At 38.0% G+C, this 284947-nt stretch overlaps 17 protein-coding genes and 33 non-coding genes across 62 annotated transcripts; 5 read left to right on the top strand and 45 right to left on the bottom strand.

The window, feature by feature from the left end:
* Positions 1–1044: 1044 nt before the first annotated feature.
* On the bottom strand, positions 1045–4223 carry six7 (SIX homeobox 7). Its single transcript, XM_038270415.1, has 3 exons — positions 3586–4223; positions 1865–2028; positions 1045–1760 (listed from the first exon to the last, which is right to left on the bottom strand). Exons 1-3 carry the CDS (start codon positions 3991–3993, stop codon positions 1562–1564), a joined length of 771 nt encoding a protein of 256 aa, XP_038126343.1. The 5' UTR covers positions 3994–4223; the 3' UTR covers positions 1045–1561.
* Positions 4224–33205: 28982 nt separating this feature from the next.
* On the bottom strand, positions 33206–35414 carry b4gat1 (beta-1,4-glucuronyltransferase 1). The gene is made up of 2 exons (XM_038270435.1): positions 33621–35414; positions 33206–33410 (listed from the first exon to the last, which is right to left on the bottom strand). Exons 1-2 carry the CDS (start codon positions 34722–34724, stop codon positions 33219–33221), a joined length of 1296 nt encoding a protein of 431 aa, XP_038126363.1. The 5' UTR covers positions 34725–35414; the 3' UTR covers positions 33206–33218.
* Positions 35251–35332, top strand: trnas-gcu. Its single transcript has one exon. It is a non-coding gene; the product is annotated as a tRNA-Ser (tRNA).
* A 4393-nt stretch (positions 35415–39807) lies between the features above and the next one.
* On the bottom strand, positions 39808–44058 carry pfdn2 (prefoldin subunit 2). The gene is made up of 4 exons (XM_038270278.1): positions 43919–44058; positions 42320–42408; positions 41922–42045; positions 39808–40092 (listed from the first exon to the last, which is right to left on the bottom strand). Exons 1-4 carry the CDS (start codon positions 44000–44002, stop codon positions 39901–39903), a joined length of 489 nt encoding a protein of 162 aa, XP_038126206.1. The 5' UTR covers positions 44003–44058; the 3' UTR covers positions 39808–39900.
* Positions 44059–46735: 2677 nt separating this feature from the next.
* nit1 (nitrilase 1) lies at positions 46736–51266 on the top strand. The gene is made up of 6 exons (XM_038270338.1): positions 46736–46918; positions 47170–47403; positions 48956–49059; positions 49151–49287; positions 49525–49650; positions 50622–51266. The coding sequence occupies exons 1-6, from the start codon at positions 46851–46853 to the stop codon at positions 50886–50888; spliced, it is 936 nt and encodes a 311-aa protein (XP_038126266.1). The 5' UTR covers positions 46736–46850; the 3' UTR covers positions 50889–51266.
* Positions 51267–53957: 2691 nt separating this feature from the next.
* On the top strand, positions 53958–95601 carry clcn3 (chloride channel 3). Of its 8 annotated transcripts, none has more exons than XM_038270298.1 (16): positions 53958–54175; positions 63906–64087; positions 80203–80363; positions 83280–83379; positions 84863–85050; positions 85372–85494; positions 85578–85784; positions 85854–85934; positions 86023–86275; positions 86407–86699; positions 86795–86981; positions 87058–87456; positions 87533–87749; positions 88616–88691; positions 90668–90706; positions 93672–93806. In XM_038270298.1, exons 2-15 carry the CDS (start codon positions 63925–63927, stop codon positions 90680–90682), a joined length of 2463 nt encoding a protein of 820 aa, XP_038126226.1. In that variant the 5' UTR covers positions 53958–54175; positions 63906–63924; the 3' UTR covers positions 90683–90706; positions 93672–93806. The 8 variants fall into 8 exon arrangements, with proteins under 8 accessions (XP_038126226.1, XP_038126224.1, XP_038126219.1 ...); XM_038270296.1 differs by having other exon boundaries at positions 90659–90706; XM_038270291.1 differs by lacking the exon at positions 90668–90706 and having other exon boundaries at positions 93672–95601.
* A 3489-nt stretch (positions 95602–99090) lies between these two features.
* mfap3l (microfibril associated protein 3 like) lies at positions 99091–107814 on the bottom strand. Of its 2 annotated transcripts, none has more exons than XM_038270324.1 (3): positions 107656–107814; positions 105156–105571; positions 99091–100803 (listed from the first exon to the last, which is right to left on the bottom strand). In XM_038270324.1, exons 2-3 carry the CDS (start codon positions 105430–105432, stop codon positions 99926–99928), a joined length of 1155 nt encoding a protein of 384 aa, XP_038126252.1. In that variant the 5' UTR covers positions 105433–105571; positions 107656–107814; the 3' UTR covers positions 99091–99925. The 2 variants fall into 2 exon arrangements, with proteins under 2 accessions (XP_038126252.1, XP_038126253.1); XM_038270325.1 differs by having other exon boundaries at positions 107525–107664.
* A 3538-nt stretch (positions 107815–111352) lies between these two features.
* On the bottom strand, positions 111353–123049 carry aadat (aminoadipate aminotransferase). 2 transcript variants are annotated; one of them, XM_038270303.1, is made up of 15 exons: positions 122971–123049; positions 122786–122878; positions 122398–122469; positions 119711–119879; positions 119497–119629; positions 119202–119276; positions 118908–119117; positions 118750–118815; positions 118552–118634; positions 116358–116454; positions 115717–115778; positions 115530–115594; positions 113871–113977; positions 111897–111998; positions 111353–111810 (listed from the first exon to the last, which is right to left on the bottom strand). In XM_038270303.1, exons 3-15 carry the CDS (start codon positions 122462–122464, stop codon positions 111769–111771), a joined length of 1278 nt encoding a protein of 425 aa, XP_038126231.1. In that variant the 5' UTR covers positions 122465–122469; positions 122786–122878; positions 122971–123049; the 3' UTR covers positions 111353–111768. The 2 variants fall into 2 exon arrangements, with proteins under 2 accessions (XP_038126231.1, XP_038126232.1); XM_038270304.1 differs by having other exon boundaries at positions 122786–122873; positions 122971–123026.
* Positions 123050–123202: 153 nt separating this feature from the next.
* Positions 123203–126501, top strand: ino80b (INO80 complex subunit B). 2 transcript variants are annotated; one of them, XM_038270300.1, is made up of 6 exons: positions 123203–123461; positions 124321–124519; positions 124596–124738; positions 125426–125598; positions 125738–126234; positions 126322–126501. In XM_038270300.1, the coding sequence occupies exons 1-5, from the start codon at positions 123422–123424 to the stop codon at positions 126200–126202; spliced, it is 1020 nt and encodes a 339-aa protein (XP_038126228.1). In that variant the 5' UTR covers positions 123203–123421; the 3' UTR covers positions 126203–126234; positions 126322–126501. The 2 variants fall into 2 exon arrangements, with proteins under 2 accessions (XP_038126228.1, XP_038126229.1); XM_038270301.1 differs by lacking the exon at positions 126322–126501 and having other exon boundaries at positions 125462–125598; positions 125738–126315.
* On the bottom strand, positions 126495–152229 carry intu (inturned planar cell polarity protein). Its single transcript, XM_038270302.1, has 17 exons — positions 152073–152229; positions 149267–149865; positions 147478–147563; positions 140787–141002; positions 137575–137693; positions 135357–135446; positions 131272–131349; positions 130958–131141; positions 130704–130757; positions 130480–130542; positions 129321–129539; positions 129130–129222; positions 128646–129053; positions 128376–128470; positions 128097–128286; positions 127207–127349; positions 126495–127091 (listed from the first exon to the last, which is right to left on the bottom strand). The coding sequence occupies exons 1-17, from the start codon at positions 152150–152152 to the stop codon at positions 126980–126982; spliced, it is 2829 nt and encodes a 942-aa protein (XP_038126230.1). The 5' UTR covers positions 152153–152229; the 3' UTR covers positions 126495–126979.
* Positions 152230–157563: 5334 nt separating this feature from the next.
* LOC119773351 (serine/threonine-protein kinase pim-3-like) lies at positions 157564–157941 on the bottom strand. Its single transcript, XM_038270317.1, has 2 exons — positions 157905–157941; positions 157564–157800 (listed from the first exon to the last, which is right to left on the bottom strand). The coding sequence occupies exons 1-2, from the start codon at positions 157938–157940 to the stop codon at positions 157564–157566; spliced, it is 273 nt and encodes a 90-aa protein (XP_038126245.1). The 5' UTR covers position 157941.
* A 4601-nt stretch (positions 157942–162542) lies between these two features.
* Positions 162543–162758, bottom strand: LOC119773444. The gene has a single exon (XR_005279392.1). It is a non-coding gene; the product is annotated as a small nucleolar RNA U3 (small nucleolar RNA).
* A 747-nt stretch (positions 162759–163505) lies between these two features.
* Positions 163506–163721, bottom strand: LOC119773467. The gene has a single exon (XR_005279413.1). It is a non-coding gene; the product is annotated as a small nucleolar RNA U3 (small nucleolar RNA).
* Positions 163722–165091: 1370 nt separating this feature from the next.
* On the bottom strand, positions 165092–165307 carry LOC119773441. The gene has a single exon (XR_005279389.1). It is a non-coding gene; the product is annotated as a small nucleolar RNA U3 (small nucleolar RNA).
* Positions 165308–166054: 747 nt separating this feature from the next.
* LOC119773470 lies at positions 166055–166270 on the bottom strand. Its single transcript, XR_005279416.1, has one exon. It is a non-coding gene; the product is annotated as a small nucleolar RNA U3 (small nucleolar RNA).
* Positions 166271–168481: 2211 nt separating this feature from the next.
* On the bottom strand, positions 168482–168697 carry LOC119773454. Its single transcript, XR_005279401.1, has one exon. It is a non-coding gene; the product is annotated as a small nucleolar RNA U3 (small nucleolar RNA).
* Positions 168698–170235: 1538 nt separating this feature from the next.
* Positions 170236–170451, bottom strand: LOC119773448. The gene has a single exon (XR_005279396.1). It is a non-coding gene; the product is annotated as a small nucleolar RNA U3 (small nucleolar RNA).
* A 928-nt stretch (positions 170452–171379) lies between these two features.
* On the bottom strand, positions 171380–171595 carry LOC119773442. The gene has a single exon (XR_005279390.1). It is a non-coding gene; the product is annotated as a small nucleolar RNA U3 (small nucleolar RNA).
* A 747-nt stretch (positions 171596–172342) lies between these two features.
* LOC119773469 lies at positions 172343–172558 on the bottom strand. The gene has a single exon (XR_005279415.1). It is a non-coding gene; the product is annotated as a small nucleolar RNA U3 (small nucleolar RNA).
* A 1036-nt stretch (positions 172559–173594) lies between these two features.
* Positions 173595–173810, bottom strand: LOC119773457. The gene has a single exon (XR_005279403.1). It is a non-coding gene; the product is annotated as a small nucleolar RNA U3 (small nucleolar RNA).
* A 747-nt stretch (positions 173811–174557) lies between these two features.
* LOC119773468 lies at positions 174558–174773 on the bottom strand. The gene has a single exon (XR_005279414.1). It is a non-coding gene; the product is annotated as a small nucleolar RNA U3 (small nucleolar RNA).
* Positions 174774–175809: 1036 nt separating this feature from the next.
* LOC119773456 lies at positions 175810–176025 on the bottom strand. Its single transcript, XR_005279402.1, has one exon. It is a non-coding gene; the product is annotated as a small nucleolar RNA U3 (small nucleolar RNA).
* Positions 176026–176753: 728 nt separating this feature from the next.
* LOC119773465 lies at positions 176754–176969 on the bottom strand. The gene has a single exon (XR_005279411.1). It is a non-coding gene; the product is annotated as a small nucleolar RNA U3 (small nucleolar RNA).
* Positions 176970–178012: 1043 nt separating this feature from the next.
* Positions 178013–178228, bottom strand: LOC119773471. The gene has a single exon (XR_005279417.1). It is a non-coding gene; the product is annotated as a small nucleolar RNA U3 (small nucleolar RNA).
* A 728-nt stretch (positions 178229–178956) lies between these two features.
* Positions 178957–179172, bottom strand: LOC119773464. Its single transcript, XR_005279410.1, has one exon. It is a non-coding gene; the product is annotated as a small nucleolar RNA U3 (small nucleolar RNA).
* Positions 179173–181921: 2749 nt separating this feature from the next.
* On the bottom strand, positions 181922–182137 carry LOC119773461. Its single transcript, XR_005279407.1, has one exon. It is a non-coding gene; the product is annotated as a small nucleolar RNA U3 (small nucleolar RNA).
* Positions 182138–182865: 728 nt separating this feature from the next.
* On the bottom strand, positions 182866–183081 carry LOC119773463. The gene has a single exon (XR_005279409.1). It is a non-coding gene; the product is annotated as a small nucleolar RNA U3 (small nucleolar RNA).
* A 2750-nt stretch (positions 183082–185831) lies between these two features.
* On the bottom strand, positions 185832–186047 carry LOC119773460. Its single transcript, XR_005279406.1, has one exon. It is a non-coding gene; the product is annotated as a small nucleolar RNA U3 (small nucleolar RNA).
* A 953-nt stretch (positions 186048–187000) lies between these two features.
* On the bottom strand, positions 187001–187216 carry LOC119773446. Its single transcript, XR_005279394.1, has one exon. It is a non-coding gene; the product is annotated as a small nucleolar RNA U3 (small nucleolar RNA).
* Positions 187217–187956: 740 nt separating this feature from the next.
* Positions 187957–188172, bottom strand: LOC119773462. The gene has a single exon (XR_005279408.1). It is a non-coding gene; the product is annotated as a small nucleolar RNA U3 (small nucleolar RNA).
* A 1099-nt stretch (positions 188173–189271) lies between these two features.
* LOC119773466 lies at positions 189272–189487 on the bottom strand. Its single transcript, XR_005279412.1, has one exon. It is a non-coding gene; the product is annotated as a small nucleolar RNA U3 (small nucleolar RNA).
* A 993-nt stretch (positions 189488–190480) lies between these two features.
* On the bottom strand, positions 190481–190696 carry LOC119773447. Its single transcript, XR_005279395.1, has one exon. It is a non-coding gene; the product is annotated as a small nucleolar RNA U3 (small nucleolar RNA).
* A 945-nt stretch (positions 190697–191641) lies between these two features.
* Positions 191642–191857, bottom strand: LOC119773440. Its single transcript, XR_005279388.1, has one exon. It is a non-coding gene; the product is annotated as a small nucleolar RNA U3 (small nucleolar RNA).
* Positions 191858–192208: 351 nt separating this feature from the next.
* Positions 192209–192424, bottom strand: LOC119773439. Its single transcript, XR_005279387.1, has one exon. It is a non-coding gene; the product is annotated as a small nucleolar RNA U3 (small nucleolar RNA).
* A 728-nt stretch (positions 192425–193152) lies between these two features.
* On the bottom strand, positions 193153–193368 carry LOC119773450. Its single transcript, XR_005279397.1, has one exon. It is a non-coding gene; the product is annotated as a small nucleolar RNA U3 (small nucleolar RNA).
* A 953-nt stretch (positions 193369–194321) lies between these two features.
* LOC119773451 lies at positions 194322–194537 on the bottom strand. Its single transcript, XR_005279398.1, has one exon. It is a non-coding gene; the product is annotated as a small nucleolar RNA U3 (small nucleolar RNA).
* A 737-nt stretch (positions 194538–195274) lies between these two features.
* On the bottom strand, positions 195275–195490 carry LOC119773453. The gene has a single exon (XR_005279400.1). It is a non-coding gene; the product is annotated as a small nucleolar RNA U3 (small nucleolar RNA).
* A 351-nt stretch (positions 195491–195841) lies between these two features.
* Positions 195842–196057, bottom strand: LOC119773472. The gene has a single exon (XR_005279418.1). It is a non-coding gene; the product is annotated as a small nucleolar RNA U3 (small nucleolar RNA).
* Positions 196058–196782: 725 nt separating this feature from the next.
* Positions 196783–196998, bottom strand: LOC119773443. Its single transcript, XR_005279391.1, has one exon. It is a non-coding gene; the product is annotated as a small nucleolar RNA U3 (small nucleolar RNA).
* A 1124-nt stretch (positions 196999–198122) lies between these two features.
* Positions 198123–198338, bottom strand: LOC119773445. Its single transcript, XR_005279393.1, has one exon. It is a non-coding gene; the product is annotated as a small nucleolar RNA U3 (small nucleolar RNA).
* A 617-nt stretch (positions 198339–198955) lies between these two features.
* On the bottom strand, positions 198956–199171 carry LOC119773458. The gene has a single exon (XR_005279404.1). It is a non-coding gene; the product is annotated as a small nucleolar RNA U3 (small nucleolar RNA).
* Positions 199172–199817: 646 nt separating this feature from the next.
* On the bottom strand, positions 199818–200032 carry LOC119773459. The gene has a single exon (XR_005279405.1). It is a non-coding gene; the product is annotated as a small nucleolar RNA U3 (small nucleolar RNA).
* A 664-nt stretch (positions 200033–200696) lies between these two features.
* LOC119773452 lies at positions 200697–200912 on the bottom strand. Its single transcript, XR_005279399.1, has one exon. It is a non-coding gene; the product is annotated as a small nucleolar RNA U3 (small nucleolar RNA).
* A 2354-nt stretch (positions 200913–203266) lies between these two features.
* On the top strand, positions 203267–207993 carry trmt10b (tRNA methyltransferase 10B). Of its 3 annotated transcripts, none has more exons than XM_038270288.1 (9): positions 203267–203362; positions 203650–203820; positions 204464–204572; positions 204659–204792; positions 204870–205022; positions 205197–205275; positions 206728–206795; positions 206931–207054; positions 207144–207993. In XM_038270288.1, exons 2-9 carry the CDS (start codon positions 203653–203655, stop codon positions 207287–207289), a joined length of 981 nt encoding a protein of 326 aa, XP_038126216.1. In that variant the 5' UTR covers positions 203267–203362; positions 203650–203652; the 3' UTR covers positions 207290–207993. The 3 variants fall into 3 exon arrangements, with proteins under 3 accessions (XP_038126216.1, XP_038126215.1, XP_038126217.1); XM_038270287.1 differs by lacking the exon at positions 203267–203362 and adding an exon at positions 203371–203561; XM_038270289.1 differs by lacking the exon at positions 203267–203362 and having other exon boundaries at positions 203672–203820; positions 204436–204572.
* A 5345-nt stretch (positions 207994–213338) lies between these two features.
* On the bottom strand, positions 213339–217979 carry cxcl19 (chemokine (C-X-C motif) ligand 19). Its single transcript, XM_038270418.1, has 3 exons — positions 217807–217979; positions 215945–216080; positions 213339–213702 (listed from the first exon to the last, which is right to left on the bottom strand). The coding sequence occupies exons 1-3, from the start codon at positions 217856–217858 to the stop codon at positions 213579–213581; spliced, it is 312 nt and encodes a 103-aa protein (XP_038126346.1). The 5' UTR covers positions 217859–217979; the 3' UTR covers positions 213339–213578.
* A 9785-nt stretch (positions 217980–227764) lies between these two features.
* LOC119773413 (alveolar macrophage chemotactic factor-like) lies at positions 227765–229526 on the bottom strand. Its single transcript, XM_038270416.1, has 4 exons — positions 229327–229526; positions 229095–229203; positions 228918–228998; positions 227765–228214 (listed from the first exon to the last, which is right to left on the bottom strand). The coding sequence occupies exons 1-4, from the start codon at positions 229385–229387 to the stop codon at positions 228130–228132; spliced, it is 336 nt and encodes a 111-aa protein (XP_038126344.1). The 5' UTR covers positions 229388–229526; the 3' UTR covers positions 227765–228129.
* A 2595-nt stretch (positions 229527–232121) lies between these two features.
* On the bottom strand, positions 232122–233601 carry LOC119773414 (alveolar macrophage chemotactic factor-like). Its single transcript, XM_038270417.1, has 4 exons — positions 233423–233601; positions 233190–233298; positions 233013–233093; positions 232122–232312 (listed from the first exon to the last, which is right to left on the bottom strand). Exons 1-4 carry the CDS (start codon positions 233481–233483, stop codon positions 232228–232230), a joined length of 336 nt encoding a protein of 111 aa, XP_038126345.1. The 5' UTR covers positions 233484–233601; the 3' UTR covers positions 232122–232227.
* Positions 233602–247510: 13909 nt separating this feature from the next.
* On the bottom strand, positions 247511–249024 carry LOC119773425 (C-X-C motif chemokine 9-like). Its single transcript, XM_038270431.1, has 4 exons — positions 248816–249024; positions 248630–248738; positions 248457–248534; positions 247511–248023 (listed from the first exon to the last, which is right to left on the bottom strand). The coding sequence occupies exons 1-4, from the start codon at positions 248979–248981 to the stop codon at positions 247846–247848; spliced, it is 531 nt and encodes a 176-aa protein (XP_038126359.1). The 5' UTR covers positions 248982–249024; the 3' UTR covers positions 247511–247845.
* A 4081-nt stretch (positions 249025–253105) lies between these two features.
* LOC119773350 (C-X-C motif chemokine 11-6-like) lies at positions 253106–254070 on the bottom strand. Its single transcript, XM_038270316.1, has 4 exons — positions 253933–254070; positions 253670–253781; positions 253512–253592; positions 253106–253226 (listed from the first exon to the last, which is right to left on the bottom strand). The coding sequence occupies exons 1-4, from the start codon at positions 253994–253996 to the stop codon at positions 253106–253108; spliced, it is 378 nt and encodes a 125-aa protein (XP_038126244.1). The 5' UTR covers positions 253997–254070.
* A 16664-nt stretch (positions 254071–270734) lies between these two features.
* On the bottom strand, positions 270735–272108 carry LOC119773332 (C-X-C motif chemokine 9-like). The gene is made up of 4 exons (XM_038270286.1): positions 271966–272108; positions 271726–271846; positions 271567–271647; positions 270735–271245 (listed from the first exon to the last, which is right to left on the bottom strand). The coding sequence occupies exons 1-4, from the start codon at positions 272027–272029 to the stop codon at positions 271149–271151; spliced, it is 363 nt and encodes a 120-aa protein (XP_038126214.1). The 5' UTR covers positions 272030–272108; the 3' UTR covers positions 270735–271148.
* Between the last annotated feature and the right edge of the window lie 12839 nt (positions 272109–284947).

Raw genomic sequence — 284947 nt, 5'->3', positions numbered from 1 at the left:
GATGTCATATAATTTACTCTAACTGGGTGTTTTTCCGAAGCATTCACATTCTTTCCATTGCTTGTAGTTCTGAAACCCATTTGGGCTAATTGCGTAACTATCGGTAAGCAGAGACTGCAGTTGCTTAGGGGCCCCGACCTCTTTGGGGCCCCGTCACTGACACCTGGTAGACCCCTTTCGCAATTATGGCATAGGACGGTAGGCCCCCTTCGCAATTATGGTATAGGACGGTAGGCCCCCTTCGCAATTACAGTATAGGACGGTAAGCCCCTTTTCGCAATTATGGTATAGGACGGTAGGCCCCCTTCGCAATTATGGTATAGGACGGTAGAACCCCTTCGCAATTACGGTATAGGACGGTAGGCCCCCTTCACAATTATGGTATAGGACGGCAGGCCCCCTTCGCAATTACGGTATAGGACGGTAGGCCCCCTTCACAATTATGGTATAGGACGGTAGGCCCCCTTCGCAATTACGGTATAGGACGGTAGGCCCCCTTCACAATTATGGTATAGGACGGTAGGCCGCCTTCGCAATTATGGTATAGGACAGTAGTCCCCGTTCGCAATTACGGTATAGGACGGTAGGCCCCCTTCACAATTACGGTATAGGACGATAGGCCCCCTTCACAATTATAGTATAGGACGGTAGGCCCCCTTCGCAATTACGGTATAGGACGGTAGGCCCCCTTCGCAATTACGGTATAGGACGGTAGGCCCCCTTCGCAGTTATGGTATAGGACGGTAGGCCCCCTTCGCAATTATGGACTAGGATGACTCATTGCAGATGTAATGGTGCGAAAAATTCCTTTTGATGTTAAGATGGCTGATTGGACCTTATTTATACCTCAACACATGCCAGATTTCAACACGATGGTGAGCCGTTTAAACACGACACCAATAGCAAAGCAGACAGTGGTACTTTTAATACCGATGTTAATAATGGTGTATAGTTCATTAGACAGTTGGTAAAAAATACAGTCCTATGATATGTTTCAAACTGCAATAAAGATCTTAAAAGAACGATGTATTTTATTTTTTACACTACGACTTGGAATTATGGGTAATCCAGAGCGTAGGCGGGAATGGGGTGTTGTACTCCATATGGGGCCCACCCAGATTATGTTGCTTACGTGCCTATTGTTGAGTTGTTACGCCACTGATTTGGGCTATTTCTCACTCACAAGATCAGATTAGTTATTAATTATTAACTTGCAACAAACTGAAAGGAATATGAGCAACCTCTAGTTGGTTGATAACAAGGATTCACTGTTGGTAGATGATAGAAAATTAATTTAGACCACCTGCTCAAACCATTCTTTTTTTTAACCGACAAAAAGGAAAGCTACAAAAAGTATGAAATGGCAGAGGGGCGATATGACCAGCATCCCTTTCAGTGCTTTTTTTAAGTGCATAGTTCCTTTCACAAAGTCCAGCAGAATAGGCTCCAGCATTTTCTCCTCTCTATTTTAGAAAGCTGGAGCGTGTCCATAACCTCGCTGTCTTTTATTGTGTATGTTTTTGTACCTTTGTAGAGTAAAAAAAAAGAAAATAAAATCATCTCAAGATTCAAACTCCCCGTCGCTGCTGACAGAGATCTCTGGCGTCGAGGCTCCCGTCCCTCTGCGCTCAGTCTCTGTGCTGCAATCGCTGGCCTCTGGGCTGCCGAGGTGGCGAGGGGAAGGGGGCAGCAGGTGGGAGTGGGGGTGGGCGCCGTCAGGGGAGCTCTCCGAGGGATGGAGGGATGGATCCTGTTGAAGCCTGAATGTGGGGACATATCACAGTTTTATAAATCAACTCTAAATTATTACACTATTTAGAAAAATGTCCCTGTCCGAATGTTTCTGAGAACGTGGGAGCATTACCTGTTCTTTGCTGATGCAGCTCGGTCTCTCTGGCGGCGGTTCTTGAACCAGTTGCCCACTTGTGTAGGTGTGAGTCCCGTGGCCTGGGCCAAGTGGCGCTTCCTGGATGGATTGGGATAGGGATCTTGGAGATACCACTCTCTCAGCAAGCTCCGAGTTCGTTCCTGGAGAAGAATGTTAGATATTTCATTTTCAATTCTTATTCTTTAACAGAGGCGGAGCTAGATGGGGGGCCAGAGCTGACCATGGCCACACTTAGCCAATCATTGGCCACCCCTGTGGCCACCCCTACCATTTTTTCCCTTTAATACAGATGGTGTCAGCAGTAATACTCTTAAATGGAATATTAAAAACATTTTTTTTTTTTTTGTGGTTAATTATACACATAATTATACTAACATCAAAGACGAGAAGTGCAGAATTCCTGCTCTTTTCAGAACTAGATTTTGTGTTAAAATATAGGGTAAAGAGAAAATTATGTGTCTCTGCAAGTCATCTAGGAGTCTTCAGTGAAATCAAAGTTAAATAACAATTTTAATATAAACTTATCAAATAATCAATTTATGTAGATGTTAGTATTTGTAAATATAAATTTTATGCATAATGTTTATTGATACAAGTAGGTAAGTTACTTAAAACTGAGTTTTATCCACTGTACCTTTTTTATAGAAATTACGGATGTTTAAATATACTCATCTATTTGTTAGCAAAGGCTGTAGGAAAGGATAATTTGTCTTTATTTAGAAAATATGGATATTTTGCTCGTTAATATTCCTGTTGGAATAGTGTAGATTGACCCTGAGGTTCTGGTGCCGATCCGCTTTTGGCCCCCCCTCAGTGTACATTAGTTATCGCCTGGCCACCCTTATAAAAGATTTCTGGCTATGCCTCTGTTCTTTAGTATCTTATAAAACAGTTGTTTTTTTCCATGTAGACGGTGGCTTGTATAGTATTTATGTCCCACTAATATGATGCAGTCTTAAAACGTATTAGATTGGATTTGCAAACAGAAAAACACTCTTGACACTAGAAGTATACATAGCCACATATATCTACTAAATTGGATCATGCTAAGGAGCTTAATAGGTTGACAGACTAGCCATCCCCTTTGAGGTTTGGAATTAAAGATTATGCGATTATAAACGCCCCTTCTTCTGACCACCAGGGGGAGCTCATACATACAACCATTCCACTAACATGTATTTGGAGCTGTTTAAGCAATCCTTTTTTCTTTTCCTTTTTTTTAATAAACTTTTTGAATTTTTTTTATCTTAAAAGGTACTAAAATGCGAACATGTCCAAAATGTGGTTTTAAATGTTAAACAACATCATGGGAAAAAATGCCAGAGTGGAATTAATCTGAGTTAGAGTCAATTCATCTTAAATTGAATCTCGGGTTGATAATTTTTGATTATTTTGATATATTAAAACGATTTCTACTCGATTAATTTTTATTACTTTAAATTAAAACTAAAAATAAAAAAAAGCAGTTAAGGTTCTGCAACAAATTTAAATAGTTTAGACCTGCTGAGGGATGACTGCAGCTCTGATCGTCTTAAAAGCACTTTAACAACTCAAACCGCAGCCTTTTTTACTCCTGACATTCACAGCAGCAATAAAAAAATGTTTAAATGGTCGACATAATCCTTTTGCAATCTAAAAAAACCTTCCCATTTAGATATGATTATTTTCTTTATATATTGCTGGTTTTCAGTTCTTACCTTAAAGCAGTGCGTCTTTTGCTCTCCATCCCAAATGGTGCGAGGCAATGGGAACTTCTTCCTTATCCGATATTTCTCCACGGGGCCCAGCGGCCGCCCCCTCAGCCTTTCCGCCTCTCTGTAGTGAGCATCCAGCCAGAGGTCTTGGAGCTTGGCATGGGACTCCCGGGTAAACCTGTGGCTCTGGAGGATCTGATAAAGAGCCTCAAAGTTCCCGCTGTGGAAAGCCACCAGCGCCCTCGCTCTCATCACAGACTCATGCCTGTTGAGCGCCTCCCCTGCAGAGCCGGGTACGGCGGCGGGCAGAGACCAGAGGAACCGACCCAGGCGCTCGATATCCCCGGTCTCCTCCAGGTTCTCGCACACCCGAGCCACTTGGTCAGGTGTGAACATCGGCAGTGGGAACATCTCACCTCGTCGCTTCACTGTTGCTCAGCTGAGAAACGTTGACCTCCTGCATGAAATGGTATATCCTTGTGTGATGCTCCTTGGACCTGTTGCTTTTTTTGGAAGGCGTTGCCGGTTTCGCCACACCTTGGACAGCCTCTCCTGGTATTTTTAGTTATAAATACTTCTGGGAAGATGCTGTTAGCCCCACCATCACAGGATGGAGCTGAGACAAATGAAGAAAGAGGACAAGGAGTTGCTAGTATTTATAGGTAGATACAATTAGCATCTCTGTGGTTGTTTTGAGAAGGATTATACATCCCGGCCATTAGCCTCTTAGTGGGGGGTAGTGTGTACAGAGGTGCCTGCCTGATCAGCTTGTTTGGCTTAGCCTGAGGATACACTGACTGCCAGTATGACTGCAGTGAGCAAACAAGTGAGGAAAGATTATTTAAAAGGTCTGATCTTGAGGAGATAAAGCTCAGTTTCAGGAGCAGAGATGACCCGGACCGAATGCATCAAGAAATAGTTTTACAAAAACAACCAAACACTCTTTGACTAAGAGGCATCACATAAAGGCCGCTGACTATTTTCAAATTGATTTAACAGAATATTGTTAGTTTTTTTCTTGCTTTTTAAATTTTTTTTTTTGCATAATTAACAAAATAATATCATATCCTCCTGATATTTGCCTAAGGGTAGATGTCGGGACACAAAGCCCCCCCTCACCACCAGCTAATACCCCTGTAATTAAAACAGACAGGGGTAACAGATAGGCTGTCCCCTGCGACCCCTCATCAGACCAGGACTAACTGGGGAAGCCGCTGCAGATCCACACATAAGACAGCGCAACTCAGGACACCATGTAAATAATCTGCAAACTGGTTCAGTCCTTCTGATCTCAGTAGCTCATTAATCAATCTAAGGATCATTTTCTTATTAATCAGACTACAGATCCTGTAAGCGTCTGTTAGCTAATTCCCAAGCATGTTAGACTTAATTTGCCTAAATTAGCTTAAATAAATATGCTCCAAACACAATCAGTTTGGAAGTTGGATATTCTTGCAACAGACTGTTAAAGCCTGATATAGATTTTTTTTTCCTGAGTGATTAAGGCTTTGAACAAAGGTTGCAGTCAGGTGAAGTCGCGGTTAAAAAGAAGTACAGGGCCCCCGAAAAATCCTGTCTAGAAATCTGTCTAGAATAGAGATATTATGAGCAACAGATCAATAAGCAACTGGAGTCTCAGCTTGTTTTGATTTGATATCTTAAGCCAGTTTTATATTTAAATGTGGACAATTTAAGTCCTGTTGTGCAACAATAAATGATGATAGCATCTCATTGATCAAAATAAGTAGTTTAGAAAATGCAAGAAAGTATCACCAACATTTTTTTTATCTGAATTGTCAAAAAAAAATTTTTTTAGTCTTTTATGGGACTGAAACTAATTTCATGCCATAAAAACACAAACATTTATATCAGTGCTTCCTAACTCAGGTACTCAGGGACCCCTATCCTGCCTGTTTTTGAGGTGTCTCCATGTGGCAAACACCTTAAACATATGGACGATTAAAAGGCTTCTGCAGCAGTTGATGGCTGCTGATCTCTTAAATTAGATTTATTAGAATAAAGACACATTTTAAATATATGCAGGACAGAGGTTGCTAAGGACCAGAGTGTTTTGCCACTTCCTTATATCACCAACTATAGAGCGTATAGAGCGCACTGGCAGTTTACTTTAAAGCTGTGGCCTACCCAATCAGACACAGAGTATTTCAGTGTGGCAAGGCTGGGTATACACTGTACGATATTTTCAATAGTTGTACTCAGCTACAGCTCAAACTGTACGGCGAAATCGAAGGCTTTAAAAGTTCAGCTGAAAATGCTGTTTTTAGACCTCTTTAGTCTTTATGGAAAGTTTAAAAGCAAAAGTAATAAAAACTGTGAATTACCATCACTGCAGAAAATAGAAAAAAACTGTTTATCTGCGTTATTTCTAAAAATTTCAAACATACGGCAAAAACTCCCGCTACAAATTTTCAGAGTAAATGTAAGATTAGGGGCCATTTAGCGGCCAGGCCTGAAAATGAACAATACCGTTTTTGTCAGTTTGTTTCTCTTTATTTTGAAAAAAACTTTTTATTATTAGCGCTTAAACACTTAAAAACAGCTGCAATAAAAAAGAGGATAATACATTTGCATACAAAAATGGTGCATATACTTCTACTTTTAACCTATCAGAGAGGAAAATGAGCAAAGCAAATAAAGGGGATTTAAAATGAAGAAGTATATCAAAATCAATCTTTATTGTCAACTACAATTTGCATTGTAATTGAGATTTCAGTTTCAAATAAAGTACAATAAGTAAAATGCAATATTGGTAAGTGTAATACCGAACTAGGACTCATCCTCTCCGGTTATAATGACACTCTATTCAGATAGGATGAGTATTATCTGTATATATTCATCCTCCTACTTCTGATTTTTATGTGCTACATTTGCACAAGATAACGAAGCCTGATATTTTGCAGAGATGTACTTACATCTGTTGGAAGAGATGTTAACATGCTAAAAATATGTCTTACGCCACACCAGCAAAATTGGGTTGAGAAGATGCTGAAAGTCTAATATCTTCATTCATTGAAACAATGAATTCTTTAGAGGCTTCTAATTCAACATCATACTTTGACCTAATCATTGCTTTCCTGAAAGAATCAAAAATCACCACTCTAAAGGTTGGACCAAGATCTTTAAAAAGTATTTTTTTAATCAAATATATATGTATAAATCGTCAATTAAACTCATCTGGTTAAAGCAAGTGTATCAATTGTTTTGGCATTATGGCGTATGAGAACGCTGTTTATTAAAATGTGTATTGTTACCTAGTTTTTTTTTTTAAATAGGTTTGACAAATTTAATATCATTTTTAGTTATTTATATAGACTTAAAATAACTGCTGATAAAGAAGATATTATTTATAGCAGTGATGTCTATTAAATGTAGGGTTGTGTTTGCTGATAAAAAATGTTCATAGCTTTCTTTTAATGAGAAGAAAATTGGAGAAAAGATGAAACCATTTTCTTTTTTTCAAGTGAAATACAGCTGATTCTGGGCTTTTTATGATATTGATAATAAATGTATTTTTGGATTTCTTTTTACATAGACAGAAGAGAATATATGGGGAGTTATTGTATAACAGTCAGGAATCGTCTCTTAGATCCTAGATCTATATTAAATAGAGCATTGGGGGTGGTTTGTTAATAGAAAAAAGGGGGGTTAAATGTGTCAGTAACACTGTTTGGCACAGAAGGGGAGAAATGAGCTCACTGACGATTATGTTTGTATTTAATCTAACCCTTCCAAGTTTTAGACACTTTGCATCTCTACCATGCAGACACGCCCTCGCTTGGCCAAACATTTACCTTTATTGGGAGGAACCCCCACCCCTAACACACACAGAGAACCCAATCTGTTTAACATTTTTTAAGAACAGACTGGATCAAAATCTGCTTAAGCGCACTCAAGCCGTTAGAATAAGACGAATAATAAGATGGTTGATGGGATGAACAGATGATGTACAGGTGCTGGTCATAAAATTAGAATATCATGAAAAAGTAGATTGATTTCAGTAATTCCATTTAAAAAGTGAAACTTGTATATTATATTCATACATTACATACAAACTCATATATTTCAGATGTTTATTTTGTTTAATTTTGATGATTACAAATGACAACAAATGAAAATCTCAAATTCATCATATCAGAAAATTAGAATATTACTGAAGACCAATAAAAACAAAGGATTTATAGAAATGTTGGCCAACTGAAAAGTATGAACATGAAAAGTATGAGCATGTACAGCACTCAGTATTTAGTTGGGCCTCCTTTGGCCTGTATTACTGCAGCAATGCGGCGTGGCATGGAGTCGATCAGTCTGTGGCACTGCTCAGGTGTTATGATAGCCCAGGTTGCTCTAATAGTGGCTTTTAGCTCTTCTGAATTGTTGGGTCTGGTGTATTGCATCTTCTTCTTCACAATACCCCATAGATTTTCTATGGGGTTAAGGTCAAGGTCAGGAGAGTTTGCTGGCCAATTAAGAACAGGGATACCATGGTCCTTCAACCAGGTACTGGTAGCTTTGGCACTGTGTGCAGGTGCCAAGTCCTGTTGGAAAATGAAATCTGCATCTCCAAAAAGTTGGTCAGCTGCAGGAAGCATGAAGTGCTCTAAAACTTCCTGGTATGTGGCTGCGTTGACCCTGGACCTCAGAAAACACAATGGACCAACACCAGCAGATGACATGGCACCCCAAACCATCACTGACTGTGGAAACTTTACACTGGACTTCAAGCAACGTGGATGAAGTGCCTCTCTTCTTTTCCTCCAGACTCTGGGACCTTGATTTCCAAAGGAAATGCAAAATTTACTTTCATCAGAGAACATGACTTTGGACCACTCACCAGCAGTCCAGTCCTGTTTCTCTTTAGCCCAGGCAAGACGCTTCTGACGCTGTCTGTGGTTCAAGAGTGGCTTGACACAAGGAATGCGACAGCAGAAACCCATGTCTTTCATACGTCTGTGTGTGGTGGTTCTTGAAGCACTCACTCCAGCTGCAGTCCACTCTTTGTGAATCTCCCCCACATTTTTGAATGGGTTTTGTTTCACAATCCTCTCCAGGGTGCGGTTATCTCTCTTGCTTGTACACTTTTTTCGACCACATCTTTTCCTTCCCTTCGCCTCTCTATTAATGTGCTTGGACACTGAGCTCTGTGAACAGCCAGCCTCTTTAGCGATGACCTTTTGTGTCTTGCCCTCCTTGTGCAAGGTGTCGATGGTCGTCTTTTGGACAACTGTCAAGTCAGCAGTCTTCCCCATGATTGTGTAGCCTATAGAACTAGACTGAAAGACCATTTAAAGGCTTTTGCAGGTGGTTTGAGTTAATTAGCTGATTAGAGTGTGGCACCAGGGGCCATCAATTTTGAACCTTTTCACAATATTCTAATTTTCTGATATGATGAATTTGAGATTTTCATTTGTTGTCATTTGTAATCATCAAAATTAAACAAAATAAACATCTGAAATATATGAGTTTGTATGTAATGTATGAATATAATATACAAGTTTCCCTTTTTAAATGGAATTACTGAAATCAATCTACTTTTTCATGATATTCTAATTTTATGACCAGCACCTGTACGTGTTTTTAAATGGGTGGAGAGCAGTAGGTTGGGGTGGGGTGGGTAAAGGTGGAGACAAGAAGATTAATACTTATTTTATAACTTTATTAAAGTACATGAAGAAACATCACAGATTAACCTGTGGTTATGTCCTTATGAACTAGTTCTGTGTGTTGATATGATAGCACAGTCCCATATTGTGGAGCACTGACTTAGAACCAATTTATTCTTAAAGATTTTTTTGTGCAAAAAGTTTTGGTTTGTGGCTTTAACACTTTAAAGCCAAGACTATGAAATAATTGTCATAAATTTAAATTTTTAACTATAGTTTATTGTGTCTAACCAATACAAAAAATATCAATTTTGAATTAATTAAATTAGACAATTTATATTAATTTCATTTGTTTAATTTGGGTGACATTAGGAATTCCTGTGCAATTTTATTTTAAGTTTCCTGTTCACTATTCTGATTTTGTAAGTCAGATTTTTCTAATGATGTAGAAGTCTCAAAATATGTATCAAATATGATACACTCGTTGCTAAAGAGCTAAAAGGATGCTGTGACATCAGTCCTTAAGTTTAGGTGTTTTAGAGTTTTTTCCTTTATGGTTTTCCTGTGTATGTTTTATGTTTATTTTATAAGGGGGCAGTAAAGTTTGCCACACATAGATAAAGGAGACCAAAATAGAACCATGAAGTATATAAAAACTAATCTATCTTTTTAAATTTTGGCTAGAACTCAATTGTTGCTATCAACTTGTTGCTTTGTTCACCAAAAAAACAACATAAAACATATTTGCAACTGATTTTTTTTTTATCTATATAAAGAAATCAAATTTAATCCTGTTTATGCTGCAAAAGATAAAATTTGACTGAGAATTTTTGAATAATGTAGCTAATATTTTTTTGTTTGCAATGGTTATTATGTTTTTGTTCTGTTTTTTGGTTTTTGCCATATGGCTTAAATTAAAGTCTAGTGCTTAAAATAAAAAAATAAAAAACTTGTTGATTTAGTCAACAAAGCACTGGTAATGCACTGTAGTGAGCTTGTGTGGAACTGGGGGGGTATAAATCCACACCAAGCACAATTAACAAGCAATTGGGAGGAGAAGTAATTAGTATTATCTGCTTATCATCGTTACCCCTATTCGAAGGAAAATGGGTTACAAAACCCACAATGACATTTACGCACACACGCATGCACACAAACTCTTAAGTCCCCCCCTGGCTAATGTGTAGGAGCTAATTACAAGCTCATTTACAACTCAATGGGAGCATCCTCTCAGACAGGTCTATCCCTGCATCCCCCCCTAAACTTCTGAATACTGTGTGCTTAGGCCAAGCCAGGAGGACTGGAAAATTATTTGCACAGCTAAAGGCCAGTTTTCACACCAAGATCCTGTTCCAGGAACCTGGCTATTGTTAAAGGACAGTGTTTTCCTATTGTGTTTTGACTATATTTACCAGGGGAGAAACAGGGTGTACCCCAGTATATGCCCTTGGTCTGGAGTTACTACTGTAAAGATTTATGTAGCAAGATGCATGGAAAGTGCATTTAAAATTTCCATTAGCATTATAATTTATTTATATCTACTTATTTTTTTATTCTTGGGCAGAACCAGGAAATACGACCATATTAGTTCCGGTCTCTGCACTGGCCTCCTGTGCCTTAGAGAGTAAACTTTAGGCTCTACTTGTGTATAAGTCTTCTCATGGTTTAGCACCAAAGTATATCTCTGACATGTTAGAGCCGTGTAAACCACCTCGGGCCTTGAGATCCTGAGGGAGGGGTCTCCTGGTGATTCCTAGAGTCACCATTAAACATGGTGAGGCTGTGTTTCTGCTTAATAAAGCCAAGGTCTGGTCCAGCCTCAGTGAGGACGTAACAAACCTCAACCCTGACTATGTTTAAGCCATTGCTATTTAGTGTTGCCTATGGCAATTGATTGTATTTTTAATACTTTTAATATATATTGTATTAATATATAATATTTCTCTACTGTGAGGTCAATAAAGTCAACAATCAAAATCAGTATGCATTTTTATATACAGTATTTGTATTGTTTGATTTGTTTTATCGTCGTTAGTATTGCCGGTGTTGCTGTGAGGCTCATTGAGTTGCCTTGTGCATAAAATGTGCTGTACGATTTTTTTCAATCGTTGCACACAGCTGCAGCTCACACTGTATAATGAAACCGCAAGTTTTAAAAGTTCACAGCTCACAAAGCATGTTCTCACACTGTGCGACCCGATATCTGATGCGCTCTGCCTTCGAACTGAGTCCGACATCAAATGAGTAGAAGAGGAATATGAAGCTCACTAAAGTAAAACTCGCTGCCTTGGCAATTGGTGCAATTTTGTGTGCTGAAAGCCCTAAAACAAAGGGCGATGTATTTGGGCAAAGACATGACAGAGCAAATGTGTTTTTTCACTCACACCCCTGCCATGCTTCTGCGTTTTTTCATCTGTGAGGAAGAAGAAGAAGAATCCTTGTTTACGCATGCCAACTGAGCAATTTGCCCATGATGGCCGACTGAATTTCAAACATGTTAGATTTTCTCCCAACCTCACGATTCCTGATCGGGAGATGGCCGTGACTTTCTGGTCGCCCCTCGTTACCCCCTATACACTACACGACGCACGATCAGGCTGAAAGTCGGCCCAATCAAAAAATTAAATTTTTTAATTTTTGATTGGGCCTCCGGGGGGGGCATATTTCTGCAAAAGTGGAGCTTCCACTCTCCTATAGGGTTTATATCAGCCTAAATTCAACAGGTAATGTTGCAGTTACCTATGTCAACCGTTATAAATGTTTGTAAAACTTTCCAGTGTAATTTTGGTCATCATCTTGTTAAAAGAACCCATGACTCTGCAGCTGACACCAAGCTTCCTGACACCGGGCAGCACATTTCTCTCTAAATTGAGATTTCATTTTACTTTGCAGAGATTTAAGACAAGATTAAACAAAGCAGCCCTATAACAAAACACCGTCTCCTCTATGCTTCACAGTATGGAGAGTGTTCCTTTCTTGATATGCTTCACTTTTCTATCTGTGAATAAAGAGCTGATATGCCTTCGCAAAAAGTTTATTTCTTGTTTCATCTGTCTAAAGGACATTCTTCCAGAAGCTTTGTGACGTGTTAAAATGTAGTTTAATAAATTCAACTCTAGCTTTTCAATGATTCGTTTTTAGCAATGGTGTCCTACTTGATCATCTCTCATGAAATCCACTTTTGTTTAAACATCAAGGGATGGTTGGTGTTGTTGATGTTGCATGAACTTGCAGTTCATCTTTAATCTCTTAAGAGGTTTCCCAGGCTCTTGTTACCATTTGTACTGTCGGTCTCTGATTTTGTTAGCAATCTTTCTCCTGCACCCACATCCAGGGAGGATGGCTTCAGTCCAATGGACCTTACATTTCTGAATAATATATGCAGCCATATAGGAACATCAAGCTGCTTGTAGATGGTCTCATAGCCCTTACCTTGAATGTCCTTTCTAATCTCCAGAGACAACTCTTTCCTTTGCTACATCTGTTCCATGTTGAGTGTGTTACACACCTTGTCAGCACACAGCACAGTATCTATAGCCCTATATATAGGCCCACAGACTAATTACAAGGTTGTAGATACCTGTGATGCAAATATTTGGACAGTCCATTGATTTAACATGTCTTTTTTTCACATTAGGTTATCATAATTTTTGTCCAGGCCTGTTTAACACTTGGTCTACCAGAATTCTGATCCTACTAGAACTCTTACTGGCAGTCAGTTGGACGGGATGCATCACGTAGTGATTATGTAATTGACTGAAATGGTTATAGTGTAAAATATCAACCCATTGTGGATATGTAGACTTTAAAACAGGGCTAATATATATATTTTTAAAGGCTGTATTATAACTTCTATTATTATTTAAAATCTAAATTTGTATTAAAAATAAATCAGTGAATTCAATAAGACTGTTTGACTACACAGGTTCAAAGTTTGAAGTTACAATTTTATTTACAGAAACTGATTGGCTTTGACAATAAATGGAATGATTGTTTAAACTTGAGCTTAAAGCAATAATAATCAGCATATTAAAAATGTAAATATTCTAAAAATGGGAAAATGAAAACTATAATAAAAAGGATAAAAAAACAAAGAAAAAATTATTTTTGCACGTAAAAAGCTTCCTCCCCACACATTTCCTGCAGACCACTTTTTCACATTTATGACATCTATTCATGTGAGCAGTTTTTTTGTGCAGTGCTGACACACCTGGCACCTTTTTTTTTTTTTTTGTCTCAACAAAGCCGTCTGTTCTGCGGTGGTTACTTGTTGGTTACTTGTGGGTCTCTGGAGCGCATGTGTTTGGCATGCAACTGTTTTTCCAGTCCAAGGACTTCATGTGTCTCACAGAAACATGGCTCCAGCCATGAGTCTATTCAGCCCTTAATGAAGAAGTGGTTTCAAAAGGCTAGTGTAAATGGGGCTCATTGCAACTGAGGTTGTCTGGGATTGTATGGCCAGGTCTCAAAACCTTTAGTGAAGGCAAACAGGGAGAACTAAAGGTGGGATTTATACATCTTTTAACTATCCCTAAACGGATTCCTGAACCAGACCAGCATTGTGAATATTATTCCCTTACTTTAACCATAGGTTAAAATAATAACGTTTTGCTAGCCTGACGTAGTCCTACTCAATTCTAGTCAGAATATGAGTCTGATACTACTCCATAGAGCTGTGATTATGGGGCGTGTTTTGAACGAACCAGGAAAAAAAATGCCTCTGCACTCAATTGGCCAGACCTGCAACCAATAAGAGCAACGGAGTGCGTGACGTATGTTAAGAAACGCATAGTTGTTGTCAACAACAATCAAAGCGTGCAGTTGCACGCCTAGAATAAGATGAGCCTTGATCGCGTTTCTCTGTTCCTCTTTTAAAATTAATTTGCTGTCGATATCTTCTAGAACAGACCTAATAGCAGAATCTACTCACCTCAACTCTCCAGCGGCAGCTATTGTTGTTGTCACCCAAGCGCGCTTTGGTGACGTGGTTGATTACGTTACTGTTGATCATCTGTCCATCATCGTATAAAGCCCGCCCTGACAATTTGATTGGCCCACCAGATATTGTGCGAGCATACTAGCGCTACTATTGAGCAATGCCAGACCGAACTTCCCGACCTCAAACGTTGTGGGCGGGACTAAGTTCGGAATGGCACCCAGGCTAACGTTTTTTCACTTTCCACTTCTATAATGTAATAAAATTTTTGTGTTACTCTGGATAACTTGCAATAGGCATGGCTGCTGCTCAAGTCATATTTCCTATGGTTCAGAATATGGTCAAGTGTCACATTTTCTGCCCTCTTTAAGATAAACTTTCAGTTGTTCGTCTGATTTGTCCACGTTTCCATCTTAATGTTTCAAAAAATAGATTTTACCTGCGACCTCTTGTACTCAGCGAGCATGAGGCTACGGATACTTTGATGGAACTTTACCAAGAATTACATAACATCAGTGAAAAGGTAAGGAATACATCATTTTTGGATCAGTAAACTAATGAATTGTTTTTTTCTGAAGATGAGAGAACTTGTAACATTTTTGGAAATTAACTTGTCAAACTCTGGCAGATTCTCCACAATAGTTTAACTTTTCCTCTTCCATTAGTTGTTTCAAATTCTAAAGCAAATACGTTTAACAGATGAGTCAAAACAGGATATATTTATGCTATGAAAAAGGTGAATTTAGGTATACGTTTCCACATGCATCAGGCTGTTTCCCCCTCTACTGCGCCCTCCACAATCGTATCATCTTCACTGTTTGAAGGATCGGCTTAACTGCAAGCTCACAGTTAGCTGGCAGGCTGCAGTTTAAGCCTTTGAAAAATAGAACAAACAGTAAATCACTGCCTGGTCAGGATTGTTTTTTTATTTTTATTTTGTTGCTTTGGAGCTGAGCTATTAATAAATGCAAAAGCTCTTGTTTTTTTAACATGGAACAATGAAGGAAATAAATGGCATAGCTTAACTTTCGTTTATTAGAGCAGTTGCTCTTAATGAGATGGAGAGAAGATGTTAGGTATTTACAATCCTTAGCATCATTGCATCATCAAACATTATGAATATTATATATATTATATATATATATATATGCAATGTTGCTAAAGTTGCATGAACTTCTTTCTTCCAAAAAATATATTTGTTTTGGGTTGAGAATTATGTAACACAACTTTTAATTGTTTTCAATGAACCCTTAAAACCATTCGTAATATTAAGACAAAACTGTTTCCTTGATTTGTATTTATTGTTTTCTACTGAAGTTTGTCCCTCAGATTACAGCATGGATTATGTGCACTTGCTAATTAATTAAAAACCACCAGAGAAACAAAGCACTATTTTTTTTTTTTTTTACTTCACTTCTATAAAATGTTGTTTTGTGGAGAGAAACAAAAAAACTTTTTTTGGCAACATTGTAGATTTACTAAAGTGCATTTTAATTATAGCAGCTATTTTTGTTTCAATGCTGTAATTTTGTTTTTAATTAATAACTAGTTTGCTCTGAAGTTGAATATAATTTTATTTAAAGGTGTAAGGAAGCAGAATATCTCAACCAGCACTACAATTAAATAGGCTCCAACTCAACCAATGGACAGAATGAACTATATTATTAGGATATTTTGAGACTTTTACATATCTGTCCTTCAGGGTTTATGAGGACATGTTCAGCACAGACAGCCTGATTAATATTCAGATCGTCTGTCTTGTTTAATTATCTGACAGGTGTTACTGGAATAGTTCAGAGATCCAGGGGGATTTAAGCTGGGTCTTATTTTTGCCTAATACCATAATACTCATTAATTCCTGCTTTGGTGTCTTACCTCCTCTGATCTCTGGATTTCCCAGTCCAGCTTCTTCAAACTTACAGCTAAAACTTACACAGCCTTGAGAATAAGACCTTTATGTGCACTTTTGTCTTTAAAGTTAATAAACAACTGACTCGTGCACCGGCAGCTTTCAGTTGCTTTCAATTTGATTGCTTATTTGTTGCTTTAAGGTTTACAGAGCCTCCCATCAAAGAAAATCATAAATTCACGCAAGTCATAATAAATAAAATGTTACTAAAGTATAATTTAGTCAAAGAAGATATTGATTTTGAATTGTTGTTTAAAAATTATTTTAAAAACAAACTGTACCATACAATTTAAAGTCCATTGCCCATGAAAAGTGAACCAACATAAGTGTCAACAGGTGCAGAAGTCTAAGTGATCATTTCCTGAACATTAAGAAAAACACCAGTTATTACTGCCTCAAAGTGTTGCAATCAGGCTTGTTTACTTATTGTATTTTTTGATGTATACATATGTATCTACATATTTTCATTCAAACTTATTGTCATGATTTCCATTTTTTATTATCTTTATTTGTTATTACTTTTTTAAATTAAATTTATTTTACTGGCAGCTGATTTGTTTCTGTCTTTAATAGAAGGGTATGTAATCTTTCAAGCACAGCTGTACATGAATCAAATATCTGACACTGCATCTCTGCAATTTTCAATAATGTTTTTGAATTAAATAAGAGGATGCCTTCTTTTTTAGATCTATTGACAATGTTATCAGAGAGTGCAATGAGTTTAGAGAGTAAAACTCCAGCAGCAGCTCATTGTTTTGGTCAGGTCAGCCTCTAAAGGCAGGCAAATTGAATTTTTTGATAACCCTTGGTGTCTCATGTTATATGTCCTAAAATTAATAGTATTTCAGAAGAGAAATATTCATACCTACTAGCAAATATGTTGTTCTAAGGCTGCAAAACCTTTGCACCTTGGTTTCTTGCTCTCCAAAATCATTCTGAAAATCATGAAGTATATAAGAATAGAAGAATATAAATGGGAAAAAAAGAATTTTAATAGGTCCTCCTACTAACTGTTTGATAAATAAGATTTTAGAATTGCCAAGTGAAATTTCAGTAGGGCTGCCACTAGCGTTGCACTGATACCGTTACACCGATACCGGGGGGAAGTGTCGACTGCTGGGCCGCTGACTAGGCCTGTCGCGATAATCAATTAATCGCACGATAAATAAAAATTATCCATGTCATTTCATTTATCGGCTATATCGTCTCTGCCTGTGTTTTTCTCCTTCTATTGATGACGCTGGATGAAAAGGCTTAACTTCGGTGCTATCCATTGACCCCTCCCCTTCCTCATTTTTTAGGAGTGAGGAGGAGTGGACTATCGCATCAGGTAATCAGTGCGCATCATTTTGTACTTCTGCAGCTTTAGAGCCCCGTGAGGAGTTAGAGGAGTTAGCGAGGTAAAAAAAAAACCCACATCTTATGTTGGGGGAAAAAGCTAGAAATGGAACTGGTTTGAAAGCCGAGCGCAAAAGCCGCAGTGTGGGAGCATTTCGGATTCAAACCAAATGACAGAGGCGAACCGCTGAACCTATGCGAGCCAGTATGTCGCATTTGTCATAAAACGGTAGCAACTAAGAGCAGCAATACAACCAACCTACATGCACCTAAAGCACAACTGCCCAGCAAAGTTTCTCCAGCTGGAAACAAAAAGTACAAGCGGTGGCCCGCCTGCGTCTTCAAGTTTGTGACAGTCCACTATCACTGAAGTAATTAATCGACAGGCTGCATATAAAAAGGACGGCGCAAAGTGGCGCGTGCTCACAGACAGCGTACTTCATTTATTTGCTAAAGAGATGCTTCAATTTAATATTGTTGAAAAGCCAGCATTGCGAAAAATGTTGCAGACATTTAATAGACAGTATGAACATACATATCACCAACGTGATAGTTTGTATATACATTTTTATTTTCACTGTGGTTTTATCTTGTGTTTAGTTTTTATTCAAGTGTATTTTAAGTTAACAGAGACTGAGAGTCCATTTAATTTTTATTTCTCGTTTTATTTTGTTCCAGTATTAAGTGTTCTGTTGAAAATAAAGTGTGTTTATCTTTGGCTGGAAAATGCATGCATTATTTCCTCATTTCCATTAAATCAGTGTAAAAAGGTCTTCAAACAATATTATCGTTTATCGCAATAATTTTTGAGACAATTAATCTTTCTGCAAAATTTGTTATCGTGACAGGCCTACCGCTGACTGGACTGGACCTCAGCAGAGAGCCATGAGCCACCTGTCCTCAGCCGGAGATGGCGGGCTGGGGACCGGTAAGGCTGGCAGGGGAAAGCATGTTGATGCAGGTGTTCAGGCTCCGTCCCCCGCTGGCTCCCTGTTTCGAATACATGCCGCACTGTAGTCGACCAAAATCCAAGTTTCTGCTCTGGCTGCGCGGTATAAAAAGCGGGTCTGATGCGGATTGGGCAGAGCTACAAAAATATAGCTAGCTGGAACTGTTTTTCCAAGATCTCCTACAGCACCTTTAAGACTTGAGATTCCAGAATTGCACTGCTTAAAGCTACAGTGTGTAATTTTTAGCGACATCTAACGTCCAGACTGCAGACTGCAGCAACATGAACATCTCCCCCCCACCGCTTCTCCCCCCCAACAGTACGGCGAGTGTTACGGGACAAAATGTCTTCCACGACGTCCGCATCACCTACCTTCTCAAGTGATGAGGTTTGTTTACGTAGATAATTTTACAGATAGTATTCTCAGGCATAATACTGCCATCTATTGTTCAGTACCGTCTCAGTTCATCTCTCTCAACTTGCCGTAGTTACTTTCGAGCGTAATGGGCGATCTCACAATCGCTAGTTTGTTGGCTCTGCGCTGCCGTAGCGCAAAGATGTCTGCCTCCATGGCTGCGAGACCCGCTCCTATGTAATTATAAATAACGAATTCTAAGGCAACGCAAATATTAAGGTTAAGAGGCTGAGCTCGTAGATGATGATAAATAACATAGTTATGTATAATATATTACATTTCTGACTGTATATCCCTGTAATTATTACACACTGTAGCTTTAAGGTGGATGCACGTTGGAGCTCTGCTAGCTTGACTTTGATATTCTTTTTTAAGAGAACGGAGGAGGGTTGGTAGTGTTTTTGAACAACAGATGGTTTCATTCAGCCGATGTTACTGTGAAGATATCTCACTGCAGCCCAGATATGGAACAGTTGGCACTTGTTTTTCAGTCATATTATTTGCCCAGAGAGTTCAGCAGTGTTCTGTTAGTAACCGTTTATATTCCACCTTCTGCCGTTACATGAGATGCAATCAGTTCCGTTGTTGCGAAGCTACCAACAGAACTGCCAAATGCATTTGGGTCTTCGAACATGACACTGACCAGAAGCACACATCCAGGATAACCAAGAAGTATCTCTGTCAGAAGCATATCAAGGATCTGGCGTGTCCTAGCCAGTCTCCAGACCTAAATCCGATACAGAATCTTTGGAGGGAGCTCAAACTCCATGTTTCTCAGCGACAGCCCAGAAACCTGACTGATCTAGAGAAGATCTGTGTGGAGGGGTGGGCCAAAATCCCTCCACACAGGGGTGTATAAACCTGGTGAAGAACTAAAGGAATCGTTTGACCTCTGGAATTGAAATCAAAGGCTACTGAACCAAATATTATCATTGATTTTTAAGGTATAAAAATACTTACTTGCAGCTGTATCATACAAATAAATAGTTAAAAATCATACTTTGTGTTTTCTGGATATTCAACTTAGATTATGTTTCTAACAGTGTACATAATGGACATGCAATTTACACCACTCCATGTTTTCCAAGTGGGAGAGCTTGCAAAATAGCAGGGTGTTCAAATACCTATTTTCCTCACTATAACTTTATTAAAACAAGTCACCAAGGCAGTGGGGGAGAAAAATCTTCCAACACTCTTTGCCAGTTATCAGTCGATGACAGGTGTGGCTGCCAAAAGTGGACAAGTTATTATTTGTGATGGGTAACTTCTCATTTCAAATGTTAAAATCGCTTTTTCTTTACTATTTAATTTTAAATCATTGTTTGAAAACAATTTTTTTTATTCCTTACTCACATTATCATTTTCTCATATTAACATAAGTTTAATTAAATACATTTAATTTGTCACACCTAAATTTAAAACATTTAGGTCTGAAAAAAAACAACTTGAACAAGTAGTCTGTTAGGGGGTAAAATACTTTTTCGCAGTTCTTTTGTCTTATCTTTAGCTTTTGATAAACCGTTTCCATCCAAATGAGCGTCTATGTATTCTGCAAAGACACATATTATTACCAAGACAGTGACAAATAAAGTGAAAACAAATACTATCTCCCTCGCTCATGGCTTATATTGATTTTGATTCAAGTAGTTTAATCTGTCATAGAAATCCAAGCTAATCTCCCGTCTGCAACGGCCTTATTGACCGGGTGCTGATATTGACTGACTGCTTTTCTTTAAATGTTTTTTTTTAAAGGTATAGGATGGGAAACAACTTGGTATTCTCTGTGAAGCGAGAAGTCTGCTCCTTGGTTAGAGAAGTTGATCGACTTTCTCCCAGTTGTGTTTTGCAAACATCGGGACTATAGTATCAATGCTCCCATCATCTGTTCCTGTAGAACTCTGATAAATGAGCCTTATGTGTCTCTGAAAGACCATCTGCTTGTACTTTGCTTCAGCATGTATCATTTGAACGTACACCTGTTGAAAGACATTGATACGCATGGAACCATGATGACTTTTATCGATTACTCCGTGGTGTGTGTGTGTGTGTATGTAGCTTCTTATCCTGCTGGGTTCCTTGGACAGCAGGGGTGGGTGGTGTTAGCTTGGTGAGAGGGATTAACTCTATCTGTTAGGCCTCCTTTTCTCTCCCCCAGGCAGTGTCAGCTCTCATAACTTCTGTCCTCCAGGGCGGATAGTCTGACTTTAGCTGGGATACGTTTAAAATACCAGGTAGCCTTGCACTCCAAGAGCACCAGGTTTAGAGGCGAGTGATATGTCTGTACTTGGCCTGAGAGGCTTTTAGTCATTAAGCGCACATGTAAACTTGCCTCAGAGCTGGCACTGATGGCTGATAAGCCCTCATTTGTTTAAGTGAAATGGATCCCCGCATCTCAGAGAGGAGGACATCTTTAGGATGTAGTTGGTATGTTATTTTCCATCGTCCCAGAAATAGATGTTTTTGTTGTCAGGATGGCATGTAAGAGTCCAAGTTACATCCAGTGCATAGGGGAAGGGAAGAAGACAAAATGAGGGACATGCAGTAAACTGTTAGAAGTAACTCAGGCCACTTTTTCTTTTTTTAGTTAATGAAAAAACATTTTAAATGCAAAATGTTTAACTTGAACAAAAAAGTCAAAGTGCTGTTAAAAGGGGATTGAACTTTTTTTTTGAGCCAACAAAAAAAATTATTTTGCTCGTTATTAATATGGAAATAGAGTTTTATTAATTTCCTACATCTTCTGTGTTTTTAATCTTCTATTTTATTCGTGTAAAAATTAATGTGGGTATTTTCAGCGACAGCAGCTGAGTATGGGTCAAGATTTCTTTAAAAATATATAAAACCAGTAGAAGTAGAAGAACGATCAGGTGTTAAAATAAAATCAAGGCAAAAAATTGGGTTTATAAAATTTTGAAGATTTGTTTTTCTCCGTTTTTTCCTTTTTAACAGCCTCATCTGTGCACAGATCTTGCCAATGGTGCTGAAGGTCCACATTTTTACCATTCAAGCTACAGGGCCATAAGGAAATGTCTGCTTATTCCAGTTCTTAGTTGTTGTTTTTTATTTGGCAATGAACATTGAGGAGTATTTAACTTAAATGTGCCACAGTTATTACAAATTTTAATACTGTTATCGCTGGACAGATGTTAAAATGTAAATCTTACAACAGCAACAGCAGACTTCAATCCTTATTCTGTTATCATATTATATACAACTCTTTCCCAGTTGGCAAAATTCAATTAGGGTGTTTACCGTTATAATAGTTTTATTGTTATTATTATTATTATTATTATTATTATTATTATTATTATTTCTGATCTGTATTTTGCTTGTTAAGGTTTGACCAATCAATAGTGATTTTACCTAATTCCCATTTCTAACAAATAGAATATAGTATTCGTTTGGTGTTTAACAGGATTTTACAAAGAATTGAACACAAAGAAAATACTTTTGTTTGGTACTGCTCTGCATTTTTCAGTTTTCAAAGGGGTATTTCCTATTACATTAAAGAAACGAAAAGCGGAAAAAAAAGGAAAAAAAAGAGTACTTTTACTGTGCATAAATTAGCCTTCCTGTTATCTAGTCTAAGAGAATGAGAATGACCCGCTGACACCTCTTTTTCCCTCAATTAAAGTCTCTTCTCCAAAGAGTGTTGTTTTCGACCTCGTTGTGTTGATCAGAAAGGTTTGCTGTTTATCATAAGCCACTGATCATGACTTCGGAGGTCATTTCTCCAAGTGTTTGTGTTTAACTGAACTGCTTTTTATTCAAACAAATAGCAAAGACCCACTGCAGCCTCTTAAATTAGTCTTTTGTTTGTGATATTTATACACAAGTCATTCGTGCCAACGTGTATAGTTCAGTTTGTTAAAAAGCCGCTGGCTTTGTATAAGACGGTTTTTGTGAACTGAGTAATCCAATGACTTGTTAATCCTTTCAGTTAAGTGGCTGCTGAGTATAAATCTCATATGTCAAGTGACATAAGCAGCCTTTATTGTGTATTTTTCTCTAGTACGATGCCCCTGCGAAAATGTCGACCTCGTTTTGGTGCAGAGGTCCATATAACTGCTTCTATCGATCAGTTTGGATCACTGACTCTTTGTTTTCTCGCCCATTCAGTGAACCGGAGTGAATTTTCTCATTGGAAATATCCTGACCCCTTGCTCTCCTTGTTCTCCTCCTTCCCCTTATTCTCTCTTAAAAAAAAAAAAAAAAAAAAACATAGGCACCACCTTACCACCCACTCATCTCGCCCTCCAGCTGGTTCCCTCCACTGACCAGAAGCTGCCAAGCTCCCCGAGCCTTAGTATGGCTAATCTAGGTGGCGGGAGGCCTCCCTCCTGCTAGCATACACAAGAGAGGGCAACCCTAATTGCTTATGTCACGAAGATCTCTGACCCAGATAAGCCTTCACTCCCCAAAGCTGCTGGGATAAACCCCACTTAACCTCACCAAACCTGCCTCTCCTGATCCACCACCCCCTCCTAACATTTCTGCACCTTCTGCCACATTATTAGCACCCTGAGCAGGGGGGAGAAGAGGAATGAACTACATTTACTGATGAAACTTAATCTCCTAAGATGGAAAAGAAACAAAGAAGTTTAACTGGTATATTTTTTTTTTTATTTCCCATGTATGTTTCCCTCCTGGAGATTAATTTGATTAACAGAGTAATTAAGCAAGATATTAGGAGAAAAATCTATAGGTGCACAAACACTCTCTCTTATTATGTTAAGAATAGCCCAGAGTTGCTTTTAAGAGTGAGTGGGGACCGATCTCAGAAGAAGAGGATGAGATAAATTAATTAGAGGTTAAAACAAAACACTTTATAAGATTGACGATGATTAGATGTGCTCAACAAAGCCAATCCAAAGCTAAGGCACAGTTGCGTGCTTGTGGCTCTCGTGTGCTGAGGCTCATTGTCCAGTCCGGTAATGCAGGCTTAGCCACAAAACGCCACAGCGCCTCGGACAGTCATCAAGCGCCGAATGTCACACGTGCTCCACTTTACCAGCAGATGGCCAGCTCGCTGGTCGAACTGCAGCAACATGTGTTGTATTGTTCCTTATTTGGTCATTCGAAGAATGGAATCTGGAACTCTAAAAATTATTCCATCCCTGTCAAAGCTGAGCTTTACTTAGAAATCTCTGAAGTCTACTTTAGGACAGATCTTAATCACTAAGCAGGGCATTTTAATTGGATGATGGCCCTGCTCACTATGTAATCGTCCATTAACTTAATGGTGGGTTAGAGAGAAACCGGCACTCTGTGCCTTCTTGTGTTTGTAGATAAAATCTTCCTCCTGAGATCATCTTTGAAGATCATGCTGAAATGATCAGAATCCCATTGGTTGTAACAGCTAATTAAGGCGCTCCATTGGTCTTTTAGGACTTTGTCCGTTGGCTGGTCCTCAAGTCCACTGCTTGAGTCCAACTATCACTGCTTTGTGAACCAGAGACAGGGATGCTACACTGCAAAAAATGGAAATCTACCCTGTACACAACCTTGTACCCGTCTTTAAACACATCCAAGAGCGTGCACAAGCCCATTTCTCCTGGTGCATGCTCTGTTTAAAAGTTCCTGTTTGCATCGCTCACACAAGCTTACTTTTCCAAAGAAGATTTGCAAGTTTTCCAATATGTCAGAATCACCACCGGTAAGTGAAAATGGTGACGAGCACGAATGATTGACAGTTAGGAGGACCACTTGTTTTGATGATCCAACTGGAAATAGAACATCCTCCACTATACATTTAAAATAACAGCATTTTTTTCTTGAATTGAGGAGGTAAGTGAGACATTTTGCCAATGGAAAAAGACAATTTACACTTAAAATAAGATAAAAATAATTGCATTGTGCATATTATCTAATTGTCTTAAATAAGAGCAAAAATATTTATTCCATTGACAAAGCATCTTATTTACCCTCTCAAATTAAGGGTATATACACTTAATTTAAGATTTTTTTTACTCATTTCTAGATTGTTTTTGCAGTGTAGCTGGTAGCCAAGCATTTAAAAACTGGTTTGTTACTCAAATGATGGCATTCAAGTACGACCTGACATGCTTGCCTATCATCAAACAACTCAGGTTTTATCCTCCATACATCATCAGAAGCTCATGCCAAGCATGTATTTTTGCTCAGATCTGCAGTACACCTCCATCCCACCATTTCAGTTTTTAGATCACTGCCTTGCATCTGAATGGCCAATCTCAGTTCATAAGCCCTCATCAACAACAGGTCTTTTGTAAAAATTAATATCTTCACTAATAATTTGGAAAAAGTTGTTGCAGTATGCCCCCATGAGCACCTAATTCTCAATAACATCTGTGAGTTAGTAAGAGCACTCCAAGCAAAGGTTTGGGTCAGAAATGACCTCATGATTGTTGATCTCAAGCTGATCATTTTCAACCATTTCTTCATTGATTTCAATACACCACAGCCCCGCCCCCGGCTGTGTCCATAGCCCACCGCTGCATGTCTGGTAATGGCATCTCCATGAGTTAGTGTTGATGATGTCCTCAGTGCGACAGAAATCAGGGAAGTAAACAATGGAGAGCAAGATGTTGTCATCTTGTTGATTATCTGCCTTGGTCAGTGGTCTTAGTCTCTCTGTTTTAACTTATCCATAATGTTTTTACAAATACTAGTGTCTCTAACATTGTCCACAACCCGGCACTGAATCTCCTCTTCTCCGTGGATCATGGGAACCTCTTAAATCGATGTTTTGACATGTCTACGTTGGCTTTCAATGTCATCACGTTCCCAGCATTTAGGGCGTTCCCAATGCATGCATCGAATCAGAGCCGAGCAGTTTAAACCAGCGTTCCTTACCAAATGGTTTGACGTGGCTCAATGCTGGTTTGTTAACCATTCCAACTGCCTCTAAAAGCTGATTGTTTGCGGGTTTAAACTGTTTTTTCTGGCCAGTGGGAAAGAGGTATAAGTGACCTAGTGTAAGAGTAGGCAATAAACTCAGAAACACACTTGAAACGGCTCTCCATACTCCTTACATTCTTTTTTATGCAATGATCCAATGCAGAAAAATGTCCATGTTTTTTTCCTTTTCATTACTTAATTACTGTAAAGCACTTTTCTACTACACACTAATTTAACACCTTCAAAAACTTCAAAACATCCAAAAAAAGCGCAGCCCAGATTCTGATAAGACAAACAAAACATAATTCTAATCCTTGAGTCATTTCTACTAGATGTTTCTCATAATATGCATACACAGCAGTGCTCTTACCTTCCTACCTGAAAGAACTCCTTTCTCCATCCTTAGTCATCAACAGGATAACTCTGCCTAACAAACTGCTTTCATCCATCCTCGGTCTAAACTCTGCACCACTGACAACAGCGGCTCCTATACTGCATTTGAGTTGTTGAACGTTTTACCCAAATATCTAAGCCTAAATGAGCATTTTTTGATGTTTTAAAAAACTGCAGTGGGTAGCACTGCTGCCTTGCAGCAAGAAGGTTTCGGGTTCAATTTCCAGCCCGGAGTCTTTCTACATGGAATTTGCATGTTCTCCCTGAGCATTCATGGGTACTCCGGCTTTCTCCCGCCGTCCAAAAACATGACTTTTAGGTGTTTTGGCTTCTAAAAATTCTCCTTAGGCGGGAATGTTTGTTTGTCCTGTGTTCCCCTGCGACGGACTGGCGACCTGTCTAGGGTGTACCCGCCTCTCACCCATAGACAGCTGGAGATAGGCACCAGCACACCTCGCGACCCCAGCTGGGATAAAGCGTAATGGAAAATGGATGCATGGATGTTTTAAAAAGATAATCTTGATGGAACCCATCATTTATATATATATATATATATATATATATATATATATATATATATATATATATATATATATATATATATATATATATATATATATATTTTTTTTTTTTTTTTTTTTTTTTTTTGTATTTTTAATTCATTATCTCCAATGGAGTCTGAATGCTGTAGTTTCTTAAGTTAAAGTATTCCTTATCAGTCACTTAAGTTCTTCCGCTCCTATTTAAGTGATACTTCCAGAAACACCCCTGGCATTACTTGCCATTACAAATCCCTCTGGTGAAGTTAATTGATTGGACTTGTCCATTTCCAAGCGCTCACAGAGCTTTCCAATGACTGTGGCTGTCATGACTAACTCAAATCTTGCATAGCAGTTAAAACAAAAATAAATCATACTAGTAGAAGTTGAGATAACAAAAGTTGTCCAGGAGGGTTTTAATAGCAATTTTCAACACAAATCAGGCATTTTATCTGACAAAGAAAAACAAATAAATACGTTGTTTTGTTTTGTTTTGTTTTGTTTTAAATAGGTGAGCTGATGAGAAAAAAAGGTCCTACATATCACATGACCACAGTAGGTAATGTTTTCACAGTAATTACACATAGGAAATATCGGATAAATTATTTTTCAAAAGAAGAATATAAATATAAATCTAACACGGTTTCATGCTACAGAGTTCTAGCTTTGGGTTTAAAAAAAAAAGACCCAAAACATATTTCTTTTAGGAAAAGGTCACAATAAATACACAAAAAATATACTACAAGTAAGAAAGGGAGGGAAAAAAAATCCAATAAAAAGTTTAAGGTAACATTTTGATATCAGTAATCAAACAGTACCTTTATTTATACATAGACTGTAGTGTAAAAATAGAGGCGTGTTAAATACTGTGATCACACAGCTACACATGTAGATTTAGCCTGGTTTAAACCTCAAAAGTGCATTATTTTAATACAAATAATACAATTTCAGTGGTTTTAAAAAGTAAACAGATAATAAGCAACGCAAAAAAAGAACAGAATACACCCGTTTTAAAGTTTTTGTACAATGCCAGTGTTGTTATATTGTAAAGTTTCCAGTGCCTTCTATTCTCAAATTAATAAACATTATTAAATCAGTTTATGGGGGGAAAAAAGAAGCTATCACAAGGTGGTGAACAATGGTAACATGTAAAAGGGCCATGCTTCTGTGCATAAATACGCTGTAAAGTTATACAATGTGCTGCTCTCACTGATGGCTTTGAATAAACAGAACACAGTGGAGAAGGAGGGAACGATTGCCCTCTAGTGGTCAAATATCATTACTGACAGATTGAAATGAAATTCAGCATTAAAGTATAAAAACATGGCTAGATCTATTGATATTTAAAAGACTAGTGTGGATGTCCAAAATAAATACTGAATTCTTACTCTAGCTTTTCAAAAAAATCTTGCTCTAACTGATTTTTCCTTGATTATTTATTCCTGTGACTTGGCCCAAACCAACCAAGATGTCATTAGTTCTCCATTTATAAACCTTGGGGAGGTTTATAGATTAAAGATAACCTAAGTAAATAAGTAAATAGAAAAGGCAGTTCCTAAATTATATTTATTATCCAAACCAGTTGGGCTAAAATGTAATTGCAAAAAAAAAAAATCAATGCTTCCCAAACCTGATTACTCTTTATTTCATCCTTGGCAGTACTGTAATAACTATCTAAAAGCATTTATGATAGGAAAGAATGGATCTTGTATATCAAGGCTGAAGTTTGTCAAGAAAAAAATATCTGTTGAGGTCACACCTCAAGGGAATAAACCAATACTTTGATTAGGCCATTCCAAAACTGTCATTTTAATGTTTTGAGGCATGGAGGTTATTGCCCTGCCGTATGACACGGTGGAATTTGAGTTTAAGCTTGCAGACTGATGCTACATTCATACCGCATGCTGCTGAAGCAGCAGAAGCAGCTGGTTTACATGCAAAGTCAATGGTTGATGTGGATCAAGGTGCATCAAAAGGACCTGCAGCAAGATTGGGTTGAAATAATACATAATATTTATATTATGTAATTTTCCATCAGATTTGAATCTGGAAAATTTTAAATTTATTGGGAAAATTGGCAAGGTTTTATTTCACCATTGAGATCAGACTTTGTTGGATAATATTGTGGGTTTGGGTACCCTTATAGAATTACAGACTGTAAATAGTTTGCTTACAGTTCAATACATGTACAGAATATATGTGCAGATTCTGTTGGATGTTGTGTTTGGAAGGAAAAAAAGAACAAAAAATAAATAAACTGTAAAATCGGTATGTATACTTGTATGGGAAAAAATATTTTCAATAAAAACTGCGAATATCAAAAGGACCTGCAGGGTGTTTCCAGCAGCAGGAGCAGTGCATCTTGAAGTAGCTGAAGCAGCGCGTCATGAGCTTCTGAGCATGTGAGGCGTGCGACGTGCTGCAAACGCAGCAGCTGCTGGACTTTGAAAAATTGAACTTCTGTTGTTCGACATGCCACATCAACCAATCAGAGAAGCTGATCTGGGAGCTGGCAGGGAGACAGACACAGTGCTGCTGATGCAGAGCGCTATGATCACTCCTCTGAAACAGTTTATTTACGCCTAAATTAACTTAAAATGTCAAAACCTGCTGACAAAATATGTTCGCTTTTATTAATCTGGTGCCTGCAGGTTGGATTACACATGAAAAACGCAAACATCTCCTTCCAGCCGACACAAACAGTAGCAGAAAACCCCCAAGAGGCAACCGGGCGAGAGGGCCGCAATGTTTTGGGGTTGCGTGCTGACGGGAAATATTTGAAGGCAGGATCGTAATTTTGATCAACTGACTGCGCAGATGAAGTTTTGAGGTAAACTTTCTCACCTAAAAATATATTGAAACTACTTTCTACCCACTTATGACAGCAAACATAGCAAAGCCGTTCTCTGCCACTGAACAAAGGCGCATCAGATGCATCTGGACACACTTCACTGGACGCGCATCAGACCTTAATGCAGACAAGCTTTCAAAAATTAAGCAGCAGAAGCTTTTTTTGCTGCCTCCAGTGCTTGCGGTCTGAAAGTAGCATGATGGAAAGACTCTCCTCAAGAATTTAAAATCACAGTTTAGGTTCTGAAGCAACAATGAAGGGATTGGTCATTACACCACAACCATGTTAAAAATTTATGTTCTTTTTTTACTTTTGGTATCAAATGCTCTGCTACTTTATACCAGATTTTATAGGATACACACATTCCAAGAGGAATAACTTTGGTATTATCAGAATATTTTTCTAAAAATCCAGGTGGTAGGTTGTAAGGCTGGGCAATAAATTGAGATTTTTTTTAAGAGATGCAAGAAGAGACAGTATCGTTTTTACTGAGACACTCACATTTCTCATGCTTATCTACCGATATGTCAAGGCTTTGATTCTACGGGGGCATTTTTATGAAATTACTTTTAGAAAAGTAAAACAAATAAACAAAAATGGTGTATATAGCCATTAAGCTTAAAATCAATTAGATATTTTGAGATATCTTTGGTCAATTATTGGACATTGGTGCTCTTTTAGATCAGCGGTGGTTCTGGCTTTGGAACTCTCAAATGGAAACTATTTAGGCTCAATGTCTTTGCTGTTGTTGAATTATAAACACTAAACTAAAATAAGTTAATGAGTCTGACACTGGTTTACATATTGATTTTTATAAATGGGTTTGTAATCCTCTCAATACTGATTGATTTTCATTGTTTTGTTGTTTTTTCTGTTCTTGAATTTGTTTAGACTTGAACTTGGTGTTTCATTTGTTTTAGATCCTCCAGCCTTCATACTACAGGATGAATTTAGGTGATTTCATGGCTGGTAAAATTCAACCAAAAACATAGGCTTAATCGAAGGTAACGTTATATATAACAAAAGTGTAGTTTTTAATTTTCATAAAAAGGTGAGCTTGGCTTAAATAACTTATTAATAAAATCATTATTTGAAAACAGCATTTTTTATTTACTCAAATTGTTTTTGTGTGATAAGATTAATTATCATATAGGTGTATAATAATGAATAATACCTGAAAAAGTTTTAAAGGGGAAGTATTTTCATGACGCTGAATTGCTAGGCAGAGGTCTGTTATGGGCATTGAATATTAAAAGGTTTAAGATGGTATGTTTTAAAACAACTACAACTTTTGTATCATACTGCTTTAACAATCAGAAATGTTTTAAATGAGATCTTAGAGAAAGCTTCGAAGTGACAGGAAATATAGTCTCACACCATCTTTCCACTTCTCCTACTGTTGCTGCGCACTGCATGTCTGCTGGCTGAAATAATTCTGCTTAAAACAAAGACAAATTAGCCTGTTCCAAAACAATAACGGAGTTTCCATTAAGCGTCAAATTAGATTGTAATTACGAAAATAAATTAGCCAAATGGAAACACTGCAATTTCGATAAAAATTTTCACGCTTCGATTTAGTCTCATTAAAATGTATGCATTAAACTGCAATGGAAACACTTTTTCCGCATTGCGCAAGTCATGTGACCTTAAAGAAGAGGAACTGAAGAGGTTAGAGGTTGATGGTGCCCCACAAGAATCGTGACTGAAATATGGACATATCTGATGCATTTACATCAGCTGCTGCCATATTGTTTTCAAGAGCTATCATGTTAGCAAACGTAATCACACAGAATTTTTATGGGAATTCCTATCTAAATAACAAATACTGCAATTGCGAAAATGATAATTTTCTAAATTCCCAGAAAAACAAGTTTTTCTTAGGGCTGAAACAACTAATTGGATTAATCATGATTAATTATTAAAATAATCTTTAACTAATTTAGTAATCAGTTAATCATTAACTGGAGTATAGGTTGTAAAACACTGACAGTTACCCACTTAGAGCAATAATTATACCAAGATTGTAAAAAAAAAATATATATATATATATAAACATTTAAGGAAAAAAAATTTCTGTTTGTTAATATGCTCTATCCAGAACTCATCAATTGGAAAAGTTTTAACTTCACCTGTTTTAATTTCTTTAAAAAAAATCTTCTCTAAACCTTTGGCTATCTGATTATTAATTGATTCATTCTAAGAAATAATCGACAGATTAATCAATTTGCAAAATAATCGTTCGTTTCAGCCCTATTTTTTGCGTACATTAGTAATGGAAATGCAACTATTGACAATGTTAAACAAACGCAGAGAATCAAGACATAGAAAGTACTGAGAACCGCTATTCAAACTCGTAAAGTCGGGCATACACTGTACGCTTTTCAGGCCGATTCTCCAGTTGTGCGAGAATTTTTTTTCATTTCATTCAGTGTAATATGCAGGGGGTAACGAGAAAATCCAACATGTTTGTAATTCAGTCAGCCGTCGTACGGTCACATCAGAGCGTCAGGCCGCACAGCGTGAGAACATGTATAGTGAGCTGTGAACTTTTAAACCCTGCGGGTTGCCGTACACGTTGAGCTGTAGCTGCCTGCAACGAAAATTGAAAATATTGCAGTGTTTGCCCGGCTTAAATGGAAACACAGAGTTAAATATTTGACTGGGAAGTTAGCAAAATTTTGTAGGTGACCACAGACAGGAACCCTCTGATTGGTCAAATCTACATCTGCTCTACACCATGCGTATTCCCTGTTTGGTACCTTAACGGCTTGTTTTGTTTGTATGACCGCCATTGTGGAGAATGACTCGTGAAGTTGGACCAGCTAGAAGAACGCTGGGACCCTTTTCCCACCTGGATCCACGCTCTTTTTCACCCTCAAGTCCCTCCGTTGTCTCACAAAATTGCCCCCACTTCCTCACCGCCTCGGCCGTATCTAGACCCGCAGCTAATTCCTGATTGTTCAGACTACGCTCCAATAGTGGGCATAAATCGAAAAAATCTGCGACAAGCTCACTGCGACACACTGCTGTGGGGAGTATAACCAGACCTCAACGGAGAACAGACGGACTGGTTACTGGAAGGTATTCTAGAAATAGATACAAATTTGTTACATTTTGGAGACATTAGGCACAGTTAGCACTAAACCCAAATTTGACTTGTCATTAATTTAATTCTAACATGTTTCATACTTAATAATATCAAAATATAAATAAAAACATTTTATAAATGTAAATGCAATAACGATTTGCAGGTGGGATGGTTGTTGCTTTTAACTAAAACTCATGGTTTACGTTTTTATGTGAATAAAATATTGAAATTGGCGTATTTAACAGTAGGTTATAATGCTGTGAGAATTGCCCATGCCTAGTTTGGGCATTTAATACATGAACAATGTGGCTTCTAAGCTACATTTTAAGTGGAAATGATCTTTCAAATATGATTTAAGGCAACATTTAACCAGCTCATTTATAGTGGAAATGTTTGAATATGCCAAGACATTCCGTATCCTAATATCCTAATGCTTTGTTTTTTTGGAGTACATAATTTATAAAGTAAGACACATACCGTTTATGCTTGGATATAAACCTTTAAATGCAGTTAAACCTCCCAATTTGAGATAAAGTTTTGAATTACTGACTTGTCTCTATCTACTCCTGAATGCTAATTGCTCTCACAGTCCTAACTGGTTCTCTGAAATCCTGATAATCTTAGCTGCTTCATAGTATCAGACAGATTGGGTTACATTAAAGACTAAATGACTTTAAAAATCACACTTTAGAGGAAACAGTCATCTTTTTTTTTTCCCTCAGCATCGCCGGGTAGAGGATGGGTATTTGGTTTTCAGACCCTCTTTGAAGCTGCGAAACAAAATCCGGTTCTGTTTGTTCTCCTCCTCCTTCTTAGCATGGAACTCCCCCTGGATTTTGAAGCCGCGGTGCACAACGAAAGCAGAGCTGAGCACAGAGAACCTGTATCCGGCCACGTGCAGCTCGCACGCCTGGGAGGAAACAGAGAAACGAAATTTAACACAACTTAATACAAAGCGAAGGACACTGCAGCTACTTGAGTTATGGTTTGGCTATGAAATTCTGCAGTAATTCATTGAAAATGATCCCTGAACCTTTTCCTATGGTTCCTGCAGCCATGTTTCAGTGAGAAATATGTTTAGATCTCAGGTAGTGATTTATGGATATCTTTCTCTACCAACCTGACTGATTCTATTGAAGCCATACTGCTTGAAGCTCTCATCATATAGGGGGACGCTGCGAGGCCCGATGTAGAACGGCTCCCAAGGATCCACCCAGCTGAGCGTGTAAGCAACTTCCAAAGGGCCCGTCTCTCTCACATAGCTGTTGACCCACTGAGAGTAGTTGGTGGGAGCCTGACAGCGTGGACACAACTCCTCATAAAAGGGACGGACCTCCCCGACCTGGTAGAGCTGTACCAACTCCGCCTTCGTCGAGGGAATCTTCCTGGCGTGCCGGATCTCAAAAGACGGCAGGACGAACACCTGGTCACTCGCCGGCGGCCTCCTCAGGATCATGGCGAGGAACTGCTGGTGGAGGTCAGCGCTGGGCATCATGTCCATATCAATTACCAGGATGTAGGAGGACTCGGTGCCACCTCGGGCAACGTTACGGAGAAGGTTGTTAGGGTAGGAGATGTTTCCACTCATGGCGTAGTTTTGGTGTTCATCTCTGTGGGTTTCCAGCCTTGAGAAGACAGAAGCACAGTCTTCCAATCCAGCAAAGTGCTCCATGTCCTGTTCAGGGAAACTGGCCGTCTCTCCTGACAGGCAGACCAAGTGGAAATCCACCAGGGCTTGGATCTTAGGGCAGAAGAAGCTGAGTGCATAGGCCAGAGCAGTGGCATACTTCACATCCTCCCCATGTGCAAATATAGCCACAGAGAGAGGGTTCTGCCATCTTTCCAACAGAGATTCCAGGTGATGCAGGTTGTTTATGGTTGTATGAGTGGCTAAAGACAGGATATCTGAATTGGAGTGGGAGCCTGGTTTCTGATTGGTTGTGAAATCACTCTTTATCAAGTTTTTGTATACTCTGTATTGACCGCTGTTGTCAAAGATCCCACCGGTGGACAGGGAGTACCTGAGCCGCTCCTTCCGCGTGTTTTTCTCGGAGTGGCCATTCTTCTTGGCCGCGGAGCCTCCGAAGAGCTCCGAATAGCGGTAGCGCTGCTGCTTCCCATGGAACCTGGACAGGAAGGACAGGTAGATGAGCTGCAGCAGCGCCACGATCACAAGTGCGCTCAGCACCACTTTGAACACCGAGCATTTCTTGGATAAATGCATTCCAGATAAACCTTACAAAGCAGGTCAAATAAGAAAAAATAAATAAAAAAATCAGGAGCTGGTTGTATCCAGGCGCTCCAGCTAACGTTGACTACATCCCAGCCACGCTGCTAACAGCACAGCCTAACAGGGCTGTGTCGGATTGAACCCCTGCTTGGATGTCGTGTTGGATTAAATGAGCATTTCGAACGATTCAAAGTAGCAGGGAGATCGATGTCGCGGAGTAGATTCTGTGATCCATTAAATCACAACAAAGCGCTGGTTGGCTGAGCAGCTGCTGCGACTGCGGCGCATGTCGATGTGTAACAGCCGTAAAGTCGGGACTAAAAGCGCCGCTGGAAACGGTGTTATTACGTTTCAAGCGGCGGGGGTATCCTTGTAATGTAAAGCGTTCACAGACGGCAATTTTCGAGACCAACACACAATGTTATACATAAAAACTATGGCATACAGCCGTGCACAGAATACTGAACTGTCTTTGACAAATCCTGCTGGTTTATTTGTGTCATGATGACGGGTGCTTTCAGACGAGGTGGCCGAGTGGTTAAGGCGATGGACTGCTAATCCATTGTGCTCTGCACGCGTGGGTTCGAATCCCATCCTCGTCGGTATATATTTATTTTTTTCTTTTCAGATAAACCTATTTGACGATATAGAGGAATCGCGGACATGAATAATAAGCCAGAGGAACGCATAGTGTCAGAAAAGGTTATCATTTTTTTGTGCTGTTTACCACAGGAGAAGGCACTCGTCCTTCCTTTAATTTCCCTTTGCTGTGCAAAGGTCTCTGCACCGTTCCTGGGCGGCCTCTGAGGTCCTAACACATTTTAAAGGGTTCGAACAAGTCCGAACCAACCTCAAAGACATCCGAACAAGGTCCGAACAAGTCCGAACGAAACTCAAACGAGATCCGAACAAGTCCGAACCAACTTCTAAGACATCCGAACAAGGTCCGAACATACTTCAAACGAGGTCCGAACAAGTCCGAACCAACTTCACACGAGATCCGAACAAGGTCCGAACGAGATCAAAGATTTCCAAAACGAGGACCAATCAATTATGTCCGAACGGTTCACGTGACGTGGGAGGGTTGAGGACCAATCACCGGTCCGAACGGCCACTTAACCTGGAGGATGGAGGACCAATCACCGGTCCAAACGGTCACGTGACGTGACTGGAAGCTAAAGCAATGGCGGTTATTTTTCTACCGCATCAACATGAGAAGAAGAAAAAAGTGGGGTAACTTTGATTAAAAAAAAAACAAAAAAAAAACAACAACACCATAAACAAATAATAATGATTCAAATTCTAGTCAGAAAGACTTTTATTTGTTCTTACGTGCTAGCGCAGTGTGGCTATGGTGGTCATACGTAATATTAGACTGTGACAAACTTTATTGTCATTTTGTATACACAGAGTATATACAGAACGAAATTCAGTTGCATACAGCTTACAACAGTGAAACGGTGAAATGAACATTTGGTGTAAAAGGTGTAATGGTGTAAAAGGGCATTAACATGTAAAGTTTCAGTGCAGTGCAATATAATATAGTGCATAATGCAGTAAAACATTGAGTTGTGTCCTCCTTAAAGGATTATAAAAGTTTAGTCACATTCATGGGCGGTTCTAGATAGGGGCCAACGGGGCCCAGTGCCCCTGTAGCTCATGTCCCGGCCCCTGTACCGAAGGCATAACACTAAAAGAAGTTCTAATGATGATATGCGCTGGAACAGACATGGTTACCGGTAGGTCCTTTGGATCTATGTAACTTTTTTTCTTTAAAAATTGTGTTTTAATAATTTTTAAAAATTATAAGGTAATAGCTTCAGTGGTGATAGGATCCCATTTTTGGGGGGGTTCTTTTTCAAAACAAATTAGGAAAAATACAGCTAAATGTATTACTTTTTCTTGAGTTCTAATTCTGATATTATAGAAAAAGTTTATTTTAACTTCAATTAAGTAAAAAAAAAAGTAACATTCATAAATTGTGATTGTATATTGACCAAATAAGACAGAATTTTAATTCAACCCAATAGAATAGAAATTTCATTTCATGCAGCTATCTTAATACATCTGAATCCCTTGCTCTTTTTTTATTTATTTAATGCTTTTCTGTTCCCTCATGAAAACACACTGGCCCCCTGGTACATTTTGGTCTAGAAACGCCACTGGTAACATCGGTAGTGCAAAATAAAGTTACATATAACAGAATAGGACTGATAACTTTGTTTAGTTGCCCTATAAACTTTGCTGACTGTCTGTCTGTATACACACATAGCTTAGCTCCATGTTAACCTATTTTATATTTAATGTTTGAAGATGACCGCAGACATTAAATCTGAATGCATCTCAATTTCCTGATGCTCCTTCAGTGCAGCAAGTTCCTCCAGAGTGCCTTCCATCCCAGCCAAGACGACATGCCTGGAGGCTAAATAAAGCTGCCCAGGAGGAAGAGGAGCGAGTGTCAAGGGGGAAACCGCATCGGAAGAGGCTGATGAAAGAAAAATACCAGTACACCTGCAAGGTTGGTGGCCAGGACGAAAGTAAGAGGAGTGGAAACTTTTACGGAACCCAGCTGAAGGGGCGCTGGTATTGTCCTGCCTCAGGACTGACCCAGGAAAACTGGAGGAAGAGTTTGTCACCATTACTTGTCTGTCTCTCTGTCGTTTGTCTGTCTGTCACAATAAACTTTAATAATTTTATTTGAGCCAAGAACAGCCTTCACATTTTTATTTCATTTCTTGAATACCAGCACAGAGGATGTCACCTATTGAATTGTTAAAACTAAAGCCAGAATTACTTGCAGAATCATTTTGCATTTATTCATAAAATACAACACTCTTTGCTCAGTTTGAAAATGTTTGAAATGTTTTATTTACTTGTACTACACAGATGTCTCTCAAATAATTGAGTTTACCTAAAGGAGTGGAAAATTTGTGTTTTTTAGTCTTTTTGGGACGGTTTTTACAAATGCTCTGTTTATAGGAGGAGTTTGCCAGAACAGAAGAAATAAGCCAAAGGCCCGACTTTTACATTTTTTAATCAGTGAATCAAAGATGGCCATTTACCTGTCCCGTACAGACAGCAGGAGGGAGCTCACCTTGATGCCGTGGCTCTGTGGAAGTGCAACTTTAAAACCAGAATAAGGCTGGAGTTTCCCTTCAACAGAACATGGAGGATTTTATTCAGTTGTGGGGTTTTAACATAATTTTATGTGATGTGTCAGATAAAGGAGAACAACATTTTAACAAGTTCCTCATTTAAGGATTTTTAACCAACACTTGTTTTAAATCAGTCATTACTTATATGTTTTGAATTGTTTAAATAAAGTATTGTTAAAAGTCTTGAAATAGAGTGGAAACATAATGGAGTTGTTAGTGATTACAGTTATACACCGTTAACTGTTATAGCTTTAAATGTTGCATATGACATTTTGAGTTATGTGAATATTGATTTGCTTGCATTAGAAAATATGTTTATTTACATTTGCTTTAAATTGAATTTTCTTTAAATGCATTCATGTGCATTATCACAGGGTTATTACCAGGGGGATTTATAGGCTAAACAGTTCCTGTGTTAGTTACGTTACACAGAATGCATTACACGCGTACTTCCTACTTCTGGAATGCACTAGAGGCACAGATTAATCAGTAAAATTGCTAATCTGTTGGTCTCTGCATGCATGGTTTTAAATCCCAGCCTCGCCAAATTTGGGACATGTGTAAGAAGAAGCCAGGGACACATATAATACATTTTTTTTTTTTGCTGTTTAACACTGTAGAGGAGTCTTTCCTCTAATTCCCTTTTCCTTCACAAAGGTCTGCATGTTAGGTTTTTTAAATGTGTAATAAGGAAAACATGAAATAATCATCCCTATTTCATATGACACGTCTCTTTAACAAGGACACTTTACCCTCCACTCTAGGAATTATTCAGGAATGATGAGAAACAAATCTGATGTCTTTGGGTCCAAATTCTCAAAAACTAAATCCAATCAGACATTTGTGTTTGATATAGATACCAGTTTTACTGCTGAAAAGAGCAGGAGTGAAGAGTTCCTCATAGATGTGGATTATGTAGAATATATCCAACCCACCGCAAAGCCTGAAGCTTTTTTGAAAATAAAGTTCAATTTTAAAATGTCATGCATTCTCCCGTTACTATATTACTATTTAAAAACCGAAAATACTATGACTCGTTCAAACTTTTTATCTCAAACTCAAAAAAGAGGTGTTATTACAGAAAGGGGATGTGTGTTTACTTCACTTTTTGTAATAGCATTAACTTATACGTATAAAAACCTCTAAAATAGCACAAACCTACAGCCGAATAAAGCCATCTAAATCTAAATATTGAGACATATCTGAAGTATAGAAGAGGATTAGAACCATAAAAAAAAAAAAAAAAAACTAAAATTAGTTAGGACTCTATAGCCAAAGCCCAGGATTATTACTTTGATAACGTAGGAATATTACAAGTAGTCATAATTCAATGCGAATAATTCTGAGATTAAAGTCAGAATTAGTTAAAATAGTGAGAATAAAGTCAGACTTTTGAGATTAAAGAAAAAAAAATCTATTGTTTTTCTATTGATTGGACTTTGTCTTTTTTCCAGTGGCCCTAATCCTCTTCTGTACTGAAGGCATGAAACAGACACATTTTTTAAAAATTTCTCATCTTGTTCAAGATCAATATATGGTGTAAATCCATCTGTTTAAGAAACTGAAGTGGAGGAAATGACGTTCTATGTGTTTAAAGTTATTCTTATCCCAGCACTACTTAACCTAAACATGACAAAAATCTATTCTTCAAACTCTTATAATAAAAGAAAATAACGTCAAACTGCTGATGAGAAAATCAGTCACCTTAAAATCAAGAAGATATGCATTTAATTGTGAAGCTTTTGACAGTATTTTAGACAACAACAAAAAAAAATCAAATCAAATTCAAGGCAACCTCAGATGAGAACATCACCATTTATAACCAAATATACAGGCTTGGAGTACATTGGCTGGACGCGGATGTGAAAAACTAAGTGTAACGCATTTTGTTGAAATTAAAGTAACTCCTCCAATCCAAAGTGAAGAGTTCCAATTTTCCATCAAGGTTTTATTTTATTTTCTTCCAGGTGATGCAGAAATCAGAAGGCTCTGCCGTCACTGTCCATCCTGACAATCTACGACACTAAAACTCCAGTTCCGCTCTTAGATCCTCCTCCCTCGCTGTTACCGGACGACCCTGCAGGCTGGCCCTGACCCTCGCTTTCGCCCTCTCCAACCAGACGGATGTTGTAGCGTTCTCTGTACTCTGTTAGCTCCCGTCCTTTCGCCTGCATCTGCGTGTTGATGGTCTCGATTATTTTGGATATCTGAAAGAGAGGAAAAGAAAAAAAAAGATTAGCTTGTGTGTTTCAGCTCTAATATGAGAAATTAGCTGCCTCTGCTACTCTTATATGGAAGAACCAATTGGTTACTGGTTTTATATCAAAATGATCATCTGAGGCCAACTAAGTTCCACTTTGTTAATTAAAGAAATAAAAAAAACGTTTATTAAAGGAATAGTATACCCAAAACATGATTAGCCTTCATTTTCTACTCACCCCCATGCTGAACAACACTCTGGAGTACTTTTTTGATATCTCAAATGCATCTGGAGATCTGGGAGACTTCTTGCTGTCTGCTGACATTCAAATAATGGAGGTCTATGGTGCCCGAGTCAGAAAGGTCCATAAAAGTCCACAAAAAACGTGTCAATATTCCTCCATACTGCTCGTCCAATGTATTCCAAGTGTCCTGAGTGGGTAGCATCCAGAATTTACTCCAAACGAAGCCATTTAGAATGTTTTTAGAGCATAAACAGTAGTGTATAGGATTTCCTGAAAGCGTGTTCACGACGCTACGGAAACCGCAGCAGACCAAACCAGATGAAAGTGCGCATTCAGCGTCTGCTCTGCCAATAATGCAAGCGTAGAAGAAGAAATGTGCTGTTTACCTGTGCAAAGAAAGAAACAACGAAAGAAAAATGTCTGAGGACTTCAGTGTTGAGGAAGAGCATGAGTTCTTTGCCGAGCTGAATGCGCACTTTCATCTGGTTTGGTCTGCCGCGGTTTCCGTAGACTCGTGAACTCGCTTTTAGGAAGTCCTATACACTACTGTTAATGCTCTAAAAACATTCTAAATGACCTCGTTTCGATGAAATTATGGACGCTACCCACTCAGGACACTTGGAATACATTGGACGAGCAGTATGGAGGAATATTGACACGTTTTTTGTGGACTTTTATGGACCTTTCTGCCTCGGGCGCTGGGCACCTCCATTATTTGAATGTCAGCAGACAGCAAGAAGCCTCCCAGATCTCCAGATGCATTTGAGATATCAAAAAAGTACTCCAGAGTGTTGTTCAGCATGGGGGTGAGTAGAAAATGAAGGCTAATCATGTTTTGGGTGTACTATTCCTTTAATTCCCATCGTTCTGAGCTTGAATTGCTTATTGCACAAAATACACTGTGCCTCATGTATGTTCCCTGGTTTTAGCCATGGAGAAAAGTCTTGGCTGGAGCCAATTTTCGTTACATTTACACTTGCTCATATTTTCCAGACAAAAAGTAAATGGCGCATCTCCCAAATGTCCCGGCCGCAACAACGCTTTTATTGGTTCCGCTATCGGGACGGAACCAATAATGGCGAGCCATAATTTTTTTCGAATAAAAAAAATTCCAATTTTAATGTTTTATTGAGATTACAAAAATAAATTGTAATAAAAATGATCCTATTTTTGATGTTTTAAAAAATTAAGACCTACGAAAGACTGATTTAAGACATTTTAATACCAATTAAGGCCTTAATTTTATTTTGAAGAATTCAATGCCTTTTAAGACATTTTAAGGACCTGCGGGAACCCTGGATTCAGCTCTAATATGTGAATGTAGCTGCTTCTGCTACTTTTATATGGAAGAACCACTTGGTTAGTGGTTTTATATCAAAATGATCATCTGAGGCCAACTAAGTTCCACTTTGTTAATTTCCAAAACATTTAGTTTATTTCCATCAGCTTTATTTCTATCTAAATTTGTCACTTTTTCAATGGAGCTTTTAAGTCTTTCCCAACACATATTTCATAACAGTAGAATATTAGCTGTTTAAATAAGAGAAATGATTAAAGAAAACGTTTATTAATTATAATAAACGGAAAGTTACCTGTTCTTTGTTGTTTTCCAGTGCAGGTAGAACTTCTTTCACTGTTCTCTCCACCAACACCCCTCCTACTAGACGAAAACACTTCCTCGAAGGATCCACCTCCTTTAGAGTTTCAATAACTAAACTGAACACAGAATTCAAGAGCTTAGAGTTTTACAGCAACAGGCAGGTTAATGCTGGCTAATAGGATTGTAATTCTAAATCAAAGGTACCTGTATTCCTGAGGTGTTACCCTAACCTTTATTAAAAATTAGTCAACAGCTTTAAACATGCCACTGAATTTAAGCCTAGAGAAAAGAACACTAATATTTACTTGCATGTTTTATTACTCGGATTAAAGATAGATAAGCAACATGCAGGAAAAGGCTCCAGCGGTAGAATCCTCTGTTTTCGCCAACCTGTGCTCGTTGATATCCATCTCCAGCTCTGCAGCTTTAGACGCCATGCTACGCTGCTCCTGCCGCATCCTCTGAAATGTGGCCACCACCTGTCAGAAAAAAAAAACGAAACAAAAAAAATAACTCATCAGGACAGGATTGTCTGACTATGGAAGAGGATTGGGGCCACTAAAAAAAAAAAAAAAAAAAAAAAAGGTTAACTGATGTTTTTATATTATTTCAGTATAATATGAGAAAAAAAGTCAAAATTCTGACTTTAATCTCAGAATTGTTGATGTTAATGTAGATCGTGAAGGTAGAGATGTGGGAGCTCTCAGCTTTGCGGACAAAGATGTGAGTTCTTTGGGAGGGCCAGTGACACATTGGAGGAAAATGATGAAATCAGGCAACTTTTAGACTTACCGGTAGATTTATTTTGTCATTTTGTATATACAGGAATGTAAATACATCTAAATTAATTTAAAACAGCTCTAGACAATTTCCTTTTTAAGTGCCTGAGGGGTCCCCGCTGATGCTATTTCATTAATGGAGGAGCAGAAGTTCGTTAAAACAAGAGAGCTAGTCTCTAAAACAGACATGGCTACGGCTTGATGCTAACATGTTTGTTAGCTGTCAGAATTCATTCTTTTTTTATTTTTTCAGTGGCCCTAATCCTCTTCCGTAGTCTGACAGTGCTGCTGAAAAAAACAACAATAACTCATTATTACATTGTTTGCGCCCATTTTGAATTGAATTAATTTAATTGGATTAATGAAATTTTCTTCAGAAAATTAATAATAATAAAAAGAATAATAGATAGATCAATTACAGAAAATACTTGAAACAAACAACCCTGTACAACACAAAAAAAAAGGATTGATTACAGGTTGAACATTAAAACAGATTTTCAGTTCCAAATAACTTAAATTCATTGGAACATAGACAGAAAATAATCAAACAAACAAAATGTTGCACTTAATAAACAAGTATATAAATAGCCTGAGATCTGACATCGATTATTTATTCATTTAGGGTTATGGATTATTAATTCATGTAAATTGAAAATGGGAATGAAGAACCAAAACTTATTTTACATACCACTTCTCCCTCTAATTACATTTAAAGCAGCTTAAGTGACCTCTAGGGTTGTCAAAAGTATCGATACTCAAAAACGTATCGATACTGAAACGTTGTATCCAGATACAATACTCATTTTAAAAAGTATCGATACAGCCATCTAATGTGCAGAATAGTGGAAAATGCACTTTCTGAACACTGTGTGATTGAATAATTCTGTGCATTTTTCAGTTTCAGCCTTCCGCCTCGTCATACCCGACCCTCACTGATCACTTACTGGAATGTTGAAATGTATATTATAGAACCAAATAAATGCGTCCGAGATAAATGCATCATATTATGATGAGATAGACTAGTTTATTTTTTATCGCAGTAGGGAGATTGTAGAAAGGAATCTTGTGTTTTAATGATAGCGACAGGGAAGCTAATGTTAGCTTAAGCTAGCTGGCCGATCGATTAACGGCTTTAACTCCACCGAATCTTCCAATTTACACCAACATTGAATGCAACCAAAACTTGTAGACCGAGAACAGGTGAAAGTACCTGTTCAGCCGACGGACCGGCCTGTTTTCCTGATCCGCCGCCGCTGCTGGACTTGCTACCCGTGCTGCTACTGTTGGCTGCCATCTTGGAAGGGTGTTCCCGGTTAGGACCCCAAGCTTCATCTGCAAATGGTGGCCATAAGTTTGCCTGTATGCAAATGAGAAATAAGAAAATAAACGCTCTGTGTCTTTGTTAGATTGTTTTTTAAATTAGAAACATTTCAGGTAACATGTTTTATGTTGATGTAGGATGTACGCTATTTCAATATTATTGTTATTTTGTTCATTCGCACGTTTTAAAAACACAACCCAAATACATACAAAAATAAAATGAAAAAAAAATATATATATTGCTGAACTTAGAGAATGACGTGTGGTTATTTCCAGCACTTGTTCGGAAATCTAGATTTTTTTTAAAGAAAATTTGACAATTATAACGGTTAAAAGGTAATATATTAGGGATGCACGATATTAGGATTTTGGCCGATATCTGATATGCCGATATTTTAAAACTCATGTAGCCGATAACCGATATCGATACCAATGTTAAAGCTGGACAAAAATAAGTAGTGATTGAAAATAGGAGTTTTGTTATCCATTTCTGACACTTTGATAAATAATATACTCAAATATATTTTCATATGCTGATATCAAATTGATTTTTAAAAACGCGGTATCGATCTATTTTACTTTCAAAATCTCGTGAAATTTCATCGTTCTGTTACAAACTCTCGTGATATTTTGCAAATTCTTGTGAGATTTTGTTAGTAAAATAGATCGATACCGCATCAATATATCAACATATAAAAATATGGCAAAATTTCGTGAATTTTCGGGGGATTTCGTAGCATAACGATGACATATAGCAATATTTCATTAGTAAAAGAGATTGATATGGTGTTTTTAAATGGCAATATATCAGCATAGTTAGATATTGTGATATTTCAATGTATCAATATTTTTTCCCTCGTCTTTAGAAGTTTTTAAGTCTGTAAAAAAGAAGTTTTTGTGGAAGAAGAAGAAGTAGTATTTATTTTAATTTATTTTTGTTGACTTTAGAAACTCAGAAGCTGATCAAATATCGGGTTAAATATCGGTGGGGTGGCCGATGTCCGATATTCAGTTTTAAGGCCGATACCGGCCGATACCGATAGGGGGCCGATTATATCGTGCATCCCTATAATATATACTATATATGATTTTCTTTTTCAATAGCAAACCTAAGACTTTTCCTATGGCAGTGCTGATCTGCTATTTCAAACCATTGTTCTAACAATATCTTATCATCTATTCATAGTTTTATTATTCATGTAAATACTTTTTATTTCAGATTTGCCCATATCACATTAATTTGAATTACAGATTTGTCACATTGTATGAAAACGTTTTTTTTTTTTTATTGATGATTTTATTGTAAAACGTGATGGCACATAGAACACTAAAATTGTCAAAGCTAAAGCATGATACTTTTAAGACATAAATAGTTTAATGTTTGTGTCACAAGAGTCAGTTTCTATTAAATAAGAAAACAAAAAATTTTGTTACTCATTATTTATCTTACTTCAAAGAGTTGTTGTAAACGATAGGTCATAAGGGCAGGAAGGATTTTTTTTTTCTTTTTTTTTCTTGCTTTCTTTCTTACAAGAAATCTGACTGAAGTTATACTGTTTTTGACCAACAGTCTGATGAAGAGGATGCTCAGAGCTTTCAATGTTGTTGTTCATTTTATGGAAGAATTTATCTTTGTAAAATCCTCTCCAGAAGCAGAGGCGTAACCAGAAATTTTTATAAGGGTGGCCAAGCAATAACCAAGGTACACTGAGGGGTGGCCAAAAGCAGACAGGTGCCAGAACATCTGTGTCAATCTAAACTGTTCCAAAAGGAAAATGAAAAAGCAAAGCATCCATATTTTCTAAATAAGGACAAACTATATTTTCCTACAGCCTTTGCTAACAAATAGACGCATATATTTAAACATCTATGCTGTCTAAATTAAAGGTGTAGTGGACAAAATTCTTTAAGTTTTTAGTTCTGGCGCGAACATCTTATTCATTGTCATTACTAACCTACTTTTATTATTAATCATTCAGCATAAAATTAATATTTACTTATTATTAAAGTAGTTTTTTATCTCTAATTTCAGTGAAGATTCCTAGATGACTTGCAGACACAATTTCCTCTGAAAAGAGCATGAATTTTGTATTTATCTTCAATGTTAGTAATATTAATGTGCATATTTAACCACAAGGTTTTTTTTGTCAGGTAATTCTTTACATATATAAAAATTTAAATGTTAAATAAGTTAAAACATTCCACTTGAGAGAATTACTGCTCCGTCTGTATTTTAAGGGAGAAATGGTAGGGGTGGCCACAGGGGTGGCCATCTAGCTCCGCCCCTCAGAAGTTCTAGCAGAGTCCATGCTGTTACACCAACAGAAGACACAACAGACCTATTGTAGATATGTTGGATAATATTGCAAACAACATAAATCCGAAAATCCCTCAAGAAGTATAAATGTATTTACATGAGTAGGTTAATTATCAAGACACTCTACATAAGTTAAAGTTCCATAATAAAGGAAAAAAAAGAATAGAATCCTCTTTTATAATATATAATGTTCGACAGACTAAAGTTTCACTGATATTACTACAGCAACATGTTTAACCAGTAAACATTGTTAGCCATAATGTGTTATTAACTGCCCTGTCTTCTTGAATGTGTTGTTTTATGAGATAAGCCCCATTTTTTCTAATATTTCAGTGATGGAGGGCGCCCAATAGGTGGCGCCAGTGTTGTTTGTTTTATGCATAGCAGAGAAGAAGATTGAAGCTTGCACCTTTTCATTGCGAAGGACTGAACTTGACAATCCCCCAAATGTTAATAAAACATTAACATAATGTAGACAGCAAAGGACTGTGACCCTGTGAAACCAATGTTTAGGTGCATTTTGGGATCATCTGGGAAGCATTTGGCCTCGGTGTCAGTTCTGCTGCAAAACAGGTATGTTTATCATAAATACATAAATAGTGTTTTTTGTTTTTGTCATTTATTTTTTTTTTGGGGGCGGGGGTATCTGCACAATCTGAGCCACCTTTAATGTTTCTGTTTTCTCCTGTCATAAATGTCAAGCTGTACAAAAGTTAAACAACAAGCCTGCACTAGAGATAACCCAGTAACTTGTGTGGTAAATCATGAACCATTGTTCACTTGACAAGTTTCCTGAAAATGATTCTTTTTATTTTTCTGTGCAGGATGTCCACTTCAGCAGTCCCTGTGGCAGCAGTCTGTCAGGTAACGGCGACCCCAGACAAAGAGGCCAACTTCTCTGCCTGTAAACAGCTGCTAGAGGAAGCCAGGCAGAGAGGGGCCTGCATGGTTTTCCTGCCAGAGGGATTTGACTACATTGGAGCCAGCAGAGAGGAAACCCTGTCCCTGTCAGAGACTCTGGGAGGGGATATGATGTCCCGATACACTCAGCTGGCCAGGTGGAGATGGATGGATGGATGGATGGATGGATGGATGGATGGATGGATGGATGGATGGATGGATGGATGGATGGATGGATGGATGGATTAATTGATGGATGGATGGATTAATTCATAGAAAGTTGGATGGATGGATCGATGGATGGATGGATTAATGGATGGATGGATGGATTAATTAGTGGATGGATGGATGGATGGATGGATTAATTGATGGATGGATGGATGGATGGATTAATGGATGGATGGATGGATTAATTAATGGATGGATGGATTAATTGATTGATGGATGGATTAATTCATAGAAAGTTGGATGGATGGATCGATGGATGGATGGATTAATGGATGGATGGATTAATTAATGGATGGATGGATTAATTGATGGATGGATGGATTAATTCATAGAAAGTTGGATGGATGGATCGATGGATGGATGGATTAATGGATGGATGGATGGATTAATTAGTGGATGGATGGATGGATGGATTAATTGATGGATGGATGGATGGATGGATTAATGGATGGATGGATGGATTAATTAATGGATGGATGGATTAATTCATAGAAAGTTGGATGGATGGATCGATGGATGGATGGATTAATGGATGGATGGATTAATTAATGGATGGATGGATGGATGGATGGATTAATTGATGGATGGATGGATCGATAGATGGATGGATTAATGGATGGATGGATGGATTAATTAATGGATGGATGGATGGATTAATTGGTGGATGGATGGATTAATTCATAGAAAGTTGGATGGATGGATGGATCGATGGATGGATGGATTAATGGATGGATGGATTAATTAATGGATGGATGGATTAATTGATGGATGGATGGATTAATTCATAGAAAGTTGGATGGATGGATCGATGGATGGATGGATTAATGGATGGATGGATGGATTAATTAGTGGATGGATGGATGGATGGATTAATTGATGGATGGATGGATGGATGGATTAATGGATGGATGGATGGATTAATTAATGGATGGATGGATTAATTGATGGATGGATGGATTAATTCATAGAAAGTTGGATGGATGGATCGATGGATGGATGGATTAATGGATGGATGGATTAATTAATGGATGGATGGATGGATGGATTAATTGATGGATGGATGGATGGATGGATGGATGGATGGATGGATGGATGGATGGATCGATAGATGGATGGATTAATGGATGGATGGATGGATTAATTAATGGATGGATGGATGGATTAATTGATGGATGGATGGATGGATGGATTAATTGATGGATGGATGGATGGATGGATGGATCGATAGATGGATGGATTAATGGATGGATGGATGGATTAATTAATGGATGGATGGATGGATTAATTGGTGGATGGATGGATTAATTCATAGAAAGTTGGATGGATGGATGGATCGATGGATGGATCGATTAATGGATGATGGATTAATTGATGGATGGAAGGATGGATGGTTGGATGAATGATGGTTGGACGGGTGGATGGATGCTTTTTTGCTAAATAAGCTTCATATCAAATATTTTGGGTCTATCAAACTCTTTTTAGAAAGCTGGAGGTGTGGCTGTCTCTTGGAGGCTTTCATGAACGAGGACCTGACTGGGAGAAGGATAGGCGTATTTATAACAGCCATGTCATCATTAATAACAAAGGTAGAGTGTTTTCCTATTAAATACACAAAAAATCCACCTTCAATCTACTGTAGTGATCATGCAACATGATCTGCTGCCATCAAACCAACAGGTGACATCGTGTCAGTCTACAGGAAGTCCCATTTGTTTGATGTGGAGCTGCCAGAAAAAGGCGTGTCACTCAAAGAGAGTGCCTTCACCATCCCTGGAGCCTCCCTGGCTCCTCCTGTCCACACTCCCATTGGCAAGGTGGGAATTTATTCAAATATGGCCTCTCATCATAGCACATTCCCCTCACTGTACATCCTTATATGGTGACCTACTGCATGTTTGAAGATTTTGAAAATATAAGAGCATTATATTCATCTGTCTGAACTAAATTTATAATGAGGGAAAAGCAAAGTTTTTTACTTAAAAAGTAGGCCTTTATACTATGTTTGTGTTATTAAAGCTTCTGCTGATTGTATTTTTCTTTACATAATTTAGGTCGGACTGGGCATCTGCTATGATCTAAGGTTCCCTGAGTTATCGCTTGTTTTGCAAAGACACGGCGCAGAGATCCTTACATACCCATCAGCTTTCACTGTAGCAACAGGAGCTGCACACTGGGAGGTGGGATAACAATGTTATACTATGACAATATTAAAGGTATAGCGGAGGATGTTCTTTATCAGGGTGGATCATCAAAATAAGTGGTCCTCCTAATTGTCAATCATTCTGGTGCTATGTTTACGTAAGGCCGTCCTACCTGCTCCAACCCATTTTCACTTACCGATGGCTAAGTCTGACATAGTGGAAAAATTGCAAATCTTTTTTTTGGAAAGTAAGCTTGTATGAAGGATGCAAAGAGTAACTTTTAATCAGAGCGTGCACAAGGAGAAATGCTCGTGCACGCTCTCACACGTGTTTAAAAGGTGTTCCCTGTCTGGAGCGGGTATAGGATTGTGCATGTGCATTTTTTGGGATTTCTAAAGTGGAGAGGTCTTTTAAGAAATTCGCCAAAATTCTCCACAATACCTTTAAAAACAAATACGTCAAAGAAAGATCAATCATGTTATTTTTAGAAAGTTAAAAAGAACAAAGCCATTTCTGTCATAATTCTAGTAGCTAATTATAAAAACTATCAACCTGTACCTCCTCATCAATGCAACAAAACTCAACTCTCATTGTTAGACCCCAGCTTTTAAACAACACAAGTTTTCGCGAAATTCACAAAAATCCACCTTTAAGGATGAAGTGCTACCTGGTGTCAAAGCTTTGCTATGATTCAAAATACCTCTATCTACATGTCAGAGAGTTGAGTGTCTGTCTGGCTATATTTATGGGCGTTCTTTATTTATTACTTTGCATTCCTGGTCTGCTACATGAAAGACGGTTTTCTGACAAGAAAGGTAGAGAATATTTGGCTGATTTTTTTAAACAATTTTTCCTGAACAGTCATGGAAACTAAAGCAGCAGCAGCATCCATTGTTTTTAACTTAAAATGTGGTAGTTTAACTCAAGATGATCAAACTACATCCTGTCTAAGCCACAATAATTTAGGTGGGTAAATTATGAATAACTGTGCTGTGATCTGTGTCCAGGTGTTGCTCCGAGCTCGAGCAATAGAAACGCAGAGCTTCGTCTTTGCCGCAGCACAAGTAGGCCGGCACCACGAGAAGCGCACTTCCTACGGTCACGCCTTAGCCGTGGACCCATGGGGGGACGTGCTGGGGGACTGTGGCGGGGAGAAGCCAGGCATGGTGCTGGTGGAAGTGGACCTGGAGAAAGTCAATAGAACCCGAAGGAACATGCCTGTCCAACAGCACCGCAGGGACGCTGCTTTTTACACCAGCCTCAGTCAAATTTGATGTAAGATTAAATGTGTATTCGAACAAGATGGGGTGTAGAATTTTTGATTCATTGTTGATCACAGAAACCTTGATTACTGATAAATGGGATTGAAAAACAGAGTTTCTATGCAGCCCTAAAAAGATAAAATCATAGGCTACCTTTATATATAAATATATACCTTAAATATAAGACAGAGAAGGAATTAAAATCTTTGATTATATTCATTTAAAAAAATGGATCAAATTGTGATATGAATGAAAAATGTGTGCTTTCAGGTTATATAATAATAATGTTTAAGGATGCAATGTAGAGCAGTCAGGAAAAAAATCTTGTTATGAAGTATATATGTAAAAATGAATGGAGAAAATAAATAAAGCTGAAATCATTTGTTTAAAGGTTGATTCCTATTGTAACTATTAGTCTACATTTGTTTTATATTTCACAGACTTTTATCCGCTCTAATAAATAAAATGAAATCTCAGATTTTTAAGCTATAACAAAAAATTGTTACATAAGATGGTCACTAGATGGCACTGTTGGACAAAAAAAGAAAGATTACAGGCAATGACATGGATTTAGTAAAAAAAATTATATTTAAAGAAACTATAGCGATTTAGGCTATTCAAGATGTACTTGCTTTAATTTGCAACTTTAATAGGCACATGTTTACCATATCTAATTTATATAGAAAAAAATAAATTTATTATAAGTGAATTTCAGCCTAAATAATTACTCCACTAAAAAAAGGTTTATAGAATATAAAATCCTTGAAATGTCCCACAGTGGGGAAATTCTGCTGTTTACAGCAGCAAAAAGATTATAAAAAGAAATAGTCACACAAATATGGACCTTAAAAAATTTTATAAGAATAACATAATAGTGAATAGCAAGTAAAATACTGTACTGTAAAGTGTTTTAACAGTATAAAACTGCACTTGGACAATAAAATAACCAATATACAGCTATATATACAGTATATGGATATTTCAAAACAGCAGCAACATCAGAGATGTGCAAAATGACAGCAACAGGTTATTTAACTGACTAAATTAGAAACGGTGCAAAAATCAGGATGTATGTAACATCTTATTGAGTATGTTGGGAACAGAGTTTTACAGCAGCTTGGAGGAAGAATATGTGATAACGCTCTCTGGTGCAATTAGGGTGCAGCAGAGGACAAAGAAGTAGTTTTATTATTGTTGGGTAATAATTTAGTAACTTCATAATCTACTACATAGACTATTGAGACATCCAAACGCTTCAACATGATATAGAATTTATTTCTTAAAGTTGATTGATATTTTACGGGGTTGAAATTTGCCACTTTTTTTTTCTAAAATCCATTCTTGAGAAGTCTGTTACCCAAACACTCAAATTGACCTTGTTTCTGACACCAAAAGCCATAAACGGTACAAAGTTGTCAGCTTTTCAGCTCATATGATCTGATCAACCGAATGAACAGTTTTTTCGCTTCTCTCATGGTGAATTATTAATCAGAAGTCCTCCTTCCAACAGGGGTGGAGCTAGATTTTGTGTTATATGGGGTAAAGAGAAAATGATGTGTCTCTGCAAGTCATCTAGGAGTCTTGAATGAAATCAAAGATAAATAACAAATTTAATAAAAACGTATCAAATAATTTATGTAGATATTAGTGCTTGTAAATATAAATTTTATGCAGAATGTTTATTGATACAGGTAGGTAAGTAATGACAATGGAGTTTTATCGGACTGGGAACGATTTTCGGCCCTGACATTTTTCCGTCTACACCGACCCACTGTGGGGCCTTGGTTATTAACACCGACGGGACAGTGACTGCTGCTGCCACTGCGTAACGTCCACACCTGCACAAAGCCAGCCAGACACCCACTCACCCATACTAGGTCTACAACGTAAGCCCGAGTGTTGTAAAAACACCAACATAAAACAATACAATAAAGAGGCAGACAGGCAGTTCTTCAAGAATGAAAACATTAAAGTTCAGCAGAGTGTAAGCATTCACTTCAACTCTAGGTGACGTGAGCAATGAAACGGAATAATGTAAAAGATGCAAAACCCCATCATGCACCAACATGTTGCAAAATTTTCTAACATAAATTCGCCAAATATAAGAAGAACATCAAAGTTTGGTTCAAAGAAAGCATTTTAGTTTTATTATAATTTAGTTGGTTGCAGGGATTTTACAGCTTGAAGAAATAGAAAATTACACCATATGCCAACCGTCACAAGGATGTGCATGACAAGGAAGGGCTGTATATACTGCATGCATCATTTAGGTAGTTAACATTGTATTAATTCCTGAACTCCTTGAGTTATTTACTGTTACAGGTAGGTGCTTTGGCCGGAGAGTAAGTGTTGGGGCCGGTATCACAGATTACCAGTCTGAGTCTTTTTATTTAGAAATTACGGATGTTTAAATATATGAGTCTATATTTTAGCAAAGGCTGTTGGAAAGTGTAGTTTGTCTTTATTTAGAAAATATGGATGTTTTGCTCATTAATGTTCCTGTTGGAACAGTGTAGATCCAAAACGCTGCTGCCCGTGTCCTCACTAAGACTAAGAAAGCAGAGCACATCACCCCAGTTCTAAAGTCCTTACACTGGCTCCCTGTATCTCAGAGAATAGACTTTAAAATACTTCTGTTAGTCTATAAATCTCTGAATGGCTTAGCACCTAAATACATCACAGACTTGCTATCAGTGTTCCAGAAAACTGTAAAAGTGCGGAAAGCCTGAGTTCCTTTAAATCAAGACTAAAAACACATTTGTTTAGGACTGCCTTCGACTGTTCTACTTAAAAAGTTAAACTGAAACATCATTAGTTCTTTTTTTTTCTTTAGTCCAACTGCTTTTAATGTTCTTTCTTGTTTCTGTATTTTTTTTCTTCTACTTGCTTTAACTCTGTTTTGTCTTCCTGTATTTTAATCATATAAAGCACTTTGCATTGTCTTTGTACTGAATTGTGCTATATAAATAAATTTGCCTTGCCTTGCCTATGAAGTTCTGGCGCCTATCCGCTTTCGGCCCCCCCTCAGTGTACTTTAGTTATTGCCTGGCCCCCCTTATAACATTTCTGGCTACGCCCCTGCGCTTCCAGCGATGCTGCTGGGATGATCATGAGGATGGGAACAGGAAGTTCACGTCACTGACAGAAATGGGACCAAAGGAAGAAAACACCACGATGATGAGGAGGAGAACGTCAAAGCAGCTTGTTTAAAGAAGGAAAAACCACCGAAGTGCATCCAGCTTTAAGCGAGGAGAAACAATGAGCTGCCATGTCGGAGCTGGATCTGAGGCATCAGGAAGGTAAAGCTGCTGCTTTCCATCTGTCGCAGCTGTGGAGGTGAAGCTCTCACCTCACACCAAACATCCATCCTTCATCTTTAACTTTTAAATACGAGTTTAATTCCTCCCCACCAGCCACTCAGACGAACAGGTGTTTGATAGTTAGCCAATTAGCCGCGGAGGCTAACCCTGTTAGCATGTAGCAGTTGATGCGAACTGAGTGGAAATTCACCAGCTTCTCAGGCTGTCTGTGGTCATGTTGGGGCGGAATGTCATAGAAAAGCGTCTTTGGGTGCAAACAGATACATTTAAACTAAAAGCTAATTTTCTTTATACAAATGCAGATATAACCGATGCTAACGGCACCTAGCATCGGGTATATCTACAAAGGATTGGCTGAATACGTGCAGTCTGTTGACAAGGCTTTCATAATTTAATCTGAAAACCTGTAATCCTGTTTTTTTTTTTTTTTTTTTTTTTTTTGTTCCTAGAGATAAAAGTTTCTTCATTCCTTCTTCATATAGTCAGTTTAGCCTTTTTAAATCCAGTGGAAACCACTGCTTGAATTAGGATTGATTCCATGGTGGGGTTATTTTAGGGTTAAATCTAGGTGGTTAGATCATGATTACAGGTTATAACATTAATAAGATGCCTCATCGGGGAGAGTTCTGTTATGTTTTAGACTTTTATAGTTGATCAGATGCCCTGTGACATTTAAGACCCCCCACCCCTTCAGTCTGCACAGCCTAATTGGGGCCATAAGGTTTGTTTAAACTAGGGCTGCAACCAACCATTATTTTGCAAACGAATTAATCTGTTGTTTTTGTTTTTTTCTTCAATTAACTGATTCATAATCTGATAGCCATAGGCTCCTTAAAGAAGTTTTTTTTTTTTTTGGTGAAACTAAAACTTCCATTTGATGAGTTCTGGATAGAGCATTTTGATCATAAATGCAAATATATATATTTTTTTCAATCTTGATAGAACAGCTGATCTAAGTGGGTAACTCTGTCAGCTAAATGTTCTGTAGATTTAGGCTTGGAGAACTTATACACAGAGTGTATACAAAACAACATTTTGTTAATACAGCTTTCAGACAGTGAATGAGCAGCAGATTAGCAGTGAAAAGGAAGTGCAGCAGTGATCTAATGTAAAAAATAAATAAATAAAAAATAAAACATGCTGCAAAAGGTAATGATGTGGATGTTCAGGGCAGTGCAAAATCATATATTATGCAAAAATGCATTATATAAAATATTATATAAAATATCATTTGGTATGATGTTATCAGTGTGATGCAGAGTTTTGATTTGTGACATGATTTAGAGTTTTTTCCAACAGTTCAGCAGGGTTATGGCAGTGGGGGAAAGCTTTTGCAGAACCTGCTGGACCTGCAGCGGATGATGCGAAGGCTCTTTCCAGATGGCAGCAGGGAGAACATTCCATGGTTTGGGTGTGAGGGGTCGCTGATGATGTTACAGGCTCGGGACACGCAGCACTGGGATGAAATGTCTTTAATGGAGGGAAGAGGAGCCCTGATGATCCTCTCTGCTGTTCACGCCACTCTTATCATGTTCTTCCAGTTAACGATTAAACGATTACTAAATTTCAATAATCGATCAATCACGATTAATGCAATTGTTTCAGCCCTAGTTTAAACAAAAACAAAGTACATTTTATGAATGAAAAAAATATATACCTGGGGGAAAAAAACTTTGTTCAAAATAAAAACTGCTTTCAGAGTGTATTTTTTTTCCTAACTTGCAAATTTTCATTTTGAACTTTATCTTGAACTTTTGAAAAAACTTTATGGCCTCAATGTTGCTCGATACAACCGCACTTGGCCAAATGTTAAAGCAGCTGACCAGCCAATTATTGTGTCTTTATTGCACCATAAGCTCCCAATTCTTCAACTTTACCATACCCAAATGCAATATTTAGGTCATTAGCAGTATTGATGCTCAAACTTAGGTTTGATTTAGACGTGTAGGTCCAGAATCACACCTTCACCCTCAGAACTGAAGTTCTTAACTTGGTCCTGTCCTGGTTTATGATATGAGCATTAATCACAGGATGTATAAAACTATCAAAGATAGCCCCTTTAAAGTGCATATTTTCTAATAATGGAGTGAATAACAAAGATTTTAAAAGTTCAAAACTAGATTTCTCAGAAATTTGGGTTTGTGCAACGAGTTTCTCCAAGAAAAATAAGTATAAGTAAAAATCAGTTTTGATTAGTTTGAATTCATTTTCTCAGAGTGACCAATTTGAACAATGGAATTAGCCTTTATGGATGGGAATCTTAGCGTCTCTTAACTACACCTGTGCGTAGAAAATATCATTGCCAACTTCACATCAGATGGTAAAGGATGCAACAAAGCAATACCTGCTTAAATGGTGGAGAACCATGTAAAAATATAACATTTTCTGATATTTAAATTGTTGTTTAGAAGGTGAGCAAAGTGAAATGTCTGTCTAACTTTCCAAATAAGATAATCTGCTCTCCTGATTCTGTTTTATCTGTTTTCTTTGCTCGTCTTATTTTCATATAGACTGTGTATTTGATCGATTTGCCTGCAAGCTATGATTCCTCTTTTGATTGTTTCTAAATCTCCTGTTTTTCTGTTCTTCAGGAAGCAGATCAAATTTATTTATTCCTGCATTGATTTAAATGTTCCAAATGCCCTTTATTCATTCAGCATCAAATGAGAACGTATATTTTAATGTTCTGAAATGACTAACCCTGTAGCTTATTGAGAGGAAACCTGCATCCAAATTTGCAATTTGCTGAGAGATGAGCTTTGAAGTCCAGTTAGTTTTCCTGGTTTAAATCTCTTTAAAGTTTAGTATGGGATATTATACAGAACATAATATTGGATCAAAGTTTGCCTTTCTGCTACTCCCTGAAAAATCCACAGCACAAAAACTATCCACATGGTTCTGCAACATCTGCTAGAAAGCAATTAAATCCATGTCTTTTGTGATGTCATCAAACTGGTAATACAGAGTTTTCTATTGTCAGCTTTTAAAAGTTTTGGTAAGTTGAACATTGAGCTAAGTGCTAGCTGTAAAATTTGATGTAATTCAAATAGGGCTACAAAAAACAGTTATTTTGCAACTTGATTAATCAATTAATAATTGGATAGCAAAAGGTTCCTTAAAGAAAAAGTCCGTCAGCAAGAAATAATCAATGGATCATTATTTATAAAATGATACGTTCGGGACTGGCCAATTTTGCCCAAATATAGTTAACACCTCACTCCTGACATCTTCCAGCAGTGACGTCACGGTGCGGTAAGCCTGGCGCCATTCTCCCCGCTTTAAAAGCAAAATCAATGCAATCAATGTCATCTGCAATCAGTAACAATTATTTAAGATTTCGAGAGGATTTCACCATTGAAGTTCATCAGAGATATAGTTAAACTGACAATTGCCACGTGAATGGCAGTTGGATGTTGTAATACATCGGGTAAAAGTTGAAAAAAACCGAGTTATTTCACCTTTCCAATTGATGATCCTCCTCGGACGGTTACTGCGGTAATGGTCGTTGGATTGCCAACTTGGAGAGGGAGGATTTGCCATTAAATTTCTAGTCAGAAAAAAAAACATGTAATATGTAGCCAACATTTGGAAGAAGAATGTTTTTAAGATGACTTGGATAAAAGCAGGTTGTGACAAACACCAGATACAGCACTGGGACTTGATCAACAACTGATACCGCACCGTGACGTCACAAACCGGTAGGTGGCAGTAGTGCTCTTTGACAAACATGGATGCCTCCAGTAAAGCACATTTAAATGAAAATGACTCTTAATTAAAAACACATAATTTATTGAACATTATGTAATAATTATATATTTAAAGTTCTTTCAGAAGTTTTAATTCTGAATATGACCAGACTGTTATAGAAGACTTTTTGCGAAAATAACCAAGGAAATACTAAAACTTTTCCACTTGAGGAGTTCTGGATAGAGCGTATTGACAGAAGAAAATATTTTTGTTATCTTAAATTAACATGTTAATATTTTTTAAACAATGTTAGTATAGCTACTGCTCTAATTGGGTTGTTCTGTCAGTTAAAGGTCTGTTTTAGAGTCTCTACACTCCATTTAACGATTAAACATTTACTAAGTTAGCTGGCAATTATTTCAATAATAGATTCATCACAATAAATCCAATCAATGGTTTCAGCCCGACATTCAAAAGTATTCTAGATAGAAGTTAACAGTTGTAGGTTTATGCTAAAAAAAGATGGTTTATACCTGAACAACTGGAAGAGATTATAGAGCTTTATGATATTAGAAAATCTCTCTTTTTTTCTTTTTCTTTTCTCATCTCTGTTTCCACCACATGGTGACCTTTAGCATTTTGGGTGATGTCCTTTGTGTTTAATGGGAGCATCTGCTGCCGAGGGACTTTGTCCAACTGGCCAAATATTACATTAGCATAGAAAATGCAAATAATAATCACTTGGAATATATTGGCCAACATTTGTTGCAACCCAGACCGTTTTAAAGTGAAATTAATTTTGCAACACTAATATGGTCCTCATCTACTCTGTAGCTTTAATCATTATTTCTTTTTGTTCAAAGGAGAAAAAGCAGACATTTTTATTATTTCAATTGCTCCTTAACTGTTAAATGCCACAGATACAATCAAGTATTTATATGTTTTTGTTATTCAAATTTAAATCAAAGTATTTTTTAAATACTTTGAGATTTTCATTTTGCAGATTATTGGTTATGCTCCTTATACCCACCTGTTTGAGTAGCCTCTATTTAGCCTAAGCAGTTTTGTGTTTATTAGATGGATTGATGGTAATCATGTCTGTTAATTGTGACCAAATGTATTTCCAAACAGCAGATTTGTTCTTTACTGTAAGATAAAAACGACACCATAAAAAAAAAACATGTTACTTTAACACCTAGAGAGTAGAATATAACTCTGTTTCAGATAACATTTGGTCCCCTTCTAAACTAGTGTAAAATTTACTCTATAGTCGTGTCAGTTTTTCAGAGTTAATGTTACTCATATTAGTTTAAAAATCAAGAAGACCTCTCAGAGACGCCATGTAGTGTAAAATTTACATTGCACGTCAAATTTTTAACTGACTTTTAACTCCAGCACTTGAGCAGATTTATACTCAGTATAGTTGTAAATACTCCATTTAGGGCTAAATACCGTATTTTCACGACTATAAGGCGCATATAAACGTCTTTTTTTTTTTCCCCTCAAAATGTGCGGCGCGCCCTAAAGTGCGGTGCGCCCTATGTGTGTTGTTACTGCGGACGTTTGAGACCACCATGAGAACGTTAAAGGGGGAAGTGTGGGCGTGGATTGTGTATAAAAGAACAGGTATGTGCTTTAAGCAGAACTCCTCATCTCCTCATTGAGGAGATGATGAAAGAGTGGCTGAGGGAGGTGAATGTAAGGAGACCAGGTGGTTTTTTCCACTCATCACCATCGCTGTTAATCTGTGACTCCATGCGTGCCCATCTCACAGCCGATGTGAAAAACATGGTGAAACAAATGAACGCTGTGCTTGCTGTTATTGCGGGAGGTCTGACAAAGAAACTTCAACCGCTCGACATCGGTGTGAACCGGCCGTTCAAAGTAATGCTACGTTCACATCGGATGCAGCAAGAGCAGCAAAATCGTGTCTGCTGCTTCATTGTTGCTGCTTGTACCAGTTAGTTCTGACGCGCGGCTGAAGCAGCTTTGCTGCTCTGGCTGCAAGGTGCAAAAGTGTGTCTGACGCGCGTTGGGCGGACCTACTTTATCCTTTCTTTGCCTTGCAGCTATATTTGCTTTTATCAGTGGGAATAAAGTAGTTTTAATATGTTTTTAAGAGAGAAAGTCCGCCTGAACACTTAATCCTTGCAGTCAGTTCATCCAGATTACCATCCTGCCTTCCAATATTATCTCTGTCGGAGCCGCTCAGACCCCCACATACAGCGGTGCGCTGGTCAGTAGGAATTCCATTCAACAGCAGCCTCTGGCCGGGTCGCCTCCTCGCGGTTCACCACGGCGGCTGGGAAGTGTTTTTCATCTAAATAATCTAAACTGCAGGCACCAGGATAATAAAAGCGAACATATTCTGTCAGCAGATTTCTGCATTTTAAGTTAATTTATACGTCAATAAACTGTTTCAGAGGAGTGATCACAGCGCTCTGTGTCATCTGCGATGTGTCTGTCTCACGGCCAGCTCCCAGGTTTGATTAATACTTTGTAATAAATACATGAATAAAGCACACTCATACTCAGTTTTGCTCCCGCTGTATTTTTAAATACGCAGTAGAGGTATTTAAACGTAGTAGAGGACATGTACCTGTATGTAAAACCTGCGCCCTATAGTCCGGTGTGTTAAATACAGTAATGGCACACATAACTGAGACTGCGCCTTTTAGTACGGTGCGCCTTATGGTCGTGAAAATACGGTAGGTTAACTCTGAATGGTTCACACCCAATTTTGTTACTGTGAAGGTTTTGCCACCTTTTAGCCAGCTGACCAGCAGTATGCAGCAACAGATTTGTGCTTCTAAGGTGTTGGAAGAGCTTTTTATGGTGATAGATAAAGGAAAGCTCTTTGCTGTTGCTCAGGAGGTATGTGTGCGTCAAAGTATGTACTGTCGGTTAGAGCAAACGCTGAGTCACATCTAGACGACAATCGTCTCTGGGCAGCACCTCCATGGTGACCAGCTGCAGGAAGATAAGCCTGCTCTACTGCTTGTGAAGCATCTGTTCCATTGTCGCTGTTTTTCTTTTCCTTTTTCTGTTTTTTAATTTAATTTTTTCCTCTTCTCACACGTCTTAAAACGCAGGACTGCAATCTATCTGACTGGATAGCGCGGTCTTTTTTGCCAAAGTCCTGAATCAATGCGATTTTTATTAATAAAGCTCTAAATCTATTAGTTTTGATTTGATCTGTACTTACAATAATTAAGTGGTTCAACTGTGTTTCAAAATACTCATGTATTTTATTTTTTCCTGTCATATTAAACACAAAGTGCAAACTTGTAAATCAGACAGTTTAAACTTGAGATGTGAACCAAACTGTCTCATAAGTGCAAAGTTGTTTGTAAAGGGTGAAAAAGTGAAGCCTCCTTTAATCAGACATGCATGAGCTGCATTATCTTCACTGCCCAAACCGTACTTGCAGCGTGGTTGTAACAGCTACAGGGTGTTTTCTGGTCAGCCCCCTTTTGTAATGTCATCAGTCAACCTATTGGCTATATTTGCAGCCGTCTGGCTGGAAGTAATCTTGAGTGCACCTTTCCTTCTCATTTGAATGTAAACGTCATGTACTAATTGACCTCATTCCCTAGACATCCATTTTGCAAAAATGTAAAGGAATCGATTCAAAATCGATTAAATCATTTTTTTTTACCCAGCCCTATTCATTTCTGTTAGAAAATATCTGACTTGGCTTTAACTGGAGGCTTTCATAACTCTGGCCATTAAAGGTCAAGTAGTTATGGAGAAACAAAGCTTTAATCTTATAAAGTTGTTAAAAAGGTACATTTTAACCTCTCTTTGTTTCCTGTAGCCAATAATGAATCGTGAATCAGCACCTCTGACGTGAATGAGTGTGCACCACCTTTAAATGTCAGCCTGATCGAGTTTCAGACTAAGAAGCTGGTGGTGATGTGAAACATTCATAACGCTCATTATAGGTTCAGGTTTACAATCAATTCATTTAGATTTCTTCAGTTCTTTTTGAATGACAAACATAACAGATGATGCTTAAAAAGCAAGAAATAAAATATGTTTATTTTATTGTGATTTGGAGCAGAATTGTTAGAAAATTGACAATTATTTATATGATTAGATTGTGAATAAGCTTTGAAATTGAAGTGTTTGTTGCCCAGTCATGGTGGAGATGAGACGACATCATGAAGTTCAGTCACTGCTTTAAAACCAGCACACTCGGCTCCTCCAGTTTCCTCCAAACGGCTCATGAAGAGAAATTAAACAACAGATGATCCCTGCTGTGGGGTTGGTTCTCTGAAGAAGCTGAACTGAATTTTCTGGACTCACTGATTCGATTAAGCTCAGAGATACTTTCTGTCTTCCAGCAAATTGTTTGATTACTCCCTTTCCTTACTGTAGTTTGGCGTTATTAGCGTTGAATTTTAACGCCATTTTAATTTATAAGGAAAAAAAGGGAACAAAAAAAAGACCTTTGTGAATGTAGATTAGATCAGTTTCACGTCTGTATCGGCTGATCGTCGATCACTCAAAATTACGGAAATCAGATTGCGTTTAAACTCCGAAAAGAGCAGAAAATTACGTAAAGATTTGTAGAACGAAGATTGTCGGGGTCCTTAGTTTGTAGCTACTTGAAGTAGGAAGCATCTGCTGGGAAAGGATCCTTCTTTCATTCGAGCTTTTATTGCAATCAGTTAAGAGAGGCTTCATACATGATTTGACAATCAATGGTTTAAAGTTTTTAATGGTAGTAACTGAAATGAAAGTGGTCATAATGACTTGATAATATCTCAGTTCAGAAATAATAGTTGCCTGGCCCTATTTTACTCTCATAAAAGAATGCAACATCTGTGTAGCTGCTGATTTATTAATTATTTTAGAAGAACCTGAGAGTTGAAGTGGTTCAAATCTGGCAGGTTTAAACCGTAAAAATGTCTTGTACTACAGCAAGCAAATGAAAATAAAAAGATGATTCAGAGCTGACTAATCATGTTCTACTTTCACACAAACTTCCGTTGCTGATTGCCAAATCTACAGGATGCAGACACACAAGTTGAAAAACAAAAAGATCATTTCGCTGATTTAGCACTTTTTAAAGTTTCCCAGAAGTATTTTCTCTGAGGAACTGAGCATATATCTGCACTTCTGTCTTTTACCCTGCCTGTGTGTTCTCTCTATTTTGATTTTTAAATGCAATGGCACAGAAAACGCCATAATGTATTACCGTAGATAAATGTAGTTCTCCACCTATGAGTTATGATAATGGCTTACATTGACCTGCAGTGGCCTCTTCACCTCTTTTCTCCTGTTTCATTAATGCTCTGACTGCCTCCAAACTGCTATGATGAGGATCATTTTAGGTCACCTTTGTCTGTCAGTCTTCTGTGTAGTTTCTAGCTTGTCCACAGGGTAGCGCTGTTTGGAAGAATTCAAACATACCATTCCTTATAGAGGGGTTGTGGTGCCCCTTTATTATGCATCTATGATGTGTTCTGTTTATCCAAATATTGGTTAAAGGAAACTACATTTCTGAAGTTTTCTTATTTTTAAATATGTTTTCATCTTTTTTAAATGATATGGAAATTCAGACGTCCGTAGATGTCCTTTCTAGGTGTTCATTCATCTTTTCATCAACTCTGCCCAGCTTCTTTGTCCCTTTTAGTCAAAAACATCCCAGCAGTGTGTTAATTTTCTTTTTTAGGCCACGAAAGAACTTCTGGCTTTCTTTCAATTCTTAAAGTCGTATTTCTGATGAATGATCGCTGGTCTACAAATCAGGTGCCTCTTGGCTACTTCTCTGATTGATGCCCTACTTTCTCTAATGTTGGTTTAGGTGGACGGCCATGTCTTTGTAGTTTAGGCTTCATCCTAACCGCAAAATGCGAAACAATTCAAGGTGTATGAAGACTTTTGCAAAGCCCTGTTGTTTAGAATAATGTCTGCAGAACTGCACCTTGTAGACTCTAAGATCTCGCCCCCCCTCTCAGCGCAGCTTGTCTGTATCTTCACCACTCCCCTCCTCCCTCCCTCCCTTATCATTCAGGGTAACGGCGTGTTGCTAAATGGAGTCGGAGCAGCTCTACCACAGAGGCTACTGCAGGAACAGCTACAACAGCATCGCCAGCGCCAGCAGTGACGAGGAGCTGCTGGATGGAGCTGGCATCGTCATGGACTTCCACACCACTGAGGATGACAACCTGCTGGATGGGGACGCTGCCTCCCCAGGTAGGGACCATACCTCCAAGCTCCTCCTCCAAAGAATTAGAATGAATTATCAGGAATCTTTAGGTCTCCTCATGACAGCCCAATCTTGATGAGCCATGGTCTCGCTGTCCGGTAGATAAAGCATCCTGGATGTTGAAGTCAAGATATTTACCTACATCTACATGTTTGTCCATCTGTCTGGTGCCTTTTTCATTCAAATCCTTAGGAAACCTCATTTTTCCAAACATCACAATCCTGCTGTCATTGCCATCTAATAGCCGTTCTAATAGCATCACTTTCATTGGGATCATTCTTGAACAGGACCTTAGGCCAATGCTTCCTATCCACACACCATAGTCCAAAGTTTGGTCCATCTTCCTTTGGAGATTTAGTTTGATCTCCTTTAGAGAAATATTGCTGGTTTTGTTTTCTGCTAACATTGGGAGCAAAAGAAAACTTAGTTGGTTTGCTAGATTAAGGATGACAGAAGGTGGCATTATTTAAGGTAAAAATGAATCCTTGAACTACAGGAAGACTTTTGTTACTGAGGGTAACGGTACGCTAAAGGGCTGGGCGATTAGACAAATCTATCAACGATAGAATCAACCCTTCAACAATCATTTACTTAAGAGCGTTTTTGTTCTGTTTTTTCTTTTTTTGTCTCTGGTTCTGGACAGAACAGAACAAAAACGAAAATCCCACCCAACATGCCCACTCATCATTTCCAAGGACATCTGCGAAGGACAGGTTTAAAAATGCAAGAAAGTTTCCCAGTGATTCTGTTTAGGCGAAGAGCATAATAAAAAGGATGTCCGTGGTAAATAAATATATTGTTACTTTTATTATTGAATAGTTAATTGTTTATAGAAATGCCTTGAGTTTAAAAGATAATGAGTTTTTTTAATGGAGTTAGTAAACATCGTAGCCAAAAGTGCTATGATTTTAAGCCTTAAAACAAAACTTCTTACAGTTTTTGGCCTTGGTTTCCTCATTTTTGGTTTTTTAGTTTTGCTAACAACTTTCATTTCTGCATCCCTATTGGAAATCCTAAGTGTTTCACACATTTTATTAACCTTTAATTTTAAACATTAACTTAATAGGTTCCTCTTTTATTTATATATTTATATTATATATCTATATATATATAGATATATATATATATCTATATATATATAGATATATATATATCTCCTATTAGCAAGTTTAATTAACTGGAAGAAAACATTTTATTTTTTATTCGATTAGTAGTTGATATAGCTGGCACAAGGGTTCGATAATATACCTTATTTTTAACTGGGTATATTGTAAAAAAATAATTTAGCCCTTTGTGTTGTGCTACTTCAACTTGAGCAACTTGAGCTTAAGTTATTAATCAGTAACTTGTTTCTTTTACTTTGGAAAGCATCTTAAAACCGCAAGAAGTTTCTAAGTAAAAATGCTCCAGGCTGAAAAATATTGGCATCAGGAGGAATTTACCTACATTAATTTAATTCCTATTTAAAGCTTTGAACTGGGTGTAAACCAGTTCACACCTCTGTCAGCATTCTTGTTTCATATTTTTTAAATATTTTCCTTTGTCTGAGCTTTGGTCATGTTTTTCTTTTATTAAACGCGATCAACCAGACAAGCTTGTTTGTTCTCCCATCATTCTTACTGGTTTATCTATCAGGTCATTTCTTACGTTTTAAAGCAAAGCATGACCTGTTTGAATATCTCACTGCCATCTGGCTTTTTTTGTAAGATAGATTATAGCATATAAGCATCTACAAAAAAGATCTGTTATTATTGTGTTGCTGTATTTAATATCTTAATATTATTCATCTTTTTAGCTTCTTGATTAAGCTGCAGAATCATTGCGTAAAGGGTTTTAACAGTGTTGTGTTAGGGCTGCGAATATCTCGGTTGCTTCATCTTATTATCACTTTGTAGTTAGAGAAGAAGTAATACTTGAAGTTTCTTCATAGTATTTACATTTTACCAGATTTAATTTTTCTACACAAGCATATTGTGATTCAATATTTTACTCCTTTCATTTTTCTTCAAGTACTCTGATTGAACCCAGTGATGTTAGAAACTGGTTCTTTTCTTTGGTTTATTTATATCCTGCTATTTTATATTTGATGATGAAACTAAAGTTAATGTTTTTCCAATGCACTTTATTTATATAGCACATATAACCACAGAACATGTTTCCAATGTACTATACATAAAAACCACAAAAAAAACAAACACACACAAAAAGCAGTAAAGTTTAAAATAGTTTAAAATAAATAAAAAGGACACAGAGGACCACACATTAAGCAGTGTTAAAAGCCAAAGCTTAAAAGTGGGTCTTAAGACGAGACTTGGAAAAACTCTATTCAGATTTTGTTTTTTAAATTAGCCAGTTTAGTTTTTTTGTTTGGTAGCCAGCTGATGTAAGCATACCTATAGGTCTGTTGATTAAAGGGCCTCCCTTGAGTTATCTTAGAGGCTATTCTTTTCCACCTTGTCCTAATTTTTTTTTTATACGTTGACAAGAGGTGTGTCCATAGAAAACTTTATGAATTCCTCTTCAGGGCAAGTACTGGGGACCAGTTAGCTAGATGCTCTGTCATCGCATGGAGTCGAACACTAAAAGGCTTAATTTGCTTAGTATGAGTTTTTCTTTTCTGAATGTTCCTGAAAACAAAAAGGATAAAAGAGACTCCTCAAGCTGAAACTGGTTTTATGGGAACAAGAGACTTTTTTCTTTTGTTTTTATGATCTCACTAATATTCCTTAACGAAGAAGGTGAGAAACTATGGCTGGAATCACCTGATTCACCAACCGCCCCAGGTAAGAACCACGGAGGTCTAAAGTATCTGTAGTTTTTACCTAATAATTACCTAGAGTCTAAAATTACATTACAGATCCAAGAAAATCTGCAGGATTAGTCTGTTTCTTGCAACACCTCTGAAGTTTAGTGGTTGTGAACGATGTTGGATTTTACCTTTTGTAAGCTTCTAATTGGTATGATGATGGGTAAAATGTGTCGGAACAAACAGAAGGCTTTTAAAATACAAAATGATGAAGTTTCTGTTTTTTTTTTCTATTGTTCATTATCACTTAGGAGAGATCCACATCAAATCTAACTACTGATGGAAAATTGGTTCAGAAATGATCCGAAAAGATATGGTGAAAGAACTACTCTATATACTTCTCTCATTTATTCTCATTGTCATACTTTACTCTTGATTATGCAGGTTAAAGGGGTTTCAGTGCAGATGGTTAAAATAGTGTATCAGTTTCATAATATTTGCAAATTGGAAGAGAAAGGGCTAACTAATGGTGTTAATTGCTAATTGTTTATCTACATTATCATATGGTTATTGTTTATAGGCATTATCATTGTGATATTTGTATTACTACTTAGAAAGATTTCCCATCTTGTTAGGAAAACGTAAAGTAATTCTGTCATCTTAATATACACTCACCGGCCACTTTATTAGGTACCCCATGCTAGTAACGGGTTGGACCCCCTTTTGCCTTCAGAACTGCCTCAATTCTTCGTGGCATAGATTCAACAAGGTGCTGGAAGCATTCCTCAGGGAGTTTGGTCCATATTGACATGATGGCATCACACAGTTGCCGCAGATTTGTCGGCTGCACATCCATGATGCGAATCTCCCATTCCACCACATCCCACAGATGCTCTATTGGATTGAGATCTGGTGACTGTGGAGGCCATTTGAGTACAGTGAACTCATTGTCATGTTCAAGAAACCAGTCTGAGATGATTCCAGCTTTATGCCATGGTGCATTATCCTGCTGAAAGTAGCCTTCAGAAGTTGGGTACATTGTGGTCATAAAGGGATGGACATGGTCAGCAACAATACTCAGGTAGGCTGTGGCATTGCAACGATGCTCAATTGGTACCAAGGGGCCCAAAGAGTGCCAAGAAAATATTCCCCACACCATGACACCACCAGCCTGAACCGTTGATACAAGGCAGGATGGATCCATGCTTTTATGTTGTAGACGCCAAATTCTGACCCTACCATCCGAATGTCGCAACAGAAATCGAGACTCATCAGACCAGGCAACGTTTTTCCAATCTTCTATTGTCCAATTTCAATGAGCTTGTGCAAATTGTAGCCTCAGTTTCCTGTTCTTAGCTGAAAGGATTGGCACCCGGTGTGGTCTTCTGCTGCTGTAGCCCATATGCCTCAAAGTTCGACGTACTGTGCGTTCAGAGATGCTCTTCTGCCCACCTTGGTTGTAACGGGTGGTTATTTGTGTCACTGTTGCCCTTCTATCAGCTCGAACCAGTCTGGCCATTCTCCTCTGACCTCTGGCATCAACAAGGCATTTCCGCCCACAGAACTGCCGCTCACTGGATGTTTTTTCTTTTTCGGACCATTCTCTGTAAACCCTAGAGATGGTTGTGCGTGAAAATCCCAGTAGATCAGCAGTTTCTGAAATACTCAGACCAGCCCTTCTGGCACCAACAATCATGCCACGTTCAAAGTCACTCAAATCACCTTTCTTCCCTATACTGATGCTCGGTTTGAACTCCAGGAGATTGTCTTGACCATGTCTACATGCCTAAATGCACTGAGTTGCCGCCATGTGATTGGCTGCTTAGAAATTAAGTGTTAACAAGCAGTTGGACAGGTGTACCTAATAAAGTGGCCGGTGAGTGTATACTCCCATTCTAAGCATATGTGAAGCCATTATTACTTTTAAGGAAAGCTTTTTATCTGCGATTCTTTTACTGAGAAGAGATCACTCAAGACTCTTTAAATACTACTTCGTAAAGCTATATGTGTTAAATAACAATGAGACATGACAACAAATTTTGACAGAAATTGTAACCTGACTCAGTTCAGAGAAGTTGCTTAGGGTTACAGAAGGCAGCTGCTCACCAACCAGGCTAACATCACGTTGAAGTGGCCGAATCATTCGAAGAAACATTTTATACAACTCCAATATGCCACATCATTGCATCAAACACATTTGTAAATGAGGAGACATCCATGGCTCCAGCCTTATCAAAATATTACACTATGTTTTGAGATCAAGGACACTGCTCTCATTCCATTCCCCAATCTTTGTCACGTGCAGAATGAAGATGACTTTTTATCCAAATTGTCCCGATTAGATAAACTACCTGGGAAAACAATAGTTTTGACACACAACATGGAGGTATTATTAGGGATTAACAGACTTAAACACATCTTCAATGATAATAATCCTAACATTACCATTCTTCCATAAATTTCATTACATTAAGAAAACTGTTTGATACCTTTGTTGTTACATCTGTGTTTTCCTTGTCTTTATTTTGGAGATATAAAGTCATTAAAACTATTTATTATTTCTTTTTTGGGCATTTCTGTCGCACCATTCAACCTTTTGATTTCCCGCTGATTCTTCTTTGATAGAATTGACTCAGAAATCGATTATGAGCCCGAACTGAATTAAAGCAGATTATACAAGAAATTGTTCATTCATCAAAATCTATGGATTGAGGTGATCCAATCACTGCCATGGTCACTGGGGTTTAAAATCCCGCCCTTAGGCATATGGGCTGCTTCTTCAGACAGGTACTACATAATGAGTTACTTTTGGTATCTCTATGTTACCATGAAAGAGTGCTGCTTTGAGTCTATTCCCTATTTTTCCTTACTACTAAATATTGCACAATCGACTGTTTGCAACTTAACCATAGGTCAGCATAGTTTTAAAAAGCTACTTCCAAACTTCATCTAACTTGCAAATTAGGTAAAGAACAAAGGAGAGAAATTTTTGAGAATATATATATATATATATTTATTTTTATTTTTTTACAGTTTTTTTATTTTATTTTATCAAGCATCAGTTGCAGTGGTGTCACTAAAGTCACTTCTTAGCTCTAGAACAGTGGAATAGTGGGAGTGGTGGCCTAGTGGTAAGGGCATAGAGCCTGGAAGCTGAGCTTCTGAGTTCGAACCCCCCTCCAACAGACTGCCACTCTGTGTCCCTGAGCAAAAACCCTTTACCTCACTTTTTTTTTTTTGCATAAAAAGATATTTAGGAAAATGCAATCGTCCAGATGCTGCTGGTACCATTTGGATATGGTTCCTTTATGCCTCCATTGAGGATTTAATCAACACTGGCTTGCTGGATAGAGTTGTTGTCTTGCAATCAGCGATTCTTAATACTGCACATTTAGCATTTCAATACAAATATGAGAAGAAATTAACGAAAACTGATTTAAAATCACCCCTAACAACTTTATGCGTGAGTAGAAAAGTTCTGACGTAACATAATTTTTTTTTTTTTTATGCAGCATCCTTCAGGGAGAAAAAAAAATCTGTTCAAGAAATCCAACTCGACTATCGAAAATGTACATTTTTGGAAATGAAAGAATGATTTAAGCAATGACAGATGTTCCAACCTTTATTTGAATATTACGTTAGATTCGAATAAAAAGTAATTAAAGGTGATATTGATGTATTTTGATCATGTGTGATGTCTCAAAAAATGTTAATTTTTACAGGAAATACATATGTTCTCTTGTGAAATATTAGCCCAGTTTTACTCAGTTTTTTCATTTATTGGTTTATATTAGCGAGGTATTGATTATTACTAACAGTAGTCGAGTTGAGGGGGGATGGCATCCCCCTTCTTAAAAAATTCTTAAAAATCATCCCCCTTTTAAATGACCATCCCTCTATCCATCCCCTGTGACATTTTATCACTGAATGTTTACATTTCTATTATATATCAACAGTAATGGCAATAATATTGCCCTTTCAAAATTTGGCAGGCTGTGCGCTTACAAGTAGTGCACAGCCTGCATTGTTCTGAACAGCATTGCGGCCAAGCGGCAAAGACAACACGATATGAGGGAATGTAAAAATTAGGAGGGGAGTGTCAGAAATAAAATGTCAGAAATGATCTAGAATGGTTTTGATAGCAAAATCAGGAATTACCATCCACTGAGCAGAGAATTTATTCATAGCACACTGACTGTAGCACATAGACTGAAACGTGTCTCCATACATGTAAAATCCTATTAATTTGAATTTATTTGTCCACAAAAACTATCAATTTTAAGGCATTAATGTACAAGAAATATGAGAACAAAAAATTTGCAAAAGTGCCCTTTTTGTGTTTCATGTTTCAAATCCATTTTCTCATCAATAGGTGTGAGTTTAGGGCGATGCGACCTCAGGGCAGCTAATCTCGGCACAATAGTTGAAACCTGGAGGAGAGAATCGTAGCAGGGGCGGATTGAGGAAAATTGGGGCCCTAGGCAAAGACAGGCATGGGGCCCTCTGAATTGAGAAGGCAATTCGTAATACAGACCCATTATAGAGATACAGAAATTTTTATAGAATAGACAAACATTATTTACTAAATTTTTACTGCCCTTAATGATTTTTTATATTTTTATATTATTTCTAGGGAAACATAACAATTCAAGATATCTTTAATCACATTTTGGAGAGTCATAATGCATTTTGAGATATCTCAAATGACGTCATCTGATTTATCATTTAAAGCGTCACACATCCGGCATTATAATAAAGATATTTCAGTTACTTTGAACTAGTCAAAACTGTATTTTTTTAATATCTCAATTATGAAACCTCCCCCTAGTGCTGTCACTGAGCTGTCCTAACAGTTGCCTGTAGAATTTGCATGGCTGCAATGGTGCTGGCTCTTAATAATAATAAAAATAATAATAATAATACATTTTATTTAACAGCGCCTTTCTTGACACTCAAGGTCACTTTACAAATAATACAAAAAATAAATAAAAAGTATAGAAGGAAGGAACAATATAGAAGAAACTCAGCAGTATGGGATGTGCGGAGAACAAGAACTTTTTGAACTCTGAGATCCATTTCAGTTTAATTATATATTTTTTTACACTTTTTATTGTCAAAATTTAGAATTTTTCTTCAGTAGCTGCTCTTCTCATCCCTTCACCAGTGTTGCCTACTCCCCAGCAAGAAAGGCTGCTATTGGCTGTCCTAAAAGACGCTAGATAATGCCTGTGGTCCAATCAATGGTAAATATAGACCTGTTAGAATAGTTATAACTCATTCATTACCAGCATGTAGCCTAGCTTACTTTAAATTTGCCATTAGAAGAGATACTGATTTTCTGATAAACAGTCTATTTTATAAAATAAATACTGTAAATGAATAATAGAAAGGTGAGTAAAATTATTATATTTTATACAGGCTTATTTCATTTTCAGACAAATTCTAATGTATTTGAATTTGTTAGCAGTTTATTCAGATTTTGAAAAGGATTTCAGCTCTTTCAATTTAATTAATTGAATTTGAATAAAGAAATACTTGACTTGAAAAGATGCAGACCTGAACTTGAAAAGTTCAAAGACCGGCGCACCTGACATGTAACAACCATTCCATGCATATCGCTTTAGGTTAATAGAATATATTAATTAGGCTAGGTATACTTCCAAAATAAAAAAAATCCACCATACAGCTTCTTCTTTTTTTTTGTACAACTCGACTACTGATTACTAACAAGATGTTAAGTAATCATAACGTGTCCTTTAGCTCTCCCCTTTAACCCCCCTATGATCTGACACTATGGTCTGTCCCACTCAGGCAGGACTGTCAGACCTCCCATAGCAACCAAAGCAGGCCAGGCTGACCGGCTCGGCGTGATCGGCTTTCTGAGCGTGTGTTCTTGCACTTTACTACTAAAGTGAGGACTTGCATGTAAAGTGAGGACCTTTTTTCCATAGAAAGTGAATGGAAGTCAATGCAAGGTCCTCAGTAAGTCTGTAAAACCCAGATATGTGTGTGCGTTTGGGGAGGGAGGGAGATGACATCATCAGCTCTCAGTCAGCTGCTGCAGTGGAGAGCAACCAAGTAAGAAAGGGAGGGGAGAGAGGACTGCGCGTTGACACACTCACACACACACATGCGCTCTCAGCGTCACACAGCCCTGCCTGTCTGCCTTTGGTAAACATGGCAGCGACGGCAGCAAACGGCGCACGCAGCGACCTCAGCTCCCTGAAGGCCAGCTCAATTTAGCCTCGCTTCTTTTCAAGCGTCAGCATGGAGGAGGAGGACGCAGCGGCCGACCCTTATCTGCCCTACGACGGGGGAGGGGACACCATTCCCCTGCAGGTGATCCCTAGAAGAGGTACGCCTCGTCTCTTTTGATTCCCGATTCCCTCTCGCCTCTGTTAGCAACAGAGGCCGACATCCTTCCTCTTCTTCCTCAGGGAGCATGTGTGTCCAGATGGGAGGTGGACAGACGGCAGGCTGCTGTCGCTGTTCAGCTCTCTGTTGATCATTGATCAGCTGTGTGGGTGATGAGGAGATAAAGTAGGAGCCAGTTTAACATTAGAGCTCAGCCTGATTGCAGAACACCTGAGATATCTGGTCTGTTCTCCCAACTGAGAGACACGTTGAACCTTCTGGATCTCCATATGCTGACTTAATGTTCACGTATGAACAATGTAGTGACACCTGTTAGCTGGTTTCATACGTAACTGGTTCTGCAGGATCGCTCTGGTTATTATTGTGACATTTTCGTTTAATGGCCTTTATCTTGGCCTTCCTGCACGCATATTTGTCATCGTGGTTCTTCCTTTTAGCCTCGTTAGATTATCGCGGTGAGTGAGCAGAGACAAAACAGTCCCAGAACGCTAAGAACATGTGCAGTCTCTCCATCCTCTGTCATCACTTTTATTTCTCTTTGCACTTGGCTAAATGATCTGGATTGTCCTGCTCTGTCAGGCCGATAAGCAAATGCAGATTGCAAATAATTTGATTTATTCTTGTGAACTATTTCATACATGTTTGTACGATGTTACTGCAAAATAGAACTTTGGTAATATAGTGATTCTGGGGTTAATAACCTGAAGGTTTTTGACCCTCTTTTTTTTTTTGTATTTGTGGAGTACAAATCACCTAAATGTAATTCCCTGAATCCACACTTGAAATGTTTTCCATGTTGGTAAGTCCACAGGGAAAATAAACACAAATACATAACAATCAATGACTCAGTTTTCCCTCCATCAGCTCCAATCAGTCAGCAGGTAAAATACTCAAAATCTTCATTTTTTGTACCTATTGATTGTCTGCATCAAAACTAAATATTGGCAACAACAAAAAAACTTTCTAACTATATAAATCATGAACAAGCAGCAACTAAAGCACTAATAAAAAAAATAAAGATAAAAATGCATGCAACAATACATCGACAGTAGTACAGAATAAACGTATACATTTTTATGAAACCCTATTCTTCATACAAGTATTTTATAAACTTTTACTGATCCATTAATTATATTTAGGGAAATGAAAGAACAAGCAGAACTTTTTATTTTAAATACTATTGCTGTCAGAATTAAATATCTGAATTGATAGCCTCTGGGTACAGAAGAAAAATTTTTTGTGTCTTTGATATTTCTGAGGGCTTTGATCCGTCCTTCCTGCTCCGTCCTCCTATAGTCTTGTAGTCGTTGAGCTGCAGGGCTCCTCAGAAGCCAGTCGGGTTGTTAGGGTCAGTTCCTGATCACATGACGGCTGAGCAGGCTAACTCTGCTTCAGTCCTGCTGATGCAGGGTCTTAACCTGCTGCCTGTAAACCTCCCTGAGCTGATTTACTCATCAGAAGGGCTGGTCACCATACTTTACGAATATTATAAGATATTGTTGATTTATCAGAAATGGATTCATGTTAGTCAGTTTCTATTCGTTGTTATTCATTTATAGAAGCAGCAAACCGTTGTCTTCATGGCGCAGCATGTCGGTCTAATGCAGAACCTGCAGCATCATGGTGCTCCTGCACACAGGGGAGAAACTGAAACCCTGCGCTCATGTGTATGTGTCCATGTTTCTTTTGTCTGGATGTTTGCTGGAGCATAGAAAGCATTATGCTGGAGATGCCAACGCAGTCCACTTGAATCTCTCTTTTCCGTGTCGTCACCACTGCTTTGCTTTCCCTGATGCCGCTCATCAAACTCCATTGCATCGGTGCAGCATCGCCAGGAGGGTTTTCCCTGTTTATCTCACTAGTTAGGTGTCAGTTCTTTGAATAAAAGTTCATTTTTTCTCTGTAGGTTGTTTTATTATCTACTGATGTAATTGTACTTTGTGCTTGAAGCAGTAAATCAGTTTTTATGTCATGGTTAAAAATTCATATTAAATCCCCAGATAATTTATTGTTCAACTTGGTTTAATTTTCTATCTTGGGCTTCTATCATGTCTTTAAAAAGTCAAAAATGTTTAGAGTTTTATATTTTTTCTAATTCTGGAGAATTACCATATATTCCAGACTATAGGTCGCGCCTAACTATAAGCCGCGCCCACTACATATTTTGAAAAAACTGGAAAACTACATACATAAGCCACACTCGGCGTAGGGGGAGCTCTAGAGTAGGGACGAAGAGTGCTAGCTCCCGTTAGCTTTTTTTCTTGCGGCTAGAGCTTCTACTGAAATATAGGGCTTTGTCAGCCCTTTATTTCAGCCCTGCAGGAGTTGAGCCCAGTCTCTTCATTGGTTCGGCAGCTTTAATGAGGCAAATAAATGTAAAAATATGTGAATTTGGGAGATTTGTTCTCCGTCATGCCTGCTGTTAGCATCTTCTTGTGCTAAATGAAAAGGAGCCCCTTATTCTTTCATTTCCAACTTTGATTTCCCCCTCTGGCGGTTGGGAAAAAATCCACTGAAAAGTCCCACCATGTTTAAAGCCACATGGTTCAAAACGTGGGAAAAAAGCTTGTAGATCAGAAAATACAGTAAATTGTTTTTTCTCCAAAAATTGTTATTTTTAATGAAAATTGATTTATATAAATCCTTTTTGATTTGCCAAACTGCAGTCTTTTAAAATGTTATCTATCGATAATTTTGTGTTGACCACTTTAGGTCTACATTTAACTGGACCTGTAGCTCTGAAACTGGGCCTGAAATGTCAAACAAGCCACCAAACCTGCAGTTTTCCCTGATTCTTACAAATAAAATCCATTCAAGTGCTCACTGTCCTCCTGTGGGTTGTTCTAAATAGAAGAACAACTATATAAACGGGTCTTTGATCTAGCTTACATTTGCTGATTAGCAGAAAAATCACATCAGCTTATTACATTTATTCTGATTGTAAGAGGTTTATCTAGGGAAGTGTTGGCCTAGTGGTTAGATAAGTGTGTTTGTGCTCTGAGAAGGTTGCAATTACCCGGTTCAATCCCCACAGCCTGCACTCTTGGTTCCTGAGCAAAACCCTTAACCCCACACTGCTCCCCGGGCGCCGCACAATGGCAGCCCACTGCTCCCCAAGGGGATGGCTTAAATGCAGAGGTGAATTTCTCCAATGTCAGACAATAAAGGGATTTACATAACATTACATAAAAGAGCATCATTTAAACGAATAAAAGTCCAAACTCCCCCTTTACTTCTCCTTAGTTGTCGATAATATCTCCTTAATCTTCCTAGTTTTCCTTTCCTCTCCCACACAGGTTTAAGAAAACAAAGCCAAGTTATTTAAATGTTGGCCTTAATTCAAATGTTCAGTAAACAGAGTTCTCAGAGATGATGGTCTCCCTCATTCTGACCAGGTTTGACTCCAGGACCTGTCCAACAACACAGTTGCTTGAAGATGACACACATTTTGTTTCAGAGCATCTTTAGATTTAGGCTTTTTATTAATAGTAGTTTCCTTCTGCAAATCAAATCAAAACATTTGCAGAATGCATAGATAGTCTCAAAGCCTTTTAGAGTCCTTTAAGTGAAATCAGGCAAATTAAAAGGTTTTCTGTTTAAGGAAACCCAGCAGATCACATCGAGGGATCTAAAAATATCTACCATTAGTCAAGCATTGTTGGTGTGTCAATATCAGCTTGTTTTAAAGGTGAATCGCATTATGATGCCACTTTATGACCAGTTTATGACTCTGCACTTACCTGCTTATGTTTGCTTAATGTTTATTATGGGTCAGTGTGGATTTACAGCTTTACAAACAAATATTTTTCCAATGATTACCCTGATAAAGCTGCAGTATCCACAGCAGATGCCGTCCTTTATTAAAGCTAAACCCCTCCAACTTCAGTTTTTATGAGAGAAAGCGACATTAAGTGGTGAATAATTGTGAAGCTAATAGAAAAGGATTCATCATTTTCTCTCTGTTCTTTGTAAATAATTATGTGTAGAGTGGGGGTGTGTTCATATTCAGCTCCTCTAAATAAAGACTTTGTGAAACCGGCTTTCCATGAACTGCCAAACCTTTTGTACCATAGTGTCTCTACCAGTACTTCACATCAATTTATGCACGTTTTTCTACAAAATCGCTCAAGCTCAGTCAGATTGGATGCATCATTAACACAATTCTTTATGCAGATTCTTAATTGGATTTAGGTCTGGACTTTGACTAGGCCATTCCAACACATGGACATCTTTGATCAAACATTTTCCAGGATTCTCCTTCCCTTTAGCTTCATCTATCTTCCCATTATTATTTTTTTTTTCTGGTTTCTTTCACTGACGAAAAGTATTCCCACCGCATAATGCATCCACTGTGGTGTTTCACTATGGGAATAGTGTCTCCTGGTTGATGTGTGGTGTTAGTTGTTTTTCCAACACACAAACATTTTCGTGGGTCAGTTTGGATAAATGTTCATTTACTGTTTAAAAGCTCTACTAAAGGAAATTTTGTTTTGTATACACTCTGTGTATACAAAATGACAATAAAAGTTGTCAAAGGATCTGAGCATCGCACCTTCTTTCATGTCTCCCAGACACCGCTTTTGGTGAACTTCAAACGGGATTCCTTTTGGCTTTTGTTTACCAAAAATTCTACAGATTTTAAATTTATTTGCCCTACTTATGTTATTCATAAAATTGTTTTACACATAAGCGACAGAGTAAGCCTCTTGTCCAGCCTTTTCTATAATGCGCATAACTTTAACTGAATAAATGTGAGTTTTTTAAAAGCTGCAAAAATAAAAATAAAAAACTTCAATTAGATCCTCATTGATCAAAGATTGATCCCTGCAGGTCAATATGATCATATATAACAAGAAGCTTATCAAAAGAAGCCCTAATAATCCCAACATTTATTTTTTGAGCCAGCTTGTTTATACTTGCCGCCGTCCGGCTGTGGGTTCCGTTTTTAAAATTCTCGGCTCAGTACGTGGAAGCCCGTATTTCTAAGAATCGGGCCGATATTGCTGAACGCGTGCATAGAGGAGAAACGAGTTGTGCCTGAATCTCTGCTACTCTCCTCGCTCTGTCTGCATCCTCTCCCTTCAGTAATACACACAACACTGCCTTTGTTTTCGGAGATGAGTAATTCTCTTCAGAAGTAGGCGACATTACAGCCTCAGATTGCTCTTCTATCTGTCAGGATTTCTAAATCTTATGTCGGACTCAACTTTTCTGATGTTTTTCTATTCAAGTTGTCCAAGTCATTATTAACTGAATTATCATTTTCTTTTTTAATTAGTTTACTTAGAAAATACCTTTCCAAGTCAAACGAGCATGCCTGGATGCATCTGCCTGGGGGAGCATATTCAGGCTGAAACAATTAATCGGATTAATGGTGATTCATCTGTTATTGAAATAGTCGTCAAATCATTTAGTAATCAATTAATCTTAACCTGGAGTATAAAAAACAGAGCAACCCACTTAGAGCAGTAATTATACCAAGATTGTGAATAAATATGTAAACATTTTGCATTCAGTATTAAAAAAGCTTTTTTATCCATCAGTATGTTCTATCCAGAACTCCTCAAGTGGAAACATTTTAGTTTCACCTGGTTTGTTTTCGTAAACAAATCTTCAAGGAAACTTTGACCTTCCGATTGATAAAAAAAAAAAATCAACAGATTAATCGATTTGCAAAATAACCGTTAGTTGCAGCACTAGTGCACATAAAGTAGGGATCATTTGAATATTTTAGAATATAAACTTGACCAGAATGGATGAAGGTAATGTTAAGTCTAGATGGGGAAATGATGAACCAAATGCTAAAGGCCAACCAATTATGAATATTGGTATTTTTCACAAGGAAATTAGTTTCATTACCTTTTTGGTACATGCAACAAAAAGTTAATAGATATTTATGTTTGTCCTTCAATGAGCAAAATATGTTTGTTTTTACTTGTCCACAAAAACATTTTAGGTAAAACTAAAATTAAACAATTCTTTCTGCATATGACATTAAAAAAAATTACATATGTTCTCTTGTGAAATATTAGCCCAGTTTTACTCAGTTTTTTCACTTAATAGTTTATTTTTTCTTCATTTTCTGCTCACCTGAGCTCCCTTTAGAACATGAACCATACTTTAAACAGTTTGGATTTAGGTTCCACCATATTTATGTGTGCACTGCAGTCTGCAGTGGACTAACAGGCCACCCTAAATAGATCCTAGGATGTGTTTGTAGTTTTTAATGATCTTTCTGAAAACAAAATATTTCCTGTTATATATTATGTCCTTCAGCCACTGTCTCGATCATTATGCGGGTTTACATGGAATGGGAGGACTGGTTCTTCGTGTCTTGTTTAGGTTCAAGCTGTGGAAATGCATGCAGCTTTCTAAACAGCAATTCAGGTTTTTTGTTTACAGTCTTAGGAAAGGCAACCAGTTGCATCAGAGCATGTATTTATATGTTTTGTAGGAAAATCTTTTGCTTTGTTTTGTTGATCTGAAAACCTAAAAATCAGATAAGCCTTTGCTTCATTAACAGACAGAGATGGTTAGATAACATGACCACACAGGCTTTTCTAACCTGGCTGCCAATGTTTGCAGTAGACCAACTGAGAAGAACTTTGTGGCCCATATCAGAGCTCCGGCTTCCATCAACTTTGACCCGTTGATGCAGAACTTAGCCATTCTGATTGTCTATGAGCTGGAATTTATTATTTTTTTATTAGAAGTGAACTAAAAAAATAAACCAATTTTGTGAATTAAAAGTAAAAAATATTGATGACAATGCAGCTGAATTCTTTTGCACAGTAAAACAAAATATTAAACTTAGAATGTTTGCATTTAGAAAGAAGTAGTGTTGTGATTTAAAGGGGATTGTGATTAGTTTATCACAAAATGGTTTATAACCCTTAAATTGAAGCTTTGAGAAGTGAAAGTTATACCGAACAGGATGTGGGTTAGCTGTACCAAGTCTTTCTCTCTCATTTTGCTCTCCAGGCTCTAACTACGCCATGTCTAATGGGGGTGGAGCAGCCAGTAGTAGCACCCATCTGTTGGACTTCCTGGAGGAACCCATTCCAGGAGTCGGGACGTACGATGACTTCCACACCATCGACTGGGTTCGCGAGAAGTGCAAAGATCGCGAGAGACACAGAAAGGTGAGGAGATGGAGAGGAGCGTCTAAACAGCATTTAATGTCAGCACTCTTTACACACAGTTGCATTATAATACATCTTCTAAATAAATCCAGATTAATCTGTTTTCATATAAAACAGCCATTATAGATCCATGCAGGTAGATCCAAACTGTAAAAAGTGAAAGAAATTTAAGATGATCTTTGGTCAAAATTTAAACATAACCTTTTTTCTGAATGTAGAGATTCTGCAACATCATTGAATATTATAAACATTTCAATATTTTTTACTTTAAACTGTGAATTTTCTCCACACTGTTCATCATATGTCTCTTTTAAAACAATGTAATTGTTTTCAATTCTTTTTACCTTCATTTGAGGCTTCTGGTTGTTTTTCCATGTGTTTGTTTTTTTTTAGTCGTATCTAGAATATTGAGTAATAATTATTTTATTTACGAGCACCTTTCATAACACTCAACTTCATTTCACAAACAAAAAAGGTAACAATAAAGCCTAATGGGAAAATAAAATAACTTCAAATAGTTTATGTTGAACAGTTTAATCCCAATGAGTAAATATTCCTGAACTCTGTGGATTTGAAGTCTGGATTATGAATCTGTGGTTGGAGAGTTCCAGAGTTTGGCAGAAAGTTCTGCTTCCTATTGGAGTTGAGATGAACAGAGGAACCCGTGATACAGGAGGACCTGAAGAAACGTTAGTAGGTTACTATATGGAGATCAGTTCTCTGTGACCTTGAAAGTAAACAGAAGGATCTTGAATTTTTCGGCAGCCAATGAAGCGGATTTGGTGAAAAGAAGATGTTTGGATGAAAATAGGAGCCGCTGAGTTCTGGAACATTTGGAGATTCAGGTGGAACTTTTAACAGAGTTCCCACGGATCATTAAAAAGTCTTAAAAGGCATTGAATTCATGAATCTAAAAACAAGGCTTCTAGGATTGTAAGTGGTCTCAAAATAAACAGTAACATTTATTTATGTTAAATAATTTACCTAATGCATCTCATGGTAAATTATGGGAAAGTGTAAATTTAATGAAAACAGGCTGTCCACACTGGAAAAAATCAAAATCAAGTCAATTTTTCTTACGTAAAATAAGTGCATTTCTTCTTGGATTGAGGAAGTAAAAGAGACACTTTGCCAATGGAACAAGACAGTTTTACACTTAAAATAAGAAAACACAATGGCATTGTCTTATTTCAAGTGCATATTATCTAATTATCTTATTTTAAGAGTAAAAATACTCATTCTATTGGCAAACTATCTCATTTACCTACTCAAATTATGGGTAAAGACACTTAATTTAAGACATTTTTCCTTATTTCTAGATCGTTTTTTCCAGCGCAACCCAAGTTATTTATCGTGGGTTAAATGCGTACGAGGCATGGTGTGTTTTGTGAAATGTTTCTGCAAGATATGAATCAAGCCTCAAAATCGAGCTGCCAACAAAAACCAGGTATCTCCCAGTTTCTTTTTTATTTATTTTTTGGATGCACTAGTAGCTCGTTTTTTGGACAGCAGGCTGACAAGAAGGGGGAGGACCACAGGTCCGATTAAAACCCCGGTCAACCGTGTCGAGGACTAAGGCCTCCGTACATGGGTTGTGTGCGCTAACCACTGCGCCACCAAAGCACACCCCCATCTCCCACCTCTGTTCAACTCTCATTTCTACCCTGGACATCAACAACCGGGAGCGCATACCTGCATCTCCTGACAATGTTCAGGTGTCCTCCCACCCTGAAAGTGGAGGTACAGCGTTCTCAAACACTGTGACCAAACCTGGCTATTTGTAAAAATGGTCTTAAAGTTCAGCTCAAATAGCATTAAAAAGGTCTTAAAACGTCTTAAATTTAACTAGCCTTACGTTGTAGGAACACTGTTTTAAGGAAAGCAATCAATGTAAACAACGGTGGACCCAGGGGAAAATATTGTTACATAGATGAAAATATGCAGACGAGATGATTAAAAATGAGAGAAGTGAATAATAGGGAGCGATTAAGGATACCAGCCAAACACCTGACCTAATTATCGTTCCGTCATTGAAGAGAGAGGAAAAAAATCATTCAATTATGGTTGATCCTATACGAAGAGGAAATTTACATTGATTTAATTTCAGCCAAACAGGCGGTGAGAGAGAACAGCAGGAGTATAGAGTTAGATTTACTAGATAAGTCGAGCTGAGTGTCATCTATGTAGCAGTTTATACAAATATTACATTTAAACAAAATGTTCCCAAGGAGAGCAGGAAGAGTAGGGGTCCTTGAACAGAGCCCTGAGGTTTACCTTATGTTACTGGAGAGAACTGAGCTGAGCTCCTAACCTTATTGTTACCTTCATCTTCCTTTATGTTTTTGGCACTACTTCTCAAAAGGTCTTGAATTTTTAACTCAAGAGCTTAATAAAAATTACTGATTAACCTATGAGGTATTTGTGTTACATTTATAGTCCTAGTGGTCTAAAAATGAAACGAAGTCTTATCTTCTGCAACCGGAAGAAAATTTCATACATTTTTGTGGAATCTTGTCTTGGCTTCAATTTGTGTTAAACATTTTTTTTATATAACTCGCATATACTCCCCACCGTGCTTCCTCTTTCTACCAATTCTACCTCTTTATTTCAACACCTTGTTCAAATATTGACTCTTTGTCCTTGTAAACCTTCCTCACGTTTTTCAATGCAGAACTCCTGGGTGCTGATAAGAATTTCAATGATATTTGAATACTTTGTTTTTATGACCGGGCCATTCCTGCCTCACAGGAAGCGCTGTAGTAAACCACTTTATTAAGTCAACAATGGAAATCATGCCAGCGGATTACAAAGTTTATTCCACCTTTCGACCTACTTGCATATCAGCCAGCGATAGTTTCCTGTTCATCGTGCTTGTGATGCGTTTATTTTTAATTGCATAATTGTTTCTCTGCACAGATCAACAGCAAGAAGAAAGAGTCGGCATGGGAGTTCACCAAGAGCCTGTACGACGCTTGGTCTGGGTGGCTGGTTGTGACGCTCACCGGCTTAGCATCAGGTAACAAACCTGTTGATTGGAGGAAAAAAAAACAAAAACAAATCAAAATGGCGGTTGTTTTTCCTGATGGTGACTCTCACATGCTCTGCCTCAGGCATCACCTGCTTTTTCTCCCTTATCTTCTGATCTGATTTCTCACGAGCACACTGTTCTGCAGAGCATCACCAGACACAGTGCGGCTGTCTTGGCTGCACAATCCAACCACTTCATGTTTGTAAAAATAGAAGCACTCTCTGCTTTAAAAAATGGAAACTGTGGGGTTGTATGTGACAGACCAACACCAAGTATACGAAAATCATAAAGTGGGGAAAAAAAGATACTTGGTTTGAAATCTGAAAAGTGTGGCATGCATTTGTGTTCTTCCAACTGAAGGGGAAACCTTTCCTTTCACTGCTGTGTCCTGCGGGGTATCTCAGCTTACATGTTTAGAGGTCAACTCTCTTTGTCAATAAGCTCAAACCCAGCCTACTTAAATAGACTAGGTTATACGCCTGGACTTTGACTAGGCCGTTCCAGCTTAGCTCTGCTAGTTATAAAACATTTTTGAAAATCTCTGATAATTTAGTATAATATGTTATTCTTAAGGAATCCCTCTTTAAAAGTCTGGAGGATTTCTGAGGCACAATTTAGATTCAATTCAATTCAGTTTATCTATATACACCAATTCACAACATGTCATCTTAGGACACTTTACAATTCAACCAGATCATGCAGTCTAATTAATTAAAGTTTTCTATCTAAGGAAAACCAGTTGATTGCATCGACTCATTGACTCGATGGCGATTTGTCTTGCGGCGATGCCATTTTTTTTGGCCCCGATACCAATACCATACCATACCACTACCATCTGTTTGAAATTGATGTATGTGTGTGTATATATGAAGAACTGAATACTACTTTGATGTAAAATAATTGCCCTCATGGCTTTGTTACGCTGCTGCCTACCTTTGTGAAACAGACTAATACAAAGTGAATCCAGTAGAACTTTTTATTGCCTACCTGAAAACTTTTGGCTCTCAAAATGTTATCGGTGCCCTATTTGTTGGTACTTTCTTGGTATACGGATACCACCATTTTAGTGCTGGATTGGGGTCCTGCCTGATACTGGTATCGGCGCAACACAAACAGCAATCCCTCACACTTAGCATGCTTGTAGCGACAGTGGAGAGGAAAAACTCCCTTTTAACAGGAATAACCAGACTCTGTGTGAGCGGCCATCCGCCGGGGCCGACTGGAGCTCAAGGAGACAGAAGCAGACATAGAAAAAGAAGCAAATATACAAAAGGAAATGTCTAATATCTTGCATCCAGATTTCATAATTTAAAGGTTTTTATTATCAGTAGCCTGAGTCCAGACTAAACAGGCAAGCTAGCTTCACCACCCTCCTGTCTTTTTTTCCTTTCCCTCTTCTCCTGCTTTCTCACCTCCCTATCTCCATTCTCTCTCCCCATCTTCCTCCTTCCTGTTTCTCTCCCTCTGCCAGGTGCTTTGGCTGGCCTGATTGACATTGCTGCTGATTGGATGAATGACCTGAAGGAGGGGGTTTGCCTGAGCGCCATGTGGTTCAACCACGAGCAGTGCTGCTGGACATCCAATGAGACCACCTTCGATGAGCGGGACAAGTGTACTCAGTGGAAGAGCTGGGCTGAGCTAATATTGGGGCAGGCCGAGGTAGACCTACACAGTCAGCTGAAGGGAGATCGGTCTGGTCTGTCTTAGCTGAAGCTTTTTGTTTTCAGCCGTCATTGTGAAGAAAGGCAATGAACCAAAGCAGCTGAAATCCTGAAAGAGAAATCCAGAAAGAATTTAAATACGAAACCTGTGTTTTTAGTTTTCTGTCTCTGAAATGTAGAGATACTTTCTGTTTAATGATTAAGAAAAAACGGTTACGAGTCGGTTCATGGTTTGAAGCAGTAGAGGTTAATTTTCTGTCAAATTTGGCTTTCATGGTTGATCCTAAGGTTTTCAGGTTATGGCTCCTTTTTTCTGCAGGGCCCCGGCTCTTACATCATGAACTACTTCATGTATATCTACTGGGCTCTGTCCTTTGCCTTCCTGGCCGTCTGTCTGGTCAAGGTTTTCGCTCCATATGCCTGCGGCTCAGGAATCCCTGAGGTGAGGAGAACGATGAGATCATCTAGTGTCTGGCTTCAGGGTTAATGCGTTTCAGGATTGATAACGTTCCTTTTTGCCCTCAGATCAAGACAATCTTGAGTGGGTTCATCATCCGGGGCTACTTGGGTAAGTGGACCCTGATGATTAAGACCATCACTCTGGTGCTGGCTGTGGCGTCTGGGCTCAGCCTGGGGAAGGAGGGCCCCCTGGTCCACGTGGCCTGCTGCTGTGGAAACATCTTCTCCTACCTCTTCCCAAAGTACAGCAAGAACGAGGCCAAGAAGCGAGAGGTGAGGAAGTGGATGTTTGGGGATTTTAGGTATAGAGCGTCCATTGAGACCTTTTTGTTGCCTTCTTAGGTTTTATCGGCTGCATCCGCTGCTGGGGTCTCTGTAGCTTTCGGCGCACCGATAGGAGGAGTTCTCTTCAGCTTGGAAGAGGTACCCCGGCTAAGATATCAATGAATTTTAAAAATTGTGAGTCACAACTAAGAATGTTAATCACCCACGCTCTGCTGCCTCCCTTCAGGTGAGCTACTACTTCCCTCTAAAGACTCTGTGGCGCTCCTTCTTCGCCGCCCTGGTGGCGGCCTTCGTGCTGCGCTCCATCAACCCCTTTGGTAACAGCCGGCTGGTACTGTTCTACGTGGAGTATCACACTCCCTGGTACCTGTTTGAGCTCATCCCCTTCATCCTTCTGGGTGTGTTCGGGGGGCTCTGGGGTGCCTTCTTCATCCGAACAAACATCGCCTGGTGCAGGAGACGCAAGTCCACACGCTTTGGTAACTATCCTCCTCCTCCCAATTCTCGATGTTTACTGCTATGTAAATCGTAGCTAAGGTGCTTAGAGCCATGAGTCTCTTTGAACCCAGCATTAAGTTGAGGTGTTAGTTTGACTCTTGTCTCTCTTTAGGGAAGTACCCGGTGTTGGAGGTGATCCTAGTCGCCACCATAACAGCAGTGGTTGCTTTTCCAAACCCCTACACCCGTCAGAACACTAGCGAGCTGATCAAAGAGCTGTTCACAGACTGCGGCCCGCTGGAAACCTCCGCACTCTGCAAGTACCGCAGCGAGATGAACGGCAGCACCGCTTACACGGACAACCCCAACCAGCCGGCGGGACCAGGCGTCTACTCGGCCATGTGGCAGCTCTGCCTGGCTCTCATCTTTAAAATCATCATGACTATATTCACTTTTGGACTAAAGGTGATCTGCATGATCCCCCCCTGCGTAGCAAACTAAAAGGTGTCTGCTCCAGATCTTAAAATCAGCTGAACCTCTCGCTGTGTCTGGTCCTTTAGGTACCATCAGGCTTGTTCATCCCCAGCATGGCCATTGGAGCAATCGCGGGCCGAATTGTCGGCATCGCCATGGAGCAGCTCGCCTACTACCACCACGACTGGTTCTTGTTCAAAGAGTGGTGCGAGGTTGGAGCGGACTGCATCACCCCAGGCCTCTACGCCATGGTGGGGGCCGCAGCGTGTTTGGGTGGGTCAGAGTTCTCCTTTATTTCTTTCCCAATCGGTTCCTTTTTGTTCTGAAAAGTGTTTCCAATGTCCTTTAGGCGGAGTGACACGTATGACCGTATCACTAGTGGTCATTGTGTTCGAACTGACAGGCGGGCTGGAATACATCGTCCCCCTGATGGCCGCCATCATGACCAGCAAATGGGTGGGTGATGCGTTCGGCCGCGAGGGAATCTACGAGGCCCACATCCGTCTGAACGGATACCCCTTCCTGGACGCCAAAGAGGAGTTCACACACACCACGCTGGCCAGAGACGTGATGAGGCCCCGGAGCAGCGACCCTCCACTGGCGGTGCTGACGCAGGACGACCTGACAGTCGAGGAGCTGCAGGGTATCATCAATGAAACCAGTTATAATGGTTTTCCAGTGATCGTGTCTAAGGAGTCGCAGAGACTGGTGGGCTTCGCTCTGCGTAGGGACATAACTATTGCTATAGGTAAAACTGCAGTAAAATAACCTAAAAACAGACTAATGAATTCCTTTGCGCTCTAAACATGCTTCTCTTTCAACAGAAAATGCTCGCCGCAGGCAGGAGGGCATCATGTTGAACTCCAGGGTGTACTTCACCCAGCACGCACCCACCCTGCCGGCCGACAGCCCCCGGCCCCTCAAACTGCGCTCCATCCTGGACATGAGCCCCTTCACGGTCACGGACCACACCCCCATGGAGATCGTAGTGGACATTTTCAGAAAGCTGGGGCTGCGACAGTGTCTGGTCACTCACAACGGGTAAGTAACACAGCTGGCCATTTGTCCAACAACAGGGGGGCAGCCCTCCCTGTCAGGAGTCAACACTTTGCCCCATAGCTCATGTACTCACTGCCCGTTGCTGCATGGCCTCTCAGATTCTGCATGACTCGGCCGAACTGCAGCCCCTTTAATCCCCTCACTGAACAGTCCCCCCCCCCCCCCCCCCCCCCCCCCCCCCCCCCCCCCCAACAAGCTGCTGACTAAAAACTAACCACACAACAGGTGCCATTTTGGGATAACAGTCATTGAGACGTCCCCAGCTGTTCTTTTAACACGTGGAGTCCAAACATCCAGCATGATGGTTTTCATTGTGCGCATTTCAAGGAGGTTGTTTTACAAAGCGCCCTCTGCTGGTGGGAAGGAGAAGTTGCAGGATGATGCAGCGCTAGATTATAGTGAATTTATCAGATGAGCTCTTTCTATTAGCTGTGATAACCACAGGAGAGGAGCAAGAGCAGCAGTATTTATTTTATGTTCATTTTCTTGTTTCGTTTGGTTTTTAATCATAAATTGATCAATTTAACTTTTTTTTTCAATAAAACTTAGAAAAAAGACCAAAATCTGCTGATTTTTGGTCTTATTTTAAGTTTTACTGACAATCAGAAAAATATCAAATATTACTTCAGTTCATCATATTTTTTTTTTATCATACTTCATGATTACATATAGCTTTCATTTAAATCTCCCTTGTCTGTTTTTTTGTTTTTATTCAGTTGTGTTATTTTTAGCTGACATTGGTTTTAACCTCAGACTGCTCTTTTTTTATGTTACCCTTTGTTATTTCTCTGTTTACTCCTTTGTTGTTGTTCTTGGGCAGTGTACCGAGTAACAGGTGTGTGTTTCAGGAATGTGTTGGGCATCATCACAAAGAAGAATATATTAGAGCATCTGGAGGAGCTCAAGCAACACACGGAGCCCCTGGTGACTAGCCCCGCCCCTTTACTCCCCACCACACTGTCACTCCTGTCTATTAGACCACGATTCTTAGAAGGGATGCATGAAAAGTGCTGTGGAAAACTGCTGACAGTTCCCGACTTAGCATCTCCTCTCTTTTTCCCTCTTACTTCACTCACTCTGTTGTTGGTGGGTTGGTTTGTTGTGGATTTTGAACTCATGAAGAAGCATCTTCAGATAGACGGTCTCTTACTTCCATCTTCATTGCTTGTAGCCTTTGGAGTTTCTGAGCCATATTAGCAAAAGTCTTTGCGTGAGTTTTGTGGGTCCTGTAATGGTGGACCTGAGTGGGAACTGTCACCTTCATCACACAGGAGCGCCTTTCAGACATGCCCCTAATAACCTCTGTAAATGTGCTGGAACATACATTAGGTATTTCAGCTACAACCTATAAAGTCTGTATAATTTACATTACAGAAAACAAAATGTAGAGGCTTAAGCACAATATAATATGGAAGAGGATTAGGGCCACTTAAAAAAAAAAGTTAATTGATTTTTAAATTTTATTTCTGTTTATTATGGGAAAAAAGTCAGAATTCTGACTTTTTTTCTCAGAATTCTGACTTTAATCTCAGAATTCTGACTTTTTTTTCTGACTTTTTTCTCAGAATTCTGACTTTTTTCTCAGAATTCTGACAGCTAACAAACATGTTAGCATCAAGCCATAGCCATGTCTGTTTTAGAGATTAGCTCTCTTGTTTTAATGACCTTCTGCTCCTCCATTAATGAGGGGACCCCTTGGGCACGTAAAAAGTTGCCTAATTCCATCATTTTCCACCAATGTGTCACTGGCCCTCCCAAACAACTCACATCTTTGTCAGTGAAGCTGAGTGCTCCCACATCTCTTCCTTCATGGTGCCCATCTACATTAAGATTCAAAATTCTGAGATTAAAGTCAGAATTCTAAGAAAAAAAGTCAGAATTCTGAGATTAAAGTCAGAATTCTGACATTTTTTCCCCATGTTAAACTGAAATAAAATTTAAAAATCAGTTAACTTTTTTTTTTTTTTTTTGAGTGGCCCTAATCTGCAGAATGAATATATATATAATTAATTTAGATCTGGCTTTGGGAGTTTTAAAACATTTGCAGGGAGTGTCCAAGGTTACCAAGAAGTTTTCTGTTTGGAACAGTTTGCTAAGTGCTAACGCTAGCATGATGTCTTCCTGTATCATAGGGCCATATTTCTGTGTAATACCGATCCTTTATCTGTTGAAGATCTAAATGTGTTTCTACAGCTTTAACATTTATCTTTCATAGTGTCCCTCAGCCAAGGCTGAACCACAGAGGTCTACATGTCTGAAAGGGGCTCCTCAGGGTCCATAGTGCAGCTCATCCCATTAACCTGCCTCTGTTCCAGCTGTAGTTCTGCTCAGCGCTCTCTTAGCCGCTTCACACTAGCAGCTCAGTGCCACCATTATCGCTTTGCATTTTCACATTCACTCACTGAGCCCAAAATTATTCTCATTCTAAAGTGAGTTTTTGTTTGGCAGAACAAAAACAAGAAGTTAAGGGTTTTTCTTGGTGAATTTAACATGTATTTGATGTATATGCTTAAAATAAATTGCATATATATATATATATATATATATATATATATGCTTTTTTACTTGTTGCAGCAAGAATAAAGCCATCAGCCAACCAAGCGTTCACCTTAGAATGAAACTCTCTGGGTTGGAATATTTTTGGGCTGAACCACAGAAATCATTTTGTGCCTTTCAGAAGGAGTCGGACCCGTCATGGACGACCCTCCTCTGCATGTTTGCAGTCATGATACCTGTTTTGTTTCTCATCTTCTCATCGCAGCATTAGATCATTTCATTTTCAAGCTCACTCACCCGCAGGTTTCTCTCTCCATTAACGGCTGCTTTTTTCTTCTTTTTTGTTTGTTTTTCTTTTTATCATTTATGGTGTTGACTCCGTCCCCGCCCCACTGGCTCCCCAGAGTGACGGCGTCTGATCCGTGGGCCTAAACAACGACTTGGCGAGTAGTTAGCCGCCCTTGGATAGCGGACCTCTGTTGTTTTAATTTAGAATGAGTTTAGTGAAAGGTTAACAATCTCAGAAGAGAGGGGAACCTCCTTTAGAAGTTCACAGCCATTTCTTTTAGCTTGTAGTTGTGCGTGTGGAGTGTCGATGTGATGAGTGGTACCAGTAGCTGTAGCTTAGCTATTCCGTGTGTTGTGACAACATGGGATAAATCCGCTCCCATGTTTAACCTGCCAATGTTTCCATCAGCCAGCAGAGTCCCGCCTTAGGAAGGCTAAACCCTACAGCTAAAACACAGCGGCTCGATCTTTTGTTTCTTAAGGAATTCACTTAAATTCAGACAATTGAGGTTAGAGACACAAAAAACTATCATTTAATGGCTAATGCTAATCTGCCAATATCTCTTGTTTATGTGTTTGGACTTTCTTTTTAAGAAATATAATACTGGGAAAAATACAGTATTTAGAATGATTTTTCTATTATTTACATTAGGAACTCTAACAGCATTCAATCTAAAACAGTAGTTTTACTATTTAAAAAACTTAAAATAATTTCAGTTCACATTTAAGCTGTTAGCATCTTTTATTAGCAATTAACTTTATAAATAACAAAGCCGTAGATTATGCCTTCAACGCTAGGATTTCCAAATGCAGCATTTTTTATGACAGTTTGAAAGCTTTAAGTATGAAAAAAGTCCCTTTGCTGTACTGTTGTTAGCCTTCCTGTTACCTTCTAAAATTCTTGCTCTCTCATTTACGCTGACATTTTTTAACATGACCTAAAAATCGTTACAATAGCTTAGCTTTTCAAGTAGCTAACAGTCTTCGGTAACAGGGTGTCATTGCGTCCTTGCTTTCATCAGTGCATTAACTGATCATCTAGTTTCTGTCAGCCAGTCCACAATTTTGGCCCATTGAGCTGAAAGGGGTCCAGTTCTAGTCACCAGCCGATTTCTCATTTCCTCCCCAGTTGAAGAACCTTGATGAACAAGAAACCAGTTTGATTTTGCTTTGTGAATACTTTGAATTGTTTGTTTATTATTTGGACTCCATTTAGCTGTCATAAGCCTAACAACCACTCTTCCTCCCCTTTTACAAACCTTTTACATAAAACAACTACAGTACATTTGCATGTCTAAAATTGTAAGAAATACAATGAGAAAAAAAATAAAACAAGAACAGATATTTGATAAGTGTGAGCTATGATTTTTAGAAAGTAAAACATCCTTAACAGTTTCTTAAAAGACAATTTTCCAGATGCTTCCGTAACTGCAGGGGGCAGTTTGTTCCACTAAGTTAGAGTCCTGGGCCGTTAGTCAAATGTAAAACCCAGTGCAGCTTTATGCTGTGTAGTCTGAAGTTTAGACAAGTGTTTTTTAACTGCACCTGACCAAATGACAGAACAGTAATTTGGATTGGATAATACCAAAGACTGAACCACCAAGACTGGAAGCAGGGGTCAGAATTGAGGAACAGCTCTTAATACAAGACATTTTGACCAATTTCCTTTACAATCGAACTGACGTGTTTCTCCCATGTTCATAAACTATTACTCTGAGGTGCTTTACCTCTTTCACTTACTCAATTTCCAACCCCTTTATCACAATATGAAGCTTTATTACCAGCCTGATTTCTACATTTACATATTACATGTTGCATAATAAACCGTAGAGTCATCTGCATAGAGTTGTACTGCATCTTTAAAAGACATAAGGCCTCTCATTTATAAAAGCAGAGAAAAGGAACGGCCTCAGGCAAATGCCCTGTGGCACACATTGCTGTAGATATTTAGAGGAAGAGAAACTCCCCTGCAGGTCAATCTGTATGCAGATCATTTCTTTAGTAACAAATCAGGATCTAGTCAAAGTCAGCGCTAAAATTTGGAACAAAGTGAACCCACGATCATTTTGTTGTAGTGTTGGTTAGCCACCGGTCAGTAATCTTTGCCAATGCAGAACTAGTTGAGTGATTTTTCCTAATATCCATGCATTTAATTCACTAGCATTCAAATAATTTAACATCTGTGCAGAAACTACTTTTCCAATACTTTAAAAACTGAAAGGATGCTGATTGGTCTACTAGTAACTGCTGAAAAACCATTACTTTTAGTTTTCACAAGAGGAATTATTCTGGCGGATTTCGATGTTGGTGGAAAGATTCCTTGTGCCGGATGGTCCAACCCAAAAACTCGGTTGCTTTGTTGAGTGCAGAGCTTTTTAACGTCTAATCTGCACATGGGTATAGTTTCACTCCTGGCTGGATGCTGCTGGTGTTAGAGGGAACACTGTGATCACCCCCTTCACCCCACCTGGTACATTCTGATCTGTTGCTGAGACCTGCAGCCTCTCTGCCTGATTGGAAAACAACAATAAAAAATGATCATACCAGCAACAGTGGGTCTGATTGGCTCAGGTGTTTATCCAGTTATCAAACCGACCGTCATCTCTTCTAACTCGAGACCTGATCTCATATTTTCACCTCTGGCCTCCTACCAGCCGGCTTTACTTCCCTTCTAGATGGAACCTGTCCTCCGGGGTGCTTCAGCTCTCTAGCAGGCAGCTGCTTCTCACCGCTCTGGTTTAACGCCACTTCAGACACTCCTCTTCACCCTTAAATCCCAGAACTCTCTAAACATTTGCTAACTTTAAACCTGAAAGTTATAAATCAGTTTTGCAGCAAAGTGTCGCTGTAAGAGGCTGTGTCTGAGCGGACACCTCTGTCTGAAGCTCTCACCCCCTCCTTCCTGCTATAGTCACCCTCCCTCCCTCCTTCCTCCCTTCTATCTCCTCCAGGATTCGTTCTTTTTGTTGGTACTGATTTTAACAGTAAGTCAAACTGCAATCCTGCTTCTCTGTAGGCCAACAAAAGCACGATGCTTTCTCTCTTTCTAGACGCACACCCTAAATAACCTCACCTCCTTATTAATCACTTTCTCTTCCTTCCCTCTGTCTCCCCCTGCAGGCGGCTTCTTGGTATCGTCACAAAAAAAGATATCCTTCGTCACATGGCTCAAATGGCAAACCAAGATCCAGAGTCCATCATGTTCAACTGATCCGCTCCTTCCAAGACGGCTGGGGGGGAGGAGGAGGATGTAATGAGGAGGGGGAGCAGGAGGAGGAAGATGAGGAGGTGTGCCTCCTGAAGGGCACCGATCTCTGACATCCGGACCCTGTTTCTGTTTAGTTTCTTTTTCATTTGGCGTTTAACTCTGCAGGCCCCGAGCCTCTGAAAGACTGGCTGTGGGCGAAGAACGACGATGAGGACGCTGATATTGTCGTTTGGCTGCTGAGGACTCTGAAAAAAACGTTACTATTGAAGGCATTTGTTGTTTGTTTTTTAAACAAAACAGTTTTGCACTCACAGACACCTCAGACATGCATGCTGACTCCTAACACACACGCTCCAGAAACCCAGTAACGTACACCTGTTTGCACTCTTGTTGTGCCTGCCCTGCTGTCCTGTTAAAGCTCACGCCGCGGAGGGCGTGGTCATCATCAGACTGGGGTCAGGATGAAGCGCAGACGAGGGATGCGATGATGGGACCTCCAGGCTCCTGTGCTCCCCCTCCCCTCCATGGAACAAACCATCCGTCCTTCAAGAAAAACCACTTTGTTTACCTGTGAAGTATGAGTGAGTGTGTCTGCAGCGCCCCCACATTCCAGCCAGGCTCTGACGGGAACTGCACCTCATCTTCACTCTGGTCTCCCTGTGTGCAATGAGTAAAAAACAGAGGGAGGGGCTCAGATGGAGTTAATTAGTACAATATTTCAAGAACAAACATTAAGAATGAAAAGATTATTTCATTTTTTATTTGAGCTAATCGTTTGAGTGCAAATTTAGTCCATTTATAATAAGGCAGGTGAAGCGTGTGTTTAGAAGTTAAAAATGAAAAGCTGTGAGTTTAAATCCACACTACAGATTTATGAAGTCACCTCTTTTGTCTAAGAAGGAACATTTAAAAAACCTGATCTGAAAATAACCAATCACTGCTTGAAGCGTAAAGGTGGGCAGCATTGATTGGTAGATTTTTTTCCTTTCAATAAAACGGGTCAGAAACTTCAAAATACAAAAAGCATTTCAATAAATTGGAATAACACGCAGTTTGGACTATTATGGCTTACAGCTAATAGATAACAGAGAGGAAAGTGATCAGTACTTCTCTAAAATAACATGTTAATATCCAAAGCAAAATAATAAAAGTTAACAGAAACTTGAAATTGATCCTTTTGAGTGAGTTTTTGCATTAATGAAATAAAGGATCACTCTCTTAATCACTAAACCGATCTCTAGCTTGTGTTATGTAATAAATAATTAACCCAATTGTCAGTGAGGCAACAAGAAGCTAATTTAAGAAGAAAAGTAAATTCTCTAAAGTCTGCTGCTGGTCTTATTAGTGGAACTTAAAAGAAATCGGAGCCAGACGAGGCTGAATGACTGAAAACAGGATCTAACTGAAGGCTGCTTTTAATTCAGCTCTGCTAAATCTGAACGCACGTCCTTTGTGCTTCTCTGTTCGCCACGTCTTTCCTCAGACGTCTCACATTTCAGTTGGAAATTAGAAGAGGAGGCGGGTTAGATGAGGAAGTGGACGAGCGATTGGACATTACCTGTAGAGTGATTGGTGTGTGTGTGTGTGTGTGTGTGAGCTGTGGCTCAGCAGGGAGCAGAGCATCATCTCTATCAACCTGTGTTGTTGCCTAACGTCGTATTTCATACCGAACCCGATGTTTTTCTCCTTTATTTTATAATTTATGAGTAGTGTCAATACAATTGTGATTATTATCCTGAAAAATTTTATGTATGATTACGTTGTTTGATTGTACATTAAGAACAGAGACTATGTAAAGAAAAATAATGTTTTAAATTAAAAGGAGAAACTATTGAAGTTGCACACACGAGTCTCTGTGTGTTTGGTCCCACTTAAACTAAATCGTCTATGACCTTCACTCAAGATTTCTTCAAAAAGAGATTTAAAAATATATATATATATAATAAATGCAGAAGGCTGAAATACTTTGACATATTTTGTATCAGACCTTATATACTCTACCTTGAAGGATTCCTGTTCCTGAAGCTCCTCTCAGTTTTTGATATGAAGTCTTTAATGTACGATTCTGTTGGGATCGTACATTAAAGATTTTGTATGTGTGACAAAACAAAAAAAAAAATATGCATAAGTTTGAGATGAAAGGAAAATGAAGCATGGTTCAACATTCCGGCAACATGAGTGGAAGTTTGTTTTTACCTGACAAAATGTGAAGAGGTTCAGATGTTTTTAAAAGCTGCGCTGCCGCTTCATTCTGTAGGCCCCAACTCAAAAGTTTAATTCTACAAAAGTTTCTTAAATCGATATTAAATGTCTACTTTGGTTGGGTTTTTTTCCATTTAAATATATATATATATTTTTTTTTTTTCATCAGTAAAAGCTCTTACGTCTAGATTAAACCATCCTACACTAAACAGATATCCTTTTAGTGCGGATTAGGACAGGAGGGTCTTCCAGCTCAAAAGATGAATCTTTGGTGAACGCCACTAGCATCCCTCTGCTCACTGTGTTTTAACACAACTAAGCTAACCTAGTGTCTACATGCTGAGCACAGCTCATCCCTGGACTAAACCCGCCCCCTCAGGGTGTTACGCTCAACACATTGGTGGCATTTTTCCAGATTTCTTGTCAGAGGGGTTTATTTTATGGTTTTATATCAGGGTAAGTCGCACTTAATAGTCTGCAGGATTTAAAAACATCTACATATCCTCAATCTACCACTGAGCTATAACTTACAACTGCTACTTAAAGTAGCAGATGGTTACCATGGAGATGGGATGCAGACAGACATCACTAACTAACATCCCGGGGGAGATCCACTTGACCTGCTCTATACTCCACCCATCGGCGTCACCAGACCCCATTTACTGGGGCACGTGCCCCAGTAGAAATGAGCTGTGCCCCAGTATAAATCTCATGAATATTTGCAACAGTGATACATTTTTTTAATGCATCAATTTAGATAATGGGAGGAGACGTATATTTCTACTCAAATGCGTACATCCAAATTGAGGATGTATTAGCGCCCCCACGTCAGCGCATGTCACTGCATGAACTGCAGGTAAATTAACGCGCTGCTCTCAGCTGAGTTGATGGGACACTGTGCGGCGGCGACGCATTTTTAGTTCTGGTAACGTTTCTTACCTGTCAATTTTATTATTTTCCCAGTGAAACCACATGATTTATAGGCTACTAACTGAAAATTACTGGATATCAGGAAATTCCTCACACGAAGCAGAGACAGGGAAGCAGTAAAACAAGATGAGAGAGGGAGGTAAGGTCCCGTGATGAATTAGTGATTTAAGCTAACCAGTTACATTAGGAACGTTATAAGCAATATGATAGATATTTACATAATTATAAATTTACGTTTTTTAATGTTCGCTGTAGAGAATGAGAATGAAGGTGCTGGAGTAGGAAAGGGAGGAGGAGGCGAGACTGACGGGCAAGAGACAGGTGAAGGACAAGAGAGACAGGAGAGAGACAGGACCATGAAGGTGATGAGGGAGCAACAACCAGCTTCCACAAACAAGAAGGGGACATTTGTGACTTAGGGGGAAAGCATGATGGTCCTAGACAAGTGAAGTTGTCCCACCATCCCCAGGACAAATTTAGAGTAAAAAAAACGTTCATTTAATTCAAAATGGTTTGAAAGCTTTTTATAATTTTTATAAGCCTTGTCATCAAGGATATGCAGTGTGTTTTCAACTTGCTTGATAACATCATGTTCCCAAGACTAACACAGGTCATCCAGATCTCCCTCACAATCCCAGACTACAGCTGTAGTTGTGAAAGGTCATTCAGTGTGCTGAGAAGGATCCACACTTGGCTGAGGTGCACAATGGGACAAGACAGGCTCCATCATCTTGCTATTTTATCAGTTGAAAAGGAAGAACTTTCTAAGCTGAGTCACAGTCTAGTGATTGACCGCTTTGCAAAAATGAAAAATAGGAGGTACACTTTAATGCTCAAAAAATAAAAGAAAAACTTAGTTCAGGTTGAGTTAAACTTTCCCCTGAACTAAAACTCTAGGAATTAATGATTACTTCAGAATGTGTATAAGGAAACTTTTTATTTTTAAAGTTGGTAATGTCTTATTTTTTATAGCTGCAATGTTGAAAACGTTCATGTTTGTTAAAACAAATATGCTCTTACACTCATTAATATCTCAACTGGTAATTTTGGTAGGAATTTATCAGGGTGGGGCAGTGTGCTTGTCTGTATTTGTGTATGGAAGGAGGGGCATATGTGGTATGGGGGCCAGTGCCCCAGTAAAGCTTTGTGCCTAGCTATCTATCTATTTATCTTTAGAGTAAAAATACTCATTCCATTGTCAAATCCTCTTATTTACCGACTCAAATTACGGGTAAATAGACTTAAGAAATCTACCCATTTCTAGATTGTTTTTGCAGAGTATGCTTTTATTTCCTGGGAACTATAAAGTTACATAATGCCTTAAATGTCAAGATGCAACATTATTTTAACATTGTATAAGGTTTAAACCTACAATCACTGGATGATAAAAAAATAAAATAAAATTATTCTCACTTTTTCTAGATTGCTGCAGTGTGAAGTCTGTTGCCTTTCTCCACCTATAAATACCAATAACCAGTGGTGTGAAAAGTCCACACATTTGTTACTTAAATAGAAGTATAGATCCTGCAGTTTAAAAACACCGTCTCTTTACTCAAGTAAAAGTGAAAAAGTATGTGCTCCAAAAACTACTTAAAGTATAAAGTAACCTTAAAATTTACAGCCAGATGTCACTATATGAATTGAAAGCTAAATTTTTGGACTATTTCTAACAATTCTTTGAGATAGGGCCAAGGATGAGGGAGGTCTTGTTGGTCTCCATCTCCCGATACGCTCTCACCTGTTTCTGAGCTTTCAGACATTTCAACATCTTTTTCTGAATCCAACATTGTAGCATCGCATAGACAATTCATGTTTGCAGTTTGAAGAACACCTGTTTGCTTCTGATGATTTCCTTTATCTAACCAATGAATGTTTGCGTTTTATGACTCATCCAATTACACTAGATTTCACTAGACGTGGAACGTTTGTTTTAAAAATGTAAGGAATAGAAATTAATAGAATAAGTAGAAGTCAGAGGTAGGACGAAAAATAAGTAATGGAGTAAAGTATAGATACCTAAAAAGTGTACTTAAGTACAGTACGAAGTACTTGTACTTTTGTTACTTGACACCTTTGCCATTAACATGTAGCTAATGCATATAACAGCAGCTTGATCTTTTATATAAACGGAACCTTTTCCTCAAACATAACTCTAAAAGTGAAACTGATCAAATAAAAAAATAAAAGAGACTCCAAATTTTGTTCTTTTGTTTATCGCAGAGCACAGCAGTTTTATTTGATATTACAACAGAAAAGGAAAAAAAAGTAACAGAGACCTGAAGAGCACCAGCAAAAGCACAACAGCTAGTCTTAGCGAGAGACTGGAGCTTCAGGCAAGCGACGGAAAAAAACACTACAGCTCCTTTACGTCCAGGAACTAATGTCCATTGTCTTATAGCTAACTGTCCACGTCAACATGCAAGTTTACAGCAAAGCCTCTGCAGACGAATGACAGAGCTAAGATCACTGAGTTGGATTATAAAACAAAAACACTGAATGAGAAGGAAAGAAAAACAACCTGCCTAAGGAGAATTTGAACCACAGCACATGAAGGAACATTCTAATAATCTAGAAATAAAATATCCTAAAGAAACAAGCTGCACAGGGTGTGTCTCTAAGTAGGACTGTATGATCACAGATCCTCCATGTTTGTTTGCAGAAGCGTGTACAATCAGCTGTGGTTACGCAGAGCGGCTGAGAATCCTCGAGTGAATGAGGCAAAATGCAAAAACCTGAAGAATCTAAGAAACTAAAAGCTGGAGAAATCCTCTTCGCTTCCCCTTAAATAACATCGTCTGATACAATTCTCTGCTTATTACATATTTATTACTACCTCTTGTGTACATTCAAGCATGAAAATCCAAAGTGAAAAGTGTCTAAAAAGCCTCTGATTCTTGCGCCTTCATGAAATGTCAAAGGAACCTAAGAGATAACAGCCAATAAAAAGATGATTGTTTGGTTGGGTGTGTGATGGAGCTTTTAGTCTTTAGGTAGAGATGCATAGCGGCGTGTCGGAGCGCTGCTCCTGGTTCACTCACACATGGCTTTCATAGAACACCTGACAGGGAGGGCTGCTGCTGCTGCTGCTGACACTCTGCTCATCCACTGGAGCCTCCAGCAGCTCCTTCAGGGGCGCTGGGGTCAGCAGGATGGGGGAGGTCGGAGGGGAGGGAGATGGGGAGGGCTGCTGGAGAGCGTCGTCGTCCAGGGGGGGGTGCACGGACGCCTGGATGGCGATGTGGTGAGGCTGCTCGTGAAGGGAGGAGCTGTCCGAATCGGCGGCGGGGGACTCGCTGCACTCTCTCTCCCTCAGCTGCAGCAGAGTGAAGACGTCCCGCATCCCGATGGAGGGTATCCAGCCGTGCGCGTCGCGCCGCCATTCGGGAGCGTGCCTGACGAAGGTGTGCCTCATCTCCTCCACCCCGACCACCTCCAGGATCTCCTCCATGAAGGTGCGGCAGTTCATGATGAGCGGCGGCAGCGGGATGCTGCGGGCCAGCTCCTCGATGTAGCGAGCGAACTCCATGGTCTTGAACTGGGTCACCTTGGCCAGCTCCAGCGTCTTGGCCGAGGTGATGATGGGGATCCTCTTGGCGATCTCGAAAGCCTTCTGCAGCTTCTCAGCGCCCTCCGTGCGGAAGAACTCGTTGATGGCTTTCTCCGTCTTCTTCAGGTGGCTGCTCATCATGCAGAGGCGCGTGACGTTCAGGATCATGATGATGGTGAAGGTGACCAGACACACCACCATGTAGTACACGCCCATGTCGTCGTTGGTTAGGACCACCCGCAGCGTCACTGTGGCGTTGGAGGTGCCGTGGATGTTGGTGGCCATGCAGGTGTATTTGCCTCTGTCGGAAAATTTGATGCTGGTGATGTTGAGGACGCCGTTGTCCAGCAGCCACCACTTCCCCCCTGCAGACACACACACAGCACCATGACGACGAGGCAGAGCAGAAAAAGAACATTTTTCACTCAAGACGGCAGCAGGGAAAAATGGTTGGTTCATTTTTCAATTATTAGTTGTTTTCATACCTTTTGTTGACTTTGGTTTCCTGTTTTAGTAATGTTACTTGATCAAGGGTTTTCCAATACAGGGTTTATACAGGAATGAGGAACTTTTTAATGCTATTAGAAATAGATTTAAGTACCCATGACTCTCATTTATATATAAAAAACACGGCACATTCCTTCATCATCTTTACCGTCGACAGGTTGCAGCCATGTTCCGAATTCCTCGTTTTCACATTTTTTGAAATGTGCAATTTCCACCATTCTCTAGCTTTTTTTTATCCACCTCGAGCTTCTTTTCCGAACATACAGCTTTACGATCAACCGGAAGCAGTTATATCTCATATGATATATCTGACAAAATTATTTTATAAACTTTTTTTATTATTATTAAAGCATTTTAAATGCCACGATAATCACATTTAATGAATTTTAATGCCAATTAAGGCCTTAATTTAAACAATTATTTAATGACTTTTAATGACCTGCAGAAACCCTGTAATATCCTACGGTATAAAATAAGTAGAAAAGGCTGGTATGAGTCGTGGCAATATCATCTTGGGTCAATATCGGTATCGGACATTTCTACAAGCTGCCGTATTGATATTGAAAAAGTTGCATAGGGACACCCCTATTAAGTCATTTTATTTATTTAAGTTATTTATCATCATCTATGAACTGAAAGTCTCAATCTCTATGTTTGTGTTGCCTTAGAAATTGTTATTTATAATTGCATAGGTGCAGGTCTCACAATTATGGAGCCCGAGCAGCGCTACGGCATCTCAGAGCAGACAAACTAGTGAATGTAAAGTCATTTTGCTCTAATGTGACAGCAGCAGTTAGGCCGATATAAAATCTATATCCTAAACAGATTAATAAAATGTTATTCATAAAATGATCTACATAAACAAACTTTGTTATTATTGATAAGATAGGTGATGCAGACGTTGTGGAAGCAGGTTTGAACTAAGATGGCCTTCATGTTGGTGGAGGGGGACAAGCAGTGGGGGAAGCTGTTCATGACGCTGCAGTCTGACCATTAGACGCCGTCACTGACGCACCGTAGCTTTAAGAAAAGAGGACTTAAAGTTTCTGGTCTATTAGATAAATGCCCAGCCGAGCTACTTAAAGCAACTTGTCGCATTGGATTAGGGCTGAAACAATCAGATTATTGAGATTAATTGATTATTGAAATAATTATCAACTAATTTAGTAATCGATTAATTGGTAACTGGAGTATAGAGACTCTAAAACACGCCTTTAGCTAATAGAGCGACTCACTTAGAGCAGCAATATGTGTAAACATTTTACATTTAGGATAAAAAAAATGTTTTCTATCCAATACTCCTGAAGTGGAAATGTTTTAGTTTCACTTGGTTTTATTTTGTAAAAAATCTTTAAGGAACCTTTGGCTATCTGATTATTATTCGAATAATCTAAAAAAATAAATAGACAGATTAATCAATTTGCAAAATAATCCTTAGTTGCAGCCCTACACTGGATTATATTGATAAAGGCTGACATAAAGCAAACCACAGTTTACAGATTTGAGCTTGATAAGGGAAACAAAAAGCCATACCACATAAAAAAAGACTGTTTTCCCGTTCATTTGTAGAGAAAACCTGTAGCTAATCACATGTGGAGCAACATGTGGGGACAAGCAGGCAGCTGCAGCAGTTTAAACAAGTATTTACAGAGTCTCAAACATATCCAGCCTACAGGGCGCAGCCTGATTGTTTGTTTTGTTCTCAATTGCTGCTCATCCAGTCAATGAGATGCTTATTTTCACTGATAATCAGAATGTTGCCTGTGAGCAGATCACTGGAACGGCTCCAGATATGGCGTTTTTTTTCCACTGGAGGGGGTAGAGAACAGGATCGATGCCCCCCTCTCTGTTAGATGTTAAAGTGACAACCAAACAGCCCGGGACATTAAGTTCTCCGTCTCATAGCATTCCTGTTCGGTGGTTGCAGCATTTTGTTCCTTTCTGGATCAAATTCTCCTCGCTCAGAATCTAGCTGAGTGGGAACAGATATCAGAGGAGTTCCATCAACCCGTCTGATACGTTCTGCTCCACTGCAACCAATGATTTCACCAGACTTTGTATCGTCAGCATTTCCTACTCCTAAATGAGTAGGAAATGCAAGCTAACTCCATCCCGCCCATCCGCTTTTCAAGGCCGCTTTTCTAATTTTATCTCCTCTGTCGCCCCACATGACCATAATAATGTGCTGCCTAATGCTATCAGCAAGGTTTACTGAGAAAATAACAAGGTCAGGGAATAAAAGCAGGATTTTAGAAGCAGTGTTCCTTAAAAAATAAACATTGTGATGTTTACAGCATTTTTACTTATTGTGTAACCCATGGGGATTGGGCTCTGAATTGTGCAGCTGCAGTTCTGGGTTTTTGGGTCACAATAACATGAATAATGACTCCTCCTTTGTGCACGTTATAACAGGTTGGCGCAGAGGCACCACATAAAATCTTTCTCCTTTCCACAGCGAGTCTCAGCTCTACAAAGAGGAGTCAAGAAAACAAGTTTGTTCCTTGTATTGTAAGACTTCCTGTTCACTGAAGCTCCAAAAAGGTCTAAATGTATCAAAAGATGCAGAAACTGTGACATAATCCTCACTTTATATGAATCCCTTTGACCAGATTATTTGTTTTTTCAAACCTCTGACTGTCTTTTGTTGTGTTTAGGCAGAAATAAATACCTCCTTTTCTTTTTCTATGCTATACTATTAGATCCCTGTCTATATAATATGTCACCCTACTTTATTTAGTGAGACCTAAATGCTAAAAGAAACTTTAAATATATGTAGACATTTTCTAAAATGTCTCTATTTTTTTCCTTTCTTGATCAATATTTAATCTTTTATAAAACAAGCAGATGAGCAGAAGAAAAAGAGCAGTCGCTAAAGACGGGGTTTTGCTGATAAAGGCTAATCATCATACAGTTTAGCATCTTATAATAGCAATCAGTGTGGCTAGTAACACTAACATAACTAAAACATTTGCTTTTACAAGGACTTCTGAAAAGCTCCAATGTTTCCAGATTCAACACAGCCTTCCTGTTATCTGCCTGAAGTCTTATTCTCTCTTATATGTCAAAGAAAACACAGAGGTTTATTATTAAATGCCTTGTGTATGTTTGCTTGTCCTTAATATTTAAGCATGTCAAGTTTTAGCTCAGCATAATGACTGGAACAGATGACGAATTTTAAGGTCCTGCATATAGCCAGTTTGTATCTGTTACATTAAATCGCAGAAAAAGGTATTTAATTGAGCAACGTTTTTCCTGGAACTAGGTTCGCTCAGTATACCGGTACTAATTTGGTACCGAGGTACTGTTATATTTAAAATAATGGGAAATTGCAGCGCTGCTGCAACACGTGCAAAGCTGCCGCGAATCTTGCAGGATTCTAATATAATTGTCTTCCATTAATATAAATCTCTGCTTGGAGCGAGAGAGCAGTATTTTAACATTGCGGGCATAAAAAAAAGCTCATCTGTATTTATTTACTGACTGACCTGTTGTCGTTCTAAGATATTTTTAATTAAAAGTCAGTAATTATAATTTTTTACTTTTTATTTGAAAAAAAGTAATGAAAAGTACATACAGGAATGGAAATACATGTTGGTACCGATACCACAATGTTGGTCCGGTGACAACCCTACCCTGAACTAACAAAACAAAGTCTAAAAATAAAAATGTTTTATTTTCCCTCTATCCAATCCAAAAACTATTCGTAGACAACTTTTTCCATTTCTGATGCTATACAGATTATTGATTCACACTGATATTGATACAATATCAGCTCAAATACATCGTTTTATTGCTGGGTTTGGAGTTTGGAACGTTAGAAAAGGCTTTAGAAATGATATCACTTAAACTATCAAGAATAGGAAGGAGAGGAAATAGCAGATAGAAGCAAAGTGTTTCTATCAGTAGATGGAAGCTGATATATTTTTGATATTCATTTCCTTGATATCAGAACAATTTACATTATAAATATCGCCTAAAACATTCCTACCATAAAGCTAAAAACCAGATTCCAGACTTTTAAAGGATTTGCATGAATTTCAAACTGTCAACAAGGATCTGAAGCTCTTAGCTGCACCATTTCAAGATGTGAAACCATGTGGTTTCAGCTGAGAACTCCTGAACACTTCCTCTTATTTTGGCATTAACTGGGTTGGGTCTCAGTAAGTTATAACCAACGAGCAGGGTTGAAGTAGCTAGGAGTCTTCCTCACCGCTCGCCTGCGTGTCCAGGCGCTCCCCATGGGAGTTGAACCAATCGACGGTGGGGAATGGGTCTCCGGTGACGTTGCAATCAATCACCACACAGGTCCGCTCTCTGGCGATGATCTGGCTCACTTTGGTGAACACCACTGGGAGGAAGCCGATGCCTTCTGTCACGTTAGTATTTTCTGTGCGGTTTCCATCCGTGTCCAACGACGACACCCCGGCAGAACAAGAAGCGATAAGAGACGCCAGGGCTAGAAAAATGTATCCACCGTTCCAGAACATTTTCTTTGTTAAACGTTGGTGTGAAACCCGAAGGGGAAAGATGGCGTGTCATTCCACCTGGGGCTCCATCCTGCAGGCTGGCTATCTCTTGATAGAGGAAGGCAGTCTGGTATTCAGCCCTGTGAGGTGAAGCATCTCACTGCAAAAAATAATGAACATCTGTTAAACGAAGGATATAAACCAGTACAAATACGTATTAGTAAAAAGGGTAAAAATCCTTTAACATAAATAATATTTTATTGCAGTGGCAAGTTTTTTTGAAACCCAACATTAGTGAGAAAAAATTAGAAAAAAAAACAAGAATAAAAACCTGAGTTTGAACTGATCAGGAAGCCATAAAATTCCTTTAAAATAAATGCAAATTAAGCCCGATTTTTAAGATAAGAGCATCTCTGGCACGTTTAATTAGTAATCCATATGATCTTGTTTTCTTCTGGGTTAAATATTTTTCTCCAACAGTTGCTCTCTGCACAGCTGTTTACAATGAGGACAAAAAGGCTCATCAATCCTGCCACGAACAATGTAAACATATGAAGTGCCCTTTGGTGAAAAGGGACTAAAGGGAGCTTTTCCACAACAAACAATTTGGCCAGTTTCAGAGAAAAGAATGAATAGATGATTAAGTATATCTTTCCAAGTTTTAAGTATAGGGCAAATCTCTCTTGCTGTTCTTTGTTTCTCTTTTAAACAGGTCTTAGAAATGTTGATAGAATGCAGAACATAATGGATTCTCAACAAAAATGTTTATTATCGCTGAGCAAGATAAAAATCCTTATTTGGACAATCTAGATGGGAGGATGGTCAAAGATCCCTCTCTCTGCACTCATAAACCATAAAAAAACTTTGTGGGAGAAGTCTTAGCTGTCATATTGGCAACAGATGGCTGTAAAAACATTTACAGCAGGAAAGGCAGGAGTGATTTTAGTCAAAACAAACACTACTTTACTGAATCGCTTCCTTCCACTCAATAAATTAGTCAAAATATCAGATTTTTTTTTAAATTTCAGAGCTTTTTATCAGTGCAGTAAAACATTCATCCATTTAAATTCATTTTACACAATTTTACCAAATCAATAGCAGCAGTAGAGAACCATACATCATTAAATGAGATTTACTTTTTAATTTAAGAACAGCTACAATGATGACAAATACTTTACTTAAAGCTCTAGATATCAGAATATTTCCAACTATCTTTGTAATGGTAGCTCTAAAATGTATACTTAGAGGAACACATAAGAGCAGGAAGACATTTTGAAAACAGGAAAGAGCTGTCATCTTTTTATAAGCATTTAAAAATGTTAATAAATGAGCTAAAAGCTAATCAATAGGTGGAGATAAGTGGTGGCAGGGTCACCTCTACCTATACATATGTTGTCCTTGCTGTTTAGATTACACAACAGGTTGAGGTTTGCCATTTCCTGGCCCTGCCGTAGACCAGTTTTACCAGCCTGCTTTAACTAAACATGTTAGCTATGGTAAAGCTATATAGCAAAAACGATGAACCGGAATAAACCGGATTTAGGCTAAAAATCGGCAGCATTACGAAACGAACGATAAAATAAAAACTCAAAGTATTAAATTATAGTTACATTCGTTTATGTTAAACACTGCAAGCAACTGTTTTCAATTTTTATTTTCGTAAATGTCGTCTTTCTGTACTAGCTTTGATATTTTGCTCGCTTATTAATAAGACAGACGGAGCCACATAACGGAGCAGTATGGGCTCCGTCTATTTACCGGATGGCTACGCTGACACACATTTGTTGCTAGGTTTAGCCAGTCAGAATACACTTAATAAAAATTAGGTCAGGAAACAAAATATGTGTTTTTTTTGTTCAATCTAAGATACATTTTATAAACTAGCGTCACCTTTGCTAAACATAGCGGCATCAGGGCGTGGGAAGCGGCTATGTGTTGGCTAGCGGTTATATATCATGGCAGCCTGTGTGTCACAGCGAGCAGATGGCAGAAGCAGCTCCCATACTCACCTAAAAGGCGCAGTGTGTTTTTTTATTTTTTTATTTATAAACCTGAATGTGTCGGTGCCTGTCTGAACTGGGGTGTAATTATTAGCATAGCATCGTAGCGTTACCTCCTCTACGGGCAGCGAACGGTCCACAGCAAGCGGCCAGCTCAGCATCGAATGCAGCCCCGGTTAACCACCCGAAAACAGCCACAAGTTCCGCACCTCCCCGATGAGAAACCCTTCGTTTGGATACTTACATCATTTTCCGTGAGCCATGTATGCTTGAGAACCTGCTGGTGGAGGATTGGAGAAGACTTATTTGTTCTCTGGGTTCTCCATCCTCCTCCTTCCGCTGCCTGCTGATCTGGAACCAGCAACTGCACCGAGCGAGGGGGAGGAGGGAGGAAGGGGGCTGCTACTGGGAACTATCAACTCCCTCTCTAATGTAACTTGATATACCATAAAAATACAGATTAAATTTACCTCTAGGTTTCAGGGGCATAAAGAAAAATGGGCACATACACCTGTCCAGGACCGAGTTTTGGATGCTATGAGGGCACAGAATGTGTTTTAGCAGGCAATTATGGCTTTAAAGGGGCCCTAGCCTAGGTTTTAATTACTAGCGTTGTGGCTCCAAAGAAGAGGGCACGTTGAGATGAGTATTGGCCCCGGAGAGTGAACTTTAACATACATTTTGGCCCCGGAGAGGGAACTTTAACATGCATTTTGGCCCCGGAGAGGGAACTTTAACATGCATTTTTTTGCACCCAAGGGGGCATGATGATATGTTTTGGCTCCAGAGAGGCCACTTTGACATGCGTTTTGGACCCTGAGAGCGAACTTTAACATGCATTTTGGCCCCTGAGAGTGGACTTTAACATGCATTTTTTGCACCCAAAAGGGCATAATAATATGTTTTGGCTCGAGAGAGGCCACTTGAACATGCATTTTGGCCCCTGAGAGTGAACTTTAACATGCATTTTTTGCACCCAAAGGGGCATGATAATATGTTTTGGCTCCAGAGGGGCCACTTTAACATGCATTTTGGCCCCTGAAAGCGAACTTTAACATGCATTTTGGCCCCTGAGAGTTAGCTTTAACATGCCTTTTTTTGCACCCAAGGGGGGCATGATATGTTTTGGCTCCAGATAAGGCACTTTAAAAAGCATTTTGGCCCCTGAGAGTGAACTTTAACATGCATTTTGGCCCCTGGGAGTGGACTTTAATATGTATTTTGGCCCCTGAGAGTGAACTTTAACATGCATTTTGGCCCCTGGGAGTGGACTTTAATATGTATTTTGGCCCCTGAGAGTGAACTTTAAAATGCCTTTTGCAACCAAGGGGGCACCATATTATGTTTTGGCTCCAGAGAGGCCACTTTGACATGCGTTTTTGCCCCTGAGAGTGAACTTGAATTATGGCTCCCAAAAGCGTACTTGAAAATGTTTTGGTTCTCAAGAGGACACTTAGGCATAATCACTCTTTTTGGCTCAAAACTCAAGACATATGTTCACTTCAGGGTGGCTTTTAATACATAGTAATACATAATACATAGCAGTGTTTGCAATAATGTGATATCTAGTAACTGTTAAACCAAATGGAAGTAACATGCTGCATGATGAAAAGGCCCCAGAAGAGGACTGCTTTGTTTCTGTATAACAAAAATGACAACTGGGAAGAAAAGCACCTTTGAAAGGAGACCAGGTCAATATATTTCAGACGGTTATAGACAGAGACAGCCTTGAAGCTGCAGTGTGTCTTAAAATCAGCGCTATGCACCAAGGCCAAAGCACAGCAGACAGTCAATATATGCCTAATCTAATCGAGAACATCAATTCAAGTTAAGAGTTTGAAGGTCTGTCCAAATTTATCTGAACTTTAGCCTCTCTGTTTGGCTGTTGAGCTTCCAAAAGGAAAAACTATTCCGTTAAACAGAGATTATCATATCAGTTGTGAGAATTGTTTTTTTCTTCCAACTCAATAAAAACAAGAGTTTAGTTGTTTTATTATTTCCTGATTTTTCCTGACTGCCTGGTACTTCGAGCAGAACTTTTCTCCTCTGGGTAAAGAAGGCTTATTCTGTCCACAAAGCTGCCGGTGTTGCAACGACTGTATTTCGTCTTGGCCACTCTGACCCCATTACCCTTCACAGATGAAAGCTCCTGCTGTACTCAAACACTCCAGAGAGCTCTGTCACTCTGTAATACAAAGAAATCTCATCTGAGCGCAGCAGGGAGGACGTCTGTACAGAGAGGAGGAAAACAGTCAACAGATGGACGCTGTTGTTCTCAGCAGGGACCGTTATGTGATCGTCAGCCATTCAGGCTTTAAAAGATGCAAGAAAACGAGCCACAGATGACTCTCCTACATTAACAGTCCTGCGTTTGGAAAACTAAACTACTGGTTACACTTCTGCAGACTAGTAGATGAGACCAGTACATGTCTAGTAGACTAATGCAGCATACAGAAATCAGTGCTTACCATGGAGTGAGATTGGTTGGTCCATCCTAATGCTCCACAGCCTCGGTGACACAGCTGCTGACACCTGTCTTATGTGCATGTTCATTATGGAAAGAATTGCATTACTAAATAAATTCAGTGGCTGCTCCAAAGATCTTTCTCTGCAGCCTCCTACATTTTTGTTATGCATACAAACAAAATCTGAATTTCTCTCACTACCAAAGTCAACAATAAGGTGGATAATGAATATTTGTTATGCTATTCTATTAAAACATTTAAAAACACGTATAAATCATCATGTAGCATGTAAACTGTTAAAAGTTCAGTGTCCCCCCCCCCCAGATCTAAAAAAACTAAATTCAGTAAATTTATTATGAATTCACCAATGTAGTGAGGTAAATGAATAATAAATGACCTATAATTAATCACTTAAATTACACACACCAAAGGATTTTTACTCATATTTTTTTCTTGTATTGTATATAAGTCAAGCAAAACGTTGAATATGAACTAGTAGGGGAAACATGTTTTTGCAAAAAAAACCCCAAAAAGTATCCAAATAGGGGCAAAATAAAGTAGTAGTTATTCATAGAAATCATCAGTTGAATATAAAAGCACAAACATGACCAATTGAGGACGTATATTTATATAACAATCATTAATGGTTGCCCCAAATGCTATATAAGCTGAAAAAGGCCCCCTATGATATGATGATAGAAACACTGAAATGACTGGACTTTAAATTGTACATTATGTAGCGCCAAAATGACAGAAAAAAATGAAAAATGCATTTAAAGTAATTTTAATGGCCTTTAAAGAACATTCATTGGAGCTGGACAGTAAAACCACATTATATTTTGACAGTTTAAATGATTGAAAAAAACTACAAAATAAGTAATGTGATTAAAAAAAAAACATATTGAGTATTATCTATAGAAAATACACTACTGATACAGTACCGGTACATTTTTATGCATTTAAACATTTCTTTAATATAAAATTCATTTTTAATTCCAACTGGTTGTCCATCCATCCATTTTCATTCGCGCTAAATCCCAGTTGGGGTTGCGAGGGCTGCTGGTGCCAGCTGTCAATGGACGAGGGGCGAGGTACACCCTGGACAGGTCACCAGTCAATCACAGGGCAACTGAGGAAAACAGGACAAACAACCACTCAGACACATACTAACACCTAAGGGCAATTTAGAGAAGCTAATTAACCTAACAGTCATGTTTTTGGACTGTGGGAGGAAGTTGGAGTACCTGGAGAGAACCCTGAATGCTCAGGGAGAACATGCAAACTCTATGCAGAAAGACCCCGGGTCAGGAATCAAACCCGGAACCTTCTTGCTGCAAGGTAGCAGTGCTACACACCATTACAATAACCACATTTTAAAGAATACTAACTTTGATGAAAAAGTATTAATTTAAATTGCTATGACCTTTAAAGGGGTAGCCGTTGACCCCTAGATTTAAGAAGTATGCTGAGACTGGGTAAGAAGTAAAGCCTTCATTTGAACTTTTTATTCACAAAGCTTTTTACATTAACATTTATTGTAGTTGGTTACTTTGGGTTTACAGACTCCCCGGTGGAAAAGTCGTTTACATTTACCGGCTTCCATATCACACCCAGATACATAATTGGCCAGGTTTGTGTCTTTCAGCCATTTCTATGAAAAGATTATTTCCCCTCTCATAAATCCATTTGTTTATATCCCTGATGAGCTGCAGAAACCATTAAAATAAGGCTAAAGCCCTGCCTTCCCTTCTAACACAGGAGGTTTACATATGAATAAAATGATTTCATTCCACTTTGGTTTAAATCCAATGTGATGTATCATCACTTTACATGTAAACTTGACAATAGTGTCATATAATAAATAAAAATCTGAAAGAGGATGGAAGCTCTGGTCACAAAGCATCTTTGATGAGCAGAGAGAGTCTTCTGAAAGCCTGTGGACAGAAATGTGAGAGATGACAGTCAGGTTCTTAATGAAGTCTTTTTCTTTGTTTTTACAGCATGGAGTGAGTCTGTGTACCTCGTCGATCTGCTCCGGTGTGGAGAGGGAAAAGGCCGCTCTGGCGTAGGGACATGAGTCGCCACTGTTGATCATAAAGACACCTCCGGGAACCAGAAGCACCTTTAGGAGCAAATAATTAGAAAAGCAGCTTAAACTTAGTAAAAAAAAAAAAAAAACGTAAAGTAAACACAGGAGGAGCGGTTTCATTTAAGTTACAAAGGTTTTTGTTTTTTTCTTCTTCACAAAATCAGTCCTGAAATACTATGCAACTGTCTATCATCTTTCTATTCAGATGGAAAACTCAGGTTAAATCTTGAATTGTGCCTCATTTAGCAAATTTACCACCATGAATTTATTTGATATAACAAGAATTTGGGCCGCATGTCTCTCCCCCTCTCTCATATCCTCTTTCCTGTCAGCCTACTGTCAGAAAAACAAGCCACTAGTGCCATAAAAAAAAAAAAAAAAGTTAACAATAATTTGCTTAGATTTCAACAAATATGACCTTATTTTATAACTGCCATGTAACTCACTGTCTGGGGACTGTGACTGCTATAATCCAAATCAGACTTCCGTTAGCATAGCTCATACTGTCATTGCAACATTTATAAAGAATATTGCACATCGGATATTTTTCTAATACTGTTTACTCCCAAATAAACTATGCTTGAGTAAAACTACTCGCATCTCCAATCAAAGGATTTAGGAGTCCCACTAGGATCAGTTTTAGGGCCTGCAGTTTTGATCTTAATGACCTCCAATCTATATGTAAAAATCTTAATGTAACACTGTATGCTGATGATCCTGTGTTTTATATCCGTACAAAAACTACACAAGATGTTGGCAGGATAACAATTAAATGTAACTGGTTGTTTTTTGTTTATTTTCCCCTCAAAGTTTCTGTTATAAAAACAATTTTAAACACATTATTGTTAACCTTGATCCAACTTTAAGACATAAGTACTTCCTCAGTATGGAAGCACCAATCAGATATTTCCATTGTAATGATTATTTTATACTTTTTCCCCCCCACTGTTTTATAAGCCGTTCCAATGAAGGGAAATAACCTTTGGTTATTTATTTAGAAAACTTAAGTTTATAATAGGTCTTTAGTGTAACTGGAGTATAAGTAAAAATATTTAAAATTGTTGAACACATTTCTTTTTAATTTTCAGCTTTTTTTATGCTGTACCTTCATTTCACAGTAATTTGACAGAAAAGAGCGCAGAGAAAAGATGGAGACCAACGTTTTCCATATTTAAATAAATCAGTGACTTATTCTAATGTATAGACTTTTCATTTTTCTCACCCTGGCATTATATCAGAGAAGTGGCCTTCATGGGCTGCTGTGGGAGTGATTGCATGGGTTTGCTGAAAGGTCATTTTGTTTGTGGGAATTTTTATTGTTGTGATTCTAGAAAGTGTGTCACTGTCTAGAGCTTTCTCTGAACAGATCTTTTGTATCTCCTTATATATATATATCTCCCAGGACTCCAAGGGAAAAGTAGAACATTTGCAGCAGCATAGAGGATGTCCTCATTTGAACTACCTTTTAAGCTTAATGTATTAACTGTGGATTGTTCCTAATTAAACAGATATGCACCCAATCTAGTTACCCAATTATATGCAGACAGTGTGAGGGCTTTAAACAGCCAGTATGAAGAAGAGATGGCTCCCTGTGCAAAGAGCTTGGAAAAGCCTGACTGCGCCCACTCATGAACAAAGCCAGTTATTCGTCATAAGGGTTTTACACTGTGTCTATGTGGGAGGAAACACTGACAATGTGCCTTGGGGCTGCTTCGCATACACCTACCCACGCTCCTCAGAGAGACTAAATCTGCCACTGGCCTAGGGAAGCACATTTTTTAAAGGCACAAAAACGTTCAGGGAAGCTGCAATATGCATGCTAAGAGCTTGGTAGCAATGGAGCAGAGTCAGGTCAGCTGTCGAGGTCTTAACTGGAGAAAAAACATGTGTACTGTGTGTACCGACCTCCTTCTCCAAGGCTTTCTCCATGATGAGCTGCTGGGTATCAGCTATGCCCTTCAGTTTGATCCACAGGAACATGCCTGCTGACGGGGCGTGCCACTCTGCCACATCTGCAAACACAACCGCAGAGGGAGTCTTTGTGTGCCGCCTTTCAGGTCTTTTATCTGACGTCTTTAATAGGGCGTCACATTTCTCAGAGCAGAAAATCTGCCCAATAAACAGTAAAACAAGATATTTTGTTTACTTCCTGTCAACAATGATTCACCCAGATTTTTTTTTTTTTTTTATTACTCTTGGCGGGTGCCTTGTTGACTTGTTGAAACAGGACGGATTGCTGCACAGAACCATCTGGGACAGTTTGTGCAGGGAGGAAAAACACAGAAACTTCAGGGAAAGAATTTTGCATAAACCACGTGAACATGCTACATGAAACATGAGAGCAGTCAAATGCGTAAGCGTGAAGAAAAAGAAAAAAAGTCAAATTTTTTAACTTTTTTGGCATATTTGGCCCATTTTGTGTGTCATTTAATCTCAAAGATCTTTACCAATATTCGGTAAAGTCAAACTCTTACTTGAAGGGCTCACCGCAAACAAGTGAAAGATGATCTGATCAGATGAGAACTAACCTAAATGTTCTACATGCATGCAAAAAAAAAGACGGCGGTGGCACGTCCAATAAACAATAAATATCTTTAAATCAATAAACAATTATATCTTTAAATGTAAAATTTTATTGAAAACTGGTAGCGGATAGATTACCACCCAGAACAAGTCTTTAAATTTGGAGGACCTCTTTACCATTACCCTAATTTTCATACTATGGGAGACTAGGATGTTCTCGTGTTTGGACCATAGCATCAAAAGCCTGATTTTCTCTTTTTAGAAATAGAAAATGTAATTTAAATCCAAGATAAACAAACTTCTAAAGCAGAGGTCCTCAAAGTGAGGGTCGTGGCCTCCTAGTGGGTGAAGAAGGTACTGCAGCAGGGTTGTGATATTTTTTTCCATCAAAATTACAAAAAATAGCGGCGATTTATGGGAAAAAAAGTTCTGTTATGTGTTACATAAACAAAAGTACTAATGGTTTGCATTAAGAACTAAAGTTTGGAGTAAATCCTGATTTGTTTTGTTGTATATTTTCAGGCAGAAATGAGTCCTTAAACCCTCTAAACAGGTGAAATCATCTTTGTCAGCAACTCATCCCTCCGTCTGATGGTAATTCCTTTGTCAGCTCCCATAAATCAGTTTAATTTTTTTTTTCAGCCTTAAAATTTTTGGTATCTGACAGATAATTATATCTTTTAATATAACATTTCATGTTGGTGAAAAATTACCACCCTGAACAAGTTAAAGACGGAGAAGGACCTCCCTACCATCACCCTAATTTTTAGCTTCCAGATTTTAACTAGGTTTAAATTTAGGATTCAGAACTCAAAGTTACTTCCAATCACAAGAAACACGTTAAAATAAAATATTATTTAGTTAAATCCTAAATAATATTGGGCTTAATTGTATTGCTTCCATTAGTTTTAACAACCTGAATTCCCCATGTCACCCAATAAGCGAAGAAACTGAAATTTACCATGTGCACAGCTTTTAAATCAACATCTCCAAAACTCCGGTTATTACTGCTGAGTGTTTTCTTTTTAGAGGTCCACTGACCTTTGAGCCACCTGTCAGCTGAGCTTATCATTGCATCACGCTGCTTCCTGTAGAAATCAATCACCCTGCAAGGACAGAGGAGGGCGCTTTATGAGTATAGAGTTTTCATCTTATTAATGTTGTAGAGCTTCATCAGATCTAATTGTGTCCCGAATGGGTCAGACCAGTCATGCAGGAAGAGTCGTACCTGTCTATGTGCGTGAGGAAGCCCTCTTGTCCCCAGCTGTGCAGCAACTGAGACACCATGAGCTGGAAAGAGAGAAAAATCCTCCTGCATATCTGTTAATTTCCCTCACCATCGTAAAATAAACCTTTAGAATCATTTTTCCGCCTAAAACTAATTAAAAACACAATAATTATTTAATCCTATAGCATATAAAACGCCTTCTGATGGCTTTCCTCTTGGACCTCATCTCCAAATGCCACATTTCTTCAGCTGATCTCTGCAGCTCCTCCAGAAGCATCATGGTAATGATGTTAGTCAGAAGCCACACTTTGGCTTTCTTCATATTCCTCCCCATTTAACTGCACCTACCAGGATTATCCAGCTTTTCCAGACAGCGAAGGTGTGGTAAACTTGGCTGCAGCTGATGCCAAGTTTCAATATGTGCAAAAGAGGCACGCCTGAAAGGTGGGAGCACTGCAGCTGGCTGAGCTTATTAGAAGATGGCGCTAATCTTAACGAAGCTTCAATGTAGCCGGAATGTGTCCTTGAATTTGGTTAAGTGTTGTAATACAAACGTAAAGCTAAGGAAAACCTCCTTTCTTTGGCATCCACTAAAGAAGGATGGTTCTTAAAAAGTGAGGCGTTTCTAAAGCTTCGCTCACCTGTGTGAAGGTGCTGGTGTGCATGGTGGAGGCCTGGATGTGCAGCACGATTCTATCGACCAGAGGTTTGGGACCCGTGACAAAACCGATCCTCAGGCTGGAAAACAAACGGGAAAAATGGAGCAAAGTGAGAAATCGGGCCTTTAACTCACAGTAAAATATCAACCTAGTAAAATCTTAATCAGAATTAAGCTTGCTTGGACAAACTATGCTTCAAAAGAGAGGTTTCTATGAACCTATTAGATTAAAATAATGCTGAAAATGGCTTCCAGGGTGGAAAAGCACTATTTTATTGCTTTGTGGCATATGGACTGATTTAACACCTGGATTTTGGTAACTTAACCAATTTACCAGTCTGCATGCAGATTCTTAAAGTAGTTTAAAGCTGTGGTAATTTTTTTTTATTCCTAAAACTGTATTTACAGCTTTATTTGGCATTTTAGACTCAGTTTATAAACAACATGTTTAGTTTTACCTAAATTTAAAGTTGTATTTTCTAACAATTAGGCAGAAGAGTTATTTTAAAGATTTCTAAACGCAGATAAATCAGCAGACCTGCTATTATTAGACTCCTTTTTAAGAAAATGCAATAAATGTCTGAAAAATCCAACATTTTCAATGTTACATTTCCTTCTTGCCTTAAGCTGAAATAGACAATACAAGCTAACCCTACCCTGAGATTAGGAATCTGTAGCTGAATAAAGGTAAAGAAAAGTGACATGTAAGGATGGGTTTATATATTATTCTGCTTGTTAAATATCTGAAGTTAAAGCTGGAGCTTTAACAGCAAAGGTATAAACAGATTATACAGCACCACCGCTGGCATCTAGTGATCCTAAAGTCAAACTATCTTCTCTGTTAATCGTTGACTTCAAAATACAGAACCCTGAGTTATTATTGCCAATCCTGGTTATAACCTTAGAGAAGTTAAATAAATTCAGCTTTAAACTTCTTAAAAATCTATTGAGTAGGTAAAACCATGAAATGAAGAATATTTGATCTTAACACCTTTGTAGTAACTTTTTGCAGCACTAAAACTCAAAAGGAAAAAAAGGAATTCCAGCATATTTTTGTATCCTGTTTTAAATTTCTTGTTTTTTAAATCTTTGACATTGTAATTTATGACTTTCTGTTCCCATGGGATATAAATTAGATAATCTTAATGATGGGAAGGAAAGGAAAACATATCATGTAAGGTAGATGTTTTTTGATTTTCCTCAGAAATAAGAAAAAAAAAAAAAAAAGCTCTCCTGGATATAAAACCAGATCAACAGGAGCTGCGATACAAAAAAACTCCCAGTGAAGACGATTAGACCAGGATCCACAACCAGTAGCAAAGTTTTTGTGGCTTTTTTTTTTTTTTGCTAAACTCTAGCCTGATAAACCAGACTTAATGTGACATTAAATGTGTAATTTAGTCTGGCCCCAATGAATGAGACATCGGAAGATTGTTGATGAGAAAAACCTGTTGTTTTTCAAACCATGTCTGCCTATTAGCCAACGCTCTGACCAATGAGCGTAACCGACTGTGACGTAGTAATCGCCACAGAAAGCTAGTGAAGGAGTATTAACAAACAGCCTGTCGGTAAAACGGTGAATACGTCCTTCTTAAAAATGAATGAGCGTAGAGCTTCTTCCTGCTCACGTTTCAACGAAACCCCCACATCTAATCCTTCCATAACTGATTCCAAAGCTGAGTCAAACTAGAACTGTTCAATAGTTGTTGCCATCTTCCTTGTTGTGCTTTCTCCAGCGTTGCGCAGCTTTGTCGTCACGCCCTCGAAACCCCGCCCACTTGGCATCCAGAAATTCAAAACACATCTCTGCGTTGTGATTGGCCAGCCAGTTCTAGGGCCTGAGGCATTGATCGAGGCAGGCAAAAATGATTTTGGCCGCTGGTGGGTGGAGCTGGTTTACTAGGCTAGGTAAACTCTACTTAGGATTCAAATGTAAGTGTATGTTTTGGTCTGAGAATAAGAAAACAGTAAAAAAAAAATAAAATAAAATAAAATCTGAGGATCATGGACTCTAGATGATCAACAGATATTGTTATAAAAAGCTGAAATCTTTCTTTATAGATCTTTACTAAAGAAGCTGATCACTTTGTTGGGCACTTTGTGGCTGAAAAGATACAGGACTCTCCACCCAGGACTTGATGGTGCCTGGAGGGATACTGAAAGAATCCGTTGCTCACCCTGATGACAGGATCTTAGAGAAGGAGTCCGTCCTGATGATCCGCCCGTCTACATCCATAGAGAGAAAAGTGGGAGCCCAAGGCTGCCACAGAAAGACATACGAGGTAAACAAGCTGGATTCTGGGAGATCTGACCTAGATTCAACCCAAGCAAGCAGGAGCTAAGTTTCTGAGACACATAAAGGGAGCTGTTGGTACCTTTTCAAACTGCAGGAAGTAGTAGGGGTCATCCTCGATGATGAGCATGTCGTACAGACGTGCCAGCTGTAATTAAAATAATTAATTCATGAAAGAAATAGATAGAGAGATACTACATAGTTTCACTAATCTGAGGATTTTAGGTGACTTCCACAGACCTCATACACGTCCCTCTTCCTCTCTGCAGTCATAGAGGCCCCGGTGGGGTTCCCCCCATTTGGGATGGTGTAGAGGATCCTGGGAGCCGTGCTGCCAGGTTTGTGCACCTCTGATGGGTCCCAGCGAGAGAGGACGTCTTTCAGAGCAGCGGGGATCATGCCGTGTTGATCGCTGGGTACGTTTATAATGTTACATCCAAGAGGTTGGAGCTACTTAGAGAGAGAAAAGGACAAGGTTATGAGGTCAGAGCAGCCTCGGCTTCTGCTCGTCCCGATGAAGCAGAAAGCACCGACCGCTGCCAGGGTGCCGGAATACGTGGGGGCATCCAGGAGGACGTTGTCTCCGTGGTTTACAAGCATCTCAAACACCTACAAATGAAAAATAAAAAAAAAATACTAACTGGAAACCTCAACTTTCATTAACATATTAATGTCAAACTCCCCACTTTCTTTTCAAGACAGTGGGGAGTTTTAGACAAAGAACCAACAGAATGATGCAGCGTTTTGAAATTTGTCCAGACCAAAAAAAAAAGAAAATCTCTACTTCCTCTGGATCCTAAAGGGGAGGAGTCAAATGTGATGATGCTACCTTACAGAGCCCTTCCTGGCTCCCGGTCGTCACGCACATGTCCATCTGTCCCCTCTCATAGCTGTAGCTGCAGGTTGGCGGGTTGTGTAGGTCCTTCTGCAGCTTCTTCATCCACGTCAGCAGCTCAGGGATTCTACCACAGGGGAAGGTCTAACTTTACCCACCGGCTCAAACGAGCATGAAGGAAAAAGGGCAGTGGAAGTGTGTGGGTCACCCGTTGGAGGCAGAGTACTGTAGGGCCCTCTTCATTGAGGTCTCATCAAATGTGATCGTCTGACCGTTTTTCACCTGGATGGAGGCCGACTGAAAGGGGAAGGTGTTTGGGTTGGGAGCTCCACCAGCCAATGAGATGAGGGATGGAGGGGACCGCTGCTGCAGCTCAGCTTCAAAACAGAGACAAACAGAAACTCTTTGATTTAATGTTTTGGTGCAAATTATCCAATGGATTATCAGAAGGAATGCCATCAAATCATAAAACAAAAAACATAATTCAACTAAATGCTCACAGTGATATGATATACTTTTATTTGTGGCTAGCTGTCAAAAAAAGGGCATACAGTTACAAAGTTTGGCTTTTATTTAATCCATCTCTTTGCTATGTAATAAGCCAATAAGTCACATTAAAACTTTAATTATGCCATACATTTGAAATGTTTTCTGTATCATAATAAGATTTTAGAGCCTGCATTTTATTTTAAACACAGATATATTTCCTGTCATTTGACATCTGACTCTAGCCTAATAAAATGGATCAACTCAGCAACAGATTTAAAGTCTTTTAAGACACTAAAGGTGCTTAGATCTAGAAAAATATTTTTAAAAAGTTCCATCTTTCATCCTAATTGCTTCTTTCTATTTGTGGGTTGGGAGATCCAGTGCCATAAATCAGGGTTAGGCCAACCACAGATGTCCAACTCCAGTGCAAAGACCTGTTTACCTCAGTTCACCTTCAGAGCTGGTCTGATGATGGTAATATAATAACTGTATTTAATTATTTGATTATAAAGAAGAACAAATCAAAAGAAATCAGCTGAAAATAATCAATCATATTGATGTAGAGAAAATATCCAAAGTGAGGCCAAGTGCTGAGTGTGCATTCAAACTAATGATCAATTTGATATTCAATTTATCTGTGAATAACTTTTTACATTATTAACGTAAAATCGTGATGTTTCTTAAAAATAGCATTTAAACCAGGTGAAACTAACTAACTTTTTCCACTTACAAAGGCAGGTTTTAGACTATCTATACTCCATTTAACGGCTAATCAATTAATAAATTAGATGATTATTTCATTAATCGATTCATACTAATTGTTTCAGCCCCAATTAAAACAGAGAAAAACAGCTGCCCCTGATCTGACCTAGGGATGTGGGGAAAAATCAATTTGCCGATATATAGTTATTTTTGGCTACCTGATATAATAACGATAACTCAGGTACTAATATCTATAAAAAAACAAAAAAACATTCTAACCTAAAACAATGAGGGGAAATGTGCCACTCTGATAGATGGCGCTGAGGAGCCCTTTTGCTGTGCAGCGCAGAGCCATATCTGTAGTGGAGGCAGTCATGACTAGAACCACAAACATCATGGATGCCAAAATAACTAAACAATCACTATCTTCTAATGAATATTTACAGCATGTGCTTTTCTCTATACATTTAATTTGATAGCTGGGAAAAATATTGCAATATATAGTGATATTGCAATATCGTGACTATATGGTTTTTTAACCCACATATCGTGACACATGTATCGCACGCTTATGCCAATACTCACCTCTAATCAGGGTGTCAAGTAACAAAGTACAAATACTTTGCTACTGTACTTAAGTAACTTTTTAGGCATCTATACTTTATTGAATTACTTAATTTTCTTCCTACTTCTGACTTCTAATCATTACATTTTCACGCAAGTATCTGTACTTTCTATTCCTTACATTTTAAAATAAACGTTACTCGTTACTCTGGGCTTCGGTTTAATGTTTATAAATATTTATTTCACGTCATGTGCGCCATCCATTGCAGATCATTGGCTCCATCCACATCTAGTGAAAACTAGTGTAATTGGATGAGTCATATGACACAAACACTCACTGGTTAGCTAAAGGAAATCATCAGGAGCAAGCAGGTGTTCTTCAAACTGCAAACGTGAATTGTCTATGCCATGCTACAATGTTGGATTCAGAAAAAGATGTTGAAATGTCTGAAAGGTCGGACACAGGCGAGAGCGTGGCGAGAGCGTATCGGGAGACGGAGACCAACAAGACCTCCCTCATCCTTGGCCCTATCTCAAAGGATTTTTCAAAATAGTCTAAAAATTTAGCTTTTAAATTCATATAGTGGCATCTGGGTGTTTTTTTAAAGGTTACTTTATACTTTTATACTTTAGGTAGTTTTTGGAGCTCATATTTTTTTTACTTTTACTTGAGTAAAGAGGTCAGGTTGATACTTCAACTTTTACCAGAGTGTTTTTAAACTGCAGTATCTATACTTCTACTTAAGTAACAAATGTGTGCACTTTTGACACCACTGCCCCTAATCAGAATCCTAATATAAGTTTATCCAGGTTTTAGTCAATTATAACCATCAGACTTAGACAGATTTTATTTTGTCATTTTGTACACACAAGTGTAAACAAAAACAAATATTGTTAAGTGCAGCTCTCTAGACTATTTCATTCTTAAAATACAGCCTTGATAAAGGCAAGCAGCAGTGACAGAAACATTGTGATGAAAAAAAAAAGGGATGTAAACATATGGCTGTATATTTACAGTTCCAATATTCAGAGTTAATCTGTTTATTTATTTATTTTTAAACATCTGTAACATGACCAGAAAACTTTCCCAGTGGGAGTAACTGATCTTTGGTCAGCTGGTTGTGATGGAGAAATACTCACTCAGCAGTCTGATGGGGGAAGGCTTTCTGGCTCCACTGACTGCTGTTAGAAAGCGAGCGTAGTTCATGGTTCCTGGGAAATTACAAAAGCACCAAACAAATCAGTTGCTCTGACTATTAACCACATGTTATATATTCAGTTAAGGTCCTAAATGACAAGCTAATCCACCTGTAGAGTTTTTTTTCTTTTCTTTAAGAGATAAGGTATATTTTAAGTTTAAAAATGCGTTCATAGCCAAACCTTATCTGATTTTTTTAGGAAGTATTAAACAATAATGACACTAAGAAAAGGGGCAGTGAAGCAGCATAACGAGGAACCAATCGGTAGTACCAGGAATTATAAACACGGCTAAACATTTATAGGACACACTCATCTACTCGTAACTGACCTGTGTTTGTGTCGCGCTCGCTCGTCCCGGTGGATTGTGGTTAATGTATTTCTCTAGCGGCCAGCAGCTGTTTCCCGAGCTACACCCTCTTAGCTTAAGAACAAACGTCAAGGACACGTTTAAGAGCAACCGAACGGTGTTATGGAACAGGTTCTTCGAGGAAAAAAAAGGCTGTTAATCTTTACCTGTGTGCGTTCCAAGCTTTTCGGCGATTCCTGTTTAGTCCATTAGGGGTCAGCAGCAGTGAGTACGATCTCTCCATTGGCAGGAAACGGAAATTACGTCATATATATTGCTAGCTTAGCCCGTGTTATCTTCGCTTTTAATAGCTTTCAAATATGCTAGTCTTAATTAAGAATGCTGTCAGCTAAAAACAAATACTTTTTTAAGTCTTAAACAGCTATTTTCCCCCCCCATGTATATAAAGATTTTATTTGAACGGATAAACTTATTTGTATTCCGACAAAGGGGCTAACAATAAACACTATTCGGAATAGCCGCTAATGTCAGTTAAAGTTGAATAATGGTTGCTTGTCGTCTGTTGCGGTAGAAAACGAAGAGAAAGGAAAGACGTTTAGATAAAATCTCGATCTGCGTTGAGATGTAGAGCTGCAAACGTTGTCTTCTGTCGTTTCAATGGGAAAACGGAAAGACATGATTCACCCCAGGTTCCTTGGCAAGTAACGATTTTTTAATTTTATTTTTTAATAATTCAACACTAATATTTGAGGTTTCCACACATTTTTTTCTATCTAATCCAGTTTGTAGTTAAATAATTTTTTATATTGGGTAAACTGGAAGGTCTATGCTCCATGCAGGGTAGTTAGAAACTAGTAATGAAAATGACCGTAAACAAACATGAATGGGTTATTTAATTTTCTTTAAAAGTTAAAGTGTTTTATTTTGTGGGGCCAAAAGCAGGTAGCAGGTATTTTAATTTGGTTTGATTTCCAAATTGTACATAAAAATATAAAGTCATAACATCAGTTGCTAAAAGAGATGAACATTGTCAGTTTTCCCTTATTATTTAAACTGGTAAATTCTTTGTTTCAACCTGTGAAATCATCAATAGTAAGGATGGAATGCCTTTAAAAACATTAAACACAAATATACTTTTAACCAAGTTTATTTAAAGACTTATAGGGATTTTATGTTGTACTGTCAGGTAGAATCGTGTGCCTGACTGGAACGTTTGGCACATTTTTCGGTTTGTCTTTGTCGTTTACATTATGTTGATTACTTAAAACATGCAAACAACAACAAAAATCTAATCGGCATAGAATTTCTATAGATTTCATTAGGGAAACAAAATAAGGTATTGGGCTTCTATTACAATTTTGTTTCTGTACTTTAAGAAATTAAATAACCCTTTTTAATGTTATTATTCTTGGTTTCTTAAGAGGACATCCAATAACCGAAATTTGCATGGATCAGGAAAAGACAAATATATTAACAATATTGGGAATTGATTTAGTTATTTACTTCTGTATATTTTTTTATGCATTTATTTATATTTCTCCTCTGGTCATCTTTAGGCGAAGGCAGCTCCAGCCTGCACAGCATCCACAAACGGAAACACAAAAAACACAAAAAGCACAAGAAGAAACATCACAGCTTTGCTGAGACCCCAGAGCCAGAACCGATCCCTGTCCCTATCCCAGTCCCGATCCCTCGACCTCCGTCTCAGTTCAGGCTGAAGATCAAACTGGGAGGGCAGACTCTGGGCACCAAGAGGTTAGCTGAGTCCTAAGTGTTAAAGTCAGTGTTCATCTGGATATGTGATTAACTGATGGGAGGATATTTGTTCCAGTGTTCCCACCTTCACGGTCCACCCTGGCGTGGCTCGTCCTCCCTCACCGTTGATGATATTAGACAATGATGTGGACGACGATGATGAAAATGACGACGACGATGAACCCTCTGTGCCTTTGGAGCAGTATCGAGCCTGGTTGGGTAGGTTACTTAAAGCATAAAGTAAAGGACCAAAATCTATTTCGATCGGTGCCGTTTTAAGGTTGAAACTATAAAGTAAATAAAGTTTCAAAGCTCAGATAAGCTCCAATAAGTAGGAAAAAAACAGATTGTCTGTGTTTCTTTAGTTTTTGCAGCCAAACAGAAATCGAATCTAAAATTAAAATGTTTACATTTTGTTATATGCTTTCTCTTTGAACTGTCTATAAATATACCGTCAAACAACTCTGGTGATTTAACGTCTTGAACTGTTACCTGAGGGATAGGGCTGGGTGGTTGGGCCTTAAAATCTTAACACTGAAATTAACGATAAAAACACCCTTCATTATTCTTCAAAGTTGTTGTTAGGCAACTGTACAGTTGTGGCTGTTTGCCACAACAGTCATAGCCTCACAAATACAAGTCCTGCTCTAAAAAATACCACATAAATTTACAAAAAGCTTCTTCATGACAGCCGTTATATAAAGAGGTGTGATTTATATCAATAAACATCCCATATTAGCTGCACTTAATCATAAGAAAAAGGAAAGAACAGTAGAATTTTTTTTTTTTATCTCCAATTCTAATTAATCATTTAGACGATAAATAAAAATTGTTATAATGACTAGAGGGTTAGGGTAATGATCACACCGCTTTCTCCCTCTGTATCCTTTTTTCCTTGGATGTCAGATGAAGATAGTAACATGGCTGCGTCCCCTCTGCCAGACATCGACTCTGACTCCATGCTGGGTGGGCCTGTGGACGAGGAGGAAAGGTGGCTGGATGCTCTGGAGAAGGGAGAGCTTGATGACAATGGAGAGCTAAAGAAGGAGATTGATGAGTCTCTACTCACTGCCAGACAGGTGAGATAAAGGCTTAAAGTACAATCAGGCCAATAAAGTTTGGATTAAATCTTTAAATCACACAAAAATACACAAAAGTTAGTGTTTTATAACATTTAAAAATCCTCAAAGTATGAACTCATGAAACTTTCCTCTTCAGAAAGCCCTCCTGCACAAGCAGCAGAGTCAGCCTCTCCTGGAGCTGCCCATGGGCTACAAGGAGAAGGAGATGACAGCAGAGATGATGCAGAAACGGGAGGAGAGGGCCCGGAAGAGACGCCTGCAGGCTGCTAAGAAGGCGGAGGAGAACAAGAACCAGACTATCGAGAGACTGACAAAAACCAGCAAGGCCAAGATCAAAAGCCTCAAAGAGAGGAAGTCCAAGCAGAACCAGTGTCCCATGGTTCGCTACAGCGACTCGGCTCAGGGAATAGCCATCTCTTTCCCGGCAGGGGTCCCCACTCCGTCAGCGGCACCTCCGGTTCCTCCACCTCCAGCTCCGGTGAACTGTGGCGTGAACGGATGCAGCAACCTGAAAAAGTACTCGTGTTCAAAGACAGGGGTTCCCCTCTGCAGCCTGGAGTGTTACAGGAAGAACCTGCAGCTTGTGCAGAGCGCAGCTTGAACCAGAATCCTTCAGATAACTTAATGTGAAAGGTATAGTTTGACAAATGAATGAACTTTCAATGTGGTATGACTTCTCAATGACTTTTTTTTCTGTACTTATGTTTTTTTTTATCACAGTGTGGACAAATATTTATGATTTCTATCATGACTACAGAGAGGAGGCTTCCTAAGCTCTGAAAAAAACAGAAAAAAGAAGAACATTTTGCTTTATGTTTAAAAGACATTACCTTCTTAACTCAAAATCCAGCAAGATCAATGAAATCTATCTTGAAATCAATAAAAGGCTGTGGTATTTTATATTCATGTCAAATAGTGTTTATTATGTAACAGTTTTACCATATAAAACTATACAAAATTTAAATTAAAAATAAATGTTTAGTACTTTCCATACAGAAAGTGAAAAAAGTCAATCTAGCATGACTGGCTGGAGATTCATGCAGCAGCATCCTTTCCTTTTTACTGGTTTAGGTCAAGTTCACAGCACAAAAACCAGCTGGTGATAGTGGGAGGGAGGTATTCACTGGGTGAGACGCTCACCAGGCTTAATGGTGAGGGAAAAAAGGCACTGAAGTCGAGGTCTGCTTGTCATTTATCAACACAAAAAGCCTCAGTCATGCTCCACTGCTTATCTGCAGAAAAAAACCCCATTTAAACTAAAGACCTTTAAAGATGGAAATCACTGTTAGGATCAGAAACCTCTACAGTAATCCTGAGATTGTGCAGGAAATGGTCTCATTGTCTTCAATCTATCAGCAATCCTGATGAGGGTGACGCATCATAAAGCCAAACCGAAGGACAGTCTGAACGCCATCTCTACAGGAACTTCCGGCACAGAGTCATGGAAGCACACATAGAACTCCTGAGGAACCGGCTCCAGCAACATCCGCCTGGGAATGAGAACACAAAGGAGCTTTAAAAGAAGAATGCTTTGATTTAAATCCTCCAGGAAAGTCATTTTTTTAACATTCCCCTGACTATTGGACACTATCAACACAGACGTACCCTATGACCCAGTAAGTCATGGTGGGGGCGGGCTTCCTCTGGTCGGTCCAGTTCTCTGGCTTACACTGAAACAGAACCCCGTGTTCTTTAACCGGACCCAGACCCCAGCCGGACCTCTGAGGCCGTTCAGCTGCACGGCGACCCTGTGAGAGATCAAATAAAACAGACGCATTCAAACTTCCCCCAGATGAGAGTGCAGGGAGAGAAACGAGCTTCAGATGCAAAGTTTTCTCCCTCGCATGCAAAACAGATAGTTTTCACTCCCTTTTAAACTTTGCATATCTAGTCATTTTGCAACCACAAACTCTAGTATTTAATACCATAGAAGAATCTGTCATGCTGAGTTGTGTATAAAAAGTTAAAGTTAAATCTGTTTTTAAAATGTTGCTCAATTAAAAATCTAATCATTGCAGTGTGCATTAATATATTTACTGCAGGGGAAAGGTTCATGTGTTTGAAATAGGGCTCAATTCAAATTTTTAAGAAAATTATGGAGCTTGTTTTTATCTGTATCTAGCTTATTTAAAAAAATATATACCTATAAAAATCAATCTTTAGGAATTAATATGAGAATTAATTTGTTTTTATATCTCTAATTTCTATGGTCCAGTCAGATCCAGGATCTACAGCAAGGCTTCAAAAACGACAAGATTGGGAAAACTTAAAGGTGTGAATGCTTCTATAAGGCGCTCGATATCATGTATGACGGAGGGATTGCTGCCTTTATGGCAGCAATGTTAAGGCAGAATTTTTAATAATATAAAGGAACCAGAAGAAGCTTCCTGATACTTTAAACATGAGCTGAATGGACAAATAAATCCATCATTATGCTGAACTTGGTTGGATTTCTGTCATTAGTTCTTCCTCTCTAAGCGCTGCCTTCCACTCACCCTGGCCGGCAGGCTCTGTTGGAAGGCGGCTCGTATGGAGAGGCAGCAGTGGTGGAAGTTGCGTATGAGCTGAGGGTGGATGGAGCCGCTGAGCTGAGCCACTTCTCTGTGAGTGGGAGCGATGAAGATCCCCTGCACAGCCTCCATCAGGATGTAGTGAAACAACGTGTTCTCTGTACCTGAAGTCAGTCTGTAAAGATGATTAGGTCATCGTTTGTGAACTGAAGTGATTAGATATCTAAAAACAAGCCGGGAGGAAAATTACTCGCTATGACTGACTTTATGGTGTTGTACATTTCCTCTGTCTCCCTCTCAGTCAGGGTCTTCCTTAGGGTGCCGAGGTAGAAAGGGTTTGGGTGCTTCATCCTGGATGTCTGGAGAGCGGGGAAAAAGGAAGGGGTGTCAATGAAAGGGAAATTAATTTGTTGTTTGACTTGGATGGTTTGAGGATTCTAAAAAATCCTGATAGACTTTAGACAGATACAGATAGTTTGAAAAAAACACCAAATCTCCTTCACTAAATTTAATCTGAGGATGCTACAGCTGCACCTTAAAGAGGCCTCCGCTCCCATCAGACCCCAGAGAGTCCCGCCTCCCTCCAAGCCTTCTCGCTGAACCCGGGGTGGAGTGAGGGCTGATGCTTTGAGCCCCTGACGAACCGGACCCGGACCCCGCATCCATTTGGACCTCACTGTCCAACAAGCTCCTCTGTGGGCTGGACCTGCGGGACTTCTCGCCGAACAGGCTGCGCCCTCTAGACCCGGATGGGGACCCTCGAATGGCCCCGGCCAGCTTGCTGAGGACGGGGGAGGAGGACGCCAGGCTGTCGAGGCGATCCCGTGTCGTGGAGGCAGGGAGGAACCAGTCGGCGCAGGACAGACAGGGAGCGGAGGGGATATTGAGCCGCTCCTCCATCCCTGCCTCCAACGCCTCCAGCTGCAGAAGGGTTGCTTTCACCTGAGCACACAACAGCTCAATGTGGATGATTCCCAATTATCCATTCCAGTTTCCATCAGCATGCCACCACACCTACCTGATCCACATAAACACAATCAGGTCCTGGAGAAGCCAGAGCTGGAGACGCACATCCCCCCGCCTCCAACAGCACACACTGCATGAAGTGCCTCTGAAAATGGAGGCAGAAAACAAAGCAGGACCGATCAGACCGGTCTCGCCTTACAAAAGCAGCGTCCTTCTGTCAGCAAACCCCCTCCTCTTCCTCACCAGCCCCACTATGAGGAGGAAGTGTCGTCCCTGAGGCTGCGTGAAGCCCGGCGCTGAGCTGACGCCTCCGTTGACTCTCTGCTGGGGAAACACTTCTCTCCAGATGACGAGCTGACCAACTCGCTGTTCTGACGCCAGAGGCAGCAGGCAGAAGTGTTGGCAGTACAGACACACGTCCAGCAGGTCCTCCTTAGGGAGGTGGTTGGCGATCAGGTAGGACTAAGGGAGGAGAGAAGGTGGAGGATTCAGCATCTGACATGCAGAGCAAGCAAAGAGGTGCTTGATAACTAGAGGAGATGTAATGATTTAAAGCTCAGGTAGAATCTGTTCCCAGCACTCTATAAATTAGGCTTTGTGGGAAGAAGTCTACAAAATACTTAAAGGTCCAAATTCCAGAACAACAAACCCAACCATCAGTCAGAGCATCGGTTTGAATCAATCTAGGGCTGCAACCAACAGTTATTTTGCAAATTGATCAATCTGTTGATTATATTTTTCATTTAATTGATTGACAATCTGATAGCAAGAGGTTCTTAAAGAACACTTTTCAACTTGAGGAGTTCTACACAGAGCATATTGACAGGCAATTTTTTTTTCTACAATTTTTCTATAATTGCTGCTCTAAGATGGTTGCTCTTTCAGCTCAAGGCATGTTTTAGAGTCTCTATAATCCAGTTAACGATTACTTGATTACTAAATGAGTGGACGATTAATTCAATAATAGATTAATCACGATTAATGTGATTGTTTTAGCCCTAAATCAGTCACAGACTGTCTTTGTTTATCCGACCAAGCCTGAGCTTTCATTAAAAAAACATCAGTCTGTAAACATGTGATGCTGTAAGAGGCCGATCAAAACACACCAGTAGCGTTTACTTGCAGCAAATGGTGGGCCTACAAACATATGTGCTCACATCACTCTATCCAATGCTCCCATTTGCAGTCATGTTGCTCTGATATATAACATCAGCACAACACAGGGGTGTGGTTGTTGCAGAGGAAGACATCCAAACATTATAAATACACATGGTGTAAACAACCTTTCATATCTGCATCTGGATCATCTACAGATCGCTGTAAGGAAAGTAGATGCTGGTTTGTGGAAATGCAGCAAAATGCAGGCAAGCTTGTTTGTGCTTGTTTTGACGTTGATTCCTACCTTATAGAACAAACAGGAGCCGAGTATAACATAAAGACGCCGCAGGCCAAAGAAGTCCTCGGACTGTAGAAAAGAGAGGACAATGAGAGTAAAAGAGCATTTAAAATAATGTAACTATAGTATGTTAGATGTTCTGTAATTAGTTAATGTGTGTTTTTAAGGAGAAATTTCTTACATTTTTATGGAAAATGTTTCATACCGAGGAATATTTCAACCATTCTCACCATTTCTCCAAAGTCAGAGGACTCAAAATCAGAGAGAACTGTGTCCACCTCCATCTAAAAGGGAGTACGCAATATTAAATCACCAGCACACACTTCCATACATCATGTGTGGTCCCGGTTTCCACCATCATTTCACTCATTTAAATTAAATTGTCGTTCCAATTAGTGAACACAAGAGGGCCCCTAAGCTGCACAAAAGTACAAAAGGACCAGACACTTTGGCTCCTGAGGTGTGAGTGTTCAGATGAGCAAACCTTTATTTCAGGCGGCAAAGTGAGCCATTGGACAGCCGGAAGTCCATCCAGAAAGAGGCTCCCTGACACATCCGGCGAAAAGGGGGAGGTGCCTTCCATCAGGCGCCAAGGCTGGATGAGCTGCTGGAAGAACAAGCAGAAGAAATGGTCCAACCTGGGAGCGTGGTCCACCTTACAGAATGCGCTGCAGGAGACACATGCAGGATGTCAAATGCACGTACGACGCTAAATGAGAGCGACCACATTCCAAGATCCAAGAAGCAGAAGTTTAAAAAAGACAGCTGTCAACATTTTGTTATTGTAGAGAAGCTGACCTGTCCAAGGAGCCGTACATCAGTTTTAACGTCCGCACCACATCACCAACCACCGTCTGCAGAGATAGCAGAGGAACCCTGCAAGGAGACGAGGAGAAAGTCAAATGCATACCTGTGTGAACCAAAAGCTTCGCTATAGAACGCGCTAAGTCAGTGTTAGCAACCGGAAAAAAATAAAAGTACAGTTGAAACCAAATGTTGACAAACACTTTATAAAGAGATGTTTTTTATTCTCACTTTCTGACACTAAATCTTATTGTGTCAGTTGGGATTATCAAATGATTTAAAGATTTACAAGAGCATTAGAAGTTTACACACATTAGTATTTGCATAGCAAAGTTCTCACAATAGTTTACTGGATTTTAGGCTCATTTATGCAGAGAAAGAGTTAAACCAGCTTTGTAGGCCGTCTTGGTTACCTTTACAGGTGCTGGTCATAAAATTAGAATATCATGAAAAAGTAGATTGATTTCAGTAATTCCATTTAAAAAGTGAAACTTGTATATTATATTCATACATTACATACAAACTCATATATTTCAGATGTTTATTTTGTTTAATTTTGATGATTACAAATGACAACAAATGAAAATCTCAAATTCATCATATCAGAAAATTAGAATATTGTGAAAAGGTTCAAAATTGATGGCCCCTGGTGCCACACTCTAATCAGCTAATTAACTCAAACCACCTGCAAAAGCCTTTAAATGGTCTTTCAGTCTAGTTCTATAGGCTACACAATCATGGGGAAGACTGCTGACTTGACAGTTGTCCAAAAGACGACCATCGACACCTTGCACAAGGAGGGCAAGACACAAAAGGTCATCGCTAAAGAGGCTGGCTGTTCACAGAGCTCAGTGTCCAAGCACATTAATAGAGAGGCGAAGGGAAGGAAAAGATGTGGTCGAAAAAAGTGTACAAGCAAGAGAGATAACCGCACCCTGGAGAGGATTGTGAAACAAAACCCATTCAAAAATGTGGGGGAGATTCACAAAGAGTGGACTGCAGCTGGAGTGAGTGCTTCAAGAACCACCACACACAGACGTATGAAAGACATGGGTTTCTGCTGTCGCATTCCTTGTGTCAAGCCACTCTTGAACCACAGACAGCGTCAGAAGCGTCTTGCCTGGGCTAAAGAGAAACAGGACTGGACTGCTGGTGAGTGGTCCAAAGTCATGTTCTCTGATGAAAGTAAATTTTGCATTTCCTTTGGAAATCAAGGTCCCAGAGTCTGGAGGAAAAGAAGAGAGGCACTTCATCCACGTTGCTTGAAGTCCAGTGTAAAGTTTCCACAGTCAGTGATGGTTTGGGGTGCCATGTCATCTGCTGGTGTTGGTCCATTGTGTTTTCTGAGGTCCAGGGTCAACGCAGCCACATACCAGGAAGTTTTAGAGCACTTCATGCTTCCTGCAGCTGACCAACTTTTTGGAGATGCAGATTTCATTTTCCAACAGGACTTGGCACCTGCACACAGTGCCAAAGCTACCAGTACCTGGTTGAAGGACCATGGTATCCCTGTTCTTAATTGGCCAGCAAACTCTCCTGACCTTAACCCCATAGAAAATCTATGGGGTATTGTGAAGAAGAAGATGCAATACACCAGACCCAACAATTCAGAAGAGCTAAAAGCCACTATTAGAGCAACCTGGGCTATCATAACACCTGAGCAGTGCCACAGACTGATCGACTCCATGCCACGCCGCATTGCTGCAGTAATACAGGCCAAAGGAGGCCCAACTAAATACTGAGTGCTGTACATGCTCATACTTTTCATGTTCATACTTTTCAGTTGGCCAACATTTCTATAAATCCTTTGTTTTTATTGGTCTTCAGTAATATTCTAATTTTCTGATATGATGAATTTGAGATTTTCATTTGTTGTCATTTGTAATCATCAAAATTAAACAAAATAAACATCTGAAATATATGAGTTTGTATGTAATGTATGAATATAATATACAAGTTTCACTTTTTAAATGGAATTACTGAAATCAATCTACTTTTTCATGATATTCTAATTTTATGACCAGCACCTGTATATCCCTGCCCTCATATTTTCTAAGCGACATACCTGGCATCTCCAGAACAATATTTTAATTAAAGACACTTTCAGATTGATTTAGCTAACCTTATTCTTATCTGTTTGAAATAACAATTTGTAACTAATAATTACCAAGCACCAATCTTCAGATGTTTCACTGGTTTCTGCTGCAGAGCATAGAAAAAAAAAACTCATCATGATGCTGCCACCCCCGTACCTCACCGTGGGGCTGTTTTTTTTTTTTTTTCACTGCGGATAAACACTTCCCACAGTAAGGTCTTTCTGGGTGCACTCAGGACATGTTTGTTTCACATCTCAGCCAGTTCCCATATGTTATTTTAAACAAGGTCTTATGTTTCAACAAAGAAGCTACACTCTGGGCGTGTCAAATCTCTAGACATCAGAAACACTAAATATGGGGAGAACTCAGCATTTTGTTTTATTTTGAGCTTGTCTGTGTGATTTAATTACCGGGGAGCTTTAGGCCATGCAAACAATGCCATGTTGCAATGGATTGATTCAGGGATAATTTTACTTCAGGGCTGTGAGGTTTTTGTAGCTGCCCTGATGTTCAGAGGCAGCTAGGCGGCTGAACCTCTGCCTCTTCACTACTCCATGTGACCCAACAAAATATTGTTCTTCTTCTATAACCTGGTTTTATGTCACTGGTTCTGATATTTTGCCCGTGAACAGGCTTTCTCACAATGCAATTAATTCCCTCCCAGCTCTGGATCCTGAGCATCTCATATTTATGTTGCTATAGGCTTAGACTGCCGGAGGACATAGGGACTCCCTTTTCACCATTCTGCTTCATTCTATCTGTATTCTCCCACTCTGCAGAATTCATTAGTTCAATCTCTAACGTTATACTTTCTCTGCTTATAGTAGCTTCATCTCTTCCTGTTTGGCTGTGACACCATCCTGGAGAGAAAGATCAGCTGTGCTGCTGCCATCAACACCTTTGTTTATAGATGTTGGAGCTTGGCCTGTTTATCAGTGTAGCTGTATGTGCTCTCTTTCATCCTCTGACATGGGAGCTAGCTCAGAGCTCGTCTGCCTGGCTGTGTGTTTCCTAGACGGGGCCGCCTTTTACATTTGTCTTTTGTATGTCTGCTTCTGTCTCCTTGAACCCCAGTCGGTCTCAGGAGATGGCCGCTCACACTGAGTCCGGTTCTGCTGGAGGTTTCTTCCTGTTTAATGGGAGTTTTCCTCTCCATTGTCGCTACAAACATGACTGGTGTGAGGGATTGCCTTCGAGTCAATGAGTCGATTCAATCAACTGGTTTTCCTTAGATAGAAAACTTCCTTTCATCATTTTGCCTGTGTTATCTAGTTTAATTGTCTCTGTAAAGTGATGACATTTTTTATGTATTGGCACTATAGAAATAAACTGAATTGAATTGGATAAACTGCATTTGTAACAAGCATTGGTTTTAGGGTCCTGAAAGGTTTCACTGTGGGGATCTGCTACAGAAACCATACTGGCCAGTACAAGAAATCTCAAGGGTGGGAAAGCATAAAAAGGAGCAGAATATTTGAGGTTTCACCTTAAAATAAATTAAGTAGAAAAATTATCAAAAATGTATTAAACCGTCACCTCATCACCCTGGTGTTCCTGAAATATTTAAAGGAAAGTAATCTGACCTTATAGAAAACCCTGCATTTGAAAAAGAAGAAAGCATGCCCTTCATTTAGCAAATAAAATGGTAAATGTCACCTAAAACAAGATAGATTAATTTTTTTACTAATTCAATACAGTTGTGTGTTATTCTTTTATACATATACCTCCTATACAAGGGTAAAGAGAAGCACATGTTTAAAACCCATCTGAAGAAAGCAGATGGGCTTTTCAGATTGCCCTCTTAAATCTTGCCTTCTACAAAAACATATTTTAAAGCACTTTAAGCAACAAAAACACAAGAATCTGAGTCTAATTTTTTTTCTTTCTTAATAACAACAGACAACTTCTGTTTGTGTAATAATGGTCTTACAGATAGATGTGTGTGTTGCATGGGTGCGTTTGTTTTGTGCTGCCGGCCTCTACCTCTCAGCAGGAAGGCCGACGACCAGCAGGTTATTGTGCTCCTTCCAGTAGCCAACGTGAACCAGATGTTTCCTGAGCAACAGAGACGAACTGAGCGAGGGAAAAGGAGAACGGAAAAAGAAAAGCGAATGCTAAGGCCAGTGGATTAACTCAGCAGAAATTTCATCAACTTCTGGAAGAAAAAACTCCAACAAAACACACCTTAGCAACTAACTATTTAAGGTGCTGTTAGGAAGATTTCATGCACTCACTGGTAGCACGTTTCTCGCTAATTTCTGAAATTAGTTTAAACAGCTTTTATTTCCTACACAGATTTGAAGTAAAAAAATTAGCTTCTGCAGTTTTTAAGAAAAGGATCTCTGAGCAAATGCTTATGTTTCATGCGACTGATATTCAGACAAATCCTCTAATTTCTAGATAAACCTCCAAAAGCATTTGTTACAAAAAAAAAACACGAAGTTAACTTTGGTAGGCCTTTTTTTTTATCAGTGTTCTTGGTTCAGGGGGTTCAGGCACTGACCTCACTGTTAAGAACTGATGGTGAGCTTAATGGTTTAAAAAACGAGACACCAGGATCTTAATATGACCCTGCTTTATTCATCCTAAAGGAAGATCTGATCTGGTTTGAGTTGTTCTTTTGTTTGAAACAACCTTTTATCTTCAAGATTCAACCATCTCACTCAAGCTGTTATCCTCAGATTAAATGAAATAGGTTGAGAAGTGCAAGAACCTATGAATCACAAAGACCAAAGCCTGCAATGAACCATAAACTCCTAAAACACATTTTTCACTCTCAACACCCTCAATTTGACTGTATGATCTGGTTGAACTGTAAAGTGCCTTGACATGACATGTGTTGTGAATTTGGCGCTATATAAATAAACTGAATTGAAACTGAATTGAATTGAATGGATGGAGTAAAACCATAGCATTAAAATGCTCACCTCTAAGTAGGGGCGCACCGATTGCAGGTTTCTGGTCGATCATTGATTACCAATCTTTAAAAAGCCAGATGCCGATTTGACCGCTGTAGGTACCAGATCGGGTTCTGTGCATGCCAGTGCATCATGATTGGCTGAACGTTGCCAGCCACTGTGATGTAAAACATAGTGGTTGCCCAGACAACGATAATAACATCACTCAGCATCTGTTAGCGTGTCTAATCACCGATGAAGTGTTACCTGATCGATAACAAAACTGAAAAAAAATCTGTTTATGGTAAACAAAGTAACTGCAAGATTGTAGTATAAAGGGGGAGAGCTGGGTAGCGGTGCTCAGTAGCTAACAGGTTAGCCTCTTTTAGCTTGTTCAGATAGTTATATTAAACTACACTACTTTTGAATTCGTATCAATAGCAAGCGTTTGTTTTCTACGAGTAGAATAACTGTTGTTTTCTTCGTCTAAAATCTCTATCAAAGTCATTTTTTAGGATGTTCCATTTGTCCTTCTTGCCCTCAGATCTTAATAAAAAGAATAAAAATAAACAGAGACTTTTTGTGTCACCTTGTTAAAAGGAAGAGTTCAGTCTTTCTTAGAAGGCAGTACTTTCCTTCAATAACTGACAATTATTGTTTTCTACTTTCGGCTACTTTAGATCGCCAATGAAATGTAAAATAATAGCATATATAGGTAATAATATGTTGAAAATCCAAAAGAGATTCGATCCTTAAGAAACGGGTGCAATACGGTTTGTCCGAGTGGAGTTGCCATATGTTGACGTCATAAGCAGGGGCGGCGCCCTGAGCAGATCTGACCTCCCGAGCAGATCTGGTACCTACATGGTATAGATTTTGATTTAAAAAGTGACACCATCAGATATTATAAAGGTTATAAGACACCTGTAATATTTCAAAGTTATATTGCTGAAAGACAGTAATCAGGGCGTCTGAAACAAGGGGCCCTCAAGTATAAATCAAGGTTTAGAGCATTGAAAGTGTGTGATTTTAAGATCTTTGCAGAAGTAGGTAAGATCGGTGGAGAAGATCGATTTCATATCTAAATATCGACAAATCATTGATCTCCCAAAATGAAGGACATTGAGGCCAATAAATCGGTGCACCCCTACCTCTAATCATCAAGAGTTAAGTATTGTGATGTTTGATCAGAAGACAGTTTAAAGAGCCTCAGCTGAGCCTTTCAAATCAACAGAAACTTTACCAAGTAGTGGTGGGTAGTGAGGATTACAACTTGACTTTAAAATCTTTTTTTGCTTTATCACCTGATGATCTGGCCGCCTGTGACGTTCTCCAGCATGTCACACAGAGTAAGGAAGATGCCTCTGACTCCTTTCAGCTGGCTGGACGCTTCAGACGTCGGATACTGGTATAGGATTTCCTCCTAATGAGATGGACGGCTTAGTTTAGAAACACTCGTGGTAAAACACTGCTGTGTGTTCTGAGAATTACATATGAGGCTTAGAGTAACATCTCTGGTTAGTCGAACAAAAAAAAGGAACATAATAATGTGTTTTTGGAAATTCGACTCTCTAAACATCTGCTTGGTGTCAAACTCTGGATGTACAAACGACTGGATGTTTAAGATACTTCAGCAAGGCTTGGCTGGGTTCAATCTAACCAACACATCTCTCTGGAATAAAAAAAATATATCTGAAGATGAACAGAAGAAATGAAAGTTTGAATTTCCGTTGCTGAGGAAAAAAAAATCGACTTATTTTCACTGTGTTGAGACCCTTTTTTTAATGATATAATGTTAAAAATATTAACTTTAAAGCATCTTCATGGGAATTTATTCGACAGAACAGCAGAATGCAGTCAGAAAAATAAAAAAGTGAAACTTGAAAAGCTGAAAGGTCTGGCCTGCGCGTGAATTCAGCTCTTTTCACTTAATAAAATGGAATAAAAAAATAGATAAAAACACAGAATTAAAGAGAAAGGAGGTAAAATGATTTGCCCAGCAGTTAAATAATTGCACCTGTCAAGAAATGTAATCAGTGATACATGAGTAAAATATGAAATGTTAAGTAATATGAAGTAAAATATTTTATGTTTTGATCACTTAAAAGTCTGTATGTTAACCATCTGATTAGAAATTGCATATTTTAATTTGTCACAACTATAAAGAACTTCTGTTTGAGCGTACAAACACCTTTCGGTTTATTATATTATTTTGTAGAAATCTTGTAGAAAGCTTTGCTTCAGCTAGTTGATTATGAGTTCAGTGGGAACTTTGAACCCAATCTTTTCTTGTTTCCATCCATCCATTTTCTGTCACGCTTTATCCCTGCTGGGGTAACGAGGGGTGCTGGGGCTCCAGCTGTCTCCAGGCGAAGGGCGGGGTACACCCTGGACAGGGTAACACAGAGACACACTAGACAAAACACCATTCACGCACACACTCACACCTAAGGAGAATCTAGAGAAGCCATTTACCCTAACAGTCATGTTTTTGGACTGTGAGCAGAAGCCAGAGTTTTTTCATGTTTCTTCCCTACCAAACAGGAAAATATAAGCATCTGAAATGAGAAACTCAACTAAAGTGTAGTGTATTGAAAAGGTTTATTATGCATCTAGAGTTAATAATTGAACATAATTTTATAATTATAATTTACAACATTCTGGCTCTTAGGAGACAGAATGTCAAACCATTCAAGGGGTGTCAATACTTTTGAGAGACGTTTTTCATCTTTGTTGACAAATTCAGAGAATAGCTGGTTTATTAGTATTCCAGTTGGTTTGTGGGAATTCAAGGAATGAATGGTGGGTGTGGGGACTGAAAACCCTGAATGAACTAAATCTTTTGCAACCGTAGCAAAAGACCCACAAAAGATATTGACCATTAAGTCAGGAATGCACGCCGGGAGGCTACTGAAGCGTTAGAGCTCGTATAAACGTGTCGCTCCAGAACCAGAACTCCAAACTGCAGCCGCTGCTGAACATCTCGTATTCTACCACCCTGCAATCATGAGACCAAAGAATCAAAGTCACGGTTTAGAGGGTTAGTGAACAACACCGTCATTTAGAAAACAAGCACTGCTCTCCTTCGCTAACTGTAGTTTAGGTCAAGATAAATAAAAGAATCTGGCTTGCAGAGTTACAGAGGGGGGAGCAGGAGAACAGTAGAGGACCATTGGACTGAAATCAGTGCACCACAAAGAACATGTAATTACACTGTCAGAGGGGCTCTTCACAGCAGCAGTTTGCAGCCAGCAATCTGTGTCCTGACTTACGATGGACTCTGCAGCGACTGCGTTCTGATAAAAAGAGAGATCTCTCATTGCTGTTACGCTCTGATCCAAAACAGATTGGATTAAGGCTCCACAGAGTGCGGCTGACAGCTTCAAATCACAGATCATTTGCTGCAAGAAGCCGAACTAATCGTGACTTTTTCCCCCCCACTCCAACTCGCAGATAGACGCCCTGGAGGTCGTCCAGAACGGCAGTTTCCAGAAGCGATCTGGAGGAATTTGCTTTTGATGCTGTGATTTCTTTTACAACTTTTGTTCTTAACAGTCAATTACCAGGATCCGCTCTCTGAGAGCGAGGCTAATTAAAGCGGTCTGTGTTAAGTACTAATGGAGGTTTATAAGGATTGCTAAGAGCCACAATAATGATCTAATTTCTCCTAGAATTTACTTTCCTAGTGGATGGAAAAGTCTTTAAGCTCCAGTGTTTGAGCAGACACAGCCCCTTTCTTCTATTCACTCTGCAAATGTGGTTTCATTTCTAATTGTTGGACATAATAACCTGGCCCACTCCGAGTCTGTCCACTCTCAGCATCTATTGCATGCAGGGCTTAAATCTTTTCAGAGTTTCCTTAAAATATCCACAGCTCTGTGCAGCAACCTGCTTCCACTTGACAACTTCCAAGTTTGCTTTAACAAAAGAGCCCATGTTTAATTCTACAGCTGCAGTCACGCATTTACCAGCCCTTTTATTTGCATGGGTTTAATTTACTGGCACACACTTCGGATAATCAGTAGTTCTGATTTTGCTACAATAAATAAAGATGATTTGGTTGTGACACCAAAGTTGCATTGCTACAAATGAAAATTACCTGAAGAAAAGTGGTCCCTCTCTATCTGTTATGTCGTTTATACCATAGGTATCCTGATCTGCAAAACATCTCAACTACACACATATTCGTACTGTGAACAGACCCCCTGTATGAAGGCTGGAAACTTTTAGGTTTATAGGGATATGAAACATTCCAGTTTCTACTTACTTCAGCCAAAAACTCCATTCCTATTTGGAAACTTAATGTATATATTGTCATAAAAGAGCTTAATACAAATAAAACTGTTCTTTTCCAGATGTTCTATCATTTTCTTTTACATTAAATGAAGAATTAAAACCAGTCTATAAACCACAGGAGGAACAGCCTGACAGTTTCATGCTCCTGTGTATAAAATATGTGCTTTAAAAAGGAGCTTTATGTGTAACACTTCCTACCACTGGTGGTGCATGAACTGACCTCCTCCTGCAGAGATGCTGAGTCTAGTTTCAGTGAGAGGTACATGACAATATGGGGGATGTCTCCTATGGCCATCTGGAGCTCAGCCATGTCCTCCCCCCACAACAAACGCACCAGCTGGCTCGCAGGTGGAGAGGTCTTCATCATATGGGCTGTAGAGGGGTCGCTGGGACCCCCTTTATCTACTAAATCCACCGTCTCCAACGTTAGCTTCACCTGAAGGAAGGGAAGAGGACCATATATAGAATTAGGTAAACAAGGAGACTAAAGATAATAATCATTAAGGGAAATATATGGGACCAGTAGAAATAGATAATAACATAGAGTGTAAAAGAAAGCAGATCTAGGTATTAGTTATTGCATCTAACAGTTAAACCTCTTAGGTGCTTCAGATATATCTAAAAATTTCAGTTAATGTTGATGTGTCTAATTAATCTAATTAACCATTTATAGGGCAAGTTACCGTTTTTGATCCCTTGCATACCCCTTATAAATGGAGTCCCATCCTTCCCTGAGTGAGGTCTAGAAGCACAAGATCTATATCCAGCCATTCAGCAAAGATACTGCTACGTTGCTGTACATCTTATTTTGGCATTTGACCAATTAGTTATATATTACCTACTGTAAATTAAGTCGGAAAAAAAAAAGCAAGTTAACAAGTCAAGAAAAAAGGTAACAAGCTAATTGAAAAGTTAAAAAGTAAAGTTAACAAGTTAATAAGCCTAGTTAACAGTAATATTAGGTTTATAAAGTAAAAAATGTTTCAGTATCAGCATTAATGCCTCTAAGGTTGGGTTGTACAAAAAAAGTGTTCCTTTCACTCTCAGTGTTTTTCATGAATTTCTTATTTTTATTAATATATTCGGGTAAGTTGGCGTTTCTTGTTATTACATTGACAGAAATTTTTACCATCAAAATATCCATATTTTTTGAATGTTACAAAGGTAATAAGGTCATGTCCTGGATTCCAGTAACACTACTGGCTTGATATTTTGCTTTTCAAAGCATTTAAAGGAATAGTACACCCAAAACATGGATAGCCTTCATTTTCTACTCACCCCTATGCTGAACAACACTCTGGAGTACTTTTTTGATATCTCAAATGCATCTGGAGATCTGGGAGACTTCTTGCTGTCTGCTGACATTCAAATAATGGAGGTCTATGGTGACCGAGACAGAAAGGTCCATAAAAGTCCACAAAAAACGTGTCAATATTCCTCCATACTGCTCGTCCAATGTATTCCAAGTGTCCTGAGTGGGTAGCATCCAGAATTTACTCGAAACGAAGTCATTTAGAATGTTTTTAGAGCATAAACAGTAGTGTATAGGATTTCCTGAAAGCGCGCGCCGGCGAGTTCATGACGCTACGGAAACCGCGGCAGACCAAACCAGATGAAAGTGCGCATTCAGCTCGGCAAAGAACTCATGCTCTTCCTCAACACTGAAGTCCTCAGACATTTTTCTTTCGTTGTTTCTTTCTTTGCACAGGTAAACAGCACATTTCTTCTTCTACGCTTGCATTATTGGCAGAGCAGACGCTGAATGCGCACTTTCATCTGGTTTGGTCTGCCGCGGTTCCCGTAGCGTCATGAACTCGCCCATTAAATGCCCATATTAAGAAAATGACAAAAACTATAAAGACAAATATAAACTGTTTTCGAATGATTCGACCATATGTATCAAATCAAGCTGCACAAGTATATTTACATGCAATGATTTTATCCCATATGTCTTATTGCGCCATCGTTTGGGCCCAGGCCACAAAGTCTGTTTTAAAACCTTTACTCTCACTTCACAAGCAAGCAGTAAAAATATTCGATCAAAAACCGGTGAAGTGGCATCACTGCAAAATTACTAAAAAACACAATATGATGACGTTGGAAAATTTTATAAATTTCTAATTTTTAAAAGCTATTTTCAAATGCCTTAATGGTCTTGCCCCTGAGGTAATCTGTAAATTTGTTTTAAAGTATGCAAATGAAGGAATCAGGACAAGAGCTGGAGCTATGGGGAACTGCAGGATTAAAAGATGTCGGACATCTATGGGTCAGTCCGCCTTCTCAGTGAAAGCATCACATCTCTGGAACTCTTTGCCTCTGGAGCTTAAGTCACAGACTGATATTCGACTTTTCTCCACGAGATTGAAAAAATGGCTCAAAGACAAACAAGAGTGTGAGCACTAAACTGGCTTGTACTGTACATTTTTGTTTTAACTTCTCTTGTTTTTTAGTTTTTTTTGTTGTTGTGTGTTTTTATGCATTTGTGTGTCGTTATTAACCTCCCTCCCCCTTAATGCTAACACCTTTTAAAAGCCTAACCAGGGACGAAGGCTGCAAATTAGCCCATGGCTACAAGCCTTATGTACTTGGACATTGGCCACCTGTTTGGTTGCAATGTTTAATTGTACTGTCCCTGTCAAATAAACAAATAAATAAAATAAAAAATAAATAAAGTTGGTCTGCCGGCTTCCGTAGCGTCATGAACGCGCCGGCGCGCGCTTTCAGGAAATCCTATACACTACTGTTTATGCTGTAAAAACATTCTAAATTACTTCGTTTCGAGTAAATTCTGGATGCTACCCACTCAGGACACTTGGAATACATTGGACGAGCAGTATGGAGGAATATTGACACGTTTTTTGTGGACTTTTATGGACCTTTCTGTCTCGGGCGCCATAGACCTCCATTATTTGAATGTCAGCAGACAGCAAGAAGCCTCCCAGATCTCCAGATGCATTTGAGATATCAAAAAAGTACTCCAGAGTGTTGTTCAGCATGGGGGTGAGTAGAAAATGAAGGCTAATCATGTTTTGGGTGTACTACTCCTTTAAGTGAGCGCCCTATAAAGGGTTAAAATACTTGGGAATGCCAGAAAAATAACATATGTGAAGAAAAAACTAAACCCCTCACTGTTGATGAGCCACTTCCACAGTAGAACACAGTAATGGCAGCATCATGCTGTGTGGAGGCCTTTCATGAGCAGACTGACCAGCTCTGACCATTATGATCGGTTTGGCAGTGGGTCAGTAATGGTGTGGGGTGGCATTTCTTTCGATGTGCTCACCACAGGTAGCATGGCTGCTATCAGGTAGCAAGACATGATCCTCAGGTCCCATGTGACTTAGACTAGAGATAGACTTAGACAACTTTTATTGTCAGTTTGTATACACAGAGTATAAACAAAACATCATTTTATTTTGTACACCTTTCATAACATTTCCATTCTATAAAGTCAGTGAAAGAGAACAAAACATGGTGCAAAGAATACCTTTATATTGAAGTTCAGAGCATTAATATATATGTTACAATTTTGCAGTATTTTGTCTTGGTGTTATCAGTGTGATGCAGAGTTTGAGACATGATTTAGAGCTTTTTTTCCAACAGTTCCGCTGTCTGATTGCAGTTGGGAAGAAGCTATTGCTGAACCTGCATCGAATGTTGTGAAGGGAGAGCAGTCCATGGTGGGGGTGTGAGGGGTCATTGCTGATGTTACGGGCTCGGGACACGCAGCGCTGGGATGAAATGTCTTTAATGGAGGGAAGAGGAGCCCCGATGATTCCCTCTGCTGTTCTCACCACTTTTCCCACTTTATTCCAGTCTGAGAAGCTGCAGCCTCCACACCACACAGTGAGACAGCTGGTCAGAACGCTCTCTAAGGTGCTTCTGTAGAAGGTGGTGAGGATGGTTGGGGGCAGGTGGGCTCTACTCATTCTCCGCAGGAAGCACATGCACTTTTGTGCCCTTTTGACCAGCGAGGTGGCGTTTACAGTCCAGGTAAGGTTGTCTGTGATGACCAGAAGAAACTTGGTGCTGCTGACCATTTCTACAGCTGAGCAGTTGATGAGCAGTGGAGCGTTGTTAGGCTGGTTCTTCCTGAAGTTGACAATGATCCCCTTCATCTTCTCCACATTCAGGATCAGGCTGATATTGGAAGCTCATATGCTAGTGGGCTTGGCTCTGGGTTCCTCCTAATGCAGGACATTGCTAGACCTCATGTGGCTGGAGTGTGTCAGCATTTCCTGCATGGTGAAGGCACTAAAGCTGTGGACTGGTCCACCTGTTCCTCAGACCTGAATCCCATTCAGCACATCTGGGACATCATGTCTCAATCCATCCACCAACGGCACATTGCACCACAGGCGGTCTAGGAGTTCACGGATGCTGTAGTCGAGATGTGGGAGGAGATCCCTCAGTAGACCATCAGCCACCTCATCAGGAGAATGCCCAAGCATTCTAGGGAGGTCACACAGGCCAATGGAGACCACACACGATGCTGAGCCTTATTATATGAATGTTGGATCACACTGTAGAGAGTTTTCCACTTTAATTGTGTGTGTGTGTCCAAATCCAAATCCTCCATTGGTTAAATTACATTTTAACACAGACTGGCGACTCAGTGAGAGGAAAAATGACGATAAAAAAAAAGAAAAAAAAATAGCATGAAAAAGTCTTAGTGAGTCAGTGGTGGACCTCTCCTCACTCTGCATGCTTCAGTGTTGTTTGGTAAATAGACTGATTAATATAGAGCTTTTCTGGTCATACTGACCACTCAAACAGGCTTTACACAATAATCGCAAAAGGAACACAATGATGCAGATCGGCAGGTAGCATTTATGTGAGCAATCAGATTGGAAACAGACTGAGGAGTATAGAATTACAACAAACACACATTGTGGTGACTTTCTAAATATTTTTAAAAAACGTTAAAGGCCTTTGCTTGCTTTGCTGCTATTTGGTAATCGGTCATTTTAAGACGTTGAAAACAAAACACAGCTTTGTAGCATGTAGGAACAAACCTTTTTTATTTTTACTAAAAGTTTTAGAAACAGATTTCATGTTTCTCTGTTTTTGTTTTCTTCTGAGAAATTATCTAACAAAGAGCTTTAAAAACATGTTTGTGTTTAAATTCCATACTTTTCTGGACAGGATGAATGGATGTAGTGGGATCTGATACAAAGTCTGGAAAAAAGTCTGGATTTTCCATGATTTATTTTCTTTTTCCATACTTTTTCCAAACCTCGGTTATTATAAAATTAAATTCTAGACTGTCCATGGAATCTAGAATTTAAGGTTTAATGTGAGCACTGTTTGGGTGTTGAGATATGAAATAAAAGCCGTAAACACGTCTTAAGCCTGAATATTCATCTCTTTGAGTGCACTGACCAAATATGATGTTTAAAAAAAAAAAAAAACAGGATCAAATTACTGTGTCAGAGATGTGGAAGCTATATTTTTCTAATCCAACAGTCTGTGCAGAGCCTGTCAGCTCTAACCACAGGCCACTGGCCCCTCCGACAGGCCCCTACATCACTGCTGCCAGCTATTTTAGCCACTTTTACTGGAAGACTGTTATTACAGAAGCAGTGGGCAACACTGAATCATCCTGTGATGAAGCGTTTCCACTTATTATTCTGATTAAATAACCCGTCCAAGAGAGGAGTTCGGATTACTGCTAACAGGATTTAACTGGACCTATGCCTTTAATTATTTGGGATCTGTAAATGATGCGAGTGAAACTGACCCAAGTTGCATCAGAGTAAAACGGAGGTAGGAAAACACCAAGGGAAAAGCCTGAACGGGCAAACTGCAGCACTTTCCTTCATCATAAATTATAAGGCTGTGGTTGGACCTGAGTGTGCTTTCAGTGAAATTCCAGCCTGTTGATGTCAGTCATTTACCGACCATCCGCCGATGGACACACACACACTGGAGACACTGTAGTTAGGGTTAGAAAATGGTACAGTGGACTGACTTTAATGCTAATATTCATCCCTCCTGACATAATAAGCTCTGTCTCTTCCATCTGGGACGGCCGCCGCACAGAAAAACCACCCAACATCAAACTCACGCTAAGTTAAAAAATAAATATCCTTCTGTCAGCAATGCAACCCTATTTCAAGTCTGAAACGCATTCCTCTGCCCAGGGAAGTGTGCTATTTTTCCATAAAATCCTCCCCTGCATGTAATTTGGTTTCCGACTTCCATCTTCTAATCAGCCGAGCCTCCAGTCCCGCAACAATTTCCTTTGGCGCCAGAATTGTCACGCAGCGGTCCGGCCGACCCAACGTGCTTTCGCCTTCAGCGCTGCAAACGGTCTGTCATTTGCAAATTCCTGTTTATTGATGGTTTGTTGTTTGGGGGGAAAAAATGCTCAGAAGAAGAATCAGGACTTTTTTTTTGTTTTGTTTCTTTTGGAAACAGTCAAAAGGTTTTTCTTTTTTCGGTTACTGAATCTGTTTAACCACTCTTCTGTCTGCTTTTATAGCATATTCGTGGCCTTCTGAAATACTGAAGCAAAAGGAAAAAATTTAAAAAGCAGCCAGCGTATGTAAAAGTGTTTTAGAGAAGCAAAACCCCTTAAATAATAACTAATTAGGGCTAAAACAATTAATCCATGACATAATTAATTTATTACTAAATTAAGTGCTCTATCCAGAACTCCTTAAGTAGAAAAGTTTTAGTTTCACCTGGGTTAATTCCGTAAAAAAATCTTCCTTAAATAAGATTTCGCATAAATCTTCTTTAAGGAACCTTTGGCTATCCGATTATTATTTGATTAATCCAAAAAATAATCAACAGATTAATTGATTTGCAAAATAATCGTTAGTTGCAGCACTATAACTAATCAAGTAAATGTTGGCACTAAATGGGTGCCTGGTCATAAGAGGGTTTAGAAATAGGAACACACTGACCTGTGTTGGTCCCGGGATGCAGGACAGAACCCTCTCGATGTTTTCAGAAGTCACATCAACGTCGTCCACTGCTAGAAGCACATCGCCTAGAAAGAGTTTAAAAAAGAACAAGCCTTTAGTCTACTTAAGATGGTTCTGGTACCTCTCTACAAAAACAACCTATTAGAGATAGCATTGGGAGATCAAGTAAATTAATAAACATTTTCTATTCTTGCCTTTCTAAAAATATCTGAAAGTGTCCATTTCTCCCCCTATGAATGGGTTTAGAAACATTTTAGTGACGTTTCTTTATTTTCCTGAATCCAACGAGGAAAGGTTAAACAACTTTACATGCTTCTCATCTTTATTTAGCTCCTCTAATGATTTAAACGTGTTGCTTGAACTAGGAAATGAAAAGCAACGGGTGTCGGTTATATTCCCTATGATATCTATTTAGACAAAACACTGTATAAAGCTATAATAACCATATGAGTCATAATTTGTTGTTAATCATTCTGCACACAACTTATACTGTATTTTCTGCACTATAGGCGAATTGTAAATGAATGTTTTTTATATATAAGGCAAAGGTCGTCCTCTTGCTTCCACTTTAATACCATCAATTCTTCAATGTTGGATTCTCTCTCAGCTTCTCTATTCCCGTGTTCTACTGCTGGAGTGACTGCCTTGAGTTTGAAGTCTGCGTTGTAAGCGTGTCTCTTGACAGGTGCCATTTTGGGATCCTTATACACACACTGTAAATTACAGTGGAGCGCAGTATGTAAGCCTTAATACAGAGAGCGCTGTGGCTTTGTAGTTTACCAAAGTCACAACAGAACATTTTGACAGAGCGCTGTGTGCCTTAATCGCTTTGAGGTCAGTTAGCACAAGCAGAATAAAGTGATGTTTAAGGTGCTCCGGATTATAAGGAGCACTTTTGTTTTTAGAGGAAATTAAAGGCTTTTAAGTGCACCTTATAGGCTAGAAAATACAGTACAAAAACTCAGCTTCCAGAGCCTTACAAAGGTATTGGAAATTTCTTTATTTTTCCACATTTTTACATAAAAACTCATTTTAAGTATACTATTAGATGCGTTGGTCTGAATTGGGGCTGCAGCTAACGGTTATTTTGCAAGTCGATTATGTTAGGAATCCAGTTTGTGTAGGTTGTGTTTTTGTTTGTTTTCCCGCCAGCAGGTGGCGCCTGGTTCTCGTTGGCCTTCTCTCACCCCTGCGGATGGTTGCCTCATTACTGGAGTTTTCTTAAGCTGCTGACGGCCTGTACCTCGACGCCAGAGTGGTTGACAGTTTTGGGTACTCTAGCCAAGCTGAGTTTTGCTGAGTCAAACTGAGTTTTTGTCAACCTGAGCCTAACCTTGTTGTTTTTGTCTTTGCCTCTCGGCAGGAAGTCATCCTGCAAACTGGAAGTTTTGGACCTTCTCCCCCTGAAAGGATCGTCTGAGCGTCAAACTGAGCTGAGGATTCAAACTGGTGATTTGGATCAACACCCATTCCAAATGGGTGGACCCTCTGTTAGACTGCAATATCCCATACCCATCAAAGTGTCTGAAAGCTGGTCGTTAAAGGGGATTGTCACACAGGCTGAATAGACAAGGTCCTCCACTCTCCTTCACTCTCCTGTGCTGGGCTACTGTATAAAACCTCAAACTCAACCTATTCCTGACATTTTCAATTGAAAAAGCTTCCTGGATGGGAAGAGAAACATCGTTTTTTTTCGAATGACTATGAACTGGATGACTGAGAACCTTTACCAGCATTTTAAAGATAACTTAAGGAAGGATGGTCTTACCAATTAATATCTGACCGCATTTTATAGCTGGACTGTTTGGTATTAACCCTTGGACAGTCAGTCTACCCTCCTGTTGGACAGCGCTCTGGTCTTTCTGAACTTCAGTCCAGGCAGGACGATGTACCACCCCCAGGAGTGCTTCCAGCAGTCCTCCTCTGTCACACAGTGGTGTTGGCGAACTCGCCAGGCGTTTAGGGTTTAAATAGACACACACTTCCTTCAGTCGTCGCTGGTGAACAGTCACACCCTGTTGCTGGCCTGGCTGATTCTTTAGGATGGAAGCTGGAGGTGATGAAGTTGATTTGCCTCTACTGCCATCCTTCCCTCCTTTCCTCTGAGAGGAACGCCGTTTCCTCCCCAGGATCCTAGCAAGCTTTTTGAGCGCAGGCTCGCCTTTCCTCCGCGAGCCGCGTCTCTCTGTGTTAGTCTGTTCTGTGATGACCTCTGCCTCCTTTTCACTGAAGCGGACGTGGTTGGTGGATAAACACTGGTTGGTTGCAACACGGGCCAACGCCGCCTCTTCCTCTCCCTCACTTAGCTCCAGGTAGAAAAGTTCCCCGTTCTTCTGAATGTCATCCAGCCATTCTGGTTCCAGGTCACTAAGACAAAGCAGAGCATCACAAGACAGGATGAACACAAACCCTGGTAGAAAACATGGAGTCACTACTTCCGTTTCCAAGATTTGAACAGCAGACGATGACAGCTATTAAGAGTTACGACTTAAGTTGTTTTAGACTTAGTGAGATTAGTGAAAAACCATTAACAACTCCACAGACAATAGTCTCTGTATCTGTAGCCATCCGTCTTTCTTACTCCTCCTAATGACCACATACCGTTATTTGCAACTTATGTCAGTTTTGAACACAATTGATCAAATAAAGTAGGATTTCAGACAGTATTTATTCATTCAAGGCTGTTTTTCTATTACTGAAATTCTTTTTTTTCCACATATACTATTAATATAAAAAAAAATTATCCATGTCATACTATCATTTAAACTCCATTAAACCAGGGGACTGAAAAAAATAATTTTACTAATGTAACCATACTCTGATGAGGCACTTCCTGATATCTCCCTTTGGAAATTTTGCAGGCATGTCCCACTGTTAGGAGGAGTGAAGCTATCCAAACCACTTCAACATCTTTATATTGAGGCAGAGGCGTAGCCAGAACATTTTTAAAAGGGTGGCCAGGCAATAACCACTGTACACTGAGGGGGGGCCGAAAGTAGATAGGCGCCAGAACCTCAGGGTCAGTCTATACTGTTCCAACAGGAAAATGAATGAGCAAAACATCCATATTTTCAAAATAAAGACAAAATATTCTTTCCTACAGCCTTTGCTAACAAATACGAGTATATTTAAACATCCGTGCTTTCTAGATAAAAGGTATAGTGGATACAATTCTTTCAGGTTTGAATTCTTTTCCTTTGTCATTACTTACCTACTTTTATCAATAATCATTCTGCCAAAAATTTATATTTACAAGTACTAATATCTACATAAATTGGTTATTTAATACATGTCTATTAAAATAGTTAACTATGATTTCACTGAATACTCCTATATGACTTGCAGAGACAAATTTTCCTCTTTACCCCATGTAACTCAAAATGTAGTTCTGACTGTTGCCACCATCTGTATTAGAGGGATAAAATGGTAGGAGTGATGATGATTGGCTAAGGGTGGCCATGGTCACCCCTGGCCCACCATCTAGCTCCGCCCCCGTGAGGTCAGTTTAGATGCAATTTTTAAGTTTTGGAACATATTCCCAATATACTTCATGCCTGGTATTTGACTGGGTCACTTAAACATGTTTATTTAACCAAATTCTCAGTAGAGGCACAGATGAAGTTACAGTCAAGCTTTACAAAACTTAGGCTTTTCTGGGTTTACAGGGACTTCTAATCCAGAAAACATATTTTCCAGGGTTTAAGTAATCTAACGCAGCATAATACCATCGATGTAACCTTTTTTGCTTCAATCGACTCAAAGCAGTTTCCTTACTCGTCATAGTCGGAGCTGCTGTAACTCGATAATGTGGATTCACTGTTTCCATCTTCGTTTGCCTTCTGAGATCTCCAGGGTGGGTTTTCAGAACAAACCTCCGGGCTCAGAGAAGCCATTGGGTTCTAAAACCCTCCTATCCGTGCGTAAACTGGAAAAAAACCGGACCAAACATTTATTCTAATTATTTGTTTCTAGGTAAATAAGGAAAAAAGGCTACGAGCTTTTCGCCATGTTTGATATAGCGGTGCGTCACGTGACAAGATAGCGCCCTTTCTGATTGGTGGAATGTTGCCGTTGCCCCTAACAACACAGAAGCATCGCCTCGCCAGTTAGTTTTAAGCTGCTCAATATGAATCCAGATGGATTAACTTGGAAATAAATAAGTGCTGTTTTTGTAATTTAGGTTTGTTGAATATATTATTGTCGGTACCGCTATAAAAATATATATTATTTAGCTTTTTTTTTTATTTTAAGTTTTTTTTTGGTAGTTAACGCTTGTTTCTCAACTCTGTAAATAACTGGAACTAAAAAAGAGCCACATTTCCAAGAAGCACCCGGACATAAGCACCTCAAATAAAATACAGAAAAGCCAGCGAGTTCTAGGTGTAAAATGCAGATGTTGATTTATTAGAAAAGCAACTCGTTTCAGCCACGAGATTATTAAAAAAAAGCACAGCATTCAGTTCAGATCTGGCAAAGTGCCGCGGCTCGCAAACAGAAGCACTGAATCGGGTTCATGAAATAGATTCAAAGATGTAAATATGACGTCATAAGATTCTTGAAAAGACCCGACTCACCTGTAAAGTAGAACAGTGCGGATTGAATCAAAGTCCTCCAAGTTATTTGAGAAGGAATTTCCATCTATGTGATTGAACATCCTCCGGGTTTCATGTTTTAAAGTAATTTTATCAGTAAATAAAATAAAAAAGTTATTCGTAATTATATATATATATATATATATATATATATATATATAAAAGACAAACAGACAAACGAAAGGCAGTTGCTGCCTCTAAACTGATGATCAGACTGCCACAGTGCGGCTGAGACTTCCCGGTGGAGCCTCCTCCCGGGTTCCCACGTCAATCACGACCCCCCCCCCCCACCCCCCCACTTGCGATTGTCAAGCTTAATATAATTTAGTTACCTTCCTGTCATTATGAAAAAAAAAAAAAAGCATATAGTATAAAGACTAAAGATAGTAATCAAAGCAAAGCTCTCAAAGATGGAAGGAATGACTCTAATGCCACACTCGCGCTCCACCACGTGGTTTCAAATCAGCAATGTCAGCTAGAAAGTCCCTTCATCTAACACTAACATCTAGAGTTGCAGTTAGTAATATCTGAATATGTTCTAAGCAAAAAAAGCCAATGCATTTTCCTTCATAGTTCACTGATGATATAACTTGTGGAATAAAATCAAAACATGTAGTTAAAACCTGAAAATAGAAACATTGCTGACAAAAGAGTATTTTTTTTGTATTTTACTGACATTTAATCCAGCAAAAACATTTGAATTTAGAAATAAAGGAAGTTCGTTATGTAATTCAACTTCACCCATTTGTAATCAAAAGTATAAATCATACTGTTTCAAAAAACTTTTGTAGAAGTTAAAGTATCAACTTAAGCTTTTTACTCAATGAGAAGTGTAAAAGTACGAGTTTTAAAACTGCTTGAATAATAAAAGTAGAAGTAATGCAGGACAAAATGTTAAGGACAGAAGCTTTAATGCACTAGCCTATTAAAGAGACGTTTTTCTACAATTCTGGATGATATACTTAACTTTCTTAGTTTTGTAACTAATTCAATTTAGTTTATTTATATAGTGTAAATTCACAAGACATGTCATCTAAAGGCACTTCACAGTTCACCAGATCCTACAGTCAAATTGAATCAAAGTTTTATATCTAAGGAAAACCAGTTGATTGCATCGACTCATTGACTCAAATGCAATCCCTCACACTAAGCATGCTTGTAGTGACAGTGGAGAGGAAAAACCTTTAACAGGAAGAAACCTCCAGCAGAACCAGGCTCAGTGTGAGCGGCCATCTTCTGAGGCCGACTGGGGTTCAAGGAGACAGAAGCAGAGATACAAAAAGCAACTGTAAAAGGCGGCCCCATCCAAGAAACACCCAGCCAGGCAGACGAGCCCTGAGCCAGCTCCCATGTCAGAGGATGAAGAGAGCACACCCAGCCAGTCACAGTCAGAGATCTCGGACATCACAGGCCGATCTCCAACTAATGGTAACAGTTACAATTTTAACATTACATCATCTTGAAAAACTATTTATTTTGGTATGTGAACAACAAATCCATGCAGTACTGAGTCAAACCACAAAGAAATTGATTGTCTGGATGACAGTTCAACTGTTTCAACTACCAACAGGCCATAAAGAAAAAAATAGCTTAAATGAAACAGACCTAACAAGTCTATATTTAAAATGTAAGGAGTAGAAAGTGGAGATAATTGCAAAAAAAAAAAAAAAAAATGTAAGGAGTAGAAGTAGAAAGTTGTCTAGAGAAAAATCACTCCAGCAAAGTATAGATAGCCAAAATTTCTACTTAAGTAAGGTAACCAAGTATTTGTACTTTGTTACTTGACATCTCTGGGTACCTATGATCAAGACACACAATAAAAACTAAACTCAAATAGCCACCTAACTATCACCAGAAGCTTCAATATGCCAACATTTTCCCCCAGTGATGGAGCTTTAGACTCTAGTAATCTAGACTAAACAGAAAACATACAGTGTGATCTCTTTAATCTCTTACAGCATGAAAAGAGCCCACTTCGTATAGTTTGCGTCTACATCTGCTAACCCCCCTTTTGCACTAAATGATGTCATTTTTTATATGGACCATCTTCCCCAGCCTGTTTCTTATATTATTAATAACCTTCTGCTGTTGGGTTACTATCATATCGACTGTGCTAAAGGAGAAATGCTAAACCTTCCTTTCATTGGTTTATTAATGACTTTAAAACCTTTTTTTCTTCTCTTAAAAAGATAAAAAAATGACAAATATGCCAAAATTGAGACTTGATTTCTCCAAACATCTGCTGTTCTAGGTGCGTTCACCTTTTTGTTTTTATTATTTCTATGGCTCTGTCTATGTTTGCTTTAAATGTTTGCTAAGATAAATCCCCTGAGAGTTGTCTTACTTTTTTGTTTTTCTTTTATTGCAATTTATCTTTATCTGTTCATGTACACCTTTGCTATCCTCTCTGAGAGTATTTTTTCATGTAAATGTTTTTGACTTAATAATAAAAAAAAAAAAAGTATTCAGGTGTAATTCAAAAGTAAAAGAAGTAAAATATAAAATTATAAGTAGCTATTATCCAACAGCAGAAACTCCTAAGAAAAGATTTGGATTTGAAGAAGACTTTTTTTTTTACTTTTAAAAACACTTTATTTACAAAATTCAAACATATAAACAAATAGTCCAGGAAACCATCGTTTTAGTCCAGGCATGTTTTTAATAATTCTGTTGAAACATGGTTGGAAATTTATATCTGATTTTAATTGATTTATTTTTCATAGAATTCTTTATTATTTTTGTGAGATTGAAGTTATTTTTCTTTGACCATTTTATTATTATTTTTAATTTTATTTATTATTATTTACTACTTTGTAATTAATTTATGGAAATATTTATCTTTCATTTATTTTAAGATATATTTATGTGTTTGTTCATTTATTCATTCATTAATTTATTTCTAAATCTTTTCCTTTTTTATCTTTTATACTGTAAATCTAATATGATTTATTTTTTATTGGCTAATTCACAACACAAATCATCTCAAGGCATCAACAGATAAAAATTTAGGATAGTTTTACTGCTTAACCCCTTCTTTTTTTCAGGACTTTTTTATATAATCTTTTGTTGTTATATTGAAATGCGGGGGCAGTTTTCTCTTTAGGGCTGGTGCAGCTTATAGCTTTAACCACCATATAGATCATGTTTATCCAATCAAAACATTTAGTTTTCTGCAATATAGAAATACTGTTAGACATTTCACTTTGCACAAAGCTGATTTTTCCAGTTGAGTTTATTATCAATAATAAATCCAGAGAAATCAAACTTGATATCTCACATTTAATAGTTTTAGGATATAGGCTGCTCAGTGGCACAGTGGGTTGCACTGCTGCCTTGTATCAGGAAGGTTCTGGGTTCTATTCCCATGTACTCCAGCTTCCTCCCACAGTCCAAAAACATGACTGTTAGGTTAATTGGCTAAATAAACTAAGTAAGTCTCTAAATTCTCCTTAGGTGAATGATTGTTTGTCTCTGTGTTGCCCTGTGATGGAGTGGGGACCTGTTCAGGGTGTACCCTGCCTCTCGCCCATAGACAGCTGGAGATAGGCACCAGCACCCCTCGCAACCCCCTCTTGGGATTAAGTATGTTAGAAGATGGATAGTTTTAGGATTATAATATGATAGTTATGTACAGGAAGGTTGAGATCCTCAACAATAACCTGGTTTTGAACTGTAAACCCTGCTTTATCTTAATAACTTGTAAACAAAATCTTCTTGGTGCTAAAAGAAGCAAAAAATGCAACCAGTTTTATAAAAGATGAAAGTGGGATTTCCTCAAACACAATAAAGTCGACTTATAGTTCCAGAAAATAATGAAGGAAGTGGTAGTCAGGGTGCTAGACTGAGCTACAAACACGCACACAACAGTCAGAGAGCAATTTAAATATATATATATTGAAATAATATAAAATATAAATATTTTTTATCATATGTACAAAGGCCCAGTGGATCCCTGAGGGACGGGGCTCAGTGACAGGAGGGCTCGAGGGACGGGCCTCAGTGGCAGGAGCCAGGAATCAAAGCGGAGATCCTCCAGGGTGGGTCGTCTCCTATTGTCCTCCTCCAAACACTGGTGCAGAAAAGCCAGGCACTCTGGAAAGAGAAGCCAAGGGTTAATGGTCAGAAGCACAGGCGGAGGGTAACTAGACAGCCCCTTGCTGGTTATGTTCCTATACCTTGCGAAAGTTTTCTGTTGAATTTCATGAGGCCCCGTGTAAAAAGTCTGGTGTCAAGGTGACGCCTGTGCAGCATTTGATACAGAATGACACCCAGCTGCCAAACCGTGGTTGGAGAAGGTCTGTATTTGCTGCAGCTGAACCACTCTGGGGGGGCGAATGCAAGAGTACCTGGAATACAGGCATAGTCAGAGCAGACTGTTATGCTTTGTTCGTCCATTTGGTTTCTAAAGGAAATGACTCTTGGAGGATCTCAGTTAAAAGTTTAATAAAGTAGAACCCACCACAAAAACGTTTGCCCCATTTCCACCAGTGTGTTTTCACATTTCAGGTCTCGGTGGAGGTTGTTGTGGAGGTCTATGGCAGCGTCCACCATCTGTTTCATAAGAATCTGGAATAAAACAATGAAAAACGTGTTTTTATCATTAAAGATCTCATCTTCAGTGGTTGAGATTAAATAAAAATTTAACAAATTTATTCTCTCCTTAAAGATTTCTTTGGTTTTTATTTTTATTTTTTTTTACACATTAATGATTCAGATCATTAAACAAAATGTATTATTAGAAAAAGATAAACTGAGTTATAAACAAAATGCATGTTCCATTGATCAGAGACAGAGAGAGAAGGTATCTAAACCCGAATTGATTATTTTCTCCTCAACCTAAAGACTGGTTGAGTCTCTGTTTGTGGCGACAGCGGACATCAAGCCTTCATGATAAGAGTCGTTAATCTTTTCTATCGGCGCGCAGGAATTTTATGGAGGGGATGTTGTTCCATTATTGTTGTAAGAAAAACATATTTTTGCTAATTGAAATTGGGAGAAAAAAAGCAATTCAGGGATGAAACTGAAAAACGTTTTAAGAAAAGGTTTTGAGGAAAAAACTAAGCTGTTTTCTTATATTCTTGTATTCGTTTTTTTTTTTTTTTTCAAATTTATATTTCAGATGTAATTTTTTCAAATGTTTTATTTATATTTTTTAAGATTTTGTGTTTTTTTTTTTTTTTTTGTCAGACTGAGTTTTTTAAATAGTATTCTTTTCAAATTTCATTATCCCAGATCACGTTTGGTCACATTTGGGGGCGGGTTTCCTCTGAAGGAGGGACCCATTAGAAAAAACTATAAAGTATGCTTAAAAAAAAAACACTTTTTAATTCAAACTGTTTCATTCCAGAAATGCATTTTTTAAAATACTTCCTTTAACTAAAAAGGTTCTTTGCTTGCAACAATAATGTCATAAAATTCACTCCATAAACTTTTGCTGATCCTTTATTTTTTTGCTCTAACGGTCAGATTTTCCTCACTCAAAGTTTTGTTCCAGCCTCCCTACCCTGGACTCGTCTTCCTCCAGGCGACCTCCACTGCAGGCCACGTATTCCACAAGATTCATGGACCCTGGTGGCCTTTCCATTACAATGACCAGGTCCTGATCCATAAGGTACCAGTCCAGGAGGGTGACGGCAGCAAACACCCCCACTGCATTTGGCTCACCTCCGGCCTTCTGCATGAGGGCCACCTCCAGGGGAACACCGTCCACCTTAAAAAAACCACAATGACCTGATTGTGTAACTAACGGCAAAGGACAAATACTATCTACTAACATGACTGGGAGGCCGGCTGCTTCTAAACCAGTTCACTCACTTCACTCAGTCTGATGTGACCTATCCTCATGTCCATGTACTTGATGGCCACCTGTTGGACACAAGCACAAGTGTTATCCTTTCTGCAGACATCGGCAGTGATGCTTTCAGGATGCCTGCTTAGATTTGAGTCAAAGACAGACAGAAGGCCAAGAACACAATATAATATTAACCGGTAATGAAATACCGGTTCCAGGCGAAGGCCAGCGTAGACGGATCCGAAGCCCCCTCTGCCAATCAGTCCAAGATATTTGTATTTTCTTTCAAACTCAGCTAAGAGTGAAAAGAGAAATTACCTGATTATAATAAAGCTGTGAATACTGTCAGATTATTGATGTTAATGATGAACAACAGCAATCAGAGATGCAGACATCATGTCTGTTGCTTTCAATGAACCTCCAAACTCTTTGTTTCTGTTTGGGTTTTTCGAGGATCAGAAAATGTCTCTAGTTCCTTCTGTTTACATTCCTGTCGGGGGTTAAAATATTTTCCTCTTATATTTTCAGGATGGCTAAAATTATTCTCATGATTTCTTCAAATTTTAGTAAGCTAAACCTTTTTAAAAAAAAAATAAGACTAATATCTATGCTGACGACCTGATTGAATTAGAAATACTTTCATAAGTATTGAAAACTTTCTTAAGTTCTTAAACTGAGTTGAATTTAACTTTGACCATTTGTGCAGGAACTCTGTTATTTTAACCTGATTATAGCAGCAATTATTCTCTTATATTAAGCATTAGAAATGTCCAGAGGCTGTCAGTGATTCAGAATCAAGTTCTTTATTCATATGAAGATAATTTTCCCATAAATGGTTCATTAATACTGGATCAAGCGAAACTTTTCCCTCTTCTGTAACTTTTCACCTTCATTTACTCTCTAATCACAAACTAATGAGTTTTATGGGAACTGATGTCAGAGTTGCACAGTTGTCAGGTAAAGAAAAAATTGATGCATGGTTTTCAGAATTTGATATAAATCTACTCCCTCTGACCAGCTTCCCTGTGCCTGCTAAAGAGGAACAGTCCCACAGCATGACACCACCACCATCCTGCTTTACACTGCCAATGGTTGATTAAGGGGGTTATTACTGTTAGCTCTAGCTTTGCTATTAAAAGCTGTCTGGCTTTGAATTAAACCTTTAAACATAAAAGTTATAAAATTTCCTCTCTTAACACTAAAACTGAGAAGGAGTAAAATAGCTTGTCTTTAGCCTAAGCAGAAAAAGGAAGGATGTTTGTATTCCCACTTCAGGAGTTGCTGAGGTGCATTTATTTCAGTGTTGGGCTCACATTTGTCAGAAACTGAGCTGCTGGTGCCTTGCTCTGGCTCAGAGACTCTCTGCCTCTTCTTAGAGGACTCTTCAGGGACATCGGCCTTTCTCTTCCTCTCCCTAATAGGTTCCAGCTCTTCCTCTGGCTCCCTGAGTCTGATACTGGGGCTGCTTATCACTATTATGCTGGCTGGTGCCCGTCCAGTAGAATTGCTCTTTCCCTTTTCAGAATTAGAATCAGAAATACTTTAATAATCCCAGAGGGAAATTACTTTTGTTACACGCTCCAGTTACAGTTTTATATACATATACACACATCCAACAACACAAATAAAGATAAAAATAAAAAGAGATAAAATATATACACATATAGCTCCTCTGTGTGTATATATATATATATATATATATTAGTGCTGTCAAGCGATTAAATTTTTTTAATCGCGATTAATCGCATCAATGCCTGAGTTAACTCGCGATTAATCGCATTTTAATCGCAAATTTTTTTTCTGATTGAAAATCATTTAAATACCCTCGATGACATACAAAAAATACATACAGGGTAGGTTTGTGCCAATGTTCTTTTTTTAAATGAGAACAGGTCACAGACACTGATTTATGCCATAGAAACATATGGCAAGAAGATGGGGAGGCATGTAGCAAAAAATAACAAATATGTAGCCAAAAAAAAAAGGCCCTGAAAACAGGCTGATGTAAAAGACAGTCTTTACAGTTAATACAGTCTTTTGAACAAAGACAAGCATTTTACCCTACTGCTGTAAAATGTAGTACAGTTAACATTAGATGTTAATTAATCAAGATAATAATGAACAATTTTCAATCAATACATCAAAATCAATAGACCGACATCACTAGATGGAGGTAGTCTATGCTCTAGAAAGTTACTTTTCAGCCTCTTAACAAAAATGAGAACACACACACAAGCACCCACCCACCCACCCACACACAGACACACCCACCCACACACGATACCGACCTGTGACAGCAAGAGTGCCGTAGCAGATTCCATTTCACCTCAGTAATCTGTTTTCTCAGCGTATTTCAGGTTGCTACTAGTTACCAGACACTCAACTTGTTTGTTGGTGGTGGGGCTTAAAGAAAAGGCACTAGCGCTACCCAGTGTATGAGCGTCTTTTATCCTTGAGGAGCTCCGCTCTTGAAGCCTATGAGAAATGCATAGACTGGGGGAAAATAGCCCCGCCTTCCCGCAGGCTGCAGCGGGATGTACTTGGACACTTTTACCATAAAACCACATAGCGTTAATCTCACGTTAAAAAAATTATCGCCGTTAAAATGGCCTCGCGTTAACGCGATAATTTTGACAGCACTAATATATATATATATATATATATATATATATATATATATATATATATATATATATATATATATATATATATATATATATATATATATATATATATGTATGTATGTATTTTGGTACTTTTGGTATTTATTTTGGTACCTTTTGGTACTCTCTCACAAACTCTACGGACACAGACTGATCTTGTCCAGCGGTGAGGTGGCTGAAGTTGTTGCAATTCTGTTTGCATAAGTTTTTGTTGTCCAACTCTGTGACAGCCTCCGCCTTTCTTTTCCTGCAGCTTGGTTCATCCAGACGGCTGCTGGGTCCAACAGAGACGCTCTGGTTATCTGAAAGAGTTCATTGGACAAATGTTTACACTCTATAGCACAGGGGTCACCAACGCGGTGCCCGCAGGCACCAAGGGGCCCTCAAGGACCACATGTTGCTCTTCTTTTTAATCATTTATGTATTATTTCATCATTTTGACTATTTCATCATATTTCTGTGGTTTCAAAATGACAATATCAAAATGAAAATAAGAAATTAATAAAAGAATAAAATAAGAATAAAAATGACTTTTTATGCATGAGATTTACTGTAGGTGAATACTGATCCCTCCAGTTCATAGGTCAGTATTGGTAGCCCTTCCTATGACTCGGTAGCCATGAAGTAGCCCTCAGCCTTAAAAAGGTCGGTGACCCCTGCTATAGCAGATCTATTTAGGAAGCAATGGAGGAGGATGCAGACTAAGAGAAATCTAAAACCCCTCTTTTTAGTTATAAAACATGAGCCACCAAATACTTTGACAAGAAAAAATGACACTTTCCCATGAATCCACTGATCCTGCATCACCAAAGATTTGATAGAATAAAAACTTGGCAGCAAGGAATTAGGTTTTTGCAATTTCTGGAGGAAAAATGCATAATTATCATATTTTTTACATACAAGGTAACTGCGAACCTTTTATTGTCAAACCATGTCATGTTTTTCCAGTAAATGTAGCATAACATTTTATTGGATTTTAAAATTTAATGAACATTCATTAAATCACAAGAGGAAATGAATTGATTCTGTTTCTCAAACACATCTAATGTTAGTACATTAAAGGTATAGCGGTGGATTTTTGCATATTTTTTAAAAAGACCTGCCCTCTGCACTTAAAAAAAAAAATGCACATGCACAACCCTGAACCTAAGGGGGTAAAACTATTAAACACGTGCGAGAGCGTGCACGAGCCCATTTCTCCTCGCGCACGCTCTGTTTAAAAGTTTGCATCCTTCATACAAGCTCACTTTCCAAAAGAAGATTTGCATTTTTTCCACTGTGTCAGACTGAAAATAATTGGAAATGGGGTCGAGCACGCAGGACGGCCCAACTTAAACATATCACCAGAATGATAAACAATAAGGACGACCACTAACTTTGATGATCCACCTTGAAAAAGAAAATCCTCCACTATACCTTTAATATAAGATAACATTTCTGCAACGTTTGGTTCCCTAAAATTTAACTCTGAATTTGCATTCCTGTTTCTTTTTCATATACCTTGAACATCACCTTGTTTTCCAGAGAAAAGAGCAGGTGTGTTGGCCTACAGCTTAAAAATGATATGGGGAGGAAAACTTACAGACACATTCGCTGACAGAACATCCACTCCTAGAGCTATGGAGGGAATTAAGCTCCATTTTTGTTGCAAACAAAAGAAAAAGATTTGTAAATGGAAATAGAAAAGAATCCAGAAATAAAATGTGGAAAATAAATAATCCCCCCCCCCCAAAAAAAAAAAAATATTTTTTTTTACAAATTTTATAATTTCAACCTTTATCTTTCATCATTTTTACTTATCTTATATTTTTAAATTTGTCTTTCTTAGACTGAGTTTTTAAATATTTCATTCTCTCAGCCGAATACAAATGCTCGCTCTTGATGCACACATTGACCAATAAGGTGTTGTTGCTAACATCCAGCAGACCAATAGAAATTGCTCCACCCCCGAGAAATATAGAAAATTTCTACTAAATTTATATTTAACAGATTTAAATAACCACTCTGATCATACTCCTTCCTTCACTGATCCATAGAAAACAATGAACGGTCATCAATGGTTAGGAGAACATGAACTGAATCATCTCTCTTAACCCGCTTCGCGCTCAGGAAGGAGCATCACAACCTCATCATCGTGGTTAGCGAGACCATACTAGTTAGAAGCACATTTCTCAAGTCAATAACTATAGAAATGATCCCTGAAAGTATAGTCTTAACATTAACCTGCTCTCTCCAACCTACTAACATTAAGGTCCTAATAGTCTCAGCAGTGGTGCAGACAGCATATAGAGCTCTTCGTACACAAAGTAAAATGAATGCACATATCAAAATCAAGACGCCATAAAACTCCCAACAGCTTTGAGTTTGCAGGACCTTTTGAATTTGCTGTGCAATCATGTATTCACATATTTGCACCTCTAGGCCGCTGTAACTGATTCAGTTTTACTCATACTCTGAAAAAAAACCTTTGGGGGGAATAAAATACATTAAATTGTTTTTTGTAATTGTAAACAATAATATTGAAGCTCCTGGTCTACTACAATTTACAAAATACACAATAAAAAAACATAGTTATGTCAAAAAGTGGTGTATAAAGCAAGTGTGTGTAGAAAGAGTTTTGTCTCTACATCATCTAAACATAAAATAATAGGCAACCTCTGCTTTAAAACTGTCCTGTTGAATTGGAGCATGGCTTCCTATTTCTAATGGGGTGTTGGAGTGATTCAACAATTCTGTCAGCTCCATTAAAATGTGGAATTTTAATTAACTCAAGAGCTTTTATTTTATCTTCTAGTTTATCATAAAACTTTTATGATAAAAGTTTGTTTCTGCCCTTTCAGCTCTGCTTTCCCCATTTTTTTGAGAGTTATCAGAGGAATGCTGGATTTGAAAGGATTATGTTATATTTAGCAAACCTTTACTTAATATGAATAATTGTTTTGTCTTTAACAGATTGAAATAACCACTCTGATCATACTCCTTTCTTTACTGATCCATAGAAAACAGTGAATGGTCATCAATGCTTAGGAGCACATGAACTGAATCATCTCTCTTAACCTGCTTGACCCTGAGGAAGGAGCATCACAACCTCATCATCGTGGTTAGCGAGACCATACTAGTTAGAAGCACATTTCTCAAGTCAATAACTATAGAAATGATCCCTGAAAGTATAGTCTTAACATCAACCTGCTCTCTCCAACCTACTAATATTAAGGTCCTAACAGTCTCAGCAGTGGTGCAGACAGCATATAGAGCTCTACGTACACAAAGTAACATTGTAGACAGTAATAGTGAAGCTCCTGGTCCAATACAATGTACAAAATAAAAAATAAAACATAATTATCTAATAAAGTAGCATATAAAGAAAGGAACTGTTATGGATTATTTTGTAATATTTAAATATTTTGTCTCTACAGCATATAAACATAAAATAATAGGCAACTTTTGGAGCATGCCTTCCAGCACCACATTTCTGACAAATCTGTCAGATCCATTATTTTCCAAAAAAAACAAAAACAAAAAACACATGAAAAGTTGTTTATTGGTCCGACACAGAATGAATGAAGCTGATCTGAAATGAATATTTATATTATAGTATATAATATTTGTGTCCAGCATTTGTTTTCATGGCAACAGCTCCAAAAGCCATTTCAATAAATGCAGCTATGTATGAATTCAGTTGCTTTCAGTTATGTATCAATTGAAGACACTATCCAGATCATACCCAGCCAGTCAGCCACTGGTAAGGGCTGTGTCTTTTTCTTACAGTGTTCAGTGAAAATATCGCAATGCATCGCAATATTTCAAGTATCGTGATGCATCGTGATAGAATCGCATCGTGGCATGTGAATCGTGATTTGAATCGATTAATGACTTCTTTGCCAATACCCACCCCTAGCTCCATTAGTTTCCAAAAAAAAACAACAAATAAACATATGAAACGTTGTTTATTGGTCTGAAACAGAATGAATGAAGCTGATCTGAAATTAATATTTATATGATAGTGAATTAAATTGTGCAGATTGGACTCACCTGGTTCAGTGGCTGGTAGAACAACTACAGGACATAGAGATGACTTGATGGCTCCACATCTCCCACCTCTGCCAACATTTCATGGATTGTTGCTCCTTTGCTAAACATTTCATTATAATCCATTCATAACTTCTCCAGTTATCCTGCACACAGACAGACAGACAGACACAAACTGGACTGAAAACATAACCTCCTTTGGGAGATAAAAATGTACCTAATCTATTCACAAATGTCAAGCTTAGTGCTCAGTATACTGTACTAGATAAGGATTAGTGAGTTAGACTGAAAAACACAGAATTTAAATTGTCTTAAAAATGAATGCAATTTGTTTTTGACTTTCTTAGTTTATCAGAATAGTTTGTTTTTGGAACTTAAAGCTCTGCTTGCCCCATTACTTTCAGAGTAATCACAGACATATTTAAGTTAAAAGTGTGGTCTTATACTGTACAATTAACCCCTATTTAAAAGGAATACTAAATAAAACTTAGTTAATTTGTATTAAACAGATTCAAATAACCACTCTGATCATACTCCTTCCTTCACTGCTCTTAAAGAAACAGTGAACAATCATCAATGGTTAGGAGAACATGAACTGAATCATCTCTCTTAACCCGCTTCACGCTCAGGAAGGAGCATCACAACCTCATCATCGTGGTTAGCGAGACCATACTAGTTAGAAGCACATTTCTCAAGTCAATAACTATAGAAATGATCCCTGAAAGTATAGTCTTAACATTAACCTGCTCTCTCCAACCTACTAATATTAAGGTCCTAACAGTCTCAGCAGTGGTGCAGACAGCATATAGAGCTCTACGTACACAAAGTAAAATGAATGCACATATCAAAATCAAGACGCCATAAAACTCCCAACAGCTTTGAGTTTGCAGGACCTTTTGAATTTGCTGTGCAATCATGTATTCACATATTTGCACCTCTAGGCCGCTGTAACTGATTCAGTTTTACTCATACTCTGAAAAAAAACCTTTGGGGGGAATAAAATACATTAAATTGTTTTTTGTAATTGTAAACAATAATATTGAAGCTCCTGGTCTACTACAATTTACAAAATACACAATAAAAAAACATAGTTATGTCAAAAAGTGGTGTGTAAAGCAAGTGTGTGTAGAAAGAGTTTTGTCTCTACAGCATCTAAACATAAAATAATAGGCAACCTCTGCTTTAAAACTGTCCTGTTGAATTGGAAAATGGCTTCCTATTTCTAATGGGGGGTTGGAGTGATTCAACAATTCTGTCAGCTCCATTAAAATGTGGAATTTTAATTAACTCAAGAGCTTTTATTTTATCTTCTAGTTTATCATAAAACTTTTATGATAAAAGTTTGTTTCTGCCCTTTCAGCTTTGCTTTCCCCATTTTTTTAAGAGTTATCAGAGGAATGCTGGATTTGAAAGGATTATGTTATATTTAGCAAACCTTTACTTAATATGAATAATTATTTTGTCTTTAACAGATTGAAATAACCACTCTGATCATACTCCTTTCTTTACTGATCCATAGAAAACAGTGAATGGTTATCAATGCTTAGGAGCACATGAACTGAATCATCTCTCTTAACCTGCTTCACCCTGAGGAAGGAGCTTCACAACCTCATCATCGTGGTTAGCGAGACCATACTAGTTAGAAGCACATTTCTCAAGTCAATAACTATAGAAATGATCCCTGAAAGTATAGTCTTAACATCAACCTGCTCTCTCCAACCTACTAATATTAAGGTCCTAACAGTCTCAGCAGTGGTGCAGACAGCATATAGAGCTCTACGTACACAAAGTAACATTGTAGACAGTAATAGTGAAGCTCCTGGTCCAATACAATGTACAAAATAAAAAATAAAACATAATTATCTAATAAAGTAGCATATAAAGAAAGGAACTGTTGTGGATTATTTTGTAATATTTAAATATTTTGTCTCTACAGCATATAAACATAAAATAATAGGCAACTTTTGGAGCATGCCTTCCAGCACCACATTTCTGACAAATCTGTCAGATCCATTGTTTTCCAAAAAAAAAAAAAAAAAAAACAAACACATGAAAAGTTGTTTATTGGTCCGACACAGAATGAATGAAGCTGATCTGAAATGAATATTTATATTATAGTATATAATATTTGTGTCCAGCATTTGTTTTCATGGCAACAGCTCCAAAAGCCATTTCAATAAATGCAGCTATGTATGAATTCAGTTGCTTTCAGTTATGTATCAATTGAAGACACTATCCAGATCATACCCAGCCAGTCAGCCACTGGTAAGGGCTGTGTCTTTTTCTTACAGTGTTCAGTGAAAATATCGCAATGCATCGCAATATTTCAAGTATCGTGATGCATCGTGATAGAATCGCATCGTGGCATGTGAATCGTGATTTGAATCGATTAATGACTTCTTTGCCAATACCCACCCCTAGCTCCATTAGTTTCCAAAAAAAAACAACAAATAAACATATGAAAAGTTGTTTATTGGTCTGACACAGAATGAATGAAGCTGATCTGAAATTAATATTTATATGATAGTGAATTAAATTGTGCAGATTGGACTCACCTGGTTCAGTGGCTGGTAGAACAACTACAGGACATAGAGATGACTTGATGGCTCCACATCTCCCACCTCTGCCAACATTTCATGGATTGTTGCTCCTTTGCTAAACATTTCATTATAATCCATTCATAACTTCTCCAGTTATCCTGCACACAGACAGACAGACAGACACAAACTGGACTGAAAACATAACCTCCTTTGGGAGGTAAAAATGTACCTAATCTATTCACAAATGTCAAGCTTAGTGCTCAGTATACTGTACTAGATAAGGATTAGTGAGTTAGACTGAAAAACACAGAATTTAAATTGTCTTAAAAATGAATGCAAACTGTTTTTGATTTTTTTTAATCAGAATAATTTGCTTATTGGAATTTAAAGGAATAGTACACCCAAAACATGATTAGCCTTCATTTTCTACTCACCCCCATGCTGAACAACACACTGGAGTACTTTTTTGATATCTCAAATGCATCTGGAGATCTGGGAGGCTTCTTGTTGTCTGCTGACATTCAAATAATGGAGGTCTGTGGTGCCCGAGGCAGAAAGGTCCATAAAAGTCCACAAAAAAGTGGGTAGCGTCCATAATTTACTCGAAACTAAGTCATTTAGAATGTTTTTAGAGCATAAACAGTAGTGTATAGGATTTCCTGAAAGCGCGTTCACGAGTCTACGGAAACCGCGGCAGACCAAACCAGATGAAAGTGCGCATTCAGCGTCTGCTCTGCCGATAATGCAAGCGTAGAAGAAGAAATGTGCTGTTTACCTGTGCAAAGAAAGAAACAACGAAAGAAAAATGTCTGAGGACTTCAGTGTTGAGGAAGAGCATGAGTTCTTTGCCGAGCTGAATGCGCACTTTCGTCTGGTTTGGACTGCCGCGGTTTCCGTAGACTTGTGAACGCGCTTTCAGGAAATCCTATACACTACTGTTTATGCTCTAAAAACATGCTAAATGACTTCGTTTCGAGTAAATTCTGGATGCTACCCACTCAGGACACTTGGAATACATTGGACGAGCAGTATGGAAGAATATTGACACGTTTTTTGTGGACTTTTATGGACCTTTCTGTCTCGGGCACCATAGACCTCCATTATTTGAATGTCAGCAGACAGCAAGAAGTCTCCCAGATCTCCAGATGCATTTGAGATATCAAAAAAGTACTCCAGAGTGTTGTTCAGCATGGGGGTGAGTAGAAAATGAAGGCTAATCATGTTTTGGGTGTACTATTCCTTTAAGGGTCTGCTTATCCATATCTTTAAGAGTAATCACAGAAATATAAATTAAAAGCGTGGTCCTATACTGTACAATTAACCCCTATTTAAAATTATTACTAAATTTGTATTAAACAGATTTAAATAACCACTCTGATCATACTCCTTCCATCACTGTCCTTAAAGAATCAGTGAACGGTCATCAATGGTTAAGAGAACATGAACTGAATCATCACTCTTATCCCGCTTCACGCTCAGAAAGGAGCATCACAACCTCATCATCGTGGTTAGCGAGACCATACTAGTTAGAAGCACGTTTCTCAAGTCAATAACTATAGAAATGATCCCTGAAAGTATAGTCTTAACATTTACCTGCTCTCTCCAACCTACTAATATTAAGGTCCTAACAGTCTCAGCAGTGGTGCAGACAGCATATAGGGCAAAAAACAACAACAAAAGTCAAATTAACACAGACATCTAAATCAAAATCATTTTGTATTTGCTGGAAACTCATGTATTTACAGTGCATTTGCTCCCCCCCCCACCCAATTTAACTGATTCTATTGTTTTAGTTCACTCATACTGTCATAAAAACACCAACCGAAAACACTTTTGGGGATATTAAAATATTTGTATAACTTTTTAAAAATTGGATTAAAAGTCCTGTTCTACAAGTATTTACAGTATTAAACTACTACTTGATGTATTTATAGAGAAAAATGAAAACATTATACTTCATTGAAATAATGGAAGCAGGAAGCATGACCATATAAGGCCTATATCGGCCTCGTTACACTGGCTACTCGTCCTTTATCAAATAGATTTGAAGATTTTTTTATTAATTAATAAAGTTTTTAATGGGCTAGCTCCCCCTTATCTTCAGAACCTTTTAAAAATTCAGTCAGTGTCCGGAACCATACGATCAAATAACCAGCTATTATAGACAGTTTCTCTGACTCGACTTAAGAAGAAAGGAGATCAGGTGTTTTCTGCTGTTGCTCCTATTCTATGGAGCAATTAACCTTTACTGATTAGATCTGCCCATAGCCTGGATCCTTTTAAATCGCTTCTCTGAACTAATTTTTATGCCTTGGCATTTATTTGAAGTAGTGGTTTGATACTCTACATTTATCAACTTGTGTGATTGTCGTTATTGTACAGAACTCTGGTGCAGCTTTACATCAGTTTTTAAAATACTAAATACATAAATATGACATTGACAAATACATAGCTGTGTAGAAATTAACATAGAAAGATATATCTAATCTATTCTCAAATATTAAGCCTTGAGCTCAGTATACTGTACTAGATAATGATCCGTGATTTATACTTGAAAACAAGGGGAAATTATTTTTGGATTTAATTTTTTACTTTGTGCTTTAATGAGGAGTAATCAGAGACACAGGCTGTATTTAAAGTGTTTATGTTATGCTTTCCACCTAACCTTTATTTAGCTTTAAGATATACCTTGTCCTTAAAGCTGAAGTCTGTAAGTTTTTAAAATTCACTTTTTTGTCATATTGGCTAAAACTGTCCCTATGCCCAGACAGCAGTACATGTGATATGTAACCTGTGAAAAAAACTGCTCCAATTGGTCCCGCCTACTGCCTGTATTTCAATCTGGAAAGAATAATTCGGGACGAGTCAAAACAACCAATCACAGCCAGAGGAGCGTCCGATGGAGTGTCAATCACAGCTCACACACGCTGAATCCCGCCCCCCCCCTTCTGGTCGCATGCGGTAGCCGCGCAGATGCTGTGAGAGGGGTGGAGCTTGGAGGTGGGGCATGAGTGAAGCAGAGAGGGTGGGGGAGTGGCGTGAAACCTGTGTTTCTTCAAATTTTCAGTTGAAGTCTGCTCTCTCCTCAATGTTACAGACTGCAGCTTTAATAGATTCAAATAACCACTCTGATCATACTCCTTCCATCACTGTCCTTAAAGAATCAGTGAACGATCATCAACGGTTAGGAGCACATGAACTGAATCATCTCTCTTAACCCGCTTCACGCTCAGGAAGGAGCATCACAACCTCATCATCGTGGTTAGCGAGACCATACTAGTTAGAAGCACATTTCTCAAGTCAATAACTATAGAAATGATCCCTGAAAGTATAGTCTTAACATTAACCTGCTCTCTCCAACCTACTAATATTAAGGTTCTAACAGTCTCAGCAGTGGTGCAGACAGCATATAGAGCTCTATGTACACAAAGTACAATTGTAGACAATAATTGTGAAGCTCCTGGTCCAATACAATTTACAAAATAAAAAATAAAACATAATTATGTAATAAAGTAGCATGTAAAGAAAGTAACTGTTATGGATTATTTTGTCTCTACAGCATATAAACATAAAATAATAGGCAACTTTTGGAGCATGCCTTCCAGCACCACATTTCTGACAAATCTGTCAGCTCCATTACTTTCCAAAAAAAACCAAACACATGAAAAGTTGTTTATTAGTCTGACACAGAATGAATGAAGCTGATCTGAAATGAATATTTATATGATAGTGAATTAAATTGTGCAGATTGGACTCACCTGGTTCAGTGGCTGGTAGAACAACTACAGGACATAGAGATGACTTGATGGCTCCACATCTCCGCCAACATTTCATGGATTGTTGCTCCTTTGCTAAACATTTCATTATAATCCATTCATAACTTCTCCAGTTATCCTGCACACAGACAGACAGACAGACACAAACTGGACTGAAAACATAACCTCCTTTGGGAGGTAAAAATGTACCTAATCTATTCACAAATGTCAAGCTTAGTGCTCAGTATACTGTACTAGATAAGGATTAGTGAGTTAGACTGAAAAACACAGAATTTAAATTGTCTTAAAAATGAATGCAATTTGTTTTTGACTTTCTTAGTTTATCAGAATAGTTTGTTTTTGGAACTTAAAGCTCTGCTTGCCCCATTACTTTCAGAGTAATCACAGACATATTTAAGTTAAAAGTGTGGTCTTATACTGTACAATTAACCACTATTTAAAAGGAATACTAAATAAAACTTAGTTAATTTGTATTAAACAGATTCAAATAACCACTCTGATCATACTCCTTCCTTCACTGCTCTTACAGAAACAGTGAACAATCATCAATGGTTAGGAGAACATGAACTGAATCATCTCTCTTAACCCGCTTCACGCTCAGGAAGGAGCATCACAACCTCATCATCGTGGTTAGCGAGACCATACTAGTTAGAAGCACATTTCTCAAGTCAATAACTATAGAAATGATCCCTGAAAGTATAGTCTTAACATCAACCTGCTCTCTCCAACCTACTAATATTAAGGTCCTAACAGTCTCAGCAGTGGTGCAGACAGCATATAGAGCTCTTCGTACACAAAGTAAAATTAATGCACATATCAAAATCAAGACGCCATAAAACTCCCAACAGCTTTGAGTTTGCAGGACCTTGTGAATTTGCTGTGCAATCATGTATTCACATATTTGCACCTCTAGGCCGCTGTAACTGATTCAGTTTTACTCATACTCTGAAAAAAAACCTTTGGGGGGAATAAAATACATTAAATTGTTTTTTGTAATTGTAAACAATAATATTGAAGCTCCTGGTCTACTACAATTTACAAAATACACAATAAAAAAACATAGTTATGTCAAAAAGTGGTGTGTAAAGCAAGTGTGTGTAGAAAGAGTTTTGTCTCTACAGCATCTAAACATAAAATAATAGGCAACCTCTGCTTTAAAACTGTCCTGTTGAATTGGAGCATGGCTTCCTATTTCTAATGGGGGGTTGGAGTGATTCAACAATTCTGTCAGCTCCATTAAAATGTGGAATTTTAATTAACTCAAGAGCTTTTATTTTATCTTCTAGTTTATCATAAAACTTTTATGATAAAAGTTTGTTTCTGCCCTTTCAGCTTTGCTTTCCCCATTTTTTTGAGAGTTATCAGAGGAATGCTGGATTTGAAAGGATTATGTTATATTTAGCAAACCTTTACTTAATATGAATAATTATTTTGTCTTTAACAGATTGAAATAACCACTCTGATCATACTCCTTTCTTTACTGATCCATAGAAAACAGTGAATGGTCATCAATGCTTAGGAGCACATGAACTGAATCATCTCTCTTTACCTGCTTCACCCTGAGGAAGGAGCATCACAACCTCATCATCGTGGTTAGCAAGACCATACTAGTTAGAAGCACATTTCTCAAGTCAATAACTATAGAAATGATCCCTGAAAGTATAGTCGTAACATTTACCTGCTCTCTCCAACCTACTAACATTAAGGTCCTAACAGTCTCAGCAGTGGTGCAGACAGCATATAGGGCAAAAAACAACAACAAAAGTCAAATTAACACAGACATCTAAATCAAAATCATTTTGTATTTGCTGGAAACTCATGTATTTACAGTGCATTTGCTCCCCCCCACCCAATTTAACTGATTCTATTGTTTTAGTTCACTCATACTGTCATAAAAACACCAACCGAAAACACTTTTGGGGATATTAAAATATTTGTATAACTTTTTATAAACTGGATTAAAAGTCCTGTTCTACAAGTATTTACAGTATTAAACTACTACTTGATGTATTTATAGGGAAAAATGAAAACAATATACTTCATTGAAATAATGGAACCAGGAAGCATGACCATATAAGGCCTATATCGGCCTCGTTACTCTGGCTACCCGTCCTTTATCAAATAGATTATAAGATTTTTTTATTAATTAATAAAGTTTTAAATGGGTTAGCTCCCCTTTATCTTCAGAACCTTTTAAAAATTCAGTCAGTGTCCAGAACCATACGATCAAATAACCAGCTATTATAGACAGTTTCTCTGACTCGACTTAAGAAGAAAGGAGATCAGGTGTTTTCTGCTGTTGCTCCTATTCTATGGAGCAATTTACCTTTACTGATTAGATCTGCCCATAGCCTGGATCCTTTTAAATCGCTTCTCAGAACTAATTTTTATGCCTTGGCATTTATTTGAAGTAGTGTTCTGATACTCTGTATCTGTAAATATGTAGCTGTGTAGAAATCGACATAGAAAGATGTATCTAATCTAGTCTCAAATATTAAGCCTTGAGCTCAGTATACTGTACTAGATAATGATCTGTGATTTATTCTTGAAAACAAGGGGAAATTATTTCTGGATTCTATTTTTTACTTTGTGCTTTAATGAAGAGTAATCAGAGACACAGGCTGTATTTAAAGTGTTGATGTTATGCTTTCCACCTAACGCTTATTTAACATTAAGATATACCTTGTCCTTGACAGATTTAAATAACCACTCTGATCATACTCCTTCCTTCACTGCTCTTAAAGAAACAGTGAATGATCATCAATGGTTAGGAGAACATGAACTGAATCATCTCTCTTAACCCGCTTCATGCTCAGGAAGGAGTATCACAACCGCATCATCGTGGTTAGCGAGACCATACTAGTTAGAAGCACATTGCTCAAGTCAATAACTATAGAAATGATCCCTGAAAGTATAGTCTTAACATCAACCTGCTCTCTCCAACCTACTAATATTAAGGTCCTAACAGTCTCAGCAGTGGTGCAGACAGCATATAGAGCTCTTCGTACACAAAGTAAAATTAATGCACATATCAAAATCAAGACGCCATAAAACTCCCAACAGCTTTGAGTTTGCAGGACCTTGTGAATTTGCTGTGCAATCATGTATTCACATATTTGCACCTCTAGGCCGCTGTAACTGATTCAGTTTTACTCATACTCTGAAAAAAAACCTTTGGGGGGAATAAAATACATTAAATTGTTTTTTGTAATTGTAAACAATAATATTGAAGCTCCTGGTCTACTACAATTTACAAAATACACAATAAAAAAACATAGTTATGTCAAAAAGTGGTGTGTAAAGCAAGTGTGTGTAGAAAGAGTTTTGTCTCTACAGCATCTAAACATAAAATAATAGGCAACCTCTGCTTTAAAACTGTCCTGTTGAATTGGAGCATGGCTTCCTATTTCTAATGGGGGGTTGGAGTGATTCAACAATTCTGTCAGCTCCATTAAAATGTGGAATTTTAATTAACTCAAGAGCTTTTATTTTATCTTCTAGTTTATCATAAAACTTTTATGATAAAAGTTTGTTTCTGCCCTTTCAGCTTTGCTTTCCCCATTTTTTTGAGAGTTATCAGAGGAATGCTGGATTTGAAAGGATTATGTTATATTTAGCAAACCTTTACTTAATATGAATAATTATTTTGTCTTTAACAGATTGAAATAACCACTCTGATCATACTCCTTTCTTTACTGATCCATAGAAAACAGTGAATGGTCATCAATGCTTAGGAGCACATGAACTGAATCATCTCTCTTTACCTGCTTCACCCTGAGGAAGGAGCATCACAACCTCATCATCGTGGTTAGCAAGACCATACTAGTTAGAAGCACATTTCTCAAGTCAATAACTATAGAAATGATCCCTGAAAGTATAGTCGTAACATTTACCTGCTCTCTCCAACCTACTAACATTAAGGTCCTAACAGTCTCAGCAGTGGTGCAGACAGCATATAGGGCAAAAAACAACAACAAAAGTCAAATTAACACAGACATCTAAATCAAAATCATTTTGTATTTGCTGGAAACTCATGTATTTACAGTGCATTTGCTCCCCCCCACCCAATTTAACTGATTCTATTGTTTTAGTTCACTCATACTGTCATAAAAACACCAACCGAAAACACTTTTGGGGATATTAAAATATTTGTATAACTTTTTATAAACTGGATTAAAAGTCCTGTTCTACAAGTATTTACAGTATTAAACTACTACTTGATGTATTTATAGGGAAAAATGAAAACAATATACTTCATTGAAATAATGGAACCAGGAAGCATGACCATATAAGGCCTATATCGGCCTCGTTACTCTGGCTACCCGTCCTTTATCAAATAGATTATAAGATTTTTTTATTAATTAATAAAGTTTTAAATGGGTTAGCTCCCCTTTATCTTCAGAACCTTTTAAAAATTCAGTCAGTGTCCAGAACCATACGATCAAATAACCAGCTATTATAGACAGTTTCTCTGACTCGACTTAAGAAGAAAGGAGATCAGGTGTTTTCTGCTGTTGCTCCTATTCTATGGAGCAATTTACCTTTACTGATTAGATCTGCCCATAGCCTGGATCCTTTTAAATCGCTTCTCAGAACTAATTTTTATGCCTTGGCATTTATTTGAAGTAGTGTTCTGATACTCTGTATCTGTAAATATGTAGCTGTGTAGAAATCGACATAGAAAGATGTATCTAATCTAGTCTCAAATATTAAGCCTTGAGCTCAGTATACTGTACTAGATAATGATCTGTGATTTATTCTTGAAAACAAGGGGAAATTATTTCTGGATTCTATTTTTTACTTTGTGCTTTAATGAAGAGTAATCAGAGACACAGGCTGTATTTAAAGTGTTGATGTTATGCTTTCCACCTAACGCTTATTTAACATTAAGATATACCTTGTCCTTGACAGATTTAAATAACCACTCTGATCATACTCCTTCCTTCACTGCTCTTAAAGAAACAGTGAATGATCATCAATGGTTAGGAGAACATGAACTGAATCATCTCTCTTAACCCGCTTCATGCTCAGGAAGGAGTATCACAACCGCATCATCGTGGTTAGCGAGACCATACTAGTTAGAAGCACATTGCTCAAGTCAATAACTATAGAAATGATCCCTGAAAGTATAGTCTTAACATCAACCTGCTCTCTCCAACCTACTAATATTAAGGTCCTAACAGTCTCAGCAGTGGTGCAGACAGCATATAGAGCTCTACGTACACAAAGTAAAATGAATGCACATATCAAAATCAAGACGCCATAAAACTCCCAACAGCTTTGAGTTTGCAGGACCTTTTGAATTTGCTGTGCAATCATGTATTCACATATTTGCACCTCTAGGCCGCTGTAACTGATTCAGTTTTACTCATACTCTGAAAAAAAACCTTTGGGGGGAATAAAATACATTAAATTGTTTTTTGTAATTGTAAACAATAATATTGAAGCTCCTGGTCTACTACAACTTACAAAATAAACAATAAAAACATAGTTATGTCAAAAAGTGGTGTGTAAAGCAAGTGTGTGTAGAAAGAGTTTTGTCTCTACAGCATCTAAACATAAAATAATAGGCAACCTCTGCTTTAAAACTGTCGTGTTGAATTGGAGCATGGCTTCCTATTTCTAATGGGGTGTTGGAGTGATTCAACAATTCTGTCAGCTCCATTAAAATATGGAATTTTAATTAACTCAAGAGCTTTTATTTTACTTTCTAGTTCATCATAAGAGTTTGTTTTTGTCCTTTCAGCTCTGCTTTCCCCATTTGTTTGAGAGTAATCAGAGGAAAGCTGGATTTGAAAGGATTATGTTATATTTTGCAAACCTTTACTTAATATGAATTATTTTGTCTTTAACAGATTTAAATAACCACTCTGATCATACTCCTTCCATCACTGATCCATAGAAGCCAGTGAATGATCATCAATGGTTAGGAGAACATGAACTGAATCATCTCTCTTATCCCGCTTCGCGCTCAGGAAAGAGCATCACAACCTCATCATCGTGGTTAGCGAGACCATACTAGTTAGAAGCACATTTCTCAAGTCAATAACTATAGAAATTATCCCTGAAAGTATAGTCTTAACATTAACCTGCTCTCTCCAACCTACTAATATTAAGGTCCTAACAGTCTCAGCAGTGGTGCAGACAGCATATAGAGCAAAAAATAACAACAAAAAAAGTCAAATTAACGCAGACATCAAAATCAAAATCCTTTTGTATTTGCTGGAAACTCATGTATTGACAGTGCATTTGCCCCCCCACCCAATGTAACTGATTCTATTGTTTTAGTTCACTCATACTGTCATAAAAACACCAACAAAAAACACTTGGGGATATTAAAATATTTTAAATATTTGTATAACTTTTTATAAACTGGATTAAAAGTCCTGTTCTACAAGTATTTACAGTATTAAACTACTACTTGATGTATCTATAGGGGAAAATGAAAACATTATACTTCATTGAAATAATGGAACCAGGAAGCATGACCATATAAGGCCTATATCGGCCTCGTTACACTGGCTACTCGTCCTTTATCAAATAGATTTGAAGATTTTTTTATTAATTAATAAAGTTTTTAATGGGTTAGCTCCCCCTTATCTTCAGAACCTTCTAAAAATTCAGTCAGTGTCCGGAACCATACGATCAAATAACCAGCTACTATTGACAGTTTCTCTGACTCGACTTAAGAAGAAAGGAGATCAGGTGTTTTCTGCTGTTGCTCCTATTCTATGGAGCAATTTACCTTTACTGATTAGATCTGCCCATAGCCTGGATCCTTTAAATCGCTTCTCTGAACTAATTTTTATGCCTTGGCATTTATTTGAAGTAGTGTTCTGATACTCTGTATCTGTAAATATGTAGCTGTGTAGAAATCGACATAGAAAGATGTATCTAATCTAGTCTCAAATATTAAGCCTTGAGCTCAGTATACTGTACTAGATAATGATCTGTGATTTATTCTTGAAAACAAGGGGAAATTATTTCTGGATTCTATTTTTTACTTTGTGCTTTAATGAGGAGTAACCAGAGACACAGGCTGTATTTAAAGTGTTGATGTGATGCTTTCATCCTAACCTTTATTGAGCATTAAGATATACCTTGTCCTTGACAGATTTAAATAACCACTCTGATCATACTCCTTCCTTCACTGCTCTTAAAGAAACAGTGAACAATCATCAATGGTTAGGAGAACATGAACTGAATCATCTCTCTTAACCCGCTTCATGCTCAGGAAGGAGTATCACAACCTCATCATCGTGGTTAGCGAGACCATACTAGTTAGAAGCACATTTCTCAAGTCAATAACTATAGAAATGATCCCTGAAAGTATAGTCTTAACATTAACCTGCTCTCTCCAACCTACTAATATTAAGGTCCTAACAGTCTCAGCAGTGGTGCAGACAGCATATAGAGCTCTACGTACACAAAGTAAAATGAATGCACATTTCAAAATCAAGAGGCCATAAAACTTCCAACAGCTTTGAGTTTGCAGGACCTTTTGAATTTGCTGTGCAATCATGTATTCACATATTTGCACCTCTAGGCCGCTGTAACTGATTCAGTTTTACTCATACTCTGAAAAAAAAACCTTTGGGGGGAATAAAATACCTTAAATTTTTTTTGTAATTGTAAACAATAATATCGAAGCTCCTAGTCTACTACAATTTACAAAATAAACAATAAAAACATAGTTATGTCAAAAAGTGGTGTGTAAAGCAAGTGTGTGTAGAAAGAGTTTTGTCTCTACAGCATCTAAACATAAAATAATAGGCAACCTCTGCTTTAAAACTGTCGTGTTGAATTGGAGCATGGCTTCCTATTTCTAATGGGGTGTTGGAGTGATTCAACAATTCTGTCAGCTCCATTAAAATATGGAATTTTAATTAACTCAAGAGCTTTTATTTTACTTTCTAGTTCATCATAAGAGTTTGTTTTTGTCCTTTCAGCTCTTCTTTCCCCATTTGTTTGAGAGTAATCAGAGGAAAGCTGGATTTGAAAGGATTATGTTATATTTTGCAAACCTTTACTTAATATGAATTATTTTGTCTTTAACAGATTTAAATAACCACTCTGATCATACTCCTTCCATCACTGATCCATAGCAGACAGTGAATGATCATCAATGGTTAGGAGAACATGAACTGAATCATCTCTCTTATCCCGCTTCGCCCTCAGGAAGGAGCATCACAACCTCATCATCGTGGTTAGCGAGACCATACTAGTTAGAAGCACTTTTCTCAAGTCAATAACTATAGAAATGATCCCTGAAAGTATAGTCTTAACATCAACCTGCTCTCTCCAACCTACTAATATTAAGGTCCTAACAGTCTCAGCAGTGGTGCAGACAGCATATAGAGCAAAAAATAACAACAAAAAAGTCAAATTAACGCAGACATCAAAATCAAAATCCTTTTGTATTTGCTGGAAACTCATGTATTGACAGTGCATTTGCCCCCCCACCCAATGTAACTGATTGTATTGTTTTAGTTCACTCATACTGTCATTAAAACACCAACAAAAAACACTTTTGGGGATATTAAAATATTTTAAATATTTGTATAACTTTTTATAAATTGGATTAAAAGGCCTGTTCTACAAGTATTTACAGTATTAAACTACTACTTGATGTATTTATAGAGAAAAATGAAAACATTATACTTCATTGAAATAATGGAACCAGGAAGCATGACCATATAAGGCCTATATCGGCCTCGTTACACTGGCTACTCGTCCTTTATCAAATAGATTATAAGATTATTTAATTAATTAATAAAGTTTTAAATGGGCTAGCTCCCCCTTATCTTCAGAACCTTTTAAAATTTCAGTCAGTGTCCAGAACCATATGATCAAATAACCAGCTACTATTGACAGTTTCTCTGACTCGACTTAAGAAGAAAGGAGATCAGGTGTTTTCTGTCGTTGCTCCTATTCTATGGAGCAATTAACCTTTACTGATTAGATCTGCCCATAGCCTGGATCCTTTTAAATCGCTTCTCAGAACTAATTTTTATGCCTTGGCATTTATTTTAAGTAGTGTTTTAATATTCTACATTTATCAACTTGTGTTATTGCCGTTATTGTACAGAACTCTGGTGCAGCTTTACACCAGTTTTTAAAATACTAAATACAGGTGCTGGTCATAAAATTAGAATATCATGAAAAAGTAGATTGATTTCAGTAATTCCATTTAAAAAGTGAAACTTGTATATTATATTCATACATTACATACAAACTCATATATTTCAGATGTTTATTTTGTTTAATTTTGATGATTACAAATGACAACAAATGAAAATCTCAAATTCATCATATCAGAAAATTAGAATATTACTGAAGACCAATAAAAACAAAGGATTTATAGAAATGTTGGCCAACTGAAAAGTATGAACATGAAAAGTATGAGCATGTACAGCACTCAGTATTTAGTTGGGCCTCCTTTGGCCTGTATTACTGCAGCAATGCGGCGTGGCATGGAGTCGATCAGTCTGTGGCACTGCTCAGGTGTTATGATAGCCCAGGTTGCTCTAATAGTGGCTTTTAGCTCTTCTGAATTGTTGGGTCTGGTGTATTGCATCTTCTTCTTCACAATACCCCATAGATTTTCTATGGGGTTAAGGTCAGGAGAGTTTGCTGGCCAATTAAGAACAGGGATACCATGGTCCTTCAACCAGGTACTGGTAGCTTTGGCATTGTGTGCAGGTGCCAAGTCCTGTTGGAAAATGAAATCTGCATCTCCAAAAAGTTGGTCAGCTGCAGGAAGCATGAAGTGCTCTAAAACTTCCTGGTATGTGGCTGCGTTGACCCTGGACCTCAGAAAACACAATGGACCAACACCAGCAGATGACATGGCACCCCAAACCATCACTGACTGTGGAAACTTTACACTGGACTTCAAGCAACGTGGATGAAGTGCCTCTCTTCTTTTCCTCCAGACTCTGGGACCTTGATTTCCAAAGGAAATGCAAAATTTACTTTCATCAGAGAACATGACTTTGGACCACTCACCAGCAGTCCAGTCCTGTTTCTCTTTAGCCCAGGCAAGACGCTTCTGACGCTGTCTGTGGTTCAAGAGTGGCTTGACACAAGGAATGCGACAGCAGAAACCCATGTCTTTCATACGTCTGTGTGTGGTGGTTCTTGAAGCACTCACTCCAGCTGCAGTCCACTCTTTGTGAATCTCCCCCGTATTTTTTAAATGGGTTTTGTTTCACAATCCTCTCCAGGGTGCGGTTATCTCTCTTGCTTGTACACTTTTTTCGACCACATCTTTTCCTTCCCTTCGCCTCTCTATTAATGTGCTTGGACACTGAGCTCTGTGAACAGCCAGCCTCTTTAGCGATGACCTTTTGTGTCTTGCCCTCCTTGTGCAAGGTGTCGATGGTCGTCTTTTGGACAACTGTCAAGTCAGCAGTCTTCCCCATGATTGTGTAGCCTATAGAACTAGACTGAAAGACCATTTAAAGGCTTTTGCAGGTGGTTTGAGTTAATTAGCTGATTAGAGTGTGGCACCAGGGGCCATCAATTTTGAACCTTTTCACAATATTCTAATTTTCTGATGTGATGAATTTGAGATTTTCATTTGTTGTCATTTGTAATCATCAAAATTAAACAAAATAAACATCTGAAATATATGAGTTTGTATGTAATGTATGAATATAATATACAAGTTTCACTTTTTAAATGGAATTACTGAAATCAATCTACTTTTTCATGATATTCTAATTTTATGACCAGCACCTGTACATAAATATGACATTGACAAATATATAGTTGTGTAGAAATCGACATAGCAAGATATATCTAATCTAGTTTCAAATATTAAGCCTTGAGCTCAGTATACTGTACTAGATAAGGATCAGTTATTTATACTTGAAAACAAGGGGAAATTATTTTTGGATTCTATTTTTTACTTTGTGCTTTAATGAGGAGTAACCAGAGACACAGGCTGTATTTAAAGTGTTGATGTGATGCTTTCATCCTAACCTTTATTGAGCATTAAGATATACCTTGTCCTTGACAGATTTAAATAACCACTCTGATCATACTCCTTCCTTCACTGCTCTTAAAGAAACAGTGAACAATCATCAATGGTTAGGAGAACATGAACTGAATCATCTCTCTTAACCCGCTTCATGCTCAGGAAGGAGTATCACAACCTCATCATCGTGGTTAGCGAGACCATACTAGTTAGAAGCACATTTCTCAAGTCAATAACTATAGAAATGATCCCTGAAAGTATAGTCTTAACATTAACCTGCTCTCTCCAACCTACTAATATTAAGGTCCTAACAGTCTCAGCAGTGGTGCAGACAGCATATAGAGCTCTACGTACACAAAGTAAAATGAATGCACATTTCAAAATCAAGAGGCCATAAAACTTCCAACAGCTTTGAGTTTGCAGGACCTTTTGAATTTGCTGTGCAATCATGTATTCACATATTTGCACCTCTAGGCCGCTGTAACTGATTCAGTTTTACTCATACTCTGAAAAAAAAACCTTTGGGGGGAATAAAATACCTTAAATTTTTTTTGTAATTGTAAACAATAATATCGAAGCTCCTAGTCTACTACAATTTACAAAATAAACAATAAAAACATAGTTATGTCAAAAAGTGGTGTGTAAAGCAAGTGTGTGTAGAAAGAGTTTTGTCTCTACAGCATCTAAACATAAAATAATAGGCAACCTCTGCTTTAAAACTGTCGTGTTGAATTGGAGCATGGCTTCCTATTTCTAATGGGGTGTTGGAGTGATTCAACAATTCTGTCAGCTCCATTAAAATATGGAATTTTAATTAACTCAAGAGCTTTTATTTTACTTTCTAGTTCATCATAAGAGTTTGTTTTTGTCCTTTCAGCTCTTCTTTCCCCATTTGTTTGAGAGTAATCAGAGGAAAGCTGGATTTGAAAGGATTATGTTATATTTTGCAAACCTTTACTTAATATGAATTATTTTGTCTTTAACAGATTTAAATAACCACTCTGATCATACTCCTTCCATCACTGATCCATAGCAGACAGTGAATGATCATCAATGGTTAGGAGAACATGAACTGAATCATCTCTCTTATCCCGCTTCGCCCTCAGGAAGGAGCATCACAACCTCATCATCGTGGTTAGCGAGACCATACTAGTTAGAAGCACTTTTCTCAAGTCAATAACTATAGAAATGATCCCTGAAAGTATAGTCTTAACATCAACCTGCTCTCTCCAACCTACTAATATTAAGGTCCTAACAGTCTCAGCAGTGGTGCAGACAGCATATAGAGCAAAAAATAACAACAAAAAAGTCAAATTAACGCAGACATCAAAATCAAAATCCTTTTGTATTTGCTGGAAACTCATGTATTGACAGTGCATTTGCCCCCCCACCCAATGTAACTGATTGTATTGTTTTAGTTCACTCATACTGTCATTAAAACACCAACAAAAAACACTTTTGGGGATATTAAAATATTTTAAATATTTGTATAACTTTTTATAAATTGGATTAAAAGGCCTGTTCTACAAGTATTTACAGTATTAAACTACTACTTGATGTATTTATAGAGAAAAATGAAAACATTATACTTCATTGAAATAATGGAACCAGGAAGCATGACCATATAAGGCCTATATCGGCCTCGTTACACTGGCTACTCGTCCTTTATCAAATAGATTATAAGATTATTTTATTAATTAATAAAGTTTTAAATGGGCTAGCTCCCCCTTATCTTCAGAACCTTTTAAAATTTCAGTCAGTGTCCAGAACCATATGATCAAATAACCAGCTACTATTGACAGTTTCTCTGACTCGACTTAAGAAGAAAGGAGATCAGGTGTTTTCTGTCGTTGCTCCTATTCTATGGAGCAATTAACCTTTACTGATTAGATCTGCCCATAGCCTGGATCCTTTTAAATCGCTTCTCAGAACTAATTTTTATGCCTTGGCATTTATTTTAAGTAGTGTTTTAATATTCTACATTTATCAACTTGTGTTATTGCCGTTATTGTACAGAACTCTGGTGCAGCTTTACACCAGTTTTTAAAATACTAAATACAGGTGCTGGTCATAAAATTAGAATATCATGAAAAAGTAGATTGATTTCAGTAATTCCATTTAAAAAGTGAAACTTGTATATTATATTCATACATTACATACAAACTCATATATTTCAGATGTTTATTTTGTTTAATTTTGATGATTACAAATGACAACAAATGAAAATCTCAAATTCATCATATCAGAAAATTAGAATATTACTGAAGACCAATAAAAACAAAGGATTTATAGAAATGTTGGCCAACTGAAAAGTATGAACATGAAAAGTATGAGCATGTACAGCACTCAGTATTTAGTTGGGCCTCCTTTGGCCTGTATTACTGCAGCAATGCGGCGTGGCATGGAGTCGATCAGTCTGTGGCACTGCTCAGGTGTTATGATAGCCCAGGTTGCTCTAATAGTGGCTTTTAGCTCTTCTGAATTGTTGGGTCTGGTGTATTGCATCTTCTTCTTCACAATACCCCATAGATTTTCTATGGGGTTAAGGTCAGGAGAGTTTGCTGGCCAATTAAGAACAGGGATACCATGGTCCTTCAACCAGGTACTGGTAGCTTTGGCACTGTGTGCAGGTGCCAAGTCCTGTTGGAAAATGAAATCTGCATCTCCAAAAAGTTGGTCAGCTGCAGGAAGCATGAAGTGCTCTAAAACTTCCTGGTATGTGGCTGCGTTGACCCTGGACCTCAGAAAACACAATGGACCAACACCAGCAGATGACATGGCACCCCAAACCATCACTGACTGTGGAAACTTTACACTGGACTTCAAGCAACGTGGATGAAGTGCCTCTCTTCTTTTCCTCCAGACTCTGGGACCTTGATTTCCAAAGGAAATGCAAAATTTACTTTCATCAGAGAACATGACTTTGGACCACTCACCAGCAGTCCAGTCCTGTTTCTCTTTAGCCCAGGCAAGACGCTTCTGACGCTGTCTGTGGTTCAAGAGTGGCTTGACACAAGGAATGCGACAGCAGAAACCCATGTCTTTCATACGTCTGTGTGTGGTGGTTCTTGAAGCACTCACTCCAGCTGCAGTCCACTCTTTGTGAATCTCCCCCGTATTTTTTAAATGGGTTTTGTTTCACAATCCTCTCCAGGGTGCGGTTATCTCTCTTGCTTGTACACTTTTTTCGACCACATCTTTTCCTTCCCTTCGCCTCTCTATTAATGTGCTTGGACACTGAGCTCTGTGAACAGCCAGCCTCTTTAGCGATGACCTTTTGTGTCTTGCCCTCCTTGTGCAAGGTGTCAATGGTCGTCTTTTGGACAACTGTCAAGTCAGCAGTCTTCCCCATGATTGTGTAGCCTATAGAACTAGACTGAAAGACCATTTAAAGGCTTTTGCAGGTGGTTTGAGTTAATTAGCTGATTAGAGTGTGGCACCAGGGGCCATCAATTTTGAACCTTTTCACAATATTCTAATTTTCTGATGTGATGAATTTGAGATTTTCATTTGTTGTCATTTGTAATCATCAAAATTAAACAAAATAAACATCTGAAATATATGAGTTTGTATGTAATGTATGAATATAATATACAAGTTTCACTTTTTAAATGGAATTACTGAAATCAATCTACTTTTTCATGATATTCTAATTTTATGACCAGCACCTGTACATAAATATGACATTGACAAATATATAGTTGTGTAGAAATCGACATAGCAAGATATATCTAATCTAGTTTCAAATATTAAGCCTTGAGCTCAGTATACTGTACTAGATAAGGATCAGTTATTTATACTTGAAAACAAGGGGAAATTATTTTTGGATTTTATTTTTTTACATTGTGCTTTAATGAAGAGTAATCAGAGACACAGGCTGTATTTAAAGTGTTGATGTGATGCTTTCCACCTAACCTTTATTGAGCATTAAGATATACCTTGTCCTTGACAGATTTAAATAACCACTCTGATCATACTCCTTCCTTCACTGCTCTTAAAGAAACAGTGAATGTTCATCAATGGTTAAGAGAACATGAACTGAAACATCTCTCTTAACCCGCTTCACGCTCAGAAAGGAGCATCACAACCTCATCATCGTGGTTAGCGAGACCATACTAGTTAGAAGCACATTTCTCAAGTCAATAACTATAGAAACGATCCCTGAAAGTATAGTCTTAACATTAACCTGCTCTCTCCAACCTACTAATATTAAGGTCCTAACAGTCTCAGCAGTGGTGCAGACAGCATATAGAGCTCTATGTACACAAAGTAACATTGTAGACAATAATAGTGAAGCTCCTGGTCCAATACCATTACAAAATAAAAAATAAAACATAATTATCTAATGAAGTATCATGTAAAGAAAGTAAATGTTATGGATTATTTTATAATATTTAAATGTTTTGTCTCTACAGCATATAAACATAAAATAATAGGCAACTTTTGGAGCATGCCTTTCAGCACCACATTTCTGAAAAATCTGTCAGCTCCATTATTTTACAAAAAAAAAAAAAACACATGAAAAGTTGTTTATTGGTCTGACACAGAATGAATGAAGCTTATCTGAAATGAATATTTATATTATAGTGAATTAAATTGTGCAGATTGGACTCACCTGGTTCAGTGGCTGGTAGAACAACTACAGGACATAGAGATGACTTGATGGCTCCACATCTCCCACCTCTGCCAACATTTCATGGATTGTTGCTCCTTTGCTAAACATTTCATTATAATCCATTCATAACTTCTCCAGTTATCCTGCACACAGACAGACAGACAGACACAAACTGGACTGAAAACATAACCTCCTTTGGGAGATAAAAATGTACCTAATCTATTCACAAATGTCAAGCTTTGTGTTCAGTATACTGTACTAGATAAGGATTAGTGAGTTAGACTGAAAAACACAGAATTTAAATTTACTTAAAAATGAATGCAAATTATTTTTGGTTTTCTTAGTTTATCAGAATAGTTTGTTTTTGGAACTTAAAGCTCTGCTTGCCCCATTACTTTCAGAGTAATCACAGACATATTTAAGTTAACAGTGTGGTCTTATACTGTACAATTAACCCCTATTTAAAAGGAATACTAAATAAAATTTAGTTAACTTGTATTAAACAGATTTAAACAACCACTCTGAACAGACTCCTTCCTTTACTGCTCTTAAAGAAACAGTGAACAATCATCAATGGTTAGGAGAACATGAACTGAATCATCTCTCTTAACCCGCTTCACGCTCAGGAAGGAGTATCACAACCTCATCATCGTGGTTAGCGAGACCATACTAGTTAGAAGCACATTTCTCAAGACAATAACTATAGAAATGATCCCTGAAAGTATAGTCTTAACATTAACCTGCTCTCTCCAACCTACTAATATTAAGGTCCTAACAGTCTCAGCAGTGGTGCAGACAGCATATAGAGCAAAAAACAACAACAAAAAAAGTCAAATTAATGCACATATCAAAATCAAGACGCCATAAAGCTTCCAACAGCTTTGAGTTTGCAGGACCTTTTGAATTTGCGGTGCAATCATGTATTCACATATTTGCACCTCAATTCCACTGTAACTGATTCAGTTTTACTCATACTCTGAAAAAAAACCTTTGGGGGGAATAAAATACATTAAACTGTTTTTTGTAATTGGAAACAATAATAATGAAGCTCCTAGTCTACTACAATTCACAAGATAAACAATAAAAAACATAGTTATGTCATAAAGTGGTGTGTAAAGCAAGTGTGTGTAGAAAGAGTTTTGTCTCTACAGCATCTAAACATAAAATAATAGGCAACCTCTGCTTTAAAACTGTCGTGTTGAATTGGAGCATGACTTCCTATTTCTAATGGGGGGTTGGAGTGATTCAACAATTCTGTCAGCTCCATTAAAATATCGAATTTTAATTTACTCAAGAGCTTTTATTTTAGTTTCTATTTTATCATAACAGTTTGTTTTTGTCCTTTCAGCTCTGCTTTCCCCATTTCTTTGAGAGTAATCAGAGGAAAGCTGGATTTGAAAGGATTATGTTATATTTGCAAACCTTCTTTACTTAATATGAATAATTATTTTGTCTTTAACAGATTTAAATAACCACTCTGATCATACTCCTTCCATCACAGATCCATAGAAGACAGTGAATGATAATCAATGGTTAGGAGAACATGAACTGAATCATCTCTCTTAACCCGCTTCACGCTCAGGAAGGAGCATCACAACCTCATCATCGTGGTCAGCGAGACCATACTAGTTTTAAGCACATTTCTCAAGTCAATAACTATAGAAATGATCCCTGAAAGTATAGTCTTAACATTAACCTGCTCTCTCCAACCTACTAATATTAAGGTCCTAACAGTCTCAGCAGTGGTGCAGACAGCATATAGAGCTCTACGTACACAAAGTAAAATCAAGAAGCCATAAAACTCCCAACAGCTTTGAGTTTGCAGGACCTTTTGAATTTGCTGTGCAATCATGTATTCACATATTTGCACCTCTAGGCCACTGTAACTGATTCAGTTTTACTCATACTCTGAAAAAAAAAAAACCTTCAGGGGGTATAAAATAAATTTAATTTGTTTTTTTATTGTAAACAATAATAATGAAGCTCCCGGTCTACTACAATTTACAAAATAAACAATAAAAAACATATTTATGTCATAAAGTGGTGTATAAAGCAAGTGTGTGTAGAAAGAGTTTTGTCTGTACAGCATCTAAACATAAAATAATAGGCAACTTTTGGAGCATGCCTTCCAGCACCACATTTCTGACAAATCTGTCAACTGCATTATTAAAAAAAATAAATGAATAAATAAACACATGAAAAGTTGTTTATTGGTCTGACACAGAATGAATGAAGCTGATCTGAAATGAATATTTATATGATAGTGAATTAAATTGTGCAGATTGGACTCACCTGGTTCAGTGGCTGGTAGAACAACTACAGGACATAGAGATGACTTGATGGCTCCACATCTCCCACCTCTGCCAACATTTCATGGATTGTTGCTCCTTTGCTAAACATTTCATTATAATCCATTCATAACTTCTCCAGTTATCCTGCACACAGACAGACAGACAGACACAAACTGGACTGAAAACATAACCTCCTTTGGGAGGTAAAAATGTACCTAATCTATTCACAAATGTCAAGCTTTGTGTTCAGTATACTGTACTAGATAAGGATTAGTGAGTTAGACTGAAAAATACAGAATTTAAATTGACTTAAAAATGAATGCAAACAGTTTTTGATTTTTTTTATCAGAATAATTTGCTTTTGGAAGTTGAGGGTCTGCTTATCCATATCTTTAAGAGTAATCACAGAAATATAAATTAAAAGTGTGGTCCTATATTGTACAATTAACCCCTATTTAAAATAATTACTAAATTTGTCTTTAACAGATTTAAATAATCACTCTGATCATACTCCTTCCTTCACTGATCCATAGAAGAGAGTGAATAATCATCAATGGTTAGGAGAACATGAACTGAATCATCTCTCTTAACCCGCTTCACGCTCAGGAAAGAGCATCACAACCTCATCATCGTGGTTAGCGAGACCATACTAGTTAGAAGCACATTTCTCAAGTCAATAACTATAGAAATGATCCCTGAAAGTATAGTCTTAACATTAACCTGCTCTCTCCAACCTACTAATATTAAGGTCCTAACAGTCTCAGCAGTGGTGCAGACAGCATATAGAGAAAAAAATAACAACAAAAAAGTCAAATTAATGCAGACATCAAAATCAAAATCCTTTTGTATTTGCTGGAAACTCATGTATTGACAGTGCATTTGCTCCCCCCACCCAATGTAACTGATTCTATTGTTTTAGTTCACTCATACTGTCATTAAAAGCCCAACAAAAAACACTTTTGGGGATATTAAAATATTTCAAATATTTGTATAACTTTTTATAAATTGGATTAAAAGGCCTGTTCTACAAGTATTTACAGTATTAAACTACTACTTGATGTATTTATAGAGAAAAATGAAAACATTATACTTCATTGAAATAATGGAACCAGGAAGCATGACCATATAAGGCCTATATCGGCCTCGTTACACTGGCTACTCGTCCTTTATCAAATAGATTTGAAGATTTTCTTATTAATTTGTAAAGTTTTAAATGGGTTAGCTCCCCCTTATCTTCAGAACCTTTTAAAAATTCAGTCAGTGTCCAGAACCATACGATCAAATAACCAGCTACTATTGACAGTTTCTCTGACTCGACTTAAGAAGAAAGGAGATCAGGTGTTTTCTGCTGTTGCTCCTATTCTATGGAGCAATTTACCTTTACTGATTAGATCTGCCCATAGCCTGGATCCTTTTAAATCGCTTCTCTGTACTAATTTTTATGCCTTGGCATTTATTTGAAGTAGTGTTTTAATATTCTACAATTATCAACTTGTGTTATTGTCGTTATTCTACAGAACTCTGGTGCAGCTTTACCCCAGTTTATAAAATACTAAATACGACATTAAGAAATATATAGCTGTGTAGAAATCAACATAGAAAGCTGTATCTAATCTATTCTCAAATATTAAGCCTTGAGCTCAGTATACTTCACTAGATAAGAATCCGTGATTTAAGATATACCTTGTCCTTAACAGATAAATAACCACTCTGATCATACGCCTTCCTTCACTGTTCTTAAAGAAACAGTGAACAATCATCAATGGTTAAGAGCACATGAACTGAATCATCTCTCTTAACCCGCTTCACGCTCAGGAAGGAGCATCACAAACTCATCATCGTGGTTAGCGAGACCATACTAGTTAGAAGCACATTTCTCAAGTCAACAACTATAGAAATGATCCCTGAAAGTATAGTCTTAACATCAACCTGCTCTCTCCAACCTACTAATATTAAGGCCCTAACAGTCTCAGCAGTGGTGCAGACAGCATATAGAGCTCTACGTACACAAAGTAACATTGTAGACAGTAAGAGTGAAGCTCCTGGTCCAATACAATTTACAAAATAAAAAATAAAACATAATTATCTAATAAAGTAGCATATAAAGAAAGTAAATGTTATGGATTATTTTATAATATTTGAATGTTTTGTCTCTACAGCATCTAAACATAAAATAATAGGCAACTTTTTGAGCATTCCTTCCAGCACCACATTTCTGACAAATCTGTCAGCTCAATTATTAAAAAAAAAAAACACATGAAAAGCTGTTTATTAGTCTGACACAGAATGAATGAAGCTGATCTGAAATGAATATTTATATGATAGTGAATTAAATTGTGCAGATTGGACTCACCTGGTTCAGTGGCTGGTAGAACAACTACAGGACATAGAGATGACTTGATGGCTCCACATCTCCCACCTCTGCCAACATTTCATGGATTGTTGCTCCTTTGCTAAACATTTCATTATAATCCATTCATAACTTCTCCAGTTATCCTGCACACAGACAGACAGACAGACACAAACTGGACTGAAAACATAACCTCCTTTGGGAGGTAAAAATGTACCTAATCTATTCATAAATGTCAAGCTTAGTGCTCAGTATACTGTACTAGAAAAGGATTAGTGAGTTAGACTGAAAAACACACAATTTAAATTGACTTAAAAATGAATGCAAACAGTTTTTTATTTTCTTAGTTTATCAGAATAATTTGCTTTTGGAACTTAAAGGTCTGCTTAACCATTTCTTTAAGAGTAATCAGAGAAATATAATTTAAAAACTTTAAATTAAAAGTGTGGTCCTATACTGTACAATTGACCCCTATTTAAAATGACTACTAAATTTGTATTAAACAGATTCAAATAACCACTCTGATCATACTCCTTCCTTCACTGCTCTTAAAGAAACAGTGAACAATCATCAATGGTTAGGAGAACATGAACTGAATCATCTCTCTTAACCCGCTTCACGCTCAGGAAGGAGCATCACAACCTCATCATCGTGGTTAGCGAGACCATACTAGTTAGAAGCACATTTCTCAAGTCAATAACTATAGAAATGATCCCTGAAAGTATAGTCTTAACATTAACCTGCTCTCTCCAACCTACTAATATTAAGGCCCTAACAGTCTCAGCAGTGGTGCAGACAGCATATAGAGCTCTACGTACATAAAGTAAAATTAATGCACATATCAAAATTAAAACACCATCAAGGCATCAAATGCTTTGAAAATAACTTCTCCAGTTATTGTGCACACAGACAGACAGACGAACATTAACTGGACTAAAACCATTATCTCTTTTAGGAAGTAAAAATGTACTTAATCTACTCACAAATGTCAAACTTAATTTAAGTTAAAAGTAGAGTCTTAAACTGCACACTTAACACCTATATAAAAGTAATGCTAAATTTGTATTTAACAGACTTAAATAACCACTCTGATCATACTCCTTCCTTCACTGTTCCTAAAGAAACAGTGAACAATCATCAATGGTTAGGAGAACATGAACTGAATCATCTCTCTTAACCCGCTTCACGCTCAGGAAGGAGCATCACAACCTCATCATCGTGGTTAGCGAGACCATACTAGTTAGAAGCACATTTCTCAAGTCAATAACTATAGAAATGATCCCTGAAAGTATAGTCTTAACATTAACCTGCTCTCTCCAACCTACTAATATTAAGGTCCTAACAGTCTCAGCAGTGGTGCAGACAGCATATAGAGCTCTTCGTACACAAAGTAAAATGAATGCACATATCAAAATCAAGACGCCATAAAACTCCCAACAGCTTTGAGTTTGCAGGACCTTTTGAATTTGCTGTGCAATCATGTATTCACATATTTGCACCTCTAGGCCGCTGTAACTGATTCAGTTTTACTCATACTCTGAAAAAAAAACCTTCAGGGGGAATAAAATACATTAAATTGTTTTTTGTAATCGTAAAAAATAATATCGAAGCGCCTAGTCTACTACAACTTACAAAATAAACAATAAAAAAACATAGTTATGTCATAAAATGGTGTGTAAAGCAAGTGTGTGTAGAAAGAGTTTTGTCTCTACATCATCTAAACATAAAATAGGCAACTCCTACTTTAAAACTGTCCTGTTGAATTGGAGCATGGCTTCCTATTTCTAATGGGGTGTTGGAGTGATTCAACAATTCTGTCAGCTCCATTAAAATATGGAATTTTAATTAACTCAAGAGCTTTTATTTTACTTTCTAGTTCAAAAGAGTTTGTTTTTGTCCTTTCAGCTCTGCTTTACCCAATTTTTTGAGAGTGATCAGAGGAATGCTGGATTTGAAAGGATTATGTTATATTTTTCAAACCTTCTTTACTTAATATGATTTATTTTGTCTTTAACAGACTTAAATAACCACTCTGATCATGCTCCTTCCATCACTGTTCCAAAGGAATCAGTGAACAATCATCAATGGTTAGGAGAACATGAACTGAATCATCTCTCTTAACCCGCTTCGCGCTCAGGAAGGAGCATCACAACCTCATCATCGTGGTTAGCGAGACCATACTAGTTAGAAGCACATTTCTCAAGTCAATAACTATAGAAACGATCCCTGAAAGTATAGTCTTAACATTAACCTGCTCTCTCCAACCTACTAATATTAAGGTCCTAACAGTCTCAGCAGTGGTGCAGACAGCATATAGAGCTCTATGTACACAAAGTAACATTGTAGACAATAATAGTGAAGCTCCTGGTCCAATACCATTACAAAATAAAAAATAAAACATAATTATCTAATGAAGTATCATGTAAAGAAAGTAAATGTTATGGATTATTTTATAATATTTAAATGTTTTGTCTCCACAGCATATAAACATAAAATAATAGGCAACTTTTGGAGCATGCCTTTCAGCACCACATTTCTGAAAAATCTGTCAGCTCCATTATTTTACAAAAAAAAAAAAAACACATGAAAAGTTGTTTATTGGTCTGACACAGAATGAATGAAGCTGATCTGAAATGAATATTTATAAGATAGTGAATTAAATTGTGCAGATTGGACTCACCTGGTTCAGTGGCTGGTAGAACAACTACAGGACATAGAGATGACTTGATGGCTCCACATCTCCCACCTCTGCCAACATTTCATGGATTGTTGCTCCTTTGCTAAACATTTCATTATAATCCATTCATAACTTCTCCAGTTATCCTGCACACAGACAGACAGACAGACACAAACTGGACTGAAAACATAACCTCCTTTGGGAGATAAAAATGTACCTAATCTATTCACAAATGTCAAGCTTTGTGTTCAGTATACTGTACTAGATAAGGATTAGTGAGTTAGACTGAAAAACACAGAATTTAAATTTACTTAAAAATGAATGCAAATTATTTTTGGTTTTCTTAGTTTATCAGAATAGTTTGTTTTTGGAACTTAAAGCTCTGCTTGCCCCATTACTTTCAGAGTAATCACAGACATATTTAAGTTAACAGTGTGGTCTTATACTGTACAATTAACCCCTATTTAAAAGGAATACTAAATAAAATTTAGTTAACTTGTATTAAACAGATTTAAACAACCACTCTGAACAGACTCCTTCCTTTACTGCTCTTAAAGAAACAGTGAACAATCATCAATGGTTAGGAGAACATGAACTGAATCATCTCTCTTAACCCGCTTCACGCTCAGGAAGGAGTATCACAACCTCATCATCATGGTTAGCGAGACCATACTAGTTAGAAGCACATTTCTCAAGTCAATAACTATAGAAATGATCCCTGAAAGTATAGTCTTAACATTAACCTGCTCTCTCCAACCTACTAATATTAAGGTCCTAACAGTCTCAGCAGTGGTGCAGACAGCATATAGAGCAAAAAACAACAACAAAAAAAGTCAAATTAATGCACATATCAAAATCAAGACGCCATAAAGCTTCCAACAGCTTTGAGTTTGCAGGACCTTTTGAATTTGCGGTGCAATCATGTATTCACATATTTGCACCTCAATTCCACTGTAACTGATTCAGTTTTACTCATACTCTGAAAAAAAAAACCTTTGGGGGGAATAAAATACATTAAATTGTTTTTTGTAATTGGAAACAATAATAATGAAGCTCCTGGTCTACTACAATTCACAAGATAAACAATAAAAAACACAGTTATGTCATAAAGTGGTGTGTAAAGCAAGTGTGTGTAGAAAGATCTCTACAGCATCTAAACATAAAATAATAGGCAACTTCTACTTTAAAACTGTCCTGTTGAATTGGAGCATGACTTCCTATTTCTAATGGGGGGTTGGAGTGATTCAACAATTCTGTCAGCTCCATTAAAATATGGAATTTTAATTAACTCAAGAGCTATTATTTTATTTTCTATTTTATCATAACAGTTTGTTTTTGTCCTTTCAGCTTTGCTTTCCCCATTTCTTTGAGAGCAATCAGAGGAATGCTGGATTTGAAAGGATTATGTCATATCTTGCAAACCTCTCTTACATAAGATAAATATTAATTATGTCTCTAACAAGTTTAAATAACCACTCTGATCATACTCCTTCCATCGCTGATCTACAGAAGCCAGTGAACGGTCATCAATGGTTAGGAGAACATGAACTGAATCATCTCTCTTAACCCGCTTCACGCTCAAGAAGGAGCATCACAACCTCATCATCGTGGTTAGCGAGACCATACTAGTTAGAAGCACATTTCTCAAGTCAATAACTATAGAAATGATCCCTGAAAGTATAGTCTTAACATCAACCTGCTCTCTCCAACCTACTAACATTAAGGTCCTAACAGTCTCAGCAGTGGTGCAGACAGCATATAGAGCTCTACGTACACAAAGTAAAATTAATGCACATATCAAAATTAAAACACCATCAAGGCATCAAATGCTTTGAAAATAACTTCTCCAGTTATTGTGCACACAGACAGACAGACAAACATTAACTGGACTAAAACCATTATCTCTTTTAGGAAGTAAAAATGTACTTAATCTACTCACAAATGTCAAACTTAATTTAAGTTAAAAGTAGAGTCTTAAACTGCACACTTAACACCTATATAAAAGTAATGCTAAATTTGTATTTAACAGACTTAAATAACCACTCTGATCATACTCCTTCCTTCACTGTTCCTAAAGAAACAGTGAACAATCATCAATGGTTAGGAGAACATGAACTGAATCATCTCTCTTAACCCGCTTCACGCTCAGGAAGGAGCATCACAACCTCATCATCGTGGTTAGCGAGACCATACTAGTTAGAAGCACATTTCTCAAGTCAATAACTATAGAAATGATCCCTGAAAGTATAGTCTTAACATTAACCTGCTCTCTCCAACCTACTAATATTAAGGTCCTAACAGTCTCAGCAGTGGTGCAGACAGCATATAGAGCTCTTCGTACACAAAGTAAAATTAATGCACATATCAAAATCAAGACGCCATAAAACTCCCAACAGCTTTGAGTTTGCAGGACCTTTTGAATTTGCTGTGCAATCATGTATTCACATATTTGCACCTCTAGGCCGCTGTAACTGATTCAGTTTTACTCATACTCTGAAAAAAAAACCTTTGGGGGGAATAAAATACCTTAAATTTTTTTTGTAATTGTAAACAATAATATCGAAGCTCCTAGTCTACTACAATTTACAAAATAAACAATAAAAACATAGTTATGTCAAAAAGTGGTGTGTAAAGCAAGTGTGTGTAGAAAGAGTTTTGTCTCTACATCATCTAAACATAAAATAGGCAACTCCTACTTTAAAACTGTCGTGTTGAATTGGAGCATGGCTTCCTATTTCTAATGGGGTGTTGGAGTGATTCAACAATTCTGTCAGCTCCATTAAAATGTGGAATTTTAATTAACTCAAGAGCTTTTATTTTACTTTCTAGTTCAAAAGAGTTTGTTTTTGTCCTTTCAGCTCTGCTTTACCCAATTTTTTGAGAGTGATCAGAGGAATGCTGGATTTGAAAGGATTATGTTATATTTTTCAAACCTTCTTTACTTAATATGATTTATTTTGTCTTTAACAGACTTAAATAACCACTCTGATCATGCTCCTTCCATCACTGTTCCAAAGGAATCAGTGAACAATCATCAATGGTTAGGAGAACATGAACTGAATCATCTCTCTTAACCCGCTTCGCGCTCAGGAAGGAGCATCACAACCTCATCATCGTGGTTAGCGAGACCATACTAGTTAGAAGCACATTTCTCAAGTCAATAACTATAGAAATGATCCCTGAAAGTATAGTCTTAACATCAACCTGCTCTCTCCAACCTACTAATATTAAGGTCCTAACAGTCTCAGCAGTGGTGCAGACAGCATATAGAGCTCTACGTACACAAAGTAAAATTAATGCACATATAAAAATCAAGAAGCCATAAAATTTCCAACAGCTTTGAGTTTGCAGGACCTTTTGAATTTGCTGTGCAATCATGTATTCACATATTTGCACCTCTAGGCCGCTGTAACTGATTCAGTTTTACTCATACTCTGAAAAAAAAAACCTTCAGGGGGATTAAAATAAATTTAATTTGTTTTTTTATTGTAAACAATAATAATGAAGCTCCTGGTCTACTACAATTTACAAATTAACAATAAAAAACATATTTATGTCATAAAGTGGTGTGTAAAGCAAGTGTGTGTAGAAAGAGTTTTGTCTCTGCAGCATCTAAACATAAAATAATAGACAACTTTTGGAGCATGCCTTCCAGCGCCCGATTTCTGACAAATCTGTCAGCTCCATTATTTAAAAAATAAAATAAAATAAATAAACACATGGAAAGTTGTTTATTGTTCTGACACAGAATGAATGAAGCTGATCTGAAATGAATATTTATATGATAGTGAATTAAATTGTGCAGATTGGACTCACCTGGTTCAGTGGCTGGTAGAACAACTACAGGACATAGAGATGACTTGATGGCTCCACATCTCCCACCTCTGCCAACATTTCATGGATTGTTGCTCCTTTGCTAAACATTTCATTATAATCCATTCATAACTTCTCCAGTTATCCTGCACACAGACAGACAGACAGACAGACAAACACAAACTGGACTGAAAACATAACCTCCTTTGGGAGATAAAAATGTACCTAATCTATTCACAAATGTCAAGCTTTGTGTTCAGTATACTGTACTAGATAAGGATTAGTGAGTTAGACTGAAGAATACAGAATATAAATTGACTTAAAAATGAAGGAAATTTTTTGTTGTTGTTAGTTTATCACAAGTTTGTTTTTGCCCTTTCAGCTCTGCTTTCCCCATTTCTTTGAGAGTAATCAGAGGAATGCTGGATTTGAAAGGATTATGTTATATTTTGCAAACTTCCTTTACTTAATATGAATAACATTTTTGTATTAAACAGATTTAAATAACCACTCTGATCATACTCCTTCCATCACTGTTTTTAAAGAAACAGTGAATGATCATCAATGGTTAGGAGCAAATGAACTGAATCATCTCTCTTAACCCGCTTCACGCTCAGGAAGGAGCATCACAACCTCATCATCGTGGTTAGCGAGATCATACTATCTAGAAGCACATTTCTCAAGTCAATAACTATAGAAATGATCCCTGAAAGTATAGTCTTAACTTTTTTCTACTCATCCCTACCTATAAGTACTAGCGTCACAGCCATCTTAGTGATGGTGCAGACAACACGTGCAGCTCTACACACATATGCAGTAAAATACAACCACATACCGATATCAAACCCATTTAAAAATCCAGATATGATTGAGTGATACTATGAAATTTACAATTGTAACACTCCATGTGGCGAATGTGTATGTGTTTAATAGGACGTAATATTTCGCATCAGTTTATCACATCACGAACCGGTAGATTGCAGTAGTGTTCTTTGACAAACACTGATGTATCCAGAAAAGTACATTCAAAAGAAATTACTCTTCATTAAAAACAATTATTTATTGAACAGTATGTAATAACTTGATATTTAAAGTACTCTCAGCCGTTTGTATCCTGGACATGACCGGACTTTTTTTACCTAAGCTTTGAGCTCTACACTTGTAGGCCACAAAGTTGGGTTGTACTCTAAAATAAAGAGCTCATGTTATCAAAACGCTATATTAAAATACTTTCTCACAATTAATCTCTTTCACAATTCATAACTTAATTCTGTCATCATCCATAATTCAGGTGTGCACTGTAAGAGTTGAGTTAAATTTATATTTTACCACTTTGTTATCCACTCTGATCATACTCCTCCCTTCGCTGTTCCCTAGGAAACAGTGAACGGTCATCAATGGTTAAAAGCACATGAACTGAATCATCTCTCTTAACCCGCATCGCGCTCAGGAAGGAGTATCACAACCTCATCATCGTGGTTAGCGAGACCATACAGATTGGAAGCACATTTCTCAAGTCAATAACTATAGAAATGATCCCTGAAAGTATAGTCTTAACTCTTCTCTGCTCATCCCCACCTATAAGTACTAGCGTCATAGTCATCTTAGTGATGGTGCAGACAACACGTCGAGCTCTACACACATTTGCAGTAAAATACAAACACATACCGATATCAGCTCCATTTAAAAATCAAGATATGATTGACAGATACTATGAAATGTACAATTTTAACACTATGTGGTGAATCTGCATGTGTTTAATAGGACGTAATATTTCGCATCAGTTTGTGACGTCACGAACCGGTAGATTGCAGTAGTGCTCTTTGACAAACACTGATGTCTCCAGAAAAGCACATTCAAATGAAATGATTTCATTAAAAACACTTATTTATTGAACAGTATGTAATAACTTGAAATTGAAAGTACTTTCAGACGTTCTTATCCTGAATATGACCGGACTTTCTTTTTCTGGGCTTTGAGTTGTACACATGTCGGTAAGATAGTGAAGTTGTACTCTAAAATAAAGAACTCATGTTATCAAAACATGATTTGAAATTACTTTGTCCAAATTAATCTAATTCACAATACATAACTCAATCTTACCATTAATAACTTAAGAGTAAGCTGTAATGTATGAGAACATAGTGAATCACTTATGCTCACTATTATATTTTTAATTTAACTTTTTACCTCTTCCGAAAACCACTCTGAACATACTCCTCCCTTCGCTGTTCCCTAGGAAACAGTGAACGGTCATCAATGGTTAAGAAACATGAACTGAATCATCTCTCTTAACCCGCTTCACGCTCAGGATGGAGTATCACAAACTCATCATCGTGGTTAGCAAGACCATAGAGTTTAGAAGCACATTTCTCAAGTCAATAACTATAGAAATGATCCCTGAAAGTATAGTCTTAACTCTTCTCTACTCATCCCCACTTATAAGTACTAGCGTCACAGCCATCTTAGTGATGGTGCAGACAACACGTCGAGCTCTACACACATTTGCAGTAAATTACAACCACATACCGATATCAGCTCCATTTAAAAATCCAGATATGATTGACAGATACTATGAAATGTACAATTTTAACACTATGTGGTGAATCTGCATGTGTTTAATAGGACGTAATATTTCGCATCAGTTTGTGACGTCACGAACCGGTAGATTGCAGTAGTGTTCTTTGACAAACACGGATGTCTTCAGTAAAGCACACTCAAATAAAATGACTCTTAATTAGAAACACTTATTTATCGAACAGTATGTAATAACTTGATATTCAAACTATTCTCAGACGTTTTTATCATGAAAATGACCGGACTTTTTCCCCCCTAAGCTTTGAGCTCTACACGTGTAGGTAAAATAGTTAAGTTATACTCTAAAATAAAGAGCTCTAAAATAAAGAGCTCATGTTATCAAAACATGACTTGAAATTACTTTCTCCAAATTAGTCTCATTCACAATACGTAACTCAGTCTCACCATTAACAACTTAAGAGCATACTGTAATGTATGAGAACGTAGTGATTCACTCATGCTCACTGTTACATTTTTAATTTAACTTTATACCTCTTCCGGAAACCACTCTGAACATACTCCTCCCCTCGCTGTTCCCTAGGAAACAGCGAACGGTCATCAATGGTTAAAAGCACATGAACTGAATCATCTCTCTTAACCCGCATCGCGCTCAGGAAGGAGCATCACAACCTCATCATCGTGGTTAGCGAGACCATACAGTTTGGAAGCACATTTCTCAAGTCAATAACTATAGAAATGATCCCTGAAAGTATAGTCTTAACTCTTCTCTGCTCATCCCCACCTATAAGTACTAGCGTCACAGCCATCTTAGTGATGGTGCAGACAACACGCGCAGCTCTACACACATTTGTAGTAAAATACAACCACATACCGATATCAAACCCATTTTAAAATCTAAATAGCTATGTATGATTGATTGTTACTATGGAATGTGCTATTTTAATACACCATGTGGTGAATTTGTATGTGTTTAATAGTATGCAATATTTCGCATCACAGTTTCCAATCATTCGCTACATATAACAACTAATATAACTAATTCATGAACCCTGTTTGCAAAATATAACCAGTAAACACATTAATAGGAGTTATAAATTGTATATCATCTCCCATAGTGCATTGCAAATTCGTGCCTCGTCTCTCATTGGCCGCCCAAGAGCTATGCTTAGAGCAGCAAAGGCAGAATCCCACATTTTCATCTGAAGTATAAATTGTTGTTGAAAATAAATTGCTCTTATAATATTCTATAGCAACGATTGATATTTTGACTTTACATAGATACACTGCCATCAAATAATCTAAGATATGAAAACAGCTCGCGAGTGCACCGATTTTAACTACCGACTAGAAACTAGGGCATTAGAATATGTTCCTTCTAACAGACATTTAGATAATCTCTAACAGATTGAAAGCCAAGAGGCCTCCTGAAAATAATGTTTAATAATACTGGGTTCTCCATGGTTTTTTAAACTGGGCTATTCAAAAAAAAGTAAATTTCCAAGTCAAAAATTGTATCACTTGACAATTTACTCCTAATGGAAAGAAAATGTGCTTATCATAAAATCCAAGCACAGCAGATGAAACGTATTAGTCTTATTTTTTTTTTTTTTACCGACGTAACAACTTAAACAATCCATATTTTCTTCATGATAAAAAATATTACTAATAAAAACATAGTCAGAAAATTATTAGGTTTAAAAACCAAAATATAAGGGCTTCCTAAACCACCTAGCATCAGTTGTCATTCCTTCACACGTCTACTTTGCATAAGGACAGTTGAATTTTGGGTTTTACTAAACTTGTAATTTAGAAGTGTTGCAAAAATAAAACAAATAAAAAATTTATAAATGGATAAGAAATTCGAAATAATTTATATATAATGTTAGAGCTGACCTTGCTAACACGGTATAGCTAGGTAAACATCAAGAAGTTAAATGTGACACCCGTAGAAGCTTTATGGGGTGATATTACTTATGTAATAAAATAAATATGAACATTTTTGAATGAACAAAATTAATAATTTAACATAAAAACCTGTACTCACCGTTTAAATACCTCATTTGATGGTCTTGCGCACGCATAATTACAGAGGGGTGAACTTAAACTGCCCAAACGGTGCGTTCACGGTCCATCGAAATAGGGTAATTCATTATTCTGAGTGTTAAATGTCAAATTTTAAACAGATGCGGGAGATGTTTTGTGAATACGCTACAGTCAATTAAGTACAGAAAAAATATAATCCATTTAAGCCATAGCCAAGAAGTTTCAGGGTGTCAAACGTTTGCTTTATAGTGTTTATACTGAACCATAGAAATTTAAATGTTCAATACTGCAGTTTCCTCACTCTAACTCTTCTTTACGTACTCATATGATATCCAATTAGGCAAAAAAAAAAAAAAAAAAAAAAAAAAAAAATCATGACATTTTAACTTTTTTTTTTTTAGTACATCTGTGAATCTACTTTGCCTTATGATAATCATTTCCATTTTTTCTGTTTTCAATTGTGCTGCTTTTGAAACAATTCAGTATGGCATTTTCAGCTTTAATAAGTTAATTTTATATTATATATTCTGTTAATAAAGCTCTTAATAATGAATGTTGTTACCCACTTAGAAGATAAAGATTTAACTGAATTTGACTTCAAATTAAATGTACTATCTCTGTTATTGCATATCGTCACCTTCTTAAAATAATCGCATAAGTCATTTTTCCAGGTTTTCCAGGAAACACAAAATATTCCCCCAGAAATTTAAATGATCACATAAAATAATAATTTAAGTCTGTAAGTATGTATCAAAGGATGATGTTTGACATAATAAGAACACTTTTTTCTTTTCATAATGACTAAGATTAAATAAATGACTTAGGCATTTTTTGGACCACACCTTTGATGACATAGGCAAAATTAACGCTTTCCTTTGTACAGGCCTAAATGATGTGTGACTTAGTGTGTTACTGTTTATTACTGTTAACTTTATTTATATCGGACAGCGCCCCCTTCTGGTAGTTTAACGCAACTGAAACGTTCACATTCCCGGAGGTTAAGAAAACTAATGTTTTCATCGCAACGATGCATTATTAAATCATTCTTATTTTCTAATAAAGTGGATCAGAAATATGTTTCCTTTTTTCAATTTTAATTGATATTTTTGTTTACTCTGACGTCAATCTACGTGGACACCCACGTGTAGGCAACCAGGAAGTACCGGTAGGTCCTTTTAAAATCAGGCGTGTATCACATGTAGCTCGCTCTTTTCCTTCTCTCTATCTGTGCCTTGAATTACTCGCTTTTAACGGGCTAAACTTAGACTAAGATAATCCCAAGGAATCTATAATGATAATGAGTTAGCTGTGGGAGGAAACCAACAAAAATCCTGCAAGAGTTACACTCTCAACCACCTCCCACTGTAATAGCAATCCCAAACGTGACATTTCCTTGGAATAGCAGAGACATTTAGAGATTTGCAAGTAAAAAACATGCTTTCGTTTGTGCAGGAGATGCCGCTGGAGCCTGCAAAGCAACAGATGGCTGAACAGCAACACCTTCCTTCAGAAATGTGTGAGAAGGAGCTGGATGTGGTGTCAGGGCTGATGGAGCTGCTGTGCATTGACTTGGAGGCTGGTGAAGAGGAGAGAAAAGCTCACAAAGACCATGCTGCATGTTCTGTAAGTAGGACAGGTGAAGAAGATCTCACAAAAATGCATAAATAGAGATATCGAGCATTGTGTTTTTATTTTATCCAACCATGCATCCACAGTTTTAGCAGTAATGGAACATTATAAACTGGAATTTTGCTGGTTATAGCATATTTTTCTATTTTATACTATATTGCACAGCAATCGGATTCATATGGGTTTATTGCATGCAGAATCTGTGGGAAAAGATTTAGCATAAATGACCCCCATTTCAGTAAAGTTACTTAATGTCTCCAATGTTCTGATAAGCAGGTGTATTTCCACCTTAGAGGGACTTCAAATTGTTGTGTTTGCAATGGCTAACTGCAGAAAGTGTGGCTATTATGGCACTGCACTAAAATGAGTTGATATGTAGGAGTACTGCAGGTGAAATAATAGTTTATATAGAAGGTTTCAAGTTATTCCAAGTTTTTCCAGCAGCTTCCATCCTACAGATGCTTGTTGCTTGCCAAGTAGTTGGAGGATTTACTCTCAACAGCTTTAATAGAGAATCAGATATCAGATCGATAAACATCCACTTCCCTGCCTCTGCTGAGTGATAAATATTCTGCAGCATGATATTGCCACCACTGTGTCTCATGCTAGGGATGGTCTATTTCTTTTGAATGAGCAGAAGAATGTACTGAGGAAGCAGAGACACTGGGAAAGGCAGCTGGCAGCCAAGAAGAGCAAACGAAAAGAAGAAAAACAGAGGAGGAGGTTAAATCGGTCCCAGGAGGCAGGTAAAGATGGAATATAATTAAGTTTATTAACTCTAGGACTTTTAATCTGATTTGTCAACTTTAATATTCCTTTTTTTTCCGTTAAGGTGCTAATGCAGACCCTGCTCAGTTTACCAAACGAGTCATGAAGGCCATTACTAAGGAGCGTTTAGCGGAGGCTCGGTCCACGGGGCTCAAACTCTGCGTGGACCTCAGCATGACGAACTGCATGTCAGACAAGGTGTCTGGTAGATCCTCCTCTCTTTTAAACATTTCTTTAGAATTATAAAGTAAAGAACCGGTTTCCCTCTCGCTCAGGAGATAAGCCGACTCGCAGGCCAGTTGAGGCGGCTGTATGGATCCAATAAAAAGGCGACTCGGCCGTTCCACCTGTTCCTGACAGACTTGAAGGAGGACAGTCGACTCTACCAGGAGTGTGTTAGAATGAATGATGGCTTCCTCAACTACAATGTGATTAACGCTTAAATAACCTATTATCATAAAAATAGAGATACTCTCCATTGAACTGTCATGAATTATTGAAATTATATTTAATTTTTCAGCTAAATTTGACAAGACATCTTACTTTATTTAATTCCAGACTTGTTGTTGCTCATCTCTCACTTGTTTGTGTTTTTATTCTAGATGGAAATAACAGAGGAAAGCTGTTTAGACCTGTTCCCTTCAGACACTGTTGTCTACCTAACCCCTGATGCTCAAAAAGGTCAGAAAAAACTCACTTAGTTCCTTAGATCTCCAAAAAAGAAAACTTTTATCGAAAGTTACTTAAATTAAAAACATGTATATATTAAGGAAAATAAGCTACAGGCTCATAGATGCATCGGCGCTGAGCTACTGAGGTGTCAGTCTGATCATCAAGAAACGCTTTGATCATGAAGATATATTTCGTAAAAACGTACATAATGTCTCTTTAAATGTATTTATTGTAGGCATAATAATGTGCACCTTTCTCTGCAACATTCTTTTCTTCCAATTAACTTTCCCTTTTTGTGCTTGCATACATTACTGTGTGAACAATTAGCTTCTTGTTCTCACTTTTCTTGGGGTTTTACATTCTTCTAAAGGGTTCAAGGTCAAGTCTGAAGTCTATTGTTCCCTAATTGTTATCATAACATAGCCTCAAGATATAATTTCTGAATTAAAATGAATTGGTTGTTTAATATTCCCTTAGAGAGAATTTCATTATCTATATAAACTGTAATAATCAGAAAGAACAGAATCAAACAGTCCACCACTCTGCATGATAAATATAATTTAAGTATGTTTCACCTTTGATTGAATAACTGAAATTAATAGACTTTGAAATTTTACTGCAACTTTTGTTTTTTTTATTATTATTATTTTAATTAAGATGCACCTGGTTTCTATTGGTCCAAATCTTTGGACCAGCAGCTTTTTTGTGGCGGTTTTTGGCCACCAGATGGCGCTATTAGATCAAACGTTTGGCCAAAGGTGCAACAAGTAAATGTATTAACAGGTCCTTAAACAGTATTTGATATTTAAAACTTAAATGAAGATTAATCCAATACAAAAAAAAAAAAAAAAAACATATTTACAAAACTCTATCATTGATTAAATACGCAATTTAGCAAATGTGAAAGTAATGATTTAAATCAAGCATTTTTAAAGCAAATATGATTACGTTTTTGTTTAATTTTGTCATTACATAATCTTCTCAGAAAGTATTTATTGATAATATATTTTAGGATTTTAAGATAGTGACAGATTATTTATTTCAAAGTTGACTATAGGACCAAAAATATGACACAACTAAATGCTTCAAAAAGTATTTGTATGTAAAAGTATTTAAGAAATTGTGATTTCATATTATAACTGTTGATCTACGCTACAAATATTTTTATACAATTAAATTACTTAAAATACCCACAATTGATTTTTAAAGCACCAATTTTATGCATTCAGGAAAAAACATGCAAACTCCAAGCAGAAAGATCTAAGGCTGGGATTCAAACCCAGGACCTTCTCAGTGCAAGGCAGCGATGTATATTTATTCCAATTAACATTAAAGTCTCTAAAATATGAAGGGTTCTCTATAATAATTTTATGCCTTCAGCAGTAAACCCAGTAAAATGTAGATTTAATGAACATGCAGAGCAGATAATGTATCAGTTTTCATTATTCGTAATTATCACAGCTTTGGAGACGGTGGATGTTGACAAAGTCTACGTCCTGGGCGGCCTTGTGGATGAAAGTATTCAGAAGGTGAAATAACACAGACTCTCACAATCAGTACATTAAAAAGGACTAACTTGCTTTTTCTTTGCCTGTTTAATCCGTGCATCTCCTTCATTTAGTTTCTCATTAATGAATATCAGCTTTATCGTCCCTCTTCTGCAGAAGCTGAGCCTTACAAGAGCCGCAGAGCTGGGCATCCACACAGCCAGGCTCCCTATAGACGAGTACATGGTGAAGAAAAGCAACGTAAAGAATTTCCACTCCAAGATCCTCGCTATTAATCAAGGCAAGAGAGAACGCCATGAGTGGCAGTTTCATATTTTTTCTTAAACTCATCTGCTTGTTTGTTTTTCAACGTTCTCTCTTGTTCCACAGTGTTTGACATCTTGGTGACGTTCTTGGAGACTGGCAGCTGGACACAAGCACTGCAGACGTGGCTTCCTGCAGGAAAGGGTTATGTCATCTCACCGGGGAACTCCGAGCGTCTTCTTGCTAAAACACAGACTCTGCAGGAGGAGTAATAAATGTTGAGTGCTTTATTTATTCCAGAGGACGCTATCCTGCAAAGACTCCTAATGGTTACTGCTAGGAGTCAGTGCACGATGATGTATTTATGTTTCACCTGGAGTCCAGTTATCAAGGCTGAACGTTTGGACATTAGACCAAATTTTGGTCTGTTTCCAGCTGTATCTATGACACCCAGTAGAACAGTTAGTTCTCAGCCAGCTGGAGATTGAGTTTAAACTCAGATTGTTGATGGGAGAGATTTGCATTTTGCTACAGAACAAAAAAAGTCCCTAATTTCTTATTTTATGTATTTAAAAAGTACCTCCCAAATGTTTGATCTTTCTTGCAGTGCTCTTACGTGCCTTTCAGCAAGGCATGTCCTTCTTTTCTACAGAGTGGCAACTTTTATAGGCTTTTCTCACTCCCAGAGATGTTAATGTAGAGCTCTAATGTGAAATACTTAATGGTATTTGACAGGAAGTTCAGGGACTGACATGGTCTTATAACTTGTCCATAAAGAAACATGGCTTTAAGGAGTGATCGTAGAGTTAATTTTGATTTTTTTACTTTACACATCACAGTTTAACCCTTTCATGCAGTGAAAAATGATTAAAAATCAATGTTTCCTATATGTGGATTATATAATTTTCACCTGACTTCATTGGACAACTGTGAAATATTGGAAAACTTGTTTTATATTTATATATATATATATATATATATATATATATTTTTTTTTTTTTTATTTTTATTTTTTTTTTATTTTTTTTTTTTTATTGTTGTGAGTCATTCTGGATAAAGCAGGAAGAACTGCATTACATAGATCTTCTGTAACCTTTTAAATCCAAGGAGCCAGTTTACCCTAAGACCAGCTATATAAAAGTATTTCAGAGTGGCTAATACAACATGACGTTTCAATAAATGACAACTTATTTCTTTAAAGTATCTGCAATGGGAATTTTAGCTATTTTAAACAAGAAACGATTTATTTTTATATTTACAAGCCTTAAACATCAAGTGTGTTATTTGAGTTTTTGAGACTTTTACATCACTGGTGGGAGAGTTGTGTTTTGGAAATCCTGATTACACAATCATGTAGTGAACCGGAAATCTATATTAAAGCTACAGTGTGTAATTTTCAGCGACATCTAACGTCCAGACTGCAGACCGCAGCAACATGAACATCTCCCCCCCACCGCTTCTCCCCTCCAACAGTACAGCGAGCGTTACGGGACAAAATGTCTTCCATGATGTCCTCATCACCTACCTTCTCAAGTGATGAGGTTTGTTTACATAGATAATTTTACAGATAGTATTTCATTAGTCTGTGTAGGGTATAGATTTCATGTAGACTTAAGATAATAAATATACCCGTTATTTTTTCTACATCATTGTGACGTTTTGGTGACGTTTTGGCGATCTCGCAATCGCTAGTTTGTTGGCTCTGCGCTGCTGTAGCGCAAAGATGTCTGCCTCCATGGCTGCGAGACCCGCTCCTATGTAATTATAAATAACGAATTTTAAGGCAACGCAAATATTAAGGTTAAGAAGCTGAGCTCGTAGATGATGATAAATAACATAGTTATGTATAATATATTACATTTCTGACTGTATATCCCTGTAATTATTACACACTGTAGCTTTAAATCACACAGAATTTAATCAAAGTCAAAAGTCAAAAAGCCTTTATTGTCATTATATTCTGTGACAAATACAATGAGATTTGGGACTTCCATAACAGCTACCGTGAAATAAAAATAAAATTAAAAATATATAAAAAATATATAGATATATTAAAAGGAAAGGAAATGTAAACAGTTACAAAAAATATATATAAATATATTAAAAGGAAATGTAAACAGTGAAAAGGAAATGTAAACAGTGAAAAGGAAATGTAAAACAGTACTGGCACAGATTGTGGGGGGGGGGATAGTGCAAAACAGGTGTAAAGTGACCGACAGTGCAGGTCGGAGTTGAGGGGGGGCAATGGCTTGGGGAATAATGCAAACCAGGTGAAAAGTGTCCGTCAGTGCAGGTCGGAGTTGAGGGCGGCAATGGCTCGGGGGAAGAAACTGTTCTTGAGTCTGTTTGTCCTGATCCTCATTTGCCTGTAGCGCCTTCCAGAGGGCAACAGGTCAAACAGGGTGGAGCCAGGGTGGGAGCTGTCCTTGGAGATGGCCCTGGCTCTGCTGCTAATATAGATGGAACTGAATTTAATATAATACAGAAATGCCTTAAGCATCACAATTCATACACATAATTTGATTTCAATTATTCCAAAGCTTATGTTTTTTTTTTCTTAATGTTTTGTGACGACTCTAGTTTCAAAAGATGTGAAGTTTATGAAAATTCTTCCATGGGCTTTACAGCGTTAAATTAAAGACAAAAAAGTTTAATTAAGAAACATAGATTTCCTTCTATAGGAAATTGTTTTATGTGGAAAATAAAAACATACTTTTTTTAAGCTAATAACAAAAAACTATAGATGTAATGACATATTTCTGGTTCTTTAATGTTATTATGACCTCTTTCGTAGGTTTACTTTAAGGAGGGATATTTTGCGCTTAGTTAATCCTCCTGGCTGTAAACTCTGTATCAGATGTTCTGAATAGATTTTGATATCTGTTTCTTCTCCATGTCTGGGAACACAGTCGATGATCAGACAATGATTATAGAGTTAAATCTATTGTGTTTTTTTTTTTTTTTTTTATAGCTACATCTAGTCTTTTTATGAGAGCTTTTCCCATTTTGGGGCCAAAAACACAGCTTCATGTCTACTCTGCATGGAGCTAGAAGAAGTGCTGACCCAGTCACTCACTAATATTGTGGGCTTAGCAGCAGTAATCAATAAATCAACTTTATTGTCAACTACAATTTACATTGCAATCGAGATTTCAGTTTCAGTACAAACCATTCATCACAATACATCACATGCATTGGTAGTAGTACGATGTGGTCATATAAAGCAATGGTTCCGCAGCTTTTTGGACTTGTGTAACCCTTTGGGCATTATTCCTCACCATGAGTTCCCCTCTCTGTCAAAAGTATTGATGACTATCCGAAAGTCGAACGTTCATTTAATCTTGTAACTTATTTCATTTAATTCTTTGGCATTTTATTCTTTCCAAGTCATTAAAAAACCTAAATAAATATGTTGACCGCAAGATAGTAAGGAATAAAAAGAAATACAAAATAATATATTATAAATCCGCCTTTAGCTCATCAGAGTAACTCCCTTTTATTTACATTTAAACTTGATGAATTGGGAACAAAATACTGAAAAAAAGATTATAGTCACACTATAGTCACTATTTATTTTACATTGGTTTCATCATTCATGACATCTGAGCTGCTTTGCAGCTCTGCAGCTTTTTGGTTTTGACGTGGCAAAGCTGAAGGTGAACTCAAACATATAAAAAAAATTACGTTTTGGTTGATAAAAGCTTGTTTTATTTTTCAGATGGGTCTTCAAAACACAACAGATTTAATTTTACCCCTTGCAAGCAGGCCACTAGGGGAATCACTGATATAAAGTAGCAGTCAGCACCTAGTGAAAGGTTTCTTTAATTACTTAAAACTAGAAACTATTATTTTATACATATATTTTTATTCTTCAGGGAAGTTGGTTGCATTTGTTTTCATAAATAATTTATTATCCATCCGTCTATTGATTATACCCGCTTATCCCTTCAGGGTTGTACTATTATCTCTCAACAAGGTCTGCAGTCATATGTTTGTTTTTCACAGTATGCCAAAAATAATATGTTTGACATTTCTTTGCGCCGACCTTTTGTGTTCCTTGGAAAGACACATTCCCAGCATTTTTTTTTTCTTCTGAAAGCTGCACCAGGTCAAAGGTAACTGGATTCAAAGATTTCATTGGAAATTCTGCAGTAAATGTTTAACGGATCAAACTGTCTGAAGTTTTGCATTATTGTGGAGTAATGCAGATAATGAGTCCGCCCACCTTAAAAATTTAAGTCAATCTGTCATTAGAGTGATTCGGCATAGCACACACAAAGAAAGAAACGGTAAATAAAAAAAGCAGGAAATCCCCCAAATATATGTGTAAAAAGAGTTTGAAAAAGAGACCAACCAGGAATACCAGGCATAGGTCTGTGTCTAATATAAACAGTAATAGAAAAGTACATTTAGTTATTTTATAGTGTTTTTGTACAAAAACAATAGTCTTTCCTTTTATTTTATTCTTTATTTTTATTTATGTTTTTTGCTTTACTCTGCAGTTTTCCCTTCATGCCACTTAAAAACTTTTTTATTTGATTATTTGAGGCTTTAGAATGTTTTAAATGCATCTTGGGGTCAGTTCCTTTGAATCCGTGGACAATAATTAATTAAACTCACAAGAAAACAGCTGTTATTCCTTTTTGACATTTTTTACAGTTAGATAAATCTCAACATTGCCCCTTTTTTCTGTTTATCAGCTTTGACGATCATTTTCCCAGGAACAATTCAAGTTCCAGATACCCTCCCTGCATCAACCCATTTGGCAATGATCAAAAGGCAGTGGAAATAGTGATCTAATAGAGTAAAAAATTGATGAGCAGATTACATTTTTAAAACAGTCTTTCAAATTATAGTGTTGCGTAATATCTTAAGATTAAAAAATCCTGTAACTAAGTTAGAGTTTTGTGAATTCCAGAGTTTCAGAAGTTGAGCCTCTAATACAGTGGTCTCCAACCCTGGTCCTCAAGATCTACTATCCTACAGATTTTAGATGCATCCTTGCTTCAACACAGCTGAATCAAATGATTGATTACCTTTTCAAGCCATTCATTTGATTCAGCTGTGTTGAAGCAGGGATGCATCTAAAATCTGTAGGACAGTAGATCTTGAGGACCAGGGTTGGAGACCACTGCTCTAACATGAAAAGTAAGATTCACTATTGCTGGCATCAAAATCCAACATGGCTGCCTCAGATTAAACTTTTTTTTAATAAAGCATTTATGTCTTACATAAAGTGTTGTGAAATAGTATTTTCCCACTAACCTAAAAAAAGCAAAACAAATCTGATGGTCTGAAAAACTATATGTTTTTTATCCAAACCAAAAGAAATAAACAAATGAGAAAATCAACTCTGCGTGAGGGAATATTTCCAGTCCAATTTTAATAAGGAAAACATTCTGTTTTGGAACATCAACAACCTTTTTAATGTTTAACAAATGGTTAAACATTTGTTTAACCAGATTTGCATCACTAATTTAAAGTAGATTATCTTTTACATTCATTTTTTCCCCCCTTTTTCATTCAGTGCTTAAACCTTCTGGTGTGTTTTGAATCATTTTCACAAGTGTGCTGAAGCATAAGGTCTAAAAATGTTGCTTAAACACTGTCCTTCCAATTTTATTCCTAAAGAGCAGAATTCACGGTTCAGTGAATAACTGTGACTCATCCAGGTGAAGGACCAAAGCATGACTCTACTACCACCATGTTGCAACACAATGTTCTTTTTCCTCAAAGTCTGCAATAGTTTTATGCCTGATAGTTACATTAACACATCACTCAGCAAAATCTGCTGATGTTTTCAACTGTCTGCTTTGCTGGGCAGTTACTGGCTTCTGGAATATATATTTAATAAGAAAAAATTATGTTTTCAATACTATTTTTCCCCACTAGATCCAACACCAGTTTGGCTAATAACCAAATAATTTTAAATGTTTGATTCATTAAAAATTGGTGATTGTGTGAAAGTTTAAAGTGAGTTTTTGGACAGCCCAAAACAACCTTCAACTTAATATTTATAAGGAATCTAATGCTCAAAGAAGTTTAAATATTCAATTATGTTGTAATTACAACATCAAACACGAGCCAAAGGAATTTTATCTGCTAAAACTGATGTAATCCAGCTTTAGCGGTACAATAGATGAACAGTCTAAAGGCTAATCTATGATGGCTGGATTTAAAATGAACACCTTATAATCGCTCTAATGTGAGCGTCTACTTCATGTTGTGAAACATGAGTTACATCCAAAGATAGGAACAAGACTTTGTGTAAGAAGCAACAAGTAATACTTTATTGAAATCTCACATAAAAAAAACCATATTCTATTATCAGACAATTAAATTAAATTACAAATAAAATCAGTGTTTTGTTTTAAAAAGCTACATATTTGCTTTATGTAATGTTTGTAAAAAAAAAAAAAGGTCAAAGAAAAGGTAAAATTCAGACAATGATATGATTAAATAAGAGATGTTATACAACAAACAAGCGTATAATAATATGGCTCATGGCTGCAGATATTATCCGCTTTCATTTTAGCGTTTTCTAGAAGTGCTGCTTAATCCTCATGGCTTCTTTTTGGGAAGGACTCCCTTCTTCTTCGTCTTCCTCTCAAGAACAAACTGGACCAGCTTCTTCACCCAGGCCGCCCGAGGATTGAGACAGACCTCCCCGCTCACCAGACCGGCTCTGATTCAACAGATTTATAACAAGGACATTTTAATCCCAGATTAAATCAGTAAAAAATAAAAAATAAAGTATCACAGACTCCAAATATTTATATAATATGTAGAAAAGTTTACAGGTTTTATATCCAATGGAAAATACATCTGTTCATATCAGATGATATCTGACATTTCTGTGGCTGTTTGAAAATATTTGACTGGGCTGACGATTTACTCTCACTGGAAAACGGTTTTGAAACACCCACTAGCTTTGATCAGATTTCAAAAGTGACTAAGCAGAAAATTTTTTAACAGTAAGACGTAGACGGATGTATTTCCCAATAATGGCCAGTCAGGATACATCAAAACATTATTTTGAATAGTTTTATAAATAGAATCCAGACTAACATGTGAGTCACATCTAATCTCATCATCATCATACATTTAACGAAGCATCGTTATCTTTATACCTGAGTCACTCTGTGAAATTTCCTGTTTTAAATGTATACGTCTCTTTCTTTTTTTCTCTGGTACTTAACAACTGTCTTTTTCTCCAGAGTATTAATATGATGACAAAGACGACCGTTTGCCTTCTTCCTATTAAAGTGGATTAGAACCCATATTGACCTGAGAATGGCAGCACAGAGTGGCACATCCACAGAGGATCCATAATATCCAGTGTATATGATAGACAAATTAATTATTTAATGTTTTTTTTTCCTACAATAACAAAATAAAAATATGGAGTTTGCTAAACAGTCAGATTAGAATTAGATCAAGCTTTTCACCAACAAACAATGAACAGATGGAAAAAGAAGCTCATTCCCTTTGTTACGTACGGTGGAGGATCAGTGATGCTTTGGGCCTTTTTCTAGTCCACTCTTAAACTACAGGATACTGCTAGCAAACTGATGGAACTGTCAGTTACCATTTGGTCTTTAATGAGAGTAGAGGACTGAAATATATCTACACATAAGAAAGGTATGCAAATCCTCGGTAAGAATTCTCCATTTGGCAATAGGAGGTTGAAAAAACTATTATTAGTGATGCTAATTATTGTAGCAATGGGTAATTTGAATTTAAACAGGTGTATAATAAGGGACTGTTTCCCCACAGAGCAAATCTAATCAAAATCATGGTAGCCTTTTTATTTAGAAATATCCTTGCAACATCAAATATAATTTGTAGACCTTTGAAATGATTTCATCATAATAAAATTTTTAACTGTGGGATAAATTGCTGATAAGATAATTGCTGTCTCAAAGATCCATGGTTCTATTTGTTTTAGCAGTGATCATTCTCCTGCTTAGACACTTTGTTTTGGAGCAATTATTTATTTTCTGATTAAAAAAAAAAACAGGAAAACATTGTGGCTAAACAAGGCCTAATAGAGGGTTCTGCAACCCTTTCAATCCAATTAAAAAAGCTATTTTTGACTTCAGTCCAGCCAATAAAACATGTGTAGAGTTGCAAACAACACATGACCTTTTTTTAAAAAAACAAAAAGATAACGTACATATTGCATAAATATCTAGCACAGAAGACTTTGTCCTTCTTAAATGACCACTGTGTCATTTAAAATTTTTAGGTTTAAAGATGAAAAAGAAATTAAATACATTTTCAATGGTTTGCTGAAATTTGTTGAAAATTATGTTAAAAATGAAGATTTTCCATTTTATAAAAGATTGAAAATTAGATTTCCGTTCTATTAACAGTCAATTCATGTAGGAAATTCAATGCAGTTAGTAGAAAAACACTACAACATGCACATAATTTTAAACAAAAGTGGGTGAAAGCCATTTTTAAGTGGCTTAATAGCCAGCTGTGGCTCCAGAGCCATGGGTGGCAGATTACTGGTCTATTAGGAGCCCCCGTCTGCTTGAGTTTTTTCATCCCACTATCGCCACATGCTTGCTCATGATGAAGACTTCTATAAGAGAAGAGGCTGTGCAATATACTTCGTTGACTAGATAGATAAAGTTTAGTACATGTGCTTGAAACTTATTTTTGAAAAATAAATAAAGTAACCGTACTTGACTGGATTTTTGTTTAAAATATATCTGTTGTTATAGTTGACATATCTGGATTTATCTGTTTTAATATAAATATGAAGGCTCTTCCAGTATAAACCAATCTAAACCTTTTTGTGATTTTCTCGCATTTGTATTGGGAAAAATTGAATTAAGTTTTAATTTCTAACACCAAAATGACTAAAACAAATCACACGTTAGCAGTGCTGTCTAACATTTTGACCCTAATTTACTCACATGACTTCAGTTTCAGCACAGCTGGGCCCTGCTGGGATCAGTTTAATGCTCTTCAGGTTTTCTGGAGGGATGATCCTCGACTCGACCTGCATGCACCGACAGTGCGTGTTGAGGTCCCTGCTGATCGGTGGCATTCCTGACATTAAGACAGAAAACAGATTTTTAGTAAAGCTAAGGTCTAAACTGAAAGGGTTTCATTATCAACAAGTCCTGCACATGTTTTTTTAGCTTTAGGATGATTTGCAGAAATGAGTTTGTAGAACTACCTGAAAAACAGCTGCTGCACAAACTTGCAGAAGTTTGAGAAATTAATAAATAAATAAAAACAGACCCTCTTTGACCGTTTTCTTTAACATTTTAACACATTAAAAATACTAACTGTAAAGTACAGTATCTGTGTTTTATGTTACTGGCACAGTGAAGTAAAGCAGAAAAAAAAGATAAATAATTACATGCTACGGAGGAGAATCAATGCATTTTGTGTTTTTCCTCATTTCAAAACCTAAATATACACAAAATTATTTTGTAAAATGTATAACTCGTGTTTTATTAAAAGGTCATCTTAAATCTGCGGCTTAAACCGCTTTTATTTTGGCGAAATGGGTCTTTAGATTTTAAAAAGCTGCAGATCCCTGATCTAAAGCAATCCTTTCTAACTCTGGTTGTATGTCTAGTCTAATCCTGCTTGAAGGATCTTGTGCTTCCACCTATAGTGCTTCTTCATGGAATGCTCAGTCCATCTGCACTGAGGAAAAGCATCCCCATAACATGATGCTGCCACCACCTTGTTTTAGAGTGGATGGTACTGCCAGACCAATTTACACCAAGCAGCCTTTTGCATCTAGATCTGAACATTTTGTTTGTGTCATCCAATCAGAGCTCCTTCTTCTTATTGGTTTCCTTTAAACAATTGATGACCCCCTGTATCTCTTCTATAAAGACAGGTTTTATGTTTTGGTTGTGAAATAAAAAATGTTGAAATGTTTATGGCTTATGAAAATGTCTTCGAGGCATCATATCAATTTCTTTTTGACATTTCTAGTTTGATCCCTCCTCAGTACTATTAGAGTTTTGGCTTGTTTTGGCTGCTAACCAAACCAGATTCATAAATCAAACCTTTTTGATGTTCTGTTTAACCGCCATTTACGATCAAATCTTGTGAAATCCTCTGCTTCTGCTTTACCTACTTCAGCTGTTTTCCTGCTAGTTTACAACTTCAATACTAACATTCACGATGAAGCAACAGTTTCTCTGTAAGTGCACACTTGTTTCAGGAAGCAGAGGTGCCACGTGAGAAACACCAGGGTGCTTTATTGTACTCATGATAGAATGTGACTCAAACACACAAACAGTCAGATATGCATGAAGGTAATCTGAAGGTTTGATTTTTTTTTCAAAAATATTCTTTGATCGCAAGACTTTATAGGATTTTTTTGTGTGTAAGATCATTTTAAATTCATGAAATTGTCATTTTAATGTATTTTGCTAATATGTGCTGACAGGAAATGTTTTCTTAAAAATTGTAACTATCATATTTGATTAGGGAAACACTTAAAAATGGACTGAAATTTTCCTTTTAAAAATTTCTTTAGAGCTATTATACTGAATTAGCAGTTACTCAATAGTTAACCAGAAGTCCAAAAACTGATTAATTTTGTTTCTAAATATTTAAAGAAAACTGAAGTGTTTCCAGCTTGCTGGTTGTTTAATTTCCAGATAAGCGCAGGATTTATTATGGTAAATAGCTCTTCATGTAGTCATAAATTTAGACCCCCTAAATCAACCAGACAGATCCAGCTCCTTGGTTTCCCCCAAAGTCATCCTAATTCTAGACGTTACATCATTGAGTTTGTAGCTCTTACCGTCAGTGATTGCCACCAGGATTCCGAGCACAAACAGCATACAGAGCTTCATCTTGTCTCACCAGATGCTTATTGGGTTCTCTGCCAAAGACAAACAGATAAACTATTTCAACTGCAACCCTTCCTCAGTACTGGAATATTTATACTAATAGTGATCATGTGCTCATCTTGAAATTAGAGCAATACCCAGAATGGTGTATGTGTGTGGTTTCACTTTGGTTCGTTCACATGTGCAGCAGTAGGGAGTCATGGGACGAAGGGGGGAGTTCAAGGAACGACTGAAGGCCCTGCTGAGGTTAAGACACAGCGTGCCTGCGGCCAACGGGTGCAGAATTGAGTCAGACAGATTGTTTATATTTATGCTGCCAAACGGGCTGCTGCTCCTCTACTCTAATCTGCTTGTCATGGATCTGGGGAAGAACTTGACTCTATTTGCCCCACATCAGATTTCAAATGATCATAAGGTGCAGTTTTGAAAAAACATCTTGTTTTTTTTTTTTTTTGCTACCACTGCATGAAACAGTGCTGTTGATGCTGGAGGGTGTTTTATTTTTTTCTTGTGCTTGGGGTTTCTTCCAATATTTCACAACTTGTACGGTAAACTCCATCAACCCTGTGCCTCAGTTAGCTTCTCTATTTTTTATTGCAGCCGAATATTTGAGACTTTAGGCTACATTAATTAAGAAAATATTATCTGTCTTTTTTAGGTTAGTTTTTGCATAAACTGAGTTATTATAGTCACACTCACATTTAAAGGGTTAACTTTATATACTTTATATACTAATTTTTTATGTAAGATGAACCTAAAACATGGTAAACATTAATCATCCCACCTTCAGTAAAAGCTGACAATGCTGTTGGATTCGATATTAGCTCAAGCTGATAAATCTAAGAGGGCCGAGATGAAAGTGGAAAACAAACTCTTGTGACTTTTAAAGTAATTCTCAGATTTAATGCCTGATATAAAATATATCTGAAAAAGCAAAAATATTATAAAAGTTTAAGTAAAGATTATTTGGTTTACACTATATTGTCTTACTTAGGATTACTGGTGATGCACCAGTTTTGAAAAAAAAAAACCTCATGTAAACTATCATTGACTGCTCTGTAAATAAATAAAATAAAAACTCAACAGTTGAAGGGTTCCTCAAATATATTCCAAATAAAATGTTAATACAGATATATATATATATATATATATATATATATATATATATATATGTTTCCAACTCAAACAACCTAAAGTTTATTAGTATTTTTTTATTTTAAGGAAAAGAGTGAAACGGCTTATAAAGTTGAAGTATAAATTTTTTTCTTCCTTGAAATATGAACTTTTAATGCTTTAAAAGTGTGTTCTTTGAAAAAAAATTATCCTTAATTGTCCTTTTAAAAAGCGAGAAACCCAGGCTTCAGATGAGTTACAGCGGTCCGATCATACCTTTGTTTAATCTCTCTCAACAAATTCCAATTAACTTTCATTACCCATAAATATTTGTTTAGTTAATTATTGCCTGTAAGTTAAATTCTCATTTTATGATTTACTGTCTTACATAATTTGGATTATAACAGATTTGAAACATTTTAGAAATGGTTCTGATCTGTGTTTGGGGCCCATCGTCCTCTATGATCCTCTAAGTAAACTCCTGTTGTTATGGAGTATTGAACTCTTGCTGGTAAAGATGATGCCAGCAGAGTGAATGCAAATGACTGCAAAAAGAGCAATTGACTTCAACATGTTTTCAGTCAGCTGCCCCTTTCCCTCTGATTTACAATGATCTTTCAAGGCCTCACATGTTCTTATTATATTTTGAGGTGTTTCTTAAGCATTTTAAAGTATTTCTTAAAATTTTCTTTAATTTTAATTTCTTCAGAGGATGCTGTTTGTTTCTTAGCTCTGACCAATAAATCAAAGAGCCATAAAAAGGCTCCTTAACTCAAATCACTGGAGTGATTGTGAAAATTAAAGAGAATGACACCAAATAGGCTGCTGAGGCCTGTTCTCTTTTCAGCAACAACAGTACAAGCCTATAAAAAACAGCAAGATAAAAGCATATGAATCAAAATCCAAATAATAAAAAAAGAATGAACAAAATCATCATCAAATAATATTTCCATGCGGAACATCGGGAGAAACTAATGTCTTAGAGATCCTAAGGAACTGAAACTATACTAATTAGTTTATAATATGGTGTAAAGAGAAAAGGGCTGGATGTGTTTAGTCAGTCTCTTTCCATAAGGTAATTATTTCCTAACTACTCCCTATTGCTGTTCAAAGGTTTTCAGTTGGAAACTGTTCATCATTCAGAAACAACATATCCATTTTAAACAGGCTCAACCAGCTTAGTGACAAGCCTACACAGCTGCCATTAAAAAAGGCTTGTAAATACAGGGTTATATTTATTAACCACAGCTAAAGGTCAAATAGTTTCGATTTTCAGATTTTTTAGGTATGAATGAAGAAGAAATAAAACACTGACAAAAATGAAATAAAATGCAGCAGTTATGCGTAGCCATGCTTCGTTCTGCTCGCTGACATTATGTCTCTGAGTGACATACACTGAATATTAAAGGGGTAAAAAACAAACTGCAATTAACTAACAATAAAGATACAAGTTGATTGTATTTCTGTAACTGGATAAAAAAACAAACAAACTATAAAACAGAAAATAAGGTTTGATGAACAGAAAAGAAAACAGTCTTGAACTGAAACAGAAGAATGATGCATCTATCAGATCCTGTGTCACATGGATTTCTGTCCTGCTTCCTTAAGACATGACTTTTCAAATTCTGCGCAGCCAGAGGTGATTTTTAGGCATGGGACATATTGCCGCCCACTTGTTTATGTTCCTTTTGTTATGCAGAGTACAATGCTGAAATGATCAGGTTTAAGGATTAAACTGAATATCCCCTGAATATTAAATCCCCTCTGTAAAACATGGTAGTGGCAGCCTCATGCTGTGGGGCATCTCTTCTGCATAAAACCTGTAGAATTATGACAGAAGCTGGAAGATCTATGAATATAAATGAAAGCATTATTCAATATAACACAGACATGTTTGTGTTTTTTAAAACTGCATATAATCTTTTAAATTTTAGCATTTAATTGATATTTCTGACCACATCTCTCACTACGGCTATTTAAAGCTTAGAAAGATTCTGATTATTCTTAATTTCTGTTTATTTATTTTCAACTGATAACTTATAGGAACGTTTGTCTCGAGACAGAAAACAGACAGAGTGAAACCACATCCAGCTGTTGTGGTCATTGATTATTTTATATCAGAAGCTCACTCATGATAACAGGCACGTGTATTTCAGCAGGCGTTTGGGTCATAAAGAGGAACTGGCTCCGTAAATAAAATACAGAACAACACATGACCGCAAGGAATTAAATGATGTATTACAGGATGACTCAGGAAAATTTATACTCTTGAAAAATAAAATACCATTGTGCTTTCCATATTACAGCATAGGGTTAATGCACTAAACCTTAGTTAATCTGATGAATCTGTCTGCTATGCAAGATCAAAAACATAAATGATGAAAATGATTCATCCAAGACAGTCGTCTGCTTTGGAAAAAGTAAAGCTAAAATTAAATTTGTTGACATTCTTTGCCCACTTCTCTGACATTAATCTGAGGGAAACCGGTTTGTTAAGGTTGCGAAATCAGCCTTTTCCTTTCTGCTGCTCAGGAGAGGCTCCAACTGTCTTTCAGTCATGGAAAAAGTTACTCATCAAATTATTTCTTCCCACATAGACAACAGAAATTTTCTGCAGGCTGGTCCTCATCAAAGGAATGAGTCTAAAGAAACTCAACAAATAGCTATAGGCATTAGATGTCGTTAGAGTTAAGTGGGTGTGAAGTAGGGACCATACATGATTTTAAGACTTTGACTTATTTGCAGCTTTAGGGGTTTGTTTTTTTAGAAGAAGAAATGGGTTGTGATTAAAAACTGCTCCAGTATGATAACTTTAGCAGTAGATATAAGGCCCATTTACACTACCCCTCTGAAACCGATCCGTGCCGAGGTAGGACCGAGCTTGGGTCAGTTAACCTTGCCGAGCACGGTTCCTTACCACCGTTTACATATCACGCTAGCATGGTTCCTCGCCTCCTAGTGACGATCTATGGTACTACAGCTCTCTAGAAGAAAAAAAGCAAACCAACATGGTGGCGCCCTTAACATTCAGGAAGTTTGGTTATAATTGTGATATTTTGTTGTCTGTGGAGAGTCATGCGATGAAAGCAGCCTTTGGTGAATTATTTGACAGAGTCGTCTTTTGGGAAGTGGATACGACAAACAAGAGTCTAATCAGGGCTTACAGATGCAGGGAACAACGACAGATGTTGAGTTCATCACACTGCAGTGAATTCATGATTATGGAGGCTGATTGTAAGGAGATGACGCGGTCTAGTCATGTGCTCTTTGTTATCTGAGAACTGAGCCAGAAATGAACCAGATCTACTGATGAACTAGTACCATGTTAGCGCGATTTGGTTGTGTCTGGCACGCTCCGGTTCTGTTGGGCATGCTGTTTACACCCAACAGTCATCTCGGTTACCATACTCAGACCGATCTCGGCATGATTTCCAAAAAGTAGTGTAAATGGGGCTATAATGTTTGCCTTCTCCTTTTGTTTATTTAACTGGCCACACATAGCAACAACATCCAACCATAATTATCTGCGCTACAGTATCCAGACAGACATTTTTATCCTAATCATTTTCCATAGCTATCATGTTGGGTTTCCTCACCCACATGCAGAGTGCACGGGTTATTTTTTTTTTTACAATGATTCTTGATTTACAAAGAAACATGAATCTGGAAGTGGAGAACTGCTGGATGTCGGTAGAACTTTTTGGTTGGAGAAAACAGGCTGATCAGGAAGGAGTTGGTTGATGACAACTGATGACTGATTGATTTCCCTAGGGGGGGGGGGTGGGGGGGGGGGGGGGGGGGCTGGGGGTGGGGGGGGGTGGGGGGGCTTTGAAAACTGGACTCCAGTGGTCCACAAGAATGTGAGCGAGATCCAAGAGCGTTGGTACCTCCAAGAGATGTCATGCTGTAGAGCAGGAAAGCAGGTGATGAAGACTGAGTTTCCCTGGTTGACTGGAGCAATAACAAAGTCCTCATTAAAAAAAAAATTCACAGGAAGACACTTCAACTAGGAAGATATTCCTGGTTTAGGTCTTTGGCTGGAGTACCATCACGAGTAATCACCTCGATGAAGAAAGATGATCTTTTGCCTCCTTATATACACGCTAATCATCTTGATTGAGAAATGTTTTCAGTTGTGCAGCAGCACCGGTCGACCCAGCCACCAGCAAAGATCCTCTCTGTGACAGGAAGCCCACTCACACCAGAAAAACAGTGAAACCCCAGAGACCCTAACAGTTATATTTTTGACTGCAATAGCTGATGGTGTGATTTTAATGTCTGGCATACTGATAATGTAACTGGTTCTAAAAACCTTGCATACCAAGGATCACATTGAAAAATGCAGAGCTGCAGAAACAATTTAATCATGAATCATATATAGTACTCTAGTGCAGTGGCTTTCAATCATTTTAAAGTCAAAGTCACCCTCTTCATGCCAGAATAAGCTTTGTTTTATTCTAATAATAATTATGACAAAATACACGAAAGTTTCGCAGTTACTCAGTGGTACAGTGGGTAGCACTGCTACCTTGCAGCAAAGAAGGTTCCCGGGCTGTTTCTGCATGGAGTTTGCATGTTCTCCCTGTGCACGTGTGGGTTCTCTCTGGGTACCCTAGCCTTCTCCCACAGTCCAAAACCATGACTGTTAGGTTAATTGGCTTCTCTAAATTCTCCTTAGGTGTGAGTGTTTGCGTGAATGGTTGTTTGTCTCTGTGTTGCCTTGTGATGGACTGGCGACATGTCCAGGGTGCACCCTGCCTCTTGCATGCAGACAGCATAAGATAGGCACCAGCACCCCACGCGACTCCGCTTGGGATAAGTGTAACGAAAAATGGATGGATGATCACCTAAAGAAACATTCTAGAAAAAAAAAGGACTTTTTTAAACAACCAATTTAAGCAAATAGCTGCAATTACCTGGGATTATTTAAAAATACAAATGAAAACACAAACTTTAAAAAAATATTTATAATTTTTAAAATTTCTGATTATTTTTTGTGTTCTTTTATTATTGTTATAATAATACGAATAATATTATTTGTTTTTTTTCCCAGTTATGTAGCAGAGGTTTGTATGAAAGCACTAATTTCCTTGCAGTGTTTTTAGGGGAAATATCAGTTTCCTTCATCAGTGAGCTGCTGGTGTCTGAACTCTGTGGCTTAATGCTTTAGGATCTATTGAGGGAAGAATAACTTTGATCAAATCTTATAATTAGGTGGATTGCTACATGAATAAAATGCATGAAAATTTTTTTAGAAAATGACCCAAGCTGGTCTCCAGTTGGTCAGCCTAATTTTTAATAGAACAAATCATTTTCTTTTTAGGACAGAGATGTTTTTAAGCTTTATGTCCTTAACAATCACACCAATAACAAGATATCCCTCATCAGAGTTCTGTGGTATGCTTCTTTTAATTTCTTGTATACATCTCCCACTCCAAACAATTGGATTCAGCTACATTTTTTGCTATCAAATTATAAACGAGAACGGCCAAAATCCAATGTTATATTCAGCTGGAATGAAAAGTATGACCTGTTGCTGTCCCTAAGAAGATTGGGAAAGTTGTTCTGTTTCCAGGAACACAATCACATTTGAGGGTATTGGTAGCATTAGCTTTCTGCCTGCTTTCTTCCCACACATTTCACCGTCTTGATTAATGCCCTGTCAAATAAAAGTAATTTGATACCTGCTGTCTACTTTCATGTTTAAAAAATGAGGCAATGCAAAACCTTTTAGTCTAATGGAGAAGTCAAAGGAGATTGACATGTATGAAGTTGCATTGACATTTAAAGATGACTTTTCATATTGTGCAATAAACCTTGATAATCATTGTGGACACTGAGAACCAATTTGTATACCATGGGGTTAGGAGGATAATTTGCCTGCAGTTTGTACTCTTCAGCTTCTACAACCTCCCTAATGCAGCCCCCAAACTTCCAACACACCCCCAAAGGTCATGCATCCCCCCCAACCCCCCTCAGAACCATATTGCTGCAAACTGGGCTGTTTGCAACATTTCTCTCTGAGTTTCAGGACATTTAGGCTACGTTCACACTGCAGGCCTTAATGCTCAAATCAGATTTTTTTGTGAAATCGGATTTTTTTGCGTGTCCGTTCACACTTCCAAGTATATGCGACTTGTATGTGATCTACTGTGTGAACTGAAAGCGTTCAACCAAAGTGTCCCGCATGCGCACTCGAGGACGCGATGACGTCACATGTAGCAAGCGTCCTCAGTGTGTGCGGAAGTAAACATGACTCGTAATACCGCAGCGTATATTGCGTTCTTTAAGTTCTTCTCCAACAGGAGCAGGCACATTACGAACGAAATCTTTTTAAGAAGATCAAAAAGAAAGAGAGCCAGGTTCCGGTAAGACCCTTCGAGTTTGGTCTGAATCGAGATATCTTTCCAAATATGAATTAAGTCAGCAACCTCACTTTCTCTCCATTGACTGCTCTCTGTGTTATCTTCCGCCATGGTTGTTAGTTTTTCCCGCCTCCGCTTAGTAGGATGCAGATTAGTAACGTTTAGTAACATTTGTCAAGTATCAATGACGTGTAGGTCGGATGAATGCGACCTGGCCGTACAGACACAGGTCGCATTTGAAAAGATCAGATACGTATCGGATTCAGGACCACATATCCAAGTGGCCTGGGTCGCATTTGAAAAAATCCGATCTGTGTCGTTCAGACTGTCATAAAAAGATCAGATACAGGTCACATATGGGCAAAAAAATCGGAATTGGGTCACTTCAGGCTGCAGTGTGAACGTAGCCTTAGATGCCTAGAAGAGGCTGGAGGTGTGTAACCCCTGATGTGTGGCCCGCTGCTAAATGCTGGAGAAAAACTCAAGCTTTCCAAACAGGGATACAGAGGTTGAAGGTCTGACACACAAGCCAGGGAGAGTTTCTAGCCACCTAATTTGTTTCTTTGATGATTTATGATAATTTCATGTGTTTACTTTTGGGTAAAGACACGCTAACATGTTGAACCGTATGGTACGCCATGCTGACATGTTTTGATCTGTTGTTTATAAAGCTAAAGCGGGCTTTACTTCACTAAGGGTTTAAACACTATTATAACATTTATGTTCATGTGTTTTCTCATATGCTCATTACATTTGGATTACAAATTATGACCAAAATTCATTAAATGGAAGTCCTCAGAATCAATAAACTAAAGATTACTGATATCTGTTTAAGCAAATAATTTAATAAACCATTATTTTCCAAGGGGCTGCATGGTGGAGCAGTGGGTAGCACCGTTGCCTTGCAGAAAGAAGCCTCAGGGTTCGATTTCCAACCTGGGGTCTTTCTGCATGGAGTTTGCATGTTCTCTTTGTGCATGCATCACATCTTTCTGGGTACTCTTGCTTCCTCACACAGTCCAAAAACATGACTGTTACTGTAGGTTAACAAATCTAACCTGTTAGGTCAATTGGTTTCTCTAAATTTCCGTTAGGTGTGAGTGTGTGTATGGTTGTGTGTCTTTGTATGCCTCTGTGTAGCCCTGCGACAGACTGTGGACCTGTAGAGGTTATACCTCACCTATAGACTGCTGGAGATCACCATGGCATCGTCTCCTCTGCTGAAGTGGAAGCAGAGAGATGGATAATTGTTTTTCTTTTTTATTTACCTCTTGGATTTGCATTCTGAATTAGTTTGAACACATTCCAATTGCTCTACATTAGCTAAATGTTAATTTGTTCACATTCAAAGTTATTCCAGATAAAATTTGCTTCTCAAACATATAATCCATGCTAGAGTTTAATGTTATTTGCATCATTTTATTGATTCTAGTCAACCAAGTTTTCTTTCTTCTTTGTACTAAGTAGCTTAGTTGAGTTGAGTTTCACTAGTTTAGTCAAGATGTTTTAACTGTAACATGTTTTACAAGGAGCTTAATTACTTGGGGTTAATAAATCATATTTTGAACAGAAGTTATAGTGAATTTATTCCAGATACATCCAGAGTTATCTGTTTGGACATGATTTGAGTTCGATTCACACTTTCATTTGTTGTTCTAACACAGAGCCAGTAGGACTTGTGTTCACAAACAATATATGACAGTCTGAATATTATCTGATTAAATACATATTTACCACCCCTCCTCGGGTGGACATAAATATTCCCTTCCCTTAGTCAGAGTTGGGCATAATTTATATAGTGATTATGTATATACTTAACTCTGGATCTGTCTGTTTAATTGGACTGAATTGACTTAGTATTTCATATATAAACTGGATCTGGTTGTCTTAAAATGTAAATCAATCAACACTCAGCTCTGTACTTTTGGGCCTCTTTATTTCCTCTTATACGGGTCTATTGAAAGCATTTAATCGTGTTTGTGTTGTTTCGTTTATCTTTCTATATAATTTTTACTGTTAACTTGCTAAAGAACTAAGCTAGCCCGTTAAATCACAACAAGTCTGTCGGTTTTTTGTTTTTATTTAATAATGTTTTTAGGTTGGCATAAAACAATCAAATACATTTGATTTGCCTCATCAGTGCTGAACCAAACTATATGGAAGAAATTTGATTTCTCCAAACTGAATTTACACAGAATTTTATGATCCTGGATAAAATTTGAATAAATTTTGTGTTGTAAACTTCCCCTATGCTGCATTTGTTGTGAATTTGCAACATATAAATATTTTTCTGTTTAGTAATTTAAAAAACTTAGTAAAGAATCAGTAAGTTCTTAGGGTGTGGTTTATAGTTTACACAGGAAAGCTTGATCTTGTTGTGATGCCTCTGAAGAAAAGCTAATCCCAAAATACAACAAAAGAAAATGTACACTTTTTAGTTTTATTAAATGTGGTTTAGTATAAATTATATTTTACATACATTCATTTTATCTCATAAGCAGTAGTGTACATTTAAGGTGGAACTTAAAAAGCAAAATAACAGATATTGTAATAAAGATTACAACATTAATTCTTTCTAAGAATTCAAATTAATTCTTTGAAAATCAAAACAGGTTCCTCATAAATATCAAAAAACATTCATGAATTTAACTACCAACTAATCATATCACATAAAATAAAAACAACTAACACAGTGTGCCAAGATTTTATGACAACTCTAAGCTCCTTGTGCAGAAAGAAACCTCACAAACAGTGGCTCCCATTGTGCAAATGTTCCAGCAGTGATGCATAACCATGTTATAGTGATGCTGCAGAGGTTGTGGTTGCTGCAGTGGTTGTTTCTGGGTTGACTGTGTCCATCTTGTCTGTTTTTTTATTTGATCTGTGAAGAAAAACAAAATAGGGTCATGCATTTTAAACGCCACAACACTGAGTCATGCAGTTGTTGTAAATAAATATCAAACACCTTGAAAATACAGGGCCATGACAGTAAGCCCTAATATATATATATAAAGATATTTGTTCTTATTTTGTCATATAATTTGGTCTTGATATAAAATATATATGAGCTGTTTAGGCACTGAAAGACTTAATGTGTTATAGGTTTTAAGTTCTTTAAGTTCTGAGTTTTAAGAGGCGGCTGTTTTTCCCTTTTTGCTGATTAAGTTTTATGCCTCCTTAATGCGCCTCCTAGTGAAACTTTAATGCTATTAACACTGCTAAAACAAGTGCTATTAATTCACTGAGTTAAACTGACATGAAAGGATTATACAAAAGGGATACTTAGACAAAAGCGATACATTTTTTCATCGTGATACTATTTGCATTATTTTTATAACAATAAAATAATACAAAGTGTATTAACTGTTGAGGTAAGAACTGCAAGAATGTTATGCTGGAAAAAAAAACATGCATTTTTACTCAGATCTCCGATTTTTTGCCTCTTTGCTGATTAGCGTTCATTCCTGATTTACAGATCCTCCTAATGACACTTGCATGCTATTAAAACCAATAAAACATTAACTCTTATTGTATTGTGTTGATTTATTACTGATATTAAAAGAATATAAAAAAGAGAAACTTACTTGTTTTTTGTTTCCAGAACTCTTTTAGTGAATTCTGAGTCTGGGTCAAGGCAGAGCTTGCTTTTATCCTTCAGAATGACACTGCAGGAGATAAAAAAAACAGGTTAATTCAAACAACCTATAACTGATGCTATAGTAAGTCTATCTAATACTTGTTTTGTTTCTACAGACACTTACATTACTTCATGTTCGTTGCAGTATGGACGTGGTTTATGCTCTCTGACATGAGCAATGAGTTTGGGCCTCACTGCTTCGACTGTCTTCACACAGTGGCATTTCGTAATGCCTGGGGGAACAATGATGGAATATATTAAGAATGGATATATTCATGAAATAAATGCATCATATTATTTCAAAATAAATTAATTATTGGTTTGATACTTAAAGAAAATGCTTGCAGAGCACTTACTTGCAGAGGTGCAGATGGTGATGCAGGCCAGAAGAACGATGAACTGGATCGCAGAATTCATCCTTGCGGCGAATGGTGACTTTTTTTTTAGAGTTTATCTAGCAGTGATGAGGCTCCTCTTGATGTGAAGTGTTCTTCACTGCTGAGGCTGTCTGACTGTGAAGCACCATGAGCCTCACCTTTTATACACTCATGTTTATTTGATCACTTGCCAAGTAAGACTTCTTAGGAACTGAAAAAAAAAAAAAGAATCCTATTTTCCCGACTTTCACTGGCCCAGCACCTTTTCTCCTGAATCTAGAGGAGACACATCCTGCACGTCACAACCGTGTCGAAACTCAGTTGCCCTCAAGGCAGTTTCCTTGCTGCTGATATCAGATATAGATCTGCATCTGCTGGCAACAGATCTCTTAATCGTCACAGTGCAGGTTGGAAATATATATATATATTTTTAGTAGTGTGCTTAACAGTTATTTTAAATGAAGCAAACAAGACATAAATTTACATTTAACAATCAAAATTATGTGTAGAATTCAATAATACATGCAATTGTTGCACATATCCCCTGAGGAAAAAGGAAAATTAAATATGATCTTCAAAATAATTCACAATGAGATCCCTCTAAAAAAAATTCTGTGCAAACAACTGCCTTCCTTTATACTATTTATTCATGGCTTTTAAGCTTAAGGAGTGCATTGGTCAGAGAGGGATCCACAACATTTGTTGGAGAATCTATTAAAAGGACCAGTGCAATCCATAAATCTAGATTTTATTGTGAAGATGAAAACAGCCGTTGAAAGAAACTGTTAAAACTTTACAGCAAACCATGCAGGACACACAAGAAGAAGGAGAATGTACTCTGGTCAGATGAGGCCAGAACAGAAATTTAGTCATCTCTCACATCAGCCTGAAAACACCCCTATAGTGAAAGTATGCTTTTCATCAGAAGGGCCAAAGAAAGCTTACTAAAGCAGAAGACTTGAAAAAAGAAAGATCCTTATCCTGCTTTACAATGGAATGGTTAAAAAACAGATTAAAGCATTGTAGGTTTGGGCAATGTGGAAGATATTTGAGCTTATATTCCATGCACATTTTTCTTCCTTTGTCAGCTTATTCTTCTCCTTTGACTATTTGAGCTGATGTAACGAGTACATTCTTCCACTGTTAGATCAGTAAAGACAATCAATCAATTATAGGGATGTATCACAAATATATAATCATGACTGTGTTTTACAAAGCCTTATATAAAACTTTTAAATTATATTATTGTTGTGAGGAATTGTTGAACTTGTGAGTGTGTTTGCAGTGTACGGGGTAGCTTTGACCTTGGAAGTAATTAGGCATGCACTTTCAGTTCCAGCTGGTTCCAGCTGCAGACCAGGAAGGATAACAAACTCCATCTGAGTCCAGGAGCCTTGTGATAATAAAGAAGGTCCAGGTTGATCATGGTGTCTATTGTGGAAACAGACTAAGACGTGCACACAGTATATCTTTAAATTATATGAGGTAACTTAGAGTGTTTCAGTGGCATTCTTCTCTCTGCCAACCAATTAAACCTGGGGAGCTGATGTGGCAACAAATTATCATGTTAGCTTTACTTTAACAGCAATATAGTTGCAATTTAACAAAATATTAAAGAGAGTCACCAAATAAGAAATGCAGTTGTAATCAAAGTTCAGAAGGGTTAAAGATAGAAGCAAAGTCCACATTTCAGATTTCAATTTAGAACTTTTAAAGGCCATGCTTTGTTTTCCCTACGCCAAACAATCATCTATTAACTAAAACCAAAATTATATCAGAGTTAAGAGAGCATGAAATTTAAATAAAATAGTTTGAGCTTGAATTTTTGTCTTCTGTCCTAGTTCAACGTCACTACAGAAGTAAGCGTTTGCTACACTACGGCCTCTAAAGAGTATTTAGGTTTTTAATTTTTTCGTAAATTAAAACTACCAAAGCTTAAGATAGGACAGTGTTGGCCTAGTGGTTAGAGCAGTGTGCTTGTGTTCTGAGAAGGTTCTAGGTATCCGGTTCGATCCCCAATACCACCACTCTGGTTCTCCCTGGCGCCGCACAATGGCAGCCCACTGATCCCCAAGGTGATGGGTTTTTACTTGCGGTAACAATGTTTTTAGGTTGGCAGAAAACAATCAAATACATTTGATTTGCCTCATCAGTGCTGAACCAAACTATATGGAAGAAATTTGATTTCTCCAAACTGAATTTACACCGAATTTTATGATCCTGGATAAAATTTGTATACATTTTGTGTTGTAAACTTCTCCTATGCTGCATTTGTTGTGAATTGGCAATATATGAATATTTTTTTATTTAAATGGACTGTTTAGTAATTTAAAAAACTTAGTAAAGAATCAGTAAGTTCTTATGGTGTGGTTTATAGTTTACACAGGGAAGCTTGATCTTGTTGTGATGCCTCTGAAGAAAAGGTAATCCCAAAATACAAAAAAAAGAAAATATACACTTTTTAGTTTTATTAAATGTGGTTTAGTGTTAATTATATTTTACATACATACATACACTTTTTAGTTTTATTAAATGTGGTTTAGTATAAATTATATTTTACATACATTCATTTTATCTCATAAGCAGTAGTGTACATTTAAGGTGGAACTTAAAAAGCAAAATAACAGATATTGTAATAAAGATTACAAGATTAATTCTTTCTAAGAATTCAAATTAATTCTTTGAAAATCAAAACAGGTTCCTCATAAATATCAAAAAACATTCATGAATTTAACTACCAACTAATCATATCACATAAAAAAAAACAACTAACACAGTGTGCCAAGATTTTATGACAACTCCAAGCTCCTTGTGCAGAAAGAAACCTCACAAACAGTGGCTCCCATTGTGCAAATGTTCCAGCAGTGATGCATAACCATGTTATAGTGATGCTGCAGAGGTTGTGGTTGCTGCAGTGGTTGTTTCTGGTTTGACTGTGTCCATCTTGTCTGTTTTTTTATTTGATCTGTGAAGAAAAACAAAATAGGGTCATGCATTTTAAACGCCACAACACTGAGTCATGCAGTTGTTGTAAATAAATATCAAACACCTTGAAAATACAGGGCCATAACAGTAAGCCCTAATATATATATAAAGATATTTGTTAATATTTTGTCATATAATTTGGTCTTGATATAAAATATATATGAGCTGTTTAGGCACTGAAAGACTTAATGTGTTATAGGTTTTAAGTTCTTTAAGTTCTGAGTTTTAAGAGGCGGCTGTTTTTCCCTTTTTGCTGATTAAGTTTTATGCCTCCTTAATGCGCCTCCTAGTGAAACTTTAATGCTATTAACACTGCTAAAACAAGTGCTATTAATTCACTGAGTTAAACTGACATGAAAGGATTATACAAAAGGGATACTTAGACAAAAGCGATACATTTTTTCATCGTGATACTATTTGCATTATTTTTATAACAATAAAATAATACAAAGTGTATTAACTGTTGAGGTAAGAACTGCAAGAATGTTATGCTGGAAAAAAAAACATGCATTTTTACTCAGATCTCCGATTTTTTGCCTCTTTGCTGATTAGCGTTCATTCCTGATTTACAGATCCTCCTAATGACACTTGCATGCTATTAAAACCAATAAAACATTAACTCTTATTGTATTGTGTTGATTTATTACTGATATGAAAAGAATATAAAAATAGAAACTTACCTGTTTATTGTTTCCAGAACTCTTTTAGTGAATTCTGAGTCTGGGTCAAGGCAGAGCTTGCTTTTATCCTTCAGAATGACACTGCAGGAGATGAAAAAAACAGGTTAATTCAAACAACCTATAACTGATGCTATAGTAAGTCTATCTAATACTTGTTTTGTTTCTATAGACACTTACATTACTTCATGTTCGTTGCAGTATGGACGTGGTTTATGCTCTCTGACATGAGCGATGAGTTTGGGCCTCACTGCTTTGTCTGTCTTCACACAGTGGCATTTCTTAATGCCTGGGGGAACAATGATGGAATATATTAAGAATGGATATATTCATGAAATAAATGCATCATTTTAATTCAAAATTAAATTTATGATTGGTTTGATACTTAAAGAAAATGCTTGCAGAGCACTTACTTGCAGAGGTGCAGATGGTGATGCAGGCCAGAAGAACGATGAACTGGATCGCAGAATTCATCCTTGTGGCGAATAGTGACTTTTTTTTTTAGAGTTTATCTAGCAGTGATGAGGCTCCTCTTGATGTGAAGTGTTCTTCACTGCTGAGGCTGTCTGACTGTGAAGCACCATGAGCTTATCTTATATACACTCATGTTTATTTGATCACTTGCCAAGTAAGACTTCTTAGGAACTGAAAAGAAAAAAAAAAGAATCCTATTTTCCCGACTTTCACTGGCCCAGCACCTTTTCTCCTGAATCTCGAGGAGACACATCCTGCACATCACAACTGTGTCGAAACTCAGTTGCTATCAAGGCAGTTTCCTTGCTGCTGATATAAGATATAGATCTGCATCTGCTGGCAACAGATCTCTTAATCGTCGCAGTGCAGGTTGGAAATATATATATTTTTTAGTAGTGTGCTTAACAGTTATTATTTTAAATGAAGCAAACAAGACATAAATCTACATTTAACAATCAAAATTATGTGTAGAATTCAATAATACATGCAATTGTTGCACATAACCACGGAGGAAAAAGGAAAATTAAATATGATCTTCAAGATCCCTCTAAAAAAATCTGTGCGAACAACTGCCTCCCTTTATACTATTTATTCATGGCTTTTAAGCTTAAGGAGTGCATTGGTCAGAGAGGGATCCACAACATTCGTTGGTGTCATGATCTGGCCTGTTTGCTCCTCCCTAATTAGTAATTCCTCTCAACCTGCCCTCTTCCTTCCCAGCCTCAATTATAATTTATTCCTCTCACCTGTTTCCTCTGGTTTATATTCAGTTCAGCCTGAGCATTCAGTGCCAGATCATTTCTTGTCTTTCTGTTCAGTCTTTCTGTTCAGTTTTAGTTCATGGTTTGTGTCCTGGATCCTACTGTAGCTGCCAGTGGAATGAGGGTTTTAGTGTTTGTCTCATCTCCTGATCGTCCACTGTTCCTCCCCCACGGAGTCCTCTGGGTTTTTGGCTCATTATGGGGGGAGGTTCAGTTTTTATCCAGTAAGCCTGGCTCCAAGGAGGAGACCAGTTTAAAGTCCTGCTTCAAGTTCCGGTTCTTCGTCCTGTTTCGGCTACCCTCTTCCACTGAGCCTGCCTGTCTGCACCTGATCCTGTCTGCTCCTGTGCGTGACCACCTGGTCATGCTTCTGGTCCCAGTCTGACTCTGAACCTCTTGGAAGCCTGTGGATGCCTGGAAGTCTGGATCCTGCCACCTGTTCCTGCCTGATCTGGATCCTGCCTGTTCTGTCTGTTCCTGTCTGTTCTGGATCCCTCGCCAGGATCGGCTTCCAGCATGACCTCTGGGACTGCAGCACTGGGGACACTCGTGGTCTGGACCAGGTAGGTGACCAACCCAGATAATCATATCAGTTTATCATGGTCACTTACCTGTGTTTCCTCCCCTAGAGTGTCTGAGATTGGGCGGTGCCCCGCCCCCCCGCCTGCAGTGTCCGCGAGCCACAGCTCCGCTTTTGTTTTGTTTTTATTTTAATAAACCTTTTGAACTTCCCTACTGACTGTCTCTCCTTAATACTGGGTCCATCTGTCCTTGCCTCATGACAGTTGGAGAAATTATTAAAAGGACCAGTGCAATCCATAAATATAGATTTTATTGTGAAGATGAAAGAAACTTTTTCAACTTTACAGCAAACCATGCAGGACACACAAGAAGAAGGAGAAAGTACTCTGGTCAGATTAGGCCAGAACAGAAATTTAGTCACCCCTCACATCAGCCTGAAAACACCCCTACAGTGAAAGTATGCTTTTCATCAGAAGGGCCAAAGAAAACTTACTAAAGCAGAAGACTTGAAAAAAGAAAGATCCTTATCCTGCTTTACAATGGAATGGTTAAAAAACAGATTAAAGCATTGTAGGTTTGGGCAATGTGGAAGATATTTGAGCTTATATCCCATGCACATTTTTCTTCCTTTGTCAGCTTATTCTTCTCCTTTGACTATTTGAGCTGATGTAACGAGTACATTCTTCCACGGATAGATCAGTAAAGACAATCAATCAATCAATTATAAGGATGGATCACAAATATATAATCATTACTGTGTTTTACAAAGCGTTATATAAAACTTTTAAATTATATTATTGTTGTGAGGAATTGTTGAACTTGTGAGTGTGTTTGCAGTGTACGGGGTAGCTTTGACCTTGAAAGTAATTAGGCATGCACTTTAAGTTACTGCTGGTTCCAGCTGCAGACCAGGAAGGATAACAAACTCCATCTGAGTCCAGGAGCCTTGTGATAATAAAGAAGGTCCAGGTTGATCATGGTGTCTATTGTGGAAACAGACTAAGACATGGACACGGTATATCTTTAAATTATATGAGGTAACTTAGAGTGTTTCAGTGGCATTCTTCTCTCTGCCAGCCAATTAAACGTGGCGAGCTGATGTGGCAACAAATTCCCGTGTTAGCTTTACCTTAACAGCAATATATTTGCAATTTAACAAAATGTAACTTTCTGAGAAAAGAGGAGTCACCAAATAAAAAATGTCTTTGTAATCAAAGTTCAGAAGGGTTAAAGATAAAAGCAAAGTCCACATTTCAGATTTCAGTTTAGAACTTTTAAAGGCCATGCTTCGTTTTCCCTACACCAAACAATCATCTTTTAACTAAAACCAAAATTATATCACAGTTAAGAGAGCATGAAATTTAAATAAAGTAGTTTGAGTTGGAATTTTTGTCTTCTGTCCTAGTTCAACGTCACTACAGAAGCAAGCGTTTGCTACACTACAGCCTTTAAAGAGTATTTAGGTTTTTAATCTTTTTTTTAATTAAAACTACCAAAGCTTAAGATAGGACAGTGTTGGCCTAATGGTTAGAGCAGTGTGCTTGTGCTCTGAGAAGGTTGTAAGTATCCTGTTCGATCCTTAGTGCTTCCACTCTGGATCTCGGAGCAAAACCCTTAATCGCAGATTTCTCCCCAGGCGCCGCACAATGGCAGCCTACTGATCCCCAAGGGGATGGGTTGAATGCCGTGGCTCAATTATCAGGGGAGTGGTGGCCCAGTGGTTAGGGCATTGCGCTTGGAGGTTTTGAGTTCAAGCCTCAATCCCTGAGCCAGATCCTATACTGCTTCCTGGGCGCCGCACAGTTAAATGAGGACAGTGAATTCCATTGCTTTGTACTCGTGACAGTGTAATAACAATAAAGTTGAATTCAGGATGCCATTCCCTCTCCTCTTTACTGCTGCATGATGATAAATCTTCATTGTATCTGCAAATCAATATCTTTTCTCGTTCATCATAAACATTTAGAATCTTGGATCTAATCCAAGTCTCTGTCAGATTTGGCAGATAATCCGAGCTGAACTCAACGCATTACTCAAACTCTTTAAAGTTTGAGTAATGCGTCACTCTGCCTCAGGGATACTGGCGCCCTGCCAGCTGATTCCTCATAATTTACTCAACAACTTAAAAGCAACGAGACGTGGAACTTTCATTTCACGACATGTCACACTTTCTCATTGTGAATGTGTTGAAATGTGTCCCAGCTGGAAAACAGTCAAATGATTCCCAATCTCAGTCTTGTTGCGAAAGAAGTTGGAGTAGACCATCGAATTTATTTTTCCCCCAGCTATTGTGAACTGGTGTTTCTCATAAGTGTGGGAGCAGGGATTTGGGAACAGCAGTGAATTCTGCAGCTGCTACAAGAAAATAGATGGAGAAACATCATGAGCTTATATATATATATATATATATATATATATATATATATATATATATATATATATATATACCAGAATATACATTTTACAAATGTCTGAAAGGGAACAGATGGATGCCAAGGCTTATTTGACCCAACCTTACAACCTTATAGACAAAAAAAGTTCCTGTTTAGCCAGAATCCCACATTTTCTAAGATGTGCTGTGAATCAAAGATAATTAACTTTAACAAGCTGTTATCTGCCTCTCATGGGACGCTGAGAACATAAGGGCCCCTCACTGCAGTGGTTTTACCACAGTGTTTCTTAACTAAAAGTTTATGTCTCAGTCTGTTGTAGTTGGCCTGCTATCAATGCACATGGGACATATCCATATATTTTTTAGGCTTTTACACACTAACCACTGCTCCATACACAACACATACATAGTTTTAACATTCTTCAGAAAGGCGAAACACATATGTAGGACTCATTCCTGCAATTGTGTTTATCAACAATGCAACTTCAAATGGCAGAAAGCAATGTTGTGGACTTTCTTCCTTCTCTTGATGTTAATCTAAAAGGCAAACTTGTACAATGATAATGCCGCAATATATCAAATAAATACATTATTGGTAAGCAGTTACAAAGACACATTTTTTTGTCTCTGGGATCATGGAGATATTTTGAATTGAATTGAAATGCAGTGATGAGACAGATCAGTCCATTTTAGGATATTGAAATGGGGGGGGGGGGGGGGGGGGGATCAGACTTTGATGGTGTATTGCTTTAAGATTTGTTTTCATCATTTCGTTTTGACAGAAAATCGTAATTATTCAGTTTCAAACTTGCATGAATATCCCAGGGAAGCTGTCAGGGGGTGGAAACCAGCAGGGAATGTCCTCATGTTTCTTCCATGTGAGGAAAATAACCTACCACTGTGTTGAATTTGGGGTCTCTCTGAATAAATGAAGTTGCCACTTTTGTTGGATGATTATAAACATTTCTGTGTAAAAAAAACAAAAACATATTTTAATTATTTGAATTCATTTTTTCTGATAAGTATAAAGACTTGCTTACTTACTTGCTTACTTACTGTATAATATTATATGCTATAAAGTCTGCCAGGACCATTTCCCTTTAGTAAATGTGAGCTGTGGCTGCCATTGTCAATAAGAAATTGCATACTGATTTATTTATTTATTTTTTTGAAGTTTTTACAGCACTAATGGCTTTTTTTTTTCCAACAGTAGGCTGTCAGGAAAGGGGGTATGAGAGCAGAGGAGACATGCAGCAAAGGACCACAGGTCAGATTCGAAACCTAGGTCAACCGCATCAAGAGCTAAGGCCTCCATACATGGGTTGTGAACGCTAACCACTGTGTCACGATGTTTGTTTAAGTCTAGGGTTCTGTGCAGCTGAAAACATAAAATAAAATCATTATGATCCATTTACCGTGTTCTGGAAAGAAATGCAGTTATGTGATACAAATTCACTTCCATCATAAGTTTTGGTTTTGATCAGGACTCAAGGGTTTTTATTTATCAAAGAGCCTGACAGACCCAAAGAAGCATCAGAAGTGTGAGAATATATTATAACACATAAAGTCTTCAGAGAACAACATTTACACTTGTACTGTTTGTTTTTTGTTGTGATTCTCCTCTTTCTGAGTGTTTATGTCTGACTGTGGGAACTTGCCACTGGTGTCTTCTTAAGAACAGATTAAAAAATAGATTCAGTTTCTTTCACTACCCCTATGCTTATAATACATTCAACTTACTCTGTATCAAGAGGAGCGCCCCGCTTCCTTTTATGGACTTCCTGTCCAGAAGGGAATGAATCCTTAGTGACCCAAACTGATCTTAGTACAGTTGAAGTTGGGATGAAACCAAGGGCGTAGGTTTGATTTAAACTTATGTAGGGACACTATTGGTCGGGTGTCATTGGTGCTGCAATATGCATGCCCTTTTTTATGCTCGATGTGAGCATCCGTACTGATAAGAGGAATTCATTGTTAAAAGAGAAAAGCAACATTTTGCTCCATTAATAAAAATGTTATAAGCACTTCACTCATTAGATGCTGTTTATCAATGATTGTAGTATCAGCGGCTCTGATGAATGTGGAATTAGGACTGTTTTCCACTTTGAAAACGGTTTCATTTGAACGACTAAGAGAGAAGGTAAATACAGTATTTTCTTCTGAAGATATAGAATTGTGCAGAGTTAAACCCCACTCTTATATTTGTACCTACTATTCTCTCTCTGTATCAAGCAAAATAATACATTCATTAAAATATTAACTTCACTATAAAAGTTGAACATCTGGGCTGTAGTTACTCTGTTTAGCCAAAATCATGTATTTTATCTGGGGCTGAAAAAAATGAATCATATTAATTGATTATTTCAATAATCGTCAACTAATTTAGTAAGTGATTCATCATTAACTGGAGTATAGAGACTTTAAAACATACAGTAATATAAATGTAAAATGTGCCTTTCCCCACAGAGCAACCCACTTAGATCAGTTATTATATAAAAATTGTAAAAATAAAAACAAAAAAATGAAAACAGTAATATCAACTAAATATTGGTAAAAAGGAAACCCTCACATTTTCTTTTTTAGTTGGCTGTGGCTAAGAATCAGAAATGTTGATGGCTTACAGTCTTTATTTGCCCATTTTTCCAACAGTCTTCAGAACTCCTGGCTGACTCAGAATATTTCGTTTTATAAAAGAAAAAAAAGGTTTTTGTTTTTTAGTGTACATGATATAATTTTTTTTTTTATCGGAACTAGTTTTGTAGCCTAATATTAATTGTAGTAACCGCTGCATTCTAGTGTGAATAAATTTTCAATGTTGCGCTCCAAGCACACGCGGACTAGAAAACAGCCAATCAGAGAGAGAAAAGGCGGAACCTAAGGCAGAACAACCAATGAGAGTGGAGTTAAACAGCGCAGCACAGTTCCATGCGCTGCTACATGAAAGGGACAGGAGAGACCAGCAGAGGAGCTGCGAGAGGAAAAGAAGCCACTGCTGCAACAACTACTGCTGTAAATTATAAACATGTTGCTCACATCCAATTATTGGTAGGGACAATTAGGTCGGTTCAAAATTTTGGTAGGGACATGTCCCTATGGTCCCTATGCAAACCTACGCCCATGGATGAAACCAATGTGTACTCCGAATTTATGCTGGTGCAGAAGCTATCTGCAGAACTAAATCTGTGTTTATATGAATCTAAGAAGTCAGTTACTCTTCTCAATTGTCATAAAGTCCATAAGCAAATTATTTGCTGTACTGGCATGCTTTTTTTTGGTGCTCTTGCCCCAGCAGAAAACTTTAATACTGAGAACATTCACTTGTATGAGAAACTTATGAAAAGGATTAGAATAGTTTTCTATGGCTTTGGGAATCTGCCAAAAAGGCACACATGCTATAAAAACATGGGGGAAGTGGCAGCCTAGTGGTCGGGGCATTGTGCTTGGAATCCAGAGGTTCTGAGTTCAAGCCCCACTCCCATGGACTGCCACTCTGGCTGCTTGAGCAAAGACCCTTGCTCCCCAAGGGGATGGCTTAAATGCAGAGAGTTTATTTCGTTGCTTTGTACTTGTTACAATGTAATGACAATAAAATGCTGGGAAAAAAAAGATGCTTCTACGAGCAGCTTAATACAGATTCATACATAAACCACTCCTCAAGCACATGTTTAACATATTACATGCAAAAATAGAGGGTCTCCAAAACATCAAACACCAATGCATGTTCTCTTTTCTGAGCATGTGTGGTTTGATTTCCTTGCCATAGATTAATAATCTGTTCAGTAAAATAAGATTACTATTTGCTAGTAGCAACTACTTAGTTAATCCTTCTCAAGGTCAGAGTGGAATCACATTGATAATGCCGGCCTGCCAGGTACTCTTGTGTATCTGCAAATCACTGCAAGGTTTTTTTTTTTCTATTTAGTTTTGTTTTGTTTTATCTAGAAAATTAAGCCAGGATTAATCCATCATTATTGGTGAGCCCATCATGTTTCTGTAACTTACACAGAGGCCAAGCAACTAAGTCATAAAACTCACATAGCTGAGAATTTACATTTACACAACTAGACCAAGCAAAAGGAAAACACCTTAGTCTTCGGAGGGTTACCATCAGTTGACTGCTAGTAAATTTTCAGCAAGATATTTAATTCAAAGTCTTTCATGGGGCCCCAAATTCCTGACAGAGCCCCTGGTTTAAGGCTGATTTATACTCAGAAACCAGGTCTTCTGTGTGTGTGTCGCAGTGAATGCAAATGTGGCCCCACCCCTTCCGCAGACAATGGTAAATTGTCTCTCCGAAATTTTAGGTGACTACAGACAGTGCCACAGACAGGAGGCCACTGATGGAAGCCTCTGATTGGTCAAATCTACATCTGCTTTACTCTATGCATATTACATGTTTGGTTTCTTACCGGCTTGTTTTGTTTGTATGACAGCCATTGTGGAAAACGACTCGTGAAGATGGACCAGCTAGAAGAGCAAGGTGCGCAAGAACACTGGGACCCTTTTTCCTCCTGGATCCGTGCTCTTTTTCATCCTCATGTCCCTGCATTGTCGCACCAACTTACCCCTTGCGTTTTTTCACTTACTCACCGCCTCGCCCGTATAGACCCACACCTAGATCACGATTGTCCCTCTTGCGTTGTGGCGTGGAATGACCTAGCGCAGAGAGCGCTTCAAAATTGGGCATAAATCAAAAATATCTGTGTCATACCCGAAACAAGCGCACTGCTACACACTGCTGCGTGAGTGTAACCCTATTTTAGCCCTTTGGAGGCTAAAATAGGTTCAAAATAAACAGTTATCCTCAGCATTATTGCTTTTCTCTCAAGCTTAGGTATAGTACGACTTAGGATCAAGACAGCACTGCCTTTAACTTTGAGGATAAATGCGATGTGAAAGAATAACAATTGTGATTTTATTGTCATTTCTGATCCTTCTGATTATTTATTTTTGCAGGAACTTACATCAATTCCAACTTGCTGCAGTATGGATTTGGTTTAATTAGTTATTTAACTGGGTTATGTGAGGGAGGAGGAGGGGAGGAGGCCCAGGGGGAGACCCAGGACACCCTGGAGGGACTATGTTTCTCGGCTGGCCTGGGAGCGCCTTGGGATTCCCCCTGAGGAGCTGGCCGAAGTGGCTGGGGAGAGGGACGTCTGGGCCTCCCTACTGATGCTGCTACCCCCGCGACCCGACCCCGGATAAGATGGATGTATTGAGTTATTTAACAAGTTTTTTTTTTTATTATTGTCATTACACCCTATTGAGTACAGAGCAATGAAATGGACACTCTGCATTTAACCCATCCCCTTGGGAAGCAGTGTTGTGCAACACCCGGGGAGCAGGGTGTAGAGTGTCAGTCCGTGGGAATGAACTCAGAACCCTAGCCCTAACCACTAGGCCACACTCCCCTTCACTTATTCACTTTGACATCATTGATGAGAAAGGTTCAATTGTTTTTGCTATCTTAACACATCTGGACCTCATACGTGGGAGGAGAAATTGTATTTTTATTTTCTGTTAATATGATTTGATTACATTCTTTTATGGATTAAATCTTTGGGCAATAGAATTACTTGCTGAGTTGCGTATGGTGATGCATTACCTTTATTCTTTAATTTACAAACTCTTAAAAATACATATTACCAGATTCCAACAAATACGTTAGCCCCGCTACAGAAAAGTTTCGGACCAATCAAATGCAGGGACGTGCAGCGAGAGGCGCAAAACAATGATGGCTGCGACATTTTCAGCTGGAATACCCACTATTTCTATTTGAAAAAACAGGAAAAGGATGCAATTTTTGCCTTGGTGGATGGGAATGATGTTCCTCCCGTCCAGATTTGTTAAGACTTTGATATGTCAGTTAACTCCAATAATTGTGAGACAAATCTAGCTTCTGCTGCTGCTGTGATTGCCTTAAAAGTCGACATGGGAGGCAGGTACTCAAGGAGCTTGAAGCATTGGATTGAATGTCCCATCTTTTTATGAACAGCTTTCCCACTTTGATACTATGTAGGATTTGAACTGAACTACACACGTCAATCTGGCTTATGCAGGGGTAGGTGGTGCAAGCCAGAAGAAAATGCATTGGATTGCAGGATTCATTTTTGTCTCAAATAGTGAAAATGAGAGAAATTTGTGTTTGTTGCAATTATTTTCTCCTCCTCCACTGTTCCTGTCTGACTTTGGAGCAGCACCAGCTTTACCTTATATTATTTTAAAGCTGGCACTTTTGTTTTCTTAAGAAATGATAAAAATTTAAATTAATCATGTTCTTCCATTTTCACTACCCCTTCAGTGAAATCTGTTATCTTCTTGTGAATCAAGAGCTACTCGCTTGCTTAAGTGACCTACTGAGTCATCATCTTTGAAGGTGTTAGCACAATAGATCTATTGCAAAACTCAAACTATTTCTCTAGTTGCTCCAAATATCATGGTTGTGACCTCTAATAGTTTTAGGTTTGTTTCAACATGTCCTTTGTCCTTGAAGGAACCCTTCATAATTATGCAACAACTTAGTGATGATGCCAGATCCCTGATACTGGTCTCATGGTCAATGTGGTTTTCTTGTGAGTTCTTCATTAAAAGTTCATCATCATTCCGGATTTCAATGGTCAGTTGATCATAAGACAGAGTATGTGTAAGTTCCTTTTCCCTGTAGTAGGCTGTTTTATACTGCTTTTGAAGAATTTCAAAGGATTGATTTCATTCATTTCATTGTTTCTAGAACTTGATGTATCTAACACTTTAGGAGTATCTGAGCTCCTAAACTGAGGGATTTAGTAGGAAAACAAGTGAAATAAAGCAGACAGTGGCAGCAAACATAGTAATAACTGAACTTTATTGAGCTCACATTGGAGAAATTTACCTCTGCATTTAACCCATCCCCTTGGGGAGCAGTGGGCGGCCATTGTGGGGCGGCCCGGTGAGCAATCAGGGGTTAAGGGTCTAGCTCAGGAACCCAGAGTATCGGCTGTGGGAATCAAACCGGGTAGGCCAACACTCCCCTCACTCAAGTAACCTGATGTTTTTACTCTGTGGATTTGTAGGGATTCAAATAATTTATTTCAGTCAGCCAACACTTAGACATCATCAAGATGGGCTTTTGGACCAAAATGCAGACATCTACTGAGGAGGATGTTAAAATGAGAATGTGCCCTTTGAAGGGGCTCAATAACATTTTTAAGAGAGAGCTTGGGTTCGGATTTATTCTAATATTCAAATTCTACATAAAAATGTCCCAAATCTAACAATAAATCTTGCTGCTTGTAAACGTGTTACTTGTTTATTTTGATCTTTCTCTAATATGTTTTGGCCTGTCTTTCAGGAACATGACATCTGTCATTGTTGGTTACTTTAGCACTACCTCAGCCTTTTTCCCCCCTAGTCTTTAATCATAGACATTGTTTTGTTAAATATGGGGGTTTTTTTGGTATCTGCTACCTAAACTATATGTTTAACATGTAAGATAGTATAGAGCATGTTATAAATCAGAAGGGTGCAATGGTTATATATCATAGTTGTGTAATGATGCTTTTAAGGGATCTGACCCACATACAGAAAATCGCTCAGAAAACCAAGGCAAAGTTTGTTTCAGGTTTGTTGATGAGGATAACAGGAGGTGGAATCTTGAACTCAGAAACTGAATAGAGTTCTTGGGCATGGAGGAAAAAGGGACTCACGTAGGAGGGGATCTCAGTTAAAGCCTTGAATCCAGATTGTGTGAGTTTTCCCGAGGGAGAGCAACTCGTTGGAGGGCAGACGGGTTAGTGGAGTGGACCCTGAGGAGTATGAGAGCGGACTGCCACTTAGTTTTCCGACGGTACTTGAACGGAGTGAACTTTTTGCCCAGCTCAGTGTGAACACAAAATATCCTTCCTGGGGGAGAAGGCCAAAACTTCCAGTCAGCGGGAAGGCTTCCTGCTAAAAGACAAAGACAAAAAAACAAAAACACAATTAGTCTCAGAGAAATGAAGCACAGGTTAGACTCAGCTAATCACTTCTGGCTAGACTACCCAAAACTGGCAAAAACTCTGGCGTCAAGGTAATGGCAGTCAACGGCTCAAATACTCCCCGGTGATTAACCAATGAGCTGCAGGTGTGCAGGAGGACCAACGAGGACAGGGCGCCAACTGGTGGTGGAGGGAGAGACAAACACAAAACAACCCACACAAACTGGATTCCTAACAAGTTGCACAGAAACCAGACATATGGCTTCTGAAGCTATTCTCCACGCTCTTTTCACAATCAGAATCAGAATTTGTTTTATTGCCAAGTAGTTTTGCACTTAAGAGGAACTTATTTTGATGTTGATGGTGCAGGCAAATTAGTAATACACACTGGATACAGGATCTATAGTTATATAAGCGTACAATATGATATATACAATATATAGTATATAGCTATGTACTATATACATATAGTACATATATGTAACGAAGGTGGTCTGGAGATGCTTTATTAGTGTAGCTTCTAGGTCCTGAACAGGGGAGGGAGAGAGGCAGTATCAGTGTCTTGGGGGTCTCTGGGCCTTGTTCATAAGGCTGGCAGCGGATGGGAAGAAACTGTTCCTGTGGCGTGAGGTTTTGGTCTTGATGGACCGCAGCCTCCTGCCAGAGGGAAGTGACTGTTCCAGACTGTTATACAGTATTTTTTTTTTATTTCTGCCATTAATTTTCACTTTTTTCTTAACTACAACTACATGCATGTCCAAACTGCAGTGATTTGGTGCAAGTGATGACATACAGTGATGCACATGTGTTCAGGAGGAGGAGAGATTCCTGCACACATGGTCTTAATGCAATCAGCTTGATTTACCTCAATAAAATCTTTTATGTTTTATTTTTCATAATATACCTAATTTGGCGTAATTTCAGGAGCATTGAGAGAAGTGGCCTTGTGGTAACAGCCAGGCTACTTCTGCATCCTAAGGAGTTACCTGTTTCGATTGCACTTCTTGGTCTCCAAGCACGAAAATAATTAACAGATTTTGATTTGCATTATCATTAGAGCTCTACTGAACTGTATTTGCCCTGGATCTACTTTCTTTTGGCATCAAAATCTAACAACCCCATACAGTCTTTTCCTGACTGCTTAAACAATGTTAAATCATGGATGACCTCAAACTTTCTGAATCTGATTGAAATGTAAGACCTCTATACTGTTTGGTTTTAGTCCAGCAGTTTTCCTCCTGGCCCCTTGGGCCCTCTTACACCTAACATTCGATCATCACTAAAAAAAATCTTGGTGTAATATTTGATGACAGGTTGAAATTTGATCGCCAGGTTAGTTCGGTCGTAAAAACAGCTTTTACCAGTTAAGAATTTGATCAAAAGTGAAAGGGTACCTGCCACACACAGATCTGGAGACTGTAATCCATGCTTTTATTAATACAAGATTGGATTACTGTAATTCTTTATATGCTGGCTTGGACTTCTCACTTTCAGCTGCCCGTCAAATTCAGCTGCCCGTCTCCTTACTGGCACACGTAAACGTGACCACATATTACCTGTTAAAGCCTCATTGCACTGGCTCCTGGTTGTTTTAGGATAGATTTAAAAAAATTTAGTTTGTTTTTAAAGCTCTTAATGGTCTAGCCCCCCAGTATTTGACTGAGCCTCACCAAATCCATGCCCCGGCCAGAACACTGAGATCCTCAGATCAGTTGCTACTGGTCATGCCTAAAATCAGACTTAAAACCAAAGGTGATCGTACATTTATGGCTGCGGCACCGAGACTCTGGAATAACTTGCCTTGGCATATTCAATCGGCAGGCTCCTTTGAGGTTTTTAAATCCTCTCTAAAAGCACACTTGTTTTCCCCGGCTTTCAATCAAGTCTAAGTCGACATTTGGCAAAAATTTATTTTATTTTGAAATGTATTTTAATTGAAATATTTTTCCTATTATATTTTATCTCCATTCAATTTTTCTTTTGTAATGTGTTTATGTATTTTAGACTTCAGTTTTTATCTTATGTTCCTTAACTGTGATCCTTGTACAGGGCTTTGGTCAACCCCGGTTGTTTTAAATGTGCTTTATAAATAAAGTTTGAGTTGAGTTGAGTTGGATTTGAATTTAATTTTATGATGTGTTTATATTTGAAAGATTTTCTTGATGGATTTATGCCAAATTGTCTTTTTACAAACAGTGTCTCTAGGTGACATTTCCTGTGATTTGGCAATATATAAATACATTATAGAAGTAAATCTTTTAATGATGTACTTGGATCGGTTCTTATGGTGTGGGTTACAATTCATGCGGCAGAGTTTAGTTTGTTGTGATTCTTCTTAAAAATAGCTGATTTCAAAATGCCACACAAAAGGGAATAAATAAAAAGTCAGGCTACATCTTTAGTAGTAGTATTAATTGTGGTTTAATATAAATCATGTTTTCATCAATGACATCATGCCACACAACAGGCAGTTGCAATGAACATTTATGTATGAATCTAATAACAAAATATCAACACATATCCCAATAATTAATAAATATGTTTAACTCCTTCAAATCCTTAAAAAAGTAAATAAAATAACTACAAACCCAAAAGCAACGAGTCATAAATAATCTAAATACCTGAATTCAACTTATTGACCATATTATTGATCTTATTATATCACATCACATCACATCACATATCAAACAAGGAATTCCCCGATTTTGCAAACACAGTTTGCAATGACTTCATTACAGCTCTAAGCTGTTTGTGCAGACAGGAAGAACTTGCACAGCAGCTCCAACCTCGCATGCAATCTGCAAGCTGTAAAGCAAGTTACAGTGATGCTGGTTGCAGAAGTTGTTTCTCCTCTGATAGTGGATTTTGGATTGATTGTGTGCATTTAGGTGGATTTTGTGCTCGATCTGTAAAGAAAACAATTTAGGATAAATTTAGTTTAAAGACCACACCAGTGAGTTAAGGAGTTGTAAAAATATTAAACACATTTAAAACAAGATTAAAACGTTGAGACTTAATATTCACATAAATATATATTAGGTCGCATGATGGAATGTATACATTTTTTCATCATGCTACTATTTATATTATTTTTATAACAATAAAATAATAAAAAGCGTATTAACTGTTGAGGTAAGCACTGCAAATGTCATGCATGAAAAAACATGCTTTGTTACTCAGATCTCCCTGTTTTTTGCCTCTTTGCTGTTTAGCGTTTATTCCTCATTTACAGATCCTCCTAATGACACTTCCATGCTATTAAAACCAATAAAACATTTACTCTTATTGTATTTTGTTGATTTATTACTGATATGAAAAGAATATAAAAATAGAAACTTACCTGTTTATTGTTTCCAGAACTCTTTTAGTGAATTCTGAGTCTGGGTCAAGGCAGAGCTTGCTTTTATCCTTCAGAATGACACTGCAGGAGATAAAAAAACAGGTTAATTCAAACAACATATAACTGATGCTATAGTAAGTCTATCTAATACTTTTTTTGTTTCTACAGATACTTACATTACTTCACGTTTGCTGCAGTATGGACGTGGTTTAAGCTCTCTGACATGAGCGATGAGTTTGGGCCTCACTGCTTCGACTGTCTTCACACAGTGGCAGTTCTTAATGCCTGGGGGAACAATGATGGAATATATTAAGAATGGATATATTCATGAAATAATAATATTAATTCAAAACCTCACTTACTTGCTGAGGTGCATATGGAGATGCAGGCCAGAAGAACGATGAACTGGATCGCAGAATTCATCCTTGTTGTGTGGTTATTATTAGTAGAGTTTATCATGCAGTGATGCAGCTCCTCTTGATGTGAAATGTTCTTCACTCCTGAGGCTGTCTGACTGTGAAGCGCCATGAGCCTCACCTTTTATACACTTTATTTGATCACTTGCCAAGTAAGACTTCTTAGGAACTGAACGAAAAAAAAAAACGACATTATCTTTAACACTTTCACTTCCTCAGTACCTTTTCTCATCAAGACGTGACAGCTTCATATGCGTCACAAACAGGCTTTTTGTGTCGAAACTCAGTTGCCCCCAAGGCAGTTACCTTGCTGCTGGTATCAGGTTAAAACTATCAGAGCAGCATCTACTGGTTAGATTGACTATAACTCTCTCAGTCGTCACAGTGCAGGTCGGAAATATGTTTTTGGCACTAATCCTGCATTGCAAACATGCATTTAGTGTTAAAACACATGCATTTGATTTCATAGTTACATGAAGTTGAGGATTTATGTTTAACAAGGCAGACATACAGACAGAAATATACATTCAATAAACAAAATTATCTGTAGAATTCAATAATTCATGCAATGCAAAAGTGCACATGAACATTGAGGAAGAAGGAAAATATATATGATTTCTAAAATCTTTAAAAAAGGAAACCTGGTTTAGAGCGAAGTATAGTTCTGTGTTAGATCCATTGACGGTCCAAGCCTCCACGGGGCCTTGAGTAAAATTAGATATTGGGGTACTACGTTTTCTACCAATGATATCCATTGCATTAATTAAAATTCTGATCATAAGAATATTCACAAACCTATGTTAAACTCATTGCAGCTCTGACATTCCTATTTACAGTCTTCTATGTGCATGCTAAAATTGATGAATATAACCTTGTATGAAGTTTATTTATAGTAAAGTTTCACATGGTTCATATTTGTTGGTTCAAATGCAACGTGTAAAGATAAGCTGGAGGGGAAAGATAAACAAATAAAATGGCTGTAATAAATAAAAATGAAATGAATACAAGAACAGATATAATAATTTTCACATTATTTCTACATGAATAGACATGCTAAAGTAAAAACTGCATAATTTTATAATGAAATTGTATTTTTGTACTATAATTATATACAAATTGTTATACAATTTATACATACATACAAAAAAAGATAAATTATTCTTTGGGCCCTAAGAAGTTGCTTAATTCACTTATGCCTTGGTTTGGACCTGGTTAGAAGGGTTTACTCAGAATTCATAATAAAAAGCAATTTAGATAACTTGTAGACTACTACACTAGGCTAGCTAGCAAAGACTACAACACAAAAGTTCTAGATTAAAGGTAAAATAAGGGGGATGGATGAACAGGAAGTGGGGTTTAGGTAATCTGGGGACACTTTCTTTCTATACACTTTCTAGACACTTTCTATATAGGAAATGGCTTATTCCCGAGCCCACTCAGGACCTCCAAGTTGGCAACTGCAAAAAAACAAACAAGAAGAGGACAAAAATTAGGAAGGAGGAGAAGCATCAGATAAGAAATGTGGTCATAAATAGTTCATGGCGGTTAAATACAAATACAAACTCCACATTCATAAGAGGTTTTCAAATTTTTGCATCATTTTCATTACAACAAGCAACTGTTAGGATAATTATCATTGATGAAGTGTGAGTTTATTACAGCCCAATATTACCTGCCTGTCATGTGTCAAAACTGATGTTTTCCCCATTACTTTTGTGGCTCTATCAACAAAAATACAAATCCTATAAAAGTCTAGAGAGCATGAAATATAAGTAAAGTAGATTGAGCTTGAATTTTTGTTTTCTGTTTTAGTTCATTACCACTGTAGATACAGGCTATCTGCTTCTCTACCGCACATTCTCTGGTTAAATAGTTCACAGAGGGGAAACACACAATGCAACCCCCCATTGGCTCCCTCTCATCTTTACTGCTGCTTGATGACAGATCCTCATGGTGGGTTGTTGCATTATATCAACAAATCAGTCTGGTTTCCGGTTCACCATAAACGATTACAATCCTGGATCAAATCCAAGTCTTTTTGTCTGTAAACCGAGCTGAACTCTGTTTGTGGTTTACATGCATCACTCTGACTCAGGGATACTGGCACCCTGCCAGCTGATGACTCAAGATTTATTCCACACCTGGAAAAAAGGAGACCTTAAACGTTCATTTCCAAGGGAAACTATCTATATATAGAAAGATTGGAAAACATCTAAGCAATAAGCTTATGTAGCCAGCATTATTGCATGTGATGGTCACATGGTCAGTTACCCCACACAGAAGCACTTTAACACACAGTAGCATAAAGGTATTGGTTTGTTTATTTTGACAATATTAGAAGACATTAGTTCCAATTGACATACAGTTCCAATTGTAGCGCGCACATATGGTTAACGTTTGTATATTTCATTTTGCCAAATGCTTAATATATTTTGCGCTTCCTTTTCAGGTGTGGTGGGAGTGCCGTCAACTGTGAGAATGTGGCTGACATACCAATGGACTGAAGATTGGGTGGTACCATCTGGAGTTCCACTATGGCGGAAGACCATGGACTCCATATTTTTAATATGTTGCATAATATCTTCTTTTGCTTTTGTGATTTGCTCATTTTGTTAATTTTGTTTAATGATTATCATTTAAGTTTAATCCTTAAGCTAACTATTTAGTTATTTTTGTTAAAGTTGTGTAGATGTTCTCCCTACTTCTTCCTCAGTGTGTCAGTCTGGTCTGATCAGCCAGTATTTAAGTCCCCTTTGTTTACTGTGTCTCAGGTCAGGTTTGTTTGTTCATTTAGTTTGAAGTTTGATATGTTTGATCTTGATATTTTTTGCCCTTAGTCTCTTCATTTGACCTATTTTAAAGGCCCTGTAATCTTTGTTTGGATTATTGTTACTTTGGGGAAATGAAACCCAGTTTTTCTTGACAATCACCACTGTGTCTTTATGCCCGGCGGCTGGCTCAGTCCCTCACATTACCCCATTAAATCTTATAGATAGCTTGCTGTGCAGCCTATCCTATTTGGCTTGTTTTTGTTTAATTTATTAAACAGAGCTGTTAATCACTCATTTGTTCTTTGCAAAGGACTCCAATGAGCACAAATGTCCCCACAAGTATTAAACGTCATCAACAAATAATTAGCTCTCGGCCTGAAACCAACTTTAGGAACAAAATTATTCAGTGAATTTTTCAATAAAGCTGAGATATCACAGCCAGTGTAAAGCACAAAACTGCCTGCCATATTGGATAGCATTATATGATTGTTCCATAAAAGTCTCTGCTACCACTTTTGATTTACTTATTATTCACTATCTTCCCTGTGATCAGCTGGCTCATTTAAAAACACAAGACAATGATGTGGTGCTTTGCTTTGACGATCCGTGGTTGAATGTGAGTATGTATAGAGACAAACCTGACATTTGGTTCACAGTTGGGATTTATCAAGAAAATTTGCTTGTTTTTGTGCTTTTGCATGTTTTGGTAAATGTGAAATATCTTTATGCCATTTTTACATTTTTTGCCATAGATTTGTCAATCTTTGATAAAGAGACCCAAGAATCGCTGGTATATAGTTTGACGCTAAGTCTTCTCTCTATTGTTTTTATATAAATCATTAACTAGGCCTATCAGAGGAAGCTGTCTCTATAGTTAAGAACATATAAACAGATTTGTTTCAAAGAGGTAGGCTGTGGTACAGTGACAATGCTATGAGCTTCATCTTAGCCTGTGAATGGGATAGGATACTTAAAATCCTTTATTGACATGAATAAAAAAACAAGTAAAAATAAAAACTAAGTGACTTGAGCACCCAGACTTAAATTTTATTTGCTTTTATTGGCAGCAAGTAGCAGTAAAGTACAGCTCGGTTTAACACAGGAACTCTGTCTTTTTCAGAAACGTAAGCACATATATTTAATAAAAAAAATGTCATGGAAATTGTATTTACAGCCTTCAAAATATATCAAAATAATGATATGAGAACAAAGTTATTTTACTTATAAATAAGATCCTTCAAAAGCATTCCTCAGCATTTATGGGTAAAAAAAAAAAAAACTATAAACCTACGTCTTTTAAAAATCTCAGTTTGCAGATGAACTGTTGATTCAGTCTTACCAAAATTTCTCAAACCTGTCATTGTGTGAAATTGATCTTATGTTAGTAGCTGGTGGTGCAAGCAATGTTTTATAAAAGGTAAAAATAAAACAACAAACACACAAAAAAAAATTATATACTGCAGCTTTAGTGCCTCTGTTTGGTGATGGTTGATGATTTTGCTCCTGATGTGGTTGATGATGTTGCTCCTGAGGTGGTGGTTGCTGCAGTGGATTTCATTGAGTGTGTTTTGAGATGTGCCTCGAACCTGTCAAGAAAAAGGACCACGGGTAAACATTTTTTAGCCAATGAAAATTTTCCACAATTTTAAAACTGATATGTTTAGATTAAAGTCTAACATAAATAAAGCTGCTATCTTCTTTAGGCTTTTGCTATTGCTGGTGGCAGATTTTGTTTTCTTACTCCAATAGATGTGATGACGTGACTGCTGTTTAGTGTAATACAGCAACTGCAGCCACAACTAATTACCTGTTAATTTTTTTATATAAAACTTGATGAGGAATAGTTTTTTTTAAATTACTTTTTCACTTACCGTTTTTTTGCTTGCAGGAGATTTTTGGCATACTTTGTCCCAGGAATAATACACTGCTCAGACTTATCTTCCAAGACGACTCTGTAATAGAATAATATTAATTAAATTATCCATGATAATTCTGAACATTTTTGTCTTCTGCTTTTGCCGGTACTTACATCACTTCATGGTGTTTGCAGTATGGACGAGGTTTATACTCTTTGACATCAACAATAAGATTACGCTTTACAGCTTGGACTGGAGTTCCTAAACATCTGCATTTCAGAATTTCTGAGTAAAATACAATGATGGGGAAATTTAAAAAAGAAGATAACGCAGAATTGAGAAAAAAATTCTTGCATTATGTATACATATTTTTTACAAAGTTTTTAATCCAAGTATTCAAAAGAAAAAAATCTTTCTATGATATACCGGTACTTACTTGAGTCGCAGATGGTGAAGGTGATGCAGACCAGAAGAATGATGCATTGAAATAAAGGATTCATGTTTGTCTTAAATTGTTATAATTAAGTTTTGGTTGTGATTGTCTCCACTTCAAGATCTCCTTTCTCTGTGAGTGTTCCTGCCTGACTGTGGAAAGCCACCATCTTCACCCTTTATACTCTCACAGTTGCTTCATATGTATTCTTAAGAACTGATAAAAAAAAGGAAATAATGAGTCCTCTTCTACTTTCACTTTCCCCATACTGCAATCTGCTTTCCTCTGAATCTAGAAGAATTCCCAACATCCTTTTATGAACTTCCTATCATGAAGGGAGTAAACTGATGTAAGGCTGTTGGTATTGGAGTGAATTCAATGTGCTCTCTACGTTTATGCTGGTAAAGAATCACTGACTTCTGTAGAGCTAGACCTGCTCTTTCTATGTCTTAAAAGTCAGCAACTCATCACAGCAATTAATAAAGGAAAGTGTAATGAGAAACAATTACACATGTCTAATTTAGAGCCCCTTATTGAATGAACTAGTATGATTTTGTTCACTGCAGTAGGAAAGATGAGTGGAGTAATCCAATGTTCAGAGGTAGTAGTCTGCATACTTTTATCATTCTGTAATTTTGAACCCAGAGTTAGGAGATGTACAGTCCCCAAGTAATGTCTATGCCATGTGCTTGTTTTGCCCAGCCGCTGAACCAGGTAAGTCCAATTTATGAAATTTAATTTACTGTGCAGATTTGATTCACTCGATTGGTTGCAGTGTTTCCAGTGCCCCTCTCCAGCAGTCTATGGGCATAAGGCACCTTGGACAGGTCACCAGTCTGTTGCAGGGCAAACATGCACACAAACACAATTTAGAGAAGCCTAACAGTCATGTTTTTGGTCTGTGAGAGGAAACCGAAGTACCTGCAGAAAACCAAAGCATGAACAGGGACAACATGCATGGCCAGGCCAGGAATCCAACCCAGAACCTTCTTGTTGCAAGGCAACTGCGCTACCTGCTGTACCACTGTTCACTGTTCCATTATGCACCTTAGGAAAACAGTGTGTAAAAAATGTATTGTGGAAAAAAAAGATTGGCTTGATTTTTTTTCAGACTATCCAGCTTTAAAAGCAGAGATATTAGGAATCTTTCAGCATAATGTTCACCACTAAACCCACGACAATGAAGACTGAGATAGAAATCTTTCATTGCAAAAAGATGAGGGTTTGGAGATATCTAGCACCTTTCTGGGAATGTGTTGCAATCAAATTCAGCTGGGAACCTCTAAATACTTAGACTTTTTTTTTTTTTTTATTGCCTTCCCATGATAATCAGTGAGATAACAGCTTGAGAAAATCAGATGTCTGGGCTGCTGACTGTCTCAGAGAGTCAGCGAGATACTGGATCCATTTGTTATTCTTGGATGACATTAAGTTCAACAGAAAGCCAGCCAAGGGGAAGAACTGCCTAGAAGAATGTAATCCCTCATTATCCTCCCCTCAGTCATAATGGTTAATTGCAGTTTGGACCTGCCCTAATTTGTAGTGAAGCAAAACGAAACAGAGATGGACATGCACAAATCAGACCAAATCATGGTGGTGTAGAAGATGACCACCAGCTTCCGTGGGAGATTATACTATTACCGGTAAGTTGTATGTACAGTCTCTGCTGTGCCTTAGTCTTCACAGGGTTTATATTAGAGAACTGCCCTATGTTACTTACTCGATGTAGCAGGTTTTTTTAGGAACAGGAAATGATCCACAGCAGATGTAATGTTTTAGTATTTTTTCCACTCTGACTTGTTTTATTTGGGTAATGAAAAGAAAAAGAATCTACTTGACTTTTACATGACTTTTACACATTATCCACTAGAATAAGTGTGCAAAGGTGGATGGGACTTTGAGGAGCTAAATTGTTTAAGTTGCCCTTGGTGGATCTAATTTTCTTATACACATTTGAAAACGTATAAACCTGAATGAGCAAAGATCAAATGTGGGGTTCCTCAAGGCTCCGTATTCGGGCCACTGAATATCTACACACCAATTATAAAGATCAGCATGTTTTATCCTGCTTATGTTATTGACAATGGAGAAGCTAAAGAAGCGAAATTGTTAAGGACTGAATGTAAAATGAGGTCTCTAAATAAATCAAACTTTTAGTAACACCAACAATCAATCAAATTTCAACTTTTAACTACCTGAGGGTTTTAGCCTTTAATTTTATTTTACCAATTGTTATTGCTATGTATGAAAATCTAAATACCAACTCACTCAATGTATTTGGTTTTGTGAAAAAAATGGTAATATCTTGTGTTTTAGGGGTGTTAGGTAAATACTTCTGCAAGCCTTGAGGAGGTTAGCTAGTAAGAGCTACTTAGCAATAAAAGTTTACATGATCCAAAGAGCTTAATAAATTCTATACTGTTTCCCAAATTTACAGTTACTCTTCCCAGATCAGACACTGATGGCACTGTGAGCTGAACAGGACACAACAGCATACAGAGAGGCTCCCTGCCATCTGCCCAGTCGGATGGCAGGGCTTCCTCTCAGCACCACATAATGACTCTGGACTCTGACAATAAGCTGGAAGGCAAACACCAGAAACACCAGAGCCCAAAAACAAAACCATCAACAGGAAAAGAAGCAAGATATTAGCAACAATGCGGCCCGATCGGTACAAGAAAACAACAAAGGAGGTGAAGCAGGTGGAAAGAAATGAGAATGGGATTGAGGAGAGGCAAGAACCTGAGGGATGGCAAGCAAACACAAATGAAACAGAACAGGACAGGAAAGAGCTATGCTTCTTTCTAACGTTATTTCAATGGAAATTTTGTTTCATGTTTTTTTGTGTGGTTATATTAATTTCATTATAACCATTCTAGATAGCAGCCTTTCTCCTGATTGTTAAGATTGTTTCTTGACAAAGTCTAGTTGAGGTAGCAGTGTTTCAATTCACTTGCTTTAACCCTTACAGTTTTCTTTTTTATGAGTTGTTTTAGATCTTAATAACGGCACTGTAGTTTTCATCAACTATGAAGAAATTATTTAGTTGACGCTTCTTTTTTTCATGATGATAACGAAAACTGACGAACTAAACATGGATCTTTGATGACTAAAACATGACTAGTCATAGGTTTGAGTTTTTGTCAACGAAACGAGACTAAATAAAAATTAGCAGACGGTAATCATTGTGCTGTAATCTGTTAGACAAGCTAAGCAGTATCAGCCGTGCAGCTGCGCCTTGTTTGGTCACACTGCCCACCTGGCGTGCAGGAGTGCACATTCTGCATGACCACAGATGGATGAAGGCAGCAGCGGCAGAGGAGAAAATTTGCCAGAATCCAGTTCTGCGCGCTGAACTCTGGCAAACTCTGATCTGATCTTCCATCTGTGCTTGTGCAGAAATGCGTCTTTGCAGCTCAGAGTCTGCGCTTTATGCTCCACACTGGTTTATTCTCACCAGTCTCTTCCTGCCTTGCTGCTAACTATGTAGCTGATCATCCTCTGCCAAGCATAAAAAGGTAAATTTCTCTCTCATTGTTCTAGTTTCTATCTATTTAAATATGATGGAAATATTTCCTTCTATTGTCATTAAAACATTTTCTATGTTTCCTACGTATTATATTTTCAACATTTTAGTTAGCATATTCATTAAATTTAGGTCTTGATTGCCATGGCATTTAAAGGCAATTATATAGTTTATCTCTGTATTTATTTAATATATAATATTACCCTGAATATTAATGAATCTACTTTGACCTCTGGGCAGTGGTAACAAAGGAGGAAATTGTCAGAAATCAAACCAAAATTGCCAAAGAAGAAAGAAGAATGTTTTTGTTTTTTGCTTCTTTGGAGCAATGAAGATTTTATTGATCTGTATCTACAGTAATGCATAATTCATAGTAGATCAAGGAATTGTTTGCTTTTTAAATGAAACCTTGTATGTCTAAAACCATTCCTTTATTGGACATTTTGTTAGCTTGTCTGTCTGCTATATTAACCAATATGATGTGCCGAACTAGACCAGCTATTTTCACAGCTTTTGTGAGACACTTTTTTTTTTTTTTTTATAAAATAAGGCATTAATTCATGAATTATATATGGAAGGGGTGGTAAGCAAAAAAGAGGGGATAAGATGTAAGGGGAAAGAGTGCATGAAAAGAGAGAAAATAAAACAAAACAGCAAAAATAGACAACACAGTCAACCAAAGTAAACATCAAACAAAGCTTGACAAGCAGCAGGTATACCTTAGATATCCATTTGTGCAAAATATTCTCATTATCAGTTCGTATGAAATCGTACGAAAAGTTATGCACACTATTTTGTACGTTTTGGACGTTTTTCCTCAAAAAAAAACATCAGTGCGCATGCGCTGGCAGACAGAAAAAAAAAGCAGATCCGCGGACGGACGGAAAAGTGCAATCATCACTTATTCATCTCTCTAACTACATTGCTTGCTGTTTTATATCTTAGGGTTAGGGTCAGGGTTAGGGCTAATTGTAATTTATATTCTATATTCTATATTCGTGAATGGTGTGTCAGATGCGCATACGAAGAAAAAAACGTCCAAAACGTACAAAATTACGGTGCAGAACTTTTCGTACGATTTCATACGAACTCATAATGAGAATACACTGATTTGTGTGGAAGACAAAACCTTTGGTAATTACACAATATTATTCAGGGTAAGTTATCTGTATCTGAAGCTTAGTATTTAGTATTAGTGTGTATCTTTGAGCACCTGGAACAAAATTCCCACTGTATGTATGCATAGGCATTTTCGTGTATGAAGGATTTACAAAGCTTCTTTAGAAAAAATCACATGCAGTGTGACTTGCCCTCCATGGCCGCAGGATTGATCAAGACGAGACGTGAGCCCCAAATTTCCAAAGGCACTCACCAGTGCAGGGCATATGAGAGCACCCAGAGTCCAACTGCTGAGGGGCCAAGCCCCAAAGAGCCTGACCTCAGGGGCCATAGGGCTGAGTTCCCACACAGCCAGAGCAGCGAGCCCATGGGCTCCTACAGTGGACGGTCATGCCTACGGGTCAGTGGTCCAGGGGCGAAACAATCATCATTGGGGACCCCACTGGGCAAGGAGGCCAATGGCCTGGCCTGGCAGTCAGAAGGAATGAGACAGCGCCCACTGTAGTATCCTTAGAAAACCATGAGTGTGTTTGCAGAGACAGGCACCTGCCACTGGTGGAGAGCACAAGAACGGGTTAGAGGCAGGCCCTGCTCATACATGGGGATTATGATGTTTAGTAGATGGGGCATGGGATGCAAACACCCAACCTGACAAGTAGACAGAAACACCTTCAAATTCATCCAGTCACACTCACACAATCCCACCCTCACACCTATATGGACATATATAAATATCAGTGGAGATCCACACAGGGGCAGACATTAACATTTTCTTACACTCCTTATACTCATATTATCCTCCCGGGCCCAGGCCTTCGCATCCATATGTTCCTCTTATATCCTTTAGCCAAGTACGGCATGCCAGCCAACCAAGCACATGCGCCAGACTCCCCCACCCAGCTGCAGGCCCAGGCTGTGCACAGGGTCAGGGGAGGCAGCAAGGCAGACCAACACCAGAAGCTGAGATGCATCTCGGCACGGTGATCATATCCCACCTGCCGTGTTGCCATGCCAGTCAGCCAGTTCCCCCGCAAGAATGGGACTACATCCTTCAACATCCATCCCAGTGGACAGACAAGACATTGAAGCCACAAGATGGGAACCAATGGCTGGGGGGCCTAAGGAAAGCCAGAAACCCCAGCCAAGCCCTGACAAACCTCAAGGGCCCAGCCCCATCCCCAGGTGGAGCAGAGAAAACAGAGGCCTGAAAGACCCCTTGCCAGATGTAATGTTGTTGCCTTTTATACCTCTGTGTATTTGAAACCAGGGAGAGGGGAGATGTGCCCCGCCTACCTCTCCAACACCTGAACCCCAAGTGTCTAAACACATTCTAACAATCATAGGTGGGCATGAGCATCGGAAGCAAAGCCAGTTTGACAGTGCAGGAGAGGGGAAGCATCAGAGATGGGGAACAAAGAACTGGGGAATGAGTTTGCTGTTTCTTCTTTCTTTTTTCCCTTCCACCTGCATCTCAGTGGGCATTAGCCTTTTAAATAATAATAATGTGTTTTCTTAAAAAAACTATACATACAGTATATAAAATGCTGTCTCAATTACCCGTTGTTTTTCTATATAAAGATCAGGTCCAGCGGTCCCTAGAACTGCACGTTTCTGGACTGACATGAATGATGTTTCTCCAAGTACAGGTGCTGGTCATAAAATTAGAATATCATGAAAAAGTAGATTGATTTCAGTAATTCCATTTAAAAAGTGAAACTTGTATATTATATGCATACATTACATACAAACTCATATATTTCAGATGTTTATTTTGTTTAATTTTGATGATTACAAATGACAACAAATGAAAATCTCAAATTCATCATATCAGAAAATTAGAATATTACTGAAGACCAATAAAAACAAAGGATTTATAGAAATGTTGGCCAACTGAAAAGTATGAACATGAAAAGTATGAGCATGTACAGCACTCAGTATTTAGTTGGGCCTCCTTTGGCCTGTATTACTGCAGCAATGCGGCGTGGCATGGAGTCGATCAGTCTGTGGCACTGCTCAGGTGTTATGATAGCCCAGGTTGCTCTAATAGTGGCTTTTAGCTCTTCTGAATTGTTGGGTCTGGTGTATTGCATCTTCTTCTTCACAATACCCCATAGATTTTCTATGGGGTTAAGGTCAGGAGAGTTTGCTGGCCAATTAAGAACAGGGATACCATGGTCCTTCAACCAGGTACTGGTAGCTTTGGCACTGTGTGCAGGTGCCAAGTCCTATTGGAAAATGAAATCTGCATCTCCAAAAAGTTGGTCAGCTGCAGGAAGCATGAAGTGCTCTAAAACTTCCTGGTATGTGGCTGCGTTGACCCTGGACCTCAGAAAACACAATGGACCAACACCAGCAGATGACATGGCACCCCAAACCATCACTGACTGTGGAAACTTTACACTGGACTTCAAGCAACGTGGATGAAGTGCCTCTCTTCTTTTCCTCCAGACTCTGGGACCTTGATTTCCAAAGGAAATGCAAAATTTACTTTCATCAGAGAACATGACTTTGGACCACTCACCAGCAGTCCAGTCCTGTTTCTCTTTAGCCCATGCAAGACGCTTCTGACGCTGTCTGTGGTTCAAGAGTGGCTTGACACAAGGAATGCGACAGCAGAAACCCATGTCTTTCATACGTCTGTGTGTGGTGGTTCTTGAAGCACTCACTCCAGCTGCAGTCCACTCTTTGTGAATCTCCCCCACATTTTTGAATGGGTTTTGTTTCACAATCCTCTCCAGGGTGCGGTTATCTCTCTTGCTTGTACACTTTTTTCGACCACATCTTTTCCTTCCCTTCGCCTCTCTATTAATGTGCTTGGACACTGAGCTCTGTGAACAGCCAGCCTCTTTAGCGATGACCTTTTGTGTCTTGACCTCCTTGTGCAAGGTGTCGATGGTCGTCTTTTGGACAACTGTCAAGTCAGCAGTCTTCCCCATGATTGTGTAGCCTATAGAACTAGACTGAAAGACCATTTAAAGGCTTTTGCAGGTGGTTTGAGTTAATTAGCTGATTAGAGTGTGGCACCAGGGGCCATCAACTTTGAACCTTTTCACAATATTCTAATTTTCTGATATGATGAATTTGAGATTTTCATTTGTTGTCATTTGTAATCATCAAAATTAAACAAAATAAACATCTGAAATATATGAGTTTGTATGTAATGTATGAATATAATATACAAGTTTCACTTTTTAAATGGAATTACTGAAATCAATCTACTTTTTCATGATATTCTAATTTTATGACCAGCACCTGTATCTGTTGAAGCCACTTCTCCAGTGTGTGGGTTGCTGCCCCGAGTGCTCAAATGACCACAGGTACTACTGTTGCCTTCATTGAATGTTTCAGTCAAACCACTATGTTTTAAAAATACTTTGATTGTAATTATTACTCATCTAATTAAGTGGATGTAAAAGAGCAAAAAAGATGTTTAAACAATTTCGCTCTCAAAATCACAGTTCAGATGATGCAGCATAGTGAGCTCCTTTAGTTCCTTTTTCCAACAGTTTCCTCAGAAAGCAGAAATTGCAATTCCTCAAAACTAGCTTTGAAATGTAGATTTATTTTTATCTTAGTACTTTGCATCTTATCTTGCTCAATCCTTTATTCAAGACGAAAAAAAATTGCTGTATATCAATCCCCTCTGTAGTGCGAGTAGAAAAGGTTATATGTAGAATTTGTGGCTGGAGGTGATCCTCTGTGAAAGATGTTGCTGTAAGACAGGGGCCATCAACTCGGTGCCCCAAACGGGCTCTCAAGGACCCCATGGGGAGACCTCTTCTGAAAATAGTACAACTCACCAGTAGGCTAAGTTAGAAATGTAATTTTACTCTTTTGTCCATCTTTTTAAACCCCCCTGCATTTTTAGATATTTCAAAACGAAAACATCTAAAGGAAAATAAAAAAATTAAAGGAAACAAAAATATGTTCATTATGCCTGAAGAGTAGGTGAACGCAAATCCTCCATTCATCGGTCAGTATTGGTAGGCCCATTTTATTTCGATTTAAAAGAATAAGGTTAAAATACAACATCTCTGTAGGCAGGAAGTATCAAAAGCATTAAAGTCCATACTTTACTAATCCGAAGAGTCCCAAGTTTGATATCTAAAAGTGAAAATTATGATAAACTTGGGGTTGTAAATGTTTATCTCAAGTAAAACGATCATACCCTTTTTTCTAAAGTTATTTATAATTTCCATAATTGTTCTTTTGTACTTCATAGCACATGTTAAAGAAATCATAAATTGAGTTTATCTCTATCTTATAATTATTCTAATAATCTAATTATTCCTGCTACAAAAAAGTTATTCATAGTGTAAGGTGATCTGCAGCTAAGTCACTGTGGATGCTAACCGTTCTGACTACAAGCTTAATTTTGTGATGATCACTTTTTTGTCAGCAATATAAGGATCTTAGCTACCTGGTGTTTTGGCATTTGGCTGTTTTTGACCCCAAAAAAAAAAGACTTTGGGGGGGGGGTGTGCACTCATCTCACCATTGTTTAAATTGCAGCTGAGAGACACTAAAAACCAACACCATAAAGTAAGGGTCAGGTACCTTCATACATATTCCCTGCCCAGCCTGTCCTAACCGACTAGGTATGGGATACTGTATTGGTGGGACAAACATTCTGTACATGATATTGTTCTACTGTATTCCCATCTGCTTGAGAAACGTCAATAGCCCTGCTTTCAGTTTTTCAGTTTGAATTCACATGACAGAGAATGGATTTAGTTTCCAGATGTTGTTCTTGCTCCTCTTTCTATAGCTGGCATGCACCAGAGCAGACTTGTACAGTTGTACAGATGCACCACGGGAGCAGCAGCAGCTTCCAGGGGAGCTCTCATAGAGCTCACAGTATTAATATAAAAGTATTACTTAAAAGTTATCATATTCTACAAAAGTAGATTTTAATTTTCATTTGAGGTGAGATAATTAGGCTACGTTCACACTGCAGCCTGAAGCGACCCAAATCCGATTTTTTTGCCCATATGCGACCTGGATCTGATCTTTTCATGGCAGTCTGAATGACACAGATCCGATTTTTTCCAATCCAACCCAGGCCACTTGGCTATGTGGTCCTGAATCTGATACGAATCTGATCTTTTCAAATGCGACCTGTGTCTGAACAGCCACGTCGGATTCATCCGACCTGAACCTCATTAATACCCGACTAAGGTCACTATTCTGTGTCTTGTTATGCAGAAGCGGCAAGAAAAACAACAACCATGGCAGATGATAATGTGGAGAGTAGTATTTATGTTTAAACAAATTGAAAAGATTGAGTTTCTATGGTTGGAAAAGACCGCTAGATGCGCGCCGGCACTTCCATCCATGTTTACTTCCGTTAACATGGAGCACGCTGGCCTGTGACATCATTTGTTCTTCTACTGAGCATGCGGGACACTTGCGTTGTATGACTGTAGTTCACACAGGAGATCACATACAAGTCGCATTTATTTGGAAATATGAACGGCAACGTAAAAAAATAGGATTTCACAAAAAAATCAGAATTGAGCATCAAGGCCTGCAGTATGAAGGTAGCCTTATACTTATATCCTTCAGTAATTAACACATTTAGAGGACCATGGCAACCAAGGGGTCTCTGCGGCTAACTGTAGCCAGGGCTAAGGTTAGTCCGTCTGCAGCAGCCCTCTTTCGGCTTCACCGTGTGTGAAGTACCACTGGCCATTTGGGCATTGATCAGGCTCCCAGCAGCGGTTGACACACTCACTAAAGCTGTGAACTAGCAGGACCGTGAGCTAAGCTGTATGCTGGGTGCGATTGTTTGAACTCAAAGGTGAGATGGTATAATAGCTTGGATGTGCACGCTCACTTCAAGGCGGAAAAGCCAAACAAATTCTGAATATTAAATGCCCCTTGTGGAGTCCAGCGACAAAAGACTTCAAGGCTGACAAAAAAATTCTGTGCAGCTTGCTCTCAAAACACAAGTGTAGTTTGGATTTCAGCCTAGCCCTTATTAAAACTCCCCTGGATGTTATTGCGTAAGGGCCCAGAACTACTGGCTCCTCCCCTACCTGTGGGCTAGTGATGGGTTGATGAGGCGTCATGAAACGTTTCGACACATTACCAAACTGTATTGATACAGTGTCGATACTGTGTCACTGAATACTGACACCTGCTGGACATTAAAAATCCCTACAGGCAACCTAGTTGACAGAGTTAACTGACACTGATTTGATGACCTATTATATACACTAATATGATGCAATTCATTGTATGATGCATTGTATTATTATTAAAACATATTTGATATTTTAGACACAGTCAATGGATAATGAGAACCTGCATCATAATGTAATAATCTCTAAGTAAACATGTAGTAAATGAAGATGCTTGTTCACTGGTATTTTGTTTACAAATTTTTATTCAAAAAAATAAGTTGTTGCAACGTTTTGAAATTCAGTCTGTTGCGCTTTTTTGATAGTAGTTCTCCAGCTGTGGAAAACACCCGCTCACACGGCACAGATGAAGCTGGAGTGCACAAAAATTTTAAGGCCAGGCGGAAGAGGTTTGGATAAACCGTCCTTTGGTTTTTCCAATATACAAGAGGATCCTGGGACCTCGCAATATTGCCCTCTGCCATGTATCTCTGCACCTCAAGGATGGCATCAGCTGTGGCACTTTTGGTCTGCCTCCCCACTTCGAGATCAAAATGTTCCCAAAGGTCATCTTAAAAAAAAAAAAAAAAAAAAGTATTTTAGTACATGATTTACAAACAACAAAGAAATGATGCTCAATATCATGCCTGAAGTGGGGGCAGACAGCTGTTGTGAAGATGTTCCCGGCTTGGGCTCATTTGAGCTTCCAATTGAGGCACATTCTGTCCGCAGTCTGCTGTACTTCCATTTTCACTCGTTCCCGTTCCTCCTCGTACTTTTTGGCCAACAGTTGTTTGATGGTCTGAAAACCACACCAAGTCAAACCAGAAGAAAATCAATATATTTAAAATAAATTTGATGAATAAACTACCACTTTAGATAATTTCCACACAAACCTTTCTGGTTGGCAAAACATATGAGGGTTCAAGGAGCTGAACCAGCTCCCTGAAGCCTTCATTCTCCACAACAGCGAGGGGCTGGCAGTCCTTTACAATGAAATTAAGCACAGCCTCATCAAGCATCTGCTTCCTGGAAGCTTGATGGTTAAAAATGAGAAAGTGTAAATTATTCAGAATTATCAATAAAACAAAGTCAGTAAGTTGTAAAATACCTGTATAACTGAGTTCATCATGGGTGTATCATGGATTTCACTCTCATGCTTGGCCCTATAATGCCTCAGCATTGAGGAGGTGCTGTTATTTAAATATGCAAGCTCTGTTGAGCAATTGCGACATTTAACCTGCAGAAAATAACACGAACAGTAAACTAAAGGTCACTTTATAATGAATTTCTACTCAGAAAATCAAGTGGAAACTCTGAGAGGTACAGGATGAAACAAGGAAATTAAAACAAATACCTTATTTCCGAAATGACATCAAAGTGGTCCCACACAGCAGAAACCTTTCTTTTTGCTTGAAAAATCTCCATAATTTTTGATGAATTTTATATTCGCAAAACACGCAAGATTGTTTTGGCAGATGCATCTCGTTGGCAGATGCGCTTCCTTATTAAAGCTTGTCAATCAGTTCGAAACATCGGTCACGTGACCGATACAGGAACTGTTTCGGTCACGTGACTTTTCCGTAGCGACACGTCGACACAGGTTTCGCTCTATGAGACCGACACATGCGCCGACGCATCGGTGTTGCCCGACCCATCACTACTGTGGGCACCTGTGGTTAGTGCCAGTTGATAAACTTCCATTGTATAAAGAACAATGGCCTCTTGACAGCGTTCATGGACAAGTTGAACGCACACACACACACACACACACACACACACACACACACACAGCTGATGCTCAGATTTATCCTTCAAAGGCTTCCCACTGCTGAAATGTTTGTCCCGTGTTATGTGTGCTTTTCTGGTGCTGAGGTGTTTTTCAATATATGGAGCCTAGGCGGAAGTTCAACTGAAGAAACTGCTTGCCATCCTACATCCAACTGCGACACAGCCAATTAGCTTTCAACCACACCTCCTAAACAGCAAATCAGCATCCAAAGTTATTTTTAAAAGGCCTCCGATCCGCAACTTGTGCTCCTGTGCGCAGGCGGTGGTTGCCCTGTCTGACTTCATTCAGATGACCCCTTTTCCACCCACCTCCAGCCCCTCCCCCACCATCGTAGCTTAAGCTTCATTAGAGTGTCACTCCTTCCGGACTCTTAATGCATTCCGCGTCTCATTTCAACCGGTCTGGCAGAAGACGGCCATGTTGAGCCTGGTTCTGCCAGAAGTTTCTTCCCGACCGGGAGTTTTTCCTCTCCACTGTCGCTTCATGCTTGCTCATCATGAACTGGTTCTCTCAACCTGTGTGATCAAACTGGACTTCCACCTTCCAGGTCCCTGAGTGAAGCTCTAGTATTAGCTCACACAATCCACTGGATATCCCCATAAAGCCCAGCATACCGTCTCGCTAACCAGCAGTCTACAGACTGACCAACTTCATCTAACTCCACTCCACTACCAGTTTTTTGCTCCTGTTCATACATATCTATCAAAATTAAGTGCTATGTCTCCTGCCGAGGTCTGAGCGCCAAAGATAAAGTGATTGTGTCAATAAATTTCTTCTTATTGTCTCTTTTCTCTATGTTAGTTTTTTAGATTGAACTCAAATCTATCAAACTGTACACTGTCAAGGATAATGTGTCAAATATGCTTTTTTCCCCCTCTACCTCCCCAATGTGGCTCATATCTTTCCACAGAGATAAAAGGCAGCATCCTAAGGAACCGCCTCATGACGGGGCCCCTGGCTGCCAAAAGGATGCGCCTAACAACAGCGTTCTTTGGCACGCCTGGCTTCAGTCAGTCGTTCCCCTGACCAGCCCCCCACAATGTATGTGATGTATGATTAATGGCTTGTACTGAAACTGAAATCTCAAATAGTTTGAGCATGTGTTGTTGTTTTCTATCATAGTTGATTGCCATACGCAGGCATTTTCCACACTACCCCACAACCTCTGATCGGTATTTAATCTTTAAATCTTTTTTTTTAACTTAAAAATAAAGCGGTTTACAGATAAGACACACACAATTCTGCCCCCTATCTCGGCTCCATCTCCTCCTTATTGCTGCACGATGACAGATCTTCATGGTATGGTAGTCATTCATTTACTGTCTGGAAAGCTGTGCTAACAAATTTCGTTTTGTATACACTGTGTATACAAAATGACAACAAAAGTTGTCTTAGTCTGCATTGTATCAGCAAATTAATATGATTTCTGGTTCATCGTTAAAATTTAAAATCCTAAATTAAATTTTCTGTCGGATTTTGTAGCTAAACCGAGCTGAATTCTGTTTAACTTTAATGGTTGACTTACGTCACTCTGCCTCAGTGATGCTGCTGCCCTTCCAGCTGATCACTCATAATTTAATTTAAAAAAATGAGACCTAAAACTTTCATTTTAAACTACATGAACCTATGTTAAGCCAGCTGTCTGTGGGAATGTGTTGCATTGTGTCACAGCTGGGAAACAGCCAAATAGTTCCCGTTCTCATTTTTGTGATAGTTGGAGTAGAGCAAAGAGTTTCTTGGTTATTTTATCTGGCCTTATGGTAACCACTGTTTCCCATGAGTGTAAAACTGCAGATTTGGAAAAGCAGCAAATTCTGCAGCTCTGCATGGGAATGGATGGAGATACACCATGAACTTACAGATATCTGATATATTAGTATATGGGTGAGTTGTTAAAACTCCAAAAGAGATACCTCATATTTAAAGCTGATGAAGCAACTTCAAATCTTACTGTCTCTGTACAAAGAAAACATGCATTTAATTCACTTGCTATATTAATCCCAAATTTGAAGGTTTCCATAATGTATAATTTTTAAAACAGAAATATAATGATAATGTTTTAGTACTCAATCTGTTGTAGATGGACCACTACCAAGCACTTGTGTTTAATGTGGGAAATATCAATCATTGTATGCTTTAAAAGACAAAGCACATAAAGCCACTCCCTGTGAACACACTTATCAACAATCTGACTGCAGAGGGCATAGAGCAATGATCTGGACATAAATCTTTCACAACAAATATTTTAAAGTTTGTTTTCCAAAGAACAAAAAAATGTATTGAATTTATTCTTCAGCTTTGGCTCTTTTGTATGACGTTTCTCCTTAGTCTTTTTCCGATAATGTAAAACCACAATAAGAACCATGTTTTGTGGGTAATGTTGTGCAAACTTACCAGATGATTATGAATATATTGAATAACTAGCTAATTAATAGGCTGTTATACTCAAGGGTAAAACCAATTATTGATTATAAGTTATATGATTATAACTGTAATTTTCTTACTCACCAAGGTTCTTAGTCTTTTACATAAAGGTTGGACTGCTGGATTTCCTGTTAAAATCCCATTGCCTTCACAAATTTAATAATTTAGACTATGGCTATCAGCAAAGTTATTGATCACCAACCAAAGAAATGTGATTCCTGTTCATTCAAATGTTACTCAAAAGAGGGTGGATCTGACCTGAGTGATAAATCTTTTACTAAATAAAATGGTACCTTTATTAGCTCGGGGTCAGCTAGAACAGAAGGGTTAGGAGACTCACAGCATGGCTGCTACCATAGGGCCGGAAATTAGGTAGCTTTGAGCTCATGATGTATAGATGATCTATTCTACCTATCTTTCACCCAAGCAGAGTATTTGTTAAGCATCAGATGAAAGAGGGGAAATAATGTTGAAATTTTGCCTCAGTGATATGGAGGAAACAGGGGTTTTGGTTCCACTCTGGAGTGTGATTCATTTCCCTTGGTTTCCTTCCAAGGAAACACAGTCAGCTCATCAAAAGAGTATTGCTAGAAGATATTTGAGATATTCTATTGAAAACAACAGAAGGAAACTTTGCAGGGCTTAATTTTGTAACTCACAGTAGCCTTAGAAGAGGGTTTCCCCTTAAGGCAGTGGGTAGCTTTTAGCAGCAGCTGAGATTGCAGCAGCACAGCTCCAAATTGCAGCTGGACCAATGGGTCACGTTCCCGTGCTTTCACCGTTCAATGCTGCTGCTCAAAACCAATGTGTTTTGGCAGGGTGGCTTATGGCTGCTCCTATGTTGACTGTTATTTGGGCCCAGCTGTTCTCGAGGTCATCCAGAACTGGATAGATTCTCCTCTGGTTAAGCAGGCAGGTTTACCAAAACAATATGTTCAATCTCGCTTAAAATGCATGGAAAACAAGACACTATATTCATCTCCTCTGAATCATAGGCAGGTGCAGTCTGAGTGAATACAGACTCTTCTCCAGAGGGGTTTTGCTTCAGCTAAAAAAAAAATGCTTGTGTCTACCATTTGAAGCCCAAAAGCTAAAGGACAGAGCCAGTTCGAATTGAGCCGTCTCCTTAAGTATGTGGTAGGGATGTGATGTCAGGATAAGTCGTCATCGTTGACATTTGATCCTCAACAGTAATCTTAAGAGTAATGGTCTCCACTCCTAAACATTTGCCCTACAACCTGCTGTTATCTTCCATTTACAGGATACTTGAGACACCTTTCTTGTAAAACTGTAACTTGATATAAAAGAATAAAAAAAACAGGTAAGAAAATCATTTTTGTTTCGGAAATCCTGCAGCATAGACACCATGGGGATGGACCTAATTTAGTTTCTTTTTTGAGTGTGTTTAATGTTTTGCCAATATACTGTAGCTCAATGTCAATGTCCCAGAGCTATATGATAGACCAACCGCAGACCATTATGGTTGTTGCCATAAGGTTCCCCTTGGCAAGCTCTTGGTACTTCTACTGCACTCAGGGCTGTCAACTCTAACCCAAAAAAGGAAAAAAATGTTGAGAACAGATGCTTTACTGCACTAGCGTAATAAAGGAAAATTTTTCTTAAGTTCTGGATGATTATTTCCTTATACCTAACTTTCTGGGTTTTATAACTAACGGCATCATCTTGAAAAGCTGTCTGTTTTGGTATGTGGTAAACAACAACTTGTGTAGCACTTAGTCGAAACACAAAGAAAGTAAATGTCTGGTAAAACAAATTATTTTGATGGTTTTTATTATTATTATTTTTTTATATATCAACAGGCCATAACAAAAATGAACTTAAGTTTTGACAGCAAGTATTAAAATACAGCTCAGTTAAACACAGGAACCCTTGAACCTAACCTGAACTGTTGTTATTTTTCCCCAGATATGTAAATACTTAAATATGATTAAACAATGGCAGGACAATTATATTTACATCTTTCAAAAATATACAAACAGAATGATATGTGAACCAAGTGTTTAAACAGCATTTATCAACTTGTATGGGTTAAAAAAAACAACATACAAATCCACAGTTGTTTTAAAAGACACAGTTTGCAGATAAACTTGTGATTTTGTCTGAGCAGATTCTCTTATCTGTCATTGCCTCAAATAAATATTTTGCTTATAGCAAAAAAACTGCAATGTTTTATAAAAGTACAGACAAAAAACACTAAAAACTATATACTGCAGCCTTAATGCCTCTTCTTGGTAGAATATGAGGATGTTGCTCCTGAGGTGGGAGTTGCTGCAGTTATTTTCATTGAGTGTTTTTTGCGATTTGCCTCCATCCTGTCAAGAAAAAGGACCATGGGTTAACATTTTGTATCCCATGAGTTTTCAGCTTTAACACTAATATATGTACTATGTAATAAGGTAAGACACTGACATCAATAAAGCAGTTATCGTCCCATAAAATATATTTAATAATTTCTTTAGGTTCTTGTTCTTGTTGGTAGCATGACATTTTTTTTTTTTTTACTTCTTTAGATGCAATGATGGGACTGCTAACTGTTCAATGTATTACAAATACTGCAGCTAGAGCTAATATCTGTGTATTCTTCAATGTAAGACTATAAAAAATAGCTGTACAAAACTTTTTTTTTCACTTACCGTTCTTTTGCTTGCAGGAGTGCAATGGTGAACTTTGACTTAGGATCAAGACATGTCTTTGTTTTATTTTTCAGGGTGACACTGTAATAAAATAATAATAATGTAATCATCAGTGTTAATTCTGAAATTTTTGGGTCAGTTGTTGTTGCAGGTACTTACATTACTTCATATCTGTTGCAGTATGGACGAGGTTTATACTGTATGACATCAGCAATTAGAGTGCGGTTTATTGCTTTGGGTATTTGTTTCGGGTTTGGACATCTGCATCTTGTCATAGGTACTTTGGGAAAAAAAATTATGCATAAATTAAGAACAGTTTATGCCCCATTTAGAAAACATTTTACACAGATTTTTAATCCAAATATTCAACAGAAAAAAATATTTTTATGATATACTTACTTGAGTTGCAGATGGTGATGGTGATGCAGGCCAGAAGAAGTATGCATTGAAATGAAGGATTCATGTTTGTCTTAAATTGTAATAATTAGAAAAATTAGGTTTGGTTGTGGCTATCTCCTCTTCAGGATCTCCTTTCTCTGTGAGTGTTCCTGCCTGACTGTGGACAGCCACCATCTTCACCCTTTATACTCTCACAGTTGTCACATTTGTATTCTTAAGAACTGATAAACTTTTCTAGTTTCACTACCCCCATACTGTAATCTGCTTTCCTCCGAATCAAGAGGAATTCCCCTGTACCGTTAATGAACTTCCTATCATAAAGGGTGTTAACTGACCTTGGACTGTTGTGTTAGAGTGAATCCAATGTGCATTCTTAAGCTTATGCTGGGAAAGAGTCACTGGCTTCTGTAGAGCTAGACCTGCTGTTTCTGTTTCTTAAAAGTCAGCAACTCTAGGGTGACCATATTTTCATTTGGGAAAACCAGGACACCTTGGAGCGCGTGGGGGGGGGGGGGGATTTGCTCCGTGATCAGAGGAAATGTTACTTGGCGCAGAACAGTTGTGAAAATTTGAAGTTCAGTTTAATATAATAATACAACTCTGTGAATAGTTCTGTCTGAAATTAATGAAAATAGTTGTTTTAATGGTTATAGAGTCAGATATGTGGCGGTAATGTTTGGTTTATCTAAAGGTTTTTATCTGTTACTGTGTAAATGGGTTTGGCTGTAATTTAAGGACAGATTCTAATATATCTGCAGGGTGGGGACTATAAATCTGATAGGATTTAAAATTTTTTATTGTTGTTTTGCACAATATGCTTAACTAAGTATTTTTTGTTGTTGAATATTAGAGATTTTGCAGATATATTTTGTAGATACATTGTTTAGATTTACTTATATATTTCTAACCCTTTTATAGAATAGAATAGAAAATCCCTTTATTGTCCCACAATGGGCAAATTTACAGCAGCAAAAAGATTATTGAAAATGGTCACACAAATGTGGACCTTAGAAAAATGTATAAGAATAACATAATAGGGAAGAGTTAAAATATAAACAATACAAATCTGTAAAGTGTTTTAACAATATAAAACTGGAGAATAAATAACCAATATGCAGCTATGGACATTTTTACAGTGATGGATATTTGAAAATAGCAGCAGCATCAGAGATGTGCAGAATAACAGCAGCATGTTATTTAACTGACTAAGGTTTATATCAATACATTTGATTTTATTTGTTCCTGCTCCCGGTGGTTGGAATCTTTATTCCATTCTGGATTCTTGTGAGTGTAGTCTTTGTTCACTTTAACTTTTTAAAAAATAAATAAATAAACAAACAGTTTTGAAAACCTCTGTATTCATTCTTTTCCTGCTTTGTGTGTCAACTTTCACTGTTGCTAAGCAACAGAGCATACGGCAGTAAAACCCGCCGAAGGGAGGACCTGTTCGAATTTACAGACAGAACTCTTCCGGCCTTCTTATTTTCAAGGACTTCGAAGGATCCAGTCTAGGTAGACCGCGTCCTTGGAGGATGCAGCCTAGGATTTTGAACAGAGCCTCTGATTAAGAACAGGGCTGCCCGCACTGACGCGGCTCAGGGATTACGTCACACGGAGCGTCGTGCGCAGTGAAATCAGGACATTTCCTCACTTTCTAAAAAAAAAACCCGGGACGCCCGGGACAGGACGTGAAATACGGATATGTCCCGGGAAATACGGACGTTTGGTCACCCTAAGCAACTCATCACAGTAACGAACTGAAGAAAATGTCACAAGAAACAATTGCAGAAATGTCTAATTTAGAGCCACTTATTGACTGAACTAGTACGATTTTGTTCACTGCAGTTGGAAAAATGAGTGGAGTAATCCAATGTTCAGAGGTAGTAGTCTGCATACCATTAACATTGCAAATGTTTATTAACTATTGTTGTCATTCTGTTATTTTGATCCTGTCTGTTTGCATTGCCATCAATGCAAATCTTCCTTAATCAAAACATTTTCCATTTTTCTGGACAAACTTCTCCAAACCCTAATACCGGGCACCCAATGTAATGGCTATCAGGACCATATTTCCAGGATCAATCAAATGATCAAAATTAACATAAATAAAGGCCTGCACTTTTTAGTCTGTAATCAATCTATTTAACGAGTTTGCCTTGGTTAACTGATTTATTGAAAGTAATTAACTGCAAGAGTAATCTAGTTCATTGAATATAAATGTATTTAAATCTTTTGCCAGAACAGTCAAGAGAAAGTAAGAAAGATAAAAAAAAAAAGATTGGTGAATTGCTTGTGGGTTCTCCTGGGGTAAAACCTTTATAGTGCACCTTTTCAGCATGATGTTCACCACTAACCCCACAACAACAGAGGGCCAGATCTATCAAAGGTTTGCGTGTATAAAAACGTGAGCTATTTCACTGCGCACGCTAAAAAATGTACAAACTGATCTATCAACAGCGTGCTAAAAGGATTTGGTCTTTAACACGTGCTAAATAGCGCCTCTTATCCATTTAGTACTTTTTCTGCAATGAATATTCAATATTGGGCGTTTACACGCAAAAGTGCGTCTTGTGGGAGGAGAACATGTAAATATATTAATTTAGCACTCGCAAAGTGATTTATCAAACCTGAAAGCAATTCTGCTAACGGTATCTGACTCTATATTTAACACGTTTCAAAAGAAGGTGCAAATGGTCTGTATGCGTAATTGCGCACACATGGCAGCGGTTATTGTTGCAAGAAGGAGGTATCGAAATGAAGCAAGGAGACGCAGAGAACGCATTTTTTCACTCCGTGTGAATATTTTTGGAATGAAGGAGGAAACGATCATCAAAACATATCGTTTATCCAGCATTGCCATTTTGGAGCTGTTGGGGGAACTCCGAATGGATTTGGAGCCAGCCACAAGGAGGACCCACGCAATACCAGATATTACAAAACTCCTTGCAACATTGCACTTTTTTGCATCTGGGATCTCCCAATCTCGTTTTTCAGAAGTGCTGTCCGACGTTCTAAATGCCATGTAGCCCTGACGCCCTACCAGAGAACCCCGACACCCTGCGCCTGTGGAGCAACATGCCAATGCAGTCATCTTATCCACAGTCACTTCTTGTGAGCCATTTGTTATGTGCATTTTTCTATAGGCCGATACAAAACACCTGTTTTTTTTGTTTGTTTTTTTGTTTTGTTTTTTACTGCGGTGAAGTAGAAATTCAGCCACATACCACCTTAGGGAATAAAGGTTGCCAAAGTTTATATATATATATTTCTTTTTTTGGAGGGGGTGGGGGTGTCACTGTAAGATTAAAATGTCTTAATGCACTAGTTTGCACAAACTACAAACTACTTTGCCGCAAACCACAAAACGCGCAAAACCATCATTTAAATAGGGCGTCTCCAACAGTTTTGCACCTGCCACCAGTTACGCAATCGCTCTTGTTAAATCACCCGCAAACCATGGTTCAGCCCCTCGCGCAAAATTCCAGTTTGCGAGCGCAAATTACTGCACGCAAAATTGGATCTTGATAAATCCGGCCCAGAGAGTGAGATAAAAATGTTATACTGCAATAAAATTAGGGTTTAGATATCTAGCACTCTCCTGTAGCTGGGAACATGTTCTCATAATTTTCAGCTGGGAAACCACTAAATACTTACACTGTAGTTTACATTTTTTCATTGCCTTCCTATGAAAACCAGTGATAATTACAGCTTCGGGACTCCGGATATGTGGGCTGTTTGCTGACTCAGAGAGTCGTTAAGATATTGAATCCTTCTCTTTTCCTGGGGTGACAGTAAAACATAGCTGTGAGGTCTTTGCTAAGTTCAGCCAAAAAACTGGGGAAATAAACTGCCTCTGAGGCATTTCATGTTTACCATTATCACTATTTAACAATTTCCTTATTAATGCACTTCACCTGCTTAACTCTTTGCAGCTCCTAATCATCATTCATCTCCTCCACCTGCCAGTTTCCCTTATACTGGGCTCAGTTCCAGCTATCATGGCCAGATCATTAGATGTTATTTTCTGTTGAGTTCTGTTTATTCCAAGGTTCATGTCCAGGATCCTGGTGGCCAGTGGAAAGAGGGTTTTGTGTCTGTCTCGTCTCCTTCTCATCCACTGTTCCTCCCCTGCTGAGTCCTCTGGGTTTTTGGCTCTATATGCGGGGAGGTTCAGTTTTTATCCATGTAAGCCTGGCTCCAAGGAGGAGACCAGTTTAAAGGTCCTGCTCAAGTTCTGGTTCCACGTCCTGTCTCTGCTACCCTCTGCCACTGAGCCTGCCCGTCTGCACCTGATCCTGTCTGCTCCTGTGCGTGTCCTCCTGGTTACGCTTTGTAACTGTTGCTGAGGGTTAGAGTTTTTCCAGCCTCCGACCAGGATGTACAGCATTGGCAAACATGTTATTAGGCCCTAGATTTGTACAGGTTGTGGAGGAATGTGTTGTGATTTTAATGGGCCCAGCAACCAGGGATGCCAATTAAATGTTTTGATTTTATGTTCTTTTGAATTCCCAGCCAGCTGGGAATTTATATTTCTGATACTTTAAGATGTTTATTGCCGTATGGGGTGGTAAAATATCTTATTTAATCAGATAATATTTTGGCTGTTATATACCGTTTATGAATAAAAGCCCTAATCGCTGTGTATTAGAACAATAAATGAAAGAGTGATTCGAGCACTAATCATGGTCAAACAGTTATTTCTGCACACACATGGAATAAATTCACCACAACTTCTGTTCATAATATAAGAGTTTATTAACAAAAATCATTCAGCTCCAAGTCAAATATATTTCAGTTTAACACTCTCAACTAAGACTAGTAAAACTAGACTAAACTAAACTACTATGTACAAAGAGCAAGGGAAGCATGGTTGAAAACCATATTACAGTTTAAGATGGATTTTGTGTTTTAAACCCAAGCTTATCTGGAAGAATTTCGGATATGATCAAATTAGCTTTTCACTAATTTAGTAAAATTGGAATGCTTTCAGACGAATTCACAATGCAAATCCATGAGGTGAATAAAACATTATTTGGCCAAATAATGTTTTGTTAAATGATTTGCTTAATCAGGAACCAATAACCTTTAGTTAATCATTCTTTACCCTCTTTGAAACAGCTAGCAGTGAATAGACATCAGGATTCCTCTAAATGACTCTTTTTCATACTTGGTAATTGTAATGTAATGAGCATTTGAGGAACACATGAACACTAATGTTATATCAGTGTTAAAACCCTTAGTGAATAAAGCTTGTCCAAACTTAAGCAACAGTTTAAGACATATTCCTGTATAGTATAGCATGCAGTCAATTCTGTTTTTACTCAGCAGTAAACACGTGATATGATTAACATCATCATAAGACATATTGTTTGTTCTGTCCCTAATTATGCCAGACCTGCAAACCTTTTTGTCCACTTTTGTCATGTCCAACAAAAAAGTCTATAAAAGTAGTAAAACTGCTGCTTTTCAAGCTAAAGTAAGCCACAGTGCCTTTTATGAGCTGTATTTTATTTTGTGTTTTTTTCTGCCTTGTAATAAAACAAAATCAGCATCCAAACTTCAAAAATATCAAATATTCAGCTTCGAACTGTGTGCACTGATCCAGTCTCAGCAGTGTATTTCACTCTTACGGAAGCCGGTAACATGGCTCTGCTTTATGCAACGCAGCCATGTCTACCCTTGTTTGAAACCTTATTTGATTGGCTACATAGCCAAACAGCCCATGTGGTCTTAACCAATAACAGCAGGACTCTATGAGGCGTAATAATCAGTGCGTCATTGGCTGACAGGAAAGGAGCGCTTGTGACACCTCAGCGACTGTCCAAGACTCAAACAAAAAGTCATACAAAGATGCGGACACTTTTGTCTTGTAGGTAAGACGACGATGTAAAGAAACATACCAAACATTGCATGCAAGTTTTTGAGGAAGTAAGTCTTATTACCAAGATGCTAAGCATTAGCTATGACCAGATGTTATGTGGCGATTTTCTCATCGGGGAATATTTTTTATCATGAATACTCTTCATTACTTTTAAGCTGTGGACCGTTATGGACAAATGGAGTATAAACAATAGAATATTGGTTTTATAAAGTGGCTTCTGGATGCCTTCAAAGCAGAGTGTGAAATATGGGGGGGCTCAACCCCCGCGATTAACCCATGAGACCCCCTAAAAGCCTCAAAAGCAACATTTAAAGGGGGTCTTACATTGTGTCAAAAAATTTAAAATAAAATGTTTTGTCACGATGGTCACTAAAATATTTTTAAGCTCAACATGTCCAATATTCAAAATTCAAAACATTTATTCACAAATATGTTCAATATTTTGCTAAGTGGAGCCAGCCAATTCTGTTCACGTATGCAAATTAGCCATGTGCTTTTCTGCACTTAATAACACGGGCAACGTGGAACAGATTGCTTGAAGACAGCATGTCTTTACTCCTGTTTGTGGACCTCAATGGACCTCCTCTGGACAAATTTGACCCAGTTCTATTCGTCAGAATCTGGATTAAAGCAGGACATCGCCTCTCTTCTTCCTGGAAACCAGGACAGCAACCACAAGACGTTGAGCCGAGGCATCTTTGGTCGGTTCTAACTTAAGGTAAGATGCTATTTTATGTTATGTTAAACAGTTTTTATTGAGGAATCATACATGAAAATTGAAACATCAACAATACACATTTGTCCTCTTTTTTATGTGAACAAACAAAAAAAAAACGTAAAGACAATCCAAAATCAAAACCAAACAAAAGTGACATAATTAAACAAGAACATTCCCCCCCACCCCCCCTCTCTGGGACTAACATCTTATCACACAGAGAATCAAAGCAAATTCTCTTCAAATAGAGTTATTAATATATTGCTGAAGGGGTTGCCAGGTTCTGTTGAATCGCTTTAAGTTATTTGCTAACGAGAACCGTATTCTTTCCAGATCAGAGAGCCTTACCAGTTCCTCCAGCCATAATTTAACCAGTGGAACCTCTGATTTTTTCCAGAAAATCAACACTAGCTTTTTCCCTATGATAAAGGCATAAGATAATAGCTGTCGTTGGTATTTATTAAGTTGAGAAAACTGAACAGAAACTCCGAGCACAATCAGAAATGGGTCCAGCCTCAACTCGATTCTAAGCATATCTGATAAGGTTTTGAATATGCCAGACCAAAATGGGGTTAATTTTGTACACAAACAATAAGAATGAAGAAGTGTGGCTTCTTCGATATGGCATTTGTCACACAGTGGGGATGTATTAGGGAAAATTTTATGTAACTTCACCTTGCAGTAATGAAGCCTGTGCATGATTTTAAATTGAATAAGACAATGTCTAGAGTTGGCTGAACATTTGTGAATATTTTCTAGTGCAGCCTTCCAGAGTTCGTCACTTATCTCCATTCCTAATTCCTGCTCCCAGCTTGTTCTAAGGCCCCGCATGGACGGCAAGGATCTGGATAGTAACAGATTATAAATCTGGGATATTAGATGTCCTTCTCCACCACCTAGCTTAAAGAGTTCGTCAAATTCGTTAGGTAATATATTCTCTAGAGTGCGCATGTGTTTTTTGACATATGCCCTGACCTGCAGGTATCTAAAATGATTGTGTTTATGGAGACCAAATTTGCCCTGAAGTTGAGAGAAAGACCCAAAATTACCTCCAACCAGCAAGTCACCAATAGTCCTGATACCTAAATCTTTCCATTGTGTATAACCTGAGTCTAAAGTGGAGGGGACAAATGAGGGATTCTTTGCTATTGGTAATAAGGTGGATATAGAATCAATACCAAACTGGGATTTTATCTGTTTCCAAATACGTATAGTGCTGTGGATGATGCAATTATTCTTGTATGCCAATGTGTCTATGTTTGTGGGTGACAGAACAAGAGCACCAATTTCATGAGGGCTACAGTCTTCTTTTTCCATTGTGATCCAGTTAGATTGTGTAAAATTGCAGTCTAACCAAATTGTAATGATGCGAAGCGTACAAGAGTAATAGTAAAATAAAAAATTTGGGAGGGCCAGTCCACCCTCCACTTTAGCCTTGCAAAGGTGAGCTTTACTAATTCTGTGCGTTTTATAGTCCCACAAAAATGGAACAATTATAGAATCGAGTTTCTTAAAAAATTTCTTAGGTAAAAAGATGGGGATATTTTGAAACAGATAAAGTATCTGAGGGAGAAAAAACATTTTTATTGCATTGATTCTTCCCATCAGGGAAATAGGAAGAGATTTCCAAAATTGAATGTTATTTTGTAGCTTCACCACAAGGGGGGGGAAATTAGCTTCATAGAGTAAATTAAAGTCCCTAGTAATCTCTATTCCAAGATAAGTGAACTTATCCTTAGCAATTTTAAATGGCATACTTTCCAAGATCGAAGAGTCTTTGAGCTTAACTGGCAACAGTTCACTCTTAGACCAGTTGATCCTATAACCCGAAAATCTGCCAAACTGAGAAATCATGTCTAGGAGCGTTGGTATAGTACACTGAAGATTGGTTATGAACAGTAGGATATCATCTGCATATAGGGAAATTTTATTTATAGTCCCTTTAGTAACGTATCCCTGTATAAGGGGATTGGCACGAATCGATTGTGCAAGGGGTTCTAGGGCTAAGGCAAAAAGTAAGGGTGAGAGCGAGCAGCCCTGTCTGGTGCCCCTATGTAATTGAAATGCTGAAGCTAGTGTCTTATTAGTGACAATTCTAGCACAGGGTTTATGGTAAAGGATTTTTAACCATTTTTCAAAATGTTCCCCAAGATCATATCTTCTCAGGGTTGCAAAAAGGTAGGGCCATTCTATTTGGTCAAAGGCCTTTTCCGCGTCAAGGGAGAGAACTGCTAAATCAGAAGCTTCCTCCTTCTGAGAGTAGATCACATTATAAAGACGTCGCAAATTAGAAAAAGAGTGTCTGTTTGGTATAAAACCCGTTTGATCAGGGTGAATTAATTTATCCATTAATGGAGTTAACCTGTTAGCTAGTATTTTGGCCAGTATCTTTTGATCATAGGTTAATAGGGAAATCGGCCTGTAATTACCTACTTCCTCAGGATCCTTATCCTTTTTTGGTATTAGTATTATAGTGGCTTCTCTCATGGTCGGTGGTAGGATATTATCTGAGTTTGCTTGGGTGTACATTTTTAGCAAATAAGGTGATAAAAGGTCACTAAATTCTTTATAAAATTCCCCAGGATATCCATCAGGACCAGCCGTTTTCCCACTTTTCAGTGATTTGATAGCAACCTGAATATCTATGCATGAGAGATTTGCGTTAAGAGAGCTCTTGTCTCCTTCTGTTAAAGTTTGGAGATTGCAACTATCTAAAAACTCCTGTATAATTAAATCATCTTTCACAGCGTTGGAGGAATACAATGACTCATAGAACTGCTTAAATCTATGATTAATGTCTTTGTGTGAGATTAAAATTTCCCCATTTTCTGATTTAATTTTGTTAATTGTACGGTCACTTTCCATTTTCCTTAATTGTCTAGCCAATAATTTATTAGGTTTCTCCCCAAATTCGAAATATTTCTGTTGAGTAAAAATGAAGGCTCTAGTAATGTGGTCTGACAATAATTGGTTATATTTGTACCTCAGTGAAAGAATTTTTTTATGGGTTTCTGTGGAAGGGTGTGTAGCATTATCCTTGTCCAGACGCTTAATTTGTTGCTCTAAATCCACTAACTCTGCACGATTCCTTTTCCTCTTTGCTGCTCGAAAAGATATAATACCTCCCCTTAAATAGGCTTTCATAGTTTCCCACAATATTGAAGGGGATGTTCCCGGAAGGTCATTCATTTCAAAGAAAAATATAATCTGCTCTTTGACAAACTTACAGAAATCTGGTTCTTTCAATAATTGTGGGTCTAATTTCCATATTCTTTCGGTTTGGTTCAAATGATCTAAATGTAAATCTAGCGAAAGGGGGGCGTGATCTGAAATTGATATATTGTGATATTTTACTTCGCTAGTATAGGGCAGTAACTTTGCATCCATCAATAAATAATCAATTCGTGTGTACACATTATGAACATTTGAGTGGAATGAATAGGCTCTCTCTTGTGGGTTGAAAATCCTCCAGCTATCAAACAAATTAGAGTTATTTAAGTATTCCTTAAGGAAAGTACTAGCGTTAGAGGCCGGAGCTCTACGTGTTGACGAGCGGTCTAGGTATGGATCTAAAACAAGGTTTAGGTCCCCTCCGATAATCAGATTAGTCTGCGAGATGTTAGGTATTTGGGCTAAAACGTGTTTGTAAAAAAGTGGAGAGTCTCTGTTGGGGCCATAGATATTAACCAGAGTTATAGGAGCAGAGTACAGTTTCCCAACTAATATTAAATATCTGCCCTCCCTGTCAGATATGGTTGACTCAAGGGTGAAAGGTGTACCTTTTTTGAATAATATTGCCACACCTCTAGCCCTCACTGCACAAGTAGAGTGATAAGCCTGCCCTGTCCATCTACATCTCAGTTTTATGTGCTCATTTTTATTAAGGTGGGTTTCCTGAAGGAAAATTACATCACTGGACAATGTCTTTAGGTGTGCTAATACCTTACCCCTCTTAACAGGATTATTCAACCCTTTAACATTCCATGTGACCAAGGTAACTTGTCCGCCCTTCTTTGTCTGTGTTGTATTAACCTGCATAACTCAGATTAGAATGAAAAGGAATATAGAGGTCCTCATAAGTGTGAGAGAAATGATTATATATCATAAACAAGTCCCAGCCCATCCCTAACAAAACACTTACTGTCTTGCCTATACTAAGAAGAACCTGCGAAGTAAGGCGCGACCCCTCTGAGGAAGTTAAAAAGAAAAAAATAAACAAAAAACATAACTTAAGAGTAACACTCACACAAAGAAGACACATCTACTCTACTAACAACTTCCCTTTTTACTAACTCCTAACTAGAAGTAAAAAAGAGGCTCTGCAGTAATATAAAATTTAAGCATCAAACTAACATCTGAACGGTTGAAAAGAAATGGTATGAAAAATAAGCTGCCTATTTATAAATATCAGCCCATTTCAATTATCAACAAAACTTAAGACAGGTAATCATGTTACCAAGATGAAGATTCTAAACATTATTTAAACTTTATATAAAATTAGCTGGATAAACATCCCAGGACAGTCCAACACTGAATACTACCAGAATCCAGCCACTCCGCGTCTGCATCAGTTGTCCGCCGCGGGGACGCCCGCACCGCCCCCACCGGCACCAAAGTGGAGTTCCGCGAACTTCTGGGCTTCCTTCGCGTCTGTGAACATTGTTTCTGTTCCTCTGTAAGTCACTTTCAGTTTTGCAGGATATAAAAGACCATACCGAACTCCCGACTTGTCCCGAAGAAGTGCTCTGGCACCGTTAAATGCAGCTCTGCGTTGCGCAATCTCGGGTGTGAAGTCGGGGAAGATGCGGATCTTCTGCCCGCGGTAGGTGAGGTCCCTCAGAGTCGCGGCCTTCCGGAGGATCATTGTAACGTCGCGGTAGTAATGGAGTCTCACCACCAACGTCCGAGGAGGTCCCGTGTCGTCTGGACGCCTTCTTAGAGCTCTATGAGCGCGATCCACCAGTGGTAAGTCATCCAGAGTCAGTACATCCTTTAGGAGCTGCGAAGCGAATCAGTTCAGTTCTGCGCCTTTCTCTGCTCCTTCTCTTAACATTGCAATCCGTATATTTTGTCGTCTGGTCCTTCCTTCAAGATCCATGTATTTCTCTGTTAGCTGGTTCGTTTCTGCACGTAGACGTTTTATCTCCGACTCTAGCGTGGTTATGGCGTCTGCTGACTGTGTGGCCGCTCGTTCTAGATCAGCAATGGATGTGCCATGTTGGTCGCTCGACGTTTTCAGGACGTGAATAGCATTTTGAGTCTCGGTCTTGAGGGCGAGGAGTTCTCCTCTGATAGTGGCGGACACCTCCTCGATGCGGGTGTCTATTGTTTGACAAATTTCAAACTTGGTGGTTTGTAGTTCTGTGCGGAGGGAGTTTATAGCATCCAGAATGGTAGCATTAGCCATCGGATAGCTAGCTTCAGGCGAGTCCGGGGTGGCTGAGCCCGGTTCTTTCGCTTTCTTGTCCTTGTTGGAGGTCTGCATCCTCAAACTTGCTTTCCTCATGTCCTGGTGCAGTTAAATGAAGTCTAGAGTTGTCTTACTCCTATAGTACTGTTGTCCAAATGTCAATTTAGTACTAAAAATATGTCTAATTTGCAGGAGCTCCAAGGAAACGCTGCCTACTCCTCCATTGCTCACTAGCGCCCGAAGATGCTATTTTATAAATTGTCCTGTATGTAGGCTTTGTGTTTTGTTGTGGTCTTAGTGAAGCAGCCTAGCCTTGGAGTTTGAGAGTGATTGTATATGTGCTGCATGCGTGTGTGTGTGAAAGAGAGAGAGAGACAGACAGAGAGACAGACAGAGAGAGAGACAGTCTTTGTGCGTGAATGTGTTGTCATTGACTGAGTGTCTGTTCAGGCTCTTGCCCGCCCCACCAGATTCACAAAAAGCTTCATTCTCCAGGCTGTCAGGAAGGTGACCCCCCTGCCTAAAAAAAAAAAAAAAAAAAAACGCACACTGCTTCAAAGGTATGCTGCTTTGAAATCTATAGATTTTGACATGCTGCTATATCTGTGTAAACTGTCCTTTGGTGTTTGGTGTATCCATAACATGAACTTCAAGGTTGAATTGTGGAGAATCTAAGCTTTCCAACGATGTCTAACATGTCTATATTGGTAAAAATTTTACCAGTTTAATTTTCATGCATTCTGAGTTATTAGTTGTAAATGCTATAAAATGGTTGCCGGCAATCAGGTGGGTTTTGAGTATCTTCCTTTTTTTTTTTTTTGGCCCATTCTCTATAAACCTGAGTCTCCACTGTTCATGTAAATCTTAGCAGGTCAATGGTTTATGAAATGCTCTGAAATAAACTCCTACACCACATCCAAAGTGTCTTTGCTCTCCTTTTTCAGACATGCAGTGTATGCAGATGGTTAATCTAAAA

This window comes from Cyprinodon tularosa, unplaced genomic scaffold (genome assembly GCF_016077235.1).
Source record: "Cyprinodon tularosa strain WSP-4 unplaced genomic scaffold, ASM1607723v1 ctg76, whole genome shotgun sequence".
NCBI classification, from domain to species: Eukaryota; Metazoa; Chordata; class Actinopteri; order Cyprinodontiformes; family Cyprinodontidae; genus Cyprinodon; species Cyprinodon tularosa.
Note: the sequence above shows the minus strand (reverse complement) of the source record. Positions and strands in the feature narration are given on the sequence as shown.

Coding starts and splice junctions, on each gene's coding strand:
- cxcl19 (XM_038270418.1), bottom strand. CDS start 217,858: ATGAAGCTCTGTATGCTGTTTGTGCTCGGAATCCTGGTGGCAATCACT. Junction 216,081..217,806: donor CCTGGTGGCAATCACTGACG/GTAAGAGCTACA, acceptor TCTTAATGTCAG/GAATGCCACCGATCAGCAGG. Junction 213,703..215,944: donor TGTGCTGAAACTGAAGTCAT/GTGAGTAAATTA, acceptor CTGTTGAATCAG/AGCCGGTCTGGTGAGCGGGG.
- LOC119773413 (XM_038270416.1), bottom strand. CDS start 229,387: ATGAATTCTGCGATCCAGTTCATCGTTCTTCTGGCCTGCATCACCATC. Junction 229,204..229,326: donor CACCATCTGCACCTCTGCAA/GTAAGTGCTCTG, acceptor TTGTTCCCCCAG/GCATTACGAAATGCCACTGT. Junction 228,999..229,094: donor TGCAACGAACATGAAGTAAT/GTAAGTGTCTGT, acceptor TATCTCCTGCAG/TGTCATTCTGAAGGATAAAA.
- LOC119773332 (XM_038270286.1), bottom strand. CDS start 272,029: ATGAATCCTTCATTTCAATGCATACTTCTTCTGGCCTGCATCACCATC. Junction 271,847..271,965: donor CATCACCATCTGCAACTCAA/GTAAGTATATCA, acceptor TTTTTCCCAAAG/TACCTATGACAAGATGCAGA. Junction 271,648..271,725: donor TGCAACAGATATGAAGTAAT/GTAAGTACCTGC, acceptor ATTTTATTACAG/TGTCACCCTGAAAAATAAAA.
- pfdn2 (XM_038270278.1), bottom strand. CDS start 44,002: ATGGCAGCCAACAGTAGCAGCACGGGTAGCAAGTCCAGCAGCGGCGGC. Junction 42,409..43,918: donor CCGGTCCGTCGGCTGAACAG/GTACTTTCACCT, acceptor TTTTTCTGACAG/GTGGTGGCCACATTTCAGAG. Junction 42,046..42,319: donor ATGGATATCAACGAGCACAG/GTTGGCGAAAAC, acceptor TTCTGTGTTCAG/TTTAGTTATTGAAACTCTAA.
- intu (XM_038270302.1), bottom strand. CDS start 152,152: ATGTTCAATCACATAGATGGAAATTCCTTCTCAAATAACTTGGAGGAC. Junction 137,694..140,786: donor CAGCATCTCTGCAGGAGGAG/GTCAGTTCATGC, acceptor CCATCTCATTAG/GAGGAAATCCTATACCAGTA. Junction 131,142..131,271: donor ATGTACGGCTCCTTGGACAG/GTCAGCTTCTCT, acceptor TGTCTCCTGCAG/CGCATTCTGTAAGGTGGACC.
- trmt10b (XM_038270288.1), top strand. CDS start 203,653: ATGCCGCTGGAGCCTGCAAAGCAACAGATGGCTGAACAGCAACACCTT. Junction 204,573..204,658: donor AAATCGGTCCCAGGAGGCAG/GTAAAGATGGAA, acceptor TTTTCCGTTAAG/GTGCTAATGCAGACCCTGCT. Junction 206,796..206,930: donor TGGATGAAAGTATTCAGAAG/GTGAAATAACAC, acceptor CCTCTTCTGCAG/AAGCTGAGCCTTACAAGAGC.
- six7 (XM_038270415.1), bottom strand. CDS start 3,993: ATGTTCCCACTGCCGATGTTCACACCTGACCAAGTGGCTCGGGTGTGC. Junction 2,029..3,585: donor AAAAGACGCACTGCTTTAAG/GTAAGAACTGAA, acceptor ATTCTTCTCCAG/GAACGAACTCGGAGCTTGCT. Junction 1,761..1,864: donor GCTGCATCAGCAAAGAACAG/GTAATGCTCCCA, acceptor CCCCACATTCAG/GCTTCAACAGGATCCATCCC.
- LOC119773425 (XM_038270431.1), bottom strand. CDS start 248,981: ATGGCGCTTCACAGTCAGACAGCCTCAGGAGTGAAGAACATTTCACAT. Junction 248,739..248,815: donor CTCCATATGCACCTCAGCAA/GTAAGTGAGGTT, acceptor TTGTTCCCCCAG/GCATTAAGAACTGCCACTGT. Junction 248,024..248,456: donor AGAGTTCTGGAAACAATAAA/CAGGTAAGTTTC, acceptor ATTGTTTTCTTT/ACAGATCGAGCACAAAATCC.
- aadat (XM_038270303.1), bottom strand. CDS start 122,464: ATGAACTACGCTCGCTTTCTAACAGCAGTCAGTGGAGCCAGAAAGCCT. Junction 111,999..113,870: donor AGAAAGCCTTGGAGAAGGAG/GTCGGTACACAC, acceptor TTGCTCCTAAAG/GTGCTTCTGGTTCCCGGAGG. Junction 111,811..111,896: donor CACCGGAGCAGATCGACGAG/GTACACAGACTC, acceptor TTCTGTCCACAG/GCTTTCAGAAGACTCTCTCT.
- nit1 (XM_038270338.1), top strand. CDS start 46,851: ATGTTTAGGTGCATTTTGGGATCATCTGGGAAGCATTTGGCCTCGGTG. Junction 49,288..49,524: donor TCCACACTCCCATTGGCAAG/GTGGGAATTTAT, acceptor TACATAATTTAG/GTCGGACTGGGCATCTGCTA. Junction 49,651..50,621: donor CAGGAGCTGCACACTGGGAG/GTGGGATAACAA, acceptor ATCTGTGTCCAG/GTGTTGCTCCGAGCTCGAGC.
- ino80b (XM_038270300.1), top strand. CDS start 123,422: ATGGGAAAACGGAAAGACATGATTCACCCCAGGTTCCTTG. Junction 123,462..124,320: donor GATTCACCCCAGGTTCCTTG/GCAAGTAACGAT, acceptor GGTCATCTTTAG/GCGAAGGCAGCTCCAGCCTG. Junction 125,599..125,737: donor CTCTACTCACTGCCAGACAG/GTGAGATAAAGG, acceptor TTTCCTCTTCAG/AAAGCCCTCCTGCACAAGCA.
- mfap3l (XM_038270324.1), bottom strand. CDS start 105,432: ATGTTCTGGAACGGTGGATACATTTTTCTAGCCCTGGCGTCTCTTATC. Junction 100,804..105,155: donor CCTGGACACGCAGGCGAGCG/GTGAGGAAGACT, acceptor GTGTGTCTGCAG/GGGGGAAGTGGTGGCTGCTG.
- b4gat1 (XM_038270435.1), bottom strand. CDS start 34,724: ATGCATTTATCCAAGAAATGCTCGGTGTTCAAAGTGGTGCTGAGCGCA. Junction 33,411..33,620: donor GCTTCAATAGAATCAGTCAG/GTTGGTAGAGAA, acceptor GTTTCCTCCCAG/GCGTGCGAGCTGCACGTGGC.
- LOC119773350 (XM_038270316.1), bottom strand. CDS start 253,996: ATGAATCCTTTATTTCAATGCATCATTCTTCTGGTCTGCATCACCTTC. Junction 253,782..253,932: donor CTTCACCATCTGCGACTCAA/GTAAGTACCGGT, acceptor TATTTTACTCAG/AAATTCTGAAATGCAGATGT. Junction 253,227..253,511: donor CTCCTGCAAGCAAAAAAACG/GTAAGTGAAAAA, acceptor TTTTCTTGACAG/GTTCGAGGCACATCTCAAAA.
- LOC119773414 (XM_038270417.1), bottom strand. CDS start 233,483: ATGAATTCTGCGATCCAGTTCATCGTTCTTCTGGCCTGCATCACCATC. Junction 233,094..233,189: donor TGCAACGAACATGAAGTAAT/GTAAGTGTCTAT, acceptor CATCTCCTGCAG/TGTCATTCTGAAGGATAAAA. Junction 232,313..233,012: donor GTTCTGGAAACAATAAACAG/GTAAGTTTCTAT, acceptor TTTTCTTCACAG/ATCAAATAAAAAAACAGACA.
- LOC119773351 (XM_038270317.1), bottom strand. CDS start 157,940: ATGGACATGAGGATAGGTCACATCAGACTGAGTGAA. Junction 157,801..157,904: donor GTCACATCAGACTGAGTGAA/GTGAGTGAACTG, acceptor GGTTTTTTTAAG/GTGGACGGTGTTCCCCTGGA.
- clcn3 (XM_038270291.1), top strand. CDS start 63,925: ATGGAGTCGGAGCAGCTCTACCACAGAGGCTACTGCAGGAACAGCTAC. Junction 85,495..85,577: donor GCGGCTCAGGAATCCCTGAG/GTGAGGAGAACG, acceptor TTTTGCCCTCAG/ATCAAGACAATCTTGAGTGG. Junction 85,935..86,022: donor TTCTCTTCAGCTTGGAAGAG/GTACCCCGGCTA, acceptor GCCTCCCTTCAG/GTGAGCTACTACTTCCCTCT.